At 41.4% G+C, this 288,358-nt stretch overlaps 2 protein-coding genes across 8 annotated transcripts; one reads left to right on the top strand and one right to left on the bottom strand.

The window, feature by feature from the left end:
* The first annotated feature begins 5,725 nt into the window (after positions 1-5,725).
* On the top strand, positions 5,726-36,571 carry nrbf2b (nuclear receptor binding factor 2b). The gene is made up of 4 exons (XM_072239193.1): positions 5,726-5,982; positions 16,043-16,127; positions 23,341-23,381; positions 35,339-36,571. The coding sequence occupies exons 1-4, from the start codon at positions 5,953-5,955 to the stop codon at positions 36,071-36,073; spliced, it is 891 nt and encodes a 296-aa protein (XP_072095294.1). The 5' UTR covers positions 5,726-5,952; the 3' UTR covers positions 36,074-36,571.
* Positions 36,572-75,165: 38,594 nt separating this feature from the next.
* Positions 75,166-275,272, bottom strand: jmjd1cb (jumonji domain containing 1Cb). 7 transcript variants are annotated; one of them, XM_072239186.1, is made up of 26 exons: positions 274,672-275,270; positions 237,037-237,201; positions 180,958-181,071; positions 155,304-155,409; positions 153,114-153,238; positions 151,674-151,814; positions 144,429-144,606; positions 142,793-144,339; positions 140,005-140,177; positions 132,407-134,553; positions 125,415-125,616; positions 123,486-123,700; positions 122,861-123,013; positions 121,000-121,092; positions 120,487-120,611; positions 116,013-116,124; positions 106,591-106,793; positions 100,017-100,298; positions 99,564-99,735; positions 99,236-99,326; positions 97,671-97,801; positions 97,456-97,572; positions 94,653-94,789; positions 91,776-91,949; positions 88,646-88,780; positions 75,166-75,986 (listed from the first exon to the last, which is right to left on the bottom strand). In XM_072239186.1, the coding sequence occupies exons 1-26, from the start codon at positions 274,828-274,830 to the stop codon at positions 75,903-75,905; spliced, it is 7,281 nt and encodes a 2,426-aa protein (XP_072095287.1). In that variant the 5' UTR covers positions 274,831-275,270; the 3' UTR covers positions 75,166-75,902. The 7 variants fall into 7 exon arrangements, with proteins under 7 accessions (XP_072095287.1, XP_072095288.1, XP_072095291.1 ...); XM_072239187.1 differs by lacking the exon at positions 180,958-181,071; XM_072239190.1 differs by lacking the exons at positions 155,304-155,409; positions 237,037-237,201; positions 274,672-275,270 and adding an exon at positions 198,524-198,805.
* Between the last annotated feature and the right edge of the window lie 13,086 nt (positions 275,273-288,358).

Raw genomic sequence — 288,358 nt, 5'->3', positions numbered from 1 at the left:
TATAGGGTTTTGGTGATACCACATTTGAAATATTCTGAATGTTTTGGTGTCAAGGTAAGATGTACTGTCCATAGAGGGAGTAAATGCAATGGGTGTTCAACAAATTGACTCCCAGGATGGTGGGACTGCTGTATGAGAGAGTAGACTAGACCTGTATTCATTAGGGTTTACAGGAATGAGATTCCATTAAAACACACACAATCTGATAGGACTCGACAGACTGGTCAAAGGGTGAAAATTTCTTCTAATTGGGAAGTCTAAAACCAGGATTCAGAGTTTGAGAATGCAGGTTATGGCACATAGGATTGAGATGTGGAATTCTTGTGGAATTCTCTGTCACAATGGATATTAGACACCAAATCACTTGTAGAAGGAGGGAAAGAGATTTTTGACATTAAAGGCATCAAGGTTTATGAGAAGAAAGCAGGAACAAGATATTATGATATGGTATTGTATTTTATGGCAGAGTAGGTTTGTATTGCCTACTTTTGCTTGTTCATGGGTTTAGATGTAGAGAATTCAAGTTGCTGTGCCGTCCTGTTTAGCTCATTGCAATATGGGTTAACTAACAAGTATTGATTTTGCCTCTGAACATAAAAGTGGGCATACCTCACTGAAGGAATTAAGTGAAGCACAATTCACCCTTCTCCAAGGATTTAAAAGTTCCCATGCTTCTTTTCTGCTAGGGAATTTTCATTGAGTCCTGATCAAATATTGTATATTTCATTTCTTTATTGTGTGTGATATCTTGCAGTCACTCTGAATTGGTAATAAGATCTCCTCCTCTCTCAGGATCACCACAGGTGTACCTCAAGTCTCTATGCTTAGGCTATTGTTCTACTAGAAACACCTCATGCCATCTATAAATTCACCAAAGACACTACTGTTTCTGGCAGAATCTCTGGTGATGAGGTTTAGGGTTCAGTGGAGGAAAGAGTGATTAGCATCTTACAGGATCTATCCTGCACCCAACATATTGACACAACTACAAAGAAGGTGCACCCATGGCTATATATCATTAGGAACTTGAGATTTGTTATGTCACCAAAGTTTTTATCAAAATTCTACAGCTGTACCATGGAGAGCACTCTGACTGGTTACATCACCAGCTGGTACAGAGGCTCCAAAGAACAGTAAAAGGCTGCGGAGTGTTTAGAATCAGCCAGCTCCATCACCAGCACAAGCCTCCCCACCACTAAGCACATTTTCATTTCAAAATGCAGTGCCCCGAGAACTACCATCAGGAAGGAGGTACAGGAAAACTGAGGATCCAGACTCAATATTTTAGGATCAGCTCCTGAGCCATCAGATTTCTAAATCGTCCATGAACACTACCTTACTATTCCTCTTTTGCACTATTCATTTAATTTTTATTGTAACATTATTTTTGTCTTGCACTGTACTTCGGTCAGAAAACAAATTTCACCTCATTTATCAGCAATAATAAATCTGATTCTTATTCTATGTATGCAATTGCTGTCTTAACTACACCAAGTCAATGAGCTCCCTCCAAAGAGTAAAATACTACACTAAATTTACAGAACAGAGTCCAGCTGTTATCAACTGTAATCATGAGTGTCCTGCACATGCAACTATTCCTGTTCTATTTGTGCCATCTATAGCTTGATTTCTAGTACCCATTGCTAAGTGCAAGGTTTGGATCCATTCCACTTCAGATAATTTTAGCTGAGGCTGACACAAACCTGGAAGCTCTCACTAAATTACCAGGGCCCTAGGCATTGTAGAACAAATGCTGTATCACCGTAGTATGAAAGGCCTGCCTCCACCAAATGCTGCCCAATATAACCCAACTTGGGGTAGGATTCCAATTTGCACTATGGGTTATGTATGTACTAATTGAATCTTGAACCCTGTGAGGTCCAACATCCAGGAAGTACTGGATCATTAAAGACCTACATTTAAGCTGAGATCAGAAACCAAGACATCTGCTTACTAAAGTGGATGTAAAATATTCCAATACATTATTTCAAGCAAAAGCACAGAGGCTTATCCGAGGTCAATATTAACTCAATCAATAGAAAATAAAACAAATAGAGACTGATGATGATTTACTCCGGAGCAGAAGACTGTTGGAGGAACTCAATGGGTCAGATAGAATATGTGGAGGCAGAAGGATAGTCAATGTTTCGGGTCAAGATCCAACATCATCCCTCTGCCACCACAAATACTGCCCGTTGCATTGAGTTCCTCCAGTAGTTTAATTTTTGGAATAGGGAAAAAAAAATCTGAATTTCTAAACTATCTGAATGTCATACTACCATTTGTTGATTCTTGACATTGATAATGCACCAATTGTTTCCTTTATTACAACAAACACCATATTTCAAAAGTACTTTGACAATTAAGTATTTTGGAACAACCCAGGGACATGGAAATTATAGATGCGAGTTTTTCTTTGCTGCATCTAATTCTTGTATTAATATATGCTTTGATTATATTTCCCTTAAATGCATTCTTTATCTTCATTTCAATCATTTATTGAGATACCAAATTTTATCTTCAACGGTGAGCGGAGAGGTTACTACTATATAATAACAAAGTAAAAGGACTAGAGTAGACCATTCAGCCCTTCACACTTGTCCTACCATTCACTCAGATTATGATTGTGTTCCATTATTTCCATTATCACTTGATTCCATTAGCACCCAAAAATCTGTTAATCTGGTTCTTGAATACACTGTGTATAGCGAATCCTTGATGCACTAAAGTCCAAAAGTCTTTTCATCCTTGAGTGTACTTAAAGATCAGAAAATTATGATTTGGGATCAGAAAATTCCAAAAATTCTAAACCCTTGGGAAAACAATTTCTTTTCATTTCTGCCTTAAATGGGGAAACACTTCACCATGACACAATGTCACCTTATACAGAACACTACAGCTTAACACAGGCCCTTCAGCCTATGATGTTGGGCTGACCTCTTAACCTACTCTAAGACCAGTCTAACCCTTCCCTCCTACATAGCCGAGCAACACACACAAAATGCTGGAGGAACCCAGCAGGCCAGGCAGCATCTAAGAAAAGAGTACAGTCAGCATTTCGGGCCAAAACCCCTCGGCAGTCCTTTGGATTTTCAGCATCTGCTGACTTTCTCTTGTTTGTGATTGGACCTCCTATAATGCCTCCATTTTTCTATCATCCATATGTCTATGTAGGTGTTTCTTAAATGCTCCTAATGTACCTGCCTCTACCACCACTCCTGGCAGGGCATTTCATGCACCCACCACTCTGTGTAAAAACAAATAAATAAATAACCTCCGCCATCCCCCTTTACTTTCCTCCATTCACTTTAATATTATGCGCCCTTGTATTAGCCATTCTGCCCTGGGAAAGTCAATGACTGTCCACTTGACCTATGTTTCTTACCATCTTGTACACCTCTATCAAGTCATCTCTCATCCTCCTTTTCTCCAGACAGAAGAGCCCTAGCTCACTCAACTTGCTCTCATAACACAAAACCTTTGTGCACCAGATGCAGTAATAGACAATAGGTGCAGGAGTAGGCCAGTCAGCCCTTCGAGCCAGCTCCACCATTCACTGCGATCATGGCTGATCATCCACAATCAGTACCCTTTTCCTGCCTTCTCCCTATATCCCTTCACTCTGCTATCTTTTAAGAGCTCTATCTAACTCTTTCTTGAAAGAATCCAGAGAATTGGCCTCCACTGCCTTCTGAGGCACAGCATTCTACAGAACCACAACCCTCTGTGTGGAAAAAGTTTTTCCTCAGCTCCATTCTAAATTGTCTACCCCTTATTCTTAAACTGTGGCCTCTGGTTCTGGACTCCCCCCAACATCAGGAACATGTTTCCTGCCTCTAGCGTGTCCAATCCCTTAATAATCATATATGTTTCAATCAGATCCCCTCTCATCCTTCTAAATTCCAGTGTATACAACTCCAGTCGCTCCAATCTTTCAACATATGACAGTCCCGCCATCCCGGGAATTAACCTCGTGAACCTACGCTGCACTCCCTCAACAGCAAGAATGTCCTTCCTCAAATTTGGAGACCAAAACTATACACAATACTCCAGGTGTGGTCTCACCAGGGCCCTGTACAATGCAGAAGGACCTCTTTGCTCCTATACTCAACTCCCCTTGTTATGAAGGCCAAGATAAAACATCATCATAGTGTTTCAGTAACGTCACCTCATTCTTGAAACTCTTAAACATACAGGTCAATCTGCTTCAGTAAAGCCATGTACTGCTGATACTGCTTCAGGAGTATTGTGTACAGCAATGGTCTTCCTATTTAAGGATGATAATATAGGGCGACCAGGGTAGTTGGTGGTTAGCGTGATGCTGCTACAACTCAGTGTTGGAGTTCCAAGTTTATTTCCAATGCTCCCTAAAGAGGTTTTTTTCACATCCTTCCTATACATGTGACCCGGCTGGTGGTATAGTGGCATCAGTGTTGGACTTCAGGACGAAAGGTTCCGAGTTCACAGAAGGCAATGGCAAACCACTGCTGTAACTTGCCTCGTACACGGTTCCCCACCACGTTGGAAAGGTGTGGAGGGAAATCGTCCGCTAACCGGAGAAACTCCGGATGCGACGTACCTTTCCTTTTCCTATACGTGCATGGGTTTCCTCCTGATGCTCCGGTTTTCTTCCACAGGTTAGGGTTAAATTCGTGGGGTGCTGGGAGGTGCAGCTCATTGGACTGGAAGAGCCTGTTCTGTGCTGCATCTCCGAGTAAATATACTGGAAGCAGTTCAGAGAAGGTCTACTGGAGTAATACCTGGGGTACGCAGATCTTGAAAAAAGACTTCCAGTTACATTCGTGACTTAAGTTTGGAAGAATGAGGGGATTTGATTTAAGTACATAAAATCCCAATGGACTTGACAGGATGAGTGTGGAAAGTATGTTTCTTCTTGCGGTGGAATCTAGAACTAGAAAGTCACTGTTTAAAAATAGGAAGTAGCCCAGTTAATGCAGAAAGCAGGCAAGGCAATTTTTCCCCTCACGACCATGAGCCATTCCAACCCTCTTCTGCAGAGTGTTTGAATATCTTATGTCAGAGAGGTACTTGATGAGCAAGGGGATAAAAAGTGTATTTATTAAGAAACAGCACAGAATATGCCCTTCCAGCCTTTTGACCGCACCACCCAGCAATCTCCCAATTTAATCCTAGCCTAAGCACGGAACAATTTACATTTACATTGAGCAATTACCCTGCCAACCCATAGGTCTGAGGACAGTGCGAGGAAACCGGTCACGGGGCCGAGTACAAGCTCCTTACAGTCATCGGCAGGAATTGAACCGAGTCGCTTGTACTGTAAAGTGTTGTACTAACCACGGCACTACCGTGCAGTAAATGAAAATGTGATACTGAAATTACCATCGGACCAACCAGCTGTGGTGCAGTTTGTTCAGCATCTTCCCATTCGGTTCACACAACATGGAGACCTGTTCTCTGCACAACTGATCATGCAGCGCTTTGGTGGTCCCTATTGTAAGGTATTTCTTTACAAAACCTAAATACGGCAGAGACTAGCTAAAAATCAAAAGAAGAATGTGCGCGTATTATTCGGCACGCCAGATATTGCGTTTCAGTTACCTATGGCTGTGCAAGGCCCACCACCCGGCATACCGCCGCCGCCGCTTCTTCTCCAGCCGCTCCGTAACCACGGCAACGAGGTCGGTTCTCGCGGAATCTCGTGGCATTCGCGAGAGGAGGAGGGGGGAGGAAGGTCCAAGGTCACGGAGTTTATCGACGCAACAGGGGCCGCTGTGCTGTCGTCAGCGGAGCCGGGGGACGGGAGGGAGGGGGCGAGCTGAGCGCGGCTCCCTCCGCTCGGAGGGAGAAGCAGCTGGCCCAGCTCGGCCCGGCCCGGCTGATGCCGTCCCTCAGCTCTGTGAGTGCAGCCTGACGGCGGCCGGGCTGAGCCGAGCCCGACGACTCGGATGCGGCGGAGTGAGGAGGAACCCAATGGACGTTATGGAAAGCCCACTGAACCTGGTGAGTGATCACTGGCTTTGCCGGTGGGGACACGGGCCCTGCTGCCGGTCGGATCATGGGGCCACCTATCTCTGTCCAGCCGCCGCGTCTCGGAATTGGAGGCAGTGGGACATGTCCATCTCTACCCTCCTGTGGTGTGTCACCTTCCTGTGGGCCCCTTTGCTTTCCGGGTTTGTGCCCAACTGGATATTGTTGTTTAGCCTGTCAGTGTCCTCGCCCTGTTTGTAAACGAACAAGATTAAAATAAAGCACTGCATTCACATACCACTTTTCAGAACACCGGCAAGTATTTACAACCCATCGAGTACTTTGCGAGTGTTACGCTTGAGAACCAGAACAACCAGTTTATACACAGTAAGAACCCACAAACAGCAGTTTGATGACTAGATTTGTGTTTCAGTGAAGTTGGTTGAAAAATAAATATTGACCGTGTCTGGGGAGTAAAGCTTCCTTACTGTTCTTCAACAGTACTAAAATATTTCATTCCACGTCAATATCTGATCTGAAAATGACACTCCTAGTAACAACAATCCCAGTCCTGCTCTGGAGTGAAGGTTTAGATTTTAAGTCTTTGGGCATGGACCCAAATCCAGGTCCTGTAAACCTGTAAACTCTGTGTTACCAAAGAGCCTGTTTGATAAGCCAAGCACTTCGACTTGTTAGGGGGTGGAAGGGGAGTTGATTGGGATTTGAGAGGGAACAGGAGTAGTGTAGCAGGTGCTGCTTACCAGTGCCTTTGCACTGTTTCAAAAGTCCTAATTTCAGTGCTGTGACCCTATGATGCAAAAATGTGTTGAAACATTTCTTTACTAATTAAATAATTGCAATTATATGCATATGTCAGAGATTTTTGCATCCTACCTCACAACTGGTGGCGAGCGTGGGAGATAATATAGGTTGGAGTCTGCCATTGATTTTCTTCATGACTTTTTTAATATAGCGGAATTTAGCTAATTGCATCTACTTTTATATTGTGGTGACTGGGTGAACTTCCACATCCATGGAAGAAATGGCTTGGCTAACCTTTAGAAATAAAGGTTTAAAGTTACAGTTTAAAAATACTGGGAAGTCATATGGTAGTACATTGAATTAAATATAAAATCAGCTTAATTGTGTAATGTTATTCATTCAGAATATAACCTCAGATACCATGGGGAGGGGAGGGCGAGGGAGGGAACGTCAACTCAGACCATGAGAGGCCTGCGTCAGGCATTTTCATGCCTTACAAGGGGCAGATTGGAAGTCTGTGTGGGATGCCACTCCTCGCACAGACACTAGAGCAATGTGTGGTTAAGTGCCTTGCTCAAGGACACAAACACGCTGCCACAGCTGAGGCTCAAACTAACGTCCTTCAGATCACTAGGCAAACGCCTTAACCACTTGGCCATGTGCCCATAATACATCATGACACCATGATAAATATAGTACTTCCTGGTTTAATTTAAGAACACATTGTTTTTAACTATTTTGCTTGTTATGCAGGTGTTTTTATTATCGATATATTTACAATATATGAACAAAATTATTGAAGTTATTATCTCAGTTCAGTACATTGCAATGGATACCAAATCTTGGAGGCTGATGTTTTCTTTTAATTTCTAGAATTTCTCCATGTATTTAGCTCTGGTGGTGTTTCAGTTTTGTAGGTTAAAGCAGATGAACTCTTGTTCAGTTCCAAAAATCATTTTAAAATTCAGCTGATTAAACTTCATGGTGACTAACCACTCATTGTGCATTCAGCTTTGGTTCAGTAATCATCTTGCCTATGTCAGGAAGTGATCGCTTAAAATCAGACTGCAATGATTTGAAAATGCAAATTAGGATGCCACCATAGAATATCATTAAAGGGATGATTCGTGGAGAAGTCGGCTTTTGGTTGAGACATTTGACCAGTAGCTGGTCTGCTTCTCTGGGTGAACCTAAAAGATTCCAGGAGTCTAGAAGAGGGAGTTTTGTCAATGCTAATATTTATCTCTCAAATTTATTACTATAATTCCCTTTCTAGCATTTCTCTAGATGCAAATGTTTTAGGAGTTCTTCTGTTGTGAAAGCCAATGTGTAAATGTTTGTCAGTTATTTCATATGAAAGCAAACAGGTATAGGTCCTAAAGAAGGGTCTTGGCCTGAAACATCAAAACATTTCCATAGGTGCTACCTGACCTGCTGAGTTCCTCCAGCATTTTGTGTGTGTGTTGCTCTGGATCTCCAGCCTCTGCAGAATCTCTTGTGTTAGGTATTTTACATGCAGTAACAACCATTTCCATGTTTTTCATTAAAAATTGTATTGGTTGCAAAGTGTTTCATAAAGATGCTCGAATAATTGAAATAAACATCAATTTAGGATTGGTGCTGGGGGAAGGCACTAAAGACTATATAGGAGAAAGGAATGACAGGAAGTGAAAAACTTCAGTGATTGAAGCTAAGCAGTCAAGTTGTAGAGTATAACTGGGGCTTGGATAACAAGTATTTAGGATTCAAGGAATACTGTAACTGATTTTCCCCTAGCTTGAAACCTAAGATTCTTTTTTGTCCATAATTTTGTATCAAGCGGAAGATGACCCAACACATGGTTCAAGGCTAAAGATGGTGGTAAAGTCCCATTGGATTATACCTTGGAAGCTGATACTATGTCAAAGAGAAGTTGGAATTTATATAGTTACTGTTAATTGCATTGATAGTTATTTACTTTTGAATTGTTATAAATTAATGCTCCAGTGAAAGGCCCTGGCATTTTGTTACTTATAAAATACAAGTTGTTGTTTGAAGGGGGGAAGAAAATGTTGTCCAACATATCTGAGAAAACTCCCCTGTTTTACAGCAGGCTTGTATTGTGGAAAGTTTTCCACCCAAGATTTCAAGCAGGGCCTCAGATTGATGAATTCAGTCAAGACAGTCAACAGGGTTGCAGTTTAAAAACATGTCTTACATTATTTATAGAAAAACATGATTTAATTGATTCTAAATAATGAAGCACTAAGCCACTTGTTTTCCTAAGTCAATGCCCAAAGGTGTTGAATCTGTTTTGATTTTGTAGAGACATATGCTGCAAGTTTGTTCTTGAAGGTAATACAGTGTTAGCATACGGAATACTAATTTTCATATTTCAGCTTCCCTTTTGGGCATTCTTTGACACAGGAATGTTAGGTAAGGGGACAAAGTACTATCCATTAGCTACTATAAAGTGAAAGCAAAAAGTCACTTTTTATCAATGTTATGATTTAAAATTCATTTTGCCACGTGAAACAAGACCAAGTTTCAGAATCAGTTTGCACCATGTTCATGTGATCTCTTTCAACCCCCTCAGTCCATCTCTATCATACATCCCCCAACTATCCACAAAAGTTAGTGGCAGGTGGCTGTTTTTTTGGGATGTGGATTCCTGTGATTAGAGGTGTTTCACAGAGATTGGTGCTAGGTCCCTTGCTATTTCTAATCTGGGTGATTGATTTGGATGTGGATGTAGAAGGCATGATAAGCAAGTTCTTGGATGAGCCAAAGATTGGTGGAGAAGTCAACAGTGAGACCCTTCAGGTCTTGGCCTGAAATGTTAACTGATTATTCCCCTCAAGGTGCTGCCTGACCTGTTGATTTCTTCCAGCATTGGCTGTGTTGCTATGGATTTCCAGCATCTGTAAAATCTCTTGCGTTTAAGATTCTAATGTGGTTTGATGCCAGTTGATTTTTTTTTATAACTCTTGTGAAGTTGCCTGAGATCTTTCTGTATGCAGAATACTCTCTGTAAGTGCTAGTTGTTTGCTTGTGAACTAATAATGGTGTACCTCAGTTAAAGTCTGGGAGAATCGTATGCATATGAATGCAAAATTCCTCAGTACACTTACATTTATCGCACAACGTAAAAAAAATATATTTTAACACCTGTCACAAAGTTTGTCAAATATTATGCCATTATAACATATGACCACAATCTAATTTGCAAAATAGTATCTATTGCAAGCAGAAGAGTTCTAAAAACAGCTTTTCAAGAATGCATTTGTGAATTGGCAGGGATACTAGTAGTTGACTCACTGAAGAGACTCTGCAGTAATTCTTGTTTTTATAAATTTCCTGACATTTAAAATGTTTCCTCCCAAAAAAAAAGTTTGCACCAAACAAACCTGAAAAAATAATGTAGAGAGTCACTAGTATGGAAATGAAGATGAAAACTGCAACACCAAATCATCTAATAGTGATGGTAACTTTTAAAAATCTGCCCTCTTCCTCATTTTTTTTGCCATTTTCCATTGCCAAATTTTAAACATTTGCCACTTCCTACTGCTATTTTATTCCTTTGCTTTTTACAAAAACCTGCATTGTTTCATGCCTCTACCACATACTATGTGGTAGCAGTTTCACTGAATTACTCATATTTCAACATCACTGCGTTTTCTTCCTTGTATATTTGTTCACTCTCTTTTCCTCACTTTCCTAATTTGTTTGCCTTTCTCCCCTTGTCCCAGCAGAAAGCCCAGAGAGCAGGAAGAAGCAAGCTGCTTAAATGATGTGGGTTGGGTGAGTGTGGGATTAAAAGTGGAAGAGATGGAAATGAGCACTAGAACACTAAACAGTGTTCAGATAGATGTGCTACTAGGGAGCACGGAGGAGCAAACACTTTGGTGGAGTTGTTTGACCTAGCAAGCACGTTGTTTTTTTTCATACGAGAAAATCTGCAGATGCTGGAAGTCCGAGCAACACACACAAAATGCTCGAGGAACGCAGCAGGCCAGGTAGCATCTATGGAAAAAAAAACTAGTCTCTGTTTCGGGCAGAAACCCTTCAGCAGGTAACCCTTTGTTGGTTTTTCCATTCCTTTGCAAGGTCCATCCCACAGCTGGAGAAATGGCAGCAAAAGAAACATTTTTTTTTGCTTAGTTATTTCTAGTGTTCTTTATGAAAGCAGTTCAAATTGTATAATAGTGAGATAGGCATTATCACCTGTACAAAATCTTAACCAGAGTCAGAATGTCTGTGTAAGAAGAGTGTATACAAACTTGTATTTCATGTCAGACACAAACATTAAATATTGAGTGACCTTCACTATATAGAGATAAGAGCCTTGAGGTTTATATCAGATAAGATTAGGTGCTGAGTTGACAAAGGACCCTTCTCCAGTTATGTTAAATTAACAGGTAGTTAGACCATCAAAAACAATTTTATTTTATTTCATATTTGTTTGTTTCCAAGGCACTGACTTAGAATCAGGAACATGAAAAACGATGCACGTCATTTGCTGAAGTGTCTGTCTCTGACAATCAGACTTAACTTATGGAGATTAAAACTGCTACCCGTTCACTTGTTAAAGTAAATAATTTATTGGGTTGAGGTGAGGAGTCAGTGTTGTGCTAAATATACACATGAATCTGTTTTGCTTGTCAGAACTTTTTAGAACATAAAACGTTATGTACTCCATCCTATGATATTGTGCCAATCTATATAAATACATTTATCTACTCTATGATCAGTCTGACCCTTCCCTCCTACATAACCATCCAGTTTTCTTACATCTGTGTGCCCATGTAAGAGTCTCTTCAATATCCCTATCACCACCCCAGCAGCGTGTTCCAGGCACCCAACACTACGTCTGACATCTCCCCGTAACTTTTCACCACTTATCTTCAAAATCATCTGATATTGGCCATTGCCGCCCTGGGAAAAAGGTGCTGGCTGTCCACTGTATGCTTCTCGTAATCGTGTACACCTCTGTCAAGTATTTTGTCCTCTTTTGCTCCAAAGAGGAAAACCCTAGCTCAGTCAACCCTTCTCATAAGACATAGTTTCTAGTCCAGGTGAATGCCCTCTGCACCCTCTCTAAAGATCCCACATAATGAGGCAACCAAAACTGGACACTATACTCCGAGAAACCAAAGTTTTATAGAGCTGCATCATAACCATGTGGCACTTGTACTCAGTCTTACAACTAATGAAGGCCAGCACACCCTATGCCTTCCTAACAACCCTACCAACTTGCAAGGCAAATTTTGGGGACCTATAGACTTGGACCCCAAGATCCCTTTTTTCCTCCTTAAGAACATAAGAAATAGGAGCAGGAGTCGGCCATCTGGCCTGTCGAGCCTGCTCTGCCATTCAGTAAGATTATGGTTGATCTGGCTGTGGACTCGTCTCCACCTACCTGCCTTTTCCTCATAACCCTTAATTCCCCTACGACACAAAAATCTATCCAACCTTGTCTTAAATATATTTACTGAGGTAGCCTCCACACTGCTTCGAAACTTGCCATTAACCTTGCACCCTGCCTTCAAGTTTGATTGTCCAAAGTGAGTCACTTCACGCTTTTCCAGATGGACTCCATCTGCCATTTCTCCACCCAGCTCAGCATCCTGTCAATATCCTGTTAGCCCTCCACACTATCCACAATGCCAACATTCATATTGTCTACAAACTTACTAACCCACCCTTCCAGGTCCTCATCCAAGTTCAAGTCTATTGTTCAATTTGAGTTTAATTGAATGTCATCTGACTATACACATATACAACCAAATGAAACAACATTCCTCTGGACTTGGTGCACCCAAAAACATGTATCACACACAGCATGTAAAGAAAAATATTACAACAAATAAGTTCATAAATATAATTCAAAATGCAGTTAGTACACAGTGCAGGTAAACAGTAAAAAGTAATCCAAACAACAGGAATTCTGCAGATGCTGGAAATTCAAGCAACACACATCAAAGTTGCTGGTGAACGCAGCAGGCCAGGCAGCATCTCTAGGAAGAGGTGCAGTCGACATTTCAGGCCGAGACCCTTCGTCAGGACTAACTGAAGGAAGAGTGAGTAAGGGATTTGAAAGTTGGAGGGGGAGGGGGAGATCCAAAATGATAGGAGAAGACAGGAGGGGGAGGGATGGAGCCAAGAGCTGGACAGGTGATAGGCAAAAGGGGATACGAGAGGATCATGGGACAGGAGGTCCGGGAAGAAGGACAAGGGGGTGGGGACCCAGAGGATGGGCAAGAGGTATATTCAAAGGGACAGAGGGAGAAAAAGGAGAGTGAGAGAAAGAATGTGTGCATAAAAATAAGTAACAGATGGGGTACGAGGGGGAGGGGGACCCTAAAGTAATCCAAGTCATTTATAAAAATCAAAAAATAGGGGTCCCAGAACAGATCCCCAAGAAACACCTGTCGTCACCAACATCCAGGCAGAATATGCTCCATATTTTTGACTAAAATCTTGCATTTTAGTTTGTTACATATTGTGTAAGGATTACTTTCAGTCACATTTCCGTAAAACTGCCCCTCGACCATTACGCACATCCCTCTCCCTTCCTCCTCAGCTCCTTCCAAAACGAGGAATTATCTGACCTTGTGACCTCCATGCTGTAACCTAGCTGAAGTTGAGGCATTTTGTGAGGTGCAGTTGCAGGAAGTAAACCTACTGTCCTTGGAGCAGCTGGTTGGATATACCATTCTCCCCTCCGCTGACTGACAAAGCAAGATGGTAAAGGAAATGTACTTTTATCACATTGATCTGGATTGTGATCCTGCAGTAACTTTTCAGCAATTAGTTAAGAATCAATAACAGCGTGACTGCATCATATGTTCAGTTTTATTGTAGAGCACTGTAAAGTTCTGCAATTAATATATTAATTTATCTGTATGAGATTTCCACTAGCTTTTCTTGTGAACTATTGTTTAATGCCTGTATTTTGCATGCAGCAAAGTACAATCTGGCATGCTGTGTTATTGTAAACATGACGCAAGCACTTCACCTGTGAATCTTTTGGGGCTGTCTATTGTATTCAGTGCTCCCAAAGCTAAATTCTGACCTAAATTGGAAGACTGCTTTGTCGAGCAGCTCTGCTCCATCTGCCAAAAGCGGAACTTTCCAGTGGTCAACCATTGTAATTCCTATCCCCATTCCTGTTCCAACATGTCAGTCCATGGCCTCCTCTTCTGCCGCAAGAGACCCCTTTCATGCTGGAGAAGCAACACCTCCTATTCCATCTAGGTAGCCTCCAACTTGATGTTGATTTCCCCAGCTTACCAGTGTTTATTTTTCTTTTTTTTTCTTTTCTCCTTTTTCCCTTTTCTCCTTTTTCCCTCCCCCTTCCCTCCTCTTCTATTCCCCATTCTGGTGTCTTACCTCTTCTCCTCACCTGCCTGTCACCTCTTTCCCTTTCTCCTGTTGTGCACTGTCCTCTCCTATCAGATTCATTCCCATCCAGCCCTTTACCTTTTCCACCCACCTAGCTTCACCTATTATCTTTTAGCTTGTCTTCCTCCCCCTCCCCCACCTTTTTATTCTGGTGTCTCCTTCCTTCCTTTCCAGTTCCGATGAAGGGTCTCGGCCCAAAATGTCGACTGCTTATTCATTTCCATCGTTGCTGCCTGACCTACTGAGTTCCTCATTTTGTGTGTGTTGTAAACATGATATTCCAAATGTTGCACTGAGTCTACATTCTGAGCTATCGGGGGGAAAAGCCTTGCTACAGATAACACAAATAGTTATTGTTCTTTTTGGGCATGTGCACCTGAATTATCTAGCATGGTCTGGCTCGCCATGTTGTAATTATCTCACCCATTTACAGGTTAAAGGATAAAGAAAATACCTTAATAATGGTTCTAGACCTAATATTAAACCTTAGTTGTATCTATTTTTTTAATAAATGACAGACTTTCAAAAGTTTAGCTACCAGTGTGTTTTAGAACCAAGTATATTGTAACGTGCTCTGACATGATGGTGTGTTGCAGTTTATGTTTAATTTTCCAAATTCTCCCTGAGTCATTTGGTGTTTTTTGTTTATAATTTTACTTAAATTGTCCCGTATTTCAGTCTTGAATATCCCAAAATTATGAGCCCATCCTTAAAGTGCAGAATTATTGGTGAACAGAGCCACTTCTACTTGCACTTTCCAATTTTAAACTTATTTTTGTTGGCTGTCAGAGACGGACATATTGGTGATCTGCATGTATTTTTTCATTAAAGCATGCTGGGCTTATTGAAACTTCAATGATAACAGCAACTTCCCTTTGTATAGTCCCATTAATGCAGCAGAAATATCTCAAATACATGATCATACTAAAAAAAAACTGATCCCAAGTCATGAAAGGTTTATAGTAAGTTAAAGATTGGTCAGAAAAGCTTTAATGAGGATACTAAAGAGAAATTGGATATGACACTGGTTTGGAGAGGGAAAATGATAAAGTCCAGCATTTGAAAATTTCAGGAAAAAATCTGTGTCTTCAGGTAAGTATTTATTATAGTTGTGAAATAGATAATTGCAACTTGGCTTGAGGCCTACAATTGGTGCATATCATTAAATGTGAGATGATTACATTTGTGAATTACCAAGAGAGCAACTGAGACCCCAGGTATTTCAGTGGATTGTAAACCTGGCAGCAGTTAAATAGAAAGGGCCTTGGATGGATATGAGATGAGGATGGGATTAAGAGGGTTGAGATATTTCAGAACTTAAAACTATTTTAATTAACAAAGTGCAATTATATTTATGACTTGTTCAAGTCTTAACCTGAGGATTACCTATTGATCTGCCAGAGTGACCTGTACTGGCCAGAACCAAATACAGATTAATTTGTAATGTTAACTGTAAAGGGGCGTAATGTGGGAGCATTGGGATGTACTTTTAATTGAGAAATTTAAAGGCCAGCATTTTGAACATTTCAGAAATAAAATCAGTGTCTTTAAGGAAGCATTGATTATAGTGTGAAATAGATAATTGCAGTTTAGTCAGTAATTTGAAGGTAGTACAACAACAGCAGCTTCAGTGTGATGATCTACTATATCTGGAAATAGGACATTCCCCACTGAGGTCTTCATGTTGTTTGTGTTTTTGTCTTTTGTATGAGTTGCAGTGTGTTCAAGTGTTGTATGTTATTTTGTGAACTTGCTGCCAAGTCATTCTTCAGGGATCAATAAGTTAGGAGATGTAATGTCACGAGAAAGTTTATGCATTCACTCTCTTCACAGTCCTTGCCAGCAGAAATGATAAAACTGCTGAGTTCAGCTGCAGGGCAAGAGTCATCTTGATTTGAAATGACGTATGGTGCAAGTGTATCCTGCTCAGAAGTATTGTTTCTTTCAGGCTCACCAGCAAAGCAGAAAGGCGGAGCGTATGCTAGCAGCAGGAAAATATGCTGAAGCAATTGATTGTCATGGGAAGGCTGCAGGTTGGTGAATCTCTCCAGCATATGTAACTAAAAAGTTTTTCTGTAAAACATCTTTGGAAATTTTCGCATCTGAAAGCCTGTTCTTATTGTGGTTCAAATAATTTAGGAGACATTACACAATGTGATTTATCTTGGGCACTGTTTGACTATTTTATATACCTGGTGTAGTCTCCTTGCTGTAGTGTCTTCTAGTTTGGAATAGTATGAAATCAGTACCGAGCTGTCCTGGTGAAGATTCTCTAATGTAGTAAACTGTCCCAAGTTGCTTCACGGGAGTGTAATTCGACAGAGTTTGACACCAACTCACAGAGAAATGACTGAGGAGGAATTCCTAAGCTTGGAATATAAGCAATTACAATTATGGAGGGACATCACAAGGGTACAAGCAGAGAAGATAGAGTTATAAATAATTTATGAAGTGTTATAAATGAGGAGGAGGTTACAGAAAAGACTGAGTGTTGGCTGCCCATGCTATTAAGACAGGGATAACATGAGTGTGAATTAACATTAATTGAGATAAAAATCTTGGAGTTCAAGGTGAACTCAAATTTATGTGTTTGGAAGTGTGAAGCCTTCAGAGTAGTTATGGTACAGTCATGACTGTAGGTAGTAAAGTAATACATCGCAGAAGGGGGAAATTGAGCTCATTGTGCATATACCAAATTGTGCGTGTGGCAGATCCTTAGAGAGTTTTATCCAATTAGTCTGATTACCTACTCCTCAATACCCTGAAATTCAGAAAATTACTTTTTGAAAAATGTTCACACCCTTCCTTAAGGTAGTGTATTCCTTAAGGGGTTGTAAGCCCGCTGCATAAAAATATCTTCCTCGCTTCCCCTCTGGTTCTTTTGTCCTTGATCTTAAATCTGAAAAAAAAGTTCAATGCAAAGGATAAGATGTAGATCAGTTGAAAATATGGGTATAGAAATGGCAGCTGGAGCTCTGTCTAGACAAGTATGAGATATTGCATTTTGGTAAGTCAAATGTAAGAGGAAATTATACTGTAAATGTCAGGACGCTTAGAAGCACTGATGTACAGAAGGATTGTGGGGTGCAAGTCAATAGCTCACTGAAAGTGGCTACACAAGTGGATAAGGTGGAGAATGAGTACAGTGTAATTGCCTTCATTGGTTGGAGCGCTGAATTTAAAAGCTGACAATTCGTGCTGCACCTGTGTAAAACTTTAATTATGCCACATTTGGAATATTCCATTTTTCCATATGAAGGAGGCTGATTAGCCCGCCAAGTCTATGCCTGCTAGCATGTGTAGTTCTGGTCACTGCATAACTGGAAGGATGTGGAGGCTTTGGAGAGGATGCAGAAAAGATTCATCAGGATGTTAGGATTAGTGTTTTGGCTATAAGAAATTGGACAAATTTAGATTGTTTTCTCTGGAGAAAATATATAAAAATATGAGAGGTATGGTTAACATAGTCAGTCTTTCTTCCAGGGTGGAAATATCAGATACTAGAGATTGCTTTAAGGTGAGAAAGGGAACACTTCTTTTTCATTTTTAAATCTTTTTTATTAATTATTATTGAAAATCAACAAAGAAAAATACATCAAAATAATCAAGACAACATATCCATATGTAGAATAAGAGTTAAACTATCAACCAAACTGAACAGTATATCAATAATAATTAAAAACAAAATGTTAAAGCTTTTTTTATGGGGAAAAAAAGAAAGAAAGAAAAAAGAACCCCTACTAACTAAAACAAAAAAACCCCTAATAACAAAAAAAAGGGGGGGGGAAACCCATTTGGAGCACAAACCCGGAGCTATACGCCTTACAAGCTTCCATAAAAAAAGACATCAATCCGCCAACCAAATCCATTTACCCAAGCATCAGAAAAGGACCATCTTTATTAACTCAAATCAAATGATAGTAACGGACAAAAGAACCCCACCTTTTCTCGAAGTCAAATCTAGAATCAAAAGTTTGACTTCTAATTTTTTCCAAACTAAGACATAACATCACCTGAGAGAACCGTTGTATCAAAGTGGGAGCAGAGGCATCTTTCCATTTTAATAAAATAGCCCTTCTAGCCAGTAATGTGACAAATGCAATTACGTATTGGTCTGATAAGGAAGTACCATGAAAATATTGAGGAATTATACCAAACAAAACTGTCAATTTATTAGTTTGTAAATTGATTTTTAAAGCTTTAGAAATTGTAGAAAAAATAGATTTCCAAAATTGTTTCAATACAGAACACGACCAAAGCATATGTGTCAATGTAGCTATGTCAGTTTTGCAAATATCACACTGATTATTTACATTAGGAAATATTTTAGACAATCTCTCCTTTGTCAAATAATAACGATGTATAATTTTAAATTGAATTAGAGAATGCCTGGCTGGCACAAATCAAAGAAGAGTTAACCAGCTTCAAAATTCGCAGCCAATCCTCTGTTATCAAGGTCATGTTAAGCTCTCTTTCCCAATCTTGCTTAATCTTAAGTAAAGGATAGTTATCCTGTTGTAATAGTAAATTATAAATTTTTCCAATGAAACCTTCCACTAAAGGGTTCATTTTTAAAATAATGTCTAACAGGTCAGAGTCTTGTATATATGGAAAATTACGTAAATATTCTTGTAAGAAATGCCTGACCTGAAGATATTGCAAAAGGTGTGAACATGAGAGGGAGTATTTAGTTACTAGCAATCGGCCTTGAAACAAATCCATAAAGGAAAAAATTCCTTTATTCCTCCAAAGAGAAAAGGTGGGATCACTAAGTGAAGGTTTAAATAAATAGTTTCGATAAATTAAACTAAAAAGGTTAAATTTTTTAAGATTAAAACAACTTACAAAACTGGTACCAGATTTGTAATGATTGATTAATCATAGGATTTATATTTAGAATAGAAATTTTGGCTAATTGTACAGGTAAAGTTGACAGAGAACACTTAGTGGAGATTTCTGTGCAGCCAGGAGAGATTGTGGAAGTAGATACAACAGAAACATTCACAAGGCATTAGACAGGCACATGAACAGGCAGAGATTTAGACTATGTGCATGCAGACTTAATTTGGCATCCTGGTTGGTACAGGTATCGTGGGCCGAAGAGCCTGTTCTCATGCTATATTGGTACATGTTCAAAGGATGAAGCTATCAACCATTTACAGCAACTTATGAACAATTCTTATTCATTCAAGAGATGAGGACTTTATGGACTGAGCTGGCATTTAATTGACTATTCCTAATTATCCTTGAAGGTGGCAGTGAGCTGCTGCCTTTAACTGTTTGTTCTTGATGTGTGGGTATATCCACAGTAGTGTTAGGGAGAGAGTGCCAGAATTTTGAACCAGTGTGACATATTTCCAAGTGTGTGGTGTGGAGGGCAACTTCCAGGTGGAGGTGGTGGTCTTCATGCTTTTGCTGTCCATGTCCTTCTAACTGGTAGAGGTGGTAGGTGCTGCCAGAGTTGCAGCAAAGCTTCCTGTAGACCATACAAATTGCTGCTACTGTGCATAATGTGCGGTACTTTAAAATTTATTTTAAATTAATTTAGAATCATGTTGGGTTCTAAAATTCCTCACGGGGATTGGGGGTGGGGGTATAGGGGTGATATAGATGGGCTTTGAAGATCCGGACAGAAACAAGTAAAATATGGAGGATAAGCAGATAAGTAGATAACCAGAGTTGTGGTTTAAGGGTATAAAACTTTTCAGATTATCAGGTGACTCCTTTAAGTTTTGATGCTTTATCTTGGATGTTAGACATCAAGCAAACAGTGCTTCCATTACTGTAGTCATTAGTATTCATGCATATAGTCCAAGCAAGTAACAGAACCAAACTAGCATCTTCCTACCTAGCCTAGTGTAGCTTTGGTCATTTGCCCTGTCTCATCCTTCCAAACAAGTGGGGTTATTGCTTGATCAATAATACAAAATAATGGCAGATGCTGGGATCAAAGCAACACTCACAACATGCTGGAGGAACTCAGCAGGTCGGGCAGCATCCGTGGAAACGATGAGTCAATGTTTTGGGCTGGAACCCTTCGTCAGGACTGTAGAGGACTGCTTCTGTCCCACCGAACTTGTATCTGCCTACCTGGACTCCATTTTGTCACCCATAGTTCAGTCCCTCCCCACCTACATCTGGGATACATCCCATGCCCTCCACCTCTTCAATAACTTGCAGTTCCTTGGTCCCGACCGCTTCATTTTCACTATGGATGTCCAATTCTTACACACCTCCATTCCCCATGAAGAAGGCCTCAAAGCCCTCTGCTACTTTCCGGATAACATACCTCACCAGTTCTCCACCACCACTACCCTCCTCCGGTTGGCGGAACTGATTCTCACACTTAATAACTTCTCTTTTGGCTCTTCCCACTTTCTTCAGACTAAGGGTGTAGCTATGGGAACTCGCATGGGCCCCAACTATGCCTGCCTCTTGGTTATGTGGAACAGTCTGTGCTCCAAACCTGCTGCTCCCCAACTTTTCCTTCGGTACATTGATGACTACATTGGTGCTGCTTCCTGCACCCATGCTGAGCTCGTCAATTTCATCGACTTTACTTCTAACTTCCACCCAGCCCTCAAATTCACTTGGTCTATCTTGGACACTTCTCTCCTCTCTCTCGGTCTCCATCTCTGGAGACAGACTATCCACTGACATCTTCTACAAGCCCACTGACTCTCATAACTACCTCAACTATACCTCATCCCACCCCGCCACATGCAAAAATGCCATTCCCTATTCCCAGTTCCTCCATCTCTGCTGCATCTGCTCCCAGGATGAGGCTTTCCATTCCAGGACATCTCAAATGTCCTCTTTCTTTAAGAATCGTGGTTTCCCTTCTACCGCCATCAATGATGCCCTCACCTGTATCTCCTCCATTTTCCACACTTCGGCCCTCACCCCATCCTCTCGCCAGCACAACAGGGACAGAGTCCCCCTTGTCCTCACCTACCACCCCACCAGCCTCCGGATCCAGCACATTATCCTCCGCAACTTCCGCCACCTTCAACAGGACCCCATCACTAAACACATCTTTCCCTCTCCACCCCCCACAGGGATCGGTCCCTCCACGACTCCCTTATCCACACGTCCCTCCCCACGGATCTCCCACCCGGCACTTATCCCTATAAGCGTAAGTGCTACACCTGTTGCTATACCTCCTCTCTTGCCACCATTCAGGGCCCCAAACAGTCCTTCCAGATGAGGCAACACTTCACTTGTGAGTCTGTTGGGGTCATCTATTGCATCCGGTGCTCCCGGTGCGGCCTCCTCTACATCGGTGAAACCCGACGCAGATTGGGGGACCGCTTCGTCGAGCACCTCTGCTCCATCTGCCAAAACAGACAGGATCTCCCGGTAGCCACCCACTTCAACTCTTAATTCCCATTCCCATTCAGATATGTCCGTACATGGCCTCCTCTATTGCCATTATGAGGCTAAACTCAGGTTGGAGGAGCAACACCTCATATACCGTCTAGGTAGTCTCCAGCCCCTTGGTATGAACATAGAATTCTCCAATTTCTGGTGATTCCCTCCCCCTCCCTTCCTCTATCCCTGTTTCACTCTGCCCCCTCCTCCAGTTGCCTATCACCTCCCTCATGGTTCTGCCTCCTTCTACTATCCATTGTGTTTTCCCCTGCTCCTTCTTCACTTTTCCTGTCTATCACCTCCCTGCCTCCCTTCCCCCACGCCTTTATCTTTCCCCTTACTGGTTTTTCACCTGGAACCTACCAGCCTTCTCCTTCCCACCCTCCCCCCACCTTCTTTATAGGGCCTCTGCCCCTTCCCTCTTCAGTCCTGACGAAGGGTTCCAGCCTGAAACATCAACTCATCGTTTCCACTGATGCTGCCCGACCTGCTGAGTTCCTCCAGCGAATTGCATGATCAATGTTTTTTCAATATTTTTCAAAATTGCAATGCAAGTTGAAATAGCTCTCCTAAAAGTGGCAATAATTAAACATGAATGCCGACTGTCCATTGTTATATAAGCTTCAGATTTATTACATGTACATCAAAACATACAGTGAAATGCGTTAACAACCAGCATACCCAAAGACTTGCTGGGGGGCAGCCCACAAGTATCACCACACAGTCTGGCACATACATGCCAACATACAGTAGCATGGCCACAATGTTTCACAGAACAACAGAGGCAGCAAAAAAAAACCAAGATAACCCACAACAAAATACACCACTCCCGCTCCCCTGCTCACACTCACACTCCAAACAGACTTCCAACCCCAGTACAGACTGGCTCCAGTCCTTGTCCCTGGATTCTCTGACTCCCAGATTTTGGGCCTCCAACTTTCAACTTCACCCCATGACGCCGATCATATTAAGATGAATTGAAGCTGGAAAGTGGACTGTTGGATTTGGATTACCTATGTGAACTTTTTAATGTTAACATTTTAAATTGTAACTTGTTCTGAAGCTTCCATAATCCAAGTTTTGTCCAACATTTTAGAGACAAGGCATGTGATTTCGGTATTTATTTTAATGAATCCAGTTAACGTTTAACCTCATCATTTAGATAAAGATGTAGAGCTGTGTATGTCTGTATGAGGCTACACAGCTTCCTTTGTGTTGATATTTAAATATGCAAACATGGTTTGTTTCCTGGATAACATGGAAGTAGTGCACCTGGATGCTATAGTTCTACTTCTCGTTTAGTTGTTTACTTGGTGACTACATTTCCGTGATATCCACTGTTCAGTGAGTGGGACGGTTCTCGTGGAATGGAATAAGTTGTGCATTAAGTGATTTTACTGTTGTCTATAAAGCCCTGATCTTTTGTAATATTTGTCCTGTCCATTTATGAAGGGTATTAGGAGGGGTATAGATAGGGTAAATGCAAGCAGGCATTTTCTACTGATGTTGTGTGGGCATACAACCGGGAGTCATGAGGTAAGGGTGAAAGGTAAAATGTTTCAGGGAAATGTGAGGAGAAACTTCTTCACTCGAGGATGGTGAGAGTGTGTAAGGAGCTGCCAGTGCAAATAGTGTATGCAAGCTCGATTTCAACTTTTAAGAGAAGTTTGGATAGGTATATGGATGGTAAGGGTATGGACAGCTATGGTCTTGATGCAGGTCAATTGGAGTAGGCAATTGAAATGGTTTGGTATGGACTAGATGGCCCGAAGGCCCTGCTTCTGTGCTGTTCTAAACGTGGTCTATTTGTTACTTGTTTACACCACATCGTGCACCATCCACTGACAATGCTTTTTTTTTCCCCTTGCTGTGCAGAGCATCTTGAAGAAGCCATGAAGCTAACACGTTCAGAACAGGTATGCATTGAGTGAGAAATGTGATTAATTCACAAGTACTTTATATAACATCACATTGAATCAGGAAAGTAAATGCTTCTTGCTTGGCATTCTCTTCCCTCTCCTGATCCAGTATGAAAGAACCGTAGAAATTTACAGCACAGGGAAGTACATTTGACCCTTAATGTACATACCAGCCAAAAAAGTTGCTATTTGAGGCATTTCTATTTTGCTTTTCTAGGTCCATTGTCTTGCAGGTTAAGGCTCCTCAAGTGTGTATCCTGAAAACCTCTTCAGCACTATTCCAATCAGACCATCTCTCGTCTTCCTCCTGTCTCTCTTTACTAATAAAAGAAAGTTTAAATTATCTAGTAATCGACACTGCCAAGGGAAATAGATCCTTCCTATTCACCTTATCTATGTGTTTTATAATATTGTATGCAACAATTAAATCTGAGTCTGTTCCTATAACTAAAATGTTATATGATGACCTTGTATATTTCCTTTGCATCTGTCTAATACTATGCCAAACCTTCCTCTGGTCTGGTGACTAAAACTGTATGTGACTGTGCCATAACTGACATTTTGTTCAGTTACCTCAGCCAACAAACTCAAGTTTCACTGTATGCTTTCACAACCACTTTATTAAATTGTTCTCCTTTCAGAAATCTATGAACATTGACTGCTAAATCTCCCTTGTCCTCCTTGAAGTCTTCTAACTTGCTTTTAAATGTTTTATTAACTTTCTGTGCCTGCACTTCCCCAGTACAAACCTCATGCCATGTCAAGATAGATTCCCTTCATCAAATGATTATTTCTTTAAATATTCCTGCAGTGTACAACTTTCCTCCCTGCTCTCCATCACATGACACATTTAGGTAAAAAATCACAAGACCATTAGACTCAGAAGCAGAAGTAGGCCACTCAGCCCATTGAGTCTGCTGTGCCATTTCATCATGGTTGATCCATTTCCCTCTCAACCCTTCTGCCTTCTCCCCATAACCTTTCACGCCCTGACTAATCAGGGACTATCAACTTCCACCTTAAATGCACGCAATGACCTGGCCTCCACAGCCACGTGTGGCAATGCATTCCACAGATTCACCACCCTCTATTTTGAGGGTGTGCCCTCTGGTCCTAGACTACCCCACTCCCCGCCCCCCCGCCCCCCAACCCAAGGAAGCATCCTCTTTACATCTACTCTATCTAGACCTTTCAACATTCGATAAGTTTCAATGAAATATCCCCCAAAAACAGCTTCTTCAACTGGCAGAGCTCTTTGAATCTCAACTGCCCTGTGCTCACAGATTTTACTTTGGACAGCTTCCCCCAGAACTCATCAACTGGCAAACTTTTGTAGTTTGGCACCAATCCTTCAAGGTTAGTTGAGACATAATCCAGGACTTCCAAGTGGAGTTGTTCTCTTGCATCTGCCTTGATCATATTTGGAAATCTCTCTGCCACAAGTCAAAATCTGCTCTGGATTCACCTCATCTTGGCTCTCTGTATTGACCACTGACAGATTTTTCAAGATTTGGTCTCTCATTGGGAACTTCTCCAATATACTATATTATCATGGAGTAGTTTTTTGATTCTATTACAACTTTAAGCAAGTCTACAAGGAGTTTGGCCTCGTCACGTAGGACATCAGTAGAGTAGTTCCTTAGCAGCTAACCAGCTAGTTTAAATAATGTTAGCTATGCTAATAAACGAATGACATTTGTTAAACTCACCTCAACATGTCTTTTACAGTCATTTAACCCACCACGGGCAATAGAAAAGTCACTGTTGCAAACAGTGCAGTGAGCAACACTGTTACTATTTTTGACCCCTATTAGGCAGGGGTACACTTTAGTCTGGGGTGAAGTACATTTTATATTTTCTTTTTTTGGAACTCTCTGCCATGGTGCTGCAGGACACTAAACTGAACTGATGGACAATGAAAGAGAGAGAGAGAGGCCGACTGTAAAGCCCGCCCACAGAGAAAACTGATAGGTCTACTTAGCACAAAGAGAGACCAATCAGGATCTCTCTGTCTGTCTCGCTGTGTGTGTGTGTGTCTCTCTCTCTGTCTGTCTCTCTCTGTCTCACACACACCACACAATTTGTGGGCATCAGGGAGCCGCTATCAATATGCGGGAGACTCCCGGAACTTCTGCGAGAAGTGGGACGTCTGCAATCCTGGAGGTCCTGCTTTTCAGCTTTCTACTTAGCTCGCTAAATTTTCTCTTTAGGACCTCCTCTCTTTTCCTTCTGATGTCATTGGTAGCAATATATACCAAGACATCTGGCTGCTCACTCCCACCCTGCCCCCCCCCCCCCCATAATGTCATGAACATGATCGGAAACATCCCTGGCCATGGCACCTGGGAAGCAACATATCATCTGAGTGTGTCTATCGCATCTACAAAGACTCCAATTTACTTTTCTAGCTATGGAATCACCTATCACCACTGCATTCCTTCTCTGCCCCCTTTCCCTCTGAGTCGCAATGCTAGAGATCAAGTCACTACAGCTCTTCCCTGGTAGGTTGATCCAACCTGCTCTCTTCCCCCCCACCCCAACAGTATCCAAAACGGTATGCTGGTTATTGAGGGGAGCAGCCACATGGGTACTCTGTACCGTCTGTCTATTTCCCTTCCCTCTCCTAACAGTCACCCATTCACCTGTCTCCTGCAATTAGGGGTGACTTTCTCCCTGTATTTCCTATCTATCATCTCCCTTGGTTCTCTTATGAGCTGAAGGTCATCAAGTTGCAGCTCCAGATCTTTAACACGTTCTCTGAGAAGCTGCAGCTTGGTGCATCTGGTGCAGGTATGGTTATCCAGGACGCTAGAGGTCTCCCAGGATTCCCACATCCCACACACAGAACAAAACACTGCCCTTGGAGCCATTCTTATTGCCCTAACTATACATTAACAGATGAAGATTGAGCAAGAAAAAGCTTACCAGATACTTATGTCACCCTTGTCTGTTATTGACCAAGCCTGTTGAGCAAAACCAAAAGTCTCCCCACTCTCACACTGTCCCACTCCAACAATGACTGCTCCACTTGGCCCTGTCTTATTTTTGTTTGATCTAGCTAATGAATCCCAAAATTCAATTTGGCCACTGCTCAAGCTCCAAAAAACAAACGACCGTGAAGTGCTGATTTTTAAAGACCCCTCCTCGACCTGGGTGCAGACTCCTTTATTTTTTACTGTCCACTGTTCAACACATCTGTAAAGCGCTTATGTACACACATTTTAATCGAAATGTTTTGCAGAGGTGGGTGTCTTGTACCCCTGCTAAGAAAATACTTCGAACTCTCTGGATACTCTTTATCCTTTTTCCAGTGTCTTCCCGTGTGGTAATTGCTTTAGTTGTTTCCCAGGACTTTGTAATTACACCATACCACACCTCCCCATCTGATAATTCCTACTAATTTTCCTCCTGTATAAACCCAGGAATATGGCAGCCAGTGGTGTAGTGGCATCAGTACTGGACCTCCTGTGTTCTTCCTGTAACCTTTGATACCCTTACTAATCAAGAACCTATCAACCTCCACTTTACCCTGTCTAATGACTTGGCCTCTTCAGTTGCAACAAATTCCTCAGATTCAGAATTATCACCGGCATGCCACGTGAAATTTGTTAACTTAGCAGCAGCAGTTCAATGCAATACATAATCTAACAGAGGAATAAAAAATGATAATAAATAAAATAAAACATAATAAATTAACAAGTAAATCAATTACATATATTGAATAGATTTTTTAAAACTTGCAAAAACAGAAATACTGTATATTTGTTTTAAAAAGTGAGGTAGTGTCCAAAGCTTCGATGGGCATTTAGGAATCAGATGGCAGAGGGAAAGAAGCTGTTCCTGAATCGCTGAGTGTGTGCCTTCAGGCTTCTGTACCCTCTGTTTGATGGTAACAGTGAGAAAGGGGGCATGCCCTGGGTGCTGGAGGTCTTTAATAATAGATGCTGCCTTTCTCAGACACTTCAAAGATGTCCTGGGTACTTTGCAGGCTAATGCCCAAGATGAAGCTGACTAGATTTACAACCTTCTGCAGCTGCTTTCGGTCCAATGCAGTAGCCCCTCCATACCAGAGAGTGATGCAGCCTGTCAGAATGCTCTCCACGGTACAACTATAGAAGTTTTTGAGTGTGTTTGTCGACGTGCCAAATCTGTTCAAACTCCTAATAAAGTATAGATGCTGTCTTGCCTTCTTTATAACTCCCATCCTCTGAGTAAAGAGATTCCTCTTCAGCTTTGTTCTGAAGTGACATTCTTAGTTCTGAGGCTGTGCTTTCTGGTCCTAGACTTCCCCACTATAGGAAAAATCCACTCCCCTCTATCTAGGACTTCTAATATTTGTAAAGGTTTCAGTGAGATCCCCCCCCCCCACCTTATTCTTCTAAATTCCTGTGAGTACAGTCCCAGATTCATCAAAATCTCATTAATGCCAGCACAATCTTTCCTAGATAAAGGGCCCCAAACTGCCTAATCTGTCTGCCTTTCTGCATACTTCAAGTAATTATAAAACATTAGCATTATATTCTTGCTTTTATATTCTAGTCCCTTCTAAACGAATGCTAATATTGCTTTTGACTTCAACCTGCAATTTAGCTTTTTGGGAGTTGTGCATGAGGACCCCCAAGTCTCTCTGCACCTCTGATTTTTGAATTTGATCTCCGCTTAGAATATAGTCTGTGCCTTTATTCCTTCTACCAAAGTGCATGATCATACACTTAAGCAACACACATCAAAGTTGCTGGTGAACGCAGCAGGCCAGGCAGCATCTCTAGGAAGAGGTACAGTCGACGTTTCAGGCCGAGACCCTTCGTCAGGACTAACTGAAGGAAGAGTGAGTAAGGGATTTGAAAGTTGGAGGGGGAGGGGGAGATCCAAAATGATAGGAGAAGACAGGAGGGGGAGGGATGGAGCCAAGAGCTGGACGGGTGATAGGCAAAAGGGGATACGAGAGGATCATGGGACAGGAGGTCCGGGAAGAAAGACGGGGGGGGGAGGGGAGACCCAGAGGATGGGCAAGAGGTATATTCAGAGGGACAGAGGGAGAAAAAGGAGAGTGAGAGAAAGAATGTGTGCATAAAAATAAGTAACAGATGGGGTACGAGGGGGAGGTGGGGCATCAGCGGAAGTTAGAGAAGTCGATGTTCATGCCATCAGGTTGGAGGCTACCCAGACAGAATATAAGGTGTTGTTCCTCCAACCTGAGTGTGGCTTCATCTTTACAGTAGAGGAGGCCGTGGATAGACATGTCAGAATGGGATGTGGAATTAAAATGTGTGGCCACTGGGGGATCCTGCTTCCTCTGGCGGACAGAGCGTAGATGTTCAGCAAAGCGGTCTCCCAGTCTGCGTCGGGTCTCGCCAATATATAAAAGCCCACATCGGGAGCACTGGACGCAGTATATCACCCCCGTCGACTCACAGGTGAAGTGTTGCCTCACCTGGAAGGACTGTTTGGGGCCCTGAATGGTGGTAAGGGAGGAAGTGTAAGGGCATGTGTAGCACTTGTTCCGCTTACACGGATAAGTGCCAGGAGGGAGATCAGTGGGGAGGGATGGGGGGGACGAATGGACAAGGGAGTTGTGTAGGGAGCGATCCCTGCAGAATGCAGAGAGAGGGGGGGAGGGAAAGATGTGCTTAGTGGTGGGATCCCGTTGGAGGTGGCGGAAGTTACGGAGAATAATATGTTGGACCCAGGGGATGGTGGGGTGGTAGGTGAGGACCAGGGGAACCCTATTCCTAGTGGGGTGGCGGGAGGATGGAGTGAGAGCAGATGTACGTGAAATGGGGGAGATGCGTTTAAGAGCAGAGTTGATAGTGGAGGAAGGGAAGCCCCTTTCTTTAAAAAATGAAGACATCTCCCTCGTCCTAGAATGAAAAGCCTCATCCTGAGAGCAGATGCGGCGGAGACGGAGGAATTGCGAGAAGGGGATGGCGTTTTTGCAAGAGACAGGATGAGAAGAGGAATAGTCCAGATAGCTGTGGGAGTCAGTAGGCTTATAGTAGACATCAGTGGATAAGCTGTCTCCAGAGACAGAGACAGAAAGATCTAGAAAGGGGAGGGAGGTGTCGGAAATGGACCAGGTAAACTTGAGGGCAGGGTGAAAGTTGGAGGCAAAGTTAATAAAGTCAACGAGTTCTGCATGCGTGCAGGAAGCAGCGCCAATGCAGTCGTCGATGTAGCGAAGGAAAAGTGGGGGACAGATACCAGAATAGGCACAGAACATAGATTGTTCCACAAACCCAACAAAAAGGCAGGCATAGCTAGGACCCATACTGGTGCCCATAGCTACACCTTTGGACTAATTCCGCTAGACGGAGCAGAGTGGTGGTAGAGGGGAACTGATTAGGTCTGGATCATACACTTCCTTGCACCGTATTCCATCTGGCATTTCTTTGCCCATTTTCCTTATCTGTTGTCTTCTGAAGACCACCTGTTTCCTCAACACTGATGGCCCCTCCACCTATCTTAATATTGTCCACAAACTTGGCAACAAAGCCCTCAATTCTGTCATCCAAATCATTGAAATATAATGTGAAAAGAATTGTTCTCAACATCAGCCCCTATATAATCCTACTAGTCACTGGCAACCAACCAGAAAAGTGCACCTTTATTCCCACTTTTTCCCTCTTACCAATCAGACGATTTCTACATGTTTCTTTCCTGTAATACCCTGGGCTCTTATCTTATTTAGCAGCCTCATGTGCAGCACCTTGTCAAAGACCTTCTGAAAATTTAAATTAAAAATACGTTGGCTCTCTTCTGTCTATCCTGCCTGATATTTCCTCAAAGGATTCCAACAGATTTGTCGGGCAAGATTTCTGCTTAAAGAAACCTTGCTGACTTCTGCCACCAAGTACCCTGAAACCTCATTGTCAATAGTTGATTCCAACACATTACAAACCCCTGAATTCAGGCGAACTGGCCTATAGTTTCCTGTTTTCTGCCTCCCTCCCTTCTTAATGAGTGTAGTGACATTTGCAATTTTCCGGTCCTCTAAAACCACTCCACGATCTAGTGATTCTTGAAATATCACTACTAATGCCCTCACAATCTTTTCAGCTGCCTCCTTCAGAACCCTAGGGGTGTATTTCATCTGATCCAAGTGAATTATCTGCCTTCAGACCTTTCAGCTTCTCAAGCATCATCTTAGTAATAGCAACCACACTCAGTTCTGCCCTCTGACACTCTCGAATTTTTGGCATACTGCTTGTGTCTTCCACAGTGAAAAATGATGCAAAAATACTTACTGAGTTTGTCTGCCATTTTTTTGTTCACCGCTACTGCCACGTCAACTTCATTTTCCAACAGACCAATATCCAATCTCACCTCTCTTTTTCTCTCTATATATTTATGGAAAAAAAGCTTGGTTTCCCCTTTTTATATTATCAGCTAGCTAATCTTCATATTTCATATTTTTTCTCCGTATTGCTTTTTTCTTCATGCTTTTAATGGTTTGCAATTCTTCCTTTCTGAACCCCTGACCAATTGTGAAACAAGTCAATGTTTAACAATGCGACTAGTCTTCTGCCTCAGAAAGCCATGATACAAAGATGCCTTGTTAACACCTCTGTGGTTATTGTTGCTGAGTTTTAATAATAAACCTTTGACAATAAGCCTTCCCTTTGGCTACAGAGGACATTGTCTTCACAAGAAAAATGCAATAAACATGGTGTTTCTTCCAAATACAATGTGTAGAAATCTAAACCCAGATTAATAATTAACCTTGTTGAGTACTTCAGAAATCATGTGGATTAACTATTCCGTTCTCCTGCCCTCTTCACTGAGCCGTTAACCGTACAGGCTAAAACTAATAAATTTTTAAGACATTTTAGATATCTCTTGATTGTTACAGGAAGCTATATTCCAGTCACAGTAAACCACCACTCCTTACTCTGGTGCTGAAATTCCCATTCATGTCTTTATTACATCTAATGCTTAACTATTCCAATATATTCATCCTACTCTCTATGGTCTTGGAATTATCCGGAGCTCTCCTGGCTATCTGCTAATGTGTAAATTGTGTACACACAACACTCAATCCTGATCGCTCATGTAGTCTGGAGTTTGCATGATCTCTCAGGTTTCCTCCCACACTCTCGACATGGGAGTTGATAGTTAATTGGGTGCTGCAACTTGTCCCAGCCCTTCAGCACAGACTAGATGGGCCAAAGGGCCTGTGTGTGTGTGTGTGTGTGTAGGTGACTGGTAGAATAGGGGAATTGATGGGATTGTGAGGAGAATAAAATATGCAATATAGGAGAATGTAGGATTAGTGCAGATGGGTGATTGATGGTTGGCTAATCAGTGCGTTGAACAGTCTGTATCTCTCGACTCTATAACACTGCTCTGCTTGTTGAGCTATACAGATCAGCAACAGAACTCAGGTTCAGCCAGCTTCTGGTTTGGTAACAGGTTGTTTAAATTCTCATCTGTATTTTTAAATTCTTCCATGATTTTTCCATTTACAATCTTATTCTTCTACATGGCTTTAACCAAGATTCAGGTTGATTTATCACATGTATATCGAAATATACAATGAAATATATCATTTATGTTAACAACCAACGCACCTGAGCGTGTGCTGGGAGCAGCTCGCCAGTGTGACCACACATTCTGGTGCCTACATAGCATACCAACAGTGCTCAGTAAAACAACCTTCCGAGGTCTGCACTAATCATAGCATGTTAAATGTCCTTGAGCTTACTAGCCCCAAATTCCAGATTCTTCAATTTCAGGTACCTTGCTCTTCCTTTGGCTCATCTCCCCCCTACCCCCATTGTTCCCACCTCCCTTAATTCATTCTGTATTCCACCTTCCTTCCCAATTAGATTCCATCATCTGCAGCCTCCCAGTCTCTTGGTATTGCCACTGTTCCCTTCTCCTTCTGCTTATCACCCCATCCACAACAGGCTCCACCTATCACCTGCTAGCTCTTGCCCGACCCTTTCCACTCTCCTTTTTATGTTGACTATCTCCAGATTAAGGGTCTTGACCCGAAACACCAACTGTCCACAGATGCTGCCTGACCCACTGAGTTCCTCCAGCAGTTTTTGTCCTTGTAGGCTCCAGCCTCTGCGGTCTCCTGGGTCTCTGGAATTCCCTCATTAACCTCTTCCCTCTTTGTAGGATTTTGCATAAAGCTTCCTTTTTAACCTTGCCTTTTTGTCACCTTCCCTAACATCTCCTTTTGTGATTTAGTATCATGCTTTTTAAAGATTAGATTAGCCTTATTTGTCAAATGTACATTGAAATATCGAAAGGTACTCTGCGAAATGCATTGTTTGCATCAAATCAAGTCACCGAGGATTGTAGGCAGCCACTCTTGCAACACTAACATACCATGCCCGCCGTTCACCGACCCTGACCGTACGTATTTGGAATGTGAGATGAAACCGGTGCACCTGAGGGAAACCCATGCAGTCACGGGGAGAACATATGGACTGTTTACAGACAGTGGCAGGACTACAATTCCCATCTTACAGCTGACCTGCCCACCCACCCACCCACCCCTCGTCCCACTAATGGTCCTGCAAGGCATCTAGATGTGATTTTGCATTTTTAACGAATTATGAAAGTGGAGGTTGTGTAACAATGCTTTCTATGTTAGAGCACTTATTTATGGATTTACCTCACTGAAAAATATGTTTGCTTTCCCAAATTTTCCGGATCAAATCTCTTGTTCTGTTTTCTGAGAGAGACTCAATTCTTCATTCTAAATTTCAAAGGGAAGACCACTTCAATTTTAATTTTAGATTGGAAAGGGTGTACAGTTCTTCATAGGAAGGATTTAATTGTAGTCCGCAGTGCAACGGAGATTCACGCCTGTGATGAAGCGTTGCAGTTGTGGTGTGAGATTGGATAGGGTGGATCTGTTTTCCTTTGAATAGACGAGACAGGGTAGAAGCCCACAATTTGATGAGAGCAATAGCTGGGGCAGACAGAAAGAAACTCCCTCCCCCCCCCCCCCCCCCCACATCGGAGCATTCTGAAACATAAGATTAGTTAAGAGGTTTAGAGGTGAGTTGTGAAGGACTTTTTCCCCACCCTGTGGCGATGGCTGGAATGTGGAACACCTTGCCCGGGGTGCAGGCAGATACCTATAGTATTCAATGTGTGTCTGGGAATTTAGGTGAGCAGAAATTAAAGAGATAAGAGATTAGCTTTACTTTTTTACATGTACATTGAAACATCGAAGCATACAGCAAAATGCATTGTTTGACAGGTGGAGGTGGTGCTGGGTGCACCTTAAAAATGTCGCCACCCTTCTGGCACCAACATCGCATGCCCAGAATTTACTAATCCTAACGTGCAAACTCCTCCCAGTTGCAAGAATTGAGTCCCAATTGGTGGTCACTGGCATTAACAGCTACCCCACCGTGTCACACTATAGTACAGGTGCATCGCTCTTGAATTGCCAATGCATAAACTCTATGCCGGCTGGTGGTGTAGTGGCATTAGCACTGGAATACAAGGCAGATGGTCCTGAGTTCAAATCAGGCCAGGTCCCAACCTGGGCAGCTCAGTACCACCCATGGTACAGTTGCGTAGCTCTTGAATTGCCGATTCATAAAGTCTGTAAACCAAGTGCTGGCAAATGGGATTAGGACACAATGGTTAGTATGTTAGTATGGGTGTGGTGGCTGAAGGGCCTATTTCTATGCTCTAAGTATGACTGTGTGATACAGGACCAGAGCTTGGGTTTCATCATGTGTGGCCAAGAAAGCTTGGTTCACAACTTTCTAGCACTTTGTAAATACTTACTGACGTGCATCTGCGTTAACATTAACATGACAAAGGGCTCCATGAATAAAAATTCCTTGCATGTCACCAAGGAGGTAGTAGCTGATTTTTTTTCCCAAGAGAAGGCATTGGATAATATCAAATAGTTCACGCATTACAGCTTGCATTTACATGATTATACAAATTAATGAACCCACACCATCCTCTCTGTGGTAATGGACGGTAGAGTGAAGCAGAATGGATGGAGAGCTCTTTGGTCTCATACATCAAAATTTCATCAGCACTCAGTTGGGATTGGAACATAGATGGAAAGGTTAATCTCGGTGAAAGTGTAGCATGTAGCCAGGGTCAGATCGGACAAGGCCTCTGGTCTCACAGTACTGTTGAGGGTTCATAGGGTTGACTCTGGGAAATCCTGGGAGGTTATGTGAAATTGATAACATCTTGAAGCAGATTGTGCTTTCTGCTACAGTATAATCACTGAGCAGTGATCAGCTCTCGGACAACTTGGCAAATGTACAAATGTTGTTTCCCTTTCATTCCTTAATTCTATATGATCTACCACCAGGGAGCATGGAATTCACCCAACTTGAGCAAGTGACTGAGCAACAGCAATCCTGACAACCGTGTACAGAATCACTGCTACCTTCTTCAATTTCGTCAATGAAATATTACTTTACTTTTCTGGTCGCATCATTGTAGGAAAGATGTTAAAGCTTTAGAGAAGGTACAGAGGAGCTTTACCAGGACGCTACCTGGATTAAAGAACACATCTTCTGCGGATAGGTTGAGTGAGCTAGGGCTTTTCTCTCTGGGGTGACGGAGGGCGAGAGGTGACTTAATGGAGGTGCACGAAGTGATCAGAGGCATAATCAAGTGATTAGCCGGAGACCTTTGTCCAGGGTAGAAATGGCTAATACCAGGGAGCCTAATTCTAAGGAAAGTATAGAGGAGATGTCGGAAAAGATTTTTACATAGTGTTGGGTGTATGGGCTGCACTGCCAGGGATGGTGGTAGAGGCAGATACATTAGGGACATTTAATAAACTCTAGAATAGGCACATGGTGATAGAAAAATAGAGGGCTCAGTAGGAGAGAAGGGTTAGATTGATCTTAGAGTAGTTGAATAGCTCAACACAACATCTGTGCTGTAATGTTCTATGTTTTGTGAAGACTTTTATTCCTGTGTTAATAAATTATTATTTTCTCAATATTCAGGCTTTATTGTCATTGGAACTACAGAGAGACAGTCATATCAAACATCAGCTTTTAATTCACGAGAGGTGGAAGAGAGCTAAGAGGGAAGAAAAGCTGAGGGCTCAGTTACACCCAGCAGCAACAGACAGGGAGGCCGATCTACAGTCGTCTACAAGACTCTCCTCTGAATCTGATGGTCTGAAGACACTTTCTGCAAGTGTAGAAATAGGTAGCCTTAACAAAGAGGAATATCTGCGACGGATTCAGAATTCCTGCGATCGGGAACCAGACACTCTTCTGTTTCTGTTAGAAAAAAAGCATGTTGCTTCAAAAACCTGTGCAGTGAGCAAAACTCCTAAAGATGACAAAACAAGGATTGAGGAGCAAGAGGTGAAAATCTCTGAGTTGAAGAGACTTGTTGATCTTCTTCTGGCTGAGAACGAGAGGTTAAAGAAGGAGAATAAGCAGCTGAAGACGGAGATTGCGAGGCTCAGGAAGTCCCCATTGGAGAAGGAATTGGAAGTGGACTCTGACTTTGTACAGTCAGAGTTATGGTGCTTGAGTCAACCGTCCACTGATGTCACCAATGCTGGGAAAGCAAAAGACATTCCAATACCCAACCTTCCTCCTTTGGAAATGCCAGCTCAGGACATTTCACTGGTTGATCTCCCCCTTTTAGAACTTCCTGAGGAGGTTGTGTGTAACCTGAAAGAACTATTGGACAACCAAAAGGAAACCTCAAAAGACAAACTATAGGGAGTATACTTGCAAAAAAAAAAACAAATTGTTAACAAATTAAAGGTACAGTGCCTCAGAATAGCAGTCAATGTTCCTGTTGTGTGTACAACATGAGTGCCAGATGATCAGATGTATGATCGTTATGACTTTCTCATGCAGGTGGACTGGGGCACTGTTTACAGCTGGGTACTCAGTTTCATGAATCAACCTGTGCCACTCAGTGAACTCTTAATGTGATGTGTATTTCAAAGCCAATCAGGAACGTTACACGTATTTCTACTGTATAATGAGGGAACCAAATCAACAACTTCTCAATGATCAGTTTACATTACAATAATTGGGGTGCATCATTGTATACCTTTTTTATTGTAGTCTTTCAATCTAAACAAATTACTCTGTGTGATATAAATTGTCTAAAGACGAACTGTAACTTTTTTGTTGCTGCATGAATGAATAAAATAGTATCAGTATTTGATTTGCAGATCAGATAATTAAATAAAAATACTATCCTTGCAATTTGATTTTATAGAAATTACCATTTTTTAAAGCACTATTGTCACATGTTTGGTTGTACTTTTTCCCCTTTGAAACAGCTGGTTGGAGGATCTAACCTCATCACGTCGATGCTGAAAGAGAGGGGCGCTACTGGACCAGATCTGAAAGATTATATGACCTTGTTTGAAGAGGAGACTTCTGATGCTGTGACCTGCTTTCCTCTGGATAGCCATTTTATTCTGTTACTGTTGACATGATCCTGAGTGGCTTTAAAATAATTCATCATAAATGTTGCTTCAGCAGAACCTCACAGATGCTTTAAAAACAAAATTATTCCTATCAGTGCATCACGTATGACCTGTCATTAAAATAACCAATGTAGCGACTATAGTGCCATGCTTTAAGAATGTAGTGCTTGTTTACAGCTAATTCCAATGTAATTTAAATTTAGCTAGTTTTAAATTTTGGTTTATCAGAATGGAGACTTCAACCTCTGATAAAAGTAAGTCCACAGGTTTATAACAAAAATAATGTGGCACAGGATATCCTTTCTGCTTGTGCTTAGGAGCTATTTTAGTCTTCCTACTGAATATGGGGACATAAAGGTATTTGCCTGCATGTTTCTGTTGTACCTGACTGAAAAGACTGTGTCCATAAATTGTGATATCATGCAAGATAAACCTGTGTTTACTTAAACCAATTTTTACCACTTCGGTAACTCCAGCCTTGAGTGAACTGCCTCTCCCAGTCTGTAATGAACAGAATTTCTTTGTATTTGTATCTTTACAGCAAATTAAACTGATTAGCTCGGGAAGTCTGTTAAATGTAAGGATCTATGATTTTAAGTAAGAAATAATATTCAATTTTTTTGCAAACTAAATGTTAATTTGTATTTGGCTTTGGTGGAGAGAAGGCTTGAAATTTACTCAACTGATTTATAAGAACGTTAAGACATAGGATCAGAATTAGGCTGTTCAGCCCGTCAAGTCTGCTTCACCATACCATCATGGCTGATTTATTATCCCTCTCAACCCGCCCCCCCCCCCACCAATTCCCCGGCATTCTCCATATACCCTTTGATGCCCCAACCAAGAATCTGTAAACCTCTGCTTTAAATATACCCAATGACTTGGCCTCCACAGCAATGAACTCCACAGATTTACCACCCTCCAGCTAAAGAAATTCCTCCTCAGGGACTTCCTTGTGTTCTGAGTTTGTGCCCTCTGGTACTAGATTCTTCCACCATTGGAAATATCTTCTGCACATCCATTCCAGCAAGGCCTTTCAATATTCAATAGGTTTCAATGAGATCCCCTGCTCATTCTAATAAACTCCAGTGAGTACAGTCCCAGAGCCATCAAATGCTCTTCATATGTTAATCCTTTAATTCTTAGGATTATTCTTGTGAGCCTCCTCTGTATCCTCTCCAATGCCAGCACATCCTTTCAAGTTCAAGTTCCAATTCAGTTTCTTGTCACTCAATTGTACACACATCTATTCTCAAATTAAGCAATGTTCCTCTGGACCAAAGTGTACAACACAGTACATATAACTCACACATCTAACACGCAAAGTAATTTTACCACAAATAAAGTAACAAAATAATAAGGTCCATGCATGATACAAGTTCAAAAGTAAACAATATAACAGTAGTGGCACTTCATACATGATGAGGCCTGGGTGGTGGCAGAGAGTTAATTAGTCCTTACAGCCTGGGGGAAGAAGCTGTTTCCCATCCTAACAGTTCTTGTCCTAATGCGGTGGTGTGTGGGTGTCAGAGATGGTTGGACAGATGGGGGGCATCATGGACAATGCTAAGAGCCTGGTACATGCAACATTGCTGATAAATATTATGGACGTGTGCAAGAGAGACCACAATGATCCTGTCAGCAGTCCTTGCAATCCTTTGTAGGAACTTACGGTCAGATGCCTTTTCTTAGATAAGCACCCCTAAACTGCTCACAATACTCCCACTGAGGCCAAATTATGAAGAAGTATATATTTGAAGTGGAGGTTGATTGGTTCTTAATTAATCACAGCGTCAAAGGTTACAGGAAGAAGACAGAAGAATGGGGTTAAGAGGGATAATAAGTCAGCCATGATGGAAAGGTGGAGCAGACTCAATGGGCTGAATGGCCTAATTCTGCTCCTGTGTCTTGTATCTTAATGGTCTAATTTTCCAGACGGGACCTTGTCAAAGGTTTTCCTAGAGTCGATATAGACAACAACCAATGCCTTGCCTTCAACTTTCCCGGTAACTTCCACAAAATACTCTATAAGGTTGGTTACACATGACCTACTGACTATCCCTAATTAGTCCCTGTCTATCCGAATGCTTATACTGTATACCTGGTCTCTTAGAATCCCTTCTAATAACTTACCCACTGCTGATGTTAGGCTCACTGGACTACAATTTCCGGGCTTATTCATACAGCCTTTCTTAAACAAAATACATCATCGGCAGTCCTCTAATTCTCCAGCACCTCACCCATAGCTAAGAACATTTTAAATCCCTCTGCTACGATACCTGCAATTTCTGCACTAGCCTCCCACAAGGTCCAAGCGAACACCTTGTCAGGCCCCGGGGATTTATCCACCCTAATTTACCTCACAGCAAACCTCTCCTCTTCTGTAATCTGCAAATGGTCCAGGAGCCCACTACTGCTTTGGCTCACTTCTATAGACTCTGCGTCCATCTCCCAAGTAAATACAGATGCAAAAAATCTGTTTAAGATCTCCGTATCTTCTGGCTTCGAGGCTACTGATTTTCAAGAGAACCAGTTTTGACCCTTGTAATCCTTTTGCTCTTAATATATACGTAGAAGCCCTTGGAATTCTCCTTCACTTTGCTAGAGTAATCTCATGCTGCCTTTTAGCCCTCCTGATTTCCTCCTTACGTGTTCTCTTGCATTTCTCATAATCCTGAAATACTTCCTTTATTCCTTCCTGCCTATAACCACTATGCACCTTCTTTTCTCCTTAACCAGGGCCTCAATATCTCTCAAAGCCCAAGGTTACCAAAACCTGTTATCCATGCCTTTTATTTTGACAACATACAAACTCTGTACTTGCAAAATTTCATATTTGAAAGCATCATACTTACCAAGTACACTTTTGCCAGAAAACAACCTGTCCCAATCTACACTTGCCGGATCCTTTCTGATACCAACAAAATTGGCCTTTCTCCAATTTAGAATGGCCTTCCAAGGACCAGACCTAACCTTTTCTTTAATTATCTTGAAACGAATGGCATTATGATTACTAGATGATAAATGTTCCCCTACACAAACTTGTCACCTGCCCTGCCTCATTCCTCAGTAGGAGATTTTGTATCCCGCTCTCTTATTGGGACTTCTATATATTGATAAAGGAAACTTTCCTGAACACATTTAACAAAATCTCCACCCTGTACTGATGACCCCTTCTCCAGTCTTCAACCCCCCACCCCCTTCCTGGACACCAGCTCTGGTCTTCTGGCCTTTAATTGCCAACTGCTGATGGAACATCAACTGTCTCAATTCCACCACTCCTCTTCCAATTCCAACCCCACTCCTCCGGAACAGTCAGCTCCCCACTCTCTCCACACTAATCCTAATCTCACCATCAAACTCGCAGATAAGGGAGTGAGGTGCTTTAGTAGTCTAGGGACTGACCTCGGCCTTGCTGAGGCCTGGCAACAGCTGTCAGACACCTCCTCTTACTTACTCTTCGAACAGGACCCCACCAAGGAGCACCAAGCCATTGTCTCCCACACCATCACCAACCTCATTGACTCTGGCGATCTCCCATCCACTGCCACCAACCTCATGGTTCCTGCACCCCTCACCTCTCGTTTCTACCTCCTACCCAAAATCCACAAAGCTGCTTGCCCAGGTAGACTGATTGTTTCAGTTTGTTCCTGCCCCACTGAACTCATATCTGCATACCTCGACTCTGTTTTATCCCCCCGGTTCAGTTCCTTCCCACCTACATCCATGACACCTCAGAAGCTCTTGATCTTTTCAATGATTTCATGTTCCCTGGCCCTGATCATCTTATTTTCACTATGCATGTCCAGTCCTTATACACATCCATCCCCCAACAGGAAGGCCGCAAAGCTCTCCAACCATTTCCCCTCCACCACCATTCTCCTCCATCTGGTGGAACTTGCCCTCACTCTCAATAATTTCCCCTTTGGCTCCTCCCACTTCCTTCAAACAAAAGGAGTAGCCATGGGCACTCGCAAGGGTTGCAGCTTTGCCTGCCTGTTTGTCAGTCTATGTTCCAAGCCTACACTGGTGTCTGTCCTCAACTTTTCCTATGCTACATCGATAACAACATTGGAGCTGCTTCCTGCAGTGATGCAAAGCTCATCAACTTCATCAACTTTGCTTCCAACTTCCACCCTGCCTCAAATTTACCTAGTCCATTTCCAATGCCTCCCTGCTCTTTCTCAGTCTCTATGTGTCTCTGGAGACAGCTTACCTACTGATGTCAGAGCTACCTGGACTATACCTCTCCCCACCCTGTTACTTGTAAAAATGCCATTTCCTTTTCTCAATCCTTCTGTCTCTGCTGCATCTGCTGTCAGGATGTGGTTTTTCATTCCAGAGCAAAGATGACCTCCTCCTTCAAAGAAAAGGGCTCCCCTTCCTCCACCACTCACGCTGCCCTTAACCACATCTCTTCCATTTCACACACATCTGTCCTCACCCCATCCTCCCACCATTCCACCAGGGAATAAGGTTCCTCTTGTCCTCACTTACCATCCCACCAGCCTCCACACCCAGCACATTTCTCTGTAACTTATGCCATCTCCAGTGGGATGTGGCCTCCTGTATATCAATAAGACCCGATGCAGATTGGGAGATCGTTTTGCCGAGCAACCATGCTCCATCTGCCAGAAAAAGTAGGATCTCCCAGTGGCCACCCATTTTAACTCCACTTCCCTTTCCCATTCCAACATGTGAGTCCATGGCTTCCTCTACTGCCACGATGAGGCCACACTCAGGTTGGAGGAGCAGCACCCTTTATTCCATCTGGGTGGCCTCCAACCTGATGGCATGAACATCGATTTCTCATACTTCCAGTAATGCCCCCCCTCTCCTTCACCACTTCCATTCCCAGTCAATATATGGAAAGTTACAATCACCTGCTATCACAGCCTAATGTTTCCTGCAGCAGTCTGAGATCTCTACAAATTTGCTTCTCTAAATCCCACAGACTATTGGCTGCCTATAATACAATCCCATTAACATGGTCATCCCTTTCTTATCCCTCAGTTCCACCCATATAGCCTCAGCCGTGACAATTTCCTGACTAGTAATGCCACCCCTCCCCCTTTAGTCCCTCCCGCTCTGTCATGTCTAAAACAAAGGAACCCCGGAGCACTGAACTGCCAGTCTCACTAATGGCTGCAATGTCATGCTGATCCACGTACTAAACTCATCTGCCTTTCCTACATTGAACTGTACATAACTCTGAATGTTAGTCTCACCATGCTCAACTATTCCATTCCTGACTTTGTATGTAGACCTAACAATACTGTTCCCCACAACCACTCCACTCTCTGTTCTGGCACTCTGGCTCCCAACCCCTGCAACCACCATCCACCCGCATGCAGCACCAGCAAACCTTCCCACAAAGACGTCATTCTCCTTCATTTCAGATGCAAACCGTCCTGTCTGTACAGGTTCCACCTTCCATGGATCCAATGATCCAAAAGTCTGATGCCCTCCCCACTATTCCATCGCCTTAGCCACGTGTTAAAGTGTACGATCTTCCTGTTCCTGGCCTCGCTAGCAAGCGGCATGGCTAACAATCCTGAATCCTGACAACCCTAGAGTCCTGTTCTTTAACTTAACACCTGAACACACTTAGCAGGACCTCGTCACCCTTCCTTCCGATGTCATTGGTTCCAACGTAGCCTACAACCTTTGACTGCTCACACTCCTGCTTAGGAATGTGCAATGGGCCTGATCCCAGATACACCCAACCCCAGCACCCAGGAGGCAACATATCATCCAGGAACCTCCTTTCTATCCCCCTAACTAACAAATCCCCTGTTACCACAGCTTGCCTCCTCAATGCTAGAGACCTGACTACTGTGGCTTTCCTCTGCTAGATCATCCACCCATCCCCCATGGTATCCACAGTGGTATGCCTGTTATTGAGGGGCATGACTACAGGTGTACTCTGAACTGGCTGCCAATCCCCTTTCCCCATCTGACGGTTACCTGTGTCTTGCACCTCAGGTATAATTACCTCCCTGTATTATGGTCTGAATGCAGATAATTTTGACAAATAAGCAATGTCAGCCCTAATACTCTTGAATTGAATACTGAATGAAGCATTTGAGTCTTGAAAGAATTTTATCAGAGATTCAAAAAGTGCATAAAACATCTCAGGCAGTTTCCTTTTGCAAGCTATCTGGCTTCTGTGTGCAACAGCAAGCGTTCAAACTGTTTATCATTCTCGGTACAATGTTCTCAAAATAGTTGGGAATTGAGAGCATGGGACCTGATTTTATTTACCACTGTGATAACACTATTTAGTGACTTGATCACTTTTTTTGCGACAAGATGATGTCTGTGAATTATACAGTGAATGGTAAATATGTTAGGTACAGCTTTTTTGAAGAAAGTAGTAACCCCAGCATTGTGTCCTGGCATTGATGGTGCCCCATCTGTTACACAAGCAAGAATATTGGTGAGTAGAATACCCTTCTGTTTGTAAAGTTGCTCAACAATCAAAATATTGACTCCCATTCATAATTCTTTCTAGCTCCCTTGCAAATAAGAACTCTTTGAACGAATCTTTCATCTTTTATGAAGTGAACATAACCAAAAAGCAAAGATTCATTGCCTGACAAAGTTGAATAATCTCTCTGCAGAGCAAAGTTCAAAGATCAAGGTAAAATTTATATCAGAGTACACACATGTCACCATATACAATCATGAGATTCTTCTTCTGCAGGCATACTTAGCAAATCTATAGAACAGTAACTGTAAACAGGATCAATGAGCAACAAACTCTGCAAATGCAAATATAAATAAATAGCAATAAATCACAAGAGCATGAAATAACAAAGATAAAGAGTCCTCAAAGTAAGGCCATCAGTTGTGGGAACACCAGAAATAGAATGAGTGTAGTTATCTCCTTTTGTACAAGTGCCTGATAGTTGAGGGGTAGTAACTGTTCTTGAACTGAGGCACTTGTACCTTCTACCTGATGGCAACAGCAAGAAAAGAGCCTGGCCTGGGTGGTGAGGATCTTTGATGATGGATGCTACTTTTCTATGGCAATGTTTCACATAGATATGCTCAGCGGTTGGGAGAGTTTTACCCATGATGTATTGGGCCAATTCCACTACCTTTTGTGGGATTTCCTTCTCAAAGCCACTGGTGTTCCCATACCAGGCTGCAATGCAGTCAGTCAGCGCACTTTCCACCACACATCTATAGAAACTTGCCAAGGTTTTTAATGACATGCGAACCTCCGCAGACTCCTGAGGAATTAATGGCGCTGTTGCGCTTTCTTTGCAAGTATATTTATATGATGGATCCAGGACAGGTCTTCAGGAATAGTGACACTCAGGAATTTAAAGTTACTGACGCTCGTCACCTCTGATCCTCTGATGAGGACTGGCTCATGGATCTCTGATTTCCTTCTCCAGAAGTTTATCAGTTCCTTGGTCTTAAATTACATTTATTGAGAGGTTGTTACACCACTCAGCCAAATTTCAATCTCCCTCCTGTTTGCTGCCCCTTTGGTACAGCCCACAACCGTGGTGTCATCAGCATATTTGTATGTGGTGTTGGAGCTGTACTGAGCAAATTCTGTTGTCCTAAGTATGTTGCACAATGTGTCTTCCACATTCTCAAACATTTCAACTATTCATCTTTGAACAGAGTTGTTGCTAAGTGGAATCACTTCAACTAATTGGCCTGTTGACTTATGCAAAACCATACTTAGATCCTCCGTTACCGCTGACAGAATCAGTTCTTCTCCAATTGATTGGGGCTTTCTGGATTTAGCAATGAGCAAGCAATGAAGCACACAAACCATTGCTGTTTTGTTGTGACGTGCTGGTAAACATGTTTTGAGGTGTACTCTGTTTCGGATAGCATTCATAAAGTGACTGAAAGTAAAGCAATTTTTTGTTTGCTTTATCAGAGTGTTTTCTCCTCAAATGTTCAAGGAGCCTGGACTAATTCATTGCCTCATTTGAAAAAACTTTTTTATACAACAGACACATTGGCTACTGTTGGTTGCTTGGTGTAGGTATAAATCTATATTTCAGATATTGCGCACTACACTTCTTCCATTTTTGTTATGGATTAATGACCACGATCAATCACCTATTGTTGAAGTCCAGCCTCTACCACTGTGATCAATAAACGGGAAAGTTATGACATCATCATAGCTCAAGAGAGACCTCGCTCTTTGCCTGAAGGTAGGGTAGTGATATCTCTGATGTACAGTGGGCTCAGGAAATGCAGAAGACTGATTGAAAGAGCAGATTCTGAACTTTGCCCCATTGAACGCTGTTTCAATAATATTTGATTAATATTGTAAATATATTGTTTGTGTAAGCATTCTTTGTTTAAATAAATCATTAGGCATTATATGTAATAGTACACAAATGGCATACATCGTCACGTTGCCACATCATATCTGCCACCTTGCTAATAGTAAAATCTAAGTTAGTTTCACATTTCAGACTCTCCATCTTTTCCTTTAAATTAATTTTATGTTTTGGAGTTACAAAAGTTTTAGGCTACTACCTATCTGTTGAAGCACAGCAAGATGTTTGAGTTTTTAAAAAAAGTACAGCAAAAACAGTGGAGTGAAAAGGAATTTGGTTCCTTCGGGAACAGACAGACATGATTGATTTTTTTTAAAAAAAAGATTAGTGGATATTATACATGGAGTAGATTGAGCTCTGTTTTAAAGCTAATGAAATAGCCAATGAGAAACAAGTACCAGTTTTGTTGAGTGCATTGGGTTTAAAGGCATACAGTTTGCTTCGAAGTTTGACTGCTCCAGCAAAACCATCGGAAGTTAAGTTAGCTGACATTGTGAAAGTAATGCAGAACTGAAACCATTGTTGATTGCAGAACACTTTAGTTTCATAAACCAAATCAAAACGAAGAGGTGTCCATTTCATCATACATGCCTAAATTAAATAGATTGTCTGAGCATGGTCAGTTCAGTGATGAGTTTAATGATACACTGAGAGATCGTTTAGTTTGTGGAATCTTACAAGAAAATATTCAAAAACAGCTCCTAACTGAAACACAACTTACATTTAAAAGAGCAGTTGAAATTGCTGTATCAATGGAAACAGCAGCCAGAGACACAATTGAGTTGCAGTCAGATAGGAAAGTGAGCATGAACAAAATTACAATGTCTAAACAGAAACTGGTCTGACTGAACAAATGGTGTTACCGTTGTGGCAGGGGTTTACATACACCAGACCAATGCAGATTTAAAGCTGAAACTTACAGAAAAAGTAGAGAACATACGAAGGGCATGTCAGATAGACAAAATAAACGGACTGCATAGGGGAGGGAAAAAGATAAAAAGTCAAGTTGCATTTTCAGAAAGAACACTAATCTGTATGCTGTTGATGAAAAAGCTGATAATGATGAGTGACACAGGTCTGAATAGCCTTAAGACTTACAATGTGAAAGCTAACAATAGACAAGCAATATGACTTACACCAGAAGTAAAATTAATTAAAATGGAATTGGGCACTGGCTCAGCCGTTTCAGTAATTCCACAAAATGAGTTTGAAAGACATTTCAAAAATACTGAACTGAAGCCTGTAGATATGCTAATTAAGAAGTTATACTGGAGACAAGATAACTTCTGTGGGAATGAAATTCGTAACAGTGAAATACAACAACCAACAAGCTACATTGGGCTTGTATGTGGTAAAAACAGGAGGGCCAGCATCGTGGGGACATGATTGACTGAGATTGCTACAATTTGATCGGAGAGCCATCCACAATTTGCATGCCATATTCCTTGTAATAGAGTCAAGTGAGAGTGATTTTAAAAAGTTACTGGGCGATGACACAGCAGTACTCATGGGTGCCACTGGAAAACTCAAGCATATCAAGGGTAAAGCAGTGTTCAATAGAAATTCCACATGCAAGTTTTGCAAAGCCCACTTGGTTCCTTATACCATCCGTGATAAAATAGCCAGTGAGCTAGATACCACGGGTGCTGAAGAAATTCTTTCCGAGGTTGAGTGGAACCCATGGGCAATGCCAGTTGTCCCAGCATCCAAGAAGGATTAGTTTGTCAGGATCTGTGATGATTTTAAGGTCACCCTCAACCCAGTAGTGAAAGTAGACCAATACCCTCTGCCCAGGACAGAGGATATCTTTGCAAACCTTTCTGGAGGGAAACACTTCAGCAGAGTGGACTTAGCTGAGGCCTACTTATAGATAGAGATGGAAAAAGAGTCCAAAGTGTTTCTCATCATAAATACTCACAAAGGGTTTATTGCTACAGTAAGCTTATTCTTGGGTTAACACTCTGGCAGAAAGCTATGGACCAGGTTGTGCAAGGCTGCCCAAGCACTCAGTGTTACCTGGATGACATCATTGTTACCTGTAAGGATGACAAGGAACATCTGAAAATCTCAAGACACCGTTAAAAAGATTGGAAAATTGTGGGCTCAGAACAGGACACAACAAATATGTGTTTTTTTAAACTAAGCATCACTTACTGTGATCACACCATTGACACACAAGAATTACACAAGTGAGCTGAGAAAATTCAAACGGGGTGGATGCCCCAATGCCAAAACACATATTGTAGTTTTGGTCCCTTTTTAGGATTTGTCAGTTATTATAACAATATCTTGCCAAACCTGTCTTCTGTGTTCCACCTCTTGTGCTCATTACTACTCATTGGGAAGAAATGGCAATAAACAAAGCTGTATGAGGTGGCTTTCCAGAAGGCAAAGGAAATGGTGGGGTCAGACACTTTACCCACACCTTATGACCAGCATGTCCAGGAGAAAGGTATTCAGAGCTGTTAAAACAACGTCCTTCATCCCAGAGTCAACCCCTACAGCCACCACAGAAAAAGCCCCAGACCCTGGGAGGGTTTCACAACCGCAAGTCGCTCTTGCCAAGCAGAGTGACCATCCTTGTCAGGAAAAACATTATACCACAAGAGTAAGAAAGTCTCCACAGTGATTAAATCTTTAGGCTTGAATGGGACCATTTAAAATTTACTCTGCTCTGGATGTCTATATAGTAGTTGTATTATATAGTATGCTGTGTATACAGTTGAGATGCATTCTACAAACATTGAGTTGCAGTTTATTGCTAAGCAGGGAGGAATGTTATGTATTTAACACGTCAGTAATATTTGAGTAATATTGTAAACGTTTTGTTTGAATAAGCATTGTTTGTTTAAATAATTCATGTAACAATACGTGAACAGCATACGACATCACACTGTCACCTCATATACACGCACCTCGCTTAAAGTAAAAACTAAGCTGGGCTCACATTCTGGGCTCTCCGTCTTTTGTTTTGGAGCTACAAAACGTAACAAGCGCTGTAACCTGCTTCTCAGGAATTACTATAGTACGGGAATTGGATACTAGTTAACACTGTACTGTAGGGAAGGGTAATAATGCTCTTGGAAGTAACACTTTTTCTTCAGTCCAAATTTCTCATGAAGTTGCAAATACAGAAGTGTCACATTGCTTTTCAACAACTATAATGTGCTCTGAGTAAAGTCCATGAGATCGGTCAATTTGCAAGAGCTGAGATAATTACGTTATCATTGTAATCGGCTATGAGGCACTAAGAATAAAATGCTTGTAATGAATAATTCATTTCTTAAATTAAGGCTGTAATCCCTCAGCAGACCCCATTGCTATTGAGTGCCCCCACCACCACCCTCTTCATTGTTATCGCCACCTTCGAACCTCTCACTGCCCCTGGGGTCGATATCTCCGACTCTGGGAACTACTGCTCTGCACTGTGGTCTTTTATTACAAGTATCTGCATGACGTTCAGAAAGATGACAAGTAGCTGTTGAAACCCATGAAATTAGCAGAAAGCTCCCATGGGTCAAGCAGGAGATACTTGGATCTGAATAGTTACATCACTCTGCACGGCCCCTTTAGCTTCCTCATGCAAGAAGTTTATTCATGAGCAGCTGAAGTTAGTCATAGAGTATGGTTATTGTCCCTTCAGCCCATCTGGTCCCTGCTGACCAAACTGGGCTCAGCTTAGATGGGCTACTTGCTAGCATCTATATCTTTCCAGTCCATACGACCGTCCAATTGAGTTTAGAAATTATTAATGCATTTGCCTCAACTACTTCCTGAGGCAGCTCATTCCACATAGGTGTCTTCCTCCAGGTAAAAACAATTTGCCCCTCAAACTACTATTAAATCTTTCCCCTCTCACCTTAAACCTTTCCCCCTGGTTCTTGGTTCCACAACTCTGGGGGAAAATACTGAATGTATTCAGCTTACCAACACCCCTCATTATTTTAGGCGACTCCATAAGAACACATCTCAGTCTCCTGCTCTCTAAGGAATAAAGTCCCAGTCTGACCAACTTCCCCCTCAAGTCCTGGCAATATATTTTCTGCACTCTTCCCAGTTCCTATAGCAGGGTGACCAAAACTGAACACAGTACTCCAAGTGCAGCCTCTTGTACAATCGCACCATGAACTCTAAATTTTTATGCTCTGACTTAGAAAATCTGGTGTGCCAAGAGCTGCTGTCACCATCCTATCTACCTGTGACTCCACTTTTAGGTAACCATGGACTTGAACTCCAAGGTCCTTCTGTTCTATAACACTCCGCAGGACCCTACGTTCATTGTGAAAGTCCTATCTTAACTTGACTTTCCGAAATGCAGCACCTTGCACTAATACAATTTAAAGTCCTTTTGCTATTCCTCGGCCCACTTGCACAGATGGTCAAGATTGCCCCTGAATGCCCCTTAATTTTTTTTATAGCCTTTTTCATTATACCAAAAAATCATTAGATACATGATAAAAATTGATAGGCATAAAGTTGTTTGGGGCAGTAAATATAATTTTCTGACAAGCACCGGTTTCTGACGAATGGACAGCCCAGAGAAGATGTTCTATCTTGTACAAGCTGTGACAAATAGCAGCACACTCCTGGATCGGGTGTTGTGATTCAGGCATCCCATTGCTTCAGTCTTCATTTCTGCCGGTTCACCTCTCCATCAGCTTCTTCAAATTCTCCGATGACACCTCTGTTGTTGGATGAACCACAGGTGACGGTAAGTCAGCTTTCAAGAGTGAGATAGGACATTTGGGTGAGTATCAACCTCTCACTCAACAGCAGCAAAGCTAAAAAAGCTGATTGCTGACTTCAGGAAAGGGAAGGAGAGCAAACTTGCCTCTTACCAATGAAAATCACTGGTGGAGAGAGTTTGGAGCTTTAAATTACTGGGTGTTAACATATTGGATGAACTGCCCTGGACCCTGCACATGGACGCAATCATGAGGAAAGTGTACCAGTATCTTCACTTTCTTAAGAAGTTACGGGCATTTAGCTTGTCACTCAGCGCATGCTCTAACTTCTACAGCAGTGCTGTTGACAGTATCCTGACTGATTGCATCATAGTCGCAAGTACAACAACATAAGCAGATACAGAGAGTAGTTACCTCAGCCCAGTACATCACGGCACCATCCCCACCGTCTGGGCTAGACCGTCTTTTTGCAACTACCATCAGGCAGGAGGTACAGAAGCCCTGAAGTCCTACACAAACCAGGTTCAAGAAAAGCTACTTTCAACCATTTAGTTCTTGAACCAACCATCAAAACCCAAATCCCTACAGTTTAGTAACACCATGGCAACCTTTATCACTTTGCCACTACAATAGACTTATTTTTTGTTCTAATTGTGTTTTTGATAGTTAAAAAAGGTGTATTTTATGTTTAATTTATTTTTTCTTCTGAATGCTACTTATTTGGTGTTATGTGCCTGTGACAGTGCTGTTTTTCATTGCATCTATATATAGACAGTATATACTTGTGCGTAAGACAATAAACTCCAGTTTGACTTCGCTCCTCTGACCCCACATTGCGGGAAATGCAAGCTTCCTGACAGAGAGTCCTTTGCAGTTACGCGACACGGCTCTACGGCCATCAGACTACACTAATGTACCCACTGTCACACCGGACAGCGAGACAGCTGATCCAGAATGAGGAGCACATGATCATTTCTTTTATTCACTGACTGGTCCATCACGTTCACGTTTTGCATTTTTTTTTTGGCCCCGCAAAACAGTGCATCAGCCCACGTCCAGTTGTTCGATGAAATCGATTTGGATTATGCTCGTTGCTCCAGGTCTGCAAGTATTGGCCTTGGCACCAGTCTGCCCTGCTTAAAAGCAGTCCACGTCTTCAAATGGAAGGTGCACTGGGGCTGCAAGTGATGGGAGTTTAATGATCTTACTACAAAAGTTGCCAAACTCGCTGAGTTCAGTTCTCATACACCCTGTGCCCCACACAATGCTCAATTCATTATTCCTGTATCAGCCATCAACTAATCATCTCTCTAAATGAATACTTAATCCAAAACTTCTGATCTTGTTATTCATTTTTGAGGTGTTGTGCTGAGGACAGGGTTTCTATCCAAGACTAATTATCCTTGAGCAGGTGGCATTGAGCCATCTTCATGCCCTGATGACGTTCTTCTGGCCAAGGTCTGCCCTCCCAAAGTATTATTTAGCTGGATGTTCCAAAACTGAGATAGAGAAAAGATAGCAATACGTTTCCCTGTCGGGATAGTGTGTGACTTGAAGGGAAAGCTGTGAGTGGAGATTCCCATTTGCCGGACGAACGTATGGTTTTGGTGGTGGTCACAGGCTTTAAGAGATACTGTTGCACCCCAGGCAAGTAATTGCCGGTACGGGTACCCACTGGAGCAAGCGGTGTGTGTGACTGTCGGGTCGATGAAGTGTCTGTTTGGATTGGTGGGTGGAATGCCAGTCGAACAGAGATGTGTCGCTCTGTCTGGTGTCAACCTTGGACGATGTTTGGGCTGGGGTTATCCCAGCAGGCAGAGAGTATTCCATCTTACCCTGTGCATTATTGATGATGTGACTTGCCTCTCATCAGCTCAATCACCAGCAGCACCTCGGGATAAATTCCGGAGTTTAAAGGCATCCGTTAATCTTGCGAGACCATGGATCTGTGCCTGGAAAGTCTTCACTCTCCAGGGTGCAGGCCTGGGCAAGGTTGTATGGAAGACCAGCAGCATTTGCCCATGCTGCAAGTCTCCCCTCTCCACGACACCAATGTTGTCCAAGGGAAGGGCATTAGGACCCATACAGCTTGGCACCAGTGTTGTCGCAGAGCAATGTGTGTTTAAGTGCCTTGCCCTAGGACACAACATGTTGCCTCGGCTGGGGCTCGAACTCACGACCTTCAGGTCGCTAGTTCAATGCCTTAACCACTTGGCCACGTGCCCACACCAGCCCAAAGTGCACCCCCTCCTCCTCGGCACTTCTGCTCCCGGCTTCCCTCAGCGGACATTCCCTGGAATGTACTGAGTCTTGAACAGGTTGGAGTAATAGATCGCAGAGCTGCCCAACCCTGTACTGGAGGTAAGCTCGACACAAAGGAACATAAAGAACATAGAACACTATAGCACAGTACAGGCCCTTCGGCCCACAATGTTGTGCCGACCTGTTAACTACTCCAAGATCAATGTAACCCTTCCCTTCTACATGGCCCCCCATATACATCAAAACCCACATACACCACATGCACTACCCCACCTTAATTAAAGAATTCAGTCAGGCTCGTGAAGCACGACCTGGCCCTCACAAAACCCATGTTGACCATCAGACTGTGCTTCTTCAAATGCTTGTAAATCCTGTCTCTAAGAATCTTCTCCAGTAATTTGCCCACCACTGAAGTAAGACTCATCAGTCTATAATTCCCAGGGTTTTCCCTACTCCCTTTCTTGAACAAAGGAATAACATTTGCCAATCGTTAGGTCAAACCTCTGTGGCCAAATGTGCAACAATCTCTTCCTTCACTTCCTGTAGAAACCTGGTGTATATTCCATCCAGCCCTGGGATTTTATCTATCCTAATGTTTTTCAAACATTCCAGTGCATCCTCTTTCCTAATGTTGGCATGTTATAGCATATCCGTCTGCTTTTATTCTGTCCTCATAAATATCTCTGGTGAATACAGAAGCAAGGTGCTCATTAAGGGCCCTGCCTATCACCTCTCAAATCTGAAATACCAGAAGCATTCAGTCAGTCGGGCAGTATCTGTGGGAAGGGGTAGAGTCAATGCTTTGGACTGAAGGCCAGGCTGTCTGCCTCCCGGTGGAGAACAGGAGAGGACCATCCACTAGCTCTTAGCCAGGGGAAGTGTTTGAACTTGTGAAACACACACAAGTTGCAGGAGGAACTCATCAAGTGAGGCAACATCTATAGGGGAGAATAAACAGTCGATGTTTCAGGCTGAGACCGTTGTCAGTCCTGATGGAACGATGATCAATGATCGCTGGCACTGTAAAAGCAATTGCACGACCCAATTTACATCGGTGGCGCGCAAGTGGAACAGGTCAAAAGCTTTAAGTTCCTCGGGGTCAATGTCACAAATGACCTTACTTGGTCCAATCAAGCAGAGTTCACTGCCAAGAAGGCCCACCAGCGCCTTTACTTCCTGAGAAAACTAAAGAAATTTGGCCTGTCCCCTAAAACCCTCACTAATTTTTATAGATGCACCGTAGAAAGCATTCTTCTAGGGTGCATCACAACCTGGTATGGGAGTTGTCCTGTCCAAGACCGGAAAAAGCTGCAGAAGATTGTGAACACGGCGCGGCACATCACACAAACCAATCTTCTGTCCTTGGACTCACTTTACACCGCACGCTGTCGGAGCAGTGCTGCCAGGATAAGCAAGGACACGACCCACCCAGTCAACACACTTTTCGTCCCTCTCCCTTCCGGGAGAAGGCTCAGGAGCTTGAAGACTCATACGGCCAGATTTGGGAACAGTTTCTTTCCAGCTGTGATAAGACTGCTGAACGAATCTTGACCCGGATCTGGGCTGTACCCTCCAAATATCCGGACCTGCCTCTCGGTTTTTTTTTTTGCACTACCTTACTTTCCATTTTTTCATTTTCTATTTATGATTTATAATTTAGATTTTTAATATTTACTGTCAATTTGTAATCCAGGGAGCGGGAAGCGCAGAATCAAGTATCACTATGATGATTGTACATTCTAGTATCAATTGTTTGGCGACAATAAAGTATAAAGTAATAAAGTACTAATTACTGCTCTGTGTGCTGCCCTGAGTTACCAAAATTAACTTTCAGTCATCTTGATTTGATTCGAATCCACCAGTCCTGTTTTCTTGCTCCCCCGAAGGGAAGCTGCAGTAATTTTAGTGGTGATATTGAAACTTTAGGGATGATATTGGAACTTTAGTGATGATATTGGAACTTTAGGGATGATATTGGAACTTTAGTGGTGATATTGGAACTTTAGGGGTGATATTGGAACTTTAGTGATGATATTGGAACTTTAGGGATGATATTGGAACTTTAGTGGTGATATTGGAACTTTCATGGCGATATTGGAACTTTAGGGATGATATTGGAACTTTAGTGATGATATTGGAACTTTAGGGATGATATTGGAACTTTAGTGGTGATATTGGAACTTTAGTGATGATATTGGAACTTTAGGGATGATATTGGAACTTTCGTGGCGATATTGGAAGCTGCTTTGGGAGTTGGGATAGAGGCAGAGCGGGACGTGACAGTGTGACAGTAAAGACAACAGAACATGTGAGGCGTTACTGCCCCCACCTGGAGAACTGGCGGAATTGAAATTATTTATGGTGCCTTGAAGCAAAAGTGAAGCAAATATCTAGTATCACACCCTGGTTACCATAAACTACACTAATTACACTTGTAAACTAGAATACTACCGACTGCCCTTCATTATGATGGAATATTTGATGAACCACATTCACAACTCAGTTCGCAAAGAGCACTGTCTTTCATGTGCCTTTGAAAGTCTGCACTCTCAGCTTCGATTTTCAACTGGTGTGGTTATTTTTACACCATAAGACATTGGTGTAGAATTAGGCCATTCGGCCCATCGAGTCTGCTCCACCATTCCATCATGGCTGATTTATTATCCCTCTCATCCCCATTCTCCTGCCTTCTTCCTGTAACTTTTGATGCCCTGATTAATCAAGAACCTATCATCCTCCACTTTAAATATACCCAATGACTTGGCCTCCACAGCCGTCTGTGGCAATGAATTCCACAGGTTCACCACCTTCTGGCTAAAGAAATTTCTCCTCATCTCTGTTCTAAACAGATGTTCTTCTATTCTGAGGCTGTGCCCTTTGATCCTAAACTCCCCCACTGTCATAAACATCCTCATCACATCCACTCTATCAAGACTTTTCAATATTCGATGGGTTTCAATGAGATCCCCCCTCATTCCTCTAAACTCAAGCCATCAAACGCTCCTCACACATTAACTCTTTCATTGCTGGGATCACTCTCCTCTGGACCCTTCCCAGTGTCAGCACATCTTTTCTTAGATTAAGGGCCCCAAACTGCTCACCATGCACAATACGTCTGATTCTCTTTTTATGAGTTTTAGAATGTCTTCAGAAATGTGCTCACTGGGACGTGTTCTGTATTTTCTTCTACAAATTTGTATTTGTGGCAAAGGTGAAGTTGTTTTCAATAAAAATGTTTCCATTTTACTGATATATTTCACGAAGATTGAACCACAGGCTGGTGAGAGACTTCTCTGACAGATTAATAAGCCCGGAGAAATGGTGGAAATATCTAAAGACAGATGCCTTGTATAATACACCCCTAAGGCTGCTTTAACTACTGTATATAGTTACCCTTGTTCAACATTCAACAGTCTTTAATGTCATTTCCAGTACACAAGTGTGTAGCCTGGGGAAAAGTACACGCTCAGGACAACAAAGACTTTTTCAGGTTTTAATTCCTTTATCGGTTTTTGATGTTTAAGTGCCAGAAGAGGGTCGCGAAACAAAACGAACGAATTTACAACCAGTTCTTGCTGTTACAATTTCAGTTTAACATCCGATTCACACCCTTGTATATGGGCAGAATTGGGTATGCAGTATAAAAATACCAGAACTAATACGGTACAAATACGGTAGTGGCAATTCCACTTGGATGGTGAGGAACTTTGCCCAAGCCACGCGATCCAGCGTTGAGTCATTCACTTGAGAAAATCTTTCCTCACTATCCCCAGCCTCAGGAGGAACCCAATTCCCAACGCCTTACCACGTCTTCAGCCGAAAGCAGAATGGTCTCTCCACTATCCCGCGCACGTGTAATGACATCACCGTTTCCCTTAAAGGCACAGACAACTACTCTAGCATTACCGGGATGGATGCCTAAGTACACTTTTAACATTACTGAATAAGATCCGACGGTCACCCGGTTACAAGTGTAAAGGAGAACAAAATACTCCAGATCCGATGCAGCACAAACAAAAATGCAACAAGATAAAGAACGCAATAATTTAAAACCCCAATAAGTATAAATACAGAAGATAGTTTACATACATTGATTATTTGTATGTCCATAAAGTGACACTAGGCACAGGAGTGTCCGTGCATGAGGTGACTGATAGGAAATGATAAAGCAGTGGTGTTGGGGGTGTGGTGAGGTGAACTAGTGGGTGGAGGCCTTATTGATGGGGGAAAGTAACTGTTTTTGAGTCTGGTAATCCTGGTGTGGATGTTACATAGGCTCCACCCTGATGGGAGAGGGACAGGGTGGGTGGGATATTTCATGATGTTACTGGCCCTTTTCCAGCACCCTTCTCTATTGTGACGAGAATACACATAAAATTAAGATGTTTGCTGGCCTGGGTTAGCATCAGTGGCATCAGCAGTTGGTCTGCCACCTGTCCTCAGGGGAAGGAGAGATAAGGAACAATGAAGCAGCGTCTGGAGATGTGTAATGAAGGGACGGGAGAGAGAGCTGTCTGGAGCGGCTCCCCCTTTGAACCCTGAACTGTTTGAAGTGATGGACAGGCGATCTGGAGATGTGTAATGAAGGGACGGGAGAGAGAGCTGTCTGGAGCGGCTCCCCCTTTGAACCCTGAACTGTTTGAAGTGATGGACAGGCGATACCCCAGCAGGGGGATAAAAAGGGACAGGTTCGCTAAGGCAGGACACAGACACGACACTCGAGGTAACAAGACCCTGGAAGCGATGCGCCTCTCACGAGTCGGTGGGAAGTACTGAGCCATAAACGCACAGGGTGGAAAGGTACGATCAGCGGGAACCCGGTGTGTGTCCACCCTCGCTTGGGTGTCGGGTTCACTGCAGAGGATCAACCGCATCTGGAGGAGGGGTCACAGTCGGTGACCTCAGGTGACATCACAAAGGACTCGCCCGAAAGCTGCTTGTGAGCAATATCGCAGGTCTGTGTGTGGAAGCCGTTTTGAATGATCATTCGTTCTTGTTCTCTCTCCTTCCCCCAACATTGTCCATCGCCATGGCAACGATTACTGCGAACTGAACTAAATTGGACTGAACTTTGTGTCACTTTGAAATTGGTCATTTACCCCTAGACAACGATAGAGCTTGATTGATGCTGTTATCTTAATTCTGTGTACATGTGTTTTTATCATTGCTGAACTGTTGCATTTATTATCCTTTCGATTACTGTGTTGCTTGTTTCTTTAATAAAACTTTCTTAGTTCTAGTAATCCAAACTCCAACTGAGTGATCCATTTCTGCTGGTTTGGCAACCCAGTTACAGGGTACGTAACATAAGTGGGGTTCTCGTCCGCGATTTTGAACGCTAAATTTGGGACGGAGTAAATTGATTGGGTCAAAATTCCCGAAAGAAAGAAAAGACAAAACAGCAGAAATGGAGGCTGAGGAATTTATAAAGGCGCCGACCTTGGAGGCATTAGAGGATGCCAGGAAATCGGAATTGGTAGCTGTGGCCAAACGGTTGAATCTTGCTAAGGGGAAGACGACAATAAGGAGAGAGGAGATACACAGAGCTATTGTAGAGCACTATGTATCTAAAGGTGTGTTTCCCCAAGGCGAGCTGGGGGTGGTGTCTATTGAAAAACCTGCCGGAGACGCGGTACAGGTGCAGCTTGAAAAACTGAGACTCGAGCACGAGTTCCGGGTACAGCAGTTAGAACACGAAGAGAAGCAGTTAGAAAGGCAGGAGAGAGAGTTAGAAAGGCAAGAGAGAGAGAGACAGTTGGAGAGAGAAGAGAAAGAGAGAGAGAGACAGTTGGAGAGAGAGGAGAAAGAGAGGCAATGGGAGCGAGAAGAGAGAGGGAAACAGATGGAAAGGGAATTTGAGCTGGAGAAGTTAAAGATAAGGGCCGAGCAGGGGCTCATGCCAAACCAAGGTGGAGGGTTCTGGGCGACCCAGGAGGTTAGGCTGGTTCCCCCATTTGACGATACCGACGTGGATCGGTACTTCCTCCATTTCGAAAAAGTGGCTATAAGTCAGGAATGGCCGAGGGATAAGTGGGTTGTTTTGCTTCAGAGTGTACTGAAAGGGAAAGCCCAAGAAGCTTACTCCGCTTTGTCCACGGAAGATGCCCAGAGGTATGAGGTGGTGAAAGAGGCCATCCTCAGGATTTATGAGTTGGTCCCGGAGGCATACCGGCAGAGGTTCCGGAATGCGAGGAAGCAGTGGGACCGCACGTATTTGGAGTTTGCCCGTGAGATGCAGACATATTGTGAGCGTTGGTGCGCCTCGAAGGGGGTAGAGGGGGATTATGACAGACTGCTACAGCTGATCCTGATTGAGCAGTTTAAAGGTTGTGTCCCTGAGGGTATGAGACCCTACCTCGATGAGAAAGAGGCAGCCATGTTAGCCGCAACTGCTAAGTTAGCGGATGAGTATGCGTTGACGCATAAAATGAAGTTTGCCCCGAGTAAAGGCTACCAGAAGGGTAGTCAGGACGGCGGGGAGAGTCCGCCGGAAAAGTAAGAAAGTAAGCCGGGGACTAGTGAAAAGGATAAGGTAGACCGGGAGCAGTCTGGTAGGAAGTCCCCTGGGGTCGTCTGTTATAATTGTGGGAAAGCCGGACACTTTCCGTCCAGGTGCTTTGTCCCAAAGAAGGAGACGGGAAAAGGAAAAATGGCAATTTTGAATGGCTGTATCGAGCTGTTAAGCGAACCGCTAGGGAAGGACAGGTCTGAAAAAGTTCAGGAAGGGCGCGAGAGGTTTATCTCGGCCGGATTGGTGTCGGTGAAGGAGGGGTTAAAACCAGTTCCAGTGCGTATCTGGAGAGACACGGGAGCGTGTCAGTCATTGATATTGAAGAGTGTATTAGAGTTTAGCTCAGAGACCCAGACTGGGGAGGTAGAGGTCAAAGGTGTTGGGGAAGGGACAGAGTCAGTCCCTTTGCACCAGATACACTTACAAAGCGACCTGGTCTCTGGACTAGTCACGATCGGGGTGAGGTCCGAATTACCGATGAAGGGCGTGGAAGTCTTGCTCGGTAATGACGTCGCCGGGGGAATCGTGTTCCCGGTCGTGAGGTTGACAGGTCAGCCTGCCAGCATTGAGGCCTCGCCCATGGACTCACAGGTTCATCACGGGACAGTATTGTACGAGACGGGGGTAGAAAATGAAAAGAAGGAGTGTAGTGAGACAAGAGGTAGTGAGGGAGCTGGGACAGACGTAGCATTAGCCAGGAAAGAATTTGTGCAGACGCAGGAGCGAGACGAGGGGCTGATGGTTTTGGCAGAGACAGCTCTCTCTGACACACTTTAACAAGGGAACTGGTAGGCTATTGTTTGGAGGAGGAAGTGCTAAGAAAAAAAGGGAAATCAAGTACAGTACCCGTAGATGAGGAGTGGGGGGTGGTGCAAAAGAGTTATGGGGATAAGGTTTTTAACATGGCCCACGAGGTACCCCCCCGGTGGACATTTTGCGGTACTGGAGGAAACAGTTGGTGGAATCATGAAAGAGGTTTACCGGCTGCCCAGGGGGAAGGATGTTATTGATCATGACCGACGCAAACTGAGACGGTCACAGGCTTTTGATATGCTAACAAACCTAGTCGGTGTTAGCGTGGAAATCAATGAAGCTAGGGGCCCCCTGATAAGAGAAAAAAACCATTTTGAAAAGATTAGTATGGGATCGATCAGATGGGAGAAGGCTATTGTTTTGGCCAGGTCTACTGATAAGGTCTCTCCCTTAATCCCCGAACAAAGCAGCTCTTTAGAAGTAATTAAACGACTCGCACCCATGTGTTTGATTGTCCCGAGGCGAAGCAAAGAACTGGGACGTTGGGTGATGTCTGTCACCATAGGGCAGCCTAGCAAACAACACCATATATAAAGAGTAATTCAGTGACTAAAGGGCTGACGAACACAGAGGTGTGTATTGGCAATTTAATGCAGCTGTCTGAAGCCAGCTTGATAGTGAACCTTGAAGAAAATGAATTCGGCCGCACGAGGGTCACTTACCTGGGAATTGTGGTGACACAGGGGCAGCTGGCAGCGATGCAAGCTACAGTGCAGGCTATCGCTGACCTCCCAACCCCGACAGACAAGAGGGCCCTCAGAAGGCTCTTGGAGATGGTGGGGTACTGTAGGAAGTTTTGCAATAACTCTGTGGTCACTACCCCTCCCCCTCCTACTAAGCCCTTGCGAGAGAAAACTGAGTCGGAATGGGACGACCCTTGTTATTGTGGTCCGGGACAAAACCAAATGAGAGGTTACATTGATCGCAATTCATCAGTGTTTTTGGCCACTATGAAGTTTGCTGAGTTGGAGCCTGGTCTAAGGGATTATTAATAACACATATAAAAGGAACAGAAAATGTGATGACTGTCTGTCAAGGTGTTGACAACTTCAAATTCTCTGTATTAGCCAAATAGCTGATAAAGATGTATATTTGTGTGTGTATCAAATAATGTATTCATGTTTGTAATTTTTACCTCCCGGTAAAAATCCTTAAAGGGGGGAAGTGTGACGAGAATACACATAAAATTAAGATATTTGCTGGCCTGGGTTAGCATCAGTGGCATCAGCAGTTGGTCGGCCACCTGTCCTCAGGGGAAGGAGAGATAAGGAACAATGGAGCAGCGTCTGGAGATGTGTAATGAAGGGACGGGAGAGAGAGCTGTCTGGAGCGGCTCCCCCTTTGAACCCTGAACTATTTGAAGTGATGGACAGGCGATCTGGAGACGTGTAATGAAGGGACAGGAGAGAGAGCTGTCTGGAGCGGCTTCCCCTTTGAACCCTGAACTGTTTGAAGTGATGGACAGGCGATACCCCAGCAGGGGGATAAAAAGGGACAGGTTCGCTAAGGCAGGACACACACACGACACTCGAGGTAACGAGACCCTGGAAGCGGTGCGCCTCTCATGAGTCGGTGGGAAGTACCGGACCTTAAACGCACAGGGTGGAAAGGTACGATCAGCGGGAACCCGGTGTGTGTCCGCCCTCGCTTGGGTGCCGGGTTCACTGCAGAGGATCGACCGCATCTGGAGGAGGGGTCACAGTCGGTGACCTCAGGTGACATCACAAAGGACCTGCCCGGAAAGCTGCTTCTGAGCAATATCGCCGTTCTGAATGATCAGTCGTTCCCGTTCTCTCTCTCTCTCCCCAACGATTACTGTGAACTGAACTAAATTGGACTGAACTTTGTGTCACTTTGAAATTGGTCATTTACCCCTTGACAACGATAGAGCTTGATTGATGCTGTTATCTTAATTCTGTGCACATGTGTGTTTATCATTGCTGAACTGTTGCATTTATTATCCTTTCGATTACTGTGTTGCTTGTTTCTTTAATAAAACTTTCTTAGTTCTGGTAATCCAGACTCCAACTGAGTGATCCATTTCTGCTGGTTTGGCAATCCAGTTATGGGGTACGTAACACTATCTACGTCCTTGATGGTGGGTAGGCTGGTGCCGGTCTTGCATTGGGCTACCAATTGCAGAGCCTTACAGTCTTCCGCAGTGCAGTTTCCGTACTATGCAGTGATGTAGTATGTTAGGATGCTCTCTGCTGCACATCTGCAGAAGGACATGAACAAAGGTGTGCATAGTCTGGCTTTCCCCGGCCTCCTCAGAAAGTAGAGGCATTGGTGGGCTTTCCTGACTGTGTAGGATGTGTTCTGGGACCACGAGAGGCTGTGTGAGATGTGCATTCCCAGGAATTTGGAACTGCTGTGCCACTGGTCTGAAGAACGCTGTGAGTTCTCCTGAAGGCAATAACCATCTCCTTTGTCTTGTTGCAATTGATGAAGAGGTTCTGTGCCTGGTACTAGGCCTCCTGCTCTTCCATCTCCTCCCTGTCAGCCGTCTCATGCTTGATGGTGATGAGCCCCACCACTGTCGTCTCATCGGTGAACTTGACGACGCGGTTGCTTGGGTGTTTGGCCGAGCAGTCAGTCGCGTGTGAGCGGAGTGTGCAGCAATGGGCTCAGCGCACAGCCCTGGGGGACGCCTGTGTTGAGGGTGATGGGGAGGGAGGAGCGGTTGTGCTTCCTGACTATCTGAGGTCTATGAGTTAGGAAAGCCAACACCCAGTTGTACAGTGGTGTGTTTAGAATGAGGAGTAGAAGTTCACTCACCAAAGTCTGTGAGACTATGGTGCTGAATGCCAAAATGAAATCCGGAAACAACATTCTGATGTAAGTGTCCCTGTTTTCTAGCTGTGTCAGGGCCAGGTGCTTGACAGATGCTGTGGCCTCTGTTGTAGAGCAGTTCTATTGGTAAACATGTTGGTGAGTGTCCGGTGTGGCAGGAAAGGAGCTTGTGATACGTGCTATTATCAGCCGTTCACAGCACTTCATGACACCTTGGAGTAGTCATTTAGTTCTGAATGTGTAGAATTCTTTAGTACAGGGATGATGGTGGCTGATTTGAAACATGTGGGGACAGCAGCCTGGATGAGTGAAGATGTTTGTGAAGACGTCAGTGAGTTGTTTTGCAAACTCCCTGAGTACTCGGCCTGGGATGTTGTCTGGCCCAGCTGCCTTATGGGGGTTGACCCTCTGCAGAGTCAGTCTCACATCTGCTGCCCATCTGTGCTGACATCGGGCAGTGGCTGCTCACCTGTCGGGGGTGGGGGCAGGGGGGTACACTTCGTGACTGGTATTGAGCTGCATGCCTTGACACCTTCACAATTGTTGTTTAGAGCATCAAGGAGGTAAGTTGTTAATTTTGCAAAAATCTGACTACAACAAATCAGAAGAACCCTTGTGCAATTCAGGACCAACAGTTTTAACATTGCTTCCTAACAAGCACAGGCCCAGGAAATGTGAGAGTCAATGCCTGAGTCACCTTCAGGCATATAGCACATGGCTCCAGCACTCACTCACTCACTCACTCTCTCTGGGTTGTATAGGGTCAGTGGTCCCTGACTGAGTTGAGCTATAGCTTGAATGTTCTGAAATTCCAAGGGAAAGAGAAGGCTGAGGAAGATAAAATATTGATTTAGGTCATTCTCTTCAAGACTTAAGATGTGAGAAAGTGCACAGTGCATCAGAAAACAAAGGAAACTCAGCAGATGTTGGAAATCCAGGGCGATGCATCTCAATGAGTCAGGCAGCCTCTGCGGAGAGGAATAAACAATCGATGCTTCGGGCTGAGACCCTTCATCAGGATTCATGCTGAGCCCCAACAGCATTTTGTGTGTGTTACTCAGTAAATACACTTCCTGCTGTTCAAATCTTTCCTATAACTATAATACAGGATGGGGATTCAAATAATGAACTTTATGTTGTTCTATTTCCGTGGAAGAAAGCTCACAGGAACAATACAAATTAGAAATGATCTGCTGGTGAATACAAAGTGTTTTTACAACTATCTACATTAAATATTAATGATTTCACTTCCATACTGATCAAAATTATACTCAATTGGAAACAACTTTATATTTATTTTTGCACCAGTAGTATATTCTTTTACTAATTCATTTATACTTTTGAAAATTCACTACAAGTCTCAATTAATCTCTTCTAAAAATCATTAATTTATGTAAGCTTTTTGCACTTGAATAACCTGAGAATGTAAAGGGTACTGTCTAAATGCAGTTTGTTAAGCTCTTGCAGTGAAATCTAACAATTGTCATTTGGAAGTCTAGACCACTGGACAGAAATAGAGTATATAACGGTCAGTAGCTAACACGAGGGGGCATAGTGCTAAGGTTCTTGGAATCAGGTACAGAGGGGATGTCAGCAGTAAGTTTTTCACACAGAGAGTGGTGGGTGCGTGGAATGCACTGCCGGCAGTGGTGGTGGAAGCGGATATGAGTGGGTCTTTTAACAGTCTCTTAGACAGGTACATGGAGCTTAGAAAAATAGAGGGATATGCGGTAGGGAAATTCTAGGCAGTTGCTAGAGTAGGTTACATGGTTGGCACAACATTGTGGGCCGAAGGGCCTGTAATGTGCTGTAGATTTCTATGCTCTATGTTCTAAGTTTATGCAGGCACAAGAGAATGCACGTGCTGGAATCTGGAGCAACAAACCACCTGCTGGAGGGTCTCAGCCGCTCAAACAACATCTGCGGGGGGAGGGGGAAGGAGTTGTCAATATTACAGGTCGAAACCCTGCATCTGTTCTGAGAGAACAGAGGGGAGTACAGAGAGAGGGAGGGTGAGGCAGGGGCCAGAAGCAAGAATGAAGGACGATGGGCAGATGGATTCAGGTAGAAGAGTGGGGCTGGGTTCTCTGTCATCGTTTTGTTGCCTGCTGTGTTCTCCGTTGTTCTGCCAAGCATTGTAAGCATGCTATGTTGGCACCAGAATGTGTGGTGACCCTTTGGGGCACCCTTGGGTGTGTTGATTGTTAACACAAATGATGAATTTCACTGTACATTTCAATGTGATAAGTAAAGTTGAATGTTGAGAAGAGGTAGGTGGATGACAGATGCAGGGAGATTTGCGTCACACACCACTAGGTCCAAGAATATACCATGAGACCATAAGATATAGGAGCAGAGTTAAGCCATTTGGCCCATCCAGCCTGTTCCACCATTCCATTATGGCTGTTCCACTTTTCCTTTCAGACACAATCTCCTGTCTTCTCCCCGTACTCCTTCATTCCCTGATCAATCAAGAATCTGTCGACCTCTGCCTTAACTATGCATGAGGACTTGGCCTCCACAGGTGCCCGTGGCAACGATTTCCACAGATTCACCATTCTCTGGCTGAAAAAATTCCTCCTCATCTTTGTACTAAAAGGACGCCTCTCTATTCTGAGGCTGTGTCCTCTGGTCTTAGACTCTCCCAATGTAGAAAACATCTTCTCCACATCCATTCTATCAAGGTCACCATCATCCAGCCAGAAAAGACTCCCTCTATTTCCACTCTTTGCCTCCTGCCAATCAGCCACTGCTTTATCCATTCTAGAATCTTTCCTGTAATACCATGAGCTTATAGTTTGTTAAGAAGTGGGTCAAAGGCCTTCTGAAAATCCAAGTACACAACATCATCTGATTCTCCTCTGTCTATCCTGCTTGTTACTTTTTCAAATAACGCTAACAGATTTGTCAGGCAAGATTTTCCCTTGAGGAAACCATGCTGACTATGGCCTATTTTGTCATGTGCCTCTAAGTACCCTGACACCACATCCTTAGCAATCGACTCCGACATCTTCCCAACCACTGAAGTCAAACTAACTTTCCTATAGTCTCCTTTCTTCTGCCTCTCTCCCTTCTTGAAGAGTAGAGTGACAACTGCAATTTTCCAGTCTTTCAGAATCATTTCAGAATTTAGAGGTTCTTGAAAGATCATTACTAATGTCTCCACAATCTCTTCAGCCACTTCTTTCAGAACCATGGGGTGCACAACATCTGGTCTAGGTGACTTATCTACCTTCAGATCTTTCAGTTTCACAGGAATCTTCTCTCTTGTAATGGTAGCTTCACACACTTCGTGACCCCTGACACCTGGAACTTCCACCATACTGCTAGTGTCTTCCACAGCAAAGACTGGTGCAAGATACTTAATCAGTTCGTCCACTATTTCCTTGTCCCCCATTACTACCACTTCTATCATCTCTCTTTTACACTTTATATATCTGAAGAAACTTCTTGTATCCTCTTTAATATTACTGACTAGCTTACTTTCATATTGCATCTTTACCTTCTTAATGACTTTTTAGCTGCCTTCTGTTGGTTTTTAAAAGCTTCCCAATCCTCTACATTTCCACTCATTTTTGCTCTATTATATACCCTCTCTTTGGCTTCTATGTTGGCTTTGACATCCCTTGTTAGCCATGGTTGTGTTATCTTGTCTTTAGAATACTTCTTGGGCTACAGAGAGGAAGTCACCCTGGGACCACAGGAGACAGAGAAGTGCGTAACAGTCAGAAGAAGGAAGGGCAAGAAGCAGGTATTAGAGAGTACTCCAGTGGCTGCCCCCTTAACAATAAGTACTTCTGCTTGAGTACTGTTGGGGGGGATGGCCTACCTGGGGGAAGCAACAGTGGTCATGACTCTGACACAGAGTCTGGCCCTGTGGCTCAGTTAGGTAGGGAAAGGAAGAGGATGGCAGCGGTGATAGGGGACTTCATAGTTAGGGGGCCAGATAGGTGATTCTGTGGATGCAGGAAAGTAACGCAGATGGTAGTTTGCCTCCTAAGTGCCAGGGTCCGGGACGTTTCTGATAGTGTCCACGATATCTTGAAGTGGGAAGGAGGACAGCCAGACGTTGTGGTACATATTGGTACCAACAACATAGGTAGGAAAAGGGAGGAGGTCCTGAAAAAAGACTACAGGGAGTTAGGAAAGAAGTTGAGAAGCAGGACCTCAAAGGTAGTAATCTCGGGATTACTGCCTGTGCCACGTGACAGTGAGTATGGGAATGGAATGAGGTGAAGGATAAATGCGTGGCTGAGGGATTGGAGCAGGGGGCAGGGATTCAGATTTCTGGATCATTGGGACCTCTTCTGGGGCAGGTGTGACCTGTACAAAAAGGACGGGCTGCACTTGAATCTGAGGGGGACCAATATCCTGGTGGGAAGGTTTGCTAAGGCTACTGGGGAGAGTTTAAACTAGAATTGCTGGGGGGTGGGAACTGAACTGAAGTGATGGAGGAAAGGGAGGTTGGCTCACAAATAGAGAAAGTTTGGAGACAGTGCGAGAGGGAGGATAGGTAGGTGATAGAGAAGGGACGTACTCAGTCCGATGGTTGGAGATGTGTCTATTTTAATGCGAGAAGTATCATGAATAAAGCGGATGAGCTTAGAGCGTGGATCAGCACTTGGAGCTATGATGTTGTGGCCATTACAGAGACCTGGATGGTGCAGGGGCAGGAACGGCTACTTCAAGTGCCAGGCTTTAGATGTTTCAGAAAGGATAGGGAGGGAGGCAAAAGAGGTGGGGGTGTGGCACTTGATCAGAGATAGTGTCACAGCTGCAGAAAAAGAGGAAGTCATGGAGGGGTTGTCTATGGAGTCTCTGTCAGTTGAAGTTAGAATAGGAAGGGGTCAATAACTCTACTGGGTGTTTTTTATAGACCACCCTATAGTAACAGGGGCATAGAGGAGCAGATAGTGAGACAGATTCTGGAAAGGAGTAATAATAACAGGGTTGTCATGGTGGGAGATTTTACTTTCCCAAATATTGATTGGCATCTCCCTAGAGTGAGGAATTTAGATGGGGTGGGATTTGTTAGGTGTGTTCAGGAAGGTTTCTTGACACAATATGTAGATAAGCCTACAAGAGGAGAGGCTGTACTTGATCTGGTATTGGGAAATGAACCTGGTCAAGTGTCAGGTCTCTCAGAGGGAGAGCATTTTGGAAATAGTGATGACAATTCTATCTTCTTCACCATAGCATTGGCAAGGGATAGGAACAGACAAGTTAGGGAAACATTTAATTGGAGTAAGGAGAACTATGAGGCTATCAGACAGGAACTTGGAAGCATAAATTGGAAACAGATGTTCTCAGGAAAAGTACCGAAGATATGTGGCAAATATTCTGGGGATATTTGCGTGGGGTTCTGAGTACGTACGTTCCAATGAGAGGGAAAGGATGGTAGGGTACAAGATCTGTGGTGCACAAAGGCTGTTGTAAATCTAGTCAAGAAGAAAAGAAGAGCTTACGAAAGGTTCAAAAAACTAGGTAACGATATGAATCTAGAAGATTATAAGGCTTGCAGGAAAGAGCTGAAGAATGAAATTAGGAGAGCCAGAAGGGGCCATGAGAAGGCCTTGGCGGACAGGATTAAGGAAAACCCCAAGGCATTCTACAAGTATGTGAAGAACAAGAGGATAAGACGTGAGAGAATAGGACTAATCAAGGGTGACAATGGAAAAGTGTGTATGGAACCGGAGGAAGTAGCAGAGGCATGAACATTGATTTCCCAAACTTCTGTTAATGCTCCTCCTTCCCTTCTTACCCCAGCACTTATTACTTATTTATTTATTTGTTTGTTTGTTTGTTTATTTTTCTCTCTCTTTCCCTGTCATAATAACTCCTTGCCTGTTCTCCACCTTCCTCTGGTGCTCCCCTCCCCCTTTCTTTCTTCCAAGGCCTCCTGTCCCATGATACTCCCCCTTCTCCAGCCTTGTATCCCTCTTGCCAATCAACTTCCCAGCTCTTGGCTTCATCCTTCCCCCTCCTGTCTTCTATCATTTCAGCTTTCTCCCTCCCCCTCCCACTTTCGAATCTCTTACTATCTCTTTTTTCTGTTAGTCCTGATGAAGGGTCTCGGCCCAAAACGTTGACTGTACTTATTCCAAACACAGAATAATCTGCAGATGCTGGGGTCAAAGCAACACTCACAACACGCTGGAGGAACTCAGCAGGTTGGGCAGCATCCGTGGAAACGATGAGCCAACGTTTCCACGGATGCTGTCCGACCTGCTGAGTTCCTCCGGCGTGTTGTGAATGTTGACTGTAGTTATTCCTATAGCTAGCTGCTGCCTGGCCTGCTGTGTTCCACCAGCATTTTGTGTGTGTTGCTTGAATATCCAGCATCTGCAGATTTTCTCGTGTTTGCGAGGTACTTAATGAATACTTTGCTTCAGTATTCACTATGGAAAAGGATCTTTGCAATTGTAGGGATTACTTGCAGTGGACTGAAAAGCCTGAGCATGTAGATATTAATGAAGAGGATGTGCTGGAGCTTTTGGAAAGCACGAAGTTGCCCCGGACCGGACAGGATATACCCCAGGCTACAGTGAGAAGCGAGGGAGGAGATTGCTGAGCCTCTGGCAATGACCTTTGCATCATCAATGAGGATGGGAGAGGTTCTGGAGGATTGGAGGGTTGCAGATGTTGTTCCCTTTTTCAAGAAAGGGAGTAGAGATATCCCAGGAAATTATAGGCCAGTGAAGTCTTACTTCAGTGGCTGGTAAGTTGATGGAGAAGGTCCTGAGAGGCAGGATTAATGAAAATTTGGAGAGGCAGAATATGAATAGGAATATTCAGCATAGCTTTGTCAAAGGCAGGTCGTGCCTTACGAGCCTGACTGAATTTTTTGAAGTTGTGACTAAGCACATTGATGAAGATAGAGCCGTAGATGTAGTTTATATGGATTTTAGCAGGGCATTTGATAAAGTACCGCATGCAAGGCTTATTGAGAAAGTAAGGAGGCATGGGATCCAAGGGGATATTGCTTTGTGGATTCAGAACTGGCTTGCCAACAGGAGGCAAAGAGTGCTTGTAGATGGGTCATATTCTGCATGGAGGCTGGTGACCAGTGGTGTGCCTCAGGGACCTGTTCTGGGACCCCTACTCTTCATGATTTTTATAAATGACCTGGATGAAGAAGTGGGGCGTTGGGTTAGTAAATTTGCTGATGACACAAGGTTTGGGTGTGTTGTGGATAGTGTGGAGGGCTGTCAGAGGTTACAACGGGACATTGATAGAATGCAAAACTGGGATGAGAAGTGGCAGATGGAGTTCAACCCAGATAAGTGTGAGGTGGTTCATTTTGGTAGGTCAAATATGATGGCAGAATATAGTATTAATGGTAAGGCTCTTGGCAGTGTGGAGGATCAGAGGGATCTTGGGGTCTGAGTCCATAGGACACTCAAAGCTGCTGCGCAGGTTGACTCTGTGGTTAAGAAGGCGTATGGTGTGTTGGCCTTCATCAATCGTGGGATTGAGTTTAAGAGCCAAGAGGTAATGTTGCAGCTACATAGGACCCTGGTCAGACCCCACTTGGAGTACTGTGATCAATTCTGGTTGCTTCACTATAGGAAGGACGTGGAAACCATAGAAAGGGTGCAGGGGAGATTTACAAGGATGTTGCCTGGATTAGGTAGCATGCCTTATGAGAATAAGCTGAGTGAACTCGGCCTTTTCTCCTTGGAGTGATGGAGGATGAGAGGTGACTTGATAGAGGTGTACAAGTTAATGAGTGGCATTGATCATGTGGATAGTCAGAGGCTTTTTCCCAGGGCTGAAATGGCTAGCATGAGACAGCATAGTTTTAAGGTGCTTGGAAGTAGGTACAGAAGAGATGTCAGGAGTAAGTTTTTTTACGCAGAGGGTGGTGAGTGCATGGAATGGGCTGCCAGTGGTGGTGGTGGAGGCGGAAATGATAGGGTCTTTTGAGAGACTCCTGGATGGCTACATGGAGCTTAGAAAAATAGAGGGCTATGGGTAAAGCCTCGGTAGTTCTAAGGTAGGGACATGTTCGGCACAGCTTTGTGGGCTGAAGGGTCTGTATTGCGCTGTATGTTTTCTATGTTTCCTCTTTGGGATGTATATATCCTGGGCCTTCCAAATTGCTTCCATAAATTCCAGTCATTGCTGCTCTGTCGTCATCCCTACCAGAGTTCTTTTCCAATCAGTTCTGGCCAGCTCCTCTTTCATGCCTCTGTAATTTCCTTTACTCCACTGTAAAACTGATATATCTGACTTTATCATTTCCTTCTAAACTTCAGGGTAAATTTGATCGTATTATGATCCCTAACCCCTAAGGGTTCTTTTATCCTAAGTTCTCTAATCAATCTAATCTAATCACAGCACCCAATCCAGAATAGCTGATCCCCTAGTGGGCTTGACCACGAACTGCTCCAAAAAGTCATTTCATAGGCATTCTAGAAATTCCCCCTCTTGGAATTCCACACCAACTTTTAATTCCCTGACCTGATTTTCCCAACCTACCTGCATATTGAAATCCCCCTTGACTTTGTAACATTGCCCTTTTGGCATGCATTTTCTATCTCCCACTGTAACTTGCAGACCATATCCTTGCTACTGTTAGGGGGTCTGTATACAACTCCCATCAAGGTCTTTTTACCCTTGCAGTTCCTTAGCTCTATCCACAACAATTCAACACCTTTCGACCCTACATCATCTCTTTCTAATGATTTGATTTCATTTTTTACCAACAGAGAAATGCCACCCCCTCTGCCTTCCTGCCTATCCTTTCGATACAATGTGTATCCTTGGATATTAAGCTCCCAGCTATAATCTTCTTTCAGCCACGATTCAGTGATGCCTACATCACACTTGCCCATCTGTAACTGCTACAAGTTCACCGACCTTATTCTGTACACTGCGTGCATTCAAATATAACACCTTTAGTCCTGTATTCACCCTTTTCGATTTTGTCCACCTCTTACGTTGCAACTCATCCTGTTGACTGCAATTTTGTGCTATCATCAGCCTCTCCTTGCTAGGAGTCTCACTACACACTGCCTCTGTTTGTAAAACAACTACCTATCCTCAGCACTATCACTCTGGTTCCCATCCCCCTGCCAAATCAGTTTATTATCCTTCAACCACCACGCAAGAACCAGCGTGAATAACTTACTCACTTGTGATTCCACAACCGATAGACTCACTTTCAAGGACTCTACAACTCTGGTTCTCAGTATTATTTATTTACTATTTATTTGTTTTTATTATTATTTGTTTTGTTTTTTTTTGTTTACATGTTTTGTCTATTTTCCACATTGGTTGTTTGTCAGTCTTTGTGTTTTCATTTATTCTATTGTACTTCTTTGTTATACTGTGAATGCCTGCAAGAAAAATTAATCTCAGAGACATATATGGACATTGATAAAGACTTAATTTGAACATTGACCTTTGAATGAAGACAGCAAATGAGAGGACAGCCACGTGGTTTGCTCTGATTTTAATTGCCTCCTAAGGAATTTACATCTGGGAAAAGAACAATCTGTGCCATAGTGTGTGGAGATCTGATGTGCACAGCATATCATCACATGCTGCACAGATATTGCCAACCCTTATCCCAAATGAAATCAACACACTTTCACCAAAACAACAAAGTATTGGCATGATGGATCGCTGATGGATCTTGGACCTTGGGCAAAAACTATCATATTCCATTGAGGTAAACTACTGAAATTTCACTGATACTGTATACACCCAGGCTCTAACCTTGAAAATAAATGCTGGTATTTGCTGTTGAGAGTCTTTAGGGCAACCTAGTCGACAACATTACCTCACTGCAAATTTCTGGACTGAAACCAGATGGAGACAGCAGCCACAGCACAAGCCAAGAGATGAAATCAAGGTGGTGGAGCTCACCACAGAAAGATGTTGCGGATCAAAACCAGCTAATGATGTTGGGGTCATCTGCAATATCAGGTGCTCCCAGTGTGGTCTTCTTTGCATCTGTGAGATCAGGCACAATATGAGGGACTGCTTTGTTGGGCACCTTCACTCCATCCACCACAACAGGTGGGATTTCCCAGTGGCCACCAATTTCAATTTGACTTCCCAATCCTGTCGTGCCATGATGAGACTACACTCAGGTTGGAGGAGTGACATCTCATATTTAACTTTAGTAGACCAAAACCTGATGGCATAAATATTGATTTCTCTAACTTTCTGTAATTTCTACCCCCACCCCTTCTCTTTTTCCATTTCCTATTCTAGTTCCCCTATCATCCCTTCTCTTCTGCTCATCACATCCCTCTGGTCCCTCTAATTGTTCCCTTTCTCCTGTGGTCCACTCTCCTCTATTAGATTCCTTCTTCTTCAGCCCATTACCTTTTGCACCTACAGTACTGTGCAAAAGTCTTAAGTGCAGAGTCATAGAAAACAACAGCACAAAAACAGGCCCTTTGGCCCTTCTAGTCTGTGGTGAATCATTTAAATGGTCTTATCCTATCAATTTGCACCCAGATCATAGCCTTCCATACACCTTCCATCCATGTACCTATCCAAACTTCTAAATGTTGAAATCAAAATTGCTTCCACCTTGCACTCATTCCACTCTTACCACCGAGTGAAGAAGTTTCATCTCTTGTTCCGCCGAAACATTTCATCTTTCACCCTTAACCCATAACCTCTAGTTGTAGTCTCACCAAACGTCAATGAAAAAAGCCTGCTTGCATTTACCCTATATACACCTCTCATAATTTTGTATACCTCTATCAAATCTCCTCTCAATCTTCTACTGTGCATTCTAGGGAATAAAGTTCTAATCTATTCAATCTTTCCTTATAACTCAGGTCCTCCAGTCCTGGCAACATCCTTGTAACTTTTCTTTGTTCTTCTTCAATCTTATTTGCATTTCCTGCAGGTAGGTGACCTGAAATGCAAACAAACTCTAAATCAGGCCTCACTAACATCTTACACAACTTCAACATAACGCCCCCAATTCTTATACTCAGCACATGAAGACCAATGTGCCAAAAGCTTTCTTTGTGACCCTACACTCTCTGTATAAGACCTACCCTGGTTGGTCCTCCCAAAGTGCAATACCTCACACTTGTCTTTAATAAATTCCATCTGCTATTTTTGAGCCCATTTTTCCAGCAGGTCCAGATCCCGCTAAAAGCTTTAATAGTCTTCCTCACTGTCCAATCTTGGTGTCATCTGCAAATTTATTGATCCAGTTAACCACATTATCATCCAAATCGTTGATATAAATGACAAACAACAACAGAACCAGCACCACTCCACTAATCACAGGCCTCCAGAGAGGTAACTATCTACTCCCATTCTCTGGCATCTCCTGCAAAACCAATGCCTAATCCAATCTATGGTCTCGTCTTGAATGCCAAGCCACTAAACCTTCTTGACCAACCTCCCATGCAGAGCCTTGTCAAATGCCTTACTAAAAGTCTATGTAGACAACATCCACTGCCTTATCTTCATTAACTTTCCTGGTAACTTCCTCAAAAAACTCTAAGATTGGATAGACAGGACCTACCACACACAAAGCCATGCTGACCATCCCTAATGAGTCCCTGTTTATCGAAATGCTCAAATATCTGATCCCTTAGAATACCTTCCAATAATTTTCCCACTACTGACGTCAGGCTCACCAGCCTATAATTTCCTGGTTTATTTTTAGTCTTTCTTAAACAGCGGAACAACATTAGCTATCCTCCAGTCCTCTGGTACATCACCTGTCGCTAAGGATGGTTATCTCTGCTAGGCCCCCTTCAGTGTCTGTACTTGCCTCCCACAGGGTCCAAGGGAACACCTTGTCAGACTCTAGGGATTTGTTCACCCTAATTTGCCTCAGAACAACAAACACGTTTTGACTGCATAATTCAGAATTCAGTACAGTTCACGGAACATTGCAGTCAGTTGAAGGTAGTGCTGCTGCCTCTCAGCACTGGCAACAGTTATCTGTGTGGAGATAGCACTCTTGGGGGTTATTTTGGAGTTATGAAATTATGGAAAGCAGATATTAATTAAAAGTGAGGACACAAGAGACTGCAGAACCAGTCCTCAGGAAAATAAAGGCTGTTCACAATTTAACATCAACTGATACTTTAAGGCTATAGAGTCTCGGCCCAAAATATCGAGTGCTCATTTCCCTCCACAGATGCTGCCTGACCTGCTTAGTTCCTCCAACATTTTGCGTGTTGTTCCAGATTTCCAACATCTATAGTCTCACTTGTAGACTGCAGAAGGTTTCTCCAGGTGATTCACTTTCCTCCCACATTCCAAAGGTGTGCTGCAAGTTGCCCCTTTGTATAGGTGGGCAGCAGGAGAAACAGCAGGGAGTTAATGCATAGGCAAGTAAAAAAGGTGGTAGAAGCAGATACAATGGCAACATTTCAGAGGCATTTAGGTAGGCACATCAACAGGCAGGGAGTTAAAGGATATAGATTATATGCAGTTGATATTTTGCATCATGGCCAGCACACACATTGTAACCACTGTGCCGCACTCTTACATTATTGGGGGGATAAAAGGGGGAAATGGGATTGATGGGAATGCTCTACAAGCCAGCAGAGTTGATGGTCTTCCAAATGAGATGAGAAAACACAATTAAAATGAAATTGCTCTTGTAACCTGGAAATGCAACAGCCAATTTACAGAGGAAACGTCTACAAAGAGCATGTGGACTGAATGTTAGAATGGCCAACGTGTCTGCAGCAATTTTCTTGAAATAGTCCCATAGGTTATTTTACACCCAACCAAGAAAGTAGATGACCCATGACACCTTTGGTAATGCAGCATGCTGGAGGACAACTGGGGCTTTTCTACTCTAATGCCTGGAGCGAAACCCGACTCAGTTTCAGAGGATAGAATGCTACCTACTCAGCCACAGTTGACATATTGAAGAAAACAAAATACATACAAAATATTTTCCAAAAAGCCACTAGGCCTGACATTTGAACACAAATTTACTGGATTACTGGTTTTGGATAACAGATGAATCAATTTTATTGCAAAATGTAAAACCCTTTTGAATTTTAATGTATAAAGCATATGACACTTGTAGTTTAACAAACTGAAGCAAGCTATGCTTTAAAAAAATACATTATTGATGTATAATATATATGTATGCATTTATATAGAATAACAACTCTCTTTTTAAAAGTCATTTTGCTTGCAAAAGTTCACAATAACTAATATAAAACAGAATGTCAGTTTGAATAAATTACAATGCTGTAAAATGTTTAAATGTTAACAATGAACACTTAATTAAAAGCTAATGTATATAGAATATCCATCCAGTCATTTTCCATACAATAAGGAACTTCAAAGTATACTTCTTTAGGCAGGACTTTTAGGATGACTGTGCGATTCAGTGATTAGAAAATAGGCATTGCTGGTAAATTGCACCCACCTTTTCACAGTAACTGTCTCTATGTAGTGAAAAATATCAGTTTTTGCAAACTAAACTGTACAAATCACATTTACATTAGATCTATAACACAGCATAAAGTTCTGTAACAAATTTTTAAAAATAAATACAATGCGTCATTTTCAAATGTACAATATAGTACATGGAACACACAGTGCTATTTTTCCACAGACTGTTACAGCTACATTTATTTTTTTCTGCTTGTATTAATTTTGATATATTGGCCAATAATTATATCAGCCACTATGGCAAAACTTTTCTCGGCACTGTAGATGTTCAGTTTTGAACAAAGGTGACGAAGTCACATTACTCAGAAAATATTAAACTTTCTGATCCGCCTTTTCTTCCTGCAGTCTCAGAATTCCCACAGCATCTTTAACAGAATGGTAAATTATATTTTTTATCTGCAAAAAAAATTGAGACAGAGTTAGCATAACAACTCAAACAATAAATACCGGCTATCATTTAGTGTACATCATAGAAAATAGCTAGCTACATCGTGTTTGCTCCATTGGGGAATGTAGCGAGCCATGTGGAGGAAGTCACATGGGGGAGCATTTTGGAGGTAGTGGCCATAAGTCTACATACATTTATTAGACCACTTTATTAGATACGCTTGCTCATTAATGTAATATCTAATCAGCTAATCATGTGGCAGGAACTCAAAGCATAAAAACATGCAGATACAGTCAAGAAATTTAGTTGTTGTTCAGACCAAACATTAGAATTGGGAAAGAAATGTGATCCAAGTAACTTTGACTGTGGATTGATTTTTGGTGCCAGATGGGGTGGTTTGAGTATCTCAGAAACTGGTGATCTTCTGGGGTTTTCACACATAAAAGTCTCTAGAGTTTACGGAGAATGGCGCAATAAACAAAAACATCCAGTAAGCGGCAGTTCTGTGGGAGAAAACGCCTTTTAATGAGAGAGGTCAGAGGAGAATGGCCAGACTGGTTCAAACTGACAGGAAGGCATAAGTAACTCAAATTTCAACCATGGTGTGCAGAACATCTCTGAACACTCAGCACATTGAACTTAAAGCAGCAGAAGACCACAAACATACTCTCAAGATGAGACAGGGGATAACAAAGGTAGATTATAAGAATCTACTTACACAACAGGAAGTATTCTTAGAAGAAACAGTGAGAGTTTATGACCAACATGTTCGTGTAATAGTGAAAGACGAAGGTAATATGTCCAGGGAGCTCTGGACAACGTAGGATATCAAGGGTTGGATAAACGGAAAAGGGATGCATATGGCAGGTATGGAGAAACAAAAAAAGGAGGCCTGTCAAGAGTATATGAAGTGCAGGAGTCCCTTCAAAAAAGCTAGGAAAGCAAAGAGGGATCACAAAATACCACTAGAAAGTAGGATTCAGTTAAATCCATAAGTGTTTTATATGTAAATGAAGGGCAAACAAACCACTAGCGAAAGAGTATTGCCCATTGGGGTCAACAGGGACAATCTGTGTGTGGGGCCGGAAGAGATACAGTAGCAAAGGTCATAAATGAATAGTTTTCATCAACATTCATAAAGGAAGCAAACAATGTAGTTCAATGATTCAGTAGTTTTTCAGCTGACATAAAGATCAGTCGAATTTTTGATAGTCAGGAGGGTAGTCTTAGTTGACAGGGTGTACCAATGTTACAGCATTACAATATAAAAAACAGAACCTTCAGTCCAACTGAGCGATTGTCTTAGACATTTCTCTTGCAATCGCAAGACACTGTTGGACATTTCTAATATAAAATCCTGTAAATCCATTTCCCTTGTTTATTGGAGAGAACGATGGCAGGGGAGCTCTGTGGCCTCAGATGTAGCACGGACTAGGTCTCAAGCCATGGGCTTGCCTGCTGCAGTAGTCCAGGAATAAAGATGCCGGAGGCAGTGCAGCAAGGCATCCGTGCTGAGTTTGGGGCCTCCCGCCAGTGCTGCTCTCCAATGTTGGCTCAGTGGAAGACAAGCTGCATTGTGTGCATGCGTGCATACGTTCGTCTACAGATGGTTAAGAACTGCTTGTTCTTGCTGATAACACTCATGCATAATCAGTTTACAGGACATGTCATTCTGGGACTTGGGCTATATATACTTTCTGTGTCAATGCATGTTTACTTGCTATCTTATATGTGCCATGTGCTGTGTATGACTATTGGTATTGTACAGGTTTCCCCCGCCATCCATAGGTAGACTGTTCCTATGAAATGGTTCGTAAGCCGGAATGTCGTAAAGTGAAGAAGCAATTACCATTTATTTATATGGGAAAAATTTGTGAGCGTTTGTAGACCCAAAAAATAACCTATCAAATCATGCCAAATAACACATTAGACCTAAAATAACAGTAACATATAGTAAAAGCAGGAATGATATGATAAATACACAGCCTATATAAAGTAGAAATACTTTTCTACAATCATTGCCGAACTGTCCACTGTAGCGAAAATCTCGCGGAAGCACTCTGGGCAGAAACACTCTCTCCAGTAACCTTTAAGCTATGAAGCTGCCAAATCATACCAAATAACACATAAAAATACACAGCCTATATAAAGTAGAAATAATGTATTTACAGTGTAGAATCACTTACAGGAATCAGGAAGACAGCGCTAAGCACACTGATGATGGTGTGTTAGGCTGAGTCGTCAGAGGTTGGGATGGTGCAGTGGCCCCCACCCTCCGGGCAGTGAACCAATACCAATCCACAAAGCATACAGCAGTCCAGCGGTGGCCGGAACGCACCCAGCACATCTTTAAGAAAAAAGCCGAAATAAACGAGCTAATTAAATTGGTGCCACCTGGCACATAAATGTCAGCCCAGATCAGAGGCGACACAATCGGCAATCACCTCTGATCTGGGCCGACAATTACGTGCCGGGTGGCACCTAATTAATTAGCTTGTTTATTTCGGCTTTTTTCTTAAAGATGTGCTGGGTGTGTCCCGGGCACCGCTGCATTCTCCGCAGCAATGTATCGGTTCGCAGTCCAGGGGTTGGGAACACTGGGGTGTCATCTCATTGTCGTCTGTTTCCATCAGGGCAGGCAGGTCATCTCCTTCTATCTCGAAACGCTTAATTATGTCTAGTTTTATGCTAAGTGCAACACCCTTACAAGCTCTTTCAGGGTTTTCTGATACCTTAGAACTCATCTTGCTAACAGCTGCTCACAGGCACATGTTTAAGCAGTGCCGGCTAGAATGCAGTTCCGGGGGAGAAGCTTGGCTGCTCGTGGCACATGCTGCCTTTTTTCGTAACAGTGAAAACACCTTCTGTTAGCGAAAACAGGTAACTAATGCAGGTCTTTCGTAACAGCGAGGTGTCGTAAAGCGAACACTCGAAAAGCAGGGGACACCTGTATTTTGCACCTTGGCCCTGGAGGAACACTATTTCACTTGGCTGTAATCATGGACATTCATGTATGGTTGAATGATAATTAAACAAACTAAATCTACCTGCTCCATGCTGACCAAGATTCCTACCTAAGCTAGTGGCATTTTACTATGGTGTTGGTCAGATGAGCTGAGAAATGGTAGATGGGAGTGTAATCCAGACAGAAGGCAGGTGATGCATTTTGGAAGTAATATATCATGAACATTAGGGTCTTGAGTATTGAGGAACTAAGGGACCTTGGTGTACCAAAGATCCTTGAAAGATTGAAAGTGGCGCCAGAGGTAGATAATGTGGTTAGAGCATACAGTCAGAATCAGAATCAGACAAGACAGCGGCTATACTTTATTAGGAGTTGAAAAGATTTGGCACGTCAACAAATACACTCAAAAACTTCTATAGTTGCACCATGGAGAGCATTCTGACAGGCTGCATCACCGTCTGGTATGGAGGGGCTACAGCACAGGACTGAAAGAAGCCTGCAGCAGAGTCGTTGTAGTTAAGTGGGGTATAAGCGGGGTGGACCAGCAGGTAAACGTTTACCTATATCACAGGTAGATAAAATCAGAGGACATAAATTTAGGGTAAGGACAAGGGACTTAGAGGGGATCGGAGGGGGACCTTTTTCAACCAGAGTGGCAAGTACTTGAATTGCACAGCTGGAGAGTATAGGGGAAGCAGTCACTGACAGCATTGGAATATCTAAATGACTACTTAAAATGCCTTAGCATGAAGGCTTTGCACATGGTGGGTGGAATGATCTGTTTTTTTGCTAAATGATTGACTGAGTAGACTGTATAACTGAGCTGACTAACGTGCTTCAAACTTAGATGCCACAGTGTGACATGGGTGAATGATCTTGGCTGTGGACTACATTCAGAAATGCCACACTGACTTTTTTTCACCAATAGATTCTGACAGAAATCCATGCAAGTTCTCTAGACAACAACCAAAGAAATCTAGTCAACTGAGGAAGAAATGGTGAGAAGCTCAAAGGATAGTCCCTTAAACTCAAAATGGAGTGTGTTGGCTCAGCATTTCACTAACCTAGATTGTAATTTTCACTGTGAAATGATATTGTACATCCCATTTCCTGGTTACATTCCTGTTCCTTTCAAAGGGATGGAAACTGCTGGTGCATTTTATCCTGGCACTCAGCCAGCAGTTTAAGCTTAATAATAATTTTCAAACATAAATATAAAGAAAAACTTAAATTTCAAGACAGGAAATGACTAGGAATTGACATACTGGATGAAGACTTCCAGGAAGTCGGCAGAAGACAAGATGTAGCGTGTTCCACTGTAGACCATTGCAACATTCATGGAATCAGGGATTTGGACTACATTTTTTTGTATGACTTTTTTTTTACTGCTAACTTGTATGTGCTATGTGTGCCTTGCGCAGTGTATGACTGTTGGTACTGTGTTTTGTGCCTTGGCCCCAGAATAACGCTGTTTTATTTGGTTGTATTCATGGGTACTCATGTATGATTGAATGACAATTAAACTTGAACTCGAAACAACATAGGACATTAAAAGAAAAATGTTGTGTATTTATGTAATGGTCACTTCAGTCCTCACATCAGCTTAACATCTGCTTTTTAAACTGCCGGTTCAAAAGGTAGCCAATGATGTGATATAAGAGAGCAACTTGTATTAACAGAGGCCCCACAAATATCAATACAATATAGTTTGTTTTTACAATGTTCATTATGTCGTAAATATTCCCAGCATGAACATTTTAATGAATGGTGTTCAACTGATTGGGGAATAGGCCAGAAGAATTGTGGAAGTGAAGTGCAAAGGAGTGGCAGTTGCAGTTAGACTGTCAAATCAGCAGAGGCCTGAGTCTAAGACTTTTAAATAAGAGTATGCAGTTCTCTACATCTGACTGCAGGGTAAACTCTATTCACTTCTGTTAATGCTATATTAGGGGGAGCAGAAAAAAAAATTCCAAGAAATTAGCAAACAACAGGAATTCTACAGATGCTGGAAATTCAAGCAACACACATCAAAGTTGCTGGTGAACGCAGCAGGCCAGGCAGCATCTCAGAAGGGTCCTGACGAAGGGTCTTGGCCAGAAACGTCGACTGTACCTCTTCCTAGAGATGCTGCCTGGCCTGCTGCGTTCACCAGCAACTTTGATGTGTGTTGTTCCAAGAAATTAGTCTCAGTTGTTTAAGAAACAGAGGTTTAGTTCAAGTCCAGTATTCCATCACAACAGGAGGGCACAGTGGGACTGCTGCTTCACCTCCTGTAACTAGGTTCAATCCCGACCTCTTGTGCATCTGTTAAGAATTTGCACAGTTTCCCTATGATCATGTGGGTACATTTTCAGAGTGGCTACACTTTATAAAACACTAGTCAGACCTCAGCTAGAGTAAGCTATGCAGTTCTGGTCATCACCCTACAGGATGTTGCCTGAGGTGCAGTGTTTCATTTTTAATAGTCTGGGGAGCCATGGTTGATTTCTCCTGGAGCAGAGTGGTTAAAGTTATGTGGGGTATAATCAGAGTGGACTGGCAGGTGCGCTGGTTTCCACCACTGCCCTAAAACATGTGGGTTGGTAGGTTAACTGGCTGTTGCAAATTGCTTCTACAGTATAGATATAGTATAGTGTATAGAAGCAAATCTGAGGGTGATGATGGTGATGTTGGAGGTTGGAAAGGAGAAAATGAGAATATGGATATAATAAAATGGGATTAGTGTAAGATTGGTGTAAATAGGTGCTTGATGATCAGCATAGACTCAGTGGACCAAAAAGGCTAAATCAGTACAGTACAATCCTATGACTAAAATAACTAAATGGCAGTTCAGCTGGAAACAAGAGTTTTGAAATAATTTATATAAATTACAAACAACAACGGTGCCAGCAACAACCCTGTGGCATGCAACTAGACACAGGACTATAGTTCAAGAAACAACCCTTGACCATCACACTCTGCTTCCTTGCTCTGAGCCAATTATGAATCCAGTCTGTTTTTTTATCCCTGGATCCCATGCAGTCTAACTATCTTGACATGAGGGACTTAGTCAAACACCTTCAGAAGTCTAGATAGACAGCATCCACTGGCCTACTATCCTTTTGGTCATCTCTGCAACTGTCAGACACGAATTCCCATACACAAAGCCATAAAGACGGTCCTGAATCAGACCCCCCACTCTCCAAATGTTATTAGATCCTGTCACTCAGAACTCTCTCCAGCAATTTACCCATCAATAATATCAGACTCACTGGCCTGCAGTTTGCTGGCTTGTTTTTGATGCCCTTCTTTAAATAATGGTACTACAATTAGTCACTCTTTATTCCTCTGGAATCTCACTTGTGGCCAGAGTTGAAGCAAAAATCTCTACAAGGGCCTCTGCAATTTCTTCTCTTGCTTTTCCACAAAGTTCAAAAACACATCGGGTCAGGCCCTGGGGATCTATGCATCTTAATGCACCTTAAGATCTCCAGTACCTCCTTGTTGATATTCTGTATGTGGTCAAAGGCATCAACACTCATTTCCCTAGCTTCCATCATTCTCTCCACAGTAAAAAAAAATGAAGTATTCCTTAAATTTTATCTATATGGTCTCAGTGAATGATCCTCTAAGATTATCCTCTCCAAGGACCAAAGTTATGCCCTCTTTCACCAAGAAAGCGGCTCTCTCTCTTCTCTTCTGCACCTCTATCACATCTGTACTCTGGAACACTGAACTGCTAGACCTGCCCTTCCTTCAGCCATGTTTCTGTCATGGCTATTTCACAGTCACCACAGCCAATCCACACCGAGTTCACCAGCCTTATCTATTAAGCCTCTTGCTATAAATGCAGTTTAAACTAATGGTCTTTCCTTGCCCTTTACTGTGTTCCTGTCTCCTGATTTGTGTACAATTTCAACACAATTGGCCATATATTTCCTTACATTTTGCACTATTTGTTACTTTCTTTCTCACATATTTCACCTGTTGATCTCTCTTAGGTCCTCACAGATTACTTTTCCTCTTAGCTTTGCCTCAGCAGTAAACCGTTTCTGTATCTAAATAAAGGCAAATACTTGCAGGTGTTGGAAATCTGAAATAAAACAGGAAATGCTGAAAATACTCAACAGGTTGGAGTGAAAACTGAGAAACCCTAAATGACTCTCACCCAACATCAGAAAAACCAGGGATGATTAACAATCGCAGGAGAATGAAGCTGGAGGCCCATCAGCCAGTCATTATTAGGGGAACAGAGTGGAGAGGGTCAGTAGTTTTAAATTCCTTGGTGTTAAAATTATGAGAGGATGTGTCCTGGAATCAGCACATAAGTGTCATCACAAAGAAGTCAGGACAGCGCCTCTACTTTCTTTAAAGTTTGTATAGATTCAGTATGTCATCAAAACCTTTGACAAACTTCTATGTAGAAAGCGGAGAGTATCCTAACTGGTTGCATCAGGGCCTTGTATGGAAACCAATGCCCAGGAATGGAAAGTCTACAAAAAGTGGTGGATACCATCCAGTCCATCACAGTACAGTTACATGGAGTACTGCCCCATGAAAGCAGCTTCCATCAACAATGACCCCAACCATCAAAGCCATGCCCTCTTCTTGCTACTACCATCGGGCAGGAGGTATACATAATCGCATAACCAGGTTCAGGAGCAATTATTATCCTTCAACCATCCGGCACCTGAAACAGCACAGATAACATCAATCACAGCCACTCTGAACTGATTCCACAACCTACAGACTTACTTTCAAGGACTCTTTACATGATTTCAGTATTATTTTTTTCCTACAGTTTGTCTTCTTCTGCACATTGTTAGTTTTATTTATGTATAGCTTTATGTAAGGTTCTATTGTATTTCTTTTTTCTGTAATTGCCTGCAAGAAAATGAATCTAAAGGTAGTATACACTCAGTGCCATTTTATTAGGTACGCTTGTACACTCGCTCATTAATGCAAATATCAATCAGTCATGTGGCGTAAAAGTACGTAGACATAGTCAAAAGCTTCAGTTGTTCGGACTAAACATCAGAATGGGGAAAAAATGCGATCTGTCATTTTGACTGTGGAATGACTGTGCCAGATGGGGTAGTTTGAGTATTTCAGAAACTGTTGATCCCCTCAGATTTTCACACATAATTCTCTGGAGTAAACAGAGAATTGTTTGAAAAAAACAAAAAATAAATCCAGTTCTGTGGGCGAAACACCTTGTTAATGAGATAGAATAGCCATACTGGTTAAAGCTGAAAGGAAGGTGACAGTAATTCAAATAACCATGCATTACAACAGTGGAGTGCAGAATAGCAACTCTGAATGCACAACATGTCGAAAACTGAAGTGGACAGGGCTACAGAAGCAGTAGACCATACTGGGTTCCAATCTTGCACCTAACAAAGTGGCCACTGAATATACATACTATAATAATAAATTTACTTGAACTTTGACAAATTGTGATGATATTAGCTGAAGGTTGATTAACTACAGATATCTGCCTTGAGATGCAAATAGGAGACAAGTAGAAACAGAGAATGACAAGAGGGAAAATCATAACTGGAAATGAGAGTTACAAAATGGACATACCAAACAGAAAATATTGTAGATCCAAAATAAAAACAACAGAGGCTGGAAAAGCTGGCCATGTCAGGCAATGCAGAGAGAGAAATACAACTGATGATTGAAGTTGCAGCCAGTCCTGACATAAACTGGAAAGGCTACATATCTGAAAATGTTGAATTTAATGTCAAGTCCTGAGGGAAGTAATGTGCCAGTCAGAAGGGTGGATTGGTTGGGTCTCAAAGCTGTGTTTGTCTTTTAAGACCATGAGACATAGGAGCAGAATTAGGCCATTTGGCCCATCAAGTCTGCTCTGCCATTTCATCATGGCTGATCCATTTTCCCTGTCAACCCCATTCTCCTGCCTTCTCCCTGTAACCTTCTATGGCCTGACTAATCAAGAAGCTATCAACCTCCACCTTAAATACATCCAATGACTTGGCCTCCACAACTGCATGTGGCAACAAATTCCATAGATTCACCACCCTCTGGATAAAGAAATTCCTCCTTACCTCTGTTTTAAATGGACAACAGTCTATTCTGAGGATGTGCCCTCTGGTCCTACACTCCCCCCACTATAAGAAATATCCTCTCACGTCAGAACAGTGCGAACAACCAAAGATGGCGAGGTCAGAGAGAGAATGAGAGGGCAAATTAAAATGGCAAGCAACTGGAAGCTCCAGAGTCACCATTGCAGAATAAACAAGGCCATTCAATATTTCAGTCTGTCCCTGTCTCACACACCCCCTTGACTTCATTCTTCTTCCCCCATGGTCCAGTTTCTTCCCATGTCTATCAGTAACTCCTCTGATGCTTCCACTGATTGACAAGTGAGGATCTTGGTGCTATCTGGCTAATTTTCATTTTGGATGTTCAATTCCTCTACATCTTTATCTCACATCAAGATGGCCTGAGCACCCTTTGTTTTTTTCCTTAAATGGAGACCCAACCAATCCTCTATTACTACTGCCCTCATCTGGCTGAACGTGTTCTCATATTGAACAATTTCTCCTTTAACTCCTCATTTCTTACAAATCAAATGTGTAACTTTCAAATCTTGCAAGGCTCCAAGTTGTGTCTGTCTTTCTGGTGGGATACATGGAATAACAATTGCTCAGTCACCCTACCTCACCATTTTCTCCCCAAAATATCAATGGAGAATTGATACGATTGTCCTGCCTCATGCACAACTTAAATATTTACCTTTTTTGCTGGATACATTTCACATCTTTCCTTCCCTTCCTCTCTCAATCCCTATTGCATGGAATAGATTAGCAAACAATATCCAATAGAAGCCCAAGGACCCCAGTGGCTTTCTCAAAGGTAACCATTCTTCTCCCAGTTTATCCATTCTGATACATCTTCGATACCACTACTTCCAAAATGTTTTCCTTTCTCCTATTGTATCCCTTCCACCAAAACTAATGGCTCTCACATTGCTTGCTTCATTTCCTATAGTCCTTACCTTGACTGTTGTCTTACCCTTACCTTCCACCTGATCAGCATCCACATCCTGTAATTCACTCCACTTTCAAAGTGTTGCCACCACTAGACATATTCCCCCACCCGTTCAGAATTCCAAAGAAGCCACTCCAACTATGACACCCTGCCTGCACTTCTATCTCCACCAATTCTTCTAGGCTATTTCACAGTCTAAGGAATTCTTGATGGTCAACGTACCCACTTTTACTTGAACTTTCATTTTGGAACATAAGAATACTGGCCATTAGGTCCAAGTGATTTTTCTGCTTAATTTCTCCAGTAACAAACAGGTAAGTCATAAGGGTTCTAAAAGTTATGGAGTACATGTGGGGAGTTGAAATTTCATACTGGGAAGTGATCCATTTTGTTCAAAGAATGAGGAAAGGTAATAAAAACAAAACTGAAAAAATTTAAAAGGAACTGCATTAGTAGAAACACATACATACATTGATTTTTGAAATGGATAAAACAAGAATAGTACTTTATTAAAACACATGGGATCTTTAGTTTTACCAATAGAGTATAAAAACAACAAAATGCTAATTTTTTTATAGTTAATAGAAATCACCCAGAGTATAATAGTTAATTTTGGTCACCATTCTTATGTAAGAATGTTAAGATCTTAGAGATGATCTACGGGGGATTTAATTAATTAGTGGAATTAATTCAGTTATGTCAAGAATCTCTAACTGATCTTAGAATGAAGATCAATTGCAGATTTAATAGAAGTACATATTTAAGTCATTAATGGTTTTGCTAAAATAAAGAAAGCTGTTGAAAAGCAGAAAGGTCACTAACCAGAAGATGTAATGATTGGCTAAGAACCACAGAAGATACAGGAACATCTTTCTCATGTCTTCTTATTTACATGTACAGTAAATTGGTAGAATTTGAAAAGGGTGGCAATGTTAAAAAATAATTGAAATCATGGAAGGGAAAAACAGATGAAAAGAAGAGGGGAATAGGATTAAATGGGTAGCTTATATGCGGTCAGAGCTACTAGACTGGGCACATTTTATGCAATAGCTTTCAGCACTCCCACAAATGAAGCGAAATTACCTGAACCGTATAAAATGTGCATCTACAGAAGGGCTAGTCAGTGAATTCTCCTTGTCAAAATTGGCTTAACTCAAATGCATGCACAGCAGATGCTATATATGAAAAAAGTACAATTCCAGTGAAAAGACAACTATTATGGACATTTATGAAGTGAAAACAAGTATTCTGCTGTCCAAACCCAAACCACATTTGGTAGACCTATTAATCCTCTGCTTATACATCCTTGCAATATAGCTGAAGCAATTAAACAGTGGTTATAAATTGTTAAAATTATAAGCTAAGACTTCAATGAAAAACACCACAATAATTTACAGTTCACTGATCTCACTTCCAATTAACTCTTACTTGGGGAAAAAAAAGAAAGCTCTTACAGTCATAGCGCACTATAGCACAGAAACAGGCTTTCGGTTCATCTAGACGAAACTGAACTGCTATTCTGCCTAGTCCCATCGACTTGCACCCGGACCATAACTCTCTACACCCCCTATCATCCATGTACTTCTCCAAACTTCTCTTAAGTGTTAAAATTGAACCTGCATCCACTACTTCCGCTGGCAGCTCGTTCCACACTCTCACCACCCTCTGAGTGAAGAGACCTCTAGTTCTAGTCTCACTCGTCCTCGGTGGAAAATGCCTATCTTATCTATACCCCTCATAGTTTTGTATACCTCTACCAAATCTCCCCACATTCTCCTACAGTCTAGGGAATAAAGTCCAAAGCTAGTCAACCTCTTCCTACAACTCTGGTCCTCAAGTCCATAAGACCATAAGACATAGCAGCAGAATTAGGCCATTCAGCCCATTAAATCCACTCCAACATTTCATCATGGCTAATCCCGGATCCCATTCAACCCCTACACCTGCCCCCTCACCATATCCTTTGATGCCCCAACCAACCAAGAATCTACCAAATTCCGTGTTAAATATGCCCACGGACTTAGTCACCACCACAGTCTGCGGCAAAACATACCATAGATTCACCACTTTTTGGCTAAAAAAAAATTCCTCCTTACTTCAGTTCTAAAAGGTTGCCGCTCAATTTTGAGGCTGTGTCCTCTGTTCTGGATACCCCCACTAGAGGAAATATCCTCTCCACATCCACCTTATCTAGTCCTTTCAACATTTGGTAGGTTTCAATGAGATACCCACGCATTCTTCTAAATTCCAGTGAGTATAGGCCCAAAGCTGCCAAACGCGCCTCATATGTTATACCCTTCAATCCCAGAATCATCCTCATGAACCTCCTCTGGACTCTCTCCAACAATAATAATACATCCTTTCTGAGATAAGGGACCAAAACTATCCTGGTAACATCCTTGTAAATTTTTTCTGTACTTTTTCAATCTTTCTGATATCTTTCCTATAGGTACTTCAGGTGATGAGAACTGTGTACAATACTGCAAATTTAGCCTCACTGTCATTTTATATAGCTTCAACATAACATTCCAAATACTGAACTCAATACTCTGATTTATGAAAGCCAATGTGCCAAAGGCTCTCTTTACAGCCATATTTAACCATGATTCCACTTTTAAGGAACTATGGATTTGAATACCATAATTCCATTTTTTCTACAAAGCATTAATTGGAACTGGCTAGTAAAGTATTCAGAATAGTTCATACCTGCAGTTTATCCTCATAGTTTATCTCATCTTTTGACTGGTGTCTTAGCTCATGTGTCAGATGAAAAGAGTGTTGTATATGTTCAGGTGACACAAAGTCTTCGGAAACTTGAATGCAACTATAAATACTCTGCATCTGTAAGGCAGTTAAACAGACCACTTTTCAATGAATCTACCATACCATACAGCACCTTGAAAAAGTATTCATCCCCACAACTATTTTCACATTTTACTGTCTCATTTTCTAAATTTAAAATATATTCATGTAGCATTAGAGCAAATCTACAAGTCATTGTGCATAATGTCAAAACAAAAAAATCTAAAACCTGTCAATAATTTACTAAAGATTAAAAACCAAAATAGTGAGGCTGAAAAAGTATTCATCCACTTTGTAATTACTATGTTAACTTTCCTCAAGAGCAATGTATTACCTTATTTATTGATGTTTAACATTCATCAGTATTTGATGTTGAAAATTGGAGGATCACTTGTATTAAATGAATTCATAAGAATAAATACCCCCTCTCTAAGGTCCAACAGAATGGTAGATTTTCAACAGACCAAACCAAAATGAAGGCAAAAGAGCATTCAAGACAGGTCAGGGAAATGATAATAGAGAAGCACAAATCTGGGGAAGGGTACAAGACCATCTCAAAGGCACTGAACGTACCTCAGAGCTCAGTGCAGTCCATCATGAAAAAGTGGGGGGGAAAGAAAATGAAACTGCAGCCGCACTGCCTAGGTCAGGTTGCCCCCTAAACTTAGTTGCCATAGAAGAATTGCACTTGTAAGAGAGGCTACGGTGATGCCAGCAGCCATTCTGAGTGACCTGCAGAAGTTAGTGACTGCAAATGGAGATGAAGTTCTTGGCTTCACCATCTCTAAGGCCTTGCATAATAAAGGCATTTATGGAAGAGTAGCAAGGAAGAAGCCCTGGCTTAAAAAAGCATATTCTTGCCCGTAAAGCCTCAGTAAAATGTCACTTAGAAGATACTGTAAAGAGTGGAAGAAGGTCTTGTGGTCAGATGAGACTATAGTGGACCTTTTGGCCTCAACACTAACTGACAGGTGTGGCACATCAGCCAGCTAACACTGTCCCTACTGCAAGTATGGTGGAGGTAGCATCATGCCATGGGGATGCTTTTCAGTAGCAGGGACTGGAAATCTGGTCAGGATTGATGGGAAGATGAATGCGGCTAAATACAGAGGGATCCTGGATTAAAAACCTGATAGCCCCGCCAGAAAGCTTAAAATGGGAAGGAAGTTCATCTTTCAGCAGGACAGCAACCCAGAGCAACCATGGATTGGCTTCAAATGAAGAAAATTGATGTCCTTGAGTGGCCCAGACCTTAACGCAATCAATTATCTCTGGCAAGACCTCAAGATTGCTGTCCACTGTCACTCCCCAACTAACCTGATATAGCTTGAGCAATTTTGCAAGGAGAAATGGGTGAATCTTGCTCCATCACATTGTGCAAGGCTAATAGAGACTGCAGTCACTAACCTCTAATAGCAGTGAGAGGTGGTTTGACTAAGTACTGAGCAAAGGGGCATGAATAGTTTTGAAATGCTAACAGTTCAGTTTTTGAAGTTTTAGTTTTTCATGTTTTACAATTTTCCTGTTTTTGGGCCCCACTGTGAAAATGGAGCATGGGATTCACAAGTAAAAATTCTCAGTTAAATTGATCAAAATCCCTGGTTGCAATACTCAATACAAAGAGTTGAGGGCTGAATACTTTTTCAAGGCACTAATTACATATACACAATTTATCAAAGCAAGTAACTTTTTATTAGAAAAATAATTAAAGCAATGATTATTAGCGCAGTTATTCCTCCAACATTTTGTGTGTGTTGCAATGATTATCAGTTTTGAGAATAACACCTCAAACAATGAATTTAGGGATATGCATTGTGTGCTGATTTTCAAAACAGACAACATCAATTAAACTACAATTAAAGCTTACAGTCTGACTGAGAAACCAGCATAAATTTTGTTAATGGAACTCCTGTCTTTCATCTTTACATGAAACCAGGATACAGAATGATGCTGTACAGAAATGGCCCTTTCAGTAACCTTATCCATGCCAACAGTAGTGCCTACCTATACTAAGTTCACTTGCCTGCATTAGGCTTTGACACTTGACCTGTCCAGTTAGCCATCCAAATACCTACTAGGCATTGCAATTGTATGTGCCTTGACCACCTTTCCTGACAACTCATTCCAGATAACCACTACTGTCCTTGTTAAAATTTTATTCCTCAGATCCCCTTTAAACTTCTGTTTAATCCTAATCTTGTGCCTTCTAGTTCTAGACTATGCCCTTGGGAAAAGACTATCTGCCCTATCTACGCCCCTCATAATTTTATGAACCTCTAAGGTCACCCTTCAGAAGCCTTCTACATTCTAGTGAGAATGAACCCAATGTATCCAATCCCTTATAACCATAGCCCTCCATTCAGGTTATATCATGGTGCATCTCTGCTGCACGCTCTCTATGTAACCACATTTTCTTGTAGTACGGCAACCAGAACTGGACATAATACTCCAAGTGCAGTCTAACATGTTTGTACAGCTGCAATGTAACATCCCAACTTATATTCACTGCCTTGGCTTATGAAAGCAAAGAGACTAGAAGCCTTCTTCACTATCCTATCTACCTATTTGGCTACTTTCAGCAAATCATGAACTTACATCCAAAGGTAGTCAAATTCTATATTGTGGTTTCTTTGTCTTCATTCACACAAAGAGAGAACACTAAATTTAGCAGTTCCAGGAACAATGATCCCAAGGTTCCTCTACATGTCCTATCAGGATTTCACTTTCCAAAGTACTTTACCTTGCACTCGTGTGGATTAAATTCCATCTGTCACTGCTTTGATCCATCTTTCATTCAATCTATGTATCACTACATCCTCAGGCAAACTTCTTCACTATCTATGGCTCCACCAAATTCTGTATCATTTCAAACTTACTAATCACGTTACTTACATTATCATCCATTTATATATATTACAAACAATAAAGGTCCCAGCCCTGATTCCAGTAGAAAAAGCACCCACTCACCAATACCCTTTGGCTCCTATCACCAAGTCTATATCAAGACTTTCTGGCAGAGAATGTCCTGAATTACCTGACGCAGTGTCCCAGCCGGTATTAAGAGGGTATCACCCAAGAACTGCAAGATGGACCTGCACTGTATTCCACATTCCTTATAGAGCCTCTGGCGCAGTTTCTTGTCCAGGTAACAGACTTGATCATGGAGTGGATCATGTTCAGAAGATTCCTGACCCAAATCCTCATTAACCTTTTTGAAAAAGTAAAACAATAATCTTTTCATCACTGTTCATAAACCTAGGCTATCAAACAGCTTATAATATTACAAAGGGATTTTTGTTTCTCTAAGCCTGGCCCAGTGTCAGAAGTTTACTGTATCTAACATCACTTAACAAAAAATTAAATTTATTTAACAAACACAAATTCAAAATAAATAAAATTATCAGAGGATATAGAAACATAGAAAACCTACAGCACAATACAGGCCCTTTGGCCCACAATGCTATGCCAAACATGTATTTATTTTAGAAATTATCTAAGGTTACCCATAGCCCTCTATTTTTCTAAACTCCATGTACCTACCTAGGAATCTCTTAAAAGACCCTGTTGCATCCGCCTCCACCACAGTCGCCGGCAGTTCATTCCACGCACTCCTGACATCCCCTCTGTACCTACTCCCAAGCACCTTAAAACTGTGCCCTCTTGTGTTAGCCATTTCAGCCCTGGGAAAAAGCCTCTGACTACCTACACGATCAGTGCCTTTCATCATCTTATACACCTCTATCAGGTCTCTTCTCATCCTCTGTCGCTGCAAGGAGAAAAGGCCAAATTCACTCAACCTATTCTCGTAAGGCATGCTCCCCAAACCAGGCAACACCCTTGTAAATCTCCTCTGCACCTTTCCTATAGTTTCCACATCCTTCCTGTGGTGAGGTGACCAGGACTGAGCACAGTACTCCAAGTGGGGTCTGACCAGGGTCCTATATAGTTGTAACATTACCTCTCAGCTCTTGAACTCAATCCCATGGTTGATGAAGGCCAATGCACCGTATGCCTTTTTAACCACAGAGTCAATCTGCGCAGCAGCTTTGAGTGCCCTATGGACATGGACCCCAAGATCCCTCTGATCCTCCACACTGCCAAGAGTCTTACCATTAATACTATATTCTGCCATCATATTTGACCTACCAAAATGAACCACCAGAGACTCAGTAGACAATCCCTCCATGACTTCCTCCTTTTCTGCAATCATGACACTATCTCTGATCAGCAGTGCCACACCCCCACCTCTTTTGCCTCCCTCCCTGTCCTTTCTGAAACATCTAAAGCCTGGCACTCTGAGTAGCCATTCCTGCCCTTGAGCCATCCAAGACTCTGTAATGGCCACAACATCATAGCTCCAAGTACTGATCCATGCTCCAAGCTCATCCGATTTGTTCATGATACTCCTTGCATTAAAATAGACACATCTCAAACTATCAGTCTGAGCGCATCCCTTCTCTATCACCTACCTATCTTCCCTCTCACACTATCTACAACCTTTCTCCATTTGTGATCCAACCGTCTCTTCCTCCATCTCTTCAGATTGGTTCCCACCCCCCAGCAATTCTAGTTTAAACTTCCCCAACAGCCTTATCAAACCTCCCTGCCAGGATATCGGCCCCCCTCGGATTCAAGTGCAACCCATCCTTTTTGTACAGGTTACGCCTGCCGCAAAAGAGGTCCCAATGATCCAGAAATCTCAATCCCTGCCCCCTGCTCCAATCCCTCAGCCACGCATTTATCCTACACCTCACTCTATTCCTATACTCATTGTCACTTGGCACAGGCAGTAATCCCGAGATTACTATATTCGAGGTCTTGCTGCTCAACTTCCTTCCTAACTCCCTGTAGTCTTTTTTCAGGACCTCCTCCCTTTTCCTACCTATGTCGTTGGCACCAATATGCACCACAACCTCTGGCTGTTCACCTTCCCACTTCAGGATATCATGGACGCGACCAGAAACATCCCGGACCCTGGCACCTGGGAGGCAAACTACCATCCGAGTTTCTTTCCTGCGTCCACAGATTCGCCTGTCTGACCCCCTAACTATAGAGTCCCCTATCACTGCTGCCTTCCTTTTCCTTTCCCTACCCTTCTGAGCCGGAGGCATGGTCACTGTTGCTTCCCCCAGGTGGGTCACTATCCCCCTACAAACAGTACTCAAACAGGAATACTTATTGTTAAGGGGGACAGCCAAAGGGGTACTCTCTAGTATCTGACTCTTGCCCTTCCCTGTCCTGACTGTTACCCACTTATCTGTCCACTTTCCCTGACCAGACGAAAGTCATCGAGCTGCATCTTCAGTTCCTTAATCCAGTCCCTATGGAGCTGCAGCTCGACGCATCTGGCACAGCTGTGGCCGTCCAGGAGGCTGGATGGCCTCACAGACATACTTCCTATTCCTCACAAGTAATTTACCTTGTCTCAACCCGTTATCGTTGAAGCCCTGTTGAGCCAAAGCCCTCCTACTCTGCTCCCTCTACTCCAACACCCCTCTATAAAGCTGTCTTCTTTTTGAATTCTTCCTGCCGATCTTACTCACCGACGTCCAGGCGCCTGCGTAGTAGTGCATCGATCAAACCGTGCCTCGATATACAGCAGGTCTTCTTGTTTTAATTAAACTCCATTAGATTTTTAAAACTCTATTAGTATCAAACACCACAGTTAAGAGTTAAATTGCTCTGTTTCAGCTGATAAAAGTAATTCACCTCTGGGATCCACTACATCACTAAAATCAGAAAGAAACTAAGGCAAACCTGTCCTGTTTAGACGAACCCAAAATACATTTAATTTCCTAAACATCTGACATTACTAATATTTGGTTTCTATACTACAATAGTTTAATGATTACATTTAAATTTCAAATTTTCCACCACTTTTCATGAAGTTTTACATTCAATGAAAGCATACCTTTTGCAGAAACTCCCTTATTTTGTTTGTATCTTTGGATGAAAAGATATGCCACAAAGCACCTGGAATCTCATCAATGTTCTTCAATCTACTCTTTGTGCTTTCATCAATTTCTTCTTCAGTTTGTTTCAAGATAGCTAGAAAAACACGATATGGGAATTTTCATTAATATCGTATGTGATAGAACTGTTGTGCTTCTGAAAATGCCCTAATTTCCTAGTAATTAAGTAACTAATTTTCCTCATACTGTCATGATTAGTTGGGTGAGTTAGGAAATTAGAAGACTCTTAGTGTAGTAGGGTTGTCAGAAGATGGTTGGAATTCATAAGGGTGGTGGAGGGTTGAGTAGGTGGATATGATGGGTGGACAATTGGCAATTTTTTATTCTCTTAAGGATATTATCTCACTTTTCTGGATTTCCCCACCTAACACTGATATTTTGCAGCCTACAACTTTCAGATTAAATTGAGCTAGATTAATTTATCCATACTTGGCTGTGGATACCAACGTCTCCATTCTAAAATCTTGGTTCATATTTACACTGCAAATTGATCAAGTAATCTTGTGCTGTTATCCTTTCCATTGCCAGAAGTTGTGGTTGGAGTGAAAAATGGCAGGTCAATTTCACTAAACAGAGGGGCTAATATCAAGGAGGCATAGATTCAATTAATAAGTAAATGAATTGCAAGGGAACTTAGAAAAACCATTTTCACCCTAAGAATGGTAGGAACCTGCAATTCAATGTCTGAAAGGGTGGTGGAGGCAAAACCTTCTCATTTAAGTAATATCAAAATCTTAAGGGCTACAGCTCAAGAATTAAAAAAAAACTGAGTAGTTCTTTTTCAATGAAGGCACAGTGTTCAAATTAAGATCTCCTGGAAGTTATGTCTACATTTGACATCTCATTCTGCTTCACCCAGTGAGTAATTTTCAAACCACAACATCCAAGTCAATCATATTGATTTGGTCAATTCTAAAATAAACCCAAAACCTTGACCTATTGCTATATGTAAACGTTATTTTTTTTCCACTCAGTGTATGTACAATAAGTAAACAAAAAATACACCAATAAACTTCCTTAGTGCTGTGGCAAAGAGCTTGGTGCTGTGGAAGTTGTTCTGGAAAAGGTCTGAACTAGTGCTGGTTATCTACGTACTTGAATGATGGGGGATTTTGCCGAGTTTTCTTTCTTAAGTCGTGAAGTTTCTTCGAAGATTCAGTGGTCCGCATATTTTATTCAGTAGCTGAACTCTTGCTACTCCTTGTTCATGGAGATTTGAATGGGGTTTTGTTGAAAGTCCACAATAAGGAAGTCAAGGACATCACAATCTTTACATCAGCTTAATAACTGTATGGACCTTACTTGAGACCTTTCCTGTGTCATTGTAAATTGTCAGTGATACTCTTTGAATAGTGATACCATAAGTAATGCCATAGTTATCCTTGTTGCCATAGTTATCCTTGTAAACTACTATTTTCCACCACCTTTTCTCTCGATCTTCCTCCTGCCCCATGTCTCTCACAAATCTTTGTTCATTTCTAAATAGGGTCTCCAGCACATCCTCAGTCTTCAGTAGCCAAATACTAGTGCCTGAAAATGCCTAGACTCCCAAACCAACATCATAATTTGCTACAAAATACAATAAACCAAATGATATTTATTTATACTTGGCAATACAGTACGAATCGGCCCTTCCAGCTCTTTGAGCCACGTCACCCAGCAGCCCCCAACAACTCCAATTTAACTCTAACCTAATTATGGGACAATTTACAATGACTAATTAACCTATCCAGTACATCTTTGGACTGTGAGAGGAAACCAGAGCACCCAGGGAAAACCCATGCATTCCATGGGGAGGACATACAGACTCTTTACAGATGTCTTAGACTTGGAATTGAACTCAGACACCACAAGCTGTAATAGTGGTTACAGTAGGTTACAGTAGCTGTAATAGTAGGTTACCGTGATCAAAATGCAAGTTTGAGAGCAATGAGGACAATAGGTATACACCTAGAAAACATCAAGCCTGAAATAGACCACGTTTATTTAACACTAACACAACCAGGACCTGAAAACATGGGAGTAGTTCAAAATGCAGCAAAAGTACAATTTGGGTTTAATTTTACAGATCAAATCAAAATAAACATATAAATTGAAGTTAATGAAGGACCCAAATAAATGCCTTTAGAATTACATCACTCTTTGTAACTATATTCAATGTATAATCACAATAATTACATGCACATCTGTCAGAACATTTATTCTATTGCTAAACTGAGATCAAATTCTTGATTTATTTCTTGAACAGTCAAGTGAAAATGATCCAACGGATGCAGAAATGGCAACAAGCTTAATTAAACAAAATTTTCTGTACCATTAACTTTAATTAGTTGTAAAGCCTACAATAGTTATCTGTTCAGCTTTTTGGTGGAGGATATCAAACCAGCAACAGAAACATCAAATTGATCAAAGAGTACTTGTAAAAACTTGGGGCATAACATTCTATTAATCATAAAAATCATGTTTTAATTAAATTCAACCCCATCCCCATAAGAACTTTTTGTAACTGGATATCATTGTTTATGAAATTAGTAATAGTCAAATATGTCAGCTCAAATAGATTAATTTTCAATCTGAATAAGATTATGGCTTTTTAAAATACATTTATTTAAACTTCTCCACTACATAAATCTCTTCAGTTTTGTTACTTTTGATGATAAAGTTATATTGGTAGAAGGACTGAAAACTTTGCAGTAATGACTCATTAAAAACAGTTCACAAACTGATCATTGTGAATATTACCTGCACCATGATTGTTTCCATTCCCTTCTGGTACTCCAGTATAGACAAGGACATTGACTACATCAGCAACATCTAGATGGAGGTTAGTAGTTCCATGTTCGTCAACTGTGGCTTGTCCTGTAAATAATACAATTGTTTGCATATTAGGCTCCAAATTTTAAAATAAATATATAAACATATATATTTTTTAATACTGCAGAACACTTCTTACTTACCATAAACACCACACAATTTCGGCCCCAAATCTGGCTGGATAAAGAAATTTGGTAGTCGAGATGCCAGATTTAAACTTCCTTCAGGATTACAATACTGTGGCAGTGGTAAATTTTTCATAAAGTCATCATATCTAAAAAGGGAGGAAAAATATAGCTCTTATATTGCATTAAACAAAACTTTACAATGATTTAATATCTTAAAATGGCAGAATAATGATCTACATGTATAAACAGAAAATACACTTAATTTCAAGACGGATCAATATTGTTCAGGAGTTGGATCACATAACTGAATTGTTTTCTTCAGTACTATCTGATTAAAAGAATAAATTCTACTTGTGCGCAATTCCAAGAGAAGCACACCAATTGTGAAATCTGACCAGGCACTTCCTAGCATGACTCAAGCTTTCTATTCCAATGTGAACTTAGGAACATAAATAATATATAAATGCAGCTTTTGGAGCACTGCATAGAAACCTGAACTGAACTGTGCTGGGAATATCTGTCAGTGGGTACCTAAAGTCTTAAAAATCAATACCGACTAGGAAGTCCACAAGGCAGATAAAATTGACCTTGAACCTCTGAGTTCCAAACCTACTCCAGCTTTCCCCAAATCCTTGATCTGTACATATAGCCCCATCATTTTCCCAGTCCTTTTGCCAGAACATGCCAGACTCCTTCATATTACCATACCTACCACTGCTCCTGCCAACCACCTCCTCCTCCAACTGCTGGATTGATAATGCCCTTTTCTACACCCCTCTGCGGCGCTGAGCTCCACCCATTCCCCTGCAGCAAACTACAGAATTCCTCTCTGGTTCCTGACCAAAAGACAAGACCACCACTGGTGTCACTAAGATGAACTGAGGGACACTCCTACAGCCAGTGGATTAAGAGGTACAGGGGTGCAAAAAGTATGCAATGTGATCAAGTAGAATTGTAATATGGTGAATAATTCACCTACACTCCCGTTGCTCCACCATGCCCATGCCAGTCCAGCACACTCTTTAAATCATACTGGAATTCAGAAGCACTTGTGCTTCTAGAAACCCGAGTTTCAAAGTGAGTACAGCAAGGTAAAGCTAAATGGCTATATCCTTATAAGTTTCCAACACTGTAATTTTGAAAGAAATCAAAGTACTACATTTCCTTTGGTCATTTCTCGAGCAAGATTTGGGTCCAAGTGTTACTAATATTATCTCCTCCATCACTGATGTAACTGTGAAAGATAACTGAACAAAAAACATCATTGAGAAAAATGTTGTTCTTCAAAGTTCAAAATTCAAATTAAATTTATTATCAAAGTACATATATGTCATACTGCCCTGAGATTCATTTTCTTGCAGGCATTCACAGTAGAACAAAGAAATGCAATAAAATTAATGGAAGTCTACATACAAAAACAAGCAATCAATGTGCAAAAGACAAACTGTGCAAATACAAACAAGTTCTTAACAGAACAATAAATAATGCAGGCAGACATAAATAGAGAGTAAATCTAAAATATACCAATACTACCAATTAATAGATAGTTATTAAAATTCAGAATGAATTTCAGATTTTACCTAGAAGGCATCATGTTTTTGAAATCTTCACCAGAAGGCCAATCATTGAGCTTCAGTAACAAAGACTCCCCACTCTTGGACTTTAACCGTTCTGGATGAGGAGTAAAGACTTCTATTACTCCGTATAAAGTATCAAAGTACTTATCTCAGATAGGACTAAATACTTTGGTTATTCAAAGAAATTTAAATATTTAATGAAATTAGGAAAAGGTGCAACTAACGTATATAACAGAGTGATAACAAAAAATCATTTTTCAAATGAAGTTAAGAACAGTTGATTATTATTATAATAATCATGGCAAGCAAATCATCTGCAAATAATACTTACTAGTTATATCTTCAAAACCATCCCAAAAGTTTTGCATTTTTACACTGGATATTATACTGCCATCCTTGCAGTTAATTAGATCAGCTTTCTGGTCAGCAAATTCCTTATTAAAGCTTTCAGACTTCCAAAGGTTGGAATTTAGTTTCTTGTGCACGCCAGACACAAGAACAGGCTGCAAAGAAAAATAAAACACAAATGACAGGGCGATGAGAAGGGAAGAACCAATTTTCAAAAGAATATTTCTCAGCAAAAAATAACTGCAGTGTGATTCCGTTAATTAGTAAATATATGGCCACAATATTTATTTTTATTTTATTACTAATAATTTCAAATAAATCATTATGTTTAAGTTATTTAACAAATATATATTTATAATGATAGCCACAAATTTCAGTAGTCAAGTGCCAAATGTTTTAATTTACTTTGAAATCCTCAATACCAATTTATACAGACCTGTTCTTGTCTCCAGCATTCTCTGAATATCTTACAATTGCTGGGGTGTCCAGGATCGTGAAGCCACAGTACATTTCCCTCACAAAGCCAGGAATATGGTACTTCTGAAGGATTTTTGCTGATGGAGTCTAAACTTAGGTTTTTAATTTCTTTCTGAAAATTTTGGTTTGTTTCTTCTTTCCCATGTGACTTCTCTGTTTTACTTGCTGGGATTTTATTTTCAACAACTGATGCGATTATGTCATCCAAGAGATTTGGCATGCTTCTTGCACCTCCGACAGTCTAACAAATGACAAAATAGTGCTGTTAAATGCCCATCACATTTAAGTTATGACCATCTTACACCATGGAATAAGTCTACTGTGCTAAAAAGAACATTTTGTTGATTATACAGTTTGTGAACCCTTCAGAATTTTTTCTATTTCTGCATAAATATGACGTAAAATGTGATCAGATCTTCACGCAAGTCCTAAAGCTAGATAAAGAGAACCCAATTAAGTAAATAACACAAAAAACATAATACTTGTTCATTAATTTATTGAAAAAAATGATCCAATATTACACGTATCTGTTGGAAAAGGTATGTGAACCTCTGGGGTAATGCCTTCTACAAAAGCTATTTGGAGTCAGGTGTTCCAATCAATGAGTTGAGATTGGAGGTGTGGGTTGTAGAGGTGCCCTGCCCTATAAAAAAGACAACTAAGTCTGGTTACTGACAGAGCCTGCTCCTCCCTAGAAAGATCTGCTTATGTGCACTATGCCTCAATCAACACAACTTTCAGAGGACCTTAGTAAAAGGAATTTCCCATCAAGCTGGAAAAGCCTACAAAAGCATTTCTAAAGACGCAAGGGTTCATCAGTTCACAGTAAGAGAAATTGTTTACAAATGGAGGAAACTCAGTACTGTTGTTGCTCTCCCTAGCAGTGGACATCCTGCAAAGATCACACCAAGAACACATCATGCAATGCTGAAAGAGGTGAAAAAGAAACCAAGGGTAACAGCAAAAGACCTGCAGAAATCTCTAGAACTTGCCAAGGTCTCTGTTCATGAGTCCACTATAAGAAATACACTGAACAAGAATGGTGTTCATGGAAGGACAGCACAGATGAAACCATTGCTCTCCAAAAAAAAATTGCTACACATCTTAAGTTTGCAAAAGGCCACCTGGATGTTCTACAACAGTGGTCCCCAACCACCGGGCCGCAAAGCATGTGCTACCGGGCTGCAAGCAAATGATATGATTTGGCAGTATGAAACGATATGAGTCAGCTGCACCTTTCCACACTCCCTGTCACGCTCACTGTTGAACTTGAACACATGCGAGGTCATCAGTCGGTCATTAACCTACAACTACTCGATGAGTAAAAAACCACCGTCGCTTGAAAGTTTCTTTGGAAGAGGTGGTAGGGGACATAAAAGGCCTAACGATGATGATAACGCAGGGACTGCTGAGGCTGAGACTGCAAAACAAAGGAAAGCTTCCTTCAACAGAAAATACAAGTCGTACGTAAAATATGGCTTTAATGCGACCGGTGACTCGCACGCCCCAAGCCCCCTGTGTGTGATAAGTGGAGACAAGCCGCCTAATGAGGCAATGAAGCCCTCAAAACTGCTTCAGCACCGTGAGTCCAAGCACCCTGCACTTAAAGACAAACCTGTTGAGTTTTTTGAGCGGAAAAAACGTGAGCAAGCGGGACAGAAGCAAGTGCTGAGAGCCAACACCTCCACCAATGCTGCTGCTCTGAGAGTGTTGTACTTAGTGGCTAGCCGTATTGCTACAGCTAAGAAGCCTTTCACTGTTGGTTAAGAATTGATTCTGCCTGCTGCCAAGGACATGTGCCGTGAACTGTTGGGAGAAGCTGCAGCTAACAAGATGGCACAGGTTTCTCTTTCAGCTACCAATTTCAAGGAGAATCGATGACATAGCGGAGGACGTCGAAGCACAGATGTTGGAACGGCTTAACAAGTCACCATGGTATGCTGTCCAGGTTGATGAGTGTACCGATGTCGACAACAAGGCAAAACTGCTGGTTTATGTGCGATATATATTTCAAGACGATGTGCACGAGGATATGTTGTGTGCACTGCCGCTACCAACTAACACAACTGGGGCAGAACTATTCAAGTCTTTGAATGACCATATGTCAGTCAAACTGGACTGGTCGTTCTGTTTTGGAATATGCACAGACTGGGCTGCAGCCATGATCCCCTTCTCGCAATTCCTCCGTCTCCGCCGCATCTGCTCTCAGGATGAGGCTTTTCATTCTAGAACGAGGGAGATGTCTTCCTTTTTTAAAGAAAGGGGCTTCCCTTCCTCCACTATCAACTCTGCTCTTAAACGCATCTCCCCCATTTCACGTACATCTGCTCTCACTCCATCCTCCCGCCACCCCACTAGGAATAGGGTTCCTCTGGTCCTCACCTACCACCCCACCAGCCTCTGGGTCCAACATATTATTCTCCGTAACTTCCGCCACCTCCAACGGGATCCCACCACTAAGCACATCTTTCCCTCCCCCCCCCTGCATTCCGCAGGGATCGCTCCCTACACAACTCCCTTGTCCATTCGTCCCCCCCATCCCTCCCCACTGATCTCCCTCCTGGCACTTATCCGTGTAAGCGGAACAAGTGCTACACATGCCCTTACACTTCCTCCCTTACCACCATTCAGGGCCCCAGACAGTCCTTCCAGGTGAGGCGACACTTCACCTGTGAGTCGACGGGGGTGATATACTGCGTCCGGTGCTCCCGATGTGGCCTTTTATATATTGGCGAGACCCGACGCAGACTGGGAGACCGCTTTGCTGAACATCTACGCTCTGTCCGCCGGAGAAAGCAGGATCTCCTAGTGGCCACACATTTTGATTCCACATCCCATTCCCATTCTGACATGTCTATCCACGGCCTCCTCTACTGTAAAGATGAAGCCACACTCAGGTTGGAGGAACAACACCTTATATTCCGTCTGGGTAGCCTCCAACCTGATGGCATGAACATCGACTTCTCTAACTTCCGCTAGGCCTCACCTCCCCCTCGTACCCCATCTGTTACTTATTTTTATACACACATTCTTTCTCTCACTCTCCTTTTTCTCCCTCTGTCCCTCTGAATGCTCCCCCGTGCCCATCCTCTGGTTCCCCCCCCATCTTTCTTCCCGGATCTCCTGTCCCATGATCCTCTTGTATCCCTTTTGCCTATCACCTGTCCAGCTCTTGGCTCTATCCCTCCCCCTCCTGTCTTCTCCTATCATTTTGGATCTCCCCCTCCCCCTCCAACTTTCAAATCCCTTACTCACTCTTCCTTCAGTTAGTCCTGATGAAGGGTCTCGGCCTGAAACGTCGACTGCACCTCTTCCTACAGATGCTGCTTGGCCTGCTGCGTTCACCAGCAACTTTGATGTGTGTTGCATGACTGGACAGCTGTCTGGTTTCACTACCTGAGTCAAAGAGGTTGCTCCTGAATGCCAGTCTACATACAGGAGAGCCCTGGCCAGGGTTTTTGAGTTAAGAGAGCCGGCTACAGAGATTTCCTTCAGGAAAAAAGTCACCACTGGCAGCACACTTCAGTGACAGGGAGTCACTTATCTGTGTGACATCTTCAACCTGCTCAATGAACTCAACTTGTCACTTCAGGGGAGAATGACACATGTCTTCCAGTTGGCAGATAAAGTGTCTGCTTTCAAAGCCAAACTGGAACTGTGGGGACAGCGAGTGGACAGGGGCATATTTGACATGTTCCCAACATTAGCTGGGATTTTGGGAGAGACTGAGGCTGAGGCTGCACTGTCCTTCTCAAAGCTGGTGCGCAATCACCTATCTTCGCTGTCGACAGAATTTGAATGTTACTTCCCAACTGCAAATGATCCAAGACGTGCAAATGAACGGGTCCGTGACCCATTTGTGAATGTCCCCGGTGAATCATCCATGTCAGCGCAGGAAAAAGATTAACTCCTCGAGCTTGCAAATGACTGTGGGCTGAAAAGTATGTTTGACAGAACATCTCTGCTGGCATTCTGGATCAAAGTCAAGGCTGAATATCCTGAGATAGCCACGAAAGCACTGAAAACGTTGCTTCCATTTCCAACATCACATCTCTGCGCAGCGGGGTTTTCCGCAATGAACGCAACGAAAACTAAATTGTGGAATAGACTGGACATAAGGAACTCCCTTCGAATATCGCTGTCTCCCATCACCCCTCGATGGGACCATCTTGTCGCAGGGAAACAAGCCCAGGACTCCCACTGATTCAGCGATATTGGTGTGTTGCAATGATTTTATATGTTCACACAAGGAAACTATGTGCTGTGTCACAGTCATAGTTTATTGATCCCGGGGGAAACTGGTTTTTGTTACAGTTGCACCATAAATAATTAAATAGTAATAAAACCATAAATAGTTAAATAGTAATATGTAAATTATGCCAGGAAATAAGTCCAGGACCAGCCTATTGGCTCAGGGTGTCTGACCCTCCAAAGGAGGAGTTGTAAAGTTTGATGGCCACAGGCAGGAATGACTTCCTATGACGCTCTGTGCTGCATCTCGGTGGAATGAGTCTCCGGCTGAATGTACTCTTGTGCCCACCCAGTACATTATGTAGTGGATGGGAGACATTGATCAAGATGGCATGCAACTTAGGCAGCATCCTCTTTTCGGACACCACCGTGAGAGAGTCCAGTTCCATCCCTACAACATCACTGGCCTTACGAATGAGTTCGTTGATTCTGTTGATGTCTGCTACCCTCAGCCTGCAGCCCCAGCACACAACAGCAAACATGATTGCACTGGCCACCACAGACTCGTAGAACATCCTCAGCATCATCCAGCAGATGTTCAACGACCTCAGTCTCCTCAGGAAATAGAGACGGCTCTGACCCTTCTTGTAGACAGCCTCAGTGTTCTTTGACCAGTCCAGTTTATTGTCAATTCGTATCCCCAGGTATTTGTAATCCTCCACCATGTCCACACTGACCCCCTGGATGGGAACAGGGGTCACCGGTACCTTAGCTCTCCTCGGGTCTACCACCAGCTCCTTAGTCTTTTTCACATTAAGCTGCAGATAATTCCGCTCACACCATGTGACAAAGTTTCCTACCATAGGCCTGTACTCAGCCTCATCTCCCTTGCTGATGCATCCAACTATGGCAGAGTCATCAGAAAACTTCTAAAGATGACAAGACTCTGTGCAGTAGTTGAAGTCCGAGGTGTAAATGGTGAAGAGAAAGGGAGACAAGACAGTCCCCTGTGTTTAATATCCAAATGTTACTTAAAATGTTATGATGCTACTGACTTATAAGTGACATATAATTGAGTTATCACTATATTCATGCCAGGAAAATATGCAGGAGGAAAATATGCGGTGTGTTTAATATTAAATTCGTTAGATAAACCCTTTTAGAAACGAAATTGAGTGTATTAGCCATTTATAAGTGACTTATAGTTGACTTATCACCTATATTCCGGTCGTGATTAACAACACCGCCCCCCCCCCCCACCCCGTCGGCAGGTCTGCAAGAATATTGTCAATATTAAATCGGTCACGGCGCAAAAAAGGTTGGTGACCCCTGTTCTACAACACTTCTTGGAGAGTGACCTGTGGACAGGTGAGACAAAAGTTGAACTTTTTGGCAGAAATGAACACTGCTATGTTTGGAGGAAAAACGGCATTGTACACCAATACCAAGATCATAACCCAACTGTGAACCATGGTGGAAGCAGCATCATGGTTTTGGGCTGCTTTGCTGCCTGAAGGCCTAGTCAGTTTGCAGTTGCTGAGAGAACAATGTATCAAGCATGAATTCAAAATTGTATCAAGACATTTTACAGGAGAATATCAGGGTAGCAGTCTGTCACCTGAAGCTTAATAGAAGTTAGATAATGCAACAAGACAATGATCCTAAAAGTAAGAGTAAATCAACAACAGAATGGTTTAAAAAGAAGAAAATTTGTGTTTTGAAATGGTCAAGTCAAAGTCCTGACCTTAATCCAGTAGAAATGTTGTGGAAGGACCTGAAGCAAGCAGTTCATGCAAGGAAGCCCACCAACATCCCAGAGTTGAAGCAGTTTTGTAAGTTGGAATGGCCTAAAATTCCCCCAAGCTGATGTGCAAGACTGATCAACAGTTCCCGGAAACATCTGGTTGAAGTTCTTGCTGTACAAGGGGTCACACCAGTTACTGAAAGCAAAGGTTCACATACTTTTTCTAACAAATGCATGTAAATATTGGACATAATATTGCTAACCAACATCAGAACAAGTACAAGAAGGCATAAAACCTGCTCCACTGAAAAATCAATCAGCACCAAGTAAAGCCACATCATTTGGTTATTTCTACCATTCCATCATTGTTTAGTAGCTTATAATAAAATCTGTTTCAAATCCTTGATGTAGAAGACCATGAGTATTTCTGGAAATAAAATGCAGGCTGTACCATTATCAATTGATTATCATGCTGTTAGCAACAGTTTTATTAGGCATTCACTTGTTTTCCCCACTAAGGCAGTTGTTCTATATAAAGAAATAGTTGCACTATAGAACAGCAAACCTATAAACATCTAAATAATTAAATTCTACTCACAGGTGTTTCTGCAGAAAACACTGGGGCAAAGGCAATGCCAGCATCAGTTGAACCTAAACGCAATTTGCCAGCTGTTGTAGTAAGTAAATCCCGCAGAGTTGACCCCTGGTCATTGCTGACAGCAGCAGTTTTACAGTTCTCTGTCTTGTGAATTTGGTTTAATTCCACCTTCACTACCTTGGATACAAGTGATTCTTTGTTTTCTACAACAAATCCAAAGCAAAACAGCTGATTGATTTACTTTAACATTTTACATGTAAATACAGATTATTATTCTACTACCACCACATCACTGCAGGAAAGAAACAAGATTTGTCCAGTAACTTATTTGCATAGATTATGAAAATGAGCCATTAGTAATTTTACAATTAAATATCCATACAGGAAAAAAAGAACAAAATATAAATTAGGTGAGTGCAAAGGTCTGTTCACAATACTAATAATCTAATACATCTACTATTGAAGGATATTTTAAAAAATGAAATTCTGTTACATGCTCAGATTGCTCTGTGTTTCAATATGCCCATTTATAGCAAGAGGAATCTATCTGAAATTACATGAATATGTATCCCTAAGTATTACCTCATAGGAGTTCGAACAAAATTCTAAATGCAACATAGCAGATTTTGCCTATTGAAGAAATGACATAAAAGACGGTTGGAAGCAATGGGCAAATCTTTTGGTGCCTTCAATGATGCAGTTGGCACCTTATTTTGAATGTGGAGTTATCATACCAGCATGTTTGCCTTTAAAGGCGTTCCAATAACGTTCAATCAATTATTGAGTAGCTCTAAAAGTCATATAGATTGAATTTATGGGACAGAGAACAGATTATGCTTCAAGGTATACTCAATAGGCCAAACGGCAGAAAGAAATAGTGCAATGAATTTCTTCATCAGTATATATATCTCAACAAATGAGAAAACAAGACAGGATCTGTTTCTGGGAAAGAGGATGGGCACATGGAACATATTCTTGTGGAAAGAATACTGAAAAAAGATTGGAGTAATTAAAAAAATGTGATCAAATCAAAAGATAAAAAAAACTGACCACAAACGTTTCCTGGTTTAAAATCAACAAATGAAGAGTAAGGGGATTGCAATGTTCATTAACTAGAGGCAGTCCTGAGTTACAAATGGGTTCCATTTATACAGATGTTCATAAGTGGATTTTGTCCTTACATCAGAATATACTGTATAGTATTTAAAATCCCATGATATGGTAACGATACCTCCACAGAATGTAATAAGTGGTGTTGATTGGAACCAAATTACATGAACATTTTCTTCGGCAGTTGAACGGGGCACGACTGCGCAAGCGCGTGTAAGTTGGACTGTGAGGCAGCGGAAATATTTAAAAGAGAGCAGATTAACGGAGTAGAGGGAGACAGAGTAAGAAAGCTTTGGCTCCTGAGGCTTTGGTGAGCAGAGGCTGAGGAAGAGCTTCACTCCAAGTGTGGTAAAGCCGGGTAAGTTCCTTTAATAAATCGAATTACCGTAAGAGTAGGTAATGGAGGCAGCAGTTAGGGCAGTTGAGTGCTCCATTTGCAGTATGTGGGAAGTCAGGGCGAGCACAATCATCCCTGATTACTACACCTGCGAAAGGTGCATCCAGCTGCAGCTCCTGACAAACCGAGTTAGGGAACTGGAGCTGGAGCTAGATGAACTTCAGATCATTCGGGAGGCAGAGGCAGAAATAGAGAGGAGTTACAGGGAGATAGTCACCCCTAAGAGTCAGGAGACAGGTAGCTGGGGGACTGTCAGGAGACGGAAGGGGAAGAGACAGAATGAGCAGAACACCCCTGTGGCCGTTCCCACCAATAATAAGTACATCGTTTTGGATACTGTTGATGGGGACGACCTACGAGGGACAAATTGCAGTGGTTGCGTCTCTGGCACCGAGATGGGACCCTCAACTCAGAAGGGAAGGAGGGAAAAAAGGACAGCAGTAGTGATAGGGGATTCGATAGTTAGGGGGACAGGTAAGAGGTTCTGTGGAAGAGATTGAGAATCCCAGATGGTCTGTTGCCTCCCTGGTGCCAAGGTCCATGATATCACGGATCGAGTTCTCGGTATTCTCAAGAGGGAGGGTGAGCAGCCGGATGTCGTGATCCATGTAGGGACCAATGACATGGGTAGGAAGAGTGTGGAGGTCGTGAAAGGTGAGCTTAGGGAGTTAGGCTCCAAGTTAAAGGACAGGACCTCCAGGATAGCAATCTCAGGATTGCTACCAGTGCCACATGAAGGCAGGTTTAGAAATAGTAAGATAGCGCAGATCAACACGTGGCTGAAGGCATGGTGCAGGAGGGAGAGCTTCAGATTTATAGATAATTGGGCAGTTTTCCAGGGAAGGTGGGACCTGTTCCGGTGGGACGGTCTACATCTGAACTGGAGGGGTACAAATAGTCTTGCGGGTAGGTTTGCTAGAGAGGCTCCGGTGGATTTAAACTAGATACAAGGAGGGAGGGGAACCAGAGTGTAGGAACAGACGTAGGGGAGAAGGAAGAAAAAGAAAATAGTAAAGTTGTTTGCACAGTTAGTGATAATCAGAGAGTAAGGGGTGGAAAATTTCTTAAATGCATTTATTTTAATGCTAGGAGCATTGTAAGAAAGGTGGATGAGCTTAAAGCACGGATTGATAGCTGGAAGTATGATGTGGTAGCTATCAGTGAAACATGGTTACAGGAGGGGTGTGACTGGCAACTAAATATTCCTGGATTTAATTGCTTCAGGTGTGATAGAATTGGAGGGTCAAGAGATGGAGGGGTTGCATTGCCTGTCAGAGAAGATATTACAGCGGTGCTCTGGCAGGATACATCAGAGGGCTCATCTAGGGAGGCCATTTGGGTGGAATTGAGGAATGGGAAAGGTGCAGTAACTCTTATGGGGGTGTATTATAAACCACCAAATGGGGAGCGAGAACTGGAGGAGCAAATTTGTAGGGAGATAGCAGATATTAGTAGTAGGCACAAGGTTGTGATTGTGGGAGATTTTAATTTTCCACACATAGACTGGGAAGCCCATACTGTAAAAGGGCTGGATGGTTTGGAGTTTGTAAAATGTGTGCAAGATAGTTTTTTGCAGCAATACATAGAGGTACCAACGAGAGAAGGGGCAGTGTTGGATCTCCTGTTAGGGAATGAGATAGGTCAGGTGATGGAGGTTTGTGTTGGGGAGCACTTCGAGTCCAGTGATCATAATGCTATTAGTTTCAATATAATTATGGAGGAGGATAGACCTGGACCCAGGGTTGAGATGTTTGATTGGAGAAAGCCCAACTTTGAGGAGATGCGAAAGGATTTAGAAGGAGTGGATTGGGACAATTTGCTTTATGGGAAGGATGTAATAGGGAAATGGAGGTCATTTAAAGGTGAAATTTTGAGAGTACAGAATCTTTATGTTCCTGTTAGGTTGAAAGGAAAGGTTAAAAGTTTGAGAGAGCCATGGGTTTCAAGGGAAATTGGAAACTTGGTTTGGAAAAAAAGAGAGATCTACAATAAATATAGACAGCATGGAGTAAATGAGGTGCTCGAGGAATATAAAGAATGTAAAAAGAATCTTAAGAAAGAAATTAGAAAAGCTAAAAGAAAATATGAGGTTGCTTTGGCAAGTAAGGTGAAAACAAATCCCAAGGGTTTCTACCGTTATATAAAAAGTAAAAGTATAGTGAGGGATAAAATTGGTCCCTTAGAGAGTCAGGGTGGACGGCTACGCGTGGAGCCAAAAAAGATGGGGGAGATTCTTAACAATTTCTTTTCTTTGGTATTCACTAAGGAGAAGGATATTGAATTGTGTAAGATAAGGGAAACGGGTAGGGAAGTTATGGAAACTATGATGATTAAAGTAGTAGTAGTACTGGAGCTGTTAAGGAATATAAAAGTGGATACATCTCCAGGTCTTGACAGGATATTCCCTAGGACATTGAGGGAAGTTAGTGTGGAAATAGCAGGGGCTCTGACAGAAATATTTCAAATGTCATTAGAAACGGGGATGGTGCCGGAGGATTGGCATATTGCTCATGTTGTTCCATTGTTTAAAAAGAGTTCTAAGAGTAAACCTAGCAATTATTGGCCTATGAATCTGACGTCAGTGGTGGGTAAGTTGATGGAAAGTATTCTTAGAGATGATATATATAATTATCTGGATAGGAACAGCCAACATGGATTTGTGCGCGGAAGGTCAGGTTTGACAAATCTTACTGAATTTTTTGAAGAGGTTACTAGGAATGTTGACGGGGGTAGAGCAGTGGGTGTTGTCTATATGGACTTCAGTAAGGCCTTTGAGAAGGTCCCACACAGAAGGTTGGTTAGGAAGGTTCAATCATTAGGTATTAATTTTGAAGTAGTGAAATGGATTCAGCAGTGGCTCGATGGGAGACACCAGACAGTGGTGGTGGAAAACTGTTTGTCAGATTGGAGGCCGGTGACTAGTGGTGTGCCTTGGGGATCTGTACTGGGTCCAACATTATTTGTCATATACATTAATGATCTGGATGATGGGGTGGTAAATTGGATGAGTAAGTATGCAGATGATAATAAGATAGGTGGAGTTGTGGATAATGAAGTAGGTTTTCAAAGCTTGCAGAGAGATTTAGGCCAGTTAGAAGAGTGGGCTGAAAGATGGCAGATGGAGTTTAATGCTGATAAATGTGAGGTGCTACATTTTGGTAGGGCTAATCAAAATAGGACATACATGGTAAATGGTAGGGCATTGAAGAATGCAGTAGAACAGAGGGATCTAGGAATAATGGTGCATAGTTCCCTGAAGGTGGAATCTCATGTGGATAGGGTGGTGAAGAAAGCTTTTGGTATGCTGGCCTTTATAAATCAGAGCATTGAGTATAGGAGTTGGGATGTAACGTTGAAATTGTACAAGGCATTGGTGAGGCCAAATTTGGAGTATTGCGTACAGTTTTGATCACCGAATTATAGGAAAGATGTCAACAAAACAGAGAGAGTACAGAGGAGATTTACTAGAATGTTACCTGGGTTTCATCACCGAAGTTACAGAGAAAGGTTGAACAAGTTGGGTCTTTATTCTTCGGAACGTAGAAGATTGAGGGGAGACTTGATAGGAGGTATTTAAAATTATGAGAGGGATAGATAGAGTTGACATGGATAGGCTTTTTCCATTGAGAATGGGGGAGATTCAAACAAGAGGACATGAGTTGAGAGTTAAAGGGCAAAAGTTTAGGGGTAACACTAGGGGGAATTTCTTTATTCACGAGAGTGGTAGCTGTGTGGAACAAGCCTCCTGCAGAAGTGGTTGAGGCAGGTTTGATGTTGTCATTTAAAGTTAAACTGGACAGTTATATGGACAGGAAAGGAATGGAGGGTTATGGGCTGAGTGCAGGTCACTGGGACTAGGTGAGAGTAAGAGTTCGGCACGGGCTAGAAGGGCCGAGATGGCCTATTTCCGTGCTGTAATTGTTATATGGTTATATGGTTAACATTCATTTATTATCTTCCTTTGCTTCATTACAAGGATATCCCACACTGAACAGCCTGTTTCGATGGCTTTGAAGTATCAGTGGATGCTACATTGTTCAACAGAATATTGTTACAGAAGTTATCAATACACACAATTGCTTGTGAACTTCCAAACTTTCTTATATAGTTTCCCATGGTGTCATCGGCAGCTTTTTTTAAAAAAAAGGAGACTCTAATATTATTTACTCCTGTAAAGTAAAGGGGGCTTTCAACCACCCCCCACCCCAAAGACTGGGTCTCATTTGTATTTAATAATATTTATGATAAATCATTAATATGAACTAGTGTTCATAAGTCAGACACTTGGCATCCAGGGAGGATCTGTATCCAATGGAAAACATTCTGCCTTTTACTACGAATGGCCAATGGAAAAGGCTTAAAATAATAATAAGGCATAAAATAATCCTATGCTCTCTTCAGATTCACTGAGTTCTAATCCTGTGCAGCTCAGGTTCACCATGCCCATATCCTGCACATCCATTGGACTCACTGGAGTATGACTGCATTGTATAACAATTGCAAAATGTTATGTTACAATTGAGCTCAGCTACTCCGATTGCATCTCCCAGTTGTGATCTTTACTACCAAGGACAGGATAAAATAACCAATATCTCACAGGTCCCCTTCTAAGCCACACAAATCCCAATTTTTGAAGTGCATCACTACTTCTTCATCATTACTGGATACAAGTCCTGAAACTCATTACCACCAGCACTGTGGGATTATGTTACTGCAGTGTTTCCACCTTGTGACACACTACCACCTTCTCAAAGGAAATGAAAGTTTCTGGCCTTAACCCTTAAGTACTTCAAATAAGCAAACCAAATATAAAATAGTTAAGAGCAAGATGCACACTTCTGGAGAAACTCAAAGGCCAGGCAGCATCTATGAAGGGAAATGAATGGTCAAAGTTTCAGGTTAAGACCCTCCATCAAGTCTGACAGTCAGCCCTGATGCAGCATCTCAATCAAAAATATCCAGTCTTCCTTTCATTCTACACTCATTGTCTGACATGCTGAGTTCTTCCAGCAATTTGTTTTTTGCTCCAGATTCCAGAATCTGCAGTCTCGTCTCCATAAAATATTGAGATATTGAAGGATTGCTGTTTGGTAACTAAATTGTCCTGCTTTAGTAAAGTAAGGATCACAAGGTATCATTCAAATCATATAAAATTGTTATGGTATTGCAGACAATTTTGCTCCTAAACCACCAACTTTAGAAATTAATTAGTCATTGTATTATTCCTGCTGGCACAAAATATTTATTGCATTGGTCAACATAAAGAGAACTACAGAACTCATTAGTAATTAATTTGTGTAAACCAAGTTGAATGAAATTTGAGGGAAAAGGTAAGGCACTACATACTTAATTGTTTGAACATTTGCAATCACATAATACAAAGTACCAATGATTATATTGTAGCAACTTACATCTCCTCTACATCCATTTTGCTTCATTGCAACCTATTATCACTCCTTTTTGTTATTCAATCATTCATGCCTTTCAACCAAACTTCCATTTGTCAATATGAAAGATGCTGGAGAAACTCAACGGGTCATACCCTTCATCTTGATTTCTGCTGGCCTGCCTGTCCAAACTGTAATTTTTATTCACTCGGTACCTTTGGCTTTGTGCTTAATAAAAATTTTCATGTCCACATTTACCAAGAGCAGAAGGCTGAGATGTCAAACCTGGATTAGCACTGATTCTACCTGACCAATTCCAGCAAATTGTGAATTTACCAATCCCATTTTTGTTATAACGGAATTTTCCTCAAGCAGAGAGCACTTCCTATATCAGCACATACTGCTGCCACATAAAAGGGTGTATTTGGACTTCAGCTGGGGAAACAAAGTCAGAATCAGAATCAGGTTTATCATCACCGGCATGTGTCCTGAAATTTGTTAACTTAGCCGCAGTAGTTCAACGCAGTGCATAACATAGAAGAAGAAGAAAAAATAAATAAATCAATTACGGTGTATGTATATTGAATAGATTAAAAATCATGCAAAAATAGAATATATATGAAAAAAGTGAGGTAGTGTTCACGTGTTCAATGTCCATTTAGGAATCAGATGGCAGAGGGGAAGAAGCTGTTCCTGAATGGCTGATTGTGTGCCTTCAGACTTCTGTACCTTCTACCTGATGGTAACAGTGAGAAAAGGGCATGCCCTGGGTGCTGGGGGTCCTTAATAATGGACGCTGCCTTTCTGAGATGCTTCTTGAAGACGTCCTGGGTATTTTGTAAGCAAGTACCCAAGGTGGAGCCGACTAAATTTCCAACCTTCTGCAGCTTCTTTCGGTCCTGTGCAGTAGTACCCCCGCACCCCCCCCCCCATACCAGACAGTGATGCAGCCTGTCAGAATGCTCTCCATGATCCCCAACCTTTTTTGCACCGTGGACCAGTTTAATATTGACAATATTCTTGCGGACCTGGGGGGGGGGGGGGGAGGGGCGGGAGGGTTGCCAATGGACGAAAGTAGCAGTCAAATACGTTGTGTTTACCCAGAATAGACTACAATGACCATGAAGCCTTGCGCGGGCACCAGTGCGCATGTATGACCTGCGCATGCGTGTACCTGCCAATTTTTTTTCCCTGCAAATCGTTCTTGGCGATTCTGTTCGGTGGGGGGGGGGGGGGGGGAATGATGTTGATCATGACCGGAATATAGGTGATAAGTGGCTAATACACTCAATTTCATTTCTAACAGGGTTTATCTAACGAATTTAATAATAAACACACAGCACATATTTTCCTCGCATGAATATAGTGATTAGTCAATTATCGGGGAGGACGGGGAGCTTGAAGTAAGTGTTGAACGAACTTCCAGTAGAAGTGGCAGAAGCAGGTTTGATATTACCATTTAAGAAAAATTGGATAGGTATATGGACAGGAAAGGAATGGAGGGTTATGGGCTGAATGCAGGTCGCTGGGACTAGGTGAGAGTAGCGTTCAGCGCGGACTAGAAGGGCCAAGGTGGCCTGTTTCCGTGTTGTAATTGTTATACGATTATATAAGTAAGTCAATAGCATCATAACATTTTAAGTAACGTTTCGATATTAAACACACAGCACATATTGTCCCCGTATAAACATATAAAATCATTGCAACACACCAATATCGCTGAATCAGTGGGAGCCCTGGGCTTGTTTTCCTGCAACAAGACGGCCCTATCGAGGGGTGATGGGAGACAGCGATACTCCAAGGGGGTTCCTTATGTTCAGTCTATTCTGCAATTTAGTTTTTGTTGCATTCATTGCAGAAAACTCCACTTCGCAGAAAAATATTGGAAATGGAAGCAACGTTTTCAGTGCTTTCGTGGCTATCTCAGGATATTTAGCCTTGACTTTGATCCAGAACACCGGCAGAGATGTTATGTCAAACATACTTTTCTGCCCATCGTTATTTGCAAGCTCCAGGAGTTGATCTCCTTCCCGTGCTGACATGGATGACGCGCGGGTAATGACCTCGCATGCGTAATGGTTCAACAGTGGGCTTGACAGAGAATGAGGAAAGGTGCAGCTGACTCATATCACCAAATCATATCGTTTCCTCGCGGCCCTGTAGCACATGCTTTGCGGCCTGGTGGTTGGGGACTGCTGATCTATAGAAGTTTTTGAGTGTTTTTATGCCTAATTGAAATTGTTTACATATATTTGGATATTTAATGTGAATAGCATTACTCAGAATCCTAAAGTACAAAGAGAATGTTAAAACCTAGGGTTAGAATGAGCTAGAAATCAAACTTTCAGTGGTACTTTAACTGTGAACTCTACAGTTACAACTAAAGAAGTTAAAGGATTGAGGCAACTTTTGATTATTTCGGTGTTCCTAGATTTTTACTTTGCATCTGTTTGCCTTTCTTTTCTTCAGCTTTCTGTTCCTTGAGATATGCTAACCTATGAGGGAAGAGTCAAACAGAGCAAACTTACTGTCTGCAGTGATATCTCCTCCACAGCTTTTTAAAGTGATGTTACTCTCCAAGTTCTCTGCTACAGAACGTTGCTTAGCCACTGACTTGATTGCACTGCGATTTAGGACACACTGCAAAATCAGACAATAGAAATGACAGAAAATACATAAAAAAAACTAGTCAAGGCATTTATCAATGACTCTTTAGATTATAGTCTTGGTCAACAATAAACAGTAACTTAATACAAATAGCTCAAGATTGATACAACATAAAGAGGCTAGGCGAGAGGTGGGAATCAAATTAAAGAGGCTAGGCGAGAGGAGGTTAGTTCACAACAGGGGGATGGGAACCAGTGCAGAGAGACAGAGGGGTGTAAAGTGAGGGTAGAAGCAAAAAGTACAAAGGAGAAAAGTAAAAGTGGCAGGCCGACAAATCCAGGGCAAGCATTAAAAAGGGCCACTTTTCAGCATAATTGTATAAGGGCTAAGAGAGTTGTAAAAGAGCGCCTGAAGGCTTTGTGTGTCAATGCATGGAGCATTCGTAATAAGGTGGATGAATTGAAAGTGCAGATTGTTATTAATGATTATGATATAGTTGGGATCACAGAGACATGGCTCCAGGGTGACCAGGGATGGGAGCTCAACGTTCAGGGATATTCAATATTCAGGAGGGATAGACATGAAGGAAGGGGAGGTGGGGTGGCGTTGCTGGTTAAAGAAGAGATTAACGCAATAGAAAGGAAGGACATAAGCCGGGAAGATGTGGAATCGATATGGGTAGAGCTGCGTAACACTAAGGGGCAGAAGACGCTGGTGGGAGTTGTGTACAGGCCACCTAACAGTAGTAGTGAGGTCGGAGATGGTATTAAACAGGAAATTAGAAATGTGTGCAATAAAGGAACAGCAGTTATAATGGGTGACTTCAATCTACATGTAGATTGGGTGAACCAAATTGGTAAAGGTGCTGAGGAAGAGGATTTCTTGGAATGTATGCGGGATGGTTTTTTGAACCAACATGTCGAGGAACCAACTAGAGAGCAGGCTATTCTGGACTGGGTTCTGAGCAATGAGGAAGGGTTAATTAGCAATCTTGTCGTGAGAGGCCCCTTGGGTAAGGGTGACCATAATATGGTGGAATTCTTCATTAAGATGGAGAGTGACATAGTTAATTCAGAAACAAAGTTTCTGAACTTAAAGAGGGGTAACTTTGAAGGTATGAGACGTGAATTAGCTAAGAGACTGGCAAATGACACTTAAAGGATTGACGGTGGATATGAAATGGCAAGCATTTAAAGGTTGCATGGATGAACTACAACAGTTGTTCATCCCAGTTTGGCAAAAGAATAAGTCAAGGAAGGTAGTGCACCCATGGCTGACAAGAGAAATTAGGGGTAGTATCAATTCCAAAGAAGAAGCATACAAATTAGCCAGAGAAAGTGGCTCACCTGAGGACTGGGAGAAATTCAGAGTTCAGCAGAGGAGGACAAAGGGCTTAATTAGGAAGGGGAAAAAAGATTATGAGAGAAAACTGGCAGGGAACATAAAAACGGACTGTAAAAGCTTTTATAGATATGTAAAAAGGAAAACACTGGTAAAGACAAATGTAGGTCCCCTGGAGACAGAAACAGGTGAATTGATTATGGGGAGCAAGGACATGGCAGACCAATTGAATAATTACTTTGGTTCTGTCTTCACTAAGGAGGACATAAATAATCTTCCAGAAATAGTAGGGGACAGAGGGTCCAGTGAGATGGAGGAACTGAGCGAAATACATGTTAGTAGGGAAGTGGTGTTAGGTAAATTGAAGGGATTGAAGGCAGATAAATCCCCAGGGCCAGATGGTCTGCATCCTAGAGTGCTTAAGGAAGTAGCCCAAGAAATAGTGGATGCATTAGTGATAATTTTTCAAAACTCGTTAGATTCTGGACTAGTTCCTGAGGATTGGAGGGTGGCTAATGTAACCCCACTTTTTAAAAAAGGAGGGAGAGAGAAACCGGGGAATTATAGACTGGTTAGCCTAACGTTGGTGGTGGGGAAACTGCTGGAGTCAGTTATCAAGGATGTGATAACAGCACATTTGGAAAGCGGTGAAATGATCGGACAAAGTCAGCATGGATTTGTGAAAGAAAAATCATGTCTGACGAATCTCATAGAATTTTTTGAGGATGTAACTGGTAGAGTGGATAGGGGAGAACCAGTGGATGTGGTATATTTGGATTTTCAAAAGGCTTTTGACAAGGTCCCACACAGGAGATTAGTGTGCAAACTTAAAGCACACGGTATTGGGGGTAAGGTATTGGTGTGGGTGGAGAATTGGTTAGCAGACAGGAAGCAAAGAGTGGGAATAAACGGGACCTTTTCAGAATGGCAGGCGGTGACTAGTGGGGTACCGCAAGGCTCAGTGCTGGGACCCCAGTTGTTTACAATATATATTAATGACTTGGATGAGGGAATCAAATGCAGCATCTCCAAGTTTGCGGATGACACGAAGCTGGGTGGTGGTGTTGGCTGTGAGGAGGATACTAAGAGGATGCAGGGTGACTTGGATAGGTTGGGTGAGTGGGCAAATTCATGGCAGATGCAATTTAATGTGGATAAATGTGAAGTTATCCACTTTGGTGGCAAAAATAGGAAAACAGATTATTATCTGAATGGTGGCCGATTAGGAAAAGGGGAGGTGCAACGAGACCTGGGTGCCATTATACACCAGTCATTGAAAGTGGGCATGCAGGTACAGCAGGCGGTGAAAAAGACGAATGGTCTGCTGGCATTTATAGCGAGAGGATTCGAGTACAGGAGCAGGGAGGTACTACTGCAGTTGTACAAGGCCTTGGTGAGACCACACCTGGAGTATTGTGTGCAGTTTTGGTCCCCTAATCTGAGGAAAGACATCCTTGCCATAGAGGGAGTACAAAGAAGGTTCACCAGATTGATTCCTGGGATGGCAGGACTTTCATATGAAGAAAGACTGGATGAACTGGGCTTGTACTCGTTGGAATTTAGAAGATTGAGGGGGGATCTGATTGAAACGTATAAAATCCTAAAGGGATTGGACAGGCTAGATGCAGGATGATTGTTCCCGATGTTGGGGAGTCCAGAACGAGGGGCCACAGTTTGAGGATAGAGGGGAAGCCTCTTAGGACCGAGATTAGGAAAAACTTCTTCACACAGAGAGTGGAGAATCTATGGAATTCTCTGCCACAGGAAACAGTTGAGGCCAGTTCATTGGCTATATTTAAGAGGGAGTTAGATATGGCCCTTGTGGCTACGGGGGGCAGGGGGTATGGAGGGAAGGCTGGGGCGGGGTTCTGAGTTGGATGATCAGTCATGATCATAATAAATGGCGGTGCAGGCTCGAAGGGCCGAATGGCCTACTCCTGCACCTATTTTCTATGTTTCTATGTAACATTGAACCTTGAAAATGAGAAGCAATTCTGTTCAGTGCCAGTCGTTATCTCTTTTTTACTTATCTTACAGTCGTAGTCAAAGGAAATAGTCATAAAGGTTATGGAAGTGAGGACAGTATTATGCTCCCCTGGTGTCCACTAACAGTGGTCCTGGAGAGAGAAGCAGCAATGGCCCTAGTTAATGGCACAGAAGGTGGGGGTGGGGAAGGGTTAGAGAACAGGACTGGAAGAGCATTAGGGGTCAGGGGACTTTATCACAAAGGGAAGCTGAAAAGAGCTTCTGTGGCAGCAAAGAAGACTCCAGATTGGTACTTTGCCTCCCCGGTGCTAGGATCATGGACGACTCCGAACAGATGGATGATATTCTGAAAGGGATAGCTGATCAACCAGGGGTCATGGTACATGCAAGGCACCAGTGACTTAGATAGGAGAAAGGACAAAGACTGGCAACATGAGCTTAAGGAGTGGTGTAACCATTTAAAGAGCAGGATCTTAAATGATGTAATTGGTGCATTGTTTCAAGTGCCATGAGCTATGTCAGGATAGAGAGACGGATTCATGGCCAAAGGGATGGTGCAAAAAAAAAATGTGAATCAAGTTCCTGGATCATTGGGACTGCTTCTGAAGCAGACTGGGCCTGTACAAGCGGGATGCCTTTTAAACACCCATGTCACATCTGCTTCCACCACTCTCCCCAGCAACATCTTAAAACTCTGAAGAAATACAATTTTCCCAAAGAGGTCTTTTATAGGATGTAATAAATACAACACTTCTTGAATAAAATTCAATTTTCTCTCCCATGCAGGGTGAATTCTTTTTATAATTTGTTTGAACTAGGAGACAATACTGCAAACAGAAAAATAACTTATCATAGCACATGTGATTGTCAGATCACAAGAGAAACCTTTGCTAACAGTAACTAGGATCTATGCAACTGCAACACAAGGCTTTGAATTCCTGAGGTGAGCCTTTCACCCTGTTTGAAAGGAATGCCTGGTAAATACTCAATGGGGAATACCTAAAAATACCACCGAGGTTTACCAATCCAAATAATTGTTAAATGCAATTAGCCACATTTGTACTATACCTGCAAAACTCCATTGGTTGTAGAGGGTTTGAAAGTTTGCAAATTTTGTTCCCTGCAGGGATAACTTGCAGCAATTTTCCAGCTGTCATTGGTAGAATGCACTAATTCTCCAATATCTGTCAAAACTAACATAAAAAGTAAGAAACTTCTGTTTGCATTTTTTTTAAAAAGAAATACAAAGAGCATATTCGCAGAAACATTGTCCAGGTGACAAATTGTATTATTTAATATTTTCCATAATGCTTAAGAATATTGAATAAATAGGAATAGTAGCTTGGCTCACATTTCACATATAATTGTTTCAGAACAGAAACACTGACATTTTTCAGAGTACCAAGTATGATACTCCTATCTAATACTAAACAAAACTGCCCTTGCATTCTGTGATTAAGGAAATAGTCCTTTTTGTCTTAATCAGAATATAAAGAAAGAACTGCTTTTTGATATGTTTCATGCTTACCTAAAAGTTTAGCAAAACTGATTCACAATTAAACTGTAAATGCAGAACCTTACCAGAGCCAGGAATAATCTGCGTTGGCATCAGGCTTTTTGGATCATGAACTTGACCTTTGACACACTTCAGCCAGACATAAATTTCTTTAACAGCTACAATTGTTAAAAAAAAGGAAATATATACTTAAATAGCTATGTTAAAATGATTGTGACTGAATAATCTGAACATTCACACTGATTCTATCAATAATAAACACATTCTGAGTGTTGAAAACAGCTGATTTTTTTAAAAGCAAAATTCCTACTTATATCTAAATACACTGACTCTTTATTTCCACAAGTGAACCCTGTAATTGCTTTTATTTCTATAATATTCTGTTATAGAAATATAGTTCCTGTAACTGGGGGAGGAAGGGAAAAGAGATTTTAAGGAATTCCTCTTTCATTAGGGAAAACAGCAAAAGGCAAACCCTACCATTGACTACAAGAGCCAAGAAGCCACGTTGCAGCTTTTTAAACTTCGGTTAAGCCACATTTGTAGAGTATTGTGTGCAGTTCTGATCAATCCATTACAGGAAGGATATGGACAGAATTCTGAACCCTTCTTTTTCAGTCTTGATGAAGAGACTTGGCCCGAAACTTCAACTGTTCATACCCCTCAATAGATACTGCCTCTCTTGCTGAGATTCTTCGGCATTTTGTGTGTTGCTTAAGATTTCCAGCATCTGCACAATCTCTTGTGTTTATAATTAAGCAGGTGAAACTGCCTACACACTGAACCCCGTAACAGTTACATACAAAATAGCAGCACCATATTTACGTTGCTTATATTTTTTCCTGAAACTACTTATTTGGAGCTCTGTCATAACAATTGACAAAGGTGCATTGTTAAAGTGAGAATCAGAGAATCACTGCTCCAGAAACCTTTAAATTTATTATTTACTGAAAGATTTCCTAAGCACCTTGTAAAGCATATTTAACCTGCTGGACTTTAAGCCTAAAGTCTGCCCAGTACTTGTCAAACTGTTTTGTTCCAGAATCAGTTTAAACCTCAACTACGCTCAACTTTATAAACCAGAATTACAATGAGTATTTTAAAAAAAAGAAAAATATTCAGCAAAATTATGCTCGGATTACAATATCCTTTCATCCTGCAATATGAATTTTATTCAAGTTTAAAAACAGTTGAATAAGCTTGCATTAATACCCTTCGCATTGTCTCCAGACATTACAAATGCTTCAATATATCGTGAAAATGCACTCACTGTTGTAATGTAGCCAAATACAAGAGCCAACCTACATAATGCAAGGCCTTATGAACAATGATGTACCCATTTCATTTAATTTTGGAGACTTGACAGAATAATAGCCAGAATATGAGAATTACAATATTTCTCATAAAACTTAGCTGTCTAGACACGTGCACTTAAAATTTTATGATAATTTTAAAGCATGGAAAGGAAACAAACTAAGAATTCTTAAACTTCTGGGAGAGACAAAACTAAAAGAATCACTCACCTTTCTGAAAAAGTGAACTTTTTCATTAGCCAGTGATTTTAATTAAGAATATGCTGTGGAGGTACTGAACAATATACCCTCAACTAAAGTCTTGAAGTGTTACCCCAACTTTACTGCATAGTTTTGCACATCTTGATACCATTTTCATAGAACCACACAGTCAGATTCTGTATTTCAAACATGGAAGACCCTATGGACTGATGAACGCATAACTTGGTGCAACTCCAAGAATTAATGACTCCTTGTGGATCACAGTAGCATGAATGTATATGTGAAAATCACCAAGGATTTTCATTCCAATGCACTAAAAGAATGGCAATCCCAGAGCCAAAATTACTGTACAGTTAATGAATATTGCTTGTGTACCATTTAATTCACAGATCAAATTAATTCAGAAACTAACTTTTGGAACCTTTTCTTTCCTTTGCTTTGTAACAGTCCAAACAGACCACAAATCCACATTTCTGGCAAACCCAATGGACATTAAACAATGTAGCTTCACATGCATCACACATTTCCTGAACTCCTTTTACAGTTCTCTTCCAGGCTAATTTGGCTGAAAGACAAAATAAACAGTGTTACCATATACTGAAGCTCTCAGTTAATAGGGAAAAGTTCACCAGCTTAGATTGCACTTTGTTTAGGCTACATCATGTTTAAAAATAATAACCCCCATAACAGTCCCCACAATATCATGGCTGGCACAATATAAAAATATACTGAGGCCCATATCCTAAGCATGCAAATAGAAAATGCATACAGTACTTCAAACATAAATTTGCCAACATCACCTATTTACGTTTTTTTCTACATTAGCTTCCAATACACAAGATCTACCCCTAATTCTTGAATCAAACACCTCTTCGTCAACACAGATTAATGAGTAATTATATATTATTTACATTGCAAGAAGTTGATAATCTATCAAAATGGAAACCACAGCTTTACATAAAATTAAATTACAAATAAAATTCATATTATCGAAATAGTTCAGTAACTCGGCATGGCCATTAAAGGTTAAGTATTACCATCTGGTTTCAACCATGTCATAGCAGTCTTCTCAGACGTCTCTATTTGACAAAATGTATCTCCAATATTTCTCAATATGTACTTGGAAGATTCTGTGTCCAAATTCAGATCTGCAGAGTATTTTGGCAGCCACAAGTTTATTGCTTCATCATCATACTGGTCTGGAGTTGAAAACCCATCAGTCCTTAGTACAGCATTCTTACTGAATGCCAGTCTGAGGAAGTACAAAGGGAAAAGTATAACAACAAAAGCTGCAGTTTATTGTTTTCCATAATATAAAATATACATTCTTTCTCAGAAGCTACGGATAAAATTATGCCTTTTTCAATTTGAGCTTCTAGAATGCCAAGCAACACACACAAAATGCTGGAGGAACTCAGCAGGCCAGGCAGCATCTATGGAAAAAAGTACAGTCGACTTTTTGGGCCAAGACTCTTCAGCAGGACATCCACTGTACTTTTTTTCCATAGATGCTGCCTGGCCTGCTTGAGTTCCTCCAGCATTTTGTGTGTTGCTTGGATTTCCAACATCTGCAGATTTTCTCCTTTGCTTCTAGAATGCCATTGTCTTTCTCTGTATTCTATCATCAAATTTTTATCCAATTATATTTAAAATATTTTATTTTTAAAATAATATTGTAGCTACAGACTCAGAAGCTACACGAAGTGCCCTATGCACTCATTATGCTACCCTTGTGGTAATTTTTCTCAGTCCATATTGGCTAGGTACAATCGAACAATCCATAGCAAAAACATTAGTTAACCTGCCAGAAACATTGACATCATTTTGAGTCACTTTAGCTCATTAAAAAGCTGCAGTTTTGACCATATCCTTGCATTATATACTATTTCACAATGTTCTAAGGGCTCCATTATATTTATAATTTATGGTCTAAAACATGGATAATAGCTTAATACCCAAAATCTTGTTAAGATTTTATTATTCCTTTTAGTTATTTCACAAATATTGCATAAAAGTTCTGTATCTCCTTGTTCTAATAATTGGTTCATTTTAGTTAAGGTAGGTAAACTAGAATTTTGAACACTTTGTATTCTCACTTTGTTTTCAAAATTTGAACAAACATCACCAGATGCAATTTTGTGCAGTTTAGATCTATCACTCAAAATTTTCTTTGCTGTATCAATTTAAAAAAATAATTGGTCATTGCAGTATCAAAATGGAGCACTAGAACTAGCACCCCTCCCCAAGTGGTGAGAGAAAAGGAAGCCCCTTCTCCCCACTCCACCACAGGACAGGGGGCCCAATGAATATTGCAAACATGATATGGTGAGCCTACAGTTAAACCATCAGGATTTCCAAATAATCCGATAGTGAAGTAAGGGAATTTTCACAGTATAACTCCTGCTTACCATTATTATTCTCATTTATAAATGATAGAAGAGCTATGTTTATTGTATACTTGGCATATATCTTCCTTCATCTTTCAAATTGTCATCTGTGGATCTCCTTCCTCTATTTTCTTCAATATTGTTTCTTTCAAGTGCTAACCATAATTTTAGAAGATGTGTTCCAGAGACTTTTGTTCTTCACAAATGTTTGAGCAGAGGCAAATTGATGTTGAGCTCAATATTATTTTGTATGCGAACACATCACTCTGTATGAGAACTCTGATACACTGTATCTCTCGTGCTCTTAAACTTTGCAGGCCTAGAATATTCTTGATGCTGATTAATGTTGCTTCTGATCTCATCACTTCCATTCTTCAAATTACTTCAAAATTTTGCATTTTTGGGTAAGAAAACTGTTCTTTTGTTTATCACCCCTGGCTTGGAGATCCTAGACTAAACTCTGAATTATAAAGTTAATTAGATTGGTTCAGTTTAAGAGGGGGAAAGATCGTTCTTAATTTCTTGCTTCATCATAAATAGTTTCTCAATATCGTGAGCCCAAAAATCATAGTTACATACCGGCGGAAGTAATAGAATCTGCAGAATACAGCTGACTGGCTGAACTCCTCATTTTTCCGATAACGAATCATGCGACATTCCCTACACTTTTGCAGATTTGGGGCTATTTCAGAGCACGAGTCGTCTTGCAGGAAAGGTTCCCCGGTCTGCTTAAGCTTTTTAACTTTTCTCCAGTCTTTCAAGACAGAACGTGGTAAACCATCTGCAAAAGTAGTACAAATATCCCTAAAACTAAAACATAGAATAACACAGTACAGATGCAGGCTAGTCAGCCTATTATACTCATGCTGGCTCTTGCACCTAGCTATACTAATACTATTTGTCCAAATTAGGTCTGTAGTTTTCTAATCCTTGGTTAATCAAGTACCTGCCCAAATGCCTCTTAAAATGTTATGATTGTACCTTCCTCTATCAGTTCCTTCTGCTAATCTTTCAGATATGAACCCTTCTTGTCTGGAAACATTTTCCCTTCTGATCCCTTCTAAGCCTCTCATTTCTTACCTTAAACTTATGTCCTCAATCTACTTTTTTCAATAACTACCTTATCCAGACCTCACATAATCTATATTCTTCCATCAGGTAACCCCTCAGCCTCCTTTGCTGCAGGGAAAACAAACCTAGCCTATCCAATCTCTCCCTGTAAATAAAGCCCTCTAATCCAAGCAATATCCTGGTGCATCTCCAGTGCATCCTTCCTACAGTGTGGCAACCAGAACTGAACACAATACTCCAGTGCAGATTAACCATGGCATTACAACTCTATATTCTCTGCCCCTTCCAATGAAGGCAAGCAGTTGATATTTCTTCAATTGCTCCATTTTCAGGAAACTTTGAACTTATATCCCAAGGTCTCTCTGTTTATCAGTATTAACAGTAAAATGTTTACACAGGATGTTATTTTACTAAAAAATGAGCACCTCACTTGTACTCATCCTCAATTAATTTACCATTCAAAGCCACATGATGAGATATCAGAAATGTAATTCTGACACAATATCTCTTTTTTACTAAGGAATGATGACAAGTTAGTCGTCGAGTCAGTGGATAGGGCTTCACCAGCTGTTACAGCCAATTAAGTGCCAAGCCAGCCATTTACCTTTCAGCTGGACCAAGAACACTGAATCTGAGTTTTGATGAATCATCAGTCTTGATCAGATTCAGCCCTTTCAACTATTTATTGATTTAATGGCTTCAAGTGGAACTTAATGCTTATGGATACCAACACTAGACAGATTCTATGATAGAAGCTATTGAGACAGCATGACTGCATGCACGGCATATTCCCAGACATAAATACATAAAAATTCAATATTCCACTATTCCATTATTAAGAAATCTCAAATGTTCAGCATCTGACTCACAGGGTGCTGATTCCGGGGTCCAAGGATATGCTGGGGCCCTGGCTCTCATGCTCCCTTGAAACTCACAGTATTAGTTTCCCCACTCTCTCCTCAAACACACCAAGTTCCTGCTTTCTGTGTTTCCTTTAATCTTACTGAAATCATTGGAATATTCATGCAGTTATACAGCACAGCCTTTTAGGCCAACTCATACATGCTGACCAAGACACCTATCTAAGCCAATACTATTTGCTTGTGCTTGATCCCATATCCCTTTAAACCTTTCCTATCCACGTACTTGTATAAACATTCTTCAAATGTTATAACTGAGCTCTCTTGCAGTCTGTTTCATATTCCCATCACTCTGAGTGAGAAAACGAGCCACCCAGATTTCCAGTAAATCTTTCCACTCTCACGTTAAACCTATGTCTTTTAGTTTTAGACTCTCTTACCCTGGGAAAAGGGCTGATTATCAATTTCCATCTATCCTCTTATAATTTTATAAACTTCAAAGTAACCTCAGCCTCCTTTGCTCTAGGGGAAAAGTACTAGCCAATTCAATCTCTCCCTTCGATTGAACATCCTTGTGATATTTTTCTGTGTTCTCTATTAATTACACCATTCCTATATATAGTATGACAACCAGAACTGTACATACTGCAGTCTTTACAACATTTGTACAACCTTAATACGGTGTCCCACCTCCTGTACTCAATGCCACAGACAATGAAGGCAAGCAGACCATACCCTTTCTTCACCAACTTATCCATGTCCTCACTTTTAGAGAACTATATACTTGTACCTCTTTGCCCCCCAGCTCAACAACAGTCCCCAGGAACTTTCCAATTCACTATGTTCTGGGGTTTAACTTTCCAAAATGAAAAATTTTGCACTTGCCAATGTGAAGCTCCATTTGCTATTCATTTGCCTACTTTTCTATTTGTTTTAAGTCCTGTTGTAATCATATATAACCTTCATCGTCCACAATACCACCAATACAGTGTCATCTGCAAATTTACTCGTTGTGCCATACACATTCTCATCTAGCTCACTTATAGAACAACAGGAGACCAGCACCAATCCCTGCCTCACAGGAATCCAATGTAAAAAAAACAACCCTTCCCACCACAAAGACAGTACAACATCAGACAATAACCTTTCCTTGAATATCAGCAAAAGAAAGGAGCTAGTCATTGATTGCTGTAAGCAGAGTGGAGTACATACAGTGGTGCTAGAAAGTTTGTGAACCCTTTATAATTTTCTCTATTTCTGCAAAAAAGTGACCTAAAATATGATCAGATCTTAATGTAAGTCCTAAGAATAGACAAAGAGAACCCAATTAAATAAATTTTTAAAAAAAACATTATACTTGTTCATTTATTGAGAAATATGATCCAATATTACATGTATTTGTTGGAAAAAGTATGTGAACTTCAAGGATCATCAGTTCATTTAAGGGGAAATTAGAGTCGGGTGTTTCAATCAATGGGATATCAATCAGGTATGAGCCTGGGAGGTCCTGCCCTATTTAAAGAACACACACCTGGGTCTTCACCATCAAAATCTGCTCTTCACCACACTGTTTTTTTGATGTGTGCCATTCCTCGATCAATGGAGATTTCTGAGGAGCTCAGAAAAAAAGTTGATGCTCACCAGGCTGGAAAAGGATACAAAACTACTTCTAAAAAGTTTGGGCTCCACTAATCCACAGACAGGCAGATGGTGTATAAATGGAGGAAATTCAACTCTGTTGTTCCTCTCCCCAGGAGAGGTCAACCACAAAAATCACTCCAAGAGCAAGGCATGTAATATTCCAGGAGGTCACAAAGAACCCCAGGGTAACATCTAAGGAGCCTCTCTTGCATTGGCTCATATCAGTGTTCATGAGTCTACCATCAGGCAAACACTGAACAACAATGGTGTGCAAGGCAAGATTGCAAGGAGAAAGCCACTACTCTCCAAGAAGAACATTGCTCCCCATCTAAAGTTTGCTAAAGACCACATGGATAAGCCAGAAGGCTATTGGAAGAATGTTCTGTGGATGGATGAGTTCAAACTAGAACTTTTTTGGCTTAAATGAGAAGCGTTATGTTCGGTGAAAAGAACACTGCATTCTAGCATAAGAACCTCATCCCATCTGTCAAACATAGTGGAGGCATTGTCATGCTTTGGGCCTGCTTTGCTGCCTTGGGGCCAGGACAGCTTGCCATCATTGATGGAACTATGAATTCTGAATTGTTTCAGCAAATTCTACAGGAAGATGTCAGGATATCAGTCCGTGAACTGAATCTCAATATGGTGGGTCACACAGCAAGGCATGAACCCTAAACACACAAGTCATTCTACCAAAGATTGGTTAAAGCAGAAGAAATTTCATGTTCTGGAATGGCTGAGTCAAAGTCCTGACCTTAATCCTATAGAAATGTTGTGGAAGCAAGCAGTTCATGCAAGGAAGTCCACCAACATCTCAGAGTTGAAGCAGTTTTGTGTGGAGGAATGGTCTAAAATTTCTGCAAGCCAATATGTGTGGAACTGATCAACAGCTACCAGAAACATTTGGTTGAAGTTATTACTGTACAAGGGGGTCACACTAGTTACTGAAAACAAAAGTTCACATACTTTTTCCAACAAATACATGTAATACTGGATCATTTTTCTCAATAAATGAACAAGTATATTTTTTGTATTATTTGTTTAATTGAGTTCTCTTTATCTGGTTTTAGGACATACATGAAGATCTGATCACATTTTAGGTCATATTTATGAAGAAATCGAGAAAATTCTAAAGGGTTCACAAACTTTCTAACACCACTATACTCCTGCCTAGATCAATGGTGCTGAGGTGGAGATGATTGAGAACTTCAAGTTCGTTGGTGTAAATATCACCAGTGACGTGTCCTGGTGCAGCCATGTGGATGCTATGGCCAGGAAAGTAGAACAATGCCTCTACTTCCTCAGAAGGCTAAGGAAATTTGACAGGACTCCCACCATTTTGTTAAGAGTCACCATAGAAAGCTTCCTATCTAGATTCATCACAAAATAGTATGGCAACTGCTCAACCCAAGACCCCAAGAAATTGCAGAGTTGCAATTGAGCCCAGTCCATCATGCAAATTAACCTCTCCTGCACTGCTTGTCAACATTTCCCAATGCCTCAGGAAAACAGTTAATATAATCAACAATTCCTCCCACCCCAAACATTCTTTCATCTCCACAACCACCTTCCAAGTTGAGCAGAAGATTCAAGTTTGACAACACATACCACCAGGCTCAAAGACAGCAGCTTCTATCCAACTAATGCCCAGTCTACCTCATAATGGCCCTCACACCTTATTGGTCTACCTGCACTGTCTCTATATTCTGAAGTCTGTTTTCCTTTCTATTACTACTAAATACTTATGTATGGAATGATCTGTCTGTTTGCATCCAATTGGCTAGCTCAGTTGGACTCTGCGTTCTAATCTTCCAGACCAGCCTGCAAAGTGGGGCCTTGTCGAAGTCCACGTAGACAACATCTTGAAACCTACTGAATACTGAAAAGTCTAGACAGTGGATGTGGAGATGTCAGGGAGTCTAGGACCAGAGGGCACAACCTCAGAATAGAGAGACATCCATTTAGAACACTAATGAGGAGGAATTTTTTTTCTATATAGCTAAAGGGTAGTGAATCTGTGGAATTCATTACCTCAGACAGCTGTGGAGGCCTAGTTATGGGGTATATTTAAAGTTGATAGGTTCTTGATTAGTCAGAGCAGCAAAGGTTACAGAGAGAAGGCAGGAGAATGTGGTTGAGAGGGATAATAGATCAGCCATGGATGGGCCAAATGACCATGCTTCTATGTCTTACCGCTCTCCTTTCATCCCATTTTCAGTAAAGACACAACATGAGCTATTCTCCACTCTTCCAGTACCTCACCTGCAGTTAACAAAGACAGATAAATCTCTGCCAGGGCCTCAGCAATTGTTCCTTTCCTTCCCACAATGTTCAATGATACACCTGATCAGGACTTTAGGGATTGATCCAGCTCTATGCACTTCAGGGCCATCGAGCCTTCCTCTTTCATAATCATGACATGCTTCAGAGATCCTCACTTAACTCATTACCAGATTCTTTTTCACAGTAAAATCTTTTCCACTATGTAAAATATTAAATAAAAAGTGAATATGGAGGATTAAGTGAACAACATCTGAAAGTCCCAAACGTCTGCCAGTATAGTACCAAAGCCCAGAGCATGCCAGAATAACATAGTTTAACTACTGAAAACAAAAGATGCATGTGCAATTGTTAGTTTGCTGAGTAACTATCATTAGGAGGAAACTTTAAATGGAAATGTAATAAATACAATACTCGACATCACCTTCAAATCTACGCAGTGGAGTGCTGGGGCAATGGCATCAACACGGGTGATGCCAACAGGCTCAATAAACTGATTAGAAAGGCTGGCTCTGTTATAGGAGTCAAACTGGACACACTGGAGGCTGTGGTAGGACAAAGGACCCTACAGAAAATCCTGGCAATTCTGGACAATGTTTCCCACCCTCTGCATGCCACCTTGGCTAAACAGAGGAGTACCTTTAGTAATTGACTAAGACAACTGTGTTGCTCCAAAGGGTGCTATATGAGGTCACTCCTACCCTCAGCCATTAGGTTCTGTAATGAGTTAACCTATAGTCAGAAAAGTGATAACCCCCTCTTGTTAACCTCTGTTTACCAGATCTCTGTTTAAGCTTGGTTTACCACACTCTGCTATCACAGATACCCTGTGCAATACTATCATCACTTCTTATCTGGATGAGGTGAATGTGCACCCATTGCTGTATATTATCTTAATTCTTTCACTACCATCTTCTCAATGTGACCTTGGAAATCTTGTAACCTTTGACTTGTAAATCTTGTACATTTTATTTTTAAGGTAACTTTTTTTTAAAACTTCTCTTCTAACATCTGTATTTCTGTGCACTTATAATGCTACTGTGACACTAATTTCCTTTGAGATCAATAAAGAATCTATCACTGAATTTTTGTTCCTTCTCTGATTGTAAACTAATCATTTTTTTTCAAAAAGTATGGTAATAGTCTTAGTTTATCAGTTATAGTATTTGTTCATGATGCACAACGTGTAATAATCTATTGATCATAATACTACTAGATCAGCTATCCAAAGCTATTAGCAACATAATTCAATTCATCTGATAACTTATGGGCTGATAGCAGAAAACTAACTAAAGAAGTGGTTCACTCATGTCTTTCTGCAAGGGACTTGTCATTAATCTGCCAGGACTAGTTTGCAACTGATTCTGTTATTGATTCATAACTGCTTCAAATAATAGAGTAAATACTGTTCTAGCCTCTCAATAAGAACTCTACTTAGGTCTAGGATAATAGTTTAATAATAAAATCCAGAGTTCACTCAAATGCTTGGTTGTCCACAAGAATCTGCCAACACTGCACCAGAATATCTTATTATAAAGATATATAATTCAGTCCAATGATTGCTAATATTAAACCATTAGACCCAAAAAGCATTTAAAATTGAAATGTATCACTTTTTAATTGGACTTTTAAACTTATGCTTCTGTGCATAGGATTCTATACATTAATGATTTGAAACTATAAATTAAGACAAATTATACATTAATTGAAATTACTTACTGCTCTGAAGTTTACTTTTCTTTTCCTTTGCATTCTTATATAAAGTACCATTTGGTTTTATTTCCACCTCCTCCCTCTCTGTTTCAGTTTTTCGCCTTTGCAGATCATTTTGCCTCTTTTTATAGGTTGGCTTGGGTTGACGCTTGACCCTATGCTCCAATTTATTTTCACCTTCATCTGATACATCACTTTCAGAGCCAGATTCATAAGTTCTTTTCGTTCCTCTTGTTTTTTTTTCATCCTGCTCAGTTTTCACTCCAGAGTGAGCTTTCTTGTCCACATCATCTGTCATGGAAGCTGATGAACTAATTGTAATTGGCTCCTTTGCACCACTCCCCATAGTTTCTCTATTTTCAATTTTACATGTGTTTTTGTCTTCTTCCGAATGTCTAGTTAACCAAGCTTTTTTCAATTTTGTGTGAAAACTAGGTTGACTGGATTGAGAAATCTGGCCATTGGTGACAGAATTTACTTTACAAAATACACCGATTGTTCCAGTGTTTTTGGGAAGTAGAGATGCTGAACTGTTATCAATTTTGAGACTTGCAGACTCATTGTTATAAGGAAGAGAACTTCCAGAATGGGCCATAACCAGTGCAGCTTTGTGTTTCTTCAGATGGTAGTAATCAGTTGCATTTGGGATTCCGGTGTCACCTTGCACAGTGGCTCCTGTTCCTGCGACATCTGCTGAGGAAACTTTATCAGATATTGTATCAATTGTGCATTCCTCTATCTGTGTTCTTAAATGATCTGAAGATTCTACTACACTGTTATTGAAAAGGGTGCGTGACTGGCCTGAAGTTATATTTGTTTCTTTGGCACTCAAAATGTTAGTTGATATAAGTTGAGAAGTTGAAGGGTCAGGATTGTTATCGTATACGGAATTGATATCAGCGCTGGAGTCTGAATTGTTGCCTAGATGGAAAGCTTTAAAGTTTCTTTCATGTTCCGTACTTGTAGTATCCATTTCCATGTTCGGCAAAATTATTGTACACATTTCTTTGACTTTTGAATTAAAGGAATTTGATTGTATTAACACCCGTTCCCTTCCTGAATCCTTTGCAATACACTGAATTTCTGCTTTACTTTCTTGCTTAACTATAGAAGGTGGTCTTACAATAACAGATGTTGGGGACATTTGCAATATTTCACTGTTTTTGTTGTCCAAATGGCTAACAGGCTTACAAAGAAATCCTGTACTAGTGTTCCAACTGTTAGTAGACTTGACTGTATGATTATTCATACAAGATTTTACTTCAGGCCTTGGCTCCGGCAGCAAAGTAGGAGGTTTCTGCGATTCAGAAAGCTTAGCAGCGTTGACAGGCAGCACTGGAGTTAAGGTTGGTGGGGAGAGACTGCGACAGCTACCTTCTTTTCGGTCTGCAACTTGATGAGATGTATGTTGGTGAACAGGAGCTCTATGTAGAGATGGCATACCTCTCCTAACAACTGATGGTGAAACTGGCAACTTTTCTGTAATTCCCCTGTGATCAGAAGTATTTGGGTCATGACTTTGAGAAGTTACTTGATGGGAAAACTGTCCTGTAGATTTGGCAGCTGTTCCCTCGCCCTTAGGTTGATGTTTAATAAGTGGAGGAGGTTTGGAAAGAGTCTTATTATAGGAAGGGAGAGCAGGAGATGAAGAATTTGTTTTCTCACTATATGCATCTTTAGAAAGATATAACCGAGGTGGCTCATTTATAATACTGTTTGACAAAGTAGTAAAGTAGTTGCTTTGGGGCACAGAATGAGGTACTGAGTTCTTTGCTGCACGAAGTTGAATTGCATAATACTTAGTTTCACTATCCTGTTTTACGTTCTGGGGTTTTAGGTTTTCATTAGGCAAAGGTATAATTCTAGAACTGCCACCTTTAGCAGATTTGTTTGTTTTGATTGTGGAAGCAAGACGAGCTACTTCAATACTTTCCTGTAGAATCCTACGACTTTCCTCTTTGTATTTATTGTGACTGTCACATTGTTCCTGCGTTGATCTTTTTGGCTTATTCTGACAAAGGACTGTGTTCATAAATCCTTGGGCCAGCCGGTTTTCCATTCCTTGTGAAGGGTCATCATGATTAAGTTTAAGTTTCATTTGAGCAGAAGTAACAGATTCATTCCATTCTAGTAAAGTTTTCTTGTCAATTTTTCTATTCCAAAAGCAAAAGAAAAAGATTATAGACAATGGTTTATCTGAAAGAATATATGTTCAAATAGTTGCAAACTTTTCCAAAGGTTTTTGACAATATTAAAAATCAAATATTATTGAATCTCTGTGAAACAATTTTTATCCATTACACTACTTTTGACACTTTGCAGCCACATTGGCACCAATTATCCCAAAGAACTTTTACTGGCATGGTACAGTGGTGCTAGACAGTTTGTGAAGCCTGTAGCATTCTCTTGATTACTGCATAATATGATCAGATCTTCATGCAAGTCCTAAAACTAAATAAAGAGAATCCAATTAAATAAATAACACAAAAAACTTTATACTTGTTAATTTATTTAATGAGAAAAATGATCCAGTATTACATGCCCTTGCTGGAAAAAGTATATGAACCACTGGGGTAATGCCTTCTACAAAAGCTATTTGGATTCAGGTGTTCCAATCAATGAGATGAGATTGGAGGTATGAGTTGTAGAGGTACCCTGCCCTATAAAAAAAGACACACAAAGTCAAGTTACTGACAGAGCTTGCTCTTCTCAAGAAAGATCTGTTTATGTGCACCATGCCTCAATCAAAACAACTTCTAGAGGACCTCAGAAAAAGAAATGTAGAGATGCATCAAGCTGCAAAAGCATTTCTGAATATCTGAGTGTTCATCAGTCCACAGCAAAAAAAAGTTGTCTAAAAATGGAGGAAATTCAGTAATGTTGCTACTCGCCCTAGGAGTGGGCATCCTGCAAAGGTCACACCAAGAGCACAACATGCAACGCTGAATGAGGTGAAAAAGAAACCAAATGTAACAGCAAAAGACCTGCAGAAAACTCTGGAGCTTGCTAAAGTCTCTGTTCATGTGTCCACTATAAGAAAAACACTGAACAAGAATGGAGTCATGGAAGGACACTGTAGAGAATACCACTGCTCTCCAAAAAAAATTATTGCTGTACGTCTCAAGTTTGCAAAAGACCACCTGGATATTTTACAACACTTCTGGGACAATGTCCTGTGGACAGATGAGACAAAAGTTGAACTTTCTGGCAGAAATGCACTTTGCTATGTTTGAAGGAAAAAGGGTACTGCACACTGTCACCAAAATCTTATCCGAACTGTGAAGCATAGTAGGAGCATCATGGCTTGGGGCTGCTTTGCTGCCTCAGGACCTGAATGGCTTGCAAACGTTGACAGAACAATGAATTCAAAATTGTATCAAGACATTTTACAGGAGAGTGTCAGGGTAGCAGTCCGTCACCTGAAGCTTAATAGAAGTTGGAAAATGCAGCAAGACAATGATCCATCTGAAAGACAAGAGCAAATCAACAACAGAATGGTTTAAAAAAGAAGAAAATTTATGTTTTGGAATGGCTGAGTCAAAGTCCTGACCCTAATCCCAAGCAGTTCATGCAAGGAAGCCCACCAACATCACAGAGTTGAAGCAGTTTTATAAGGAAGAATGACCTAAAATTCCTCCAAGCCAATGTGCTAGACTGATCAACAATTTCCAGAAATGTTTGGTTTAAGTTATTGCTGTACAAGGGGGGGTCACACCAGTTACTGAAAGCAAAGGTTCACATACTTTTTCCAAAAAGTACCTGTATTATTTTTCCTCAATAAATAAATGAACAAGAATAATTTTTTTTTGTGTTATTGATTGGGTTCTCTTTATCTAGTTTCAGGAATTACGTGACAATCTGATCACCATTTTATGTCATATTTATGCAGAAAGAGAGAAAATTCTACAGGGTTAACAAACTTTCTAGCACCACTGTATTTTCAAAGCAGTCAAGATATTCCAAATCATAGGAGCACCAAGAGACTGCAGGCCCTGGAATCCAGAGCAAAAATAAACCACCGTCAGAAAGCAAGCGGCGAAGCAACATCTATGGAGATAAAGGGATGGCTGGTGTTTCTGGTCAAATCCTGTATCAGGATTGGTGCTGATGCAGTATCGACAATCATAATGTCAACTTTCCCTTTGCCTCGACCCATTAAGTTCTGTCACAGGGTATTCCAAATCATATAGTTACTGATGTATCTGGGTCATATTAAAATATAGGAAATAAAGCTACCAATTTGGACACACCAAGTAAAACCAGTAGTATGACAAGTAATCTCTTAATTAATTTATTTGTTAGTTAGAACATTTCATTGCTATGAATCATTTGAAAATGACACCCTGTTACTCATAACACAGATATTGCAGTAGAAACAGTGGGTCAGATTGTGTTGACAATGAGCTGATAAGGTACAGTGTTTGGATAAGCATGCTCAACAGTTCTGTGTAACTGCAGAATGCCCTTGAAGTTACTCTGACTTTTCACCATGTTTAGACTCACCATCGTCCCAGAGGACTTCTATAACCTTTTTAATTTGGTCACAATCAACACCAAGGAAAGTAATAGACACTTTTTAAAAAGATAACATATTTTGTCATTTGCATCAGTTAATTAATCATACAGCAATACACCTCAAATACAGCCCTTCAATCTAACAAGATCATGCTGACCATGGTGCCCACCAGCCAGTACCATTCCCTGAGTTTGGTCCATATCCCTCAAAGTGCCATCCCTCCATGTACCTATCCAAATGATTTTTAACGATATTAATACCTCTCATAATTCTTAACATTTCTATAAGGACACCGCTCATTTTCCTACATTCCAAGGAATGAAGTCCTAGCCTGGCCAACCTCTCCCTATGACTCAGACCCTCTAATCCTGCAACATCCTCATATCTTTCTGTACTCCTTCTAGTCCTTCCTTTAACAGGGTGACCTAAACTCACAGTACTCCGTGCAATCTCACCTGCAACATAATGTCCCAGCTCATATACTGAGTGCCCTGACTGATGAAGGCCAGTGTGCTAAATGCCTTTTTCACCACCCTGTCTACCTGTGATGCTATTCCCAAAGAAGTATGTACTTGTGCTCTTCAGTCCCTCTGTTTCATTCATCTTCTTAGCACCTTACCATTCATAGTACACATCCTACACTGGTTTGATTTTCCAAATGCATCACCTCATACTTAGTGATTTGAAGTCCATTTGCCACCCCTCGGCACACTTCCCTAACTGATCAAGATTCCTTTGTAATCTCCAATGACCTTTTCACCATGAGTAACACCTAATTTTGTGTCAAGAGTCCCCACACTGACCCTGTGGCAAACCAATAGTCTCCAGCTTTCATTCCAAGAAACAACTTTCAACCACCACCTTTCCTCCAAACCAATTTTGAATCAAGCACAACTTCCCACAAACAAAGTCCTGCTGACTCCTCCTGATCAGACTCTATCTATCCAAATGTTGCCACATCCTGTCCATTAGAATTCCTCCTGAAGCAAATCTGTTCCTCAGATAAAATCTTCTAAATAGCTTTAAATCTTTTTCCAATTACCTAAAATTTTCCCAACTATTTGTTAACTGAGACATTTTTGAAACAGGAAAGGCCTTTCTGACAACGTAAGCTGTCAGAGGTCATCTGGGCAATTAAGGGGGGAAAGGGTTTGTTGCATTGTCTTGTGCATGAGCCAAGTGCATAGGGGTAAACACAAAGTACAGGCCTGACCCAGCAAATAGTGAGGTTATCATTAATCATTCCCACTAAGCTCAAAATCTGAGACATGGTTAAATGCAACAATCAAGAAATTGTTGTCTATAATAAGTAAATTAACAGTGGGATAATTTTAATTACATTTGAACAATTTCTCTGGCCTGAAAAACTTTCCCCTCTACTTTTCTGTTTTATTAGGCAACTCTAAATTTCCTGGTTTAAATACAGCCTTGTTCACTAACAATCTTCAATTCAGTTGGTTAAAACCATTACAATGGTGCTTTCTCTCTTTATTCAAAAAAGGAGAACCAAGCTATTGATATAAAAAGGGAAAGCAGAACATTACAGTAGATTCGCAAAAAAACATTAAAACAGATCATAGCAGCTTATCTGGCAAAGAACAGTGTGACAACCTTTATACTTTGTGATGTACATTAACAATTTGTATGTGAATGTAGGAAATATAATTACTAAAGTCTGCAGATAACACAAAAAAAAAACAATGGTGTTCTGGAGTAAGGAAGGTTGTCCAAGACTGCCGCAGCAAAAAGACAGATGGAGAGTTAGGTGAAACCCTGGCAGATGAAATTTAAACCCAAGTGTCAGTTGATGCATTTTATAAAGTCAATTTGGGCTAGGGTATATACTGTAAATGGCTGGGTATGCAGAGACTGAGGGGTTAAAGGCTATAGTTCCCTGAAAGTAGAAACACCAGTCAATGGAGAGATGAAGGCAGTTCATGGCATGATTTCCTGCAGAGGCTGGGAGATTATGCTGGAACTTTGCAAAGCCACTCTTGGAGTACTGGGTGCTGTTATGGTTGCCACACGATTGGAAAGATGTGGTTTCATTGCAGAGAGATTCACCACGATGTTGTCTAATTTAGCAGATTTTACTATGGGGAGATTGGATAGACTAGTCTTTCCTTGAGTAAAGAATGCTGAAGAATGATCTAATGGTTAATTCAATTATGAAAGACTTGGTGTAGGTAGTCAAAATCCTTTTCCTATTGCTTGGGTTTCAGTGGTTGGGATTTCAGAGACAAGAGGCTTTAATTGACAAAGTTTTTATAAGGTGATCCTTGGGATAAGTTTTGTTTGTAAAGCAGAGTGGTTGATATCTGGAACGTGGTTGTCATAAGAGGAGACCAATGTCGTCATTGAAGTTAGAAGAATGAAAGGACATCACACTGAAATATACAAAAATTTTAATGGGCTTAACGTCACTCTCCCCAGTTGGAATGTCAAGAGAAGGGGCACAATCTCAAAATCAGGGGTCTTGAAAAAAAGTTCTTCAGTGATATGGAATAAAGCAGGAAAATGGAACCAAAGTTTTAAAAAAATCAACCATGATTTTATTGAACATCACAGCAAGCAAGAGGAGCCACTAGTCTACTTCAGCTCCTATTCCTTTGTCATTATAGATCAAGCCTTTCTAGAAACACAAGTTGTTCACAGGTCATAATTCAGTAGCCCAAAAGTCGACTGTGGGTAAATGTCAGATAACATGGAAACAGGTCATTTGGCTCACCATGTCCATGCTCCTGAGCACCCAGCAGTAAATAACACCATCTTCCAATACTTGCCCATTAACTCTTAAGCATGGGCAGTTCAGAGGCTTGTTTTAACATTTAAGTGCTCTCAGCCACTCTTCCAAGTAGTGCAAGTAGGCACTCATCACTGAACGAAAAAGGTTCCCCTCAGATCTCTTTCAAATCTCTTACTCTTCACCCAAATTTCCATCTTTTAGTTTTATCTACTGCTGGTATGAACAAAATGTAGCTCTTTCAAACAATTACCTTTTATTCATAATTACATATTAGTTTCCGTATTCTAATGTGCCCCCTTCAGCATGACTCACAAAATGGTTAAATAGCTTCACAAGGCTTACTCTTTTTGATGATTTACAGTTGGCTTAGACAAAGGTGGACTAGAACACGAGGCCAGTTTCAAGGGTCGATGAGGTTCAGCACTGGCAGGACGAACAGGAATGTGGTTTAGTAACCCCAGATCATCAGCTGAGGTCACAGTGGTGTGCTGAGGTAGCCAAGGACTGGATGCATTCTGTTCCAAAAACATAGATTACATCAATAAACATTGCAAAAGCTGCTAGCACAGAAATTAAGTAAAATTATTTCCTACGGTAGAACCACAACTTGTTTGGCCCAATTGTAGCATAGACAGCAGTAAACTTGATCAATCATTAAGGGAACACAAGAAATGCATGAAACATTTATTCAATTGAAAGTAATTCTAGCTACCCTGTTACAACTTATCCAAGCTGCTTCTCAATGTTAAAATTTTCAAGTTAACTATACAATAGCTATACAAATGAAACAGAATTCAGAAGAATTACACAGCATAGAAACACTCAACTTCAGCCCTCCTCTTTACGTTAGTCCCATTTTCTTCTTAATGTATCCGGATTCAAGCACTCGCCTGCACACTAGAGGAAATCTATAGCTAGTCAATTAACCAATCAATCCATATTTGGAACAGTCACAGGGAGAATGTAAAGATTCCACACAAAAGCACAGAGGACAGTATTGAACCTGGATCGCTGGAGCTATGAGGTAGCAACTCTGCAAACTGCATCATAGTGCCACCCTGATCTGATTAATTTAATTTGATCTACCTGACTAATTCAACTCAATTAAGACAGGAAACCATCATCTCCTATGTTAGCAACACACATAAAAGTTGCTGGTGAACGCAGCAGGCCAGGCAGCACCTCTAGGAAGAGGTGCAGTCGACGTTTCAGGCCGAGACCCTTCGTCAGGACTAACTGAAGGAAGAGTGAGTAAGGGATTTGAAAGTTGGAGGGGGAGGGGGAGATCCAAAATGATAGGAGAAGACAGGAGGGGGAGGGATAGAGCCAAGAGCTGGACAGGTGATTGCCAAAAGGGATACGAGAGGATCATGGGACAGGAGGTCCGGGGAGAAAGACAAGGAGGGGGGGGACCCAGAGGATGGGCAAGGGGTATATTCAGAGGAACAGAGGGAGAAAAACGAGAGTGAGAGAAAGAATATGTGTATAAAAATAAGTAACAGATGAGGTACGAGGGGGAGGTGGGGCATTAGTGGAAGTTTGAGAAGTTGATGTTCATGCCATCAGGTTGGAGGCTACCCAGACGGAATATAAGGTGTTGTTCCTCCAACCTGAGTGTGGCATCATCTTTACAGTAGAGGCGGCCGTGGATAGACATGGGAATGGGATGTGGAATTAAAATGTGTGGCCACTGGGAGATCCTGCTTTCTCTGGCAGACAGAGCGTAGATGTTCAGCAAAGCGGTCTCCCAGTCTGCGTCGGGTCTCGCCAATATATAAAAGGCCACATTGGGAGCACCGGACGCAGTATATCACCCCAGCCGACTCACAGGTGAAGTGTTGCCTCACCTGGAAGGACTGTTTGGGGCCCTGAATGGTGGTAAGGGAGGAAGTGTAAGGGTATGTGTAGCACTTGTTCCGCTTACACAGATAAGTGCCAGGAGGGAGATCAGTGGGGAGGGATGGGGGGGACAAATGGACAAGGGAGTTGCATAGGGAGCGATCCCTGCGGAATGCAGAGAGAGGGGGGGAGGGAAAGATGTGCTTAGTGGTGGGATCCCGTTGGAGGTGGCGAAAGTTACGGAAAATAATATGTTGGACCCGGAGGCTGGTGGGGTGGTAGGTGAGGACCAGGGGAACCCTATTCCTAGTGGGGGTGGCGGGAGGATGGAGTGAAAGCAGATGTACGTGAAATGGGAGAGATGCGTTTACGAGCACAGTTGATAGTGGAGGAAGGGAAGCCCATTTCTTTAAAAAAGGAAGACATCTCCCTCGTCCTAGAATGAAAGGCCTCATCCTGAGAGCAGATGTGGCGGAGACGGAGGAATTGCGAGAAGGGGATGGCGTTTTTGCAAGAGACAGGGTGAGAAGAGGAATAGTCCAGATAGCTGTGAGAGTCAGTAGGCTTATAGTAGACATCAGTGGATAAGCTGTCTCCAGAGACAGAAACAGAAAGAGAAAGGGGAGGGAGGTGTCAGAAATGGACCAGGTAAACTTGAGGGCAGGGTGAAAGTTGGAGGCAAAGTTAATAAAGTCAACGAGCTCTGCATGCGTGCAGGAAGCAGCGCCAATGCAGTCGTCGATGTAGCAAAGGAAAAGTGGGGGACAGATACCAGAATAGGCACGGAACATAGATTGTTCCACAAACCCAACAAAAAGGCAGGCATAGCTAGGACCCATACGGGTGCCCATAGCTACACCTTTAGTTTGGAGGAAGTGGGAGGAGCCAAAGGAGAAATTATTAAGAGTAAGGACTAATTCCGCTAGACGGAGCAGAGTGGTGGTAGAGGGGAACTGATTAGGTCTGGAATCCAAAAAGGAGCGTAGAGCTTTGAGACCTTCCTGATGGGGGATGGAAGTATATAGGGACTGGACATCCATGGTGAAAATAAAGCGGTGGGGGCCAGGGAACTTAAAATCATCGAAAAGTTTAAGAGCGTGAGAAGTGTCACGAACATAGGTCGGAAGGAGATTGAACAAGGGAGGATAAACTTCAAAACATTATTCAAGTAAATTAAACTTTGACATGCAACAGATTATGTGTACCAAAACTGAATATTTAGGAATTATTAAAATGCAACGATAAGACCCTTACAAATTTGTACAGTGTAAAATGTAACTAAGGAACATACCCTCTGAAAAGCTTCAGCACTCACTGAGTTTTCAGGGTGAATCCACTTAGACGAAGCCATACTTAGAGCCGAAGACAGAGTTGTGCCATTTGAATACTGCCAGATAACAGGATAGACTCCAAGCTGATTATAAGGAGCAGATGGGCAAGTCCGGCCAACAAGCTGAGACGAGTGTGGCTGCAAAAACGGTTGCTGGCATTGTGTCAGTGTTAAAGGGCTCAAATTTCTTGCATGCACAGAATCTAAATGTCGACACACCAAAGATGGTGATGGAACTCCTGGTAGTACTCCAGGAAGAAGGTGAGAAGAGTGAAGTGAGTGGGACAGCACAGTGCTGACAGCCCGAGCATCATTAGAAGCACAAGTCTGTGCAGATCTTGCAGAATTTTGTGACGATACTCTTACAGATAAATTAGAGCAATTTGTGGTCAAACAAGTTGAATGTGCTGAAGTGTGAAGGGGGTGAAGATGCGGTTGCAGATACAGTGACAAAGATTTTGTTCCTGGCTCAGGCCCAACCAAAGCAGGATCCCTGTATACAGTAAAATGCTCATTTTTATCAATAATTAAAGGGCTTCTTGTAGTTTCCACAAACGTTCTTGCAGGAAAAGGCTGGAAAGTTGATGACTCATTTCTGCACCTTGAAGTTGATCTGGAAACTGAATCAGCTGGGCTGCGAGGATAAGAAACTTCCGGCTTCAGCATTTCAGGTGAAGTGGTCACTTTATTTGGTTTACCGATTTTGTTGGTAGCATGAACAGAAACGCTGAATCGTGGTCCTGAAGCATTCAATGCGGTTTCTTTTTCCAAATTATTGTTGCGTTCAGTAACAACAGAGAATTCATTAAATTGGGATTTGAATTTTCTGTTCATTTTGTTCAAATCTAAATCTACCTCAGGTTTTTGAATATTTGATAAATGCTCTTTTGAAACAGAATGTGTTGAGTTCACAGAATTGATTTCCATTTTCTGAGATACAAGACTGAGAGAAGCGATATCACCAGCTTCATGAAGCACATTTTCAGATGAAGTTCGATTACTGAAACCAAATGTAGGTTTCTGTACAGGTAACTGTAACACCCTTTCCAGAGATGGTTCCACAGATTCGTTGATGGTTTTTACTTCTACACTAATACAACCACTAGCTACTTCTTGTGACGTTATACTCTGTTGACAATCAATTTCTGGTTTATGGATATTAATATTAACTAGTTCAGGCCTCTGAGTTTCATTGTCCTTCTTAACTTCTTGCATCTTATCACAGTAAGAAGGGTTATCAATTACCATCTTTTTCCCCATTTCTGTATTGTTCTGAAAGATATTTTCATCTCTACTTTTACCCAAAATTATCTTGTTTATCAGTTCATTTTCTGAACTCTGCTCAGAGGAAGAATCTAAGATAACTTTGTTGACAGAGTTTTCAGATTCACTGCTGTCTGTGTCCGAGTTATGATTTGTTTTCAGTCTTTCTGAAGTTGCTTGATTTTCATCTCCTGCTGGTTTCCTCCTTTTATTAACCAAATGCTTTCTTTTGCACTTAGAAGACTCTATATGAAAAATATGAAATATATGTTTAGCAGTAACTATACTTTGCACATACTCAAGGTAAGAAGAAATAAAAAAAACATGGTTTCACCTTCTTTTACATAATTTTCATGTTTATCCTCTGTCTTATCTTCTTCCAGTATACTGAAATCAGATTCTTTCCTTTTATTTGAGCGGATGATTCGTTGTTGCTGATTCTGCTTCCCAGAATTACTCTGGGAGCTCATCACTAATCGTGGACTATTGGCTTGAGCACGTGTATAATGACCCTAGATGTAATCAAATAATATTATTTATACTTTGCTTCAATATTTGTTGCAACAGTTCTTAGAAGATTTCAATAAGCTTCATTAAATCTATCAGGAGGTACCTAATGTTTAAGTGATTGGCAACCATTAATTCAGTCTGGTAAAGAGTGAGGTAAGATATATGAGGATGAAAACAATACCCTATAAATGGTTGTATACAAAGATGTATAGAGGCACAAGTGAACTTTGGAGCTGTTCAATAGGAATGTACATAAACAACTTGTATGTGAATGTATTTATCATAGATTAAGCCTTAGAATGCAAAACCTGAGAGCTCATGCTGGAGCTGTACAAAATGTTTTGCTAATTCATGCTGATCTGGTCACCACTTAATGGAATTATGTGATAACACGGGTAAACTCCTAGTGTACAGGATACTTACAAGTTTGTTGCCAAGTCTGGTGAATTATGGTTATGCTGACAAGGCTGGGTTTTTATTTAGAATAAAGGAGAGTGAGAGGAGATATTTAATTAAACAAGGTGCACAAATCATGGGACATGTATACTAGGTAACCAGGACCTATTTCCCATAGCAGAAAATAATTAAGTGAAAAGCAAACAAAACTGGAGACGCTGGAATCTGTAACAAACACAAACGTTGGAATAACTCAGCAATGCTGGTATGGAGGGGCCACTGCAATCGTAAAAAGCTTCACTCAGCCGGCTCAATAGTGGGCACTAGCCTCTGCAACATCGAAAATACCTTGGAAAGGGGATGCCTCAAGAAGGCGGCATCCGTCCATAAGGAGCCCCATCACCCAGGACATGCTCTCTTCTCATTCCTACCATCAACAGGTGGCACAGAAGTCTGAAGACACACACTCAGCATTTTAGAAACTATTCTTCTTCAAGGCTTCTTCCCCATCAGTAGATTTTTGGAAGGACAATGAACCCATATACACTACCTCATTACATTTTCTTCTTTTAATTGCTCTCTTTTTGCCCTATTTATTTGATTTAATATACATCTCAATGTAATTTATAGTTTTTTTTATTATGTATTGCAATGTACTGCTGCCATAAAACAACATATTTCACGATATATGCCAGTGATATATGCCTGATTCTGACTCAGACATCTGCGGAAAGAAACCAGTCCCTGTTTCCAGTCTACAGCCCTTCTAGGGAACCAGGGGGAGAATGGAGGATTTTAAGTTTTCAAAACAGAGCTGGATTTTAAAGCAATGGAGTGAGAAAAGGATATAAACATGATAATGGGAATGACAAGAGAGCAATTTATCTGAAGTTAGTGAATTCAATGTTCATACTGGAAAGTTGCAAACTACCATGACCAAAAAAAAACGTTTTTCTAATTTAAATTCAACCTCCCTGGCTGTGGGGCCACAGACAGACAGTTCAGAAAGGGATTGGAATTGAGAATTAATGTACCAAAGGTTGTGTATAGTGAAGGGGAGATTAGAAAGGTATTAAAATAAGAAATTTCATCAGTGATGAGGGGGTTGGATCTCACTGCTTTTAAGAGTGATGGAGGTAGAAACCATCTCTACATTTAAAAAGGAACTAGATGGGCACATAAAGAATAAGAAACAAATCTGCTGGAGAAACCACTGGGTCAAGCAGTGCCAATTGGGAGAAAGCAATTGTCAATATTTTGGATACGTGAAGTATCATGTGCAGGGCTATATATTAAGTGCTCAAAAGTGAGATTGACTGAATGACTTCCATTTGTTCTATAACTTTCTACAACTTGTCAGGCAAGACATTATCCCACAAGAGTAAAAAATTCTCCACAGTATTAAATCTTAAGGCCTGAATGGGGCAATTTAAAATTTACCATGCCGTGGGTGTCTATATAGTAGCTGTATTATATTGCTAAGCAGGGAGAAGTGTTGTATATTTAATATTCCAGTAATATTTGAGTAATATTATAAATATATTGTCTGATTAAGCATTCTTTGATTGGTTAAAAATTTCTTTATGGGTTATATGTAAAAGCACTTGAATGGCATACGTCATCACGCCACCACATCACTTGTGTGCACCTTGGTGAAAGTAGAAATGAAACTAAGACATGCATTTCCAGTTCCGTGTTTTTACTTCAGCTTTATGTTTTGGAGTTACAAATCAAAGCAACCTGAGACATAATACCACATGACCACAGGCAGATAAAGGCTTGGGACAAATGGGGGAGGGGCACTGAAAGCAAAGGAGGCTAAGGGGTGATCTTACAGTATATGAAATCATGAGGGGTATAGATAAGGTCATAGTCTTTTTCCCAGGGTAGCAGAACCTAAATCTGGAGGGCATAGATTTAACACGAGAAGGAAAATATTTAAAGGGGAACATTTCCCACAGAGGGTGGTGGGTATGTGCAATGAGCTGCTGGAAGAAGTGGTACAGGCAGATAAAATTACAACCTTTAAAACACATTTACATAGTACATGGAATTATTTAGACGATTACGGGCCAAATTCAGAAAAATAGAACTGGCTCAGGTTCTGCACGGACAGCTTGGGTTGAAAGGCACGTTTCTGCGCTTTATAACTGTGACATGTGACGCTATTTAGGTATACAACTTCAGGATTCAGCAGGTACCATAGCATAGTGCTCATTTTACCAGTAACTCAAAGGCATGGATGAATCATCTTGAGATAGAATTAATTTCACAATGGTATCCTTGAACTGGGGAAATAATCTAGTGTCTGTAATAATGACCATGAACTTACTAGCACCACAAAAAAATGATTCATAGAAGGCCTTCAGAGGTAGAAAAGTAGTCTTTCAACAGGTTTTTGCTACTTTCAGTTCCAGATTCAAAAGCATCTAAGTAAATTCCTGCTGTTTTAAATTGGAGAACTCAACATTGGCTCCAGATTTTCTGAAGTCTCATGTCATCATGTCAAGCATGGGCCAGGAAACTACTGTGCACTCTCTGCTGACAAATCGTTTTCTCCATGGCCAATAAGCACGTGGTAGATTTAGAGGGCAACATGGCACAGAATGTACTGAGCTTCAAAAGATCAAATGTCATAGAAAACCCGTACTAGGTTAGCAACAAAGCAACATAAGGCAAAACAATTTGTACTCAACCTTGCCAATCTACTTGTTACTATTGAATCCACCTATATTAATAAACTAAAATCAAAAGACTGTAGATGCTAGAAATCCGAAATTAAGAAAATGCTGAAAATGTACAGAAGTCAGACCAATTCTGACCAAGGGCATCACATCTGAAACACGAACTCTTGCTTCCCTTCATGCAATTTCTGCCTGCCTTGCTGTGTTTTTCAGAATTTTCTGTTTTTACTGTCCATTTCAGTGGTGATTGGAGGAGCAACTATTTGTGGAAACAAAGACGTTGATAATATGAACACTCTGTTTCCTGCAGAGACACAAAGATGCTAAACAGAAAAGCATTTCCAGCTGGTCATCCATGAGGAGGTCTGATGCTAAGACCACTGGCCAGAAACATTAACTCTTTCTCTGACCATAAATTGACACACTATTATCAGCATCTATTCTTATTACAGACTTATTGTATTTACATTCAGCAGTAAAAATGCTTTTGATCACAATATGCAATCTCACAGTCAGTCACATCACTCACTCTACCATTATCATCAAGCAGAGACTGCAACGCTTGTTTAATGAATGGTTGAATAAGGTGCAACTGGATGAGACTATAGGAGACTAAATATGCTTGTTAACAGAAACCATCAAATGTAGCCAGAATTAGGTGAACATATAATAGTAGAGGATGCATAATTTATCCCATTTTCAATAATGCTGGAACTCAACATAAATGTAAAAACAAGACCGAAAGGTCAGGAATCATCCACAGGCAGAAGTGCCTAGAAAATTCATCTCAGCTTCCTTCAAAAGTTGCCAATTTCTGTGATGGTATCATTCAGCTAGTTTAATTCACTTCATACGATGAAAGACATAGCACAACAGATGCAGCTACAGCTACAAATTTCAACATCTGGACTGCAGTACAGAAGCTCCAGAACTAACTACTTCTAATGAAGCTGTTCGAGCTACAATTAAAAACAGTATTTACTAAAAATCTATCAAATATTCCCAGTTTTGCATAAACTGGCTGCAATGTTTTCTTAAAATACATTGTTGTCATATATCAAAAGTAATTAATTGTCCTCAGCCTATATACAAACTGGCCAATTATTAACTGAACAGATTCCTTTTTAATCTTCAGTGAAGTAATGGGAAGAGTCATTGATAATGCAATGAGCTACAAATTCACATCAATAACCTGCTCATTAATGCCTCGTTTGTATTCTGCCAAGACCATCTGGTTTGAGACCTCATTGCAGCCTTTGACAAACATGGACTAAATAAATTCCAGAGCTGAGGAGGAAGTAAACACTTTTCACATTATAAACAAGAGAAAATCTGCAGGTGCTGGAAACCCAAGCAACACGCACAAAATACATCTTGTCACATTATGACTGGTCTTACCAAGGATGGAATCAAGGAACTCAAGTATAATTTATCAATGGAAACTATACTTGGTAGGTGGGACAAGACTTCAGTGGATATAGTCATACTTAGCGCAGCAGATAAGCTTTAAAAGCACACCAGGACATTGTACTACCTACCTAGAACATGTAAGAAATCACCATTGACAGGAAACTTAGACACCACGGCTGCAAGAGTAGATCAAAGACCAACTATTCAGTTACAAAAACTCACTTTCTGCTTCCATAAAACATTTTCAGGAGCCATAAATGAATGCGGCTTATACAACTCAAGAAAATCAACAACATTTAGGGCAAAACTTTATTTTCAGTTAATTCAGTACTGCCACACGTCCAGCACAACATGAATCATGTACAAGATAGATTGCAGCAACATGTCAAGGCTTCTTCAGCAGCACCTGTCAAAACCATAACCTCTAACATTTAGAAAGACTCTCTTCATATCTCAAATTGGAAATAAATCACCTTTCTTTCATTATCTCTGTATTTAAAACTTGCAATTCACTCACTCACAGCATTGTAAAAATAACTTTACACTGTGAAACACACACAAATTGCTGGGGGAACTCAGCAGGCCAGGCAGCCTCTATGGAAAAAAGTACAGTCGACATTTCAGGCCGAGACCCTTCCTCCAGCATTTGGTGTGTATTGCTTGGATTTACAGCATCTGCAGATCCTCTCTTGTTTACACTATGAAAACTGGGGCTCAGTACTAGCTCTCAAAAGCAATTTGAAGTGAGCAATTAAGGTTGGCACTGGCAGCCAATTACATATCCCATGTATGAAAAAATGGTGAGATATTTAATGAGCTAGTTATAAAACAGGGATTAGGTCAAAAAAAATTTGACGAGGGGAAATTGTTTATTTTTTCCAGTGAGGATGAGTGGAATAATATAGAAAACACACATTTGCTAGATAGATACATGCTTACAGTAAACATATTAAAAATAGAAAATGTTTAGCTCAATGTGGAATAATATGTTAACATATCTAAATAGAAGAATAATAATCTTGACAAGAGAAAGTGAAATGTTTTACTAAAAAGAGTGAGCTTCAGAAGCCAGTCAGAAGCATATGTTAAACTCAGGAGCACAACTGGGCACTAAACACAAATGTTCCTTCTTCTGAGGGACATTATCTGAAGAGACCTGGTTTAAATTTAAATTGAATTAACAAAATACATCAGCAATGTTCCACTGAAAAACCTGTACATGAAATGGAAACCATAGTTATAGTAGACACTGAATTCTCATTAGGGCACAATGCTGGTTGCGAATTTGCAGTGTATATTAGCAACCGCAAATTCCGAAACACAATAGAATAAAATTAAGTCTCAAGCAAAATAGTGAAGATATGGGGACCACCCAACTGAAACAGAAGATCAGATTATTAAAATATTGAAAGATTGCAGCATGCACACATATGGACTTGGGAGTGCTTGTGCATGAACTGTAAAAGGCTAATTTGCAGGTGCAACAGGTTATCAAGAAGGCATATGGAATGTTGGCTTTCATTGCTAGAGAGATTGAATTTAAGAGCAGGGAGGTGATGTTGCAACTGTGCAGGGTACTGGTGAGGATACGTCTGGAGTACTGCATGCAGTTCCGGTCTCCTTACTTGATAAAACTTACTGGCTTTGGAGGTGCTTCAGAGGAGGTTTACCAGTTGATTCTGGAGATAATGGGGTTAGCCTATAAGGAGAGACCGAGTCACCTGGTGCTATCCAATTTCTAAATGGACATTGAACCCATGAACACTACCTCATTACTTTTTTAAAAAAGTTATTTCTGTTTTACGCACTACTTATTTTAACTATTTAATATACGTACATATACTTACTGTAATACATTTTTTCTATACTTATCATGCACTGCATTGTATTGCTGCTGCAAAGTGAATACATTTCACAACATATGCCGACGATATCAAAATGATTCTTACTGTAATTCATAAGACTGAGAAGGAATCATACAGAAACATATGAAATTATGAAAGGGATAGATAAGATAGACACAGGAAATTTTTTCCACTAGTAAGTGAGACAAAAATTAAGGGACACAACCTCAAGATTTGGGGGAATAGATATGGGACAGAGATGAAGAGGAACTGTTTTTCCTAGAGAGCAGTAAATCTGTGAAATAATCTTCCCAGGGAAGCTTTAGATATATTTAATTCATAGTTAAATAGATTTTTGCATAGCAGGGGAATTAAGGGGTATGGGGAAGAGCCAAATAAGTGCAGCCGAGTTCACAGCCAGATCAATCATGATTTTACCGAATGTACAGCAAGCCTAATAGGCCTAATGGGCCAGATGGCCTTCCCCTACTCCTATTTTTTATGAGTGAATCGGAGGTCAGTTGCAGGTATGCCATTGCTCATACAAAGGTTCCTATATGTGCTGGATTCACTTTGATGTTTACATGTGTAGAACAAATTCCTCCAGATAGTTAGTATTATGCTTTAATTAAACAAAATTAGAAACAGGAATTGATTAAATAATCTAGATTATTTATCTGGAAACATAGGAGCCATTAGCATTCACATTAAATAATACGATTCTGAAAAACTCACATGAACTGAACTGTTTTGATTAGAGCGAGACCTTCGTCTTGATGTGATGCCTATGTTTTCACCTTTCAGCAGAGAATGAACAACATCATCCAAAAAAGTCATTTGTACCATAGAAGGATCGACATTCTGAGGTTCTAGCACCTGGTTTATTCACAAAAGCAGGACAACATTTATAAATGTGTAACTAAAAAAAAACATTCTGTTCTCATGCCAGAATACTGTATATTAAACTCTGCAATTCATGATTAGCAATATTTAAATATTTTCTACCCTCAACCAATTGTTGGATGGTATACATATGATTACGTTGAATATTCTGTCACTATTGAGGCTCACATCTGAAATAATGCCACCTTGATGAGATTAGGGAAGTTTTCTAGCACTAAGAACCACATTGCATGTCAACACCTACCTTAAGGTTAACATCAGGAAGACCAAGGAGGTGATTACTGACCTCAGGAGGAGGAAACCAGAGCTCCATGAGCAGTCCTCATCAGGGCATCAAAGGTGGAGAGGGTCAGCAACTTTAAAATCCTCTGTGTTATCATTTCAGAGGATCTGTCCCGGGTCTACCACCTAAATACCATTACAAAGAAAGCAGGGCAACACCTCTACTTTCTTAGAAGTTCACAAAGATTCGGCAATTCATCTAAAACTTTGACAAACTTTTATAGGTGTGCCGTAGTGAGTATATTGGTCAAGTCATGGCCTGGTATGGAAACATCAGCGCCCTTGAAAAGAAAAGCCTACAAAAAGTAGTGGATACAGCCCAGCCCATCACGGGTGAAGTCTACCCCACCACTGAGCACATCTACATGGACCACTGTCACAGGAAGGCAGCATCCATCATCAAGGACCTCCACCATCCAGGTCATGTGCTCTTTTTGCTGCTGTCAACAAGGAGGTAGTACAAGAACCTCAGGGCCCATACCACTAGGTTCAAGAACAGTTATTATCCCACAACCATCAAGCTCTTTGAACCAGAGGGGATAACCTCTCAATTTCATTCCCACAACCTATGGACTCACTTTCAAGGACTCTACCACTCATTATCTTGATATTTATTGCTTGCTTATTTATTTATTTATTACTATTTAGCTTTTTTCTTATCATTTTGTGTTTGCAGTTTTGTTATCTTTGTACACTGGTTGTCATCCATCCTATTGGGAGCAATCTTTCATTGTTTCCTCTTGCATTTGCTGTCAACACCCAAAAGAAAATGAATCTTGGAGTTGTTTCTGGTGACATATACTGTATGTACTTTGACAATAAGTTTACTTTCAACTTTGAAGATGATCTACATATTTCCATAAAATACTGCAAAATTTAAAGCAGAGATAATTTAAGCTGAAATTTGCACCATGTCCACATTTAATTTTTCAAAACAGAAAATGAACAAATTCATGCAGCTCTAATAAGCATGGCCTCAAGTTTGTTTACCTGATCATTCATCACGATCATAGTGCGACTTAAAAGATCGTGGTAAGTAATGATACCAGTGAACCACTGGGTGGCAGAATCTTGTCTGTATACTCGCACTCTATAGCCATTCAATGAATAGGGACCTGTAAGATGGAAAACACAAATTGAACAACAAGTAATTTCATAGGAAGAAAAGGGGTTGGAAACATTTTTTAAATCAATTTTGCTGCTCTGAGAGTTGAATAACTCATCCTAAAATGATAGAAATTTTAACAATCATCCTGTTTGCATTTCAGCATTAACTTAAAGGAAACAGTGTTCATATCATATCCAGCATGGGATTTGGAAAAGGACATGTACCACCCCAAGATTAAAAAAGTCAAAGGAGAAGGACTGTTAAATAGAACTCAAAGCTTGCCAGACAAAAATTCACTTGAATAATAGAAATTCTTCAAGGTGAGATGTTTCAACCAAGACTAAGAACCCTCCCTTTAGAGAGAGATAATGACAGATGACAGTGCCTGGGTGACCAAAAAGAGAGTGGAAATTTATAGTGGGGGGAAAGGAACATATGACAGCTGTCAGGTTGTTAAATTATAAACACAAAAATGATAATAGGAAGTTCAAAGGGGAACTAAAAAAAGGAAATGAGAATAAAAGAGATCATGAGTAAAGATTGGCAGAAAACATGCAAGAAAATTCAAAAATACTCTTTTCACAAGTAAGCAGAAAAGGGTTACCAAAGAGGGGCAAGGCTGATCAGAGACTAAGGAAATCTTTTCATGAAAGAAAAGCACACAGCTGAGGTACTAAGTCAGCACATAGCATCACACTTCTCCCAGTACGAAAAAGCTATTGGCGATTCAGTAAAAACAAAGGTATACTAAGAGTTAGTAGAAAGGCCAGCTACACTTAAAAGTAAATAAATAACTTGCTCTAGATAGGGTATATCCTAGGCTGCTGAGGAAAGGAGGAAACGGCAGAAGCCTGTTCATAACCTTTCAAACATTTAGATACATGAGTGGTGATAGCAAATGGAAAACTGTAAATGTTAAACTTCCATTCAATAAAATGCATAGGGATAATTCTGGTAACTTCAGAGCTTACACTTGGTGTTGAGGAAAGTTCAAAAACTAATAAATCAGAGCAGAATTTGTGGTCACATGGACAATAGTTAAAGAAAATTGGCAAGGAATTTTTCAAGGCAAACATCTGTCTAATGACAGTTTTTTGACAAAGTAACAGAGATAGTTGAGGAGGGAAATGCAGTTGATATACTATACATGGACATTGCAAGGCTCTTTGATACAGCATAACTGATCTTTTATCTTGGGATAAAAGAGGATGTAGCCAGGTGAATAGAAAATTGACCAATAAAGGGAACTGGGAATAGTAGTTAAAGGTTTTTTTGACTGACAGGAAGTGCACATTGGACTTTCCCCAGGAGTCACTTTTAGGACAAAATGCCTAAGAACAAGAGGTAATATAAACTAGAAAGCATGATTTTAAAAGGAGTACAAGAACATAGAGATCCAGGGATATGTTGTGCTCATATTCCTTAGAAAGTGACAAGGAAGGTTGAGAAAATGGTTAAAAAGTGTGCAAGGGCAAGGAAGTCATGATACAGGTTTACAAAAAGACCAGGTTAGACCCATCTAAACATACTAGTACATATGTTAGAAAAGGCATAAAAGCTTTACAGATTAGAGTCACTAAAATGATTCCAGGGATGAAGGGCTTTAAGTGGATGGAATACAGAAGTTAGGGTTGCCCTGAAACAGAGGAGGTTGCAAGAGGATCTGATGAAGATATTTAAAATTATGAAGGGTACAAACAGAACAGATAGTAGGAAACCATTCTCATTGACGGCAGGGTCATGAAATAAGGGACATAGAATGGCCATAGTAGGAGTGACATGAAGGTTTTTTTTAAATTCAACACAGCATGCGGATGCACTATTAGTATACTAGTGGAGGCAGATTCAATTGCAGCATTCAAAAGGAAGTTAAGTATCTGAAAGGAAAACAATGCAAGAGCGAGAGAACGGACTGTAGAGTGGGATTTATTAGATGATTCATATATAAAGCTAGACCAGTCTGGACAGGCTATCTGGTCTCCTTGCATATTGAAATCATTTATGTTCTGAGAATTATGTGGACAATGCCATGATTTTTATATTGTTACCACAAGATAAACACAAAATAATACCTTGCATAAAAATTTCCTGAACTTTTTGTTCTTTAACCCAGGCTTTCACTTCTTCATGAAGCGGGGGGTTGTCTCTGAGAACTGGGCTCAGACTGTCTATATCATCCTTTTTAAAAATAACAAGTGACTTTGTTATTTTGAAGACTTCAGTATGGTTGCATTAATTAACACTAAGCATGCATTACTTTAAAAAGCAATCCTAAACCATATTTCTTTACCAGAGACCTATCTAAGCACATCTATCCTATTAATTTTATGCAGTTTAACTTTTTTGCAGGTCTGAACCAATGATGCTTGAAGTGGTTTCTTATTATTGATATTCCAAATGAAAATGTGGTTGAGAGTTTAAAAAAAAGTACTGTTCAATATCCTGTGGCAAGGTGTAACACAGGGCACTTGAAGTATTATGTTGGGAGGCAGCAATGGAATCCAACAGTGTTGCCCAACTACACTGAGAACTCAATTTTGCAGGTTAGCCATTTCAACAGCAGGGTGAAAATTCAATGGTTAACAAAGCAATGTGGTAAATGGCTCATGATTCAGTTACTAAGAATCTTTAGGGTAGAAAATGAGACCATTAGACAAAAACAGTGTTTAAAAACATCCTGATGAATCCAAGGTATTATTACATTTCAAGTCTGCCCCATCTTAAGCATGATCATGGCTCATAGCTGCAGGGTCTTCCCTTCTGTGCCAAATTCCCATTCTCAATTCTTTGATCTTTCAAAACTTTATCTACTGCTTCTTTAAAACCCTCAGTGATCTACCACAATCTCCCGGGTACAGAATTCCAGAAATTCACCACTCTCCATGAGAATGCACCTCAGTTTTAAATGACCGAGTCTTGAGATTATGTCCCCTTTTACAAAATTCTTCCACAGTAGAATCATCTCAACATCAATCACATCATGCCACTTAAGAATTTTATATATTTCCATAAAATCATCCCTCATTCTTCTAAACTCCAAAGAATATAGAACTAATTTCTATAGCTGCATAGGCTTCTCTAATTAATTAGCCTAGTAAACTTATTTTTAGACTGTCTCCAATGTAGTATATTATTTAAATAAGGGGACCAAAACAGTACAGAGTATTCCAGATGTGGCTCACCAGTATCCTGTACAAATACAATACTTCTCCAACTGTCTTGTAATAAAGGCCAATTTCTTCATTGGCAGAACCCAGTTAGTCAGATCGATAACAAATCTTCACACTCACCATCAGTACAGGTGAACCACAAACATGTGTGCTTAGCCTCCTACTCTACTCACTTTACACTTATGATTGTGTGGCTAAGAACAGCTTCAATGCCATATTTGAGTTTGCTTATGACACCACTGCTGTTGGCCAAATCAAAAGTTGGAACAAATCGGCATTTAGGAAGGAGACTGAAAAGCTGGTTAATTGGTGCCACAGCAAATATGTCTCACTAAGCATCAGCAAAATCAAAGAGCTGATTCTTTGTAGGTAAAAGAAGTTGAAGCTCCATGGGTCAGTCCTCATATCGAGGTGGAGAGGGTCAGTAGCTTTAAATTCCTTGGCATTATCATATCAGAGGATCTGTCCTGGGACCAGCACAGTCATCACAAAGAAGGCTCAACTTTCTTTAGAGGTTTGCATAGATTTGGCATGTCACCAAATCTATGACAAACATCTATAGATGCACAATGGAGAGTATACTAACTGGTTACATCACAACCTGGTATGGAAACACCAATGCCCAACCAAGTACAGAAAAGATTAAAAAAGTAGGGGATGTAGCCCAGTGAATCACAGGCAAAGCCCTCCCCACCACTGAGCACTGCCATGAGAAATCCCAATCCTTGTCTTCACACTAGTTTTTGCTTTGTTGTATGCCTTCCCTTTTGCTTTTACATTAGCTTTGACTTCCTTTGTCAGCCATGGTTGTACTATTTTGCCATTTGGTTATTTCTTCGATTTTGGAATACATCTATCCAGCACCTTCCTCATTTTTCCCAGAAACTCACGCCATTGCTGTTATCCCTGCCAGCATCTCTTTCCAACCTACTTTGGCCAATTCCTCTCTCATACCACTATTACTCCACTGAAATACTGCTACATCAGACTTCACTTTCTCCTATCAAATTTCAAGTTGAACTCTATCACATTGTGATCACTGTCTCCTAAGCGCTTTTTTACCTTAAGCTCCTTAATCGCTTTAATTCATTACATTAACACCAAATCTACTACAGTTGATCCTCTAGTAGGCTCAACAACAAACTACTCTAAAAAGCCATCTCATAGGCATTCAACAGACTCACTCTCGAGGTTCATTTCCAAACTGATTTTCCCCAATTTTTTGTTTAAACTTCTATTGCCACTTTCTGGGATTCTTCGACTTCTATAGAGGTCCACCTGTCCTTGCTACTTCATAGGGATCTATTATTCAGTGCATAAATTCCTTCAATCCTCCTTCATTCACATCCAAATGGTTAAGAGTTTTTACAAATAGTAAGGGTTACACCACTGAACTCTTATGGGACCCCACTAGTCAAGTCTTCTAGCAACAAAAACGACCTTTTACCAAGATACTTTTAGAATCAATCTGCCAACTTCACATGGATTCTAAATGTTTGGATCAGTCTGCCCTGAGGAATTTTGTCAAAGACCTTAAAGCTCAAAACTTGAGTTCTATCAGAAAAAAATCCATACAATGGCATGGGAAAATTCCAGCTCATTTAAGGACAGAATGTGATCAGTCTTGTTTGAACTAACAATCATTTCAGAATATATGCGGATTTATGTAACTCACAAATTCTATAAGAACTAAGAACAGCAAGTGCTCCAAAAGAAAGAGGTGCACAGATGTACTCAAAACTGAAGACTTGCAATGTTTAAGATAGATGAGGAAAAGCTGCCGAGAACAGTCACATGACACATACTCTGCAATTTCAGGCGCAACTGAGAGTCAAACAGGAATTAGCCCAAGGTATTTACTAACAGCACCTAAGCAAAACACCAACTAAATACATGTAGTGTTACACATTTATGGATTACAGATTAAACATATGTTATACAAAGTAGTTTACCAATAAATGAGGTGCTTTGTATCAATGGCTCAGTTCAAAGATACGGTGCATATTTGCATAACAAAAAGAAAGAAATGTTGAAAACACTCAGCAGGCCAATCAGCATCTTTGGCAAGAAAAACAGTTGACAATAGGTCTCAGATAATCCCTCTGGTTCTTATATTCCTCCCTGCAGTTGAAAACCTGTTCACAACCCGCTGCCCCCTCTATTTTTCCAATTCTGATGAAACATCTCTTTCTTCATTCATGGAAGGTGTTTGACCTACTGAGTGCTTTCAGCGTTTTATATTTTTGTTTGGATTTCTGGCATCTTCAATATTTCAACACAAGTTTAAGTCATCTGAAGGAACAAACCAGGTCCTATTAACTGATATTGCAGCTCAAAGTCACAGTTGGTTTTGTGGAAGAAGGGGATGCCAAAAGAAAAAGAATCAGTGGGCACCAACACTTATCATTGGAGAAATTTTTAAAAAATTAGACAAAGAGATTTGGAAGTGGTAGATTAGCAATAGATGCAGGCCTGAAGAGATTAAAAATCTGAAAAACAGCTAACTAGAACAAGTCAAGGGCAGTGGGTGAGTAGACACAATAAATGTCTTTGTTTTTGCCATGTGGTGTGTGGTAAACCATATATATATATATGTATGTTGTAACTGGGTTAACTGTCTGGATACGCCCCTCTGCTGACTGGCCCTGTGGCTCCTCCCACAGAATCCTGTATAAAGGTGTTTCGCCTTGCCCCTCACCCTCAGTCCAGGGGCAGACACTCACCATGGAGGTCGTATTGTACAACGAATAAAAGCCTTTCAGTATTTTACCAAACCTCAGTCTTTTGGAGTTATTGAAGATGCTTCAATTTTATTCGCTGTACATTTTAAAGCATGGAACATGCACTGAGACCAGACAAATTAGACCTCGATCCGCAAACACCTGAAGCTGGAAACGCTTTCGAACTCTGGCTGGCCTGCTTCGAAGCGTACCTAGAGGAGATTAAAGCGACTGACCCCGTAGCGAAGCGCAGAGTTCTACTCTCCAGGGTCAGTCGACGGGTCTATTCGCTGATCAGAGACCAGCCAAGCTACGACGGCGCAATGAGCGCACTCAAAGGACAATACCTGCGGCCGATAAACAGCAACTATGCTCAGCACCGCTTAGCGACTCAGCAACAACGCCCCGGGGAATCGAGTGCTGAGTTCGTCCAGGCCCTACGGACGCTCGTGCGGGTCTGCAATTGCCAGGAGCTGACGGCGGCGCAGCATACAGAGCTCCTAGTGAGAGACACCTTCGTCACGGGGACCAGGTCAGTGTATGTGCGCCAGTGGCTGTTGGAAAAAACCAATCTTACCTTAAGTTCGGCGATCGAGCTGGCCAATACGCTGGAGGCTGCTGTGCACAACTCTGAGGCTCTCCAGGCACGCGATCCCCCGATGGCCTTGTGGGCGCCGCAGACCCCGCAACCCGCCGGCGAATTGATCTCGGCTGCTGCCAGTCGTGAGTCCGCGAAGTGCTACTTCTGTGGACTGGAGAGGCATCCCTGGAATTGCTGCCTGGCCCGACAAGCTACCTGCTCCAGCTGCGGAAAGAAGGGCCACTTCGCCAAGGTCTGTAAGTCAAAACCACGAGCGGGATCGAGCAGCGCCGCGTGCGAGACGTGAGGGTCGCCATCTTGTCTGCCGCCATCTTCCCTGTACGCCACCACCACGTGCGAGACCTGGGGGCCGCCATCTTCCCTGCACCCCGCCACCACGTGCAAGACATGGGGGTGGCCATCTTGGTCCGCGCCACCTCCCACTGCCTACGACCAACGAGTGCTCACGGGGCACCTCACCGCGCCGGACCTAGACAGCGACCCCACCCTGGCTTCCGTGACCTTCGACGAAAGCGCTCCCCACCAGCTCGCAAGGTCAATGATGGACATCTTGGTGGAGGGGTGCAGGACAAGTTGCCTGTTTGACACAGGCAGCACGGACAGTCTTATCCACCCGGACACGGAGCAACATTGTGGACTCACGATATGGCCGGTAAGTCAGAGAGTCACCATGGCTTCTGGGTCGCATACAACAGACATCCGGGGGGGTTGTGTAGCGACACTAATGGTGCAGGGCACAGAATATCGAGACTCCACGTTGCTGGTCATGCCTCAATTGTGTGCCCCTGTGCTATTGGGGCTCGACTTCCAGAGCCACCTGAAAAGCGTGACAATGAAGTATGATGGGCCCCTCCCACCAATTACTGTCATAAATCCCGTTTTGTAGACCAATGTCACATATCCCGCTACTGACCACCCACACATACACACCGACCCACACATCCCACCCAACACCATGCCAACAGCCGCACTACCGACACCACTTGCAGCCTCTCCACCCTCAAGATCCCTCCCCCACCGCTGTTCGCCAACCTGACCCCCGACTGTAAACCTGTGGCAACTAAAAGCAGGAGGTACAGCACGGGGGACAGAGCTTTCATTAAGTCGGAGGTGCAGCGGCTGCTCAGGGAGGGGGTCATTGAGGCAAGCACAAGTCCTTGGAGGGCCCAGGTGGTCGTTGTTCGGAACGGGGAGAAGAATAGAATAGTCGTGGACAATAACCAGACCATCAATAGGTTCACGCAGTTCGACACGTACCCTCTACCCCGCATCGCGGATACGGTCAATCAGATAGCACAGTACAAGGTGTACTCGACCATAGACCTAAAATCCGCTTACCATCAGCTCCCCATCCACCGGGAAGACCACCCTTACACCACCTTCGAGGCGGACGGCAGGCCTTATCAATTCCTGCGCGTCCCCTTCGGTGTCACGAATGGTGTATCTGTCTTCCAGAGGGCAATGGACCGGATGGTGGACCAGTGCCAACTGAAGGCCACGTTCCCATATCTGGATAACATCACCATCTGCGGTCACGATCTGCAGGATCACGACAACAACCTCCAAAAATTTCTCCAAGCGGCCAAAGCTTTCAACCTCACCTATAACAAGGACAAGTGTGTATTCCGGACCACCCGACTTGCTATCCTTGGGTGTGTCGTGGAGAACGGAGTCATTGGCCCTGACCCCGACCGTATGCGCCCCCTGTTGGAATTCCCTCTTCCCAACACCCTCAGAGCCCTCAAAAGGTGCCTGGGTTTCTTTTCATATTACGCCCAATGGGTCTCTAACTATGCAGACAAGGCCCGCCCCCGGTCAAGTCCACCACATTCCCCCTCTCTGCCGAGGCCCGCGCGGCCTTCAGCCGCATAAAAGGGGACATTGCCAAAGCAACAATGCATGCGGTGGATGAGGCCATTCCCTTCCAAGTAGAGAGTGACGCCTCCGACTTTGCACTGGCGGCTACCCTCAACCAGGCGGGAAGACCAGTGGCGTTCTTCTCCCGTACCCTTCAAGGCCCTGAAATTCGGCACTCCACAGTAGAGAAAGAGGCCTTAGTGGAAGCTATCAGGCACTGGAGGCACTATCTTGCCGGCAAAAGGTTCACCCTGCTAACTGACCAGCGCTTAGTCGCATTCATGTTTAATAATCAACAACGGAACAAAATCAAAAATGATAAAATTCTGAGGTGGAAAATCGAACTCTCCACCTACAACTATGACATCATGTACAGGCCTGGGAAGCTCAACGAGCCCTCCGATGCCCTATCCCGGGGAACATGCGCCAGCGTGCAGATCAACCGGCTATACGCCCTACATGTAGACCTTTGCCACCCGGGGGGTCACCCGGCTTTTCCACTTCGTGAAAGCCCGGAACCTGCCCTACTCCCTTGAGGAGATCAGGATGATGACCAGGGACTGCCAAGTCTGCGCAGAGTGCAAACCGCACTTCTACCGACCCGAAAAGGCACAACTAATCAAGGCCACCCGCCCTTTTGAGCGACTGAGTGTTAACTTTAAGGGCCCCCTTCCCTCCACCGACCACAATGTGTACTTTCCTAACGTTATCGACGAGTACTCACGGTTCCCCTTCACCATCCCCTGCCCCGACACCACGACCACTTCAGTTATAAAAGCCCTGCGCAAGCTCTTCACTCTGTTCAGATACCCATGCCATATCCACAGTGACAGAGGGTCCTCGTTTATGAGTGACGAGCTGCGCCAATATCTACTGGCTAGGGGAATTGCAACTAGTAGGACCACGAGCTATAATCCCCGGAGGAATGGACAGGTAGAGAAGGAGAATGGCATGGTGTGGAAAGCCACAATCTTAGCCCTCAGGTCAAAGGGACTGCCGGTCTCCTGCTGGCAGGAGGTCCTTCCCGAGGCACTCCACTCCATCCGCTCCCTGTTATGCACAGCCACCAATGCCACCTCTCATGAGCGACTCTTTTCTTTTCCCAGAAAGTCGACCACTGGAACCACCCTACCAACTTGGCTGACGTCCCCAGGGCCAGTGCTGCTCCGGAAACATGCAAGAAGCAATAAATACTCCCCGATGGTCGAGAGGATTCAACTACTTCATGCAAACCCTCAGTATACCTACATGGTTTTACCTGATGGGCGGGAGGACACGGTCTCCATCCACGACCTGCCGCCCGCAGGAGCACCGGGCCCCTACCCTGAACACTCCATGGTGACTATTGACCCCGTACCCGCCGATGTACGCACCCACGAGACACCGCGCACTCCAAACCCTACACAGACACCACACAACACTCCCATACCAGGCGCAACGCACACGCACGAGGGATTAACAATGCCTAACGTGCTGACACCTCAAGTCAGGCCGGAGCCAGCACAACCGCCGTCGCCGATGCAATCACCACCGGTGCTACGTAGATCACAGCAACGGACTCGACGGCCTGATAGGCTTGACCTGTAAATATACTTGTTGTAAATATTGTCAGTCACTTCATCCCGCAGGACTCTTTTTAAAAAAAAGGAGCGGTGAATGTGGTAAACCATATATATATATGTTGTAACTGGGTTAACTGTCTGGATACGCCCCTCTGCTGACTGCCCCTGTGGCTCCTCCCACAGAGTCCTGTATAAAGGTATTTCGCCTTGCCCCTCCCCCTCAGTCCGGGGGCAGACACTCACCGTGGAGGTCGTATTGTACAGCGAATAAAAGCCTTTCAGTATTTTACCAAATCTCAGTCTTTTGGAGTTATTGAAGGTGCTTCAATAAAAAGAAGCTGCAGCTATTGTTCAGTGAGACAATTCAGCAACCACCATTTTATGAACTGATTTTCTGAATTAACTCTTTCTGGATTGAAGTAATCAAAAGTGGAGATAAACAAAGGGCCTAATGATATTCTGCTAAATCAGAGATAATTTCCAAATAAGAAGTTATTTGTGGGATATTCTTTAATAAGGTAGAATAATTAATGTAGGTTTCTAATAAAAGTAGTCCATGTTGGTAAACTGAAATAATCCAAGCCAAGCATCTGACTTGAACCGGATTTGAAATGGTCTGATTTGGGGGTGGGGGAGGAGTGGTGGTCAAAGGAATTACATCACAGGAATTTCCATATTTGGGAGAAGAGCAATGAGATAATGCTACCTGTAGTCTTGAACTAGAGCCAATGAAAAGTGGACACAGGCTAACTCGATAAATCAGAACCAATGGAATCTAAGTATAGTGGTACAGAGGTAGAACAGTGAGAATCCTGGAAACTAACTATTGCAAGAAGAACCTCCATGCTTGGGGCAGGAAGACAAAGGATCAATCATTTGGGCAATAAGAGATCCTAATTTCAGTGTATGAAAATACAAACGTTTTCCATTGGATGAGCGCTGATCCAAAAGGAGCAACAGAATTCAGGAATTGTTAGCCCAGGTCAACTTAACTTCTGTAGACATTTGTAATGAAACAATAACGTTGGGAGCAGTTTCAATTAATTAGGATTTGTGTGCTCATTTACCTAACCTAAGATAGTTGACCAAGGTAAGGTTGAACACTACATTAAGTTAAAGATATAAAAAGCTTTATTAGCTTCATTTGTCACAAGTTCATCAAAGCATCAAAACAATGAAATCCGATGATTGCGTTAGGAGTAGCCTTCAAGTGTCATCACACTTCCGGCACCAACATAGCATGCCCACAACTCACTAACCCCAACCGCATGTCTTTGGGATGTAGGAGGATGTACAAACTCCTTACAGACAGTGGTGGGAATCAAACCCCGATCATTGATCACTGGCACTGTAAATCGATTGCACTGACCACTATGCTACTCTGCTGCCACATTGGTTTAGCATATATATTCAAAAGCATACAAGTTCTGTTTATACAGGATACTGGGCTGCTGGAGCAAACTGTTCTGAGAGATGATGTATTTGTGAGTACTTGATTACTAAGACACGGGTCCAACAAAAGGACAGGCTTATGCAATAAATATTTTGTGTTATAAGTTATTCAGGAAAGATAGCGTAGGAGAAGGGGGGAATAGCGTAAGTTAGTGCATATTATGGAATATATAGTACTGGAAATGTTCCTAAGCAGTCAACAACTGTGCCCATTAACTTAAGAAAGAATACTTCACTGGAACCTTTGTATTTGTCACCAAGAGAGGCAAGTAAATAGAATTGCAAATCTGTTGGGAAACTACACAATGATGCAAGAGATGTAGAGCAAGTGGTAACCCCAATATTAATTGATATTTAAGGATAAAGAAGAGGAAGGAGTTTCAATGAGAACTTCCTTGATCTCCATGGGGCACTCTGGGAATATTTAGGGTACAGTGCTCATTAGTACTCTTAAGTCCAGGTTTACATGTGACAAGGGCAGAGAATAACTTAAATGAGAACTTCCCAATTTAAGGAGAGGCAATTTCAAATGGAATGAGAAGGAAACTGTCAGGATTAGCTGGAATAAAAAACTGGCAGGCAAATTAAAAAGAAACAATGGATAGACTTTAAAGATGAAATGATATGGGTATAGTTTAGGTCAAGACGGGCAGCCCTATAGCATGGGTGCCCAAGATTGCACACAAAAAATTTTGTTGGCATACAGTGCTGCCCCTCAATTCTTTAAACCCCACCTATAATAAAAAGATACATAATGATTATCATTAATGATTATCTTTGCTGCCAAATAAAGCAGCAATGATTTTTTACAACCTAAGAGCAGTGAGATGTTTTCACATGAAGCATCTCACACCAACTTAGTGCCAGCTAGATGCTTGCAAGAACACATGACAATGGATGATATATTTTGAAATTCTCACAGGCCTGGTGGACACATTAGTATTTGGCTAGTAAACACTGGATATTCAGTGATAATAATGGTAAATACTGTATGTAGTTTAGTGCCTCATAAAATATTATGAATATTTTATTTTGAATGATTAATATTAATTTTTAAATATTTTTAAATATTTTCAATCTGTCTGTTATACCTTTATTAATAGTAGAACAATGAATATACATAAATAAGCAACAGAACTCATCATTTTACCTTTAGAAAATCCGTAACTATGGTTACCAATTCACTAATCAATGACAATCTCTAATCAAAATTATTATGGCACACGAGAGGTTTTAGATTATTGCCAATTTGGACATACCCTCTCAGAAAGTTTCACCAAGGCAAAAAGGCACTGCAATTGTGGAAGTTGCAGTAAGGCAAGGGTTAGAGACAACAATAGCCTGGGGCAGCTATAGTCAGTGAGACCACCAGCGACAGAGACATTGCAGCAGTGCGTACTCAAGACAAACAAGTGAGGACTCTGTAGTGAGGCATTTTCCAGAAAGGTCTTCCTAAAACAGCATCCTTTTACTTAAAGGGGGCTGCCAGAGACAGACAAAATAAGAGTAATGGAGGAATGTGAAACATGCCCAACAACCAAGGCTCCATTGTCTTTACTAACTTCAAAATATCATCTGCTGTCCACATGAAGTTTTCATTAACTTTTAACACCTCTATTGTGAATACCAATTGATCTGGCCTTTCCCATTACCTTTGATACGTGGCCAATCAAAAACCAATCAAGCTCTGGCTTAAATACATGCAACGACCTGGCCTCCACAGCTGCACATAGCAACAAATTCCATCAATTCACCACCCTGTACATAAAGAAATTTATCCGCATCTCTGTTTTAAATGGACACCCCTCCATCCTGAGGCTGTGCCCTCTTGTCCTAGACTCTCCCACCACGGGAAACATTGTTTCCACATCTACTCTGTCTAGGCCTTTCAACATTCGAAAGGTTTCAATAAGATCCCCCCTCATCCTTCCAAATTCCATTGAGCACAGGCCCAGACCATGATAACCCCTTCACTCCTGGAATCATCGCTGTGAACCTCCTCTGAACCCTCTCCAATGCCAGTACATTTTTTTTTCAGATAAAGAGCCCAAAACTGTTCACAATACTCAAAGTGAGGCCTCAGCATCACACCCCTGCTCTTATATTCTAGACCTCTTGAAATGAATGCTAACATTACATTTGCCATCCTCACCACTGACTCAAACTGCAAGTTAACTTTTAGGCTGTTCTGCACAAGGGTTCCCAAGTCCCTTTGCATCTCAGATTTTTAGATTTTCTCCCCACTTAGAAAATAGCCTGCTGATTTATTTCTTCTACCAACATGCATGACTATGCATTTTCCAATATTATAGTTCATTTGCCACTTTCTTGCCCATTCTCCTAATCTGCCCAAGTCCTTCTGTAGCCTGTTTCCTCAACACTACCTGCCCTTCCACTAATCTTTGCATTATCTGCAAACTTCACAACAAAGCCATCTATTCCATCATCTAAATCATTGATATACAGCATAAAAAGAAGTGGTCCCAACACCAACCCCCATGAAACACCACTACTCACTGGCAGCCAACCAGAAAAGGAACCACAGGCTCTTAACTTGGTAAGCAGCCTCATGTGTGGCATCTCATCAAAAGCCTTCTGAAAATCTAAAAATACAACATCTCCTGCATCCCCTTTATCTATTCTATATGTAATCTCCTCAAAGAATTCCAACAGGTTCCTCAGACAAGATTTTCTGTAAGGAAACCATGCTGACTTTGTCCTACCTTGTCCTGTGACACCAAATACTCCATAACATCATCCTTAACATCTCCCAACCACTGAGGTCAGGCTAACTGGTCTATAATTTCCTTTCTGGTGCCCCCCCTCCTTTCTTAAGGAGTCAAGTGACATTTGCAATTTCCCAGTCCTCCCGAACCATGCCAGAATCCAATGATTCTTGAATGATCATTACTAATGCCTCCACAATTTGTACTGCTACTTTTTTCAGAACCCTCTGGTTCAATATATCTGGTCCAGATGACTTACGCACCTTTAGTTCTTTCAGCTTTTTGAGCACCTTCTCCCTTGAAATAGAAATTGCATTCACTTCTCTTCTCTCATACCCTTCAACATCTGGTACACAGCCAAGTGCCTTCCACAGTGAAAACTGATGCAAAATACGCATCTGCCATCTCCTTGGCCCGTTATTATTTCTTCGACCTCATTTTCTAGCGGTCCCATATTCACTCTCACCTTTCTTTTATTTTTGAAAAAGCTTTTTCTATCCACCTTGATATTGTTTGCTAGCTTGCTTTCATATTTCATCTTTTCCCTCTTAATGATTCTTTTAGTTGCTTTCTGTAGGTTTTTAAAAGCTTCCGTATCTTCTACCTTCCCGCTAAATTTTGCTATCTTCCCTCCCTTTTGCCTTTACATTGGCTCTGACTTCCTTTGTCAGCCACAGTTGTACTATTTTGCTATTTGGGTATTTCTTTGTTTTGGGAATATTTCTACCCTGCACCTACCTCATTTTTCCCTAGAAACTCAGGGCATTATTGCTCTGCTGTCATCCCTGCCAGCATCTCCTTCCAATTTACTTTGGCCAACTCCTCTCTCATACCACTAATTTCCTTTACTCCACTGAAATATTGCTACATTAGTCTTTACTTTCTCCCTATCAAATTTGAAGTTGAACTCAATCACATTGTGATCACTGCCTACCTTCCTATCCCTCCAATACCATGTGTAACCTTGGACTTTCAGCTCCCAACTACAATCATCCTACAGCCACAGTTCAGTGTTGGCCACAACATCATACCCTTCAAATCTGTAAAAATGAAACAAGATCATCCACTTTATTTCTTATACTCCATGCATGGGATTCAACACTTTGAGTACTGTATTTGCTACCCTTTTTGATTCTGCATCCCTAATGCACTGCTACTCACCTGATGGCTGCAATTTTGTCCTACCATCTGCCTGTCTTCCTAACAGTCTGACTGCATGCTATCTTTGCTTTTTTACCATCCATCCTATCCTGATTTCTTTTCCTCTGGTTCCCAACCATCTTCCAAATTAACTTAAACCTTCCCCAACAACTCTAACAAACCTGCCTGTGAGAATATTGATCCTCCTCAGGTGCAGATGCAACCTGTCCCTTATGTACAGGTCATACATCCCCCAGAAGAGATCTCAATGATCCAAGAATCTGAAGCCCTGCCCCCTGCACCAGCTTCTCAGTCATGCATTTATTCACCAAATCACCATTTCTACCCTCACTGGTGTGTAGCACAGGTAGCATTCCAAAAGTTACTATCCTGGAGGTCCTGCTTTCTGCCCAACTCTTTAAATTCTTTCTTCAGTACCTCTTTGCTTTTCCTTCCTATGTCATTGGTACCAATATGTACCAAGATATGGCTGCTCCCCCTCCCCGTTCAAACTGCTGTGGATGTGATTCGAGATGTCCCTGACCCTGGCACCTGGGAGGCAACATGCCATCTAGGTGTCTTGTTTACGTCCACAGAATCTCATTTGTTTCTCTGACTATTGAGTCCTCTAGCACTACTGCTCCCCTCTTCTCCCTCTTTCCCTTCTGCACCACAGACCCATACTCAGTGCCAGAAACCTGGTCTCCGTGGCATTCCCCTGGGAGGACAATGCCCACAACAGTATCCAAAGTGGTATATTTATTATTGATGGGATTAGCCATAGGGGTGTTCTGTGCTAAATGCCTATTCACCATCCCAATCCTTCTCCTGACAGTCACCCAGCTTCCTGCCTCCTGCAACTTAGGGGTGACTACTTCCCTGCAACTCCAATTGATAATCTCCTCACTCTCTGGTACAAGCCGAAGGTCATCCAGCTGTTGCTCCAGATCCCTAACATAGTCTTTAAGAAGCTGCAGCTGGATGCACTTCATGCAGATGTAGTTCCCTGGGAGACTCTGGGTCTTCCAGGACTCCAACAACTGGCATGAAGAACACACAACGGCCATTTAAATTACATCAAGTGCCTCTGACACAGCAAGAAAAAAGAGAAACTTAACAGAAACTTACTCAGTCAACTTATCAAGAGCCAACACCTCTTCCGAGCCGAAGCCTCCTTTCAGCCAAAGCCCAATACTCCCATTCTTACCACTGGCCCACTCCCAACAATGGCCACTCAGTTTGTCCCTTCTGTACTTTTATTTGTTCCTCTCTGGACTGCTCCCACCACTAATTGGGCCACCAGAATGACACCAAATGCCCAAGAAACTCTTCTTTTAAACAAGTGCTGCGGACCTGCAAGAAACCTCCTTTCTGCACTGATGTCACCACTGATTGGTGTGCTGGAATAACATCCCAATAATTATAGCTTAACTATGACACCTAGGCCTAAATCATATTTTTATATCTTAAGCTTGTGTATTTCTAGCCTCTCACTACCATATGTTTTAATCATTTCAAATGCAAATTTATTAGCTTCGAAAACTACTTAAATGTAACTCTGTCAAGAAAATTCTCATAGCCAAGGACAGTGAGCTTTCTTCTCCTCCACTTGTTATGTCTTATGGGCACAGGAAGGAACACCTTCCTTTGCATAAACGACACATAAAAATAAATTAGCACTCAATAGGCTGCAAAATATCAGCTTTGATACTGCGAATATTTTTCTAATCTTCAAAGATATTTGGCATTTAAAATTTCTTGCTTTAACTATTCAATCACTTAGGTTTATTTTTATTAAAAAATAGTATACTTGTCACTTCCACAAACTGGTTCATGACTACCATATGGTACCCTGTCTAATGACGGTACACCATTACTTTCTATCTAGTTCTCTGCATAATCACCATAAGATAATCCTTTCATCAATGACTGTTGCTAAGCACAAGGTAGTTTTGGGCAGAGTAGCTTGTGGTTTTCATTACATGTCCCTAAGGCACGAATGTCTCCTCCTCCTCATCAGAGATTAATTGATTATTATTGACCGGGAAATTCCAAGGACTTTTTTTAGATACATATTTTGGGAAAGTTTCCAGCTTAAGGACTATTCCTGTTTTGTTATAAATAAGTCCAAATCTTACATCATGTTACTACAGAACAGTAAAGCAATGGTAAAGAAAGTAGGCTTTTGGCCCACAGTATTAAGCCAACCTTTTAACCAACTCTAAGATCAATCTATATCTTCCCTTCCACATAGTCCTCTGTTATGTTTTGTAATTCCAAAACATAAAACTAATCAAAAGAAAAACATGGAGCTGGGAATAACATGTACTTTTGGTTACGTACTTTAGTAAGGCACTCACTTATGATGTGGTGGCGTGATGACGTATGCCATTCACGTACTTTTACAGATAATCCATAATGAATTAAAGAATGTTTAATCAAACAATATATTTATAATATTACTGAAATATTAAATACACATTTCTCCCTGCTTAGCTATAAACTCCAACTCAATATAAAATGCATCTCAACTTATGTACGATCACATACATATATATCTAAATATGCAGTATACTATATAATACAACGACGATATAGACAGACACAGCATATGTTATGTGATTATTACGGCATCGTGTCTTTGGAGGAGTGGCATGTTATGTGAGGTGTTAGTTCATTTGTTGTTCGAAAGCCACTTCTAACTTGTCAGTTGTTGATTGGCCCATTTAAGGATGCAGTAGCTCTTTCCCATTGGTTGTCTGTTTATGGTTCCTGGCATCTGAAGAGTACAAGAATAGCATGTGTGATATACTTGGTCTCTTTTTTTTTCCCTCTCTCCAGGGCCTGCTTCAGGCTGAAGTCGCAACAAGCAGTTAAGGACCACTGGGGAAGAGCGTAGCAGACAGGGGCAGGTCTCCCACAATAACTTAATTACGTACTCATTTGTGGCGTGCTTAACTTTGCAGTTTTATAACTTGGGAGATTTATTGGAACATCTGTTGAGTTAAAAGGGTTACCCAATTTTTAGTATTGTAGTTTTGTGTAGCTTTAGGTAGCATAGATGAGCACTTGTTTAGCCATATGCCTGGTTAAGTGTTTCACTGTTCATTTATAAATAAACAGTTAATGTGCTCACTCGGAATCTGGGTCATTGCTTTGCTGCTGCTTATGCGTACGACAACTCTCAATCCCTGCATAAGGCAACCTCTGTTAAGGACAAGTCCATCCTGGCACTGGTAAAAATGGGGGACTGGAGTTTCCGCCACACATGACAGCCATTTTGGGCTGCCACGTAGACCTGACACAGTGTTTGGTCTCTTCTGGTTTCCCTTTGGATCACCTCTACTATATTAGGGGGACTTTCAAGTTCAAGTTTAAATGTCATCCAACCATACACAAATACTCATGAACACACCCAAACAAAACAGTTACATTTGATTTGCATTAGGGAGAATTCATCAAGAGGGGTACCCTCTTTCGTACATTTTTCAGGTATTTCCTTTTCATGGGTAAAATGGACAATCCATCAGCATTTCCATAGTCAGTTGTGACCACCATGTTGCCCATGGGCTCCACTCAACCTTGGAAAGAATTCCTTCAATTTCCATGTGACCTAGCTCACTGACAACCAGATGGGCTTTGTAAAACTTGTGTGTGGCATTTTCATTTAACACTATTTTACTCTTGATATGTTTGAGTTTTCCGAATGCCTTCCATGAACACTGCTGTGGCATTCAGTACCTTTCTTAATTTGCCTTCAGTTGACTTTATTGCAGGGGATGTGGCATGCAACTGGTGGATAGATCTCCAATCAAGTTGTAGTTGTCTCATCTAATCATAACCCCACAATGTTGACCCTCCTGTTTTACCACATACAAGACCAATGTGGCTTGTTGGTTTTTGTATCTCACTGTTATGAACATCATTCTCACAGGAGTTATCTTTTCTCCAGTACATGTTCTTAGTTGGATATCTGCAAGCTTTAGTTCAGTATCTTTGAAACCTCATTCAAACTCATTTTGTGGAATGATAGAAACTGAAACAGCTGAGCAGTGTCCAATTCCATTTTAATTAATTTACCATTCACTTTTGGTGTAAGCCATACTGTTTCTCTATTAGTTTTCAGTTTATCACAAGGCTACCCAGTCCTGTGTCGTTCTCATCGTTATCAGATTTTTCATTCACAGCATGCAGATTAGTGCTTTTTTGAAACTACAGCTTGACTTTTTATCCTCCCTGTGCAGTCCATTTACTTTTGTCTTCCCAACATGGTTTTTGTATGTGTCCCACCTTGACGCATTTTCTTCAAATGTCACCTTTAAACTTACATTGGGCTGGTGTACGTGAGCCCCTGCCACAACAGTAACACAACTTGTTCGGCCAGGCCAGCTTCTGTTTAGACGCTGCAATTTGCATTTTTCATTTTTAAATCTTTTTATTAATTATTATTGAAAATCAACAAAAAAAACATTAATCAAGTCAACATATCAATATGTACAATAAGAATTAAACTATCAAATAACTGATTAACCAAGCTAAACAATATATCAATAATAATAAAAAACAAAATGTCGAAACTATTTTTTTTTGTTCACGTTCATTTTCATTCCTGACTGCTACTGAATTGTGTCTCTGGTTGCTATTTGCATTGATAAAGTGATTTCAACTGCTCATTTAAATGAGCTGTGCTTGAGTTAGGAGCCATTTTTGAATGCTTATAGTAAGATTCCACAAACTAAACGATCTTTCAGTGCATCATTAAGCCCGTCACTGAACTGATAATGCTTAAACAACTTCTTCAATTAAGCCACGTAAAATGAAACGGAGTCCCCCTCCTTTAGATTCCACTTATGAAACCTAAAGCGTCCAGTAATCAACAATGGTTTTGGTTCTAAATGTTCCTGCATTACATTCACGATATCAGCAAAGCTATTTTTGGCCTGTTTGGTTGGAGCAGTTAAACTTCCATGCAATCTGTTTGTTCGATTTATTGCCCTCAGTAAAACTGGCACTTATTTCTCATCAGCTACTCTATTTGCTTTAAAATACTGCTCAATTCGCTCTGTATACATCACCAATTATCTTTTGTGCAATTGAACTTGTCTATCTTTCTGATGTAGTCAGCCATTTGTGTTTTTTTAAATTTATGATTAACAACCAGTACTCACTGTTTATGAACCCATGAATTTGTCCGTTTAATGCCTTTTTTTATACTCTGTTTCTGTCCCTTCCCGAAGAAGCACATGCTACGCTTTTTTCAAAAAATCAACTGCTTCTCTCCTGTTGCAAAGAAAAACTGCTGCGCTTTTTTAAAAACTCTAATAACTCGCCACACTTAAACAGTTAGGTAGTTATCTCAGGTTTGTTTTAAAACTTACTTGTCACCACCGTTACATTTTGTAACTCAAATAAACGAATCAAAAGAAAACAAGGAACCAGGAATAGCTAGTACATTTAGTTTTTTAGTTTAGTGAAGCGCTCACTTATTTCGTAGTGGCGTGATGACATTTGCCATTCATGTATTTTTACATAAAACCTGCAATGAATTATTTAAACAAAGATTGCTTAATCAAATATATTTACAATATTATTGAAAAATTAAATACACATCCTCCATTTTTCTTTTATCTGTGTACCTATCTACAAGTCTCTTAAATGTCCCTCAAGTACCTGCCTCTACCAGCACCACCCCGACAGCACATTCCATGCACCAACCACTCTCTGTGTAAAAAGCCCATCTCTGACATTCACCTATACTTTCTTTCAATCGTCTTAATGATATGCCCTCTTATATCAGTCATTTTTATCCTGGAAAATAGCCACCGAGTGTCTTCTCTATGCCTCTTTATCATCTTGTACACGTCTATCAAGTCACCTCTCATCCTCCTTTGCTCCATGAGAGAAGATCTAGCTTACTCAACCTATTCTCATAAAATATGTTCTGTAAACTAGATGGCATCTTGGTAAATCTCCCCTGTACCATCTCTAAAGCTTTCGCATTCTTCTTATAATGAGGGGACCCAGAATTGAACACAATACCCAGAATTGCACCCTGAATCATTGAGGTCTTCCCCACTATTTGTGACAATTACTTGGATCCTTGTATATGAAGGGCCTGAAGCATTGTTCAGGATCTCTACCAGCCTTCCCAATCTCTTTAACCTACTACCATCAGGAAGGTGGTATAGGAGCATCAAAACTAGGACCGCCAGACTGGGTAACGACTTCTTCCCTCAGGCTGTGAGACCAATACCCTGCCATCAGCAAGGTCTTGTCATGAGGACAGTATGCTGTTTACTGTTTACCTGGGCTGCTCACTATATGCACCTTGAATTACATTTTACTAACTTTTTGTGGTAGTATTATGTTTTATGTACTGTGTGTGATATCTGTTTTGTGGGTTCATCATGGTCTGGAGAACCTCCCATTGTAAAATAATCCAGTCAGTCATAGAGAGATGCAACTTCAGCCCACTGAGTTTACATTGATCACCCAAATTTTACACTAATCTTGCCCTAACGCATTCTATTGTCCACATAGATCGTAACACACATACACACTAAAATCAATTTTCAGTGTCCAATTAACTTAACAACCTGCACATTGTGGGATGCAAGAGGAAATCCACACTGTCACAGAGGAAGCATACCAACTCCACATAGAGAGCACCACAGGTCAGAACAGAACCAAAATCACAAGAGCTGTCAATAATTATAGAAACTTTTCCATTTGCTTCTAATATTTTACTTATAACCTTCCCAGTTATTCTATTTTCCCCTGATCTCACGTTACTTTGCCTGGTTTAATGTATAAATACTGAGTGTTCCATTGATAATTTCATTGTGAAAGTTAATTTTTTAAAATGGTATTAAGATTGATGTGAAAAACTTCAGTCAAATGAAAGACTAAAATATAACATTTCTATAGGGCCAAGAAAAAAAGATCTAGCCCATCAAGTGATTTAGGATTTTAAAAAACTAAAGAAAAGAGTCCAAAATCAAGTCAGTTTAGGAGCCCATTCACCCTGCTTATGGCTTTGCAGTAAGGTAATTGATTACACATCAGGTTGGCAAAAAAAAAAAATCGGCCTTCACTGGCAACATTGGTAAGAGTGCAAATATTCTGCAGGCACAGTGAAGATGAACTCTATTCAGGACAATATAAAGTCAAATTAAGGAAATTTACTAATCTTAACATGTCTAAGACCCTTTAAGAGTTGAAAATTAAACTTCAAATTTAACACACTTTATGAACTGTAATTCATGTCCAATTTTAGCTTATACCACAACAGCATTCCCTTATCATCTAAGCAAACACACCACGTGCAAATTTTTACCAGAATTACCTTTTCAAATACTTCATTGTAAATAAGCACTCACATGTTACTCATTAGCTAAATAGATAATTCCATAGTTTTGTTAATAATTAATGATAATCAAAGTCATTGGGTACACTATTTAAATATGGAGACTGATTTTTCTCTATGCATTTTTCAAAAAGATGGAAAGATACCAGTATGTTAAACTGAAGAGATTAAGTAGTGAATTTTGGAAATGAGGGTAAAGATATCTAAAAGATGAGGCATGCTCAAGGACTTGAGAAAGAAATTGGAAACAGAATAGTGTATTTTAACGATAGACGTGGGTGATTTCTTCATAAAGAATCTGATGATGACAAGTTAGAAAATGTATGGGAAACTACCCAAGGCAAGACGTTGGGCTAGCTTTCATGAGGGGGACAAGGAATACAAAGTCTTATAACAAGAACTGTAATAGGAACAAGGAGGTAAAGAGATTCCAGTTAATGACCATGCTTTGAAAGCAGAAATGGGGCACATGCAACGTTTGGCATGATATAAAGAATGCTGGGAGAAATAGAGCATCACCTTACATCAACCATAATAAAGTAGTCCAGGAATTCACACTTGTGAGAAAATGAAGGTGAAGTACACAAAAGAGTACTGTTTAAGAAAGTGGTTGGGTATGAGGGAAAAGAAAACCAAACATCATATTTCCAGGATGATGCTGAAGAACAGGTGAATGTAATCAGAAGCAAGTGAAACAACTAGCAATAAAGTTCACCAATATAGCCTGAGACATTCAGCCCCACTCATTTGTGCTGATCAAGATGCCTACCTAAGCTAATCAATGTTCCTGCATTTACACCACTTCCCTCTATTCCTTTCCTGTCCATGTACTTGTTGAATGATATTTTGATCACTTTGATTATACCTGCCTGCACCACTTCCTAAGGCAGCTTGTTCTATACACCCACCTCTCTGTGTAGAGAAACTTGATCCTCAGATCATTTTCATTTCTCTTCTCATCTTAAACTTCTAGTTTCAGAATACCCCACACCACCTGGGAAAAAAAACGGTGGACTGTGACTATTACCCCATATATGCCCCTCAATTTTATAAATGTCTATAAAGTCACCCCTCAATCTGCTGCATTCCCATGAGAACAAAATCAGTCAATCCAACTCAAGTCCTTCATTCTAGGCAACATCCCAGGTGAATCGCTGTTGCATATTTTCTACTACATCACACCTATAATGTGGTGACCAGAACTACACACAATACTCCAAATCTAACATCTTGTTCAGCTATAGCATTATGACCCAACTCATAAATGAAATAACCCTCCCCATGAAGGCAAGCAAGTTAAATGCCTCCTTCAACACCGTACCCACCCACATTGCTATTTTCAGGGAGCTATGAATTTGCACTCCAAGGTCCCTCTGTACATCAATGCTTAAAACTACTCTGCTGATACCACTATACATGTCCTGCCAGTACTGGATGACCCAGAAAATGTATTTTTGCCTCTCACTTTCTTAGATTAAAGTCCATCTTCCACCACTCTGCCAAGCTTTCCAGCTGATCTACATCACTTAATCAACCATCCTCACTATCCAAAATTCCTCCAATCTTTATCAGCAAACAACTGACATTCTCATCGAAAACAGGTCTGAGAATCAGTTCTTGCAGTACATTATTGATTATAGCTTTCCAGTCAGAAAAAAATCATCCATCACTACTCTCTTTTCCTATCACAAAGGCAATTTTGGATCCAATTTACCAAAGCATCCTGGATCACATATGCCCTGACTTTCTGGACCAGACAACTGAGTGGCACTTTGTTAAAAGTCTTTCTAAAGTCTATGTCTACCATATCCTCACCACTTTGCCTTCTTCAATTTTCTTAGTAAGCTCCACTAATCAGATTTGTGATGTGCAATTTCCCAAGCATGAAATCATGCTGACTCCCCAAAATCAGTCCCTGCCTTTCCAAGAGATCCTAACTCCTATCCCCAAGAATTTTTTTCAAACATCTCCCTATTACCAAGGCAAGGCTTACTGGCTTGTAGTCTCCTGACTTAACCATAATATGGGAACAGTAGCTCAACTGCAGTCCTCTCGCAGCTCATCCATAGCTAAACATTCTGCAAAAATCTGTTTCAGAGGCCCAGCAATCTCTTTGCTTGCTTCCCATAGCACCCTGAGATAGATTTCATCAGGCCCAGGATTTTGTCCATCGTCATGTGCATTAAAATCTCAAACACCCCCTTTCCCAATACAAATATGCTCCAGACCAGCAGTGCACACATTGCCCATCTCACGATACTTCTCTCCGGCAAAGCATTCATTCAGAATACCTCCTATATATCCTTTATCTACATAAAGGCGGCCCTCTGGACGCTGAGGGAACTTTATCTTTCCCTAAGTACCCTCTTGCTTCTCATATATTTACAAAAAGTTTTGGAATCCTCTTCAATTCTGTTGGGCAGGGCTACTTCATGTTCCTCTTTGGCCTTCCTCACTGCTTTCTTTCTCGGTATGCATCAAAAGACTCATATAACGAACCTACACTTTCTTTTTTTTCCTGGTAAAACTTAAAATTTCTTTTAACCACACTTCTCTAATCTTGTTACCCTTGCTTCTTCGCATTACAGGATCATGCTGCCTCCGAATTCTTACCACAGGTTGAAACTTTCAGGTATGGCATATTTTGTATCTGTTGCACTAATTAACTAATTTCAACTAAGTTCTGCACAATCTGTACCTAGTTATTCTCCCTGTGAAACATTTGCATTGTCAGTTGATGGCATTTCCAATTTACTAAGAATCCAGGTTAACAATGGTTTGCAGGAACTAACCTCCACACAACCTGTGGAATGCTCTATATTAGATTAAAAAAAAGATACTTAGAGAAAATTGATCAGAAGCAATTTTATAGTCCAGCATATTCTATGGTCCATCACAAGTTACATCCCAAAAACGCTGACTAGAGTTTCAGCCTGTATTTGCTTTTATGTGACTCTCATTTATTGCATGTTGTTTTTTCCACCTCTCACAGCTGCTTTCAATCTATTTTCACTAGGACTTATACTATTGAAATCGACCCCCCACCAATTTAAAACTTAACTCTGAGTCCAACCTTTTCCACAACTAGTTTAAAGCTTTCTGAATTAAGTGCACTGTTCACCAAGGGTTACTACTCTACTTGCCCACCCTTATTCTCTGAAACGAGGTCAAGTACAGCTTCCTTCCTGGCGGGACACTTGATATACTGCTTGAAAAAACCTTGCAAAATGCATTTAACTAATTCAACCCCATCTATGTCTCTGATACCAAGGAAATTGCAGACAATTTTGAGGAAGTTAAAATTATCCACTACAACCTTATTGCTTTTACATCATGCTGCTATTTCTCTAAATATTCCAAGTTCTCTTCCAAGTCCTACTGATTATTTGGAGGCCTATAGTATAATCCCAAAGTGATCACTCCTTTCTTATTTCTAAGTTCTACCCATGTACCTTCATTTGCTGATCCTGCCAGTATACTCTCCCTCAGTATAGTTGTAATGCTCTCCCGAATCAGCAATGTAACATCTCTTCCCTTTTGGAAGACCCCTCCCTCCCCCCCATCCCCACAACCCAACCGATGGTCAGGCCTGAAAGATCATTGGAAGCTAACTCCTGTCCTTTCTTCAGCCACAATATTATAATTGCACATGCTGATCCGTGCTCTCAGCTCATCCATTTCACCTTCAAGGCTCCCTGCATTAAAATAAATGCAGTTAAGCTCATCAGCTTTCTAATGTTTCCCAATCCATCCCTGGCTGCTGTGCATACTGGAACTGCCTGCTCTATTTACTGCATAAACTTCTCTCTTCCCTCCTGCTGCAGTGTTATTTTGGCTTCCACCCCCTGCATCACTAGTTTAAACAACCCAAACACCACTTGATGAACCTCCCTGACAGGGATTAGTCATCATAGGTGCAACCCATCCTTCTAGTACTGGTCATCTCTGCTCCTGAAAATGTATACTTATATCTTAAAACCTGACTTCTGCACCAGCTCCTTCTGATTTCTAAACTCATTATTGCATGATACAGGAAGTAATCCTGGTCCAACTAATCTGAGAACTATCACCAAGTCAACTACTTGTCAGAAACTTGAGTTAGTCTGCACATCCTGGAATTGGAGAGAGCTAAGTGGATGATAGTGATTAAATGAGGAGAATAAATATTAACCTTGATTTCAAGGCAACTTAGCAGAGCAAACAATTGATTACAATGTTAACAGATGCAGATATTTTATTACAAATGGAAGGCAAGATGTTGGGAATTATCAAGTACAATTATAAATAATGTGGGATATACCATTTCCATGTTATAAGTTGTGAAAAATATTAGAAAGTGGCCAGGAAAATGTATGGTCAGGAATGTCTTTGAACATGGGTACAAGAGATTATCTAGTTCACCAAATTAAGACAGAGGGAAGCGGGGTGGGGTGGGGGTGGGGCTACATCAGAAACTGCAATCACCATGGATGAGAGGCATCTTAGCAAACAGGCTAAGAAAGGATTTTTCAAGTAGAAATCAGAGTGGTGGGGGATTAAGGGAGTTAGATTAGAAAACGGCATATATACAGGAAACACAATTGTATGTATAATAAAAAAGATGAGTTGTTTGCTGAACAAAGAACCGTGAGTGACATGATGATTTTGACAATTTAAAATATCTTGCTAAAATACACTGTCAGAAAGTACATCAGGACGGAGAGAGAACAAGGAATAAGATGTTATCATTTAAGAATGCAATTTCAGTCAATTCACTGGCAATCAAAAACTTTGTTTCATGGCAAGCAAGTATTCCAAATGCAAAAGTGGATGAATGCTGTTCCACTGGCAGAGCTCATGCAAACAATGACAGGAAAACCAAAGAAGATTGATGAGGTCAGTTTCAACCAGAGAGTTAACTAGGAAAGGTAATGGAGCAGTTGTGGTTTTATTGCTGAAATGAGGTCAATAATGTGTGCATCTGCTTACGCAATTATCAACACTACAATAAACTGTCACAGATCATGCTTATTACAAAGCAGGTCATTTTCAAATATTGCACATCTAATTTAATAAAATATTTCCATTCCATTAAGAAAAGTTGAAATATTTTGTCATTTTCTGACATGGCAAAAAATTGATCACTATCCTACCTGGTAGACTTGGAAAGCACTATCCCCAGGTATAAAATTCAGTTGTTTATCCACGAAGAATTCTATTGCAATTAATAAATGAAGCACAGGCTTTCCCACTACGGACTTGAATGTCTAAAGAAAATTTAAAAAACCTTGGTTGGTTGAAGCTTGATTAGTGCTGCAATTAAACTTTACATTTTGGCACAGATTCCAAAATTAGTTTTAAAAATAGTTAAACTGTCTTAATATATTATGTAAATACCCAACAAAAACACAAATTTTTGAAATTTATTTCAAGAGGACTGATAAAAGGCCATCAATCTGAAACAGGAGCTACGTATTTCCTCTCCACAAAGGATGCTTGACATGGGAAGCATTTCAAACATTTTCTGTTTTCATTTCAAATTTCCAGCATCCATAGCATTCAACTTCTGCATAATATTTTAATTCAAGCACTCTACATACAAGATAGTCATTGAATTGGAATACTAGTCATACAGATTAGAAGCAAATATTATTGTTTTTTTTATTGTTTAGCACTTCATAATCCAGATTCAAGCATGACCACGTGAAAATAAATCAACTGTAGGCGTTACCACAATAAATAAACTAAAGTTTACAACACTTTTTTAAATGGTCATTATGTACACAAGATAAGGATTCAAAATTACAGTATGTCATTGTGTTGTAACTGTAAAACATACAGAAGCACAAGTCCTTTAAATTACTACTCAGTATAAAATATTCATGTAATGTAGTATATAGTCCAAAGTAGTACTAAGAAACAACTTCAATGGCTCCTTTTAAATCAATAAAAAATAAAGAAAGAAACAACTTCAATGAAAGAAGATTTAGATCAGATTTTACCTTCAGTCCTGAAGAAATGCTGACGGCCAATTATCTCTTACCTTATTATGAACTACTGGCATTTGGCAATATTAGACCACAAAACATAGGAGCAGAATTTGGCCATTTGGCCCATCGAGTTTGCTCCACCATTCAATCATGGCTGATCTTTCCCCTCTTCTCCCCCGCCCCCCAGCCCCAAGCCCCGGCCTTTTCCCCATAACCTTTGATGCCATGTCCAATCAAGAACCTATCAAGCTCTACTTTAAATACACCCAATGACCTTACATCCACAGCTGCCTGTGGTAATAAATTCCACAAGCTCTGGCTAAAGAAATTTCTCTGCATCCCTGTTTTAAATGGACGCCCCTCTATCTTGAGGCTGTGCCCTCTTGTCCTAGACACCCCCAACATGGGAAACATCCTATCCTCATCTACCATAGAGGCCTTTCAACATTCAATGAGATCCCCACCCATCCTTCTAAATTCAAGTACAGACCCAGAGCTATCAAACATTCCTCACATGATAACTCTTCCATTCCTGGAATCATCCTTGTGAACTTCCTCTGAACCCTCTCCAATGCCAGCATATCTTTTCTTAGATGAGGAGACCAAAACTGTTCACAATACTCAAGGTGAGGCCTGACGAGTGCCTTATAAAGCCTCAGCATCACATCCCTGCTCTTGTATTCTAGACCACATGAAATTAATGCTAACATTGCAATTGCCTTCCACACCTCTGGCTCAACCTGCAAGTTAACCTTCAGGGTGTTCTACACAAGGACTCCCAAGTTCCTCTGCATCTCAAATTTTGGGATTTCCTCCCCATTTAGAAAATAGCCTGCAGATTTATTTCTTCTACCAACGTGCATGACTATGCATTTTCCAATATTATATTTTATTTGCCACTTTCTTGCCCATTCTCCTAATCTGTCCAAGTCCTTCTGCAGCCTGTTTCGTCAACACTACCTGCCCCTCCACCAATCTTTGTATCATCTGCAACCTTGGCAACAAAGCCATCTATATCATCTAAATCATTGATACAGAGCATAAAAAGAAGCGGTCCCAACACCGACCCCTGCAGAACACCACTACTCACTGGCAGCCAACCAGAAAAGGATCCTTTTATTCCCACTCACTGCCCCCTACCAATAAGCAATGCTCTAACCATGCCAGTAACTTTACTGGTAATACCACAAGCTCTTAACTTGGTAAGCACCCTCATGTGTGGCACCTTGTCAAAGGCCTTCGGAAAGTCTAAAGATACAACATCCACTACATCCACTTTATCTATCCTACATGTAATCTCCTCAAAAAATTCCAACAGGTTTGTCAGATGAGATTTTCCATAAGGAAACCTTGCTGATTTTCTCCTATCTTGTCCTGTGTCACTAAGTACTCCATAACCTCATCCTTAACAGCTGACTCCAAAATCTTCTCAACCACTAAGGTCAGGCTAACTGGTCTATAACTTCCTTTCTGCTGCCTTTGTCCTTTCTTAAAGAGTGGAGTGACATTTGCAATTTTCCAGTCCTCTGGCACCATGCCAGAGTCCAATGATTTTTGAAAGATTATTACTAATGCCGCCACAATCTCTATTGCTACCTTTTTCAGAACCCTAGGGTGCAGTTCATCTGGTTCAGGTGTACCCTTAGGTCTTTTAGCTGTTTGAGCACCTTCTCCTTTGTAATAGTAAGTGCACTCACTTCCCTTCCCTTGCACCCTTCAAAATCTGGCACACTGCTAGTGTCTTCCACAGTGTTAGATCATTAGATCATGAAACTGACAATAGCTTCAAGAATTCCATGCATATATAGCTTATGTGAGATTCCCATAATTGCTGACAGTGATTCAACTCTACAACAACTTTGTTTTATAACACATGGTTGAAAATCAATTGAAATGACCAATTGTTCAGATATTTATTAGCCTTACCATGAATTATCAAAAAATATGACATTTTGTTGCATGAGGTGCAAGGAAGTTTTGTTTTAAATGACATAAACAGCCATAATTACTGCTTGTATAAAAAAAGTAGGAATACGAACCCACACTACCATTTCACAAACCTATGCTGAACTAACTAGAAGCAGAACTTCACATTCTCATCTACCCACAGTAACTTTTCACTCCCTTGTATATCAAGTATCAAAGACACAGTTCTACAAACAAATGATATAATAATATTTTTTGAAAGTCTAAAATTTCCTGAAAACAGCAAATCACTTGAATGGGTAGTTTAATTTAAAATCAGCAGCATTCAGTCATTTGCACATGACATAAGTATAGATTTCTGTTGCTAGTCTTTCAACTATCATCCAACAAAAATGGAAATAGAAAATGGAGGTTTGTGGCTTGATCCAGAGCTGCATGTACTGCACTGAAAGCTTGGCAGTTTTCCACTTAAGTGCCACAAGTACAAAATTTCCACACAATTGCCAAAATCACATGCTTACTGAACATTCCTCTTTGCTTTCCCAATCACATAGCAACATTCTGGATTCCAGGAGCAAAGAAAACTTGAAGTGAATTAGTTTTTAATGCTGCAAAATTTGCTTAGACAAATGAACATTCAGCCCAATCATTCCAAAGGAAAGAGCATAGAACACAGAATAGGACAGCATAGCAACACACTCTTTGGACCTCAATGCTGTGCCAAATTAAACTATTAATTAGGTGCAAAACTAAACTCAACTTCTGCCTACACAATGTCCATTTCTCTCCTGAAATATCTACAAAGGACTATGAAAAATTTACATTTAGATTTTAATAAAATAAATTTACTTAAATACTGCCAAATTTATGCAAAGATGTTGAGAGTTTAATGGAGACTCTTCTTGATGATGGTCACTCATATGTTGTGATTGTTACTTGTGGCCATGCATGAATGTTGTGCTAGCATGGAAGGTATAATTTGCTGAGCATTTGCAAATGAAATGAAGATCAAACAAGGTACCTACTTCTAACCTTAAAGAAAGTCTTTGATGAAGCATATGAGCTGGCACTTGGACAATACTGACAGGTATATCGGCAGTCTTATCCTGGGACTAGAGTGATTGACCTCCATCAACGATAACCATCTTCCCCTTTATGGCTTATAAGTTTAATCATCTTAGTATTTTTCTCAATATCTAATAACTTCAATTTTACTTTGATTTTTGATGCTACAAACTATAAAATACCAGATGACAGCAAGGGCTGTCACTCTCATCTCACTTTTGTTGTTCAATTATTTGGTCCATATATGGATCAAGATCTGGAGCACAATGGTCCAGAAAAATAATACACAATAGATATTAGGCTACTGATCAGTAAGTGCTGCTCGACAGCACTATTGAAGATACCTTCCTTCACTCTCCAGGCAATTAAGTTTAAACCGAATGGGCACTAAACAGCCAGAATGGATTTTTCTTGCTTTTTTTTTTGTGAACAGGAGATACCTACGCAACTTCCCACATCATACAGCTCATGCCACAACATTAACTGTACTGGAACAGCTTAACTAGATATACAGCTAGTTCTGAATTGGCCTTCAGTGCTACATCTCAAATCAAATTTAAATAACATTCAAACCATACATAGGTACAGCCAAACAAAACAGCGTTCCCCTGGAGCCAAGGTGTAACACATTCAAAATAGCAAGCAAACACTCAGAAATAGTGAATAACATAATTCAAGCTATAGAGCAAAGAAGCATATTCACTCGAAAAAAAAACATATATAATCCAAGACCCTGAGCGACAACGTCCAGCAATCGACGGTACAGTCTCCTGGCAGTGTACAGACGCATATATTCTCCGCTCAAGTATGGGAGGGCAGTACTGACAGGCGAGACCAGGCTCCAGCTGAGCTCAACCACGCAGTAGCACTTCCACATCTTTCTCCTGGTCTGCATAAGCAGGCAAGCCTGAGGCTTGAGGCTTGAGGCTTAGTTCTCACTACAATTGAGGCTACACAGCTCCCACGTCAGCTGTCCCTCCACTAGACAAGGGTAACAGGCCTGCAGCAACTTACATTATCACTGTCCAACACAGTCTTGCGATCACAAATGAAATGTCCAAGACAATCTCCCACAGATATACTGCATCAACTTCAATGTTTCCTAGTAGCAGGCAACAACAAGGTCTGCAGCCAGATCAGCTCCTTCAAACCCAAACTGGCTCATACGACACATTGGTGGGCTCCACTAATATCCCAGTGGGGCCCTCCAACACCTCGGCCAGCTCCGCCACCAACAGCAATCCAGCTAGTCCAATCAACAAGCAGCTCACTGATCAAGCAGCCCTGCAGTACCCAATGTTCTTGGAGTTGAATTGTCTTTGGATCGTAAAAAACAAATTTTACAAAGTGAAAAGCAACTTTGGTCAGCATATGAAGGCTACTGCTTTGGCATGCAACGCCATCACACTAAAAGAAAGCGAGATGGGATAGCTGGGATATTCACTAGCCCCACTGCCCTTGCTGTATCCACTGCTAACAGAAATCAAGAAATCAAGGTGAGTTTTGTGATGTCGGCACTGAAGCAAGATGGATCATCCATATGGCCATTCTTTCTGAAAGCTTCAGTCTAATCCTTAGCCCTTCTGTGGCCAGAATGCCATTAACTATCTAAGCTTAAAATGAAAAATGACAAATTGAACTTACCAAAACATTAAGCAATTGTGTGGCGACCTACTTTCTGGCACACACGAACCGGCTCACAACAGCGCGCGCAGGCAGAGGGCCGGCCCCAAAAAGGGCGCCAGGCCATCTTCACCAGCAGGGGGAAAATCCCGCGCGCGGGAAGGGTCTGGGAATATGCATTCCCCACAGCAATCCCGCCCAGGGAGGGCGGGAACGGGAAGGCTTTAAAGCAGGCCGCGAAGTTTGAATAAATCTCTTTCATCACAACTCTAACTCACCGACTCCGTGTGCTTATTCTAGCGCTGTGTGTAGCACACCGCTACAATTGGTGACCCCGACGGCCCAAACGATATTTGGACCAGAGATGACCGATGCTGCATCTGTTCACACAGTTTTGTTAAAATTGCCAAGCTTCTGGACGCTGCGACCCCAATTATGGTTCGAACAAGCAGAAGCACAATTCCACATTCGGCAGATAACCGCAGAGTCCACTCGCTACTACTACGTGCTGAGCTCACTCGACCAGGAGACTGCTGCACAAGTTGAGGAGTTTATACAGTCACCCCCGGAGGACGGCAAATACACAGCATTCAAAGCCCTGCTCATAAGGACTTTCCGACTCTCATGGCGCGAACGAGCACGCCGCTTAATGCACCTGGATGGTTTGGGAGACAGGCCGCCGTCAGCATTAATGAACGAGATGCTGGCCCTGGCTGAAGGACACAAACCCTGCCTCATGTTTGAGCAGGTGTTCCTAGAGCAACTGCCCGAGGACATATGCCTGCTGCTGTCCGACACAGATTTCAGCAACCCCCGGGAGGTGGCGGCCCGAGCAGATGTGCTGTGGAATGCCAGGAAAGAGAGAGGGGCATCCGTCGCACAGATCACTAAGCCGCGTGCCCAACGACAGACCAGACCAGGCCCGGCAGCAGAGCCTACAAAACCCGGCGACGGGAGTGAGGAGCCCAACGAACAATGGTGTTTCTACCACCAGCGGTGGGGCACAGAGGCCCGCCACTGCAGACCACCCTGCAAATTCCCAGGAAACGCCAGGGCCAGCCGCCGCTGATGGCTACAGCAGTTGGCCATCAGGACAGCCTCCTGTACGTCTGGAACAAGCAGCCGGGACGCCACTTTTTGGTCGACACCGGAGCGGAGATCAGCGTCTTACATCCAACGAGTTACGACACCCGCAACAGAGAACCGGGACCCACCCTGAGGGCCGCTAATGGCAGCACAATATGAACCTACGGCACCCACACGGTGCGGCTACAGTTCAGCTCCAGCCGGTTCACGTGGGACTTCACACTGGCCGCCATGGCCCAACCACTGTTGGGGGCAGATTTTCTACGAGCCCACAGCCTGCTGGTCGACCTGCAAGGGAAGCGATTAGTCCACACCAAGACTTTTCAAACGTTCTCCCTGGGTGAAGCACAGTTGCCAGCCCCACACCTGGACTCCATCACGCTGTCCGACGATGAATTCACCAGGGTCCTGGCGGATTTCCCATCAGTACTGACACCGCAGTTCACGGCAGCCATGCCCAGACACGGAGTTCAGCACCACATCCCGACCCAGGGACCACCCCTCCACGCCCGCGCTCGAAGGCTTCCCCCGGACAAGCTCCGACTGGCGAAGGAGGAGTTCAAGAAGATGGAGGAATTAGGGATCATACGATGGTCCGACAGCCCATGGGCCTCCCCCCTTCACATGGTGCCCAAGGCAACGGGGGGCTGGAGACCATGCAGTGACTACCGCAGACTGAACGAGGCTACAACACCAGACCGCTACCCTGTGCCGCACATTCAAGACTTCGCAGCAAACCTACACGGCGCAAGGATCTTTTCCAAGGTAGACCTCGTCCGGGGATACCATCAAATCCCTGTACATCCGGACGACATCCCCAAAACAGCACTTATCACCCCATTCGGACTTTTCGAATTCCTCCGAATGCCGTTTGGTCTAAAGAATGCCGCACAGACTTTCCAGCGGCTAATGGACGTGGTGGGACGCGACCTGGACTTTGCATTCATCTATTTGGACGACATCCTCATAGCCAGCAGTAGTCGGCAGGAGCATCTGTCCCACCTCCGCCAGTTCTACTCCCGCCTGAGCGAATTCGGCCTTACAATCAATCCAGCCAAATACCAGTCCGGACTCGACACCATCGACTTCCTGGGCCACAGGATTACTAAAGACGGGGCAACCCCGCTGCCCGCCAACGTAGACGCGGTCCGCCACTTCCCCCTACCCAACACAATCAAAGGCTTGCAGGAATTTGTGGGTATGGTGAATTTTTACCACCATTTCCTCCCCTCAGCAGCCCGAACCATGCGCCCCCTGTTCACCCTGATGTCGGGTAAGGGCAAGGACATTACCTGGGACGAAGAGGCTGCAACCGCTTTCGTTAAAACCAAAGAAGCCTTAGCAAACGCCGCGATGCTAGTGCACCCCAGAACGGATGTTCCTACTGCCCTCACGGTGGACGCATCCAACACAGCGGTCGGTGGAGTGCTGGAACAACTCATCGAGGGTCGCTGGCAACCCCTGGCATTCTTCAGCAAACACCTACGACCACCCGAATTCAAATACAGTGCTTTCGACCGGGAGCTATTGGCACTATACCTGGCAATCCGGCATTTCAGGTACTTCTTAGAAGGTAGGCCCTTCACCGCGTTCACAGACCACAAACCGCTTACCTTTGCGTTCACTAAGGTGTCCGACCCCTGGTTGTCCCGCCAGCAGCGACATCTGTCCTACATCTCCGAGTACACGACGGACATCCCGCATGTCTCTGGAAAGAACAACGTCGTGGCGGACGCACTTTCCAGACCTACCATACAGGCCCTGTCCCAGGGGGTGGACTATGCAGTGCTGGCAGAGGCACAGCAGGCAGACGCTGAGATCCCCAGTTACAGGACTGCAGTCTCCGGTTTACAGCTTCAAGACCTCCCCGTAGGCCCAGGTGAGAGGACCCTACTATGTGACGTAGCTACCGGCCAACCCCACCCCGTCGTCCCAGCAGCCTGGCGCCGGCGGGTTTTCGAGTCCATTCACAAATTAGCGCATCCCTCCATCAGGACAACCGTCCGGCTGGTCGCCAACAGGTTCGTGTGGCATGGACTTCGTAAGCAGGTCAGTGAATGGGCCAAAACGTGCATGCAGTGCCAAACGGCCAAGGTGCAGCGGCACACCAAGGCTCCGCCACAGCGGTTCGAACCCACCCGCCGGAGGTTCGACCACATTCACGTGGATATCGTGGGGCCCCTGCCAGTGTCACGAGGAGCGCGGTACCTCCTAACTATGATAGACCGGTTCACCAGGTGGCCAGAGGCAGTCCTGCTCACCGACACCACCTCCGAATCCTGTGTCCGAGCACTGATCGCAACCTGGGTAGCACGCTTTGGGGTACCGGCCCACATTACCTCTGACAGGGGCGCCCAGTTCACCTCCAGCCTGTGGTCGGCTATGGCCAGCCTTTTAGGAACACAGCTGCACCACACAACTGCCTACCACTCACAGTCGAACGGACTAGTGGAGCGTTTCCACCGTCACCTGAAATCGGCTCTCATGGCCCGCCTGGAGGGGCCTAACTGGGTGGACGAACTTCCCTGGGTCCTGCTCGGAATCCACACGGCGCCCAAGGAGGATCTGCACACCTTGTCGGCCAAGTTGGTGTACGGCGCGCCCCTGGTCGTCCCAGGAGAGTTCATACCAGCCCCAAGGGGGCAAGAGGAAGAACCCACAGCAGTCCTGGACAGACTACGGGAGAGGCTCGGTAACCTGGCCCCCATACCCACTTCACAGCACGGACAGAGCCGGGCACTGCAACAGCGGCCCTACGAGGGACCGTTTAAGGTGATCAAGAACAACGGGTCCATGTTCGTGCTGGACATTGGGGGGAGAGAGAAGGTAGTTATGGTGGACCGACTCAAACCGGCCCATGTGGACTTGGCGCAACCGGTCCAGGCTCAGGCACCGCGGCGCAGGGGCAGACCTCCCAAACAGAGGCCGATCCAGACTGTGGACATTGGGGGAGGTATCGCCAGTTCTGGGGGGGGGGGGGGTTATGTGGCGACCCACTTTCTGGCACACACGAACCGGCTCACAACAGTGCGCGCAGGCAGAGGGCCGGCCCCAAAAAGGGCGCCAGGCCATCTTCACCAGCAGGGGGAAAATCTCGCGCGCAGAAAGGGTCTGGGAATATGCATTCCCCACAGCAATCCCGCCCAAGGAGGGCGGGAACAGGAAGGCTTTAAAGCAGGCCGCGAAGTTTGAATAAATCTCTTTCATCGCAACTCTAACTCACCGACTCCGTGTGGTTATTCTAGCGCTGTGTGTAGCACACCACTACAAATGTATTAAAAAGTTACAAAATAACAAAAATAATTTTAAAAATGTAATTTACCTATTCTTGCCTTTACCACAATCGTCAATATCTAGAACCTACCACCTTCTGGATGAAAGGTTTCATCCCCACTACCAATTACCATAAATCTACAACATTAGGTCTATGAACCTCCGCAAAAGCAAATAAAAGCTAATCTATCCTAGCCCCTTTTTAAAAAAAATTTCCAATTAAGTTCTACTTAGCCTTATCTGTTGCTACAACAACAATCCAAGCTCAACTATTTTTCCATTTGACTACACTTTTTTCAAATTGCTGTGCGATGATTATCTCCGCTGTTCTGTGATGGATAAAATCTACACGGTAATTTAGACAGCTGCTCAATAACTACTGAAAATGGGTTGAGAAGGACTCTGGCAACTACTATCTCTATAACAAAAAGCAGGAAAAACTCCTCTGTAGATATCACAATCAAATTTCTCTTTCCTGAAGATGATTACAGTCAAGAATCACTGAGATTTCTTGCTATATCCCCTTCTTCCCAGAAATGGATAATGAGATTGTGGATTAATAACTGAAGCTCTTGACCAAATTTTAGGATTTCAGCATCAATGCTGTCTGCTTTCAAAGCTTTGTTATTTTTGAGATGGAATGTAACCTTCTTAACATCTTGTTGGTCGAGTCCAGCAGCAAACGTGACCTAAATAGGATATTGTGGGACCAAATCCAGGGTGCTCCTTTGGATTGGTCTTCAAGGGGTTTCTTCTGGTGAGTGTTGAATCCACTCTGTACTAAACACGTTCAATTCCATTCCTGGCTTTCAGTGGCATGTGGCCCACTGAAAGGAAAACTTTTCCATAACTGTAAAGGATTTAAATAGATACAAAATTATGTGTTTCAAAATGATAGATGAAACCAAGATAATGTACTTTTACTATTCCGTGTACACTGAAGAACTATTACTCACCTGCCATTTTGGGAGGTGGCTACAGAAAATGGTGTCGATTTTTTAATTGAAACTGTTACGAACACCTAAAACAGTTTGCTCAGTAACAAAAGGATCACTAATTTATTCTGTGTGCCCTGCTGAATCACTACAATAATCATTGCTAGTGTTTCAATTATTATTTACTGTTAAAAGATGATTGACCAAAAATGTACAGAGGTTTCAGTTAATTCAACGTAAGATTCCCTGGAGATGACAAGATATATTACAACTTGGCATTATTCCATGAAGTATTTGCATCTAATAAACCAAACTTTTATGCCAATGCTAATGGACAGCTCTAAAGGCTGCCATAACTGGTACCTGTAAACAGATTTTTAGCTTCTCTAAGAAAAACCACAGGAGATCAAGGTGCTAACTAACTATAAATAAGTCATTCTTAGTTTGGAAGCTCCATCTTTCCTCAAAGGAAAATAAACAGTTTTATAGACACCTAAAGTTCAAAGTAAATTTATTATCAAAGTACATATATGTCATCATATTCAATCCTGAGATTTATTTTCTTGTGGACATACTCAGTAAATCCAAGAAGCATAATAGAATCAATGAAATACCAACCCCAACAGAAGGGGCAAACAAGCAATATGCAAAAGACAACAAATAAATGAAAAATAAATATCGAGAACATGAGATGAAGAGCCCTTGAAAGTGAGCTCATAGGTTGTGGGAACAGTTCAGTGATTGGGCAAGTGAAGTTGAGTGAAGTTATCCCCACTGGTTCAAGAACCTAATGGTTGAGGGGTAAATAACTGTTCCTGAACCTGGTGGTGTGGGTCCTGAGGTTCCTATACCTTCTTCCTAAGGGTCATTGGGGGCTGTCGAAGCTTGTGAAGAACCTTCCATGTTTTGATGGTCAAGGTGAGTCAGAAGGCATTAAGCTTATCTGGGAGTGAAACCTTGTTGTCACTTACATTGCTTGGTTTCACTTTGTAAGAGGTTTGAAAGGCAGAGATGCAGAAGAAGAATGTTCTGTGCATCAGATCCTTCACAATACTCTACACCATCCACAGTAATTCTTAAAACATTATGGGATGGCATTGAGTTACATGTGAAATTTACAGCAGATATTTCACAAGGCAGTAATATAATTTTTAAATGTCTTATGAATTCAAACAAAATGGCACGACTCAGTAATTTTACATCTGCACAAGGGCATCATCTAACATGTTATGGGAGAGATTCAGAAAAGATCTAGCATTCAAAAGAAGGTGTCAATGAAGAGCTCCACCATGAAGTACCACTGAAATGTGCTCTACCACAAATCACCATCATGGACCATCCCATATCCCTCAGGCTACCACTACAATCAAATAAGAACTCAAAAAGGAGTGCAGAATGACACACCAGCTGTAGTATTGGACTTTCCAAAAACTACAGTCCTAACCTGGTGAAACTGCAACAGATGGCTGCATGCTTGCACAACTGAAAGGATAGCAAGAAATGGACAGAACTATGTGATCTCAGGCCCAATAGATCAAAACTCTACAGTCATGAGTGGTGGTGAACAATTAAACTGCTACTACATAGAGGAGACTTCAAAAGGAGCTCTATCCACAAAGATGATGAGTCCAGAATATGCTTGCATTCAAGCCAGAAGCACATGGTACAGTAGTGTAGCGGTTACGCATTTGCTTTACAGAACTAGCGATCACCAATCAGTGTTTGGTTCCCGCCGCTGTCTGCACATACTCCCTTTAACTGTGAGGATTTATTTTGGATGTTCCGGTTTCTTCCAACATTCCAAAAGTCATAAGATTGGGGTTAGTGAGCTGTGGGCACTTGCAGGCTGCCCTCAGCACAATCCTTTGACTATTTTGGCCATTGACTAAAAACAATGCATTTCACTGTATGTTTCAATGTATGTGACAAATAAAACTAAACTTTTAATATCTTTATCTTTAAAATCTTTTTCTAGCTGAAGATGCTTCTGATCAGGTGATTCATCTTGGTTCCCTCCTGAGATCCCTCCTTGTTACATAGAACATAGAATAGTGCAGCACAGTACAGGCCCTTCGGCCCACAGTGTTGTGCCAACCCTCAAACCCTGTCTCCCATATAAGCCCTCACCTTAAATTCCTCCATATACCTGTCTAGTAGTCGCTTAAACTTCATTAGTGTATCTGCCTCCACCACTGACTCAGGCAGTGCATTCCATGCACCAACCACTCTCTGAGTAAAAAACCTTCCTCTAATATCCCCCTTTAACTTCCCACCCCTTACCTTAAAGTCATGTCCTCTTGTATTGAGCAGTGGTGCCCTGGGGAAGAGGCGCTGGCTGTCCACTCTATCTATTCCTCTTAACATCTTGTATACCCCTATCATGTCTCCTCTCATCTTCCTTCTCTCCAAAGAGTAAAGCCCTAGCTCCCTTAATCTCTGATAATAATGCATACTTTCTAAACCAGGCAGCATCCTGGTAAATCTCCTCTGTACCCTTTCCAATGCTTCCACGTCCTTCCTATAGTAAGGCGACCAGAAATGGACACAGTACTCCAAGTGTGGCCTAACCAGAGTTTTATAGAGCTGCATCATTACATCACGACTCTTAAACTCTATCCCTTGACTTATGAAAGCTAACACCCCATAAGCTTTCTTAACTACCCTATCCACCTGTGAGGCAACTTTCAGGGATCTGTGGACATATACCCCCAGATCCCGCTGCTCCTCCACACTACCAAGTATCCTGCCATTTACTTTGTACTCTGCCTTGGAGTTTGTCCTTCCAAAGTGTACCACCTCACACTTCTCCGGGTTGAACTCCACCTGCCACTTCTCAGCCCACTTCTGCATCCTATCAATGTCTCTCTGCAAACTTTGACAATCCTCTACACTACCTACAACACCACCAACCTTTGTGTCATCTGCAAACTTGCCAACCCACCCTTCTATCCCCACATCCAGGTCATTAATAAAAATCACAAAAAGTAGAGGTCCCAAAACAGATCTTTGTGGGACACCACTAATCACAATCCTCCAATCTGAATGTACTCCCTCCACCACCACCCTCTGCCTTCTGCAGGCAAGCCAATTCTGAATCCACCTGGCCAAACTTCCCTAAATCCCATGCCTTCTGACTTTCTGAATAAGCCTACCGTGTGGAACCTTGTCAAATGCCTTACTAAAATCCATATTGATCACATCCACTGCACTACCCTCATCTATATGCCTGGTCACCTCCTCAAAGAACTCTATCAGGCTTGTTAGATACAATCTGCCCTTCACAAAGCCATGCTGACTGTCCCTGATCAGACCATGATTCTCTAAATGCCCAGAGATCCTATCTCTAAGAATCGTTTCCAACAACTTTCCCACCACAGACGTAAGGCTCACTGGTCTATAATTACCCGGACTATCCCTTCTACCTTTTTTGAACAAGGGGACAACATTCGCCTCCCTCCAATCCTCCGGTACCATTCCCGTGGACAACGAGGACATAAAGATCCTAGCCAGAGGCTCTGCAATCTCTTCCCTCGCCTCGTGGAGCAGCCTGGGGAATATTCCGTCAGGCCCCGGGGACTTATCTGTCCTAATGTATCTTAACAACTCTAACACCTCCTCTCCTTTAATATCAACATGCTCCAGAACATCAACCTCACTCATATTGTCCTCACCATCAAGTTCCCTCTCATTGGTGAATACCGAAGAGAAGTATTCATTGAGGACCTCGCTCACTTCCACAGCCTCCAGGCACATCTTCCCACCTTTATCTCTAATCGGTCCTACCTTCACTCCTGTCATCCTTTTTTCTTCACATAATTGAAGAATGCCTTGGGGTTTTCCTTTACCCTACTCGCCAAGGCCTTCTCATGCCCCCTTCTTGCTCTTCTCAGCCCCTTCTTCAGCTCCTTTCTTGCTTCCCTATATTCCTCAATAGACCCACCTGATCCTTGCTTCCTAAACCTCATGTATGCTGCCTTCTTCCACCTGACTAGATTTTCCACCTCACTTGTCACCCATGGTTCCTTCACCCTACCATTCTTTATCTTCCTCGCCACTCTTCAGCCAAGTTACTCTATGTATCATCAGGAAACAGCAGAGTGCACTGGATACAGTCAAGACCACATATGGAAGGGACCACTCAACATTATCACTGAAATTTGTGCTCCTTAATCAGTCACCTCTTTAATCAAGTTGCTCCTGTACTGTTACATAATTGGCAACAACTTGACACCGATGTAAATGTTCACCTATATCCTATTCATAAAAAAGCAGGACAAAGCCAACTGGGCTAATTATTACCAAGAATACTTTCAATGATCAGCTAAATGATGGAATGTCTCCTCAATACTGATATCTATTCACCATTAACCTGAACCCCGATGCTCTGTTTAGGTTCCACCTGCAGATTCCAGACACAGCCAGACATAGTCAACACTTCTTCTCTGCAACTTAAAGCATAATAGATTTCTAACTTCTCCTTGCTCTAAGTTATAAACCTGCAACATTAACTCTATTTTTCTTTCCACGGATCAGTAGTTCTGGCATTTTCTTGTTTAATTTTAAGTTTTGACAGTACAACTTAGACAAGTACATTAACATTGTGGCTACCACAGCAGATCTGACACTTCTGACAAGTAATTAACTTCCTGACACCCAATGTTTTTCCATCATCTCTCAGGCACAAGTCAGGAATATAATGGAGTATTGTCCACTTATTTAAAACTGTAGTTCTAATGACACTTGAAATGTACCAACATCCAAGACAATGGAGCAAATTTGTCTGGGCACCTTAATCACAGCCTTAAGCAATAATCCCTCCACATCCAGCACATTGCAGTATAACATGTACCACCTGGCCACTCTGACAACGAAACTATAACCTCTGTTCTTTTATCCTTCTGGAAAGCAGGTGTGCAAGAGCAGAACCTCTAAATCCCCCTTTAACTTGCACATCAGCTGAAAATGTATTGCTGCACCTTCATTATTGCACGGTTTAATTGGTAAAATCCCAAGCCAAACAATATTTTGTGAGCACACACACAAATTATTAGATTCAGCAGGTCTGGCAGCATCAATGGAGAGGAATAAGCAATCAACATTTTGGGTAGAGACCCTTCATCGGGGCTCTGAAAGGTCTCAGCCAGAAATGTCAACTATTAGTTCCTGCACTGTATTGTGTTCTAACACAAATGCTACACTTCCAAGTTGTTGACGAGATACCTTCCTCTCAACGGCAATTAGGAATGCAACAGAAATGCAAGAATTGCCAATAATACCTCCATCTTGAAAAATAAATAAACGTTTCTTAAATTAGTCACTCGGTTATGTCAGTGCGTATCAAGATGAGATCCAACAAATATTAAAAGTACACTGTTCTTTTGTAGAAATGCAATGTGTAATTAAACCACCATTTACAATACACCAAACCAAAAAAGTGTTCCCATGCTATAAATAGACAAAATTCAGCTTGTAAACATTTAACAACTTAGAAGAATTTGAGCTTATCTGCACAGAATTTCCATTAATAACTAAGAGCTTAATGGAGTCCTACCCGTGGTGCAACAGAACTAACCCAGTCAGACACTTAGATTTGCAAGACCTGAGAATTCTTTACAGCATACATGATATTATGACTACGGAAATGTCTGCAAAAACTATATCCTGTTTTGGGTTTGGTGCAGCACCACACTCCATTCACAACTCAAGTACAAAAATAGTGAATTCTTACTGTAGCTTTTAATCAGATGTTTCAACTAAATGTCAACACAATTTCAAAATGTACTAAATTAAATACTGTAATGTTACAGTAACTATAACATAAGCATCCAAATACCCAAGTCACATAAAACACAAATACAATATACAAAAACATGACCCTTTTACCCTAGAAAATAACTATAAATTCTTCTTGGTTCTGCAATGTAGTGACTGTTACAATTGGGGAAAACAAGATATTCTTCACACTAACTAGCAATAGAAAATATAATCAGCCTTGACAGAGCAATCAAGTCCCTTTATATAAACACTTGAAATTTGAAAGGCCAGTGGTTACACTTCATTAATTTAAGGTTGCTGAAAACTGCTGTGTTAAATTTATTATCTTATCAACTATCACAAATAAAATATGATAATTCTTTACTGCATATAATTGATTAAGAATTCTGTATTTAGAAACATAGAAAATAGGTCCAGGAGTAGGCCATTCGGCCCTTCGAGCCTGCACCACCATTCAGTATGATCATGGTTGATAATCCAACTCAGACCCTGTACCAGCCTTCCCTCCATACCCCCCCAATCCCTTTAGCCACAACGGCCATATCTAACTCCCTCTTAAATATAGCCAATGAACTGGCCTCAACTGTTTCCTGTGGCAGAGAATTCCACAGATTCACTACTGTGTCAAGAAAAAAATTTAAAACTGTTTACTTTTGCGTAAAGGATAAACTGCAATGTTGAGCAAATCAGTATTGCCGATAGATTTTTGTCAATGGTGTCAAATCAAATAGGTTGTTATCCGACTCAAAACACACTCCAATACATAAATACTGAGAACAATATTGAGAAAACCGATTTCCTCCCAAAGAATTCCCATTCAAATTGCTGCTTATGTGTGAACAAACCAGATGCCAAAGATTACAGATTAATATTCTTAATCAACAGCACACTTTCACTCACAGGATCAGTGAACTATTTCAGTTTAAAGTGCAGAACAGTTGAATGTACCGTGCTACATTCCAGCGATTCAGTATTTAACACATTAAAAGGGCAAGCAATATACATGTTATAAATTTTCTTTTTTTTTTGGAAAAATAGCTGAGTACCTCTGCTCCGAGAGAGCCTTCTCCCTCCCTTTACGCCCGAGTGCAGATTGTGCAGAGGCGGATCACTGATCTCCCTTTGTCATTATTAGTGCTAACAAAAAATAAACCATGCAACTGTTAGCACACCATGTAAAGATGTAGTTCATGAACGTCATTCCAGAACTGGTTATTTAGTCAGCCGTCCAAAACAGATAATTGAACAAAAATTATAAAATTAAAAGGTTTTGCACCATGTGTTATGTTTTTGGACTTGAAGAACATTACAAAATAGACTGCAGAGAAGCATGAGCAACCCTAATTCGACCTCCTTTTATAAAGACAGCTCAAACGAGGCGGAAAAGGGCGGTCCTTCAATCTAAAACCAAGTCACAGGTGGTAAAACAGTCACTTCCAGCATGAGTCATGTTAATGATTACTCAGTCTAACTAAGAGATATTCGGAAGGAGGCGTTTACTCACTGCTTCAGATAAAAACCAGATTAATGTCAACTCTTGGGCAATTCTCGCTTGATTTCCTTACAAACAATACTCTGGTGTAGCAATTCGTTCCCTTATGAATAGAATTATTTTAGACCATTTCAAAACTGTCTACCCTATTGTAAACTTTCTTTTATTTTGATTCAGACATTTTCTGTTCTTTTCTTTAAAAAAAAATCACTCAAATACAAGGCACTGTGGAGTAAAGGGCTAAAAATGATGATATCCAGACCAGGGAAATTGTCAGTTTTTTTTAAAGCCAGCAATACCATAAGCAGTATGCAGACGCCACTTGCAAAAGTCCTTTCTTGGAGGCTGACCTCTTTGTTCACCATTTCACTAAAGCATGTAAGAAAATGGCCATAACAATCACAAAACAAAGGCCCTCTACCAACTAACCCTCCAAACAACACTTCCTCTACTAAGACCCTGGAAAAATATGGACCAGTTCTTATGTCTTATGGGGAGGGGGCATGTCTGCACAGTCAGACATCCATGAAGAAATTAACTATAGCCCTTAACGCATCCCTACCATCTCTGGTTGTCTGACAAATAAGGTGTTTGGAAGATCAACACCACAAAACTGGCCTAGACCTCCTGGTCTTTGAGACTGCAGTGACCCCTTACGTTGCTAAGAATTTGACTGCTAACAACTGGCAACACAAACACTGAAAGAATGGCACCAACACTGTCTCCACAAAATCAAAATTCACTGGAAGTGATCAGATGCCAGCATCTTCTCCCAGACCAATACCATGAGTACAGAGACCTTAGTTTCTCTGTTGGATAGGTCATGTTCATAGGCCAGACTCCCAAAGCAGACACTATTCCATGCTCTGTCATCACCAGGGGTATTGGGATTGGTTTATTATTGTCACATGTACTAAGACAGAGTGAAAAGCTTGTCTTGCAGTAACAATGCAGAATAAAATGTAAAACTACGGAAAAAGTGTAGTGCAAGTCATAATGAGCAAATTGTGAGGCCAAGAGTCCATCTTGTGCAAGCAGTCTGTTCAAGAGTCATAAAACAGTGGGATAGAAGCTGTCCTTGAGCCTGTGGTGCATGCTTTCAGACTTCCGCATCTTCTGCCTGATGGGAGGGGAGGGAAGAGAATTCTGTGGTGCGTGAAGTCTTTGATTATGCGAGGCGCTTTACAGAGGCAGCAAGAAGTATAGATAGTCCATAGATGTTTCCTGTGATGTGCTGACCTGTGTCTACAACTGTCTGCAGTTTCTTGTAGTCAAGTGCAGATCAGTAGTCATACCCACTATTTAGGCATCCAGACAGAATACTTTCTATGATGCACTGATAAAAATTGGTAAGAGCTGATGGGGACAACAGACAATAATAGGTGCAGGAGGCCATTCAGCCCTTCGAGCCAGCACCGCCATTCACTGTGATCATGGCTGATCACCCACAATCAGTACCCAGTTCCTGCCTTATCTCCATAACCTTTGATTCCGCTATCTTTAAGAGCTCTATCCATCTCTTTCTTGAAAGCATCCAGAGACTTGGCCTCCACAGCCTTCTGGGGCAGAGCATTCCATATATCCACCACTCTCTGGGTGGAAAAGTTCCTCCTCAAGCTAAGTCTCAAGCTAACTTTCATTAGCCTCTGAAAAAGCAGGGGCACTGGTACTGGTGAGCTTTCTTGGTCGTGACATCAACACGGTTGAACCAGGACAGACTGTTGATGGTGTTCACACCTAGGAACTTGAAGCTCTCAATCTCTCAACCTCAGCAACGCTGATGTAGACAGCAGCTTGTGCACCACCAGCACCCCTTTTTGAAGTCAATTACCAGCTTTTGTTGACATTGAGGGAAAGGTTGTTGCCATGACAGCTTAGAGAACTAAGCTCTCTATCCCCTTCCTGTACTCCGATTCATCATTATTTGAGAAGCGGCCCAGTACAGTGGTATCATCTACAAACTTGTAGATCAAGAGTTCCCAACCTGGGGTTCATAGACCCCTTGCTTAATGGTGTTGATCCATGGCATAAAAAAGTTGGAATCCCTGTTGTGGATGGAATTAGTGCAGAGGGAAAGATTCTAAGATGCTCTCAAAGCCTCCTTGAAAAAGTGCAACATCTCTACCAACTCCTGGTAATCTCTAGATCAAGACTGTTCAAAGGGAATATGCATTTTAGGTTGAATTGAGACTACTGAGTCCATACATAAGGGGAACAGAGAAGCCAAGCATGAGGGCATGGACTGCCTCTCAAACATCAGGTAAGATTGCTCAGATCTCAGTTCTGGGGGTTCACCTATTTAATATAGAAAATACTATTTATTTTTAATCATACACACCAAACTTTAATGATGAGTGAAAGATCATTCAGGTGAAACACAGAATCATAAGAGTACATGTGACCCAGCATGGAAACAGGCCCTTTGGACCATCTCATCCATGCTAATTATTTGGCCTACGAAGCTTGTCTCCCATTTGCCTGCATTCAAACATAAGAACATACTCAGTGGTATGGAAGATGACAAGCATTAGACCACAAAACCCTACAGAGGATAGTTAAAACCATCAATATGATCACCAGGGTCTCTCTCTCCCCTATTTGTAACATTTACCAGGACCGTTACTGACAAAGGGCCCAAAGCATTGTTGAGGATCCCTACCACCCATTCCACAATCTCTTTGACCCACTACCAGGGGTATAAGAGTATCAGATCTAGGACTACCAGACTGAGTAACAGCTTCTTCCCAAAGGCTGTGAGACTACTGAATACCCTGCCCCCACCAAGATCTCATCACTAGGACAGCAAGCTATTTATTGATCACTGTTTACATGTGCTGTGCACAACATGCATTTTACATTATATTTTATTAACTTATTTATGGCAATATTTTGGTTTATGTGCTGTGGACATTATAGGTTTTGTGGATGCATCACGGTCTGGAGGAACTTTGTTTCATTTGGCTGTATATAGAAACAGTTAGATGGCAGTAAACTTAAACTTGAATTAAACTCGGACATAAAGGCTATTTGTCCCGTCAAGACTACTCCAGCATTTAATAAGATCACGATCAGCTCTACTTACGTGCATTTTCCCCACAACCCTTAACTCCCCTGCTATTCAAAAATCTATTCAACTGTGTCTTAAATATATTTAATGAGGCAGCCTCTACTTCTCCCCTGGACTGAGAACTCCAAAGATTCACCTCTCTTTGGGAAAAATAGTTTCTCCTCAGTTCTAAATCTATTTCCTGAATCTTGTTCTTGTTCTCCTAGTTCTAATCTCACTTTATCAGTGGAAGCAACTTTCTAGGGACTCATCCTGAAACACAACCTTTTATTTTCCTCCATAGATGCTACCTGACTTGCTGAGTTCCTCCAGCATTTTGTGTGTGTTGCTATAGTTACCTGCCATTTGCCTTGATCCTTTTTTTATATAGAGGTGTGATATCCACTATCTTTCATCCTTCTGGGATTGGAGGTTAAGGAGATTTAGCTTGCCGTCAATCGCTAACAAACTTTTACAGATGTCGTGTTGGAAGTATCTTGGCAAGTAGCAGTGGACTTAGCATATCATGGGCACATCCCTCCCACCACTGACAAGTATGCACATGAGGCACTGCCTCAAAAAGGGAACGTCCAAAGATTCCCATCATTTAGGTCATGCCATTTTTTCACAGCTACCATCAAGCAGGAAGTACAGAAGCCTTAAATCCTATGCCACCAGGTGTAAGAGAGCTACTTCCATTTAACGAATTTGTTTTTGAACCAACTACACAACCCTAGTCACTACCTCAGCGTAGGAACTCTATCAACAATGATCGATATGCATAAAAATGGACTTTAGCTTTTTTCTATACGGCATTTTTTTCTTATAATTATCTTTATCTTTTCCTTGTGAATACTACTTATATACCCATGATACCACTTCAAGTAAGTTCTTCATTGCATTGTATATACGAGTACAACATAAATGACAATGCACTCAACTTACTTCTATCGTTCTTGGCCAATAAGCCCATACTCTCATCAATTTGGTCAATATAATTTTATCAGTTTTCTTCTCATCCTAAACTTATGCCCACTGTCTAATAACCTTCCTGCTGATGGAAATACAGCATTCCTGCATATTCTCTTTATACTTCCGCCTCTTACAAGAAAAAACATAACCAACCTCTCAACTAAATTTCTCCACACCTGGCAATATACTTAAATTTTCTCCAGACATCTCTGATGTTATGGTATAGTTCTAAAATATAGTGACCAAAATAATTCACAAAAGCCTCACTCCAAGTAATAATAGTTTTGTTAAGTTCCAGGATGACATTCCACACTTTTACACTCTTTAGCGTGACTAATAAAAGCAGGTATGCCACATCTACCCATCCTGTTCCATTACCTTCAGGGGTACTTGGCCATGCACACTAAAATCTGTGTTCCTATGCACATCAGTACACTTCCTACTACCACAGATTTATTTCTTTGCTGAAACTGCCCCCCCTTTATAAAATTTTGTACACCTCTGCTTTATATTGCAGTTGTTACTTTAAATATAACTGACTTTAAATAATATTGATTATGACTAGAAGCTTGCAATATTTTTCACTATCAATTCTAAAGACAATCATAGGCCAACTCATTAATCACTTTAATTCAATTCATCTATAAATACTACAAAACACAAAGTACTAAGCCATACAAAACAACTCTTGTAAGCCAATTTTGGATCTCTTCCTTCAGTTAGTCCTGACGAAGGGTCTCGGCCTGAAACGTCGACTGCACTTCTTCCTACAGATGCTGCCTGGCCTGCTGCATTCACCAGCAACTTTGATGTGTGTTGCTTGAATTTCCAGCATCTGCAGAATTCCTGTTGTTTGGATCAAATTTTCTGCTTTTTTAATTAAGGACTAAGTGAAGTTTTAAGGTGCCAATTAAACAAGCTTTTTTGGATGGAGTCAAGTTTTTCCAAGTATTTTTGGATTGCGCATATCTGTGGCTTTTTAATCACATTTCTGACGTGCCTCATAGTTGGTGATCAGGCTTTGGCAGGAGAGTCACTTGCTGCATGAAATCTATCCTTTGACCTGCTTATACATCGAGAAATTATGGTAGGTTTAAGTAAATTACTTGTTAACAGTTGGACACTAGACTGTTGATAGGAATGGATCCAATGGTAACAAAGTTGTTGAATGTCAAGGTTAAGTGACCAAAGAATTTATTGACAAAGATGCTGAGTACCTGGCATTCACTAGCACAAATAATATTCCACTTATCATCACATACCTGAATGTTCTCTGTCTTTCACACATGTGAGCTGCTTCATTTCCTGAGGTGTTGAAAATTAATTGAATATCATGGCACCATCAGCAAATGTCCCAACTCTGACTTTTTGATGGAAGGACCGATTGATGAAATGACAACACATTTAGTTTTCTAAACTGCCCAAGAAAAGGTTGAGATGGCTGTGCTCTAACAATCACAATCATTTTTCAGCAAGGTACGACTCCAGATGTTGAAGAGTTCTCTATGATTCCAACTAACTTCAGATCCTTGATAAGGTAACTTCAGTTACCTTAACTCAGTAAAATGCTGCTTGATGTTTAGATCAACTAAAGACAGTAGATTGGCGATGACAAGATCAAATACCTCTTACATTGGTTTATTCGTCATCTATCAAAACCTTGTCTGGGAGTTATCCTATTTAATATGCAGCCATCAACGCTAATGCTTAAAAACAGGATTTTCATAGCAGTCATAGAGTCCATTCTCACGTACGGATGCGAGACGTGGACACTCACCAAGACGATGCGAAAGTCTCCAGATGGTTGCCATACACGAATGCTCCAGATGGCTCTTAACGTGAGTTGGCAACAGCACATGACGAACGTCGAGCTCTATAACCACCTACCGATGCTCACCACTAAAATCGAGGCGAGAAGACTGCAACTAGCGGGGCACTGTCTACACCACCCCGAGCTACCTGCCAGCCAAGTCATTATATGGGAGCCCAAGCACGGGAGGATGAACCCTGGGTGCCTTCCCAAGACTATGGTCAACACGCTACTAGAGGACAGCGGCGTGGCTAATGCAGATGAACTGAACACACTGATGAGAGAGAGGGAGAAGTGGAAAGTCCGTCATCGTGCCCGACGCCAGCCCCCTAGGCCTGAGTCGACGTAGTAGTAGTAACGCTAATGCCCATCCATTCTTGATCACAAACACGGAAGTCCTTGGCAACACATAAATTGCTGGAGGAATTTAGCAGGTAAAACATCATCTATCGAGAGGAATAAACAGTGAACGTTTTGGACCAAGACCCTCCATCAGGACTGGAAAGGAAGGGGAAAGAAACCAGACCAAGAAGATGGGGGAGGAGAAGGAGCACAAACTGACAGGTGATAGGTGAAGCCAAAAGAGGGGATGTTGGGTGGGTGGTAGGAGAGGTGTAGAAGAAGTGAGAACAAAACGACATTCCTCTGGACCAATGTCTACAACACAGTACATATAACTCACACATAGCACATAAAGTAACATTACCACAAATAAATTAACAAATAATAAGGTGCTTTTAAGGCACGTTAAAAGTAAACAGTATAACGTTACTGGCGCTTCATACATGGTGAGACCTGGATGGTGGAAGGGAGCTCAGTAGTCTCAAGGCCTGTGGGAAGAAACAGTTGCCCATCCTTACAGTCCTTGTCCTAATGCTAGGTACCTCCTGCCCGATGGTAGGTGGTCAAAGAGATTGTTGGACGGATAGGAAGGATCATTGACAATGCTAAGGGCCCTGCGTATGCAGTACTCCTGATAATTATCAAAGATTGGTGGAAGAGAGATCCCAATGATCATCTCAGAAGTCTTTGCAATCTTTGTAGAGTCCTGCAGTTTCCATACCAGATGGTGATGCAGTTGGTCCAGACACACTCAATGGTTCTGCTGTAAAAATTGGTAAAAATGAGGAATAGGAGCCTCTCTCATCTCAATCTCCTCAGGAAGTGGAGACATTGTTGTACGTTCTTGACTAATGAGGTGGTGTTGGGGACCAGGTGAGGTCTTCCAAGAATCACTAGATTCTGGAATGGTCCACAGGACTGAAAAATTGTTCCACTCTTTAAGTAGGGAGGAAGGCAAAAGACAGGAAACTATAGTCATAGTCATACTTTATTGATCCTGGGGGAAATTGGTTTTCGTTACAGTTGCTCCATAAATAATAAATAGTAATAAAACCATAAATAGTTAAATAGTAATATGTAAATTATGCCAGGAAATAAGTCCAGGACCAGCCTATTGGCTCAGGGTGTCTGACCCTCCAAGGGAGGAGTTGTAAAGTTTGATGGCCACAGGCAGGAATGACTTCCTATGACGCTCAGTGCTGCATCTCAGTGGAATGAGTCTCTGGCTGAATGTACTCCTGTGCCCACCCAGTACATTATGTAGTGGATGGGAGACATTGTCCAAGATGGCATGCAACTTGGACAGCATCCTCTTCTCAGACAACTTGGACAGCATCCTCTTTTCAGACAACTGTAGGTCAATTATCCAGAATCCAGTCGTTGGGAAGTCAACCTTACTAAAGATGAGGTTGCGGGGTACTTGGAGGTACATCATAAAATAGGCTAGTCAGCATGGTTTCCTTAAGGGAAAATCTTGTCTGACAATTCTGTTGGAATTCTTTGAGGAAATAACAGGCAGGTAGTGTTGAAGAAGAGGGATTCTGCAGGACTGAGAAAGATTAGGAGAATGAGCAAAGAAGTCACCGATGGAATATAGTGTAGGGAAGTATATGGCCATGCACTTTGGTAGAAAGAATAAAGGTATAAACTATTTTCTAAACACAAAATAATCTGCAGATGCTGTTGTCAAAGGAACACTCACAATACGCTGGAGGAACTCAGCAGGTCAGTCAGCATCAGTTGAAAAGGTTAGTCAACGTTTCGAGCCTAAACCCTTCATCAGGACTGAAGGAAGAACTTTGGGGAGGGTTTGAAGAATGCTGGTAGTTGGAAAAAAAACAGTAATTTGAAAGACAAAGGGGTGGGGGAGGGGAAGCAGGGAGGTGATTGGCAGGAGAACAATGCGCAGTAGTAGGAGGCGGAACTATGAGGGAAGTGATGTGAAATAGGGATAGAGGAAGAGAGGGGGAGGGAATTACCGGAAGTTGGAGAATTCTATGTTCATACCAAGGGGCTGGAGACTACCTAGACGATACATGAGGTGTTGCTCCTCCAACCTGAGTTTAGCCTCATCATGGCAATAGAGGAGGCCATGTATGGACATATATGAATGGGAGTGGGAAGCAGAGTTGAAGTGAGTGGCTACCGGGAGATCCTGTCTGTTGTGGCAGATGGATGTTCGACCAAGCAGTCCCCCAATCTGCGTCGGGTTTCACCGATGTAGAGGAGGCCGCACCGGGAGCACTGGATCCAATAGATGACCCCAACAGATTCGCAAGTGAAGTGTTGCCTCACCTGGAAGGACTGTTTGGGGCCCTGAATGGTGGCAAGAGAGGAGGTGTAGGGACAGGTGTAGCACTTACGCTTACAGGGATAAGTGCCGGGTGGGAGATCCATGGGGATGGACGTGCGGATAAGTGAGTCGCGGAGGGATCAATATTCTATTAGACTATTTTCTAAACTGAGAAAATTCTGAAACAGGGGGCAAAGGTTCTTGGAAGCCCTCATGCAGGATTCCCTAAAGGTTAATTTGCAGGTTGAGATGGTAGTAGGAAAGGTACGCCGCTTCCTGAGTTTCTCCGGTTAGTGGACCATTTCCCTCCATGCCTCTCTGACATAGTGGGGAATCACGTACGAGGCCAGTTACAGCAGCAGTTTGCCATTGCCTTCTGCTGGGTGAGCTTCCAAAGAGATCACCAGCTTGTAACCCAGCACAGATGGAAAGCGTGCAGGGGAGCCAGCTGGCTGGATTCAAACCCGGGACCTTTCGTTCCGAAGTCCGACGTTGATGCCACTACGCCACCAGGCAGTAAGGAAGACAAATACAATAGTACCATTCATTTCGAGAGGACTAGGATATAAAAACAAGCATGTAACGCTAAGCATTTATAAGGCATTGGTCAGGCTGTACTTGGAGAATTGTAAGCAGCTTACAGTGCCTATAAAAAGTATTCACCCCTTTGAAAGTTTTCATCATCTTTTATTGTTTTATAACACTGAATCACAGTGAATTTAATTTGGCTTTTTTGACACTGATCAACAGAAACAGGCTCTTCTGTGTTAAAGTAAAAACAGATCTTTAAAGTTATCTAAATTAATTACAAATATAAAACACAAACTAATTGATTGCATAAGTACTTACCCCCTTCAAGTCACTATTTAGTAGAAGCACCTTTGGCAGCAATTACAGCCTTGAGTCTGTGTGGATAGGTTTCTATCAGTTTTGCACATTGGGACACTGCAATTTTTCCTTATTCTTCTTTACAAAACTGCTTAAGCTCTAACAGATTGCATGGAGACTGTGAGTGAACAGCCCTTTTCAAGACCAGCCAAAAATTCTCAATTGGATTGAGGTCTGGACTCTGACTTGGCCACTCCAGGATATTCACTTTGTTGTTTTTAAGCCACTCCTGTATAGCTTTGGTTTTATGCTCAGGGTCATTGTCTTGCTGGGAAAAAAGTCTTCTCCCAAGTCGCAGTTCTCTTGCAGACTGCATCAGGTTTTCCTCCAGGATTTCCCTGTATTTTGCTGGATTCATTTTACCCTCTACCTTCACAAGCCTTCCAGGGCTTGCTACTGTGAAGCATCCCCACAACATGATGCAGCCTCTACCATGCTTCACCATAGAGATGGTGTGTTTTTGATTATGTGTGGTGCTTGGCTTAAACCAAACATACCATTTAGTCTGATGGCCAAAAAGCTCAATTTTGGTTTCATCAGATTGCAGAACCTTCTTCCAACTGACTTCAGATTCTCCCACATACCTTCTGGCAAACTTTACCCAAGATTTCATGCTAGTTTTTTTTCCAACAGTGGGTTTCTCTTTGCCATTCTCCTATAAAGTTGCAACTGATGAGGCACCTGAGCAACAGTTGCTGTATATGTAGTCTCTCCCTTCTCAGCCACTGAAGCTTGTAACTTCTTCAGAGTTGTCATTGTCCCCTTCTTGCACAGTCACTCAGTTTTTGAGGACGGCCTGCTCTAGGAGGACTTACAGCTGATTCATATTCTTTCCATTTCCTGACTTAATTGTACTCCAAGAGCTATTCAGTGACCTGGAAATTTTCTTGTATCCATCTCCTAACTTGTGCTTTTCAATAACCTTTTCGAGGAGTTGATTGGAGTGTTGTTTTGTCTTCATGGTGTAGTTTTTGCCAGGATACTGACTCATCAGCAGTTGGTTCTTCCAGATACAGGTGTACACTCAATTGATACACCTTGACTGCACATGATGATCTCTATTTAACTAATTAAGTGACTTCTAAAACCAGTTGGCTGCACCATTGATGATTTGGTGCCATATGAAAGGGGGTGAATACTTATGCAATCAATTATTTTGTATTTTATATTTGCAATTAATTTAGATCGCTTTGTAGAGATATGTTTTCACTTTGACACAAGCCTTTTTTCTGTTGATCAGTGTCAAAGAAAACCAAGTTAAATCCACTGTGATTCAATGTTGCAAAACAATAAAACATGAAATCTTCCAGAAGCGGGGAAACTTTTATAGGCAATGTAGCTGAGAAAGATGTGCTGACATTTGGAGAGGGTCCAGAGGAGGTTCATAAAAATTATCTTGGAAATGAAAGGGTTAATGTATGAGGATGGCTTGATGGCTCTTGGCCTGTACTTGCTGGAGCTTAGAAGAATGAGGAGGGGGAATCTCATTGAATATTGAAAGACCAATGTTTTTCCTATAGTAGGAGAGTCTAGGACCAGAGGGCACAGCCTCAAAATAGAAGGCTGCCCCTTTAGAACAAAGGTGTGGAAGAAATTCCTTAGCTGTAGGGTGGTGAATCTGTGGAGGCCAAGCCTTTGGGTATATTTAAAGCAGAGGATGAAAGGTTCTTGGTTAGTTAGAACATCAAAGGTTACAGGGAGATGGCAGGAGAAAGGGTTGAGAGGGATAATCAATCAGCCATAATGGAATGGCAGAATAGACTCAATCAGCCTAATTGTGGTCCTATCGCTTATGGTCTTATGAATCAGAGAGGAGAGTGTACTATGGGAGAAAGCAAAAGAGCAAGGGTACCAGAAGGCAAGTGAGGAAAAAGGACGGGGTAACTGGGGAGCCAACATGGGGAACAGAAAAAGAGAGAAAGGACAGGCTGGAAGTTAGAGATATCAATGTTCATGCATTCAGGTTGAAGGCTACCCAGACAGAATATGAGCTTTTACTTCTCCGCCTGAGAGTGGCTTCATCATGGCAGTAGAAGAGGTCATGAACTACCACACTGAAGTTCCTATCCCAGAGTACATTTTGTGGCAAAGGCATCTGAGATGTCTGCTGGATATTTATAAATCTTGTCACAGATAGCAGATGTTGGTTTGAATAATCTGTGGAAATAACAAGCCAAGACTTTCAGTTACAAAGAATAATTGACAAAGAATTGAGGTAGTCAAGCAACTCAACCTCAATGAAGTTGATGGCGGCTGTGGGAAGAATTTTTTTTTTTACAAATCAGATTAATAGAGGATCAGTGCCCCTTTCTATAGTAGCAGAATTGACAGCATCCTGACTGGCTGCATCACTGCCTGGTATGGGAACCGTACTTCCCTCAATCGCAGAACTCTGCAGCGAGTGCTACACACAGCCCAGCACATCTGTAGATGTGAACTTCCCACTATTCAGGACATTTACAAAGACAGGTGCATAAAAAGGGCCCGAAGGATCATTGGGGACCCGAGTCACCCCAACCACAAACTGTTCCAGCTGCTACCATATGGGAAACGATACCACAGCATAAAAGCCAGGACCAACAAGCTCCAGGACAGCTTCTTCCACCAGGCCATCAGACTACTTAATTCATGCTGACACAACTGTACTTCTATGTTATACTGACTAAGTTGTACATACTATAGTTGTACATACTATTTATTATAAATTACTATAAATTGCACATTTAGACGAATTTTTACTCCATGTATATGAAGGACAAGTAATAAAGTCAAGTCAATTCAATTCAGTGTATATGTGTGATTGATATTGTGCATGGAATGAGTGGGCGAAAGGGGCTGTTTCTGTGCTGCATCTCTCCAGGAGTCATTTCAAGATTATCCCATTTGTTTGTTTATCAACCATACCACAAGATGTTTACATATGCTTTTCAAATTGCAAATTGCAGTACAGTTCCTACTACAAGCACTCCCATGGCCTATATTTATTTTAGTAAGAGCTTGAGTAGTAATACTGTGGATTCCGGTTAATTGGGGCAGCCGCTTATTTGGGACAACTCTTAAAAAACAAAAACTAATTGAGAAAATAGTCAGGATTATGATTCTATTTGTTTATTTGGGGCACTACGTGACTTAATTGGAACAGGACTCTGTTACCAAATAGTTTCTAACTAATGTTCGTCACGTGCGCTTACCGAGCCATTAGATACTACACTGTGCTTAGAGTGAACAGTTTTTAAATAATGCCATTTGCGTGTGTTTATGTTCAAAAAGCAGTGACTTTTGTTACTGATAGTTGGCGAAAAATAAGCAGTAACATAATTCAGAATTGCAGTTTCAAGCATTCAGACTTCTAAAGATGCCAAAAGCGGCCAGGAATAAAAATAAAATGATTTCACTACTTCAACAAGTTAGGAACAACAAAGGATTTGAAGCAATCAACAATCATCTTGAATGTTACAATGAAAATGAAGATTTAGGGAATGCGATCATCAAAAATATTGTATGAAGGCAGTTCATTATCTGCCTCGCTGATCTTTTTCATTTACAGTCATCAAAAGAATATAGCAGTATACACTAGATGTATTCTTCTGTCAGTAACTATTAGAAACTAATACAGTTTTATAGCACTGCAGTAGTATTAGTTCTAATTTGTTCTGTACTTAATTTAAATACATAATTTGTTACCTGCAAAACGGTAGCTTGTCTTTTTTATACCTTTTTAACTATTTCCATGAAACTTCGATTAATTGAGGCAGCGCTTAATAGGCCAAAATGTACTGATCCCAATGTGTCTCAAGTAAACAGAATCCACTGTATGGTGAAATTAACCACTGGATCTTGTATAGAATTCTTATGCAAATCATTTATTTTACATTCAGAAAATTCAATGTCCATCAAATTGGAAGAATAATTACAAATGTAAAGACAAACTTAAACAATAATAACTCTAGAGTACCTTAGTATTTCATGTAATTCTGACTGAAAACCTCAAATTAATTGCACAGTGGCTTGATATCAGCTTGCTCAATTGCAGCTAATGGACTAAGTGTGATTATTTAACTTTATTGATAATTTGCTGTCCAACCACTCCCGGTATTTTGAGGAGAGCATGAGTGAGTTAGCAAAAAAGATGGCCTGTAATGAGAGGAAAATATGAGGTTACCCACTTTAATAAGATTTCCAGAGAATAAATTAAGTGGTGCAGGACTGTTAAATGTTGGTATTGTGAAAGGAAGTATGGTATCAGCATGCAGGAGTGGCAAGTAATTCAGGAAGCAAATGAAATGTTAGTCTTCAATGCAAGGAATGGAAAATAATTCTAAGGAGGTGTTCCTGCAACTGAACGAGGTTTTAGTGAGAACAGAGCTGAGCAAAAGTTGGAGTTTTGGGATTAATTAAAGAACAATGTACTTTGGAAGTAACGTGGAGTATATTCACTGGAATGATTCCAGGGACGAAAGGATTGCCACCAGGAAAGATTGACCAGATTTGGCCTATAATTAGCAGAGTTTAGAAGAATGTAGTATTCACCACTGTTGCTGAAGAAAATGACACCATATTTTAACTTAATTCTCCTTCAGATTGCTTTTCATCACAGCTGTGATACATTGTAGTCATTTTCATAGAAGGTAACATGATGGGAGGGGGAGGGGAGAATAAATAGCATATACAAGTGAGGAAAGAGAAGCATTTATTGGATGGTCACAAATCCAAAACTTTGATTTTCTCTTTCCACAGTTGCTGACGGACCAGCTAAATTCTTCTGTATTTTCCATTTTAATTTGTTGGATATTCACAAAATTGGACGTGCTACTAATATCCCAACATAATCAAGAGCATTGGATGGTTGCTAAATTCACAATAGTGACATAACAGCATGAATGTCATATACATCCTGGACTGGGTTAAATGGGTGCAATCATTTATGCTTTACTATTTTTCAGAGCTTGTTAATATTATTTTTGTGTCTGTGTATGTTTTTGCTTCTGATATTTCATTTTATATGAATCATATGTATCCATAATTTTCTAGCTAAGAGTCTCAGTGCCAGTAGTGATATTATAGCTATTTTTCTCTTGTGATACCTCAGATAAATATTATGTGGAGATTTGTGACAAATATGATTGTGAGAGTAAGCATTTGGCATTGACTAGAAGGGCCGAGGATGGCCTGTTTCCATGCTGTAATTGTTATATGGTTATATATGGTCATTAATAAGCAACTGTTCCTGCAGCACAACAAAATTATATATGGATTTACCAGTCTCTGGTGGTAAGCAATCTGCAAATGAATCAATATCAAATTTCCAGAACTTGTGATTATTGATTACAGCAATAGAAAGGGAAAAATTAGCACTCATTCATTTTTATATTGTTTGTACTCCTGTTACACTAACTTCAATGCGAAACTTTAAATTCAAATGCAAAGAGAATATGTCACCACATCATCGTTCACAGCTATTAGACATTGATGAAACTCTAATAATTAGCATCAGACAGGTTTCTAATTTAATCATGTGAAATACAATACTTGAACAAGGTATGTTTGCTGTACAAACAATCTCATCATTGTTATTGACTGTTCTTATAGTTAATATAAAAATAATCAGATTTCATTAATTCAATGTGTTTTTTTAACTAGCCTTATTTCTAGCGGTGATGAGACAGCCTACAGAGGAGAGGTTAACACCCTGACACAGTAGTGCCAAGATAATAACCTCTCCCTCAATGTCCAAAAAACAAAGCAACTGATTGTAGATCACAAGAGGATCGGAGACAGGCTCGCCCCAATCAACATCAAAGGGACTGCAGCTGAGAGGGTGAGTAGTTTCAAGTTCATCGGTATACACATCACTGAAGATCTCATCTAGACTGTACACACCGGCTGTGTGGCAAAAAAAGCACAACATTGTCTCTTCCACTTCAGGCGACCGAAGAAGTTTGGCACGAGCCCCCAAATCCTCAAGACCTTCTACAGGGGCACCATTGAGAGCATCCTGACTGGCTGTATCACCACCTGGTACAAGAACTGCACCAATCTTGATTGCGGGGCACTGCAGAGAGTGGTACAGACAGCCCAATGCATCTGTGGATGTGAACTTCCCTCCACTGAGGACATTTACAGTAGCAGGTGCATAAAGAAGGCATGGAAGATCACTGGGGACCCCAATCACCCCAACCATAAACTGTTTCAGCTGCTTCCATCTAGGGAACATGACCACAGCATTAAAGCCAGGACCAACAGGCTATGGGACAGCGTCTTTCTAAAAACCACTAGACTTAGAAATTCACATGTCTGCACATTGCGACAGAGTCATAACATAAAGATTTTTACTCCTTTACGTTGTGGGAAGCAAGATTAAAACAAATTCAATTCAATTCATTCTTTATCAAAATACTTGAAGCTTTTGATAAAGAAGCAATTTTTCTCATTTGAACAAACCACAAACCCTGACCAAAGCCTATTTCTTCAGCAAATGATTAACTGCAGACCTTCAAGAGTTAAAGTGACATCACAAGATGTACAAAGTAATATTCAGTTTAAACATTGCATATGCTTAACTAGATTTATAAATATTGGAAAAAATAGTTACAGAAAACAAAAGCCAGCAAAATCTTTATCAGTTTCCATAAGCTATAAATCTCTCATCAACAATAGGTCTACATCAGATACAATTTCACCAGCTGTCCCCTCAGCCTTTGATCATTTGGACCAGGCTGCCATTTATTGCATACAGCTTAGCATTCAACAGTATCAAGTCCTCAGTACTCATCAACAAGCTCCAAACCTTGGCCCTCTGTAACCTGCTCAGCAATTGGATCCCTGACTTCATCACATGGTCTGTACGCTCCAGCTGTGTGGTGAAAAAGGCACAACAGTGCCTCTTTCACCTCAGACAGTTGAGAAAGTTTGGTATGGGCCCCCAGATCCTAAGAACTTTCTACAGGGGCACAATTGAGAGCATCCAGATTGGCTGCATTACTGCCTGGTATGGAACTGTACCTCCCTTAATCACAGGACTCTGCAGCGAGTGGTGCGGTCAGCCCAGTGCATCTGTAGTTGTGAACTTCCCATGATTCAGGACATTTACAAGGACAGGTGTTTAAAAAGGGCCCGTAAGATCATTGAGACCCACGTCATCCCAACCACAATCTATTCCAGCTGCTACCATCTGGGAAGCGGTACCGCAGCATAAAAGCCAGGACCAACAGGCTTCTTCCACCAGGTCATCAGACTGATGAACTCATGATGATTTGAGTGTACTCTATATTACATCGACTGTTCTATATATTATAAATTAAATTATTATAAATTACTATGACTGCACATGGCACATTTAGATGGCGACGTAACATAAAGATTTTTACTCCTCATGTCTATGAAGATATAAGAAATTAAGTCAATTCAATTCAATTCATTGGGGCACCTCAGTCTATGCAGATCAGTAATAAACTCTCCTCCCTGCTGACAATCAACATTGGTGTAATTCAAGAATGTGTGCTTAGCCCACTATCCTATGCTCTACACCCACAATTATGTGGCTACACACAGCTGAAACACCATCTATAAATTTGCCAATGGCACAACTAAAAAGAATTTCAGGATGTATATGTATACATTTCCCTGACATTAAATGTACCTACTGAACCTACTGTTAGCAAAATTTCAGATGGTGATGGGGAGGCATACAGGAGTGAGAAAGATCAGCTGGTTGAATGGTGTCACAAAAACAACTTTGCACTCATCATCAGTAAGACCAAGGAGTTGACTGTGTACTTCAGGAAGGAGAAGTCAAGGGAACACAAACCAGTCCTCATTGAGGGATCAGCAGTGGAAGAAGTGACCAATTTCAAGTTCCTGGTGTCAACATTTCTGAAGATTTATCTTGGGCCTAATATATTGATGCAATTACACGGAAACCATGACAATGGCTACATGTCATTAAGAGTTTGAGGAAACTCGGTGCAACACCAAAGACACTCACAAATATCTACAGATATAACGTGGAGAGCATTCTATCTGGTTGCATTACCACCTGTTATAGAGGGGACACTGCACAGGATTGGAAAAAGCTGCAGAAAGTTGCAAACTCAGCCAGCTCCATTATGGGCACTAGCCTCCCCAGCAATGAGGACATCTTCAAAAGGCAATGCCTCTAAAAGGTGGCATCCATTATTAAGGAAACCCATCACCCAGGACATGCCCCCTTCTCATTGCTACCATAAAGGGAGGTACAGGATCTGAAAGACACACACTCAGTGTATAAGGAACAGCTTCTAGTTCTCTAAGCTGTCATGGCAACAACCTTGCCCTCAATGTCAACAAAAGCTGGTAATTGACTTCAAAAAGGGGTGCTGGTGGTGCACAAGCTGCTGTCTACATCAGCGTTGCTGAGGTTGAGAGATTTGAGACAGGTTCTGATGCGACAATTTATAGCATTACTGAGAAAAGGTTAACCTTTTTTGTTTTAATAATCAGACTTTGCTCCTCAGTGAGTTCTGCAGATTTAAAGCATTAAAATTATAAGATAAGCAGGAGGTATCCATGAATCACAGTTAGGCCACATTTGTATTTTGCTTAACAAAGAACATAGAGTAGTACAGCACGGTACAGGCCTTTCGGCCCACAATGTTGTGCCGACCCTCAAACCCTGCCTCCCATATAAGCCGCCACCTTAAATTCCTCCATATACCTGTCTAGTAGTCGCTTAAACTTCTCTAGTGTATCTGCCTCCACCACTGACTCAGGCAGTGCATTCCATGCACCAACCACTCTCTGACTAAAAAACCTTCCTCTAATATCCCCCTTGAACTTCCCACCCCTTACCTTAAAGCCATGTCCTCTTGTATTGAGCAGTGGTGCCCTGGGGAAGAGGCGCTGGCTATCCACTCTATCTATTCCTCTTATTATCTTGTACACCTCTATCATGTCTCCTCTCATCCTCCTTCTCTCCAAGGAGTAAAGCCCTAGCTCCCTTAATCTCCGATCATATTGCATACTCTCTAAACCAGGCAGCATCCTGGTAAATCTCCTCTGTATCCTTTCCAATGCTTCCACATCCTTCCTATAGTGAGGCGACCAGAACTGGACACAGTTCTCCAAGTGTGGCCTAACCAGAGTTTTATAGAGCTGCATCATTACATCGCGACTCTTAAACTCTATCCCTCAACTTATGAAAGCTAACACCCCATAAGCTTTCTTAACTACCCTATCCACCTGTGAGGCAAATCTCAGGGATCTGTGGACATGTACCCCCAGATCCCTCTGCTCCTCCACACTACCAAGTATCCTGCCATTTACTTTGTACTATGCCTTGGAGTTTGTCCTTCCAAAGTGTACCACCTCACACTTCTCCGGGTTGAACTCCATCTGCCACTTCTCAGCCCACTTCTGCATCCTATCAATGTCTCTCTGCAACCTTTGACAATCCTCTACACTATCTACACCACCACCAACCTTTGTGTCATCTACGAACTTGCCAACCCACCCTTCTACCCCCACATCCAGGTCGTTAATAAAAATCACGAGAAGTAGAGGTCCCAGAACAGATCCTTGTGGGACACCACTAGTCACAATCCTCCAATCTGAATGTACTCCCTCCACCACCACGCTCTGCCTTCTGCAGGCAAGCCAATTCTGAATCCACCTGGCCAAACTTCCCTGGATCCCATGCCTTCTGACTTTCTGAATAAGCCTACCGTGTGGAACCTTGTCAAATGCCTTACTAAAATCCATATAGATCACATCCACCGCACTACCCTCACCTATATGCCTGGTCACCTCCTCAAAGAACTCTATCAGGCTTGTTAGACACGATCTGCCCTTCACAAAGCCATGCTGACTGTCCCCGATCAGACCATGATTCTCTAAATGCCCAGAGATCCTACCTCTAAGAATCTTTTCCAACAACTTTCCTACCACAGATCTATACTGGTCTATAATTACCCGGACTATCCCTACTACCTTTTTTGAACAAGAGCACAACATTCACCTCCCTCCAATCCACCGGTACCATTCCCATGGACAACGAGGACATAAAGGTCCTAGCCAGAGGCTCAGCAATTTCTTCCCTCGCCTCATGGAGCAGCCTGGGGAATATTCCGTCAGGCCCCGGGGACTTATCCGTCCTAATGTATTTTAACAACTCCAACACAAATTAAAATTAACAAGTCAGATTAAATTCATTTTATGCATCTTTCAAATATTGTAGTGTTCAAACGCGACTCAAAATATTCCTGTTGAGCCCAGAAATAAAAATGTAAAATGCTGGGGGTCAGATTGTCCTGCCTTCTTGCCACAACCATTGACACCCTGACCAATCAAGAACTTAGCGACCTCTGCTTTAAATATACTTAATGACTTGGCCTTCACAGCTATCCAAAGCAATAAATTCCACATATTCACTACCCTCTAGCTAAAGAAATTCCTCCTTATCTGTGTTCTAAATGGGCATCTCTCTATTCTGTGCCAACTAGCCCTAAACTGCCCCACTATAAGACATATCCTCTCCAAATCTACTCTATATATGCCTTTCAATATTTGATAGATTTCAATGAGATCCCCTCTCATTCTTCTAAACTGCAGAAATACAGGCCCAGAGCCATCAAACACTCCTCAGTATTAACCCTTCCATTCCTGTGATCATTCTTGTGAACCTCCTCTGGTCCCCCTCAGATGCCAGCACATCTTTTCTTAGATAAGGGGCACAAAGCTGCTCACCATATTCCAAGTGTGGTCTGACCAATGCCTTATTAAGCTTCAGCATTACACCTTACTTTAATATTCTAATCCTCAGAAATGAATGCTAACATTGAATTTGCCTTCCTTAACACTGATTTGACCTGCAAGTTAACCTTTAGGGAATCCTGCTCAAGGACTCACAAGTCCCTTTGTATCTCTAATTTTTGAATTTTCTTCCCATTTAGAAAAACAGTCTATGCCTTTATTCCTTCTACCAAAGTGCATTGACAAATCCATTGTCTATGAACACTGTCCAGATTAATTTTAGATCAAGATGAAAAGTATTGTATGTCTTGATCCTCATTAGATCATTCAAATGTTCCACTTATAGTCTGTTTCTGGATTTACATTTGATTGAATTCATAACACTGAATCCATGTTCGCAGTCAGCACTTGAAGTTTGAAATATTTCAATGAAGTCAACAAGAATATACAGTTCTTTAAATTCTTCGCTTCTAAGCCTGCAGTTCAACATATCAGTGAACATCTTAATTGAACCAGTCTTAACTTTCTCAGAACAACAAATTTGAAATCACAGCATTGCTTTCGTCAGAGAATTCCAGCTGCATAGCAACAAAGGCTATGTGCACGGGATTATTTCAGTTACTGCGTGGCCAGCACCCGCACAGCTTAGAGGGAACAGCTTTTATGCAGACTTCCTGCTTGCTCAACACAACCTGCCCCTACCTATCTTTATATCATTTATAAACTTGGTCACAACGCCTTCAATTCTGCCATCCAAATCATCGAGGTATAACATGAAAAGAAGCAGTCCCAACACTGACCGCTTGGAACATCACTAGACACCAGTAGCAAACCAGAAAACACCCTCTTTATTCCCACTCTTTGCTTCCTGCCAATTACCCAACCTTCTATCCATGCTAGTATTTTTACTTCAAATACCGTGGCCTCTTACCTTGTTTAGCAGCCTCATGTGCAGCATCTTGTCAAAGGCCTTCTGAAAATCCAAATGAACAACATCCACTGAAACTCCTTTATCTATCCTGCTTCTAAAGAATTCGAACAGATTTGTCAGGCAAGACTGACCCTTAAGAAAACCATGCTGACTTCTGCTTATTTTATCATGTGCCTCCAAGTACACCAAAACTTCATCCTTAATAATAAATTCCAGTTTCTTCTCAACCATTGAAGTCAAGCTAACTGGCCTATAATTTATTTTCTTCTGCCTCCTTCCCTTCTTACAGGAGTGGAGTGGCATTTGCAGTTTTCCAGTCCTCCAGAACCATTCCAGAACCTAGTGATTGTTGCAGCACTGGAGAGGCAACTGGATGACGTTAGGTTAATCCGGGAGAACGAGAATTTTCTGGACAGGACCTACAGTGAGGTCGTTACACCCAGGATACAGGAAGAGAGTAGGAGGACGACGATGAGCAAGGAAAGGATGCTTGAGGTACAGGAGACCCCGGAAGATGTGCCTCTCGTAAACAGGTTCTCCCTCTTGGAAGCTGTCGGGACAGAAGACAGTGCCAGTCTGAGAGGCGGACGGGTCTGCGAGTCAACAATTGGCGTTGAGGCAAACCCGAGGAGACAGACGTTAGGCAGAGCCGTGGTAGTAGGGGACTCCATAGTGAGAGGTACAGAAAGGGGTTTCTGCAGCAACAGGCGGAATTTAAGGATGGTGTGTTGCCTCCTTGGTGCCAGGATCCAGGACGTCACGGACCGATTGCAGGGAATCCTCAAGGGTGAAGGAGAACATCCAGAAGTGGTGGTGCATGTCGGCACAAATGATGTGGGGAAGAAGAGGAAAGACATTCTACAGCGTGACTTCAGAGAACTTGAAAGAAGGCTGAAAAGCAGGACTTCCAGGGTGGTTGTCTCCGGTTTGCTTCCGGTTCCCCATGCTGGAGTGGTCAAGAACGGGAGATAATGGATCTGAATGTGTCGCTGAGGAACTGGTGTAGGAATCAAGGATTTACATTCTTGGACCACTGGGGTATGTTTCGGGGTAAGGATGAATTGTACAAAAGGGACGGGTTGCACCTTAATAAGCGGGGCACCAGCATTCTGGCGGCCAGGTTTGCCTCTGCAACACGGGTGTGTTTAAACTAAGTTGTGGGGGGGAGGAGACGAACTGGAAACGTAAGGATGGAGATAAAGGGAAAGTGAGAATAAGAAAAGTTAAGAATGACAGCAGAATCAACAGAGCAGAAAGCTCAAGAAGGGATCGTACAGTATGGCCAAGTGATATAGGAACTGATATGGGAGGTCAGGGGAGTAATGAATTAAAAGTATTGTATATGAGTGCACGGAGTATAAGAAATAAAGTAGATGAGCTTGAGGCACAGTTGGAAATTGGTAAGTATGATGTTGTGGGAATAACAGAGACATGGCTTCAAGTGGACAGGGCCTGGGAAATGAATATTCAAGGATACAAGTCCTATCGAAAGGACAGACTGATGGGCAGAGGGGGTGGGGTGGCTCTGTTGGTGAGGAATGATATTCAGTCCCTTGCGAGGGGGGACATAGAATCAGGAGACGTAGAGTCAGTATGGATAGAACTGAGAAATTCTAAGGGTAGAAAGACCCTTAAAGGGAGTTATCTACAGGCCCCCAACAGTAGTCTGGATGTAGGGTATAAGTTGAATCAACAGTTAAAATTGGCATGTCGCAAAGGTAATGCTACAGTTGTTATGGGGGACTTCAACATGCAGCTAGACTGGAGGAATCAGGTTGGTGCTGGATCCCAAGAAAGGGAGTTTGCGGAGTCTCTCCGAGATGGATTCTTAGAACAGCTTGTACTGGAGCCTACCAGAGAGAATGCAATTCTAGATTTAGTGTTGTGCAATGAACCGGATTTGATCAGGGACCTTGAGGTAAAGGAGCCATTAGGAGGTAGTGACCATAATATGATAAGTTTTAAACTACAATTTGAGAGGGAGAAGGGAAACTCGGAAATGTCAGTATTACAGTTGAACAAAGGGAACTATGGTGCTATGAGGGAGGAGCTGGCCAAAGTTCAATGGAACAATACCCTAGCAGGGATGACAGTGGAACAGCAATGGCAAGTGTTTCTGGGAATAATGCGGAAAGTGCAGGATCAGTTCGTTCCAAAGAGGAAGAAAGATCCTAAGGGGAGTAAGGGGAGGCCGTGGCTGACAAGGGAAGTAATGGACAGCATAAAAATAAAAGAGAAGTATAACATAGCAAAGACGAGTGGGAAGCCGGAGGATTGGGAAACTTTTAAAGAGCAACAGAAGGTAACTAAAAAGGCAATACGCAGAGAAAAAATGAGGTACGAAGGTAAACTAGCCAAGAATATAAAGGAGGATAGTAAAAGCTTCTTTAGGTATGTGAAAAGGAAAAAAATAGTTAAGACCAAAATTGGGCCCTTGAAGACAGAAGCAGGTAAGTTTATTATGGGGAACAGGGAAATGGCAAACGAGTTGAACAGGAACTTTGGAACAGGAACTTCACTAGGGAAGACACGAACAATCTCCCAGATGTAATAGTGGCCAAAAGACCTAGGGTAATGGATGAATTGAAGGAAATTTATATTAGGCAGGAAATGGTGTTGGATAGGCTGTTGGGTCTGAAGGCTGATAAGTCCCTGGGACCTGATGGTCTGCATCCCAGGCTACTTAAGGAGGTGGCTTTAGAAATCGTGGATGCATTGGTAATCATTTTCCAATGTTCTATAGATTCAGGATCAGTTCCTGTGGATTGGAGGGTGGCTAATGTTGTCCCTCTCTTCAAGAAGGGAGGAAGAGAGAAAACAGGGAATTATAGACCGGTTAGCCTGACGTCGGTGGTGGGAAAGATGCTGAAGTCAATTATAAAAGATGAAATTATGACACATCTGGATAGTAGTAACAGGATTGGTCCGAGTCAGCATGGATTTACGAAGGGGAAATCGTGCTTGACTAATCTTCTGGAATTTTTTGAGGATGTAACTATGAAAATGGACAAGGGAGAGCCAGTGGATGTAGTGTACCTGCACTTTCAGAAAGCCTTTGATAAAGTCCCACATAGATTAGTGGGCAAAATTAGGGCACATGGTATTGGGGGCAGAGTACTGACATAGATTGAAAATTGGCTGGCTGACAGAAAACAAAGAGTAGCGATTAACGGGTCCCTGAGGGAATTAAAAGTAACATTAGCAAGTTTGCCGATGACACAAAGCTGGGAGGCAGTGTGAAATGTGAGGAGGATGTTATGAGAATGCAGAGTGACTTGGACAGGCTGGGTGAGTGGGCAGATGCATGGCAGATGCAGTTTAATGTGGGTAAATGTGAGGTTATCCACTTTGGTGGTAAGAACGGGAAGGCAAATTATATTATCTAAATGGAGTCAAGTTAGGAAAAGGGGAAGCAAAATGAGATCTAGGTGTTCTTGTACATCAGTCACTGAAAGCAAGCATGCAAGTACAGCAGGCTGTGAAGAAAGCTGATGGCATGCTGGCCTTCATAACAAGGGAAATGTGTATAAGAGCAAAGAGGTCCTTCTGCAGCTGTACAGGGCCCTGGTGCGACCACACCTGGAGTACTGTGTGCAGTTTTGGTCTCCAAATTTGAGGAAGGACATTCTTGCTATTGAGGGAGTGCAGCGTAGGTTCACAAGGTTAATTCTCGGTATGGCGGGACTGTCATATGTCGAAAGATTGGAGCGACTGGGCTTGTATACTCTGGAATTTAGAAGGCTGAGAGAGGATCTTATTGAAATATATAAGATTATTAAGGGATTGGACACGCTGGAGGCAGGAAGCATGTTCCCGCTGATGGGTGAGTCCAGAACCAGAGGCCATAGTTTAAGAATTAGGGGTAGGCCATTTAGAACTGACTTTAGCTTCTCCCTCTCAAACTGCAAGTTGAATTCTATCATAGTATGATCACCGCCTCCTAAGGGTTCCTTTATCTTAAGCTCCCTAACAAAATCCAGTATATAACACAATACCAAATCCAGAATTAGCTTTCTCCTAATCGGATCAACCACAATCAGTTTTAAAAAGCCATCTCATAGGCATTCTACAAATTCCTTCTCTTGGGATCCAACACCAACCTGATTTTCCCAATCTACCTACATATTGAAATCTCCCATTATTTTCGTAACATTGCCCTTAGTACATGCCTTTTCTACCTCCCGTTGTAATTTATAGCCCACATATTGACTACTGTTTTGAGGCCTGTATATAACACCCATCATGGTTTTTTTTAACCTAGAAGTTTCTTTACACTATCCACAAGGATTCTGCATCTTCCAATCCTATGTCACCTCTTATAAGCATTTGATTTCATTTATTACTAACGGAGCTATCCACCCTCTGCCAAACTGCCTTTTCTTTCAATATAATGTATGTTAAGCTCCCAACTATGATCTTCTTTTAACAATGACTCAGTGATGTCCATGTCATACCTGCCGATCTCTAACTGAGATCTACTTTATTCCGTAAACTGTGTACATTCAAGTATAACACTTTCAGTCCCGTACTGATCACCCTTTACAATTTTTCTCCCATGTTAGAATTCAACTTATCTTTTCTCACAGTCTCCCTATAAACTGCATGTACTTGTATACCAATTGCCATATTCTCAGCCCTATCACTCCAGTTCCCATCCCCCTGAAAAATTAGTTTAAACTCTCCCCAACAGTTCTCACAAACCTACCTGCAAGGATATTGGTCTGCCTCGGGCTCAAGTATTACCTGTCCCTTTTGTTTTTAAAAGAAAACAGATCATACCATCCCCAGAAGAAATCCCAATGATCCAGAAATCTGAAACCCTGTCCCCTTCACCAGTTCCTCAACCATGCTTTCATTCTTACTCTCACTCGTGCGTGGCCTAGGCAGCATTCCAGAGATTACTACCCTTTAGGTCTGCTTTTCAGATTTCTACCTAACTCCCTATATTCTCTCTTCTAGACCTCCTCGCTTTTCCTACCTATTCATTGGTACCAACATGTACCATGACTTACGGCTGTTCACTCTCCCTCTTCAGAATGCTGTGGACCCAATCTGAGAAATCACTGACCCTGGCACCTGAAAGTAACAAACCATTCAGTTGTCTCTTTCGTGTCCACAGAATCTCCTGTATGCTCCTCCAACTGTAGAATCCCCTATCATTATTGCACTCCACTTCTCCCCTCTTTCCTTCCAAAACAGACACAATGCCAGAGACCCGATCGCTGTGACTTCCCCCTGCTAAAGCATAGCCCCCATAACAGCATTCAAACTTACTACTGATGGGAATGGTCACAGGGATACCCTGTACTGACTAACTACTCCATTTCCCTCTCCTGACAGTCACCCAGGTACCTGCCTCCATCAACTCAAAGATAACTACCTCCCTGTAGTTAATCATAGCTGAGGAATGATGTTGTGACCTGTCAAATTGATGTCTTTCCACAACACACTACCTTTTAAGGTGAAAACAAATAAAATGGAATCTTTGTTCATAATAATTCACTATCATTTGAAATCAAGACACTATTTCTTGATATGAATGCATAAACTCATTTTGTTTGGAAACTTTTGTCTTTGTGGTTTATTTTGGAATTGGCAGAAATATTGGAATAAATAGTACTTGAGCTGGGTTAATAATAAGCTCTACATCTCGTAAATTATTACATAGTCTTCCATTTTCTGACAGTATTATTCAATGTGACGCAAATCACACTGAGGTTCTACTCCTGGAGCAATGTTCTATCCTGTAGCACACAAAAGCCAATTTCAGACATCCCACCCCACAAAAACTCATTTCAGGGAGGTAGCACCATCAATTTGCGGGAGACTTCCGGGAGAGGTGGGATGACTGCAATAGAGTATAGCTCCTTAGCAGCTAGCCAGCTAGTTTAAATAACGTTAGCTATGCTAATGAACAAATGACATCTGTTAAACTCACCTCAACATGTCTTTTACAGTCTTAACCCACCATAGGCAATAGAAAAGTCACTGTTGCAAACAGTGCAGCGAGCAACACAGTCATTATTTTTGACCCCTATTAGGCAGGGGTACACTTCAGTGTAGTCTGGGGTGACGTACATTTTATATATTTTTTGGAACATTCTGCCACTCTGACTTTTTTTGGAACTCTCTCGCTCTCTCTCTCTATCGCACGCGCATGCACTCTCTCTCGCTTGCTTTCTTGCTCTTGCTCTCTCTCTCTCTCTCTCTCTCTCTCACTCTCACTCACTCTCTCGCGCTTGCTTTCTCGCTCTTACTCTCTCTCGCGCTTGCTTTCTCGCTCTCTCGCTTGCGTGCTCTCTCTTTCGTGGTTGCTCTCACTCGCGCTTACTTTCTTGCTCTTGCGCTCGCTCTCAAAAAATCAATTTCCGGGACATTGTATATAATTTGCGGGCATCAGGGAGCCACTATTAATTTGCGGGAGACTCCCGGACCTCGCGGGAGAGGCGGGATGTCTGCAATTTCTGTTCATATACCCACTCAAGCACACCCTTTATTACTCTTCAGAAACTATTTTGGACTCTGCACTCCTGTCTTCACTCAATGTCAGATTGCAGATTTATTCCATTAAATATAAACCAACCAATTATTCAATCAATAATTCATCAATGCAATTTCATCTATGAAAAAAATTACAAATTCTCTCTCCAGTTCTTTTCATCCAGCTCACCAAAACATTTCTTCCTCTATTGTTAATCATTAAGTCTTTCACATATACACACACAAAGCCCCTCTCCATACTTCCAAGACTGAAGGATGCTTGTACCTGAATACCCTCATTCTATCTGACAAGGCATTTTTCAGCAATGAATGTTGGAAAAAGAATTATTTTTTCCTTTCCGTCTAGGAGACCAGAGTCCAACTGAGTAAATAAAAATCTATACAGTACATTCCAAGTTTGTATGACCATGTAACTCAGTGATACTTGTTACATGCTCAAGGAGATCTGTTTTTGTTGTGAGAATTCTGTAATGGTCTTTTGGAGGTCACCTGATGTGATTTTCCCGCTGATGTGAGGTCACGTGATGACATGTGCTTCGTGACTATATAAGGGTCGATTCAGGTGATGCAGTGGGTTTTTGAGTTTGTAGATTTCCAGGTAGAACGTGCTGTGCCTCCGTTTCTGTTGCGTGTTTGTTTTTGTGACGCAGTTTCATTTTTAAAACGGAAGGTGCGTTCTCTTACAAGATATTGTATTTGAACTGGAAATTTGTGGCTGGAAGTGCCAATTTACTCAATTCCGACAGTTTTGAAGGGAGAGTGAAGAATTCATCGAAGTGAAGGATCGAGAGAAGTCGGCATCATTTGGCAGTTTTATAAAGGATCGACCTTATTGAGTCTTCGTTGAAGAGAACCTGCATTGAGATAACTCTTGTAAAAGTGCAATGAGTTCATGCACAAAGGCTCTCTCTCTCTAAAAGGAATTTAAGGTCAGTCGATTTAAACTGTTTATTTTCGGCATCAGGAATCCTGTGGACAGAACCGGCAGTAAAGGTGCATCGGTGAAGAAATCGTTCTCCAGAGAAGTCTCTCCCAATTGAATGTGTAAAACTGTTGGACTTTCGAAGTTATCGCTTTAAGAACTGTATCTGACTGTATCGCTTTAAGAACTGTTTTCGTATTTAACGCTTTAAGAACCAGAGCCGAGTGGAGTTGATGAACGGCTGCGTACCTGATTAACCTCCAGTTAAAGTTTTCCTTTGTTTTTTTTTCCCTTATCGCTTATATGTGTTTAATAAATGTTTGGTTGTTTTCATAAAATCTGTCTCGATTAATATTCATTGTTGCCGGTTACGTAACATACTGGAAGAACTTAATCACTTGAATAAATATTTGAATAGCATTTAAAGGTGCTTCTACCAAATAAAGAATTTGCTTCATTGTTCTTTAATAATGCTTTCAGATCAATCCATTGTCAAGGTGGAGGCCATGAAATAAAGGGAAACAAATTAAAACCTGCAAGTGAAGTTTAATTAGTATACCCATCTTGCAACTGACAAATGAAATGGCTCAATCATAAATCTGCTACAAGAAGATTAATTTGTTCCAGTGAGGATTTCAAGATCTGTAATCACCTTGATGCTCAAAATATGGAATACATCAATGCTGCATTACCCATTTTTGATAATCTTGCACTGCAGATGCTTGTCACCGTTTTTTATTCTCAATTCATATTCACAGGATGCAGCCATTCATTGGCAACACCAATTATTTAGTGCCTATCCCTATGAGGCAAGTCATTACATTCTCTTGCAGATCATTCATCAACTTGTAAAGCATCATCCATGTGCACGACGTGCCTTTTTTATTATATTATATGAATTGCAACTCTCAACATCCTCATTTTTCCATTATGAAAAGAAAATTTAATCCACTCATCATCTCCATTCATACATAGTTATTGGCTTTTAACAAGACAAAATGTTTTTTTAAACTTGGATAGAGGGATGGTAATCAGGCCACTGAAAGTTGAAATAGAACTCAAAACAAATTTTTCTTCTTTTTAAGCCATTCTGTTGTTGATTTACTCATCTTTCAGATCATTATCTTATTTCATCATCCAACTTCTACTAAGCTTCAGTTGACAGACTGCTACCCTGACGTTCTCCTGTAGAATGTCTTAATACAATTCTGAATTCATTATTTCCTCAATGATTGCAAGCTGTCTCGGCCCGGGAAGCAAAGCAGCCCCAAACCATGATGTTCCTTCCACCATGCTTCATAGCTGTTATGAGGTTTTGGTGTTGATGTGCAGTGCCCTTTTTCCTCCAAACATAGCAGTGTGCATTTCTGCCAAAAAGTTCAATTTTTATCTCATCTGTCCACAAATTATTGTCCCAGAAGCATTTTGGAACATCCAGGTAGTCTTTTGCAAACTTGAGACGTGCTTTTTTTTTTGGAGAGCAGTGGTTTCCTCTGTGGTGCCCTTCCATGAACACCGTTCTTGTTCAGTGTTTTTCTTATAGTGGACACATGAACAGAGACTTTAGCAAGTTCTAGAGATGTCTGCAGGTTTTGTTGCTGGTACTTTTGGGTTCTTTTTCACTTCCTTCAGCATTGCACATTATGCTCTTGGTGTGATATTTGCAGGATGCCCACTCCAAGGGACAGCAGCAACAGTACGGAATTTCCTCCATTTGTAGACAATTTATCTTACTGTGGACTCATGAACGCTCAGGTCTTCAGAAATTTTCCTGTAGTCTTGTCCAACAATGCATCTCTACAATTCTTCCAAGGTCCTCTGAAACTTGTTTTGATCGACACATGGCGCACAGAAACAGATCTTTCTTGAGAAGAGCAGAGTACCTGACTTTGTGTGTCTTTTCTATAGGGCAGGGTACCTTGACAACCCACACCTCCAATCTTATCTCATTGATAGGAACACCTGACTCCAAATAACCTTTTTAGAAGGCACTACCCCAGAGGTTCACATACTTTTTTGAACCTAGACTGTGATGTTTAAATGGTGTACTCAGTAATGACGAGAAGTACAATTGTTTGTGTGCTATTAATTTAGGCAGATTGTGCTTGCCTATTATTGTGACTTAGATGAAGGTCGGATCACATTTTATGAGTAATTAATGGAGAAAACCAGGTAATTGCAAAGGGTTTATAAACTTTCTCATGCAATTGTACATCCCCAAATCAAGGCAGTATACAGGTACCATTCCACCTGCTTACCTTTTTATTACAGAAAGTTCAAGTTTCAGAAGAACTGTAAGAGTAATCTAAACAAGCAGTGTAGCATATTTTGCACAAAATCAAGAATGGATTTGTTCTAGATGGTGTGAAGCCTCATGACTGTTGTTGGAAATGTAGATGTCGAGACCAAACAGAAACTACTCTTATCACATTTCTGACGTGACTCAAATTGATGAAAATCTTTGTACATCAGAAGATGAATCACTCACTGCATGCGGGACACCCTCCTCTGGCCTTTTCTTGTAACTGTTGTATACATGTTGTTACATTAGTTAACTTTCTGCTCAGGAATTAACCAAAGACAATGGTAGTGACAGTTTCAGCAATTATAATGGCAACGAATGTCACGAAGTTAGATGGTTGAAATTACTTGCTGAAGATGGCCATTTGCATGTTGCAAATCTTGAGTGTCATTTGACGGCCTATGCTTGAACCTATCTAGGTCTCAATCTCTTCTGGAGAATGGAATTCAGCATTGCACACATTGCACTTCTGACCTTATTGTGGAATATAGATCATTGATGAAACAGCTAAAGATGTTTAAGCCAAGGACACTGCTTGAGGAAATCCTGCATTAACAAGATCATAAAGATACAACATGGAAACAAGCCCTTCAGCATTAAGCCCTTGCTAAAGATCCACCATGCATTTGTACTAATCCTCCACTAACCTATTTTATTCCTTCCAAATGACCATCTACTCCTCACAGGCCAGATTCTATTACTCATCTACACTAGGGGCAATTTATAATGGCCAATGAACCTAACAACCTACATGTTTTTGGGGTGTGGGAGGAAACCAGAGCAAATGGGGGAAACCCATGTGGCCACTGGGAGAATATCCAAATTTCACACAGATAGCACCAGAGGTCAGGATCATGGAGTTAGGATAATTGCAGGGAACAACTTTACATGAGATTAGTTTACTCTTTTGTTTACATAATTGTTTCACCAGAGCTCTCTGATACATGTTATACATGCTGCCTTACTGTCAAGAGCTGTCACGGCCCTTACCGTATTGCTGAAATTTGCCTTTTTAATCCATACTCAACAAAAACTACAATGTCTGAATATCAGTGGCCATGGTGAAACTTAGAGAATATCAGCAAGCAAATTAACATGCAAATTATGTTTGAGGGTACTGTCAACAATACTTTCCATCATGTTTTGATAACTGAGAATAGAATTAACACCTCCCACTGGCTGCTGCAGCTTTTACCATCTTATGTGCATGAGAATTTGAAGATAGTTCATCAGAACCTAGCACCTTGGCCATCTAAGAAGTGAAATTTCCATCGTATTCCCCCCCCCACCCCCCGGCAAACATTCCTGATTCAGTTTTTGACGTTGGCCTAAACAACATACTCATTATTTACAAGACATGTGTATTAATGGCAAGGCCATCTTCAATTACTTATTCATGAATGGTAATTGAAAACCACACATTGCAAATGCTAAAAATCTGAAATAGAAACAGAAAATTTTGGAAATGTCAGCAAGTTAGGCAATAAATGTGGAAAAACTGAACATTTCAAACTGAACAGTTCGGAAAGAACTAGGAAAAGTTTTTTTTAAACTAGTATGATTTAGGCTGCAGAGTAGGAAAAGGGGTACAAAACACACGGGAATACCGGTGATTGGATGGAGATCAAGAGAGATTAATTAACACAGATGGTGTTGATGTCAATTGAAAGAAGGCAGTGAAGGTATGTGAATCATAGCTTGTCTTAAGAAACTGCAAATGGAAAGTAGAAAAAAAAATTAAAATGCCAGAAGCTATTGTGTGAAATCTAAAATAAAAGAAAATATTAGAAATATTCAAAAGCTTGGCCACATCTATGGAGAGTGGAAAACTAAATTAACATTACAATTTGATGACATTTCATCAACATCAGTTGAGACAAAAAATCTGAATAGACAGGCTATCTGAATTTGTTTAAGTGTGGTGTCCTAAGAACTGTAACCAGCCCAGACACATTATGATGTAGTTCCTTAAAATGATTTTGGGCTTCACTGAAAGAATCGTAAGAGGCTAAAGATAGGTATACCAGAGCACAATACGAAATTAAAGTGACAAGTAATCAGGAGTTCAAAGTCACCCTTACAGACTGAATGGAGTTCTTCAGCAAAACAAATTCTCACTTTGCATTTCACCAACACAGCTATATCATCCTGTAGGCTACAACTAACCTAAAAATGGTGAACAGCTCCAATATTCAACTTACTGACTTGAACTACATCAACATTTAAATAATTTATGCATATTACAAACAGACAGAGTCCTAGTCCTAACTGGACAGCACTAGTAAATGGCATCCAATCACCAAATCAATGCTCTATCATCACTGTTGGCCTGCTGAGTTCCTCCAGTATTTTGTGTGTGTTGCTCAGATTTCCAGCATCCGCCGATTCGCCCTTGTTTGTGATTTCTCTATCATCACGGTCTACGAAGCTAATTTTGTACCTAATTTATCAACTTGCCTCAGATCCTCTGAGCAAACCACATCTACTGCATGGCCCTCATCAATACACTTTGTTACCTCTTCAAAAAATTTGATCAGATTGGTCAGATAGGATCTGCCCTTTACCTTAATCCTGTCTACCAGAAATATTTCACAACTCCTTTTTGCCTTCCTAAATTTTCTTTCAGAGCATCGCTCTATTGTTTATACCCTTAACAGATCTCTCCTACTATACCTGCCATATGCTTCATTTTTATGTGTTCCTCAGCTGAAAGTGAAAGAACTGAGCGAAGAGGAATGAAAGAAGGAATCAAAAATTTGCGAAGGAACAGTCCTACTGAAATGTTGAAAGGAAAGGGAAAAATATCTCCGGTTGTGACATCTCATTGAAAGTGGCAAAAGTTACAGGGGATGATCCATCAAATGTGGAGACTGATAGGGTAGAAGATGGGGACAAATGGATGAGAGCAAAAATATGGAAAGTACAGCAGACACAATTTAGAGCCCTGTTGTCTATGGTAGAGAGGAAACTACATTTAATGAAAAAGGAATTCATTTCAGAAGCACTGAATTAAAAAGTATAAACACCAGAACAAATAAGACACTGAGAGAAAAGAATGGGGGGGTCCTTGAAGGTGGGAGGAAATGTATCTCCTACGTTCCATTCTGTGGGCAACTGAGTTTGTAATGTGGTTTCACTACTTCTTAGCCACTCTCCTGGACTACTGCAGTTAAATGTTATTGAGTGAGGAGTTGTAGAATTTAGAAACGAGAGACCACAGATAACTGGAAATCTTGAGCAACACACCCAAACTTCTGGAGGAACTCAGGTCAGGCAGCGTCTACGGAGAGAAATGTTTTGGGCCAAGACCCTTCATCAGGACTGGAATGGAAGAGAGCAAAAGTCACAATAAAGAGGGAGGGGAGGAGCACAAGTCTAGGTATGAGGAGATAGGTAATTAGATTGGGAGACCGGTTCATCAAGCACCTTTACACCATTTGATACAGCAGTCAGGATCTCTCAGCAGCCACCCATTTTAATTCCATTCCTACTTCCACACTGACAAGTCTGCCCACAGTCTTCCCTAATGCCATACATTGAAGGAGTTAACACCTCATCCTCCATCTTGGTAGTCTCTGACCTGACATCTATTTCTCTAACTTCTGGCAATCACTCTCCTCTGTTTTCCTTTCTCCCATCTTTGTTTTCCCTGATACCTGTGGCCTCCTTACCCTGTGCCCTCATGACCTGCTCATCACCTTCTTCTGGTGCCCCACCAACTTCCCTTTCTTCCATAGTCTACTGCCCTCTTTTCTCTTCTTCAGCCCTTTTCCTCTTCCATCTATTACCTCCTAGCTTCGCACATCATTCCCTTTCATCCTCGCTTCCCCCTCCCCCTTACCTGCACTCACCTTACGTGCCAGCTTGTGTACACCCCGCTGCCTTTATACTCTGGCTTCTGCCTGCTTCCTATCCAGTTCTGAGAAAGGACCTGGGCCCAAAACATCAACTGTCCATTTCCCTCTATAAGTGCCACCTGACCTGCTGCATCTCCAGCATTTAATGTCTGTTATAGGAAGTTGGAAGAGCAGCAGTGTGTTATTGTCTGGATTGCATAAAATTAGGAGGAAATTTCACACATGATGTTCTATTGTATTTGTTGCTCTTGCTTTTACTGTCCTGGAAAGCAATCCTTTTTCACATCTCTTTCTCATCTCTGCACTTAAAGTTTTAAACCAGAAATATACAATATAGTAAAGGAACTTGTCCCTCCTTTTATTGGTTCTTCTAATTTACAAATTATTCCTGTCTATACTTTCAGAACTCCATATTGTTGTTGCTACTCCAGGATCTGCAGAGTCTGATAAAATTCTACCCAACATCCCCTGTTTTGTGTCCCGAGGTTCCCCATTCCTTGCCTTCTTCCTTTCTCATTGTTCTGTAAAACTCAATTTCCTATTTCCCCTACTGGCCCAACATGAAACTCTCTTGATTTCAAAAGTCCACCCCAACTTCAATATCTCCATCTTAAATGCAAAGATCACCCCATCAATGTTCCTGAATGACTACACATCTTTTCGTAAATATTCCAATCTAGCCTAGATAGCAGTGATCATTTCATACCACAGAGCAGGAAACTTACGATGTGGCAGGAAATTAGAAAACATGACTGTGAAACAAATGACAAAAGCAATGTTCTAAAGACATGTCCCCATTTCCAAAAGTATCAGCTATTCCATATGTTTCTAGTATGTGTTTAATGGAAGACTTTTAAAATCCATTTGACATCTGACAAAAATCACTGTTGGATTTTTAAAATTCTTCATTTTACTAAGTCGTCTTTTCTCATTGTTGCGACATCCCACCCAGATGTTCAATATTCACATATATAAGAGACTTGAAGATTGGAAGCTGTAGCATTGTAATTTGGAAATACCCCCAGGTTTAAATGGCAGTTTGTATTTATTATAATGAAAATTAAATAAATTAAATAAATTAAACTATATTTTACAGTTGTTTTATTGGTGGATATCATATGTCCTTTTCTTCAGAAAAAGTATTGTATTTATCCTCCTTTTTAGAGTACTGTATAGGAAATCAAAAATATTTGATTCTCCTACAGAATGAGAAACAACCACAAAATCTCAAAATAATCCCTTATCTGCTGTTAGTACTCCTCACCTAGAATTACGCACTTCTACTGATTTGCATGCTTTGCCTTTTTTCAGAAAGGAAGTTTCTGTTATACTAAAAACTAACAAACACTGAATTAATTTTAACATTAAATTCTGCTGAGCATTTCCAAATTTACTTAGATCTGCCTAGTTATCAATTGGCATGTTCAAAGACTCAAAGGTTCAATTTATTGTCTAAGTATGTTTGTACAATACAACGCTGATATTCATGTTCTCCAGATAGCCACGAAATACAGAAAAGGCACAGAGTTGTTGAAAGAAAAGACATCAACTTACCTCCCACAAAAAGGAAAAAGAAACAAAGCTCGCAAACCACAAAACCCCCAACCCCTCCCTCGCACAAAAAAAGCTAACAGATCACCCACAAGGAAAACGGTAGCTGGAAGACCAAACCCCAAACCACCCCCCCCAACCCCTCCCTCACACAAAAACCAACAGATTCTTCGCCCAAAAGACAGCAACCAAACATCAAAAGCCCCAAACCTCCAACCCCCTCCCTAGCAAAAAAAGTGAGAACATCAGACCCCCAAATCTCTTCCCTGCAAAAAGTTACAGTGCCAACAGCACCAAACTCTCAACCCCCTCTCCCACACACAAAAATCAACAGATCATGCACACAGAAAAAACAACCAGAACATCAGACCCCAAATCCCCAACCCCTCCCTCACAAAAAAACCAACACATCACCAACCTGGAACCCCAACCCACCAAACGGAAACAAGAAAGAAAACACAGAAAACTACAGGAGAGCAAATAAACTGCAGTCCAAAAAATCACATAAATCTCAAAATCTCAGAAACTATCCTCCCGCCAGAACCAAGGAGGGCGGCCGTTCAAACTCAGTCCGTCTGTGAACAGCAACTGCAGTGCTGCGGTCTTGTGGCCTTCCAACCGTCGTTCTGCTGACCTGTGACCTTCTGACCGCTGACGGCCCATTGCCCTCATGGAGAGCGACCGTTGACCTCCTCCGCAGTTTTAGGCAGTTAAGCATTTTTTGGATTGGTTAACACTTTTTAAAGAAGTCTTTTAAAACTGTCTTTCGATTTTTGATACCTTTATGGTTTGTGACTGTTGTAATTCTTAGGTATAATTCTCAGTAGAACTTAACTATGCCAACTTGAAAGTCATAATGTATTCTCTGATACATTGATCCGAACTGATATTGCACTTTGAGCTCTGCGAGTGCTTCTGCTTGGAAGGAAATTAATTAGTCATAACTCTGATCCTCATACTCATCACTGGCCTCAGAACTATAGTTGTGGATGCTTAGCAGGGTTAGGATTGACTGCAGTTGTGAAGCCAGCACTGCTGAGTAAGTTCCCAACACAGATTATGCCGGTTTATATAAAAAGAGCAAATATTTGACTGAGCTAACTAACAGTTACTGACTTCAAGGCTCTAACTCAGTGCAATACTTTGTTTTCTTAGGAAAGAGCGCAAAACTGGTGTAAAGGTGAGATTATGATTTGTGATTAACAAAAGACCAAGCTCTGAACATTTATACACATTAGAATGCAAAAATGTCCCCCTCTCTGAACCCATACTGTTGCCTCACTGTCCATGTTATTTGGCCACGTGTCAATGAATGCTCCTTAATTTTTTTGATAAGAGCACTTGAACCACGGTACATTCAAAAGTTGCAGACTATTATTCATAATTCAAGAGCTTTAAGACTTAACCTGAGCCAAGGCATTAAACTGAAAGCTGGTCATCTTTTTCAGGTGTAAATAAAAGATTCTGTGGCACAATCCAGAGCGAAAAGAGTTTTCTCAGTGTCCTGGACTATATTAATTCTAGCTAGTTTCCAGTATAAACAACTTTTACAGTAAACCTTCCACAAAATATGCATTAAGGATTATATGCTATCAACCACAAATATTTGGTTTTTCAATGCATTAAGAGTGCAATTGCTGGAAACCTGAAATAAGATAATAAAATGCCAAAATATTCAGCAGGTCAGGCAGATCTGTGGAGAAAAATAAAGTTAATATTTCATCAAATACTGACCTTTCATCGAAGTGCCTAACCTGCTGATGATTTCTAGCATTTCTAGTTTTATTTTTCAATCTGCCTAAAAACTGAAAATTAAAGGGAAACAAAAGAGAAATAAACAGTTCCAAGCAATATGAGAATAACATTTATGCTTGGTTCAATTAAATATCACAATGCTTGAACAAAAAAAAATTTTATTTAAACTTACCAAAGCGGGCCACTCAATCTGCTTATTCTTTGATCCCTGAGACTGGCTGGGGTTGTTTCTTTTAGCCCAGACCAGCTGGTGCTCGACCAAGAAAATCTGGAAGTCCTCATAGACTTTAACCCATTCACGTTTTTCCCATTCTAGATCATCAAATTCCACATAAGCCTAGGGAAAATTAAAAGTAAAACTCAGACCGCTTAATCATTTGCATTTCTCAATTCAAATGTGAATTGTTTTCTGTAATGATACTGAAGCTCAGAAGCATAGCTCCACCTCAAAAGTAGAAGTTTAAAATCTCATTGCCACAAATTTAAAAAATCACGGTGGCTTTTAATCATTAATCTCAGATTCCCTTACCAAGATTAACATATTAAAAATAAACAGTAATGTGAAAATTTTAATTAATGACTAAGCTCCATTTTAAAAACATCTAACTTTAAGCTTTAAAAACTATGCTGTTGTCAAAAGAAAGCTAATAATTCAACTCAAAATACACAAGAAACTGCTAGAGTACCAACCTTTGTACTTACACAGCCAAAGTGTACATACCAAGTCTTTAAGACCAATTTCAATTGTAACTAACACAATTCTCATCTGCCTTCTAGTCATTTCACTCTACTGCTCTATGTGAGTGACAATATTACAGAGAATTCTCCTATTATTTTGAACATTATTTGAAAGTAATCCCTAGCATGAGCAATTTCAAACTGACACATTGCCAGAAAAAGTATACTTTCAGAGGCAGAATCCAGTTTATTATCACTGCCTGATATGGCATAAAATTTGGTATTTTGCAGCAGCAGTAGAGTGCAAAGACATAAAATTATTATAAATTACAAAATGAATAAATAGTGCAAAAGGAATAATGAAGTAGCGTTCATGGACCATTCAGAAATCTGATGGCAGAGGGGAAGCAGCTTTTTTCTGAATCATTTAGTGTGGATTTTCAGGCTCCTCTGCCTCCTCCCTGATGGTAGTAACAAGAGGAAATGTCCAGGTGGTGAGAGTCCTTAATGATGTATGCCGCCTTCATGAGGCATCGCCTGTTGAAGATGCCCTCCATGGTAGGCAGGCTGTGACAATGATGAGCTAGCTGAGTCTACAACTCTCTGCAGTCTTTTGCGAGCCCGTGCATTGGAGTCTCCATTCCAGGAGGTAATGCAACCAGAATCAGGTTTATAATCATTGACATATGTCGTGAAATTTGTTGTTTTATGACACTAGTACAGTGCAAAGACATAAAACTACTACAGACTACAATAAAAAAAAATAAATAGTGCAAAAGAAGAATAGCGATGTAGTTTTCAGACCATTCAGAAACCTAATGGCAGAGGAGAATAAGCTGTTCTTAAAACGTTGAATGTGGTTCAAGCTCCTGTACCTCCTGTCTGCTGATAGTAATTAGTAGAGGCCATTTCTCAGATTCGATTAGATTAGATTATGAGGACACTCAGTCCTCGTTTGTCATTTAGAAATGCATGCATGTATTAAGAAATGATACAACGTTCCTCCAGTATGATATCACAAAAAAAAAGAACAAACCAAAGACTAACACTGACAAGACCACATAATTATAACATATAGTTACAGCAGTGCAAAGCAATACCATAATTTAATAAAGAGCAGACCATGGGCACGGTAAAAAAAAAAGTCTCAATGTTCCGATCGACTTCTGAGTCCCCGATAGCAGGCGGCAGAAGGGAGAAACTCTCCCTGCCATAAACCTCCAGGCACCGACAACTGTCAATGCATTGGAAGCACCCGACCACAGCCGACTCTGAGTCTGTCTGAAAACTTCAAGCCTCCAACCAGCCCTTCAACACCGAGTACCGAGCACCACCTCTGCCGAGCGCTTCAACCCCATCCTGGCCGCCAAGCAACAAGCAAAGCCGAGGATTCGGGGCCTTCCCCTCCGGAGATTCTGGATCACACAGTAACAGCGGCAATGATAAAGGCATTTCAGAAGTTTCTTCAGATGTTCCTCCATTTTCTCATGTCTGTTTGCATCAAATCAGGTGCACAGTATCCTACTTGACAGATTACAGATATCATTCACCGGAGTGGCCGCGCAAACTGCGTCGCGCCACCATCTTCTCCTCCTCCTCAGATAGTGAGGATCCTTCACAATGGATGTCACCTTCTTGAGGCACTACCTTTTGAAGATGTCCTCAATGACGGGGAAGCTTGTGTCCGTGATGGGGCTGGCCAAGTTTACAACCATCTGCAGTCTCTTGCAACCCTACACATTGGAGCCTCCAAAGCAGGTGGGATGCAACTAGTCAAAATGTTCTCCATAGTACATCTGTAGACCAAATCTCCTCCAACTCATAATAGTGTTGCTTCATGATTGCATCAGTATGATTGATCTTCTGAGATGTTGACACCCAGGAACTTGAAGCTGCTCACCCTTTCCACTGCTGATCCCTCAATGAGGACTGGCGTATGTTCTCCCAACTTCCCCTTCTTGAAGTTCACAATCAATTCCTTGACCTTGCTGATATTGAGTGCAAGTTTGTTGTTGTAACACACTCAACCAGCCAATTTATCTCACTCCCTACCCTCATCACCATCTGAGAATGCTCTGTACTACATTGATAGAAATTTACAAGATTCTTTGGTGACAACCCTCCTCCAACTCATAATAGTCGCTGACATGCCTCCTTCGTGATTGTATTGATGTGTTGCACCAAGGTCAATCAGCTAAGATGAAGAGGAGAAGATGGAGGCGCGACGCAGCGTGCAGCGGCCACACTGGTGATGAATATCTGTTATCTGTCAAGTAGGGTGCCGTGCACAATTCTGATTTGATGGAGGCAGACGTGAGAGCATGGAGGAACATCTGGAGAAACTTCTGAAATGCCTGTTTCGCTGACGCTGCTACTGTGCAATCCAGAATCTCCGGAGGGGAAGGCCCCAAGTCCTCAACTTTGCTTGTTGCTCAGCAGCCAGGGCGGGGTCAAAGCACTTGGCAGAGATGGTGCTCGGTGCTTGGTTTCGGAGGGCTGGTCAGAGGCTTGAAGTTTTCGGACAGACTCAGAGTCGGCTGTGGTCAGGTGCTTCCAGGATGCTGCATCGGCAAGTTTGCAGCGCTGGAGGCTCATGGCAGGGGGAGTTTCTCCCTTCTACCATCTGCGTGAGATGTTGGGGCTATCGGGACTTTGAGACTTTTTTTTACCGTGCCCATGGTCTGCTCTTTATCAAATTACGGTATTGCTTTGCACTGTTGTAACTATATGGTATAATTATGTGGTTTTTGTCAGTTTTAGTCTTGGTCTGTCCTGTGTTTCTGTGATATCATACTACAGGAACATTGTATCATTTCTTAATGCATGCATTTCTAAGTGACAATAAACGAGGACTGAGTGTCTTCATAATCTAATCTAATCTAATTTTCCACTACTCACCAATCAGTGGTTTGTGTTCAACCAACTTCCACTTCCTAAAGTCCACAATCTCGCTGATGTTATGAGAGAGGTTGTTGTAACACCACTCTGTCTAAACCAAAACTAATATTCTTTGTATTTCAGTCATATATTTGTAATTGAGGAAGTACCTATAGAGTTTTATTTAGTATTCAAAATTACTTTTGGATGATGCCAATATGCTGAAAAGGTAAATTTCCACACAAAGTAATCCAAAGTAGAGACTATAATTCTTCATTGAATCAAGCAAATACTTTGCCTGTATTTCACAACTTCTTATAGTTTAGATTTAATTTTGCACCTTTGGCAGAATAATGTTCATACATTCAAAAGTCAATAATTCACTAATCTAGATATAAAACAAAGCCAAATATCACTATTGTGAACCAGGAAACACATACCGGTTGAGTACCCCTTATCCAAAATTCCAAAATCTGAAGACTTCTGCAATCCGAATTTTTTTTTAGCACTGACATGATGTCTCAAATAGAAAATTCCACAAGGCACTGGGAAGGTTCCCAGTCGATGTGCAGGTCTCTGTGTACCACAGACGTAATCTCACATATGTAATGAATAAAACTTTAAGAAAAATAGAAAAATACTGTGTAAAGCAAAAAATTAATATCTCGATCATGTATTGAAGGAGTCGATTCATCAGCATTGGAGTGAACTTATGCCTCCTAATGGTATGCTTATCATGAGAAAAGCACAGATCTGCCACGACGAACTGAAAAATGAAGGCAATTATGAATATTCAGCAGGATGGCAGCAGAAATTTTATCATGAAGCAGCAGAGAAATTCATTGAGTTTGCTAAGATCGCCGCTGATGAAAATCTAACACCAGAGGTCGTCTACGTTGCTGACTGTTTTTATATCTTACATACTGAAAAACCTAAAATAAGTAAAATGCAGATATAGTGTATTGTAACCTTTTAATCAAATCACAGCATCATAAACAGAGACTGAAAGCCTGCCATTGTTTGTTCTTGTTCAACAGCTGATTCAGGTATTCTCCCGATGCTGCTGTGCTGCTTTTGTTACCCTGCATACATTATATTTACATGATATTAATGGAATGTAACTATTTTTAGTGTTAAGTAGATAGGTTTGATCAACACGTATAACACAAATTCAGTTGGAAATTATGGCGATCCCAAGCTATCCCATTATATATTCCAAAATCCAAAATCCCCAAGCATTTCAGATAAAGGGTACTCAATCTGTATTTACAAACTTTTGCAATTTTGAAAGACCTTCTTCATGAAATTACATTACACGTAAATCATAAGTATAGTTTCATGGGTAAATGTTTTAAAAATTTTCAAGTCTAACTTGGAAGTCAACTGTCTCAAAATGTTTAAATAATTTTTCCCTTCCAACAGCAATGTAAACTCGTTACAATACATTAAGAGCAATTAACAATCTTCTGGCAATTTCTACCAAACTTCAAATTTAAATATTATAAATGTGAAAAAAGCATTGTAGTTTATATGATATCAGACAGTCAGCATAAATTAGTTTTGTTTAAATATAAATCAGCCAAGTACTTTTCTTTGACAATCCTATACAATACTTTTCTTTGACAACCCATGTACAATATGTAACTGCACAAATCAAAAGCCTACAGCAGCCCATTGATATGAAATTAAGGTCCTAAATTTGATTGTGTATTGATTTCAAGTCTGTATTTGGAAACCAATAAATGTTAAGCATTCCTGAATGTAATAGTCTCACATTATTGTTCACATACAATTTAAAGAAACTGAAATAGATTATTTTAATACTGAATTTTTCAGAAATGAAAGTGCCAAGGCAACTGAAGGCATTATACAAGAAGAATCTTTTTAAAAAACTGTTCAAATCAAGTTACTTCAGTATACTAGAAACTGTAGCAGATATAAACTATTCTACTTCATCTGAGGCAAATACTAACCAATTCTGCAATCCAAAACCAACAGCTAAGATTAAGTCACTAAATCACTAAATATCAAATTTTCATGGACAAAATGTTTATTCCAAAATACTACAAGGCTCTGATATAAAATATTGGGACTCTGAAAATTAAATACATATGCTAAGCTATGGTACACAAGAACTTTTCTTACAAAGTGCTTATCTCTTATTGTGGAAGATCCTATCAACATGCATTCTAAGCAAGTAGCCTGATCTTGCTCTGCTCTAATCACTGCTACAGATGATATAATGCTCATTGTAATCACATTAACTAAATAGATTTAAGTCTCCTGGTTTATTGCCAGCTCTAACATCATAGGCTAAAGTTTCAGTGCATTATCTGATGCAACATTTCACTCTGGAAACCCTTTCTTTCAGATGTGAGCTTAAACAAAACCAGCAGAGTTACAACAATGGCATCTACATTGCCATGATGTAACTACTAGGATAACGTGGCCAAAGGCAAAGCAAATCGGGAACAGAAATCTTAAGTACTACAGCTGGTATATTGCAAGGTCTTGCACAGTGCTCTCAGCTGTTGTTTGATATCATGTGGTGTGAATCAAAATGACAGAAAACTGGCTTCAGTGATGGTACAAATCTTAAGAGGAGGATGGATCATTCACTCAGCAATTATTGTACGCCACTATTCATAATATGGTATGACAGGAATTCAGAGTAATGATCTAATTCACTGAATGTGGGACCACTCAGCTCTACCTCGTGCTTGCTGTTGAACACGCAGGTAGGCCCATGTTGCAGCTTGACTGGTTTGCCCCCTTGTGTTACTCTCATTATGTCCTTCTGCATTCCTTATTATAAATATAGAACATAGTAGCACCGTACAGGCCCTTCGGCCCACAATATTGTGCCAAGCTTTTAACCAGCTCTAAGATCAATTTAATCCATCCTTCCTACATAGCCTCTATTAGTCTAAAACCCATGTGCCTGCCTATCCAAGAGTTTTTTTTTTAAATTGTCCCTAATTTATCTACCTCTACCACCACCCTTGGCAGCATGTTCCATGCACCCACTAATTTCTGCATAAAGAAATTACCTCTGACATTCCCCTTATATTTTCCTCGAATCACCTTAAAATTATGTCCCCTGGTATTAGCCATTTCCACTCTGGGAAAAAGTCTCTGGCTATCCACTCTACCCATGCCTCTTATCATCTTGTACATTCCTGTCAAGTCACCTCTCATCCTCCTTCACTCCAAAGAGAAAAGTCCTAGCTCACTCAACCTATCTTCATAAGACATGCCCTCTAGTCCAGGCAGCCTCCTTGTAAATCTCCTCTGCACACCGTCTAAAACGACTGTCCTTTCAATAATGATGCACCGACGACTGAACACAATTTTCCAAATGTGGCCTAACCCGGGTTTTATAGAACTGCAATATTCCTTCACAGCTATTGAACTCTACCCCTGTGAGGGATCTACAGACGTGGACACCAAGATCCCTCTGTTCCCTCCAAGAATCTTGCTATTAACCCTGTATTTTGCATTCAAATATTCCAGTTAAAAGCAAGGACAGTAAGGGTGGGGAGAGCCAGTCTTGGATATCTAAAGAAATAAAAGAAGGCATCAAACTAAAAGTTTGTGCACACAAAATTCCCAAGATTAGTGGGGAAACTGGAAGATTGGGAAAACTTGAAAAAGCAAGAGAACTACTAAGTGAACAATAAAGAAAAGTGAGATAGATTATGAAAATAAACTAGCAGAAAATATAAAACCGGATAGTAGAAGTTTTTGTAATTATAAGAAGTGGAAAAGGGTGGCTAAAGTGAACGTAGGTCCCTTGGAGGGCAAGGAGGAGGAATTGATATTGGGTAATGAGGAAATAGCAGAGGCTTTGAATCACTGTTTTGTGTCAGCCTTCATGGTGGAGGACACGTCTAGCATGCTAAAGAGAGATGTTATGGATGCGATGGGAAGTGAGGACCTTGATACAATAGCTATCACTAAAGAGGTAGTGCTGAGCAAACTAGTGGTCCTGAAGATAGATAAGTCCCATGGTCCTGAGGAAATGCATCCTAGGGTACTAAAAAAATGTCAAAAGTTATAGCAGAGGCTTTGGTGATAATTTACCAAAATTCTCTGGACTCTGGACAGGTCCCGGCGGCTTGGAAGACAGCTAATGTCATGCCACTTTTCAAAAAAAAAGGATGTACACAAAAGGCAGGTAACTATAGGCCAAACAACAGGAATTCTGCAGATGCTGGAAATTCAAGCAACACACATCAAAGATGCTGGTGAACGCAGCAGGCCAGGCAGCATCTGTAGGAAGAGGTGCAGTCGAAGTTTCAGGCCGAGACCCTTCGTCAGGACTAACTGAAGGAAGAGTGAGTAAGGGATTTGAAAGTTGGAGGGGGAGGGGGAGATCCAAAAGTGACTCTTCCTTCAGTTAGTCCTGACGAAGGGTCTCGGCCTGAAACATCGACTGCACCTCTTCCTACAGATGCTGCCTGGCCTGCTGCATTCACCAGCAACTTTGATGTGTGTAACTATAGGCCAGTTAGTTTAACATCTGTAGTTGAGAAAAATGCTTGAAACTACCATTAAAGAAGAAATAGCGAGACATTCGGAAAGAAATGGAACCATCAGGCAGACACAGCATGGATTCAATAAAGGCAGGTCCTCTCTGACAAACTTACTGGAGTTCTTTGAGGATATAATGAGTGCAGTGGATAGACAGGAACAGATGGACGTTATTTACTTGGATTTCCAGAAGGCATTTGATAAGGTGCCACATAAAAGACTTATCCATATGATAAGGATGCATAGAGTTGGAGGTGATGTATTAGCATGGATAGAAGATTGGTTAACTAATAGAAAGCAGAGAGTTGGGATACACGGGTATTACCCCGGTTGACAATCATTGGTGAGCGGTGTGCCGCAGAGGTCGGTGCTGGGCCTGCAATTGTTCATGATATACATTAACAATTTGGATGAGGGGACAGAGTGTAGTGTAGCTAAATCTGCTGATGATATTAAATTGAGTGGAAAAGCAAATTGTGTATAAGATACAGAGAGTCTGCAGAGAGAGATGCAGATGGAATGTTGGCCTTCATTGCTGGAGGGATTGAGTTTAAGAGCAGGGAGGTTATACTGCAACTATACAAGTACTGGTGAGGCCGCACCTGGACGACTTTGTGCAGTTCTGGTCTCCTTATTTGAATAAGTATACAGGCTTCCCCTGTTATCCGAAGGTACAGTGTTCCTATGAAATGGTTCCTAAGCCAGAATGTCATAAAGTGAATAAGCAATTACCATTTATTAATATGGGAAAAAATTTTGAGCGTTCCCAGACCCAAAAAATAACCTACAAAATCATGCCAAATAACACATAAAACCTAAAATAACAGTAATGTATAGTAAAAGCAGGAATGATATGATAAATACACAGCCTATATAAAGTAGAAATACTTTTCTGCAGCACTGTCTAGCGCAGCGAAAATCTCGCGGAAGCACTCCCGGTGGAAACACTCTCTCCGGTAACCTTTAAGCGATGAAGCTGCCAAATCATACCAAATAACACATAAAAATACACTGCCTATATAAAGTAGAAATAATGTATGTACAGTGTAGTTTCACTTACCGGAATCGGGAAGACTCCAATAAATTGCAGTTTTGTCACAGTTAAACACTTGCTTATACGAATAACCACCTGACGCAATCGCCAATCACCTCTGATCTGGGCCGACATTTACGTGCCAGGTAGCACCTAATTAATTAGCTTGTTTATTTCGGCTTTTTTCTTAAAGATGTGCTGGGTGCATTCCAACTACCGCTGCACAACTGCATTCTTCGCGGCAATGTATCGGCCCACGGCTCGGAGGCTGGGGACCACTGCTTAAACTATGAAGCTGCCCTCGCCTCAGAAACCGATCAAACCACCCATGACTACCTTTAAATTCCACTTTCATCATCGTCTAGTGCTTTCTGCTTCAGCTTATTAAAAAGACAGACTGATTTCTCCTCAAGTATAAGAAAACTTAACGGAACACCACGCTTTGTACACCCATCAATCCACTCAAGCAATAGACTTTCCATTTTATCCATCATTGGATGCCAACTAAGAGAGACCACTCTGCTACGAGCAGAACCAACAGTAACATCGGCAGCTTTCAAAATTCTTTCTCTCTGCGTATAAATAGTGCGAATGGTGGACGCAGGCAAGTTCAACGCAAGGACAATGTCCTTACTTCGATCGAAACGCTCAATTATGTCTAGTTTTACGCTAAGTGTAACACCCTTACGAGCTCTTTTAGGCTTTTCCGATACCATAGAACTCACTTTGCTAACGGATGCACAAAATAAATCGAGATAAAGCAAGTGTTTTAGCAATGCCGGCTAGAATGCAGTTCCGGGGGAGGAGCTTGGCTATGCGGGCGCGCGCTGCCTTTTTTCGTAACAGTGAAAACACCTTCTGTTAGCAAAAACAGGTAACTAATATAAGTCTTTTTTAACAACGAGGTGTCGTAAAGCGAACATTCAGAAAATGGGGGCCACCTGTATACTGGTTTTGGAGGCGGTGCAGCGGAGGTTCACCAGGTTGATTCCAGAGATGAGGAGGTTACACTATGAAGAGAGATTGAGTCGCCTGGGACTGTACTCACTGGAATTCAGCAACAAAGAGAGGAGATCTTATAGAAACATAAAATTATGAAAGGGATAGATAAGATAGAGGCAGAAAAGTTGTTTCCATTGGTAGATGAGACTAGAACTAGGGAACATAGCCTCATGATTCAGGGAGTAGATTTAGGATGGAAATGAGGAGGAACTGCTTTTCACAGAGTGGTGAATCTATGGAATTCTCTGCCCAATGAAGCAGTGAAGGCTACCTCAGTAAATATACTTAAGACAAGGTTGGATAGATTTTTGCATAGTAGGGGAATTAAGGGTTAAGGGCAGGTAGGAGGAGATGAGTCCATGGCCAGACCAGCCATGATATTACTGAAAGGCGGAGCAGGCTCGACAGGCCAGATGGCCTACTCCTGCTCCTATTTCTTATGTTCTTATAAGTTAGGAATCCATTATTAAGAATGAAGTTTCAAGGCACTTGAAAGAACATGGTAAAATAAGCCGAAGTCAGTATGGTTTCCTTAAAGAGGAATTTGTTTATTTATTTATTTAGAGATACAATGCAAAACAGGCCCTTCCAGCCCAAACAGCTGTGCCACGAAGCAATCTATTTAACCCTAGCCTCATCACAGCACAACTTACAATGATCAATAATAGGCAGGATAGACAAAAGAGAGTCAGTGGATGATGTTTTTCTTGAATTTTCAGAAGGCCTTTATCAAGGTGCAATACACAAGGCTGCTAAACAAGATAAGAGCCCATGGTATTACAGGAAAGATTAACATGGACTAAAATTGGCTGATTGACAGAAGGCAAAGAGTGGAATAAATGGGGCCATTTCTGGGTGGCTGCCAATGACCAGTTCCCAAAGGGAGGGCGGGTGGAAATCAGTGCTAGGTCCACTATGTTATAAGTTAACAACCTGGGTGAGGGGCTTTATATGTAATTTGTTAATGACCTGGATGAAGGCTTTGTGGCCAAGTTTACAGGTAATACAAAAATAGATGGAGGGGCAGGTAGTGTTGAGAAAGCAAGGAGACTGCAGAAAAACTTGGACAGATTAGGAGAATGGGCAAAGTAGCAAGTGGAATAAGTGTTGGAAAGTGTATGGTTATGCACTTTAGTAGAAGGAATAAAGGCATAAACTATTTTCTAAACAGGAAGAGAATTCAGAAATTGGACTTGGGAGCCCTAGTGCAGAATTCTCTAAAGGTTAACTTGATGGTTTAGTCAGTAGTAAGAAAGGCAAATCCAATGCCTCCATTCATTTCCAGAGGACTAAAATATGAAAGCAGGGATATAATGTTCACTTTACACGGCATTGGTCAGACAGTATTTGGAGTGTTGTGAGCAGTTTTTTGGTGCCATATCTAAGAATTATGTCATTAAAGAGGGTCCAAAGGAGGTTCATGAGAATGAATGCAAGAATTAAAGGGTTAACACACAAGGAACATTTGATGACTTTGGACTTGCATTCACTGGATTTAAGAGAATGAGGGGGAGATCACAATGAAACCTACCAAATATTGAAAGGCCTAGAGTGGACGTGGAGAGGATGTTTCCAGTACGGGGAAGAGTCTAGAACCACAGAACACAGCTTCAGAATAGAAGGATTCCTTTAGAACAGAAATGAAAAGGAATTTTTTTAGCCAGGTGAAATTCATTGCCAGAAATACATGCGGAGGCCAAGTCATTGAATATATTTAAAGCAGAGGTTCAAAGGTTATGGGGAGAAGACAGGAGAATGGGGTTGAGAGGGAAAGTAAATCAACCATGATCGCATGGTAGAGCAGACTCAATAGCCCAAATGGCCTAATTCTGCTCTATGTTTTATGGAAATGGTCAATGCTACTACAAATTCACACATTGCAGTGGTTCAGAAAAAATGCCATGCAAAAGAAGAGTGCTCTTCATGTCACTGCACTGAAGAGGATGTGGCAAAGGAGTGATGCTGGTTGTATTTCGACACAATCAATGCAGTAACATCATATGCAAATATTGCCCCACGGCTCCAAAACAAGCAATGTCAAGCATCTATTTTTTTCGTTGAAACTCTAGTTATGGCCATCATTTTGGCTGACATATTAGTCACCTGCTTTATACTTTGAGTGGCTTATCAGCAATTTCATTTTTGTTTTTTAATTCCAAAATAAAGCTACAGAAACATATTGTTTGTGAATATAAAGAAGCTGTTATACAAAGTTACCAAAATTTTCCTTCACCAATCACTTACAATGCATCATCTTGTTTAGCACTAATGTGATAAAAATAAGGAACTATCTGTAAAATGATCAGATTACAATCTGGAAAACTTGATAAAAGTTAAATTTGCACAATATGGGATCAATAAATGTAGCTGCTCACTTAAATATGAATATTAAAACATTAGGCAATAAAAGATTTACACTCAATTGAAACTTTTTTTTCCTCATTGATAAAACTCAATAAGAAAACGATTTTCCATCAAGTAATATCTTTTGTTCGGATCTACATTAATGATGTATTAATCCCATCAATGATAAAAGGGTGATATATTTCCTAACAAGGAAGGAGAATGACTTGGCTGAGGGAGAACCCTTGCAATTTCCGCTTTTGTCTTTAGGATAGAAGCTGTGGAGAATGGAAATTTTTTCACAGTCAAAGTAGAGTTTATTCTCATAATGCACAACCATGTCTATGTGCAAGTGCAATGAAAAGTTTATTTGCAGCAGTATCAAAGACACACAACATCAGTTACACTACAGAGGAAAAATAAATTATATACAAATTACACAAAAATTAAACAAGAAAGAACACAATTAGAAAAAAAAATTGTACTGCAAAATGTTCATTGTTTTGCTATACTGAGGTTGGGATGAGGATTGCACAGTTTGTTTTGAGAACCGAATGGTTGAAGGGAAGCAGCTGTTCATGAACGTAGTGGTGTGGGACTTCAGGCTTCTGTACCTCCTGCCCGATGATACCCACAAAAATATGACGTGGACTGGGTGGTGGGGGACCTTTGATGATAGATATTGCCTTGTTGAAGAAGCGCTTCATTTATGTACTGCCGATGGAGAGATATGCCAGTAATGTATTGGGCTGAATCCACTACTCTGTACAACTTCTTACATTCCTGCGCATTCAAGCTTCTGTATCAGACAATGATGCAACCAATCAGGATAGCTTAAACAGTACAATTCTTTAAAAGTTTTTAAAGAATTCTCTGTATTATGCCAAATCTCTTTAGCTTACCAAGAACACAAAGATGCTGCTCGCTTTCCTTGTGATATATTACAATTATAACAGTTCCTTTAAGGGTGTCTCATAGATAGGACACACTATTGACAGTGTACTAGGGGTGGAGGGAGTAAGTTGTGAGTGAAATACTAATCAACATTCATTGTAGACAGTGCCAAGTTTTATTCCTAATCCTTCAGACGAATGACTTGTGACTTGCACACAATGGACAGATTTCATAATAAAAAATTACAAAATAAACAGTTCAAAAAGAATAATAACGTAGTGTTCATGAAGCGTTCAGAAATCTGATGGCTGAGGGAAAGAAGCTACTTCTGAATCACTGAGTGTGGGTTTTCAGACTCTTGTATGTCATTCCTGATAATAATGACAAGGTGGCATGTCCTGAATGGTAAGGGTCTTTAGTGACAGGTGTTGGCTTCTTCAGGCACTGCATTTTGAAAATATACTCGATGTTGGGGACTGTTGTGCCCATGATGGAGTTGGGTGAGCCTACAACCCACTGCAGCCTCTTTCAATCTTATGCATTGTGTCCTCCATAACAGGCTGTGATGTAACCAATTAGAATGCTCTCTGTCTTACATCTGTAGAAATTTTCAAGAGTCTTTGGTGAGATACTTAATCTCCTCAAACGCCTAAGGACATAGAGCCACAATCCTGCCTTCAGTACGATTGCATCAATGTGCTGGTCCCAGGGCAGGTCCTCCTAGATGTTGACTCCCAAGAACTTAAAGTTGCACACCATTTCCAGTGTATTCTCCCAACTACCTGTTCCTAAAGTACAAAATCAAATTAAATCTTGATGACAGAGTGCAAGGTCTTGCTGCTGCTAACAAGAAGGTAGTACAGGAGCCACAGGACCCACACCACTAGGTTCAGAAACAATTATTACACCTCAACCATCAGGCTCTTGAACCAGAGGGGATAACTTCACTCACCCCATCACTAAATTGTTCCCACTAAACTGGACTTACTTTCAGGGACTCTCCTTCTCATGTTTTCTATATTTATTGCTTATTAATTTGTTGTTATTATTATTAATACCTTTTTTCTCTTTCTTTATGTATTTGCAGTTTGGATTTTTTGCACATTGTTTGTTGTTTGCCCTGTTGAATGCGGACTTTCATTGATTCTATTGTGTTTCTTGTACTTACTGTGATTGCCCACAAGAAAAGGAATCTCAGTCATATATGGTGACATACATGTACTTTGATAATAAATTTACTTTGAAGTTCTGAACCATGAATATAAAGAGAGTATAACAGTGGGTTAAGTACACATCCTTGAAACGTGCTTGTGTTGATTGTTAGTGAGGGGGAGCTGTTATTACCAAGTGATGTTGTGGGGATAGAACTGGACTCTCTGACGGTGGTGCCTGAAAAGAGGATGCTGTCCAAGTTGCATGCCATCTTGGATAATGTCTCCCATCCACTACATAATGTACTGGTTGGGCACTGTAGTACATTCAGCCAGAGACTCATTCCACCGAGATGCAACACAGAGCATCATAGTAAGTCATTCCTGCCTGTGGCCATCAAACTTTATTACTCCTCCCTTGGAGGGTCAGACACCCTGAGCCAATAGGCTGGTCCTGGACTTATTTCCTGGCATAATTTACATATTGCTATTTAATTATTTATGGTTTTATTACTATTTAATTAGTCATGGTGCAATTGTAACGAAAACCAATTTCCCCCAGGATCAATAAAGTATGACTATGACTATATTGATTAGTCTCTCAATGAGGAAGCTGAGTAGCAGAGGGAGATACAGAGGCCAGGTTTAGAGATTAATACTAAGGGTATTACAGAAATGAACACCAAGCTATAATAAATAAACAGCAGCCTGTCGCATGTTTTTCTGTTATCTAGGCACAGGTTTCCCCCGCCATCCGAAGGTAGAGCGTTCCTATGAAATGGTTCGTAAGCCGAAATGTCGTAAAGCGAAGAAGCAATTACCATTTATTTATACGGGAAAATTTTGTGAGCGTTCGCAGACCCAAAAATAACCTACCAAATCATGCCAAATAACACATAAAACCTAAAATAATAGTAACATATAGTATAAGCAGGAATGATGAGATAAATACACAGCTTATATAAAGCAGAAATACTTCTCTACAACGATCGCCTGCACAGATCTCCGTAGCGAAAATCTCACGCAAGCGCTCTGGGCAGAAAATCTCATGCAAGCGCTGTTGGCATAAACGCGCTCTCCAGTAACCTTTAAGCTATGAGGCTGCCAAATCTACCAAGTAACACGTAAAAATACACAACCTATATAAAGTAGAATTAATGTATGTACAGTGTAGTATCACTTACCAGAATCTGGAAGACAGCTTGCCGAGCACACTGATGATGGTGTGTTAGACTGAGTCGTTGCAGGTTGGGTGGTGCAGTGGCCCCACCCTCCGGGCCGCCGACCCGATACATTGCCACAAAGAATGCAGCAGTAGCCGGGAGGAACACAGCACATCTTTAAGAAAAAAGCCGAAATAAACATGCTAATTGATTAGGTGCCGCCGACACGTAATTGTCGGCCCAGATCAGAGACGATGCAATCAGAAATCGGCGCTGATCTGGGCCGACAATTACATGTCGGCGGCACCTAATTAATTAGCTTGTTTATTTCGGCTTTTTTCTTAAAGATGTGTTGTGTGCCTCCCGGCTACCGCTGCATTCTCTGCAAATCGGTAAATTTCTGTCCGGGGCCCGGGTGTTTGGGTGGTGGGACACGGGGGTGTCATCTCATCGTCGATCAGGGCAGGCAGCTCATCTTCTCCTGTGACTGCCCGCCTCGATGTCGAAGATCGAGGTTCGTCGTCTGCTGTGGCTGATGTGGAAGGCTTGCTTGACTGCTGAGCCTCACGCATTTTTCTATCATACAGTTCTTTGTAAGCACTCAAATCATCCTGCAAATATCCCCTAAACCTACGTACCCTTTCAAAATTAAAGTCATACTTTATCATTGCAGCGAAAATCTCACGCAGTCACTTTCGGTCAGTTCGCTACTGCATTCGGTTTCGATTGTTATCCTTTCCTCTTCCAATTGCATCAGCTCTTCATCTATCAGTTCTTGGTCATGGGATGCCAAAACCTCTTCAACATCGTCTTCGTCAGCTTCCACAAGCCAAACACACTTTGTCCTTGCTTCGTTCACCACAATGGAAACATTTAATTATGTCTAGTTTTACGCTAAGTGTAACACCCTTACGAGCTCTTTTAGGCTTTTCCGACACCTTAGAACTCATCTTGCAAACTGCTGCTCACAGGCTCGTGTTTAAGCAATGCCGTTCCGAATCCGGAGGGAGAGCGGCTGCTTGAGGCACGGCACTGACTTTTATCACGCACTGATTCTTTCGCCCGCTGATTTTTTAATCACGCGCTGCCTTTCTTCGTAACAGTGAAAACACCTTCTGAAAGCGAAAACAGGGTACTAATGTAGGTCTTTCGTAACAGTGAGGTTTCGTAAAGCAAACGTTCGAAAAGCGGGGGACACCTGTACTTCAAAGCAGGATGGAGAGCAAGGTGAGATTGCCTCCACTGTAGACCTGTTGCAGCAGTAAATGAAATGCAGTGGGTTCAGGTTCTTGCTTAGGCAGTATTTAGTTCGAGCCATAACCAACTTCTCGTAGCTCTTCAGTATGGTAGGTGAGTGCTACTGATCGGTAGTCACTGAGGCATCTCACCCTGCTCTTCTTGGGCACCAGTTTGATTGCTGGCCTTTTGAAGCTGTGGGGCGGAGGGGAGCCTCACACTACAGCATTGAGAGGCTGAAGATGTCCTTGAACACTCCAGACAATTGGTCGGCACAGGTTTTCAGTACCTGGCTAGGTATACAATTAGAGCCTGACGCCTTGCGATGGTTCACTCTCTTGAAAAATGTGCTGACATTGGCCTCTGGGACAGAGATCATAGGGTCACTGGAGGTTGTGGAGATTTACACAGGTGCAACGTTACTCTTCTTTTCAAAACATTCATCGAAAGCATTAAGCTCTTCGGGGAGTGAGCAACTAATGCAAACACTGCCATAGCTGTTCTTCATCTATCTGTGTCTGTAATTTCACACTAATTGTCGTAATGGTTTTCAATATGTCGTACCTGGCCTTCTTGTAGGACTCTAAATCTCTCACATGAATTCCATGAATCTGAATCACTTTGATGAGTCACGCACATAGTAATTAGCTTTGAATTGTGACCAGTTCAGTTAACTTTCCAGTTACTACTTACCTCCAGGTTGATAGTGGGAAGTTTATTTTAAATTCATTTAATGTATCTGGTTGCTGCTGGCGAGGCAGCATTTTTTTACCCATCCTGAGCAGTTTAGAAAGATGGTGCTGAACCATCTTTCTGCTGTACCAATTTACACATTCTATTTGCTGGACTAGGAGGAAGTCAGCAAATTAGCATGGGATATCATGGCCCTGACTACTCAAGCCAGACCAAAATGCTGGCAACCAGTCAGAGATGAAATTATTATATCGACAAACTTTGTTTGCCTGTGTTCTCAAGAATTTGGTAATTTTATTTTGATATTAAGGACTATTGGAAGCCCCAATGAGTTGCAGAATAGCATAGGGACCAAGGTCCCAGTGAATTGGAATACAAAATCCAAAACTTTCACTTCTCCCCTTTAGAATTTAGCTCTTTCATGTAGGCCCAAAGATGAACAAGAATGCAAGAACTTACAAAATAGTAATAAGGTTATTCAGATCTTTATTCTTGCTCAATAAAGATCACTGATTATCTTTCACCTAGAAGTAACTACCAGAAGCAATACTTGTTAGAGAACATTAAATGGGAATAACATTGAATGAGTTGATCAAATAAATGACATTTGATCACATTGTCAACACTTTGTTGGTTGTCAATAGGGTATTAATTGACCAAGGCGGATTTTGGAGAAAAATCATATCAGGGCAATTTTCCAATTCACCTGTGTTTGCACAGCCTAGTTGATGCATGAAACAACTGCTCAGTCCTGAATCTTTATCCTTGTCTAATAGATGAAAAAATGTCAGCTGATTCTTGGCATTGCACGGAGTGACTTGATTGCTCAAACTACTCCTGAATTCGTATTCTCTAATTTATGTGTCAAATCCTTGTTTTGCTATTCAACTAACTGCATTCTCATACAACATCTGCCTCTCACAAAATCTTGATAAAGCTTTCTGGTTTAATCTCCCCCACTCCAACATGAGCTTGCTTTACAACCATTTTTCTCTTGCAGTTCCCCTTTTAATGTGCCCTTCATTAATTACAGATACATCCCAAATATTTATGCCCAAATCCACGATCAGTATCATGAGCTACTTCCCCCTTATTATTTACCATAATTTCTCTATTCTTAAACTCTTGCTCAATAGATAGATAGATATACTTTATTGATCCCGAGGGAAATTGGGTTTCGTTACAGCCGCACCAACCAAGAATAGAGCATAAATATAGCAATACAAAAACCACAAACAATCAAACAACAAAATGTAAACTATGCCAGATGGAAAATAAGTCCAGGACCAGTCTATTAGCTCAGGGTGTCTGACCCTCCACGGGAGGAGCTGCAAGTTCGATGGCCACAGGCAGGAACGACCTCTCATGCCGCCCAGTGTTGTACCTTGGTGGAATATGGCCGAAGTCCAACAGTAAAAAGTTCAATATCCAGTCTACAAACACGTTCCTCAATCGTAATATGACCCGGATTGCACCATCTGTTGTTAACCAGAACAGCAAGCACCCAACTCCTTTACGCTTACCGCTCTCAGTGCACTTCTGGTCAGCCCAAATGATCTGGAAGCCGTCTATGGAAAAGTTTTGATCAGGTATGTCCTCATGCAGCTCCATTCCAGTGAAACACATAACACTGCACTCCCGAAATGTTCTCTGACGCCTGGCTAGCGCCGTGAACCCATCCATTTTATTACCCACCGAACTCCTCTTCTCCATAAGTCTCTGTTGTCTCGACCCGGTCTCTTTCCTCAACTTTGTGATCCCCCTCTGCATCCTCTGTGTGTTTTCCTCCAGATTTCAGCAGGGGTGTCCGTCACTCTGCTCGCTAAACCAGCCGGCATAAGCGCAAGCAGCTGGTCCCTGGAATACACAATGCGACCATGCTTCTGTCCCGCTAATGAGACGTGTCGGAATGTAACTATTTTGAGACGTGTCGGAATGTAACTATTTCCAGCGTTAAAAACCCAAATAAAACTCTCTCTACCAGCATGTTAGAGAGGGTGCAGCTTCGACGTGTAACCAGGAAGAAAAATACAAAAAATAACATTAAGTTAAAAAGTTAAATAGCCATATACTTGTTCCATTCTAACCTCACCATGCCAAACACCCACCCACCAAGAAACACCATAACATATTGCCACACTGGATATGCACTGCATATAAAATGCTTTAATCAAATTATTGCTCCCAGGCAATTATACTGTTTTCAAACCTTAAATATTAAAAAACAACAGATACAACTAATGAACAAATTTTCATTGCATATCCAGATGAACGTACACTTGGGCTGGGATTTATTTTGGTTTGGAATGATGCCATTTATATACTATTCAAGGATAAAGCATGTAGCCAAAAGATGCTTCATCCAGTAGCTTAGTAAGAATCAGTGAACTTTATTAGAAGTGAAGAAATTTCAAAATGGCAGCCAATGATAGTTTCAAATTTTGATGTCAAATAGGTGATTGAACATTGAAGTACAATGAAACTTCCATAATTCCTACAGTATTTTTTTGCATTTAAAGAAATATTTAAGACTTCATCATTAGTCTTGGTGTAACTGTGGGTTAAAGAGTTCACTCCCCAAGGTGAGGTGACTGTGACTGGCAATTGACTGAATATATCATCCAGAAGCCTGGGTAAAAGGGAAGTTAATACATACTAAAGGGAAATTAGGAAGACTGGCTGTTTTTGAAGGACCACCATTCCAGTCCTAGGAACTTGCTGCAGGAACTCCTTGGTCTAGTGTCTGAGGCCCAACTATATTCAACTGTTTCATTGATGATTTTGTTACCATCACAAGGTCAGAATTGAGAAGGTACAATTCTATTTGCAATTCCTCAGTAGATGGAGCAACCTACATCTCATGCAACAAACCTAGACGAAGTCAAACAGAGACTGACATGTAAAATGAACATTACTTACCAGAAGGTACAGGATCCTGAGGATACACACTCAATAGTTTAGGAGCAGATTCTTCCTCTCCACTATCAGATTTCTAAACAGCCCATGAATCTATGAACACTACCTCATTATTTTGCTCTCTTTTTGCACTATTTTTTATATATTCTTATTGTGAGTTGTAGTAATTTTTATACATTACACTGTACAGCTGCTGTAAACCAACACATTTCACAATAAGTCAGTGATATTCAATTTGATTCTGTTGCCACGGGGATTCAATGAGTAAAGTACTTCAATGTGGCTGTCAATATCAAAGGTTCTGCCTCACCAATAACCTCAGAAAAGCTGTTTTGCAAAAGTCCATGTCAAGGTACAAAACACCCAAAACAAACAGAAACGAACACTGCGTGCAGCCTTAATAGGCGTTTGGGAGAAGAATGGCAAATTGTGAAGTTCTCCAAGAATTCTTACGAATAGGAAAGAGACTTGAAGAAGAGAATCTCTGAAATTGAATAAACAGAGGATTTTGAATCTGGAATTGTATTGAAAAGCCATCAGTGGCAACTAAGTTTCTCTGAAATAATCTTAATTGCATGCTGGAACCAAAGCAGCATGAAATATCTGAATCAGAATCAAGTTAATATCACTGGCATATGTCATGAAATTTGTGGTTCTGTGGCAGCAGTACATTGCAATACGTAATAATTTAAACCATAAATTACAATAAATATATTAAAAATTAAATAAGTAGTGCAAAAAGAGAGCAAAAAACAGAAAAGTGAAGTACTGTATATGGGTTCATTGTCCATTCAGAAATCTGATGGTGGTAGGGAAGAAGCTGTTGCTAAAAAGTCACCATTTGAAATTCTGCCAACAATAGTTGTGTCATTGGAAAATTTATAGATGTTGTTTGAGAGGTCATTAACCACACAGTATGCAACACGACACCTATGCAACATTCTCTCATCTTCGGTGAGCAAAAATAATATACTGAAAAGTTAGCTTGCTTTACTGAGAGCAGAGATCTCAGAAATCTAATAAGTTAGAAGCAACAAGACAATGACCAGCTGGTTGCAGTCAGCCAAGAACAACGAGCTCATTCTAAAACATCCCTAATGGCAGGCAGAAGAGCTAGCTTTCGCTATGGTGATAAGAAATAAACAGGAGGCCTAGACTATGACTAGGAAATAGCCAACTGATGAGGCCCGCTCATCAGATCCACATAGAGAGTGATGTCCTTGTTTGAAATGTCCAAAGCAATCAATTATGTACTTCTGTATAACCAGTTGACTCAAAACCATTAAACAGATTGCTGCGCAGTTGGAGTAAAACCATGGGTGATTCTATAGTAACTAAAAGTCCAGCTGTAAGGTGAGTGAAAGTGTCAAGACAAGGTAAGACTATGAATGGGGTGTCATCTCATTGAAGGAAAACAGTAGAGAGATGGATCTTCTATACAGATCTCCCTGACAAACCACGGAACATCACGAGAACCAGGGGTCACAGAGAGATCCAAGGACAAACAACCATAAGGAGAGAAACAACTCTGGAACTTGGAAAAAAAGGATGACACTTGTCTGATTAAGACTGATCACGTCATGTCTTAATGGGTATACTGTACAAGCGAGGGGACCGTATGAGTGGCATCAGTCAAGGAATGCATTAGGACAGTACTGAAAGCATTGATTAGGAGCCTAAGAATGGAATAGATTACATGGCTAATTCCTGTAAATTTTTAATGAAAAAAGTTTATTTTGATATATTAAAAAACTGTGCAAGCTATGACTGTTTGTACCTTGTCTTTTCAGTCAAAAATGTAAATAAAGCTAATTATACCTTTCACCATATGTCAGAAGCATGATTCCATTATGAAAGTGAAAATTTGGCATTGACATACTGAGAGCTCAGTTAGTGAGAATGCACAGCAAGCTGAGAAAAAGCACCAAAGTGGAAATTTCAAGTCATTAATCCTTTATCCAAAAGAAAAATATTTTTACCATACTTGCTACCATGCTCATGCTCTTTCAGAAAAGACAATTGAAATTTGACGTCTGTAGACCTAAATAAAAAGATAAATATTAGGAAGATTCAGTGGAAAGCTTCATCTCCAATATGCCTAAGTGGATTCAAACTATAAAAATGAAACTTCTAGTACAAATCACACATTCCAAAAGTAAACTGCATAATTTTAAGTCTTAATTCATGTAATGCTATGCAGATAAGACTGCAGAAAGCTTGCCTGCTGAGCATTTACTTTGCTACTGAATTCAACATTAGAGGTGATTTTACACCACAATAATTATAGAATTATCTATCCTCATCCATATTAAATATATCGATTTTCTAAAAGATGATTCATTTAATTAATTTAAAAGCTAAATCACAGATTAGCTGAGGTAGAGCCAAAGGGGCATGGAGGGTAAAGCAGGGACTAAATAGGAGAACAAAAATGAACTAAAGCCAACTACAAAACAATACTGACCATTTGGACATCTACTACTCCAACAAAACCCAGAAGTTAAGACACTATCCAGGACAAAGCAAAGTAATCTCCTTAATTGACAACCAATGCTCAACCCTCAACATTCATTAACATGAGAAAATCTGCAGTTGCTGGAAATCCAAAGCAACACACACAAAATGAAGGAAGAACTCAGCAGGTCAGACAGCATCAATAGAAAAGAGTAAAAGTCAATGGTTCGGGCCGAGACCTGAGTTCCTCCAGCATTTTGTGTGTGTTCCTCAACATTCTTTCCTCCACTGAGAATGCACCATCTACAAAATAAGATCTTAATGATACAGAAGGTATAGAGCAACTCCTAGATCCAATTTTGGCCTCAACACCATTTTTAAATTCTTGCTCTACATCCTCAGCTCCCTATGCAGTGCAATAACTCACTTAAGCTAGAAACCACCTTCCACCAATCCAGCAAGCTCTCGCACCAAAGGGCTTCATGCACATTGAAACACTATTAGCTGCACATCCATTCCAAGTCTCATGATATCCTGACTTGGAAATATACTTCATGAGAATTCACTACCCAAAAGCACACAAGCAGATTGTGCGCTCACCACAATTTTCAAAGGCATTTAGAAATGAATAATAAATGCTGGCCCAGGCAGTGGTAATTACATTAAAAACAATTTGCCTGAAGACTTATTCATTAATTGGATAACTGTCCATGAAAGGCTGGCATAATCTAGACTCTTGTAGACAAATTCAGTTATATTTTTGTAATATCGCCGCAAATTTCTCTATCCACATTTATAATAATTAAAATTCAACTCTCAATTAGATACTAGACATAGATGAAAAATCATGGTTAAAACATATTCATATATTTAACATGTATGGCTTCCATCAATTTATTCAACTGCAACATTTAAAAGTCACAGTGGCATATTTGAAATGCAAAACACTGCCTTTTCTGACAAACAGTGCTCCCATTCTAATATCAAACACCTGCTAGCTGTTTGTCCAGCAGCCAAACTCTTAAAGAGATAGCTCCAACATCATAAAGTAAGTTGTGTACATTTGACAATGCATCAAAGGATACCAACACCACATATGCCCTTGGTTCTCAGAGAGAGATGTAGAAGTCCTAGTGGAAACAAATGAAAAGATATCTGCTTTGCATTAGGAAAGGCAGTTAACCAACCACCTCTGGGACACGCTGTCAAGAAAATCATTAACATCTTCTCCCACTCCTAGAACAATGGATCAGTGCCAAAAAAAAAGAAAAATTCTCATCTTGGCCAGTTATGTCAAAGTGGGGTCTCATGCTTAAATGATTTAAAATGTTGGGCTGAAGGTATAAAAAAAAATACCAGTCAAAACCTTGAAAACGAAACAGAATACAGATGCTGAAGCACAAAACAGAACACTGGAAGAACTCAGCAGGTCAAGCAGCAAATGTGAATATAAAAATGTGTAGGTCTAAGTTATAGGTCAAGACCCTAGATCAGGACTGAGAAGTGAGAGGTAAGCTTGTCAGTATATAGCAACATGAACATCGGTGGGATAGAGTCTGTTAGGTGATAGGTGCAACACAGATGGGAGGAGAGAGAATAAGCAAGGTAAACATGGCGGAAAACGTTATGTATGTGTGAATGTGTGGGGGAGAACACTGGGAGTGTGGGTTACCTGAAGGTTGAGCATAAGCAGCCAATCACAAAGAAAATGGTTACTGCACAAAGCAGAAAGGTAGGGAGGGAGAGGGGAATATGTGACTGGTGGTGAGATCACATTGAACCAGCCGAAATGGTGGCGCATATGTTGGATGTGGAAGCTGGCAAAATGTGAGGACAAAGAGAACTCTATTGTTGTTCCATCTGGAAAAAGCAGAGGGAGAGCACAGGTGTAGGAGATGATTTTACTTTCATCATTCAGTCTACATCAACACAAACTATGTCAGCATTAATGGCTTAATTCTATCCGATACTGTACATACTCATACATATTTAAAGAAGGTACCACAGCAGTACTGAATCAGTGTATAGTAAGATGGAAGTGGTTTGGGATGAAATCATAAATAGCAGGGGGAAGGAAGGCATGGGTGGGAGTATCTATAGAGCCCTAAGATTTGACCAGCATAAATAGGGAAATAATCAAGGATAAAGGGAAACTGCAATTATCATGGGAGATTTTAATACACAATTTGACTGCAGGAACCAAGGCCATCAAAGTTCAAAGCATATTTATTATCAAAGTAACTATACGTCACCATACACTTGCAAAGTACGAAGGAACAATAGGATCAATATAAAACTGCACACAAAGGCAAACAAACCAATGTGCAAAAGGCAACAAATTGTACAGATACAAAAAGTAAAACAAATAAATAATTAAGTAATAAATATTGAGAGTGTGAGTTGTAGAATCCTTGAAAGCGAGTCCATAGCTTGTGGAATCAGTCCAGCGTTGGGGTGAGTGAGGTTATTCCCTCTGGTTCAATTGCCTGATGGGTGAGGGGAACTAACTGCTCCTAAACCTCCTTCCAGATAGCAGCAGCGAGAAAAGACCATGGCCTGGATGATGGATGCTGCTTTCGTGCAAGAGCACTCCTTGTAGAATTGATCAATGATGGGAAAGACTTTACCTGTGATGGACTGGGTGGTGTCCAACACCTTTTGTAGGCATTTCTGTTCCAAGGTAATGGTGTTTTCAGATGAGGCTATGATGCAACTAGTCAGCATACTCTCCACCACATATCCACAAAAGTTTGTCAAAATTTCAGTTGATGTACCAAATCTTCTTAAACTTAGAACACAGTGCAGAAACAAACAGGTCTTACGGCCACAATGTTGTGCTGAACCATATAAATTACTAATCAAGTGGCCATCTAAACTAATCAACATTGCCTACACTATATCCAGATCCTTCAATTTTCCTCACATTCAAGTGCCCATCTAAACTTCCCTTTAAAGTCTCCAATGTATCTGACTGCACCATCATTCCAGGCACCCACCACTTTAAAAAAAAAATAGCCCCTCACATTTCCTTTGAAACTAACCCCTCTCATCTTAAATGCACACCTTCTGGTATTACAAATTTCAAAACTGGAAAAAAAATTACTGTCTATCTATGCCTCTCAATCTTATAAACCTCTATCAAATCTCCCCTCATCCTCTGCCACTCCAGAAAAAAAAACCCAAGTTTGTCCAACCTCTCATTATAGCACATGCCCTCTAATCCACACGTGTGGCGTGTGGCCACGTGGCTGGCATTGGACTAGTGATCTGAAGGTCACGAGTTCAAGCCCCAGCCGAGGTAGCGTGTTGTGTCCTTGAGCAAGGCACTCAACCACACAGTACTCCAGTCCACCCAGCTGAAAATGGGTACCAGCAAAATGCTGGGGGTTAACCTCACTGGCGTCCTATCGGGGGGGGGGTCTTCTACTCTCAGTCGCTTCACCATGGAAACCGGCCTAAGCACCAGCTTGATAAGCTTATAAGGATCAGGACAGACTTTAACTTTAACTAACCTCTAATCCAGGCAGCTTCCTGGTGAACCTCTTCTGCAGCCTCTCCAAGGCCTCCACATTCTTCCTATAATGGGGTGACCAGAACAGTATGCAATACTACAGATGTGGCCTAACTAGAATTTTATCAAGTTGCAACATAATTTCCTGACTTTTGAACTCAGTGCCTGGAGTAATAAAGGCAAGCATGCCATATGCCTTCTTAACCACACTATCAACCTTTGTAACCATTCTCAGGGAGCTATGAACTTGGACCCCAAGAGCTCTTTACATTTGACCCACCAAGGTGTAACACTTCACATTGAACTCCATCTGCCATTTCTCCATCCATATCTGCAATGATCTATATCCGACTATATTTGCTGCCAGTCATTTACGCTATCCACACCACCACCAATCTTTGTATCATCTACATTTTCATCCAAACTGCCAATTCACCATGGATCCCATGCATCTCAATCTTCTAGATGAACCTCCCAAGAGGGACTTTGTCAAATGCCTTATTAAAATGTCAAATGTCTTTGAAGAGGGTGGAGCTTAGTCACGATGGCGCTAAACAGCAACTCCTTTGCTTGCATCTTCAGAAACAGTTCTATCTCCATCTTTAATATCCCTATTTTTTCCTTTCAGGGTTCTTTTGATAACCCTGACCTGGAGTTACATGCAGACTTCGGTTCTTTGCTCTGTTCATTACAACCCCGCTCTCGGGGTTTCACGACTGGCTGTTATTTGACATGCTAAGGACATGGCCTAGGAGCTTAGCTTGCCTTCGGAGGTCCGAGATCTCGTGGCTCTGGAGACGGGCGAATTGAAGGTCGGTGTTCCAGCAGGAGATCAGTGTGTCTTGGGAATCGGAAGATCTCTGGCTGCATGCCCAGAAACTTGAGGTCTTTGAACACAGAGCTCAGAAAAAATGACGCAATGGACTTTAAACATCGTCTCCCCTCTTGCTGTGCAACGGAGACAACTCTTTCTCCCTTACTAGGGAGAGAAAGAGCCTGAGATATGTCAAATACCGGGTGAATGAGTAGTCTTTGGGGTACTGCAAGTCTGTCACTTTGTCGGTGGTGGGTGCCATTGCTTTCTTTTGCTAGTGGGGGGGGAGGGGGATCATTACTTGCTGCTGCTTATGCGCGGGAGGGAGGGGAGCTGGGGGGGGACTTTGGGGTTCTAACATTTAACTGTCATTCATTCTTTGGGGGCACTCCTCTGTTTTCGTGGTTGTGAAGAAAAAGCATTTCAGGGATGTATATTATTTACATTTCTTTGACATTAAATGTACCTTTGACACCTTTGAAATTCATGTAAACATTCACAGCTCTACCTTCATCAATCACCCTCGTCATCTCATCAAAAAACTCATATCTAGTAAGACACAACTTGCCCTGCACAAAGCCACTTTGCCTCTCTTTAATTAAGCCATGGTTTTCCAAATAATCATAATCCTATTCCTAAGAATTCTTTCCAGTGACTTCCCGACCACTGATGTGACACTCACTGGTCTGTAACTTCCAGGAATATCCCTGGATCCCTTCCTAAATAATGAAACAACATTAGCTACTCACCAATCCTCTCCAACCTCACCCGTGGCTAGAGAGGACATTAAGGCTGCAATTTCTTTACTTGCCTCTCTCAATAAGCTGGGGTATACCCCATCAAGCCCAGGGAACTTATGCACCTTAATACTCTTTAAGAGACTAACATCACCACCTCCTTTACTTCAAAATGACCTAGCATATTAATACTCCCAGCACTTATCTCCCTATTCTCCAATGCCCTCTCTTTACTTCTAAGAAAGTAAAGGCATGCCATGCCTTCTTTGCAATGGCACTTACAGTACTGTGCAAAAGTCTTAGTCAGCGAATTTACAAACCTGGCAGGAGCAAAGGATGTTGGGAATGGCGAGGGTGGAGCACGGTGGGGTGTGGGGCAAGTAGCAGAGGAGAGCCGGGGTGGGGGGGGGGGTGGTGCAGGTGCAGACACACTCAGCCCTGAGACACCAGGCAACGTAATTTGATTCCAAACAGTTGGTTTATTGATCATTATAGAATGTCTCTCATGTTTCCCGCTCCCTCCCCTCTCCCTTTCCCTTTTCCAAACTATTATTCCCCTCTCCCTGCCCACATCCCACTCTCAATCCACAATAAACACCCATAGCAGAATCAGATTTATCATCACTCACATACAATGCCTATAAAGAGTATTCATCCCCTTGGAAGTTTTCATATTTTACAACATTGATTAACAATGATTTAATTGGGCTTTTTTGACACTGATCAACAGAAAAAAACTCTTCCATGTCAAAGTGAAAGCAGATCTCTACAAAGTCATCTAAAATAATTACAAATATAAAACACAAAATAATTGATTGCACCCCCTTTAAAATGGCATACCAAACCATCACAGGTGCAGCCAACTGATTTTAGAAGTCACATAATTAGTTAAAGGAGATGGTCTTTGGAGACCTGTGTAGAGTCAAAGCGTTTCAATTGATTGTAGTAAAAGTACAGCTGTATCTAGAAGGTCCAACTGCTGGTGAGTCAGTGTCCTGGCAAAAACTATGAAAACAAAAGAACACCCCAAGCATCTACGCGAAAAGTTTATTGAAAAGCACAAGTCACAAGAAAATTTCCAAGTCACTGAATATCCCTTGGAGTACAGTTAAGTCAATCATCAAGAAATGGAAGAATATGGCACAGCAGTAAATCTGCTGAGAGCTGGCCGTCCTCAAAAACTGAATGACCGTGCAAGTAGGAGTCTAGTGAAGGAGGCTACCAAGAGACCTATGACAACTCTGGAGGAGTTACAAGCTTCAACGGCTGAGATGGGAGAGACTGCATATACAACAACTGTTGCCCAGGTCCTTCACCAGTCGCAGCTTATTGGGAGAGTGGCCAAGAGAAAGCCACTGTTGAAAAAAAAACTCAGAGGAAATCTCAGCTAGAATTTGCCAGAAGGCATGTGGGAGACTCTGAAGGCAGCTGCAAGGAGGTTCTCTGGTCTGATGAAACCAAAATTGAGCTTTTTAGCCATCAGACTAAATATATATTTGGCATAAGCCAAACACTGCAGGTTATCAAAAACACACAATTCCTACTGTGAAGCACAGTGGTGGATGCATCATGCTATGGGAATGCTTCAATGCAGCAAGCCCTGGAAGGCTTGTAATGGTAAAGGGTAAAATGAATGCAGCAAAATACAGGGAAATCCTGGAGGGAAACCTGATGCTGTCTGCAAGGGAATTAACGATTTGGGAGATTTGTTTTCCAATGAGACAATGACCAGAGTTGGCATAAAGCCAAAGCTACACAGCAATGGTTTAAATACAACAAAGTGAATGTCCTGGAGTGACCAAGTCAGAGTCCAGACCTCAATCCAATTGAGAATTGTGGCTAGACTTGAAAAGGGCTGTTCACTCACAGTCTCCATGCAATCTGATAGAGCTTGAGCAGTTTTGTAAAGAAGTTTGGGGAAAAATTGCAGTGTCCAGATGTGTAAAGTTGATAGAGACCTATCCACACAGACTCAAGGCTGTAATTGCTGTCAAAGGTGCATCTACTAAATACTGACTTGAAGGGGGGGGGGGGTGAGTAACTATGCAATCAATTATTTTGTGTGTTGTATTTGCAATTAATTTGGATCACTTTGTTGAAATCTGTTTTCACTTTGACACGAAAGAGCATATTTTTATTGATAATGTCAAAAAAGCCTAATTAAATCCACTGTGATTCACATTGTAAAACAATAAAACATGAAAACTTTCGGGGGGGGGATGAATACTTTTCATAGGCACCATATGTCAGGAAATTTGTTTTCTTTTTTCCGGCAGTTGTACAGTGCAATACATACATAAAAACTGTAGTACTGTGCGAAAGTCTTAGGCACCCTAACTATATATGTGTGGCTAAGACTTTTGCACAGTACTGTAGTAATTTTATGCATTGCACAATACTGCTGTTGCAAAAAAAATCTAATTTCATGACAAATGCAAATGATGATAAACCTAATTCTGATATGGGTCTCAGAGGGGAATCATGGTTAGGAAAAGGGGAAGGAGCAGGAAGTACCCAAGAGACATTCTGTAATGATCAATAAACCTATTGTTTGGAATCAAATTACCTTGCCTGGTGTTCAGGGCTAGGTGTGTCTGTAGCCATTCCATCCTTGCCCCGGCACTCCTTCTTTGCCACCTGTCCCACACCCCTCCCGTGGCACTCCACCCTCACCATTCCCAACATCCTTTGCTCCCACCAGATTTACAAACTCATTCTCCGCTCCATCTTCATGTTAACAAGTAGAGTACTGTGCAAAAATCTGAGGTACCATAGCTATACATGTATGTCTACAACTTTTGCACAGTACTGTATATATAGTAAGAACAAATGAGAGGCAAGAATGGACATCGGACTGCTGGAGAGGTAATAATAGGGGATAAAGAAATGGCAGACAAACTTAATAAGTATTTTGTGTCAGTCTTCACTGTGGAAGACACCAGCAGTATACCAGAAGTTGAGTGTGTCAGGGGGCAAATGTGAGTGTTGTTGCTATTTCTAAGGAGAAGGTAGTTGCTTATAAAGTTGAGTCGTCTAAAGGTACATAAGTCACCTGCACCAGATGGGCTACACCCCAGGATTCTGAAAGAGGTAGCTGAAGAGATTGAGGAGGCATTTGTCATGACCTTTCAAGATCACTACATTTGGAAAGGTTCCAGAAGATAGGAAAATTAGAAATGTCACTCCACTGTTTAAGAAGGGAGGCAGGCAAAAGACAGGAAATTATTGGCAGTTAGCCTGCCTTCAGTGGTTGGCAAGATGTTGGAGTTTATTATTAAGGGTGAGGTTTCCAGGTAATTGCAGACAAGATAAAAAGGCCAAAATCAGCATGGTTTCCTTCAAGGGAAACCATGCCTGACTTATCTGTTAAAATTCTTAGAGGAAATAACAGACAAGATAGAGAAAGATGAGTTAGTAGATGTTATTTACTGGGATTTTCAGCAGGCCTTTGACACATGAGGTTGCTAAACAAGAAAAGCCCAATTGGTATTACAGGAAAGATACTAGCATGGGTAGAAGGTTGGGTGATTGACAGGAGGCAAAGAATGGGAATAAAGGGGCCTTTCCTGGTTGATTTTTGATGACTAATGGAATCAGTATTGGGGCCACTTCTTTTCACATTAAACGCCAATGATTTGGATGACAAAATTGATGGCTTTGTGGTCAAGTTTACGGACAATACAAAGACAGGTGGAGGGGCAGATAGTGTTAAGGACTCAGTCGTCAGCGAGTCTTAGATCAGGAGAATGGGCAAAGAAGTGGCAGAAGGAATATAGTGTTGGGAAGTGTATGATCATACACTTTGGTAGAAGGAATAAAGGCACAGATTATTTTCTAAATGGGGCAAAAATTCAGAAATTGGAGGTGAAACGGAACTCGGGAGTCTACGTGCAGGATTCCCAAAAGGTTAACTTGCAGGTTGAGTCAGTGGTAAGGAAGGCAAATACAATGTTAGCATTCATTTTGATAAGAATAAAATATAAAAGCAAGATTGTAAAGCTGAGGCTTTATAAGGCACTGGTCAGACAAAACTTGGAGTACTGTAAGCAGTTTTGGGCCCCTTATCTAAGAAAGGATGTGCTGGCATTGGAGAGAGGGTCCAGAGGAGGTTCACAATATTGATCTCAGGGATAAAAGGGTTAATGTTTGAGGACTATTTATGGCTCAGGATCTTCTACTCAATGGAGTTTAGAAGAATGAGGGGGATTTCATTGAAACATTAAATATTGGAAGGCCTAGATAGAGTGAGCATGGAGAGGTTTCCTATAGTGGAGTACTGTAGTCTAGGACCAGAGGACACAGCCTCAGAATACAAGGACATCTCTTTAGAACAGAGATGCGGAGAAAGTTCTTTAGCTAGAAGGTGGTGAATCTGTGGAATTCATTGTCACAGAAAGCTGTGGAGGCGGAGGTTAATAGGTTCTTGGTTAGTAAAGGCATCAGAGGTTAGGGGGAGAAGACAGCAGAACGGGGTTAATAGGGATTATAAATCAGGCATGATGGAATGGTGGAGTAGATTTGACGGATTGAATACCCAGATTCTGTTCCTATGTCTTATGGCTTTAAGTTCAAAACAGAAAGAGCATGATCAGCCTTCTAGGACCTTGACTGCAATACGTTCTCAGAGTTAGTAAGCCTACATAGAAGACTAATTAAGGGAAGCGTCTATATATTCTTTTGAGAGAAAAGGGGACCTTCAATTTCTGAAATGTGAAAATTAAATTTGTTTGAAATTGGATAGAGTAAGAGTTTCTCAGCATTCTTCCACGTTAAAAAGACACAGGATTGCAATTGAAAATAACTCAAAGTGAACAGTGCACGTAAATGGACTTTCAGTCATTTGCTAAAACGTAAAATTGATACAAGACAATTATCTAACCTCTCTTTATGGGACAACCTCTCCATCCCAGGAATTGAGCTGGTACATCTCCTTCAGACTTGCCTTTAATGCTACAGTATCGTTTTTAAAATAAGGGGATCAAAACTGTGTACATTATTCCAACTGTGGCCTTACCAACAACGTGTTCTATACAAACGTGACAAAGCTTCCCGATTTTGAAACTCAAACTCCTTTGCAATGATGACCTGTGTCTGCCAACTTTTTGTGATCCATGCACCAGAACTTCACTTATCTGTTGTTTCTTTCTAGTTACTTATGCTCTCTTCAAGCCTATTCCAATATTCGCTCTTCGATACCTGACAGTGTTACCCTCTATTCCTTTCTCCTTTATATACATTTGTCCAGCTTCCCCTTAAATGCACCTATATTTTGCTGAGGTTTCAAGCATTAATTTTATTTGCTATGGTTCATGGATTCTTAATTTGATTCTATCTGTCGTCCAGCCCTAGGAACGTTCAAACTTATTGGTTCAAAGTTCAAAGTAAATTTATCCAAGTATATATACAGGTATGTCACCATATACTACCTGAGATTCATTTTCTATGCAGGCATTCACATTAAATACAAAGAAACACAATAGAATCAATGAGAAACTGCACACAACCAAGATGCACAAGCAACCAATGTGCAAAACATGACAAACTATGAAAATACAAAAAGAGAAAAAGCAAAATAATAACAAGAAATAAATATCAAGAACACGAGTTGTAGAGTCCTTGAAAGTGAGTTCATTGATTGTGGAACCATTTCAGTATTGTGGTGAGTGAAGTTGAATGAAGTTATCCTCTCTGGTTCAAGAACCTGATTGTTGAGAGGAAATTGCTGTTCCTGAACCTGGTTATGAGGGACCTGAGGCTCCTGAACCTCCTTCCTGATGGCAGCAGTGAGGAGAGAACATGACTTGGGTGGTGAGTCCTTGATGATGGATGCAACCAGTCAGTATAACTCTCCATCATGCATCCATAAAAGTTTGTCAAAATTTTAGATGAAATGCCAAATTTTTGCAAACTTCTAAGAAAATAGAGGTACTACTGGGCTTTCTTCATAATGGCAGTTACATGCTGGACCAAGGACAGATCCTAGGAAATTATAACAGCAAGGAATTTAAGTTGCTGACCCTCTCCACCTCTAATCTCCTGATAAGAACTGGCTCATGGACCTCCTCAATAATTAGCTTTTTGGTTTTGTTGACATTGAGTAAGAGGTTGTTGTCGTGGCACCATTCAACCAGATTTTCAGCCTCCCTCCTATATGTTGATTCATCACCACCTTAGTTTCAGTTAATAACAGTGATGTTGTCAGCAAACTTAAACATGGCATTGAAGCTGTGCTTAGCCTCACAGTCATAAGTATAAAGTGCATACAGCAGGGGTCTAAGCACACAGCCTTGTGGTGACCTGTGCTCATGGTGATCGTTGAGATGTTGTTGCCAGTCTGAACTGACAGGGGTTTACAAGTGAGAAAACTGAGGTACGAGGAAAAAAGAGGTACGAGGCCTAGGTCTTGGAGCTTACTGATTAGTTATTGGTTGTCAAAAAGGAAATGAATGATTGCTTTTAGGACAAAATATTTATAATAAAAGCTTTCAATGTCACACAAAAATTACTTCAATGATGAGAAATCATGCCCCCAGTGTGCTTGGAGAAGAAAATTTCACACCATTTTGGCAAGGAATATCAACATTTGACGTCTTTTACATCTTTATAATGTACCAAACTACTTTTAGTACCATGGAGTGCCTTTATTTCCACACTCAGTAGCATACTGGACAGTAAGGAAGGCCATCAAAACTGGTAGCAGAATCTGGACCAGCTGGAAAAATGGCAGATGGAATTTGATGCAGACAAGCGTGAGGTGTTGCACTTTGTGAGGACAGACCAGAGTAAGACTTACACAGTGAACAGTACAGCAATGAAGTGCGCAGTAGAACAGAATGATCTGGGGATCCATAATTCCTTGAAAGTGGCATCACAGGTGGATGGGGTCATAAAGAGATATTCCGGCACATTGGGCTTCATACATCAAAGTATTGAGTAATGAAGTTGGATGTTATGTTGAAGTTGTACAAGAGGTTGGCAGGGTCCAATTTGGAGTATTGTGTGCAGTAAAGGTAATAATAAGATTGAAAGGTCAGAGAAAGATTACAAGCAGGGGTTTCCAACCTTTTTTATGCCATGGACCAATACCATTAAGCAAGGGGGTCTATGGACACCAGGTTGGAAACCCCTGTTTACAAGCATGTTGCCAGGACTTGCAAGGATCTGATTTATAGGGAAAGAGTGAACATGTTAGCACTTTATTCCCTAGACCAAAGAATGAGGGGAGCTTTGATTTGACAGAGGTATACAAAATTATAATGGATATAGATAGGGTAAATGCAAACAGGCTTTTTCCGTCGAAGCTGGGTGAAATTACAACAAGAGGTCATGGGTTCAAGGTGAAAGGTGAAATATTTAAGGAGAATACAAGAGGGAACTTCTTCACTCAGAGGGTGGCAAGAGTGTGGAATGAGCTGCCAGTGAAAGTGGTGAATATGGGTTCAATTTCAACAGTTAGGAGAAGCTTGGACAAGTACATGGATGGGAAGGGTGTGAAGGTGCAAGTCAATGTGACTTGGCAAAATAACAGTTCGGCATGGAGAATATGGGCTGAAGGGCTTATTTAAACCATAAAACTTGGGAGCAGAATTGAGTTATTTGGCCCACTAAGACTGCTCCACCATTCCATCATGGCTGATTTACTATCCCTCTCAACATAATATTTCAAGTATGGTCTACCCAGGGTTTTATACAGCTGTTACATTACCTTGTGGCTTTTGAACTCAATCCCCCGACTAATGAAGGTTGTCACACCATAACCCTTAACAACCCAAACAACTTGCACAGCAACTTTGACCCCCAGATCCCTCCGTTCCCCCACACTGCTATGAATACTGCCATTAACCCTTTGTTGCTCATTCAAATTTGCAAATTCTCAGCCCAGCTCTGCATCCCCTCAATATCTTTCTGCAAACCTACAACAACCACACAATATCCACTCCACCAACCTTTGTGTCATCTGCAAACTTATTAATCCACCCTTCCACTTCCTCAACCACGTTACTTATAAAAATCACAAAGAACGCAGGTCTCAGAACAGATCCCTGTGAAACACCACTGATCACTGACCTCCAGACAGAATACTTTTCATCTACTAATCCGCAATCTGCAGTTTTTTGCCTTTCAATTGCTGCTGAATTTTTCATCATGTTCCTGGGCTCTTTTACTTAGTCCCTCAAGGGTTAGCTGTATCCTTAATTTTATCATCCACAAATTCTGAGACTTGTAACTCTAAATATAAATTATGACCAGAAATCACAGCAAAATTCCTTTCAGTACACGGTTTTCTACCATCCTTCAATAAGAATAACAATTATTGCTCTGATCATCATAAATCTTAGGTACCATATCATAAAGGTTTTTTGAAAATACAAGGAGGCTGCTACTATATCAACCTTTTTTGCTCTACTACCTCTTTACTATATTCTATTAGGTTAGTTATGCTTTTTTCCCGAATCCATGAAATTACTCTTCCCTTTCATAGTTAAATTATACCCTCCAAAGACCTGTCCCTATTAAAATTACATTCTTAACTACTTGAGAGTTTGGTGAGGATTTTTTTTTTAAAACCTCAATACTAACAATCTCTTTTAAAAAAAACAATTACATGAAGACCAGTGAACTATGCAGGGATGCTCAAAAGCTGAAATGTAAAAATGACACTAACAAAGAATACTTGTTTTACTGATCCACAAACAATCGTGTTATAATGCATAACTGATTTTAATTCAAACTATCTTGAACCGATTGTTTCCTGATTTTGCCAATTTTTTTGAGAATCGAGACTGCAAGTTTCTTTACAATAATAAATATATATAGCAACGGGGTATCGAGCATACTTTAAAACAGTGGCAACATACCATCACTCTCAAACTCTACTACAGTTGCGATAACAAAAGAAGGCAAAACATCACAACCGTGCCACGCTCCGGTGTAATTGTGGGTCCTTGCAGCCGCCGCATTTATTCTCTACAGGACCACAACATACCAGTACAGTACTCTAGTACAGTATTTAAATAGGCACGAAAGAGTTTCCTCCGAATAGGGACGCTGATGCGATGAACAAAGTTAGGGAAACAATTGCTGCATTTAATACCACCCATACTTCTTTTGCAAGCAAGCAAAGAATTTCAGTATACTCTGGTGAATATGACAGTAAATTGGTCTGAATCTGGCGTGATTTAGTAATCGACAGCAATTGAGTGGTGGGTCAGAGCAGGAGACGGCACAAAACCACAAGACATTGTTAGCAAATTAAGCGTTGAAAGGGAGTACCGAGACGCTGCACATCGTGACACACACTCATCCCACACCCACCCCAGCACCCCCATCGTGACACACACTCACCTCAGCACCCACATCGTGACACACACACACCCCAGCACTCCCATCGTGACACACACCCACCCCAGCACTCCCATCGTGACACACACCCACCCCAGCACCCACATCGTGACACACACCCACTCCAGCACCCCAATCGTGACACTCACCCCAGCACCCTCATCGTGACACACTCACCCCAGCACCCCCATCGTGACACTCACCCCTGCACCCCCATCGTGACACCCACTCACCCCTGCACCCACATCGTGACACACACTCGCCCCAGCACCCCCATCGTGACACACTCACCCCAGCACCCACATCGTGACACACTCAACCCAGCACCCCATCGTGACACACTCACCCCAGCACCCACATCGTGACACACTCACCCCAGCACCCACATCGTGACACACACTCACCCCAGCGCCCTGATACCCATACTCACCGACAGTTCACTGTTGGAGGTCTCTTTGTAAGAGACAGCCCTGATCACCCCGGCTCGCCATTCCCATTCATGGATTCTCGACACGTCCAACTCACTGCCGTTGTCACCCACGCACACAAACCGCTTGCCGACCAGTTCCATCCGCGGACCCGCCGCCATCGCCTCCTCCCTCCCCACCCCCCGACTCGAAACGCCAAGAAAATCACACTTCACCCGACTGACATCTTTCTCCACAGAAACGCTCTGGCTGAAATCGGAGAGAGACAAAGAAACGCGATGGGGGCGGGTGCGTGGTGGTGGTGGTTGGGGGGGGGGGGTCAAATCAGTCAGACACCGTTCCCTGGCGTAAAGGAGGCGCCACTTCGGGTCCCGTCTGGCCCGTCCCGCCGCTGCTCGACACCGCCACCGACATCCAGCTCAAACCGGCCGCGTATCCCTCCGCTGCGGGCAAGCCAGAGAGAGAAGGAGAGGGGAAGGAGATCCGTCCGCCAGCCCGGCGACCACGCGCTCTCCCACCACAAAACCAGACAGCAAATAGTCCTCCTCCCCCAAGAGCCGCAGCCGCAGCCTCAGCGCTGGCACTTGACATCCCTCTCCACCCCCTATCAATGCAGTTTGACAGCTCTGCGGAGGTCACAGCCTCTTCTCCCCCACCCCCGTGACAGTTATGTTTTTAAAATAATTTAAGCCATAATTTATTCGGAACATATGGAGAACATTAACCAGATGGTTAATGTCACGGACACGGACTTGGCAATACGTGTGTTTCCCATAACATTGCAACCTTTATTCCTTCAAACAAGGTCCAATTTTTTTTTACATGAATGTTTGTCTGCTAACAACTCTAAGGGTATGTGTACAGCTGTCGCCATCGAACTGAGTTTAATGCCATTTGGTGACATTAGATCTGAGGGAGTTAAATTACGGCCTAGCATCAATCAATCGTGTGTGTGTGTGTGTGTGTGTTGTAAGAGGGAATTCCCCTAAATCTCATAATCAGCATCAGTGATTCTCACTCGCAGTAGCTTACTGCATTCTCGTGAGCATTTGAGAGCAGATTTTGACGACAGCCCTGTTACAAACTCTCTTATTCCCAGTACATAAGCATTATTCCCAGTACAGTAGCTTTCTTCAACGAATGGAGTTCTTTGTCATGAAGAACTCTCGGTCCGAAACATCGACTATTTATACTTTTCCATAGATGCTGCCCGACCTGCTGAGTTCCTCCAGTATTTTGTGCGTGAAACTCTTTGTACTACTGTCTCAAGCACGTTTTCCTGACGCAGCAACAGGAAGGCGGGAGGATGGGAGGTTTATGAGCCCCTTTCCAGCGCCAATTAAGCAGCACAGCTGAGACAAGGGCTATAATACTGTATACTTGCATCGTCAACGTGAGGAAAGAGGAATTCAACTACATGAGTAAAACATTTGAAGATCCATCGAGACTTAATTGTTTTCAATAATAGATATTGTGGATACATTTAACAGTGCTTAATCATTGTTACTACAACATTGATAATACGTGCATCTTGTGGGGAACAAGGTCCTGCACATGAGGCTGTTAAAACATGAAAAGAGTCTGTGGCATTATAGGAAAGATTCTAGAATGAATGGATAAAAGATTGGCTGACTGTTAAGAGATAGAATGGGAATAAATGGGCTTTTTCTGGTTGGTTGCTGGTGACTAGTGGTGTTCCACAGGGGCCAGTGTTGGGACTACTTCTTTTCATGTTATACAGTATGTCAGTGCGATTGGAAGAATTGATGGTATTGTGACAAAGGTTACAGACAATACAAAGATAGGTGGAGAGGCAGGCTGTGTTGAGGAAGCAGATAGTTTGCAGAAAGACCTGGGCAGATTAGAAGAATGGGCAAAGAAGTGGCAGATGGAATATAGTATATGGTCATGCACTTTGGTAGAAGGAATAAAGGCATAGACCATTTTCGAAACAGGGAAATTCAGAAATCAAAGGAGCTAAGGGACTTGGGAGTCCTACTGCAGGATTCCCTGAAGGTTAACCTGCAGGTTGAGTTGGTAGTAAGGAAAGTAAGTGCAATGTGAGCATTCATTTCAAGAGGACTAGGATATAAAAGCAAGGATGTAATGCTGAGCTTATATAAGACATTATTCAGACCGCATTTGGAGTAATGTGAACAGTTTTGGACCCCTTATCTAAGAAAGGGTGTGCTGGAGTTGGAGAGGGTTCAGACATCTTTGTATTCTGAGGATGTGCTCTGGTCTCCCACATCCTCTGTGTGTCCACTCTACTTGCACTTTTAAATATTCAGTAGTTTACAATGAGATCCTACCCACTCTTCTAAACTTCAGTGAGTATGGGTCCAGAGCCATCAAATGTTAACCCTTTCATTCTCGTGACCTCCTCTGGACACTCTCAAATGCCAGCATGTCCTTTCTCATCATTCATTTCAGAAAGGACAAAACTGGAGAGGAGGGAAGTCATGCTTTATTCTGAGAGAGAGCCTAAGAAGGTATCCCTAGATGTGAGGGCAGAGAGGTTTATACAATTGATGAGGCTAAATGTATGTTATTATGTTCAATCTAAGTGTTAAATGAATAATGCAATAAAGCATAGCGTAATGATACAAAGGAATTTGCCCCTTTTAAATGAAGGCAACTTTCATTTTAAGCAACTTATCCCCTTTGTTCCCTTATCCTTGGGGTCTCCATTCTTGCATCAAATCAGACCTGGCACAGAAAATGAATCAGAGTAAATAGATATGCACAACCGTACAGATCTGCTGCTAAACCCAAAAAATTTGTTTTGCCATGAAACTGGAAAAGTCTGGGAATTATTGCAAATTAAATGTCTGAACATCAGCAGCTCTCATCAGACAAAACACATCATTATCCATCGCAGCATAACCTTCCAAATTCCCTAATGATTTCAGTCCAATCCTCCAAGCAAATTAATTGAAACATACTTTCCTCCTGCTCTTTGACTGACCAGGTTTGTTGTAACAAGTAACCTCTCACCAGACTTAAAGAGAAAGTACGTTTACGTGGCAAATGTGGCGGGGGGGGGGGGGAAGCCTGGATTAAAGTTTGTAAAATATGCTCTAATTTTAGCGCTGGATAACATGGAGTTATCAAAGATGTTCAGAGTAAATGGGGAGAAATTGTTGCCTCCAACAAGAGGGACAAAAGCAGGAAAGGATAGATATAGAGAGTTAGCCAAAAAGACAAGAGAATCCGGAAGAAATTATTCTAGACACCATGATTATTTATAATGCTTTACATGAAAGGTTAATAGCAGCCAGTTCAATGGGAATTTAGAAATGAAAATGGATAAATAACTAAAGGGGAATGATTCACTGGCATCTGGGAATAGGCAATGTTCTAGGACAATAGCTCTTTCTGTGCAACTGTGTCGATTATGTGGCTTATTTCTGTGCTGTGAAAAGAGAGCATTGCTTGGGTCAGCAGTCTTTCTTCTCGTTATAAGTTTAATAGAAAAAGTGGCATTCATATCCTGCACCACATGGTGGTACATAGTCTATGGTGACAGTTCAGCTGAACAATAAAGAAATACTGCATTATCAAAGAATCTCTCATTCTAACTAACTAAGGCTCTGCTTGTTTGAGCAGATGTGTAAGATTGAATTAATCTTATTTTACAACTACAAAATCTGGTTACATTAGACACAAATGTCAAAGTTTACAAGGGAAATTGAACACTCATTTAAGAGTCACACTATTAACATAGTCAGTCCCTTCAGCCCACAATGTTGTGCCAACCTTTTAACCTACTCTGAGATTAATCTAACCCTTCCCTCCTAGATAGCGTTCCATTTTTCTTTCATCCAAGAGTTTCTTAAATGTTCCTAATGTATCTGCCTCTACCACCACCTCTGGATGAGGGTTCCACACACCCACCAATCTCTGTGTAAAGAACTTGCCTCTGATATTCCCCCTATACTTTCCTCCAGTCACTTGAAAATCATGCCCCTAGTATTAGCCATTTCCATCATTGAAAAAAGCTCTGGGTATATTCTCAATCTATGCCTCTTATCATCTAGGACACCCCTATGAAATCACCTCTCATCCTCCTTTGCTCCACAAAAAGAAACCCTAGCTCACTCAACCTATCAGTAGAATCAAATAGCATTTTTAAAAGCCCTACAAAAAAAAAATTACTCCCCCCCCCAACAAAGTATACCTATAGAGACCGTATGTTAAGGAACTGGAGCTGCAGCTCGGTGACTTTTGGCTCACGTGGGAAACAGAGGAGGTGATAGACAGGAGCTACAGGGAGGTAGTCACCCCTCGGTTACAGGAGGCAGATACCTGGGTGACTGTCAGGAGAGGGAAAGGAGATGGGTGGCTAGCGCAGAGTATCACTGTGGCCATTACCCTCAATAAAAAATATACCACTTTGCATACTGTTGGGAGGGGGAACTACGTGCCGGGGAGAGCCGCGGCACCCGGCTCTCTGGCTCTGAGTCTGGCACTGTGGCTCAAAAGGGAAGGGGGGAGAAGAGGACTGCAGTAGAGAGAGGGGATTCCATAGTCAAAGGAGTAGACAAGAGATCCTGTGGATGTGAGAGAGACACCCAGATGATACATTGCATTCCAGGGACATCTCGGATCGGGTCCACAGCATTCTAAAGGATGAGAGTAAACGGCCAGAGGTCTGGTAAATATGGGCACCAATGACAAAGGTAGGAAAAGAGAGGAGGTCCTGAAGAGAGAATTTAGTGAGTTAGGTAGAAAGCCGAAATGGACGGTGTCCAGGATAGTAATCTCTAGATTGCTGGTTGTGCCACATGCCAGTGAGAGTAAGAATAGGACAATTTAGCAGATGAATGCATGGCTGATGAACTGCTGTGGGGGAAGGGCTTCAGATTTCTGGATCTTTGGGATCTCTTCTGGGGAAGGTACAGAATGACCTGTATAGAAAGGATGGGTTATACTTGAAGCCAAGGGGGGCAGGTTTGGTAGAGCTGTTGGGGAGGGTTTAAACTAATTTGGCAGTGGCATGGGAACCGGAGTGATAGAGCTAAGTATGGGGCAGTTGGTGTACAATCAGATGCAGTGTGCAATGAGACCGTCAGGAAGGACAGACAGATGGTAGGGCAAATTTGTAGTCAGTGGGATGAGTTGCAGTGTGGGACAAAATTAAAAAAGGGTGATGAATACAGGACTGAAGGTGTCATATTTGAATGCATGCAGTATACAGAATAAGATAGATGATAGATGATCTTGGAACACAATTAGAGACTGGCAGGTATGATGTTGTGGGCATCACTGAGTCACTGCTGAAAGAAGATCATAGTTGGGAGTTTAACATCCAAGGATACGCATTGTATCAGAAGGACAGGCAGGTAGACAAAAGGGATTGGGTGGCTCTAATGGTAAAAAAATGAAGTTGAATCCTTAGAAAACGGTGACATAGGATCGGAACATGTAGAATCCTTGTGGGTAGAGTTAAGAAACTGCAAGGGTAAAAAGACCCTGATGGGAGTTATATACAGACCTCCAAACAGTAGCTAGGACGTGGGCTACAAATTACAATAGGAGATAGAAAAGGCATGTTATAAGGGCAATGTCATGGTGGTCATGAGGGATTTCAATGTGCAGATAGATTGGGAAAATCAGATTGGTGCTGGATCCCAAGAAAGACAATTTCTAGAATGTCTATGAGATGGCATTTTAGAGCAGTTTGTGGTTGAGCCCACTAAGGGATCAGTTACTCTGGATTAGGTGTTGTGTAATAAACCAGATTCAATTAGGGAACTGAAGGTAAAGGAACCCTTGGAAGATAGTGATCATGATAGGATAGAACCCATCCTGCAATTTGAGAAGGAGAAGCTAAAGTCAGGTGTATCAGTATTAAAGAAGAGTAAAGAGAATTATAGAGACATGAGAGAGGAGCTGACCAAAGTTGATTGGAAGGGAACACTGCAGGGATGATGGCAGAACAGAAATGGCTGGGATGATGGCAGAAATTAGGAGGATAGATACACCCATAGAAGAAGAAGTATTCTAAAGGCAGGATGATGCAACCGTGGCTGACAAGGGAAGTTAAAAACAATATAAAAGAAAGGGCATATAAAGGGGCAAAAATTAGTGGGAAATTAGAGGATTGGAAAGCTTTTAAAAACCAACAGAAGGCATCTAAAAAGCCAAAAGGATGGAAAAGATGAAATATAGAGGTAAGCTAACCAATAATATCAAAAAGGATACCAAAAGTTTTTTGAGATATACATAGAGTAAAAGAAAGGCGAGAGCAGATATTAGACGGCCAGAAAATTATGCTGGTGAGGTAGTAATGGGAGACACGAGAATGGTGGATGAACCAAGTGAATATTTTGCACTTCTGTGGAAGACACTAGCAGAATGCCGGAAGTTTGAAAGTGTCAGGGGTGGAAGTGAGTGCAAGGTGCTTGGGAAGCTGAAAAATCTGAAGGTAGATAAGTCATCTGGACCATATGAACTACACCCCAGGGTTCTGAAAGGGGTAGCAGAAGAGATTGTGGGGACATTAGTAATAATCGTTTAAGAATCACTAGATTCTGGCATGGTTCCAGATGACTGGAAAATTGCAAATGTCACTCCATTCTTCAAGAAGGGAGGGAGGCATAAGAAAGGAAAATATCAGCCAGTTAGTCTGACTTCAATGGTTGGGAAGATGTTGGAGACGATCGTTAAGGATGAGGTCTCGGGGTACCTGGAGACACATGACAAAATAGGCCGAAGTCAGCATGGTTTCCATAAGGGAGATCTTACTTGACAAATCTTTTGGAATTCTTTGAGGAAATATAAGCAGGAGAGACAAGGAGAACTGGCGGATATTGTGCACTTGAATTTTCAGAAGGCCTTTGACAAGGTGCCGCATGTGAAGCTGCTTAACAAGATTAGAGCCCATTGTATTACAGGAAAGATAACAGCGTGGATAGTGGATTGACTAATTGGCAGGAGGTGAAGAGTGGGAATAAAGGCAGCCTTTTCTGTTTGGCAGCCAGTGACTAATGGTGTTTTGTAGGGTTTGGTGTCGGGACTGCTTCTTTTTACATTATATCTCAATGATTTGGATGACAGAATTGATGGAATTGATTATTTTGTGGCCAAGTTTATGGACGATACGAAGATAGGTGGAGGGGCAGGTAATGTTGAGGAAGCAGGGAGTCTGCAGGTGGACTTGTACAGATTAGGAGATTAAGAAAGGATGCTCTGATGTTGGGCAGGTTTCAGGGAAGGTTCATAGGAATGATTCAGAGAATGAAGGGGTTATCGTATGAGGAGCGTTTCATGGCTCTGAGTCTGTACTTGCTGGAAGTTAGGAGAATGAGGTAGGGGTATCTCAATGAAATCTATCAGATGTTGAAATGAGTAGATAGAGTGGATGTGGAGAGGTTGTTTTCATATATTGGGGGTGTCTTGGACATGAGGGCACAGCCCCAGAATGGAGGGACATCCATTTAGAATGGAGATAAGGAGGAATTTCTTTAGTGTGGTGAATCTGTGGAATTCATTGGCACAGGTGGCTGTGGAGGCCAGGTCACTGGGTGTATTTAAAGCGGAGGCTTGTAGATTCTTGATTTGTCAGGGTGTGAATGGGTATGGGGAGAACGCTTGGGAGGGAAAATAGATCAGCCATGATGAAATGGCAGAGCAGACTCGATGGGTTGAATGGCCTAATTCTGCTCCTACCTCTTATGGTCTTATGTGAATATCTTGTTAAGACACGTGCCTTATGCATGCTATCAGATTTGACTGAAATGAACATGCATCCAAATTTATTCCTGATGTAAGGTTGTCATAGGTTCTCAGCCTTGTCTGCTTTTGTTTATGATTAGATGCAAGTCTTAAATATAAAGCTGCTTTAAGGAAAATGAAGCAAATAGGTACAGGAACAAATGATCACATGGGACTAGGCAACTATTCATAAAACTAAATGTTCTGTTCATATGTTATAATTTCAATAAAATTCAAATTGATGCATTGACTAAAATTTAGGAAAGTAAAGACAATAATTGTTATTTTGGAATCTTTAAAATAAAGGAAATGTTTTAAAGTCTGAATTTTAGTAGTCAGTTTATTTCCACTCGTGTTCATTCTATTGGATGGATTTCTTATTTCTCTCGATAAATTGTCTTGATTGAAAATGTTTGTAAGATAGCATGTGAGGAACATATGTTGCTAAAATTAATGAAAGCTTAACTGAAGTTCAGGGAAAGGTAAAAATTATGATCATTTGCAAACTTTTTCTCTCTCATCGACATTATGTAAGTTGATTGCAGAGATGGATTTGAATCACAAGGACAGCAGTGCAAAAATCTATCAAAGAATAGATTCAACTGGGTCAACCATCCATATCCCATGGCCACCAGAGCCCTCTAATTGTTGGGTATTCTGTGGAGAGTGAAACTGTCTTGGTTTCATAAGATTTTCCAACATGTACAGCTACAAGCTGGTGACTATTGTATAAGTAGTATGTCTCAAATTTTTAGAAGCATTACCAATCAAATTTGACACAAAACCACATAGAAATATGTTAACATATGGAGAAGAGATCAGTTAAAGTCATTACAATCTCCATTCCCCCTTTGGAAACATTGGCAAACAAATTTGACATAAAGCCATATAGAAAAATGTTAACAAATGGAGAAAAAATGATTTAAAGTCACTACAGATTTCAAATTGTCATTACAATCTTCTTTCACCATGCACATAATCCTTTTTGCTATTTAATCCTTCCTAACTTTCACCCTATGACTTGGCTTCTGTTCTGTTATTTCCTCTTCTTTCTCTTTAACTGCACAACACTGCTGAATATTTCTCGCATTTTCTTTTTTAATTTCATACTTTCAGCTTCTACATATTTTCCTAATCATTGGGTGTGGCTAAAGAAAGATTTTAATAATTATCAAGTGACAATAATGGGTAGAAAAGCAAAAAAAAAAGCATTGTGCTTTATGAAGATAGGAGACCACTGCATGGATGAAAGAATTTAACTTCATTCTCTCAGAAATTTTAACATCTTTTAATATTTTAGAAGAAATTAAGGGAGGGTTCTCCAGAGATCTAGGCTTTGGCAGCTGAAACTGCAGTCGCCAACAATGGACTTATTAAAACTGACTGTTCAAAAGTCCAGAGGGTTTGGACAACTAGGAGAGCATATATCCTTACAGAGTTGGAGAGGATGGATGGGTTTTGTGGAGGGGAGGGGCAACAAGATCATATAAGGATTTAAAATTAAAGATCAAAAAACCTTAAGACACTGTGCTGTTTAGCCAGGAACTAGAATAGAACCACGTGGTCAAGGGTAATAAACAAAAATTTTGAATGGTTTTAGAGGGTGAAAGATGGGTGCTTTGAAATAGTGAAGTCTGGATGTGGGTTTGGGGAAGAGAATTTGGGCATTGGCTGAGAGTTTGCAAGGACTACAGAGTCAAAGGGAGGTTTTTTTTCAGGAGAGTCTTGAGGATGGTTAGTTTGACAGGGAAGGGTCAATGCAGGAAAAAGAAGAACTTTTAACATTACCGATACCACTAACATGGGTTCTTTAAAAGTTATTTCACAGCAGTACCGATGAAAAGTTATTTACCTAAAATGTTAACAGTTTATCTCTACAGATACTGCCTGATATGGGAAGCAGTTGTAGAATTTTTATTTACATTTCAACCAATATTTGTGCCCAGAAATGGATGTTGAGTTGTCATCCAAGACATGCTTTCTTCCCATTATTACTGTCAGGAAGGAGGTATAGAAGCCTAAAGGCACACAGTGATTCAGAAACAGCTTCTTCCCCTCTGCCATCCAATCTCTAAATGGACATTGAACACATGAACACTACCTCACTACTTTGTTTTATTTATTTCTGTGTTTTGCACTATTTATTTTAATTGAACTATTTAATATACATATATACAGTATACTTGCTGTAATTTGTTTTTTTTCTACAATTATCATGGATTGTATTGTACTGCTGCCACAAGGTTAACAAATTTTGTTAGTGATACTAAACCTGTTTCCGATTCTGATCCACATGGTGGAAACAGAATGTGAGTCTCTTGGATTGCATGAGCTTGAAGAAAGGTATTGATGGGAAATAGAAGAAAATGAGATTAACTTTATAATGAAGGGCTGAGGCTTGAAGAATGGGGAATTGGACAAGGAGAAGGGAGGGGGAGATAAATGCATAATATCTATTTTATTGACAAAAGTCTGTGAACTCCTTGCACATGAAGGCTGGATGGAGGAAGCATGGAATATATTCAGCACTTGAGAAATATAGCCAGGTTTTATCATTGTTACGATGGTTAACAGAGAAGTGTGGGACCTATTAAGGTCTGGTGGAATATAAAGCTGAAAGCCAAAACAAACTTAACTCAAAACATAAAGTACCTGATATGGAGACATTTGCAGTGAGAGGAAAGTGATATTGGCTATGCATTGTCTTCTCTCAAAAATACATGGTGTTATATTGAGGAATTATCTTAACTGAGGTAATGTATGAAACAAGGCCAGCAAGGCAGAGTGCAGACTGGCCATAAATCTAGCTGTAAATCTAGTGGGTACTAGCCTACAAAGTACTCAGGACATCTTTAGGAAGCGGGGTCTCAGAAAGGCAGCGTCCATTATTAAGAACCTCCAGCAGCCAGGGCATGCCCTTTTCTCACTGTTACCGTCAGGTAGGAGATACAGAAGCTTGAAGGCACACACTCAGTGATTCAGGAACAGCTTCTTCCCCTCTGCCATCCGATTCCTAAATGGACATTGAAGCTTTGGACACTACCTCACTTTTTTAATATACAGTATTTCTGTTTTTGCACATTTTAAAAAATCTGTTCAAAATACATAATTGATTTACTTGTTTATTTATTACTATGTTTTATTTTATTTATTTTTTTTTCCTCTCTCTCTGCTAGATTAGGTATTGCATTGAACTGCTGCTGCTACGTTAACAAATTTCACATCACATGCTGGTGATAATAAACCTGATTCTGATTCTAATCTGATGAACTGGGTTTCATTTGGCTTGATTATGGTAATTAAACTCTGGAACCTAGCAATATTTAGTGATATAATGAGATCATATCATATATGAATGAACCAAAGATGAAGCACTTGTGCCAATTAATCTTCTGTATCCTAAATCCTTTCAACTTTCTTCCTACAGGATACTCTAATGCAACCACAATAATACAGATCATTAACTTTACATCCATTTTTTCATTGTTTGATTGCAGACACGACAAGCTATGGCATTCTCCCGGACATAGGCCATTCCATCGTGCTGCTTGTTCTTGGCACTTTGTAGACCTGAGCTCAGGAGCCGATGCTGCACATAAAATAAAGTGAAGGCATGTCGTTTAAAAATGCATGCTCAAACCCTTTTTCTGAAAAGGTTTTCTCCTTTTTCCCCATTCATTCCATTGGAACTTGAGTGATTGGTGTTCCTGTGCATAGCTATCCCCATTAGTTGAGCTAAAAGGCAACTTTTTATTAACAGCTTCTTTTCCTCCCCTTCCCTCTCCATTCCACTACTTTGCAGCAAGGACAGACAGTGACTTGTGTTATGTAACCATAGAAACTTTAAAAAACATTTATCACCAAAATAGAATAATGAAAGATTCTCAGGGTTTATGCATTTTTAGATTTAAAGGAAGTTGGACAAACACAATACTAGTTTGGAATAGTATAATTTTGAGATAGCAGAAAGGACAAAGCATCAAAAACGTGAGGTGAGGAAAGAAAGACCCCACTGTAGAATACTGGGTGTATCAGCACTAAAGGGACCACAGTGATTTAAGAAGGTCATTCATCACATTTTCTTAATGACAAATAGTAAAACTTTCTAGTTTTGGGAGGACTGTTGGGGAGAGGTTATGTGGTAACTGGCATGCTGTCTGCTCATTCACAAGGTGTCCGTCAGGGCAATGATGCTGGAGTGATTATTCGTAATATGTCTGTCAACTTTCTGAAGGGGATAAAAGGGGGATACTGACAGCCAAGTGTACAGGGTCAGTACTAGAAGACCAGAATGAAATGGGGAGGATGTAGGAAAGGTTAGGTCCCACAGGTTCTTTCTGGGTATAAAAAAATTCTGAGAAACTAGCCTGGGACAGTTCTTAAAATGTATTGTGAGATAGTTCCACAATTTCATGTTACCTAATACATAGCATGAGTTTTTACAGTGAGGACTAATAACAAAATGTACTAAGTTAAATTCTATATTTTATCACAGAGCTTTGAAGTTAAAAATAGACTGTTTGTTAGTTTGAAGACTAATTAAATATATTTCAGATTACTAGTATTGTGCCCCCTTCCTCACTTGCTACCCTTCACTCCCCTCGAACCACCCTGAGTTACTTCATCATTTTCCAGTTCTTTCTCCCTTCTTTCTGCTCTCCCTCCCTCATTGTGAAGTATTTTCAAAAATGTGTCCAATTTTTATTTTACATTATGACAGGAACTGCAATGAGATTTATAATCACATAATTAATCATAGTTTTAATCATGAGACAACCCAAATTATAAAATATTGGAGTTCTGAATTTCAGAAATCCATGTTGACCATGACTAACTCTATTATTTTCCAAGTACCCTGTCACTGATTTCTAAGGGAGAGGTTCTAGCATTTCCTCTGCTGTTGATGTCAGGTCACTTTGAAACTGTGCATCAAGGGCACAATCCAAAATGAAGTGAATTTTCAGTGGAGGAGACAAAGCAATGTCTCTTTGTGCTTTAGCAAAGCCTCTTGAGCTGAGCATGTTGATCTGTACTCAGGCAGTGGAACATAGTACATCACAACACTGGCACTTCAGTCCATGATGTTATGCAGCTATTAACCTACTCCACGATCAACCTAACCCTTCCCTCCCACATAGCTCTTCATTTTACTTTTATCCAGGTGCCTATCTAAGATTCTCTCAAATGTCCCCACTATAACTGCCTCTACCACCACACATGCCGTGCGGATACCACTCTGTTTGTAAAATACCCACCTCTGACATCTTCCTCCACTTTAAAATCATTTCCACCCTGAGAAAAGGGTGTTGACTGTCCACTCTATCTATACCTTTGTCAAGTCACCACTCATCCTCCTTAGCTCCAAGGAGAAAAGCCCTAGCTTATTCAACCTCTTCTCATAAGAAATGTTCTCTAGTCCAGGCAGAATTTTGGTAAATCTCTGCACCTTCTCAAAATCTATCCTTCCCAAAATGAGGTCTCCAGAATTGAACACAATACTTCAAGTGCGGACTCTTGTGGAGCCGCACCGTTGCCTCACAGCTCTTGATCTCAATCTCCTGACTGATGAAGGCCAACATAACGTTTTTTTTCATGTTCAGACACTATCATTGCATAAACGGAGGCCACTGAGTCTCTAATCGGGTCTCAGAGTAATTCCATGAAGCTCTACCCAAAGGCTCATGGGCATTACTTTCTTACCTTTCACAAAGGTTTTCAAAGCAGCCACAAAGCTAGTCCCCAACTTCAAGGCTAATAGTCAGCCCTGACCCCTCCAAAATAACCACTTGTCCACATCATTAGTAAAAAAAAAATACAACTACCACAGTTCAGCAGATTTCTCAATTTTTTTGGAATGACAAATGACGAAAACTTATTTTATTGTTTAAAATATTAATTGGTTGCTATAAATGTTTTTTTTCTTTTGTCTTTTAGAATGTTTATAATTGTTACTGCTGATGCACGTCAGCA

Source organism: Mobula birostris, chromosome 21, assembly GCF_030028105.1.
Source record: "Mobula birostris isolate sMobBir1 chromosome 21, sMobBir1.hap1, whole genome shotgun sequence".
Taxonomy (NCBI): Eukaryota; Metazoa; Chordata; class Chondrichthyes; order Myliobatiformes; family Myliobatidae; genus Mobula; species Mobula birostris.
The sequence above is the reverse complement of the archived record's forward strand: the minus strand, read 5'-3'. Positions and strand labels throughout refer to the sequence as shown.

What these genes read in the sequence shown, in the direction of transcription:
- nrbf2b (XM_072239193.1), top strand. Translation starts at nt 5,953, where the DNA reads ATGGACGTTATGGAAAGCCCACTGAACCTG. An exon ending in TGGAAAGCCCACTGAACCTG is followed by an intron (nt 5,983 to 16,042) that starts GTGAGTGATCAC and finishes TGTTTCTTTCAG; the next exon opens with GCTCACCAGCAAAGCAGAAA. An exon ending in AGCTAACACGTTCAGAACAG is followed by an intron (nt 23,382 to 35,338) that starts GTATGCATTGAG and finishes CTCAATATTCAG; the next exon opens with GCTTTATTGTCATTGGAACT.
- jmjd1cb (XM_072239186.1), bottom strand. Translation starts at nt 274,830, where the DNA reads ATGGCGGCGGGTCCGCGGATGGAACTGGTCGGCAAGCGGTTTGTGTGC. An exon ending in TGAAAATTATGTAAAAGAAG is followed by an intron (nt 144,340 to 144,428) that starts GTGAAACCATGT and finishes TTTTTCATATAG; the next exon opens with AGTCTTCTAAGTGCAAAAGA. An exon ending in GAAATTGTGTGGTGTTTATG is followed by an intron (nt 97,573 to 97,670) that starts GTAAGTAAGAAG and finishes TATTATTTACAG; the next exon opens with GACAAGCCACAGTTGACGAA.